The sequence below is a fragment of the Festucalex cinctus genome, chromosome 14, assembly GCF_051991245.1.
Source record: "Festucalex cinctus isolate MCC-2025b chromosome 14, RoL_Fcin_1.0, whole genome shotgun sequence".
Taxonomy (NCBI): domain Eukaryota; kingdom Metazoa; phylum Chordata; class Actinopteri; order Syngnathiformes; family Syngnathidae; genus Festucalex; species Festucalex cinctus.
Window position 1 is genome coordinate 17,271,829 of NC_135424.1, and position 288,358 is coordinate 17,560,186.

A 288,358-nucleotide genomic window follows, 5' to 3' on the forward strand; every position below is an offset into this window, starting at 1 on the left:
CCACTGGAAGTGGAGGCAGAGATAGAAAGTAGCTGGAACTTTTGATGGCATTAGTCATCTGCTGGTGACTGTGAGCACTGAGAGAAGAAGAAAAACATCTCATTTACTGTAACACTTGGATGTTTGCTACCATCTAATAGTCGACTGCGACGTACTATAGCTCCTGATATGCCAAAGCAGACTGTCTCGGATGTTCGAGACAGAAAAAAGCCTCTGCAAATCGCCTCACCTGAAATAACAGCAGGAACAAGGTCAAGATTAAGTTTGCTTCTTCACTACAGAATGCAGTTTCATGAGAGAGAAATGATTGTTATTCCAGGATGAACTCACTCTTAGTGTGTGGTGCTCCACAGCGAGAAGGGCAGCAACTTGCTCCTGTCGGGAGACAATCTCGAGAAACTGTCCCCAGAGAGCCATCAACAGGGAGCAGAGCTGGGCGAGATTCATGTTCACCAGTTCTGCCAACTCATCAGGGGTCTCTGCTTTTTGCTACACATTTTAAAAGACAAAAACACCACCAGAGGGCTCTAGTAACCATAACGCAGTATGAAGATGAGAAAAGCGCTTGATTCGCAATTAAGTAACGAAAGACAATGACGTTAATTGGGGGGAAAAAAACATGAATTTTGCAAAGTAAAATATATGGTTGTATGTATCTGTAAGTTAATTTCACTCTATGAATAATCCAGGATAGTTGAACAAACGTGTCGTTTCTGAGGTCTGCTGAAAAGGATTTCGCCCGATCACTGCTATATAGCGTTAAAAATATCCCTTTATCAATTATTAAAGAACACATGGAAATATACTATCATAAAATACCAACTTAGATAAAGAAAAAAAGTGACGCAAACAATTAACATTATAAAAATATATAATTAATTTAATTGCATGCCAGTTTGGTTTCTACAAAAATTTTACATTACTAGAGATAAGAACATGCTTGTATTGTTATTATCAACAGATCCTACCTTCACTTGTTCACATAACTCGTTTAGACGGGCCTCCAAGTCAAGTTTTTCTGAAAAGAAAGGGAACAATGTTGCCCTTGTGATTTACTTCTATAGTTTATGAATATGTCTGAGAAAAACTGAACAAGAATGCAGCGTTAGAACGTACTGGTGTGGAATAAGTATTCATTTCTCTAAGATAAGATGATAAAATCAGAGAAGCCTGACTGTTATAGAAGTCAAGGCTTGAAAGTTGTGTAACAGAGACAGTAGGAAAAAGGTGGCAGCAGTTTACGTGCATCTGCTCGGTACATTGTGGCAATAGGAGTGTGCCAGTTTTGTACAAGAAGATAACTGGAGTGAAGAGGAAATAGGAGAGAAAGGCAGGCTGATTCGAGGTATGGGAAGGGGCAGGACATACCTATGTAGACGTGCCTTTGGCTTCGAGGATAGGGTCTTCTTAGTACTCGCTCATATAGGACTTGCATGCTGGGCTTGGCTAGTAAGATTGCACATATAGGCATGTTTAACCTTTTTATGAATTTGTCCTTTTGGGATGGTTTAGTATCTGTCCACTCGTGCAGATTAGTTTTAGTAAGCCGTTTACATTAAGTTGAATCGCTCCTGTTGGGCATTTTAAATCATTTGGATTTGGTGTACTGGGTTAAGATTTCACATTAATGTGAAGACTCTTTGATGGGTCTGTGATGTAACATTGTCATCCAGATGAAAAGACATGAGATGATGAGAATATTAACTAAAACTTGTATGTACTGTTTCACAAATATTGATGCAGACATAAGGACCTCCTTGCTAAATGTGCAGTATGCCGCAAGAATTGCATGCATTTCATTGCATGTACAGTTTACGTTGAATAAATTAACAACATGGATGCTGCATACCGAGTTCCATACGATGAGAGGATGGCAGGTCCTTAGTCACATTGGTGAAGTAGTCAAACAGGCCCTGGTAGGCAAGTAGCAGACTGGAACACATGTTATGGTGGAGGCTGAGGGCATGCTGCACACAGTGATCAGACACCAGAAATGACCGGCCCTGAAGGATCAAGAAAGGAAACATTGAAAAGAAGGACACACACATTTTTTTTAAAACACAAAACAATATTAGATTCACCAGTATTACAAATGTTTCAATATAGGGTTTTCCTGTTTATATAATTAGCTATATAATGATTTGTTTTTGCATTAGTGTTCCCTTGTTTATCGCAGGTATTACGTTCCAAAAAAAAAAATAGTATATATAAAAAAAATCCCATTAATTATATACTTTTTCATTTATCATATACTTTTTTTTTCTCGTTTTGTTGTTGTTTTTTTTAACTTTATTATAAATGCTTTTTCATTGATCATATATGTTATTTTTTCATTTACATAATTTTTTTCCATTAAAAGTTTTTATTTTATTTTATTTACTTACTTCAGTAGATATTTTTTGCATTTATTATGTTTTTTTTCTGTTTTGGTATGATTTCTAGTTTATTATGAATAATTTTTCAATCATCATTTAGCTTTTTTTTTTTTTTTTCTTCCTTCCCTCCCCCTTCCAACAGACACCGTTGGAAATGGCTTGTCTAGATAGCCCGTATGTCCCCGGTCAGATGTAGGGTTCGAGAGATCAAAAAGCACTTTTAAAAAAAAAAAAAAAAAAAAAAAAAGCACGTTGTAAAAAAATGTGCAGCAAGGCCACGAAAGATGAACCCGTGCTTAACGAGGGAACACTGTAAATCTTTTTTGTATACATATTAAAACTCTTAGAAGAAAAAGGATTGTCTTATATTATTATAACTAACAAACCTAATCCTTAACTAATTAATAACTTACATCTGGTGACACCTGCTTGACATAACCGCTGCCAAACACCACATTCTCTAAAGGTGGGATCACAGAGTCCTTGGTCTGTGCCGGTGCATTGCGATTAAGCCATGTTGTCTTCACTGGCCGAGGAAAACTAGGTAGCAGAGTACATGTAAAAATTTAACTTCTATGTTACAGTAAAATGAGTTTTGTGTCATAATACAAGGCAAATACGAGGTTTGACAAAATGTTACTAAAAGGCAACAATCTTCGTTGATACCTGATAAGCGGTTGATGTAGCGCCACGAGGGAGGCGTGAATAACAACAGACATGACAGAAAGGTGGAAGTAGTCAAACATGACATTAATGTGCTGGTGGATGCCTCGCTGAAGGCTAAAGTGCAAACGAAGTGTGCGGCTGCTGATATTCTGTAAAGAGCTTGGGTCATCTGGTCTGTAGATATCAAACAAATAAACATATTTCAGCTTATTCACACTCACATAATGTAAAGTAATAAACCCATCAACACTTACGTGTAATCGCCATCAGTGAAATACAAATCTAACTGGAGCTGGAAATCCAAATCAGAGAGGGACTCTTCCACCTGTTTCAGAAAGTATTTGGAGAGCAACTTAAAGTAGGTCCAATGTATAAAAACAAGGTGCTATGTTGTTGACAGTTTGCTACAGAAGTGACTGTTTGTTAAAAAATAATGCACAGCCGACTTTCCATCCATTTGGAGCCCTATGGAAACTACTGTACAGTTGTTTGCATGAGTTATTTGGGAGGAACTATTTGCTGCCCCCTACAGTCTGCTGGTGGGACTCTCAAAAGATCAAGACATACAAGTAACATATGTGGGAATATGTCCACAAAAACTGATGTCTTTTTCAAAAACAGTTAAAGAATGAAATCAAATAAACCTACCTTCTTCTCATCCAGAAGCACCATGCCTTTGAAGATGAGCACATCGTTGACAACAACCTCCTCGTTCTTGTACAGAATCTGAAACGTTTTGCTGGAGATGACATCATCTTGGACTGAAGCAGGAAACGCAAGGTCAGAGCCTAGACAAAGAAGCCAATTCAATTGTGGAACCACTGATGCACATGAAGCTTCTTCTTATTCATGATGACATAAAACCCTGTGCGTGCAAACATCCTCACAAATGTATTTACCGCTTCGGTGAAGAAGACTAGCTTCAATTTTGTGCGGCACCCGAGGTGGAATTTTCAGACTGGCACGAATCTGGTAGAACCTGAAAATTGGAACATTTAAAAAACAAAAAACAAAAATACGAGTGACTGATAACACACTGTATGTTTGTTTGGTCTCTAGTGTCACTAGTACAGGAATAACCTACCCGCAAGCTTCCAGTGGCTTACTTTGTAAAATGACACTAAACCGTTCCTGAATAAATAATAAGCACTTTCTTTTTGCAGTCACTCATGTTGTAAAGCTGAACTCTTCCAAGTAATGATGAGCCGAGGTGGCGTTTCATTTCACCACAGTGAAGCAATAAAAGTTAAACCATGCCTGCTGCAGGCTGTTTTAAAAATATACACCAAATACCTTTTATTTAAACATGGTTCTGTTTACTAGTCTTTGCAACTTAATTTGATTTTCTTTTGTTACACTTTACCTCTTGTTTATGTATATATATTTTTTCCATATATTTGATGGATTGTATTTAACTGATTTTGTTGTTTGATAGCCATGAGGACGCTGTACGGCATTTAAATAAAAAATGAACAAAATTCAACTTGGAATGGAAATGTAGGCTACAACCTGCTAAAAGACAATCCCAGCCAACATGTTCATAGTTTATGCATTGTATAATATTCTACTGATGGAGAGTGTGCTCAATGCTTTTAAACAACAAATGTGATTCCATAGAAACTTTTATACATAATGTCTACCACATGCGTGGGTTACAAAAAAGCACTTTGTAAACTCCCTGCATTATAAAGTACAGTACAAGTGATCCTTATTGCTCTGAGGGAGGGAAAGCTCACCTGATTTACTCAACATAATGTTCCTTAGTGTACTTGTGAAGATCACTCTGATCAGCTGGGACTTGGAGATGTATACAGTAATTCATTTTCAAGGTAAAGGACAAGAAGATGGACTGCATAACACTCTGTACACTTAATCCATAAGCAAACAGTGCAGTTTAGCTGATGACACATTTGACACGAGCAAGTCCACAAGCGTCTTCCTTTTTCTTTGCCTTTTTTGTGATGGTAACTGTGATGAAAAAGTGTGATGATAACCATGAAATAGGTAACTGCATTTAATGCAAAATTTACTTTACTTTTTAACAGTTAAATATATTGAATTGTGTGCGATGGATGCTTTTGTATTCAATGAAATATCTTTGAGAAAATGTTAGTGGGTTTGTCACTACCTGGAACAAATACCAAAAAAAGCTAATACAAATGTTGTCAAACAGTGTTGTGTCAATAAATGACAGACTAACTCACCCTCTTTGGAACAGGTCCACATTGTAAAACTTGTGGAGCTCCACCGAGAACTCCACCGTGGCCTGAATTTCAGTCATTGTGGTGTCTACACGCTGAGGTGTCTCACATCATCTGGGACACACACAAAGGCCTGCTAAGGAAAACAGAGACCAGGGTTATCACAAGAAGTAAGAATATGATACAAAAGAATGAGACATGAGTGATGAAGAGCCTTTTAGGGGAATTTTGGAATAGCTCTCTAGTCTCTACAGTGCAATTTAGTGATTGCATGACAAAGAAGGGTGAAAAGAAAGCTAACAGACAGTAAAATAATATCCATCTATCTACTTGTAATATAATCCTGTTTTATTTGTTGCATTCATTTAGTGTTTTTTCCTCCATTAAAACTGGTTAATTAATATGCATTTCTTAATGTTTATTTGTTTTGATATAATTTATCTTATTTTTAAAATGAGAAAAAAATATTAGCAAAATTAAAGTTTTTACAAATTCACATTCATAAAATAATAATATTTTTTTGGAATAAAAATGGACTTGAGCTTGTGCTTAAAAAAAATAAAAATAAAATAAAATCATCTACTGTGATGAGGACCACCTCAACTCAAATTGCCATCATCCTCAAATTACCAGATTATGTTATTCTACCCCTATGGTGGAATTAATGAATTAGATACTCACAACTTGGTTGTTTTTTTAGTGTTTCATGAAAAAACAAACGCAACAATAAATAAATAAATAAGATGGCCATTATTTTGGGAAGGTGAATATACATTAACATTTTTTATTTGCTTAATAATTGGTTGATTCACTGTAAAACAATAAAACATTTGGAAAGAAAATGAATTAATCTTCTATTATTAACATAGTATTTTGCATATTTTACGCACACACGTCATCTAGGGATGGCATACGGCCCATCTGTCCAATTTCGAGATCAATTGCACAAAAGTTTGCCCACCCTTAGATTATAGTAAAAACAAACAAAACAAACAAACAAAACCAACCAGAGGTTTACTGAATAGCTGTTTCCGTCAATGAATCCCTTTTGTTCAACACGTTTCAAACCAAAGTGATAAACAGTATAAATAAATGTCCTTAGCTTGTGTATTTTTAAATCGTACCCTGCACGAAAGTAGGACAGTTAGCGAAAATAGCCCTTGTTGTTAAGTTCACCATTTAGCTTCGTTATATTAAGAGGACCAAACCAGACATGGGGGCAAGAGGTAAAACAACATTAGCGGTAAAACGTCATCGGAAAGTGAGGGTGCATCATTCGGTAGAGACGTGATTACTAGTGCTACCCGGCAGACTAAATAACCTCAGCAACTGTGTCTTGCTTGTTTTTTTCTTTTCTTTTTTTTTTTAAATGAGGAGTGACTCTCGGTAAGGATTCGCTTAAGGGCCCGCAACATGTCAAGTGGGGTCAACTAACAATCTCACAACTGCACACAAATATAAAACCGCTGATACCCGTGTTACGATCGCTAATATCTGCACATTGCACTGAGAAGTAGGAACGTAGAAACTAGGAAGCTAACATTTGCTACAGAGAAACTAACAACTCACTCACCATTGCACTGGCAAGCTAACATTAGCTAGCTAGCCAACGTAGTCCTCTCGCACTATATTCTTATCCTCTCCCACGTCCTGATGAAAAGGTCTTGCTAGTAGCCTAATGACACGTCCACCCTCAAGAAAACCGTAGAGTATATCCGCTCATCAAATGACAGCTTGGCCATTTACTCTTGGGGATGTGAGGAGTCCGAGCACAACCTGAGCGGCTGTCACTAGCGTTGCTAAAACAGCCCATTTACCATTTACGAGCGTGCGTTAATGCGCACGCACGCCAGAGGCGCAGTTGACGCTGCAATGGAGCCTGCAGTCTTCTCAACTGAGACTGCAAAAGTTACATTGCAGAGGTTGCAAATAATAATAATAATAATAATAATAATAATAATAATAATAATAATAATAGCAACAACAATTAACTTCATCCTCCTCCTCCTCTTCATCATGGACTGCATGTGGCCCATATGGGCCAGCTTTGCCCACCAGTGATATAAACAGATGGACTGACAGATGGACATAAATAGATGCTCAAAGGCCAAATAACAAACAAAAATGAAATAGACAAGCTGAAATGTAAAGTATATTAAATAGTTTTATTCATAATTAGTTACATTGGGGAATTATTTAGCCTAATGAAGCAAGTTTGATGTACAGTGTATGTACATTTTACTTCTTTTTTTAAAATACTGAATGAATATATAGAGCAATGATTTAATGGCAAAAAACAATAATAAAAATATATGGAAATATGTTTTAATTGTCCAATTTTAGGGAAAATGACTAAATGATTCTAGATTATGTAAAAGCTCGGCGGGCCAGATTATAGAAGGGAGTGAGCTCTATGCAGCCATACTTTGCCTAGACCTAAAAGCTAGCTACTTATGACTCTTTCATGGCTTAATAGTAGTCAGCTCGATCGATATCAATGGCTAGATAACAGTCATTAAATGTATAATAAATAGTCAATTAATTTGGAGTCAAGACAAGTTAAAATTGCACACACACAAAGTTGTTAGCAACACAAGAATTAATGTTTTTGGTACAGATTGGAGTTGTTGTTGTTGTTGTTTTTTTTTATAACTATATTGCATTGACCAAACTGCAAATGTACTTTTACAACAATACTGTACATGTATTACCATAACTTTCATTAAACAAAACATAGCAGACATTATTTTTAAATCCGATTACAGCAAAATGAAAGCAAAAAGCCCTTTACCAAGAAATGATGTGCCTGCTTGATGCCTTACCTTACAGCATTTTATCCCCACAGTCAACCAGCCAATATAAATGTACCAATTTGTCTCCCAACCTTGAGAATGTAAAGTTGACACTGTGAAAAGTATTCACTCACACCCTGAAACTAAAGGGTCAAGCAAAGCCCTGTCTTGAGGACTTGGAAGTTTCTCACAGGGATGCAACACACTCTGAACACTGAACACATAAGACTAATCATTTCCAGACCACACCATAAAATATGGGCGGAGTCCGAAAATAAGCCGGGGACCAAACTGTATTGCTATCAGATTATGTAGTTCACGCATTGTGTTCATGTTTGTTTTCTTCTCCTGAAATATACTTCTGTACACTCTGTGTTGCTGCTGTGTCATCTTACTATATTTCTGCACTGGAATCCATTCGCAGTCTCAAACTAAGTGCTTCACATATTGCAGCTAAATGGTGAGCGCTTATGGACATAGTGTAAGTAGACTCATGTAATTTTTCATCCTCTGCCCATACTGTATGTTGCCGCAAAGTGGAGGATACATTATATGCTAATTTGCAGTACTGATTACACATATTAATCGCTTTTGATCATTTGACACATTTGACAGTGGTGTAGCACTATTGCAAATCGGTGACATCACCCTGTTAGCACTCATGCTGTGCAGACCTTCAGAGCTAAGGAATTCTGTTTATATACGACATTTTATGTAACCATAGTGACTCCATCTGCATTTGATGTTATTCCATTTTCCTTCTGTACATACTGTTGCACTTATGTATTTTTTTTTTTTATGGCACATCCAATGTTGGCGTCTACGCAGAGAAATACAACAAATCATACAGCTAAAAAAAATGTCAGACCTTTATCAGAATGCTGGCACTACAAAACTTATCGATTGTGTCAGATATCTATTCCAAATTTGATAAAGGGCTTAACTTCCTGCCCAAGTGTGAACAAGTAGACAAATGTAGAGCTTACGTGTGAAAGAGAAGACAACAAACAGAAAGAGGTGGCCAAATATTTATTCAAGCTGCACTGGTGCAGCTTTGAAAACTCCGGGCTATTATTGCCTCTACATAATGTGAACAACTAACAGTCTGGTTAGCTGCTGTTAGCTTATACAGTATAGCTGCGCTATTGTTTTACTTTTGAGTGTACAAAAAGCAAAATAACATCTCACATGTACATGTACACAGTCATAGAAAGGGGTACAGTTTAGTGTCAATGGTTGTTCCATGGACAAAAGTAAAAATAAATAAATGAATAAATAAATTATTATTATTACTACTACTACTACTACTACTACTACTACGACTAATAATAATAATAATAATAATAATAATACATATGGTACAAACCTTTGAGGTAACAATCAATGTGTCAAATTGTGATTTCGTAATTTGGAGAGGTTATGCATGTATTTACATGATAACAAATTAGATATAAAATAAAGTTAAAAAGCACACACAATGATTAAAAGCTTACAAACCTAATCAGCTAATAGCTAATGCTCAGGCATTTTATTGACTTTGAAATACTATATAATACTAATATTTTTTTTGCTCCATATTGGCTGATGACAATTTGAAAGAGCTACCCCCTCTGTTTCTGCAGGATTTTACATCATAACCCAGTTCCATTTTGAAGAACTGGCAAGAAGAGGCGCTGTCAAAAAGTTCCCAGGATCATCCCCACAATAAGTTGCCTGTAAAATACTAAAAAAAATAAAAGAGACAGCTTTTAACTTCAGAATCAACATCAGCGCTGTATGGCGTTTCTACTGCACTAGTGTTGTTTTCTTTTGGCCAGCAGCGCTATCTACAGGTGAAAATGTAAACTACAACATTTAACCCAGTCCATAGTTCTGAACATTTTATTTTATTTAGGGCTATCAGTTTGTGTTCATTGCGGGCGACCTGCTGCTTGAAAGCGCTATATAAGATGACTTCACTTGGACCATAAATATGTACTTGCAATGCATGCAGTGAAATGTACCTTGGAACCAATCCCATGACATTCATGAATCATGACATAGAGCAAGGTGACTGCTATAAAGCTTATCAAATCAAGAATGCTAGGAGGTACAGTTCGACCCGCACTGAAAAATGCGTAAAGATTGTTGCAAATTCTGTCTACAAGAGTCGTAGACGTACTTGTTGTACTATGCCGTGCTGCAATACACACAAAACAAGCAAAAGGGTTTGTTTCCAATCATGTGCCTTCCTTGACACAATTTGACAGAACAACAAATAGTGCCCTCTAGTGGACATGATGAAAAAACGTCATCGAACTCCAGTATTATTCAACGACGACGCCAAAATAATAATAATAATAATAATAATAATAATAATAATAATAATAATAACAACAACAATGATGATGATAATAATAATAATAATAATAATAATAATAATAATAATAATAATAATAATAATAATAATAATCACAACAATAAACAGTTTCAATATTTCAGTTCCCTTATTGTGGTGAATTCGGATGTGAATATGCAGTTATATTTTATTTTATCTTCCTATTAATTTTGAGCTGATTCCTTGTGATGGGATGAGAGCAGAGAGAAAGGCCGGTTGTGATCTTCCCGTCAGGACTATGGTTATGTTATGGTCTGGGTTTTGGTTTTGGGTTCACTCTCCCCCATGAACCCTGACAAGGACATCGGTAAGAAAATTAAATAAATGACATTAAAAAAAAAAAAGACTGTCATGTGATAAGTTAAGTGTGATAAGTGATAAGTCATGTGATAGTTGTCAAAATGTGCATGACGTTTCCTTGTGTATGAAGTGTGCTATATAAATAAAATAAAGTCCTCCACATTGCATACATATTGGGCCATGTGACAAAATGTGTAAGATGATTAAAAGCTTACAACTCCTTTTCACTTTATACAAATTGGGAATCAAATAAAAAAACAACAACAGTTGATCATGCCTATTGGTGTAGTCTGTGACCACTCCCTTTTGTCTTCCCTCCTTTCACCTGACACAGCATGAATAAACATGACACAACATGAATATTTATGAGCTCGGGATGGCCACGGGCCCTCTGAGGGTCTCTAGATAGCCAAGAGGGGTCCAGCGGGGTTGTTTTGTCTGGGGCTTCTTCCATCCCAACAAATCCCACAGAAAAGGACTTCCAACTGTTACCTTTCCAGCCCACGGGGAATCATGGCTCGGGCCCCCGGCTATCAAGGGTCTCTCCTGGGGCTGCTCCTGCACTTTGCTCTACTTTGCTCAGCTCAAGTAAGTCTTATTCGCGACCGCCTCTGTTTCTCTCTATAGAGTGATGTGACAGTGGTACAGGTGAGTGCTTTCCTACACATTGCTCTGACATATGGCTGTTAGTCAAGTATGTAAATGAGTGCTTTCTTTCTTCAAATATTGTGTGGATATTACCCATGTAATATTGTATTTGAGTGACGTGTCTGGATTCCTTTGGGGAAAAAGGTTAATGTTTTATACTCCACTTGTTGAAGTAAAACCTTTTTAATGAATTTTCATTGCTACAATAACTTTTTATGTTTTGTTTTTTGCTTTGTTTTTTCCAATAATGTATTTTTAAATAATGTATTTGTAATAATGACATACAAATTAAACACAGTGAAATTATTTTTGGCACAAATTTTGTTTTATTTTTCCATTTTTATTATAAATAATTCACAAGGTTAGTTACCCAATATGGTTAACGGACATCAAATGCATTCTCAAGTCATGTAGATTTATGTTTGATGTGGGTTATACCTTTTCCCTAGGTGTCGTTCTCATTTTTTACACAAACAACAAATGACATGAAAAATAATTAAATATTTTCAAATGGTTGTGTACTACTTAATTGTTTTTCCCTACCCAGAGGGAACAAGGATTTCCTGGACCTGCAGGGGTACCAGGAATTGATGGCATTGATGTGAGTTCTTGAGTGCAGTAACATTTTTTTTGTTTTATTATATTTGTGACTCTATATTTTGTCTTTTTTTTTTTTTTTTTTTTAGGGTGACAGAGGATCAGATGGCCCAGCTGGCCCTGCTGTAACTATACATTTTGATTTTGATATCCCCTTTTAATTGTATAGTAATAATTATGATTTTATTGTAGGCTTATTTCCCAAATATTCATGTGAAATTGTCATTTTCAGGGACCTGATGGAGACCTTGGTAAGGTTGGATCTTCTGGATTACCCGGAATTCCTGGAAATGATGTAAATAATCTATGTTTGTATGAATGCTTTTCTCTCTTCATCTTTCAATCTTATTTGTATTTTCTGTATTACTTTAGTAGCACATATTTTGCATTTGCTGTTAATCCTACAGGGGATTCTAAAGTGATTAGATGTTTGCAAAAATGTGAAAATATTAATAGACAGGATGTCTTGTAACAACCACTGTATATTGTCCACACAAGGGCATGAGTAGCCTACTTATCTTTAAATAATAATAATGTTAATAATAATAATCAAACTACGGTAATTGTTAGTATGTTCCGCAAAGATTTTAGGCCATTATTTAAAAGGTTGTTTTAGCAATGCAATAATGACATTATGAACAGCCAAGGCCCAAAATTGTGTCAGTTACTCAAACTATATAACTGGTCATTTTATCAATCTCAAAGAAATGCAAAATGAGTTCAACACAAACTCGTCATACTGTTAAAACATTTTGACCTGAACTGTAATTATTTTCCAATTTGTTTACTAGTATGCAATTAGAAAAAATAAATGTGCATTCTCTATAGTATTAGTAGGCTGTTTGGTGTTTTTCTTACTATACATTGTGAAATTTGAGCCATCCTTAAGACTGTGCATGATAAAGTTAACATTATCTTCAAAAATACACAATAAAAAGGTAATATAGTGTAAAGTTGTTGTAACACACCTCTGTAAAAGCTTATTTGATTAGATTGACATTAATGTCTATCATCATCTGTTATACGTGAAAATGACAGGTGACAAAAGTCCCAAAATCGCAAACCTACATAAAACATGCAAATTCATTCGCGCATCAACTCGATGGCAGTTTGAAAACAAAAGTATGTCTGTGATCCAAATGCAGTCTGTATCTCCCACTGAGAATCCACAAAGCAGTGTGGAATGATTCCTTGTTTGAAATGAGCCAAAGGAATGTTGCTGTCTGCAGTCTGAGTGGTTTGCCCTCTTGGCCCACTGCTGACTCCTTCCTCCTCTAAACTTTCCTCTCGTGTGCGTCTTTAAGTTTGTTAGGATTTGAGTGAAACTGGGGATTGAATTAATGCACCAAGCTGCACCGTATTATATAACGTAACAGCCGGTAGGAGGTGGTTAATCCCTTTTATGACCAGGGCTCCTCCCACAAGGTGAAATTTATGATGATGTAACATTATAGCGATCTAATTCTGAATATGGAAATATTGCCAGAGGAAAGGTACTGGCTCATTTAACAAGCACATGACAACGTGAGCTAATCCTGACTGAATGTGCTCTCTGCAGGGTTTGACCGGCCCTATCGGAGAGCCCGGGCCTGACGGTCCCCCCGGACAGAAAGTAAGTGACTAATGAGCCCCTCACCTCAGAGCACGTCCGGGAAACGGTGCCAAGCTGCTGTCTGCTCTTTTGCCGTTCCATGCATAAATTCCTTCTGACAAATGAGACCTAATCCTGCAAGTCCTCTGCGTAATCTCCGTGGGGAGGCAAAACCCGGCATCGCTCCTCATTAGTACAAACATTGCTAGGTCAAGTGTGCCCGGCCGGACTCAGTCATGTGATGACTATTTAGCCTCACATAGATCATTTGCAAAAACAACATAAAAAGTGTTTGGATCTATCCATTTAATTAATAGAGATCTTATTGTTTCTAGGGAGAACCCGGAACATTTGGACCTCGCGGCGCTACTGTGAGTTAGGCATCATCTCCAAAATGCCACCGTCAAACTACATGAATCACTCATCACACTGTATGTTTTTCCTCAGGGTGTCGGGTCAGATGGACCCCCTGTAAGTTGATCGGCAAACTTAAAGAAATACTTCACTTAATTAGCCCATTATGGCAATAAAAAAGTTAATACAGTCTTCCCTCGCTATAACGCGGTTCACTTTTCGCGGTCTCGCTGTATCGCAGATTTTTTTTTAAGTGCAATTTTGCATAATTTTTTTACAGTAATATACCGATTTTATAAAATTTATGAAGGTTTGAACATTGTCAATGTTTGAACAAGAGAGAAATGTGAGAACATGTAAATGCCTCAATGAGAAAAGTGTATAAATTGTGCGGTCGGGGATTTTAGAGCCTTAAAACATTTATAAGAGTTGTAAAACATAAAGCTAACTACTTTGCGGATTTCATTTATTGCGGGTATTTTTTGCAACCTAACCCCAGCGGAAAACGAAGGAACACTGTATTTTGTCTATAATTAATTTGATACTTATTTTTTTCCACGAACAAATAGTACCTTTAAAAACACATTTTGCAACTTGCTGTCGACTGAAAATGACATCACAAGAGCTCAGGTAACCAATCACAGCTCAGCTTGTAAATGTCACATGACCAAACCTAAAAAACAGGTGAGCTATGATTGGTTACCTGAGCCCTTGTGATGTCCTTTTCAGTCGACAACAAGTTGCAAAATGTGTTTGTAAATTGTACGTGAAAAATAACGAAAGTATCAAATTAATTATAGACAAAATATTAACTTTTTATTGCTATAATGGGCTAAATAAGTGAAGTATCTCTTTAATTAGTCTTACTTGTTTGCATGTTTTCGCGTGAAAGCAAATTTCATCTCCATCTGATTCGATTCTGAACAGGGGCCACCTGGGCCTGGAGGACTTCCGGGCGAACTGGGAAAAACAGGACCACCTGTGAGTACAGAAAGTGTTTTAATTAGCTATTTTTTAAGTCATGAAAAGTGAAAGTCAGATCATGTTAAACATTATAAGTGCTTTAAAACCTCTTTGTAGCCATCTAACAGGAGATGTGATAATATTTCATCATTATGATTAAATGATTGCAATGCAGTATACTGTTTTACCTCTCATAACACATAAAATGTTAACTGTATTTGCATTTAAAAGCCCTTCTCACATTTTTTGAGATAAGGTTTAGTTCCTAGTAATTGTTTTTTTGTTTGCCATATTTAACTCATTTTATTGCAGATGATGTTGCCCTTTGGCTAACATTTATTTCATTTTCAGGTGATTCTGGGGAGAGACGCTAATTAAATTAAAGGGGAAGTCAACCCAAAAATTTTCTTTACATTAATATGTTGTATGTGCCTCCACCAGTCTAAATATGGTATGCTGATTAATACTGCATTTGTAGAATATGCGTTAGAATCCATCTTTTTTTTTTATCCATCTCAGGAGATGACCATTTTGACACTTGCACTCGACTGAAAATGACATCACAGTTGCTCAGGGCAAAGGTAATGACCAATCACGGTTTACCTGTTTTCTGAAGCTGAGCCGTGATTGGTTATTACCAAAGCCCCGGGCAATTGTGATGTTACTTTCAGTTGACAGCAAGTGGTAAAATGGCCGCCACCTGAGATGGTTGGATTTGCTTCTTAATTCATATTATTAGACTAGTGGGGGCACATACAACATATGATTGTTTAAAAAAAAAAAATGGGTTGACTTCCCTTTTAAATGCATTGCCATGGTGCAAATAAATTGAACAATCAATGGTTCAAAGAAGAAAATACAATGTGTGCATGATTAACAACAGATTATTGTTTACTTACTTAAATATTACTGTTTTGTTGTTGTTGTTGTTGTTGTTAAGATAGCATATAAGTGGTCAGATCTGACTGTAAATAATGTCTTTACATTTACACTTTTTTGCACATGTGTTGACCACAGGGGCCGATGGGTGTGAGAGGGCCACAAGGACCTCGTGGACCAACGGGCCCCAGAGTAAGTGGCCCCTTTAATTTGAAACCTAACATAAATTGAGATGAACTTCTTAGATTAGTAGCGTCTTCTAAGTATTCAACATTTCTCTTCCGTTGCAGGGGGCAACTGGGATGCTGGGCAGCCTCGACCTGGTAAAACTAGTCAAAATGAAAAGAGAGATATTCAAATTTTGTGATGTTTTACATTGATGATTTTTGTGCTGTTTTATAGTGTCCCAACTCATGTCCGTCCGGAACCTCTGGACATCCTGGCCTTCCTGGCATGAAGGTAATTTAAAGAGAAGAACCAAACCTTAAAAATTGGGCCTCCACTAGTCACCTCAAATATACAGTACTGTATAGTCTCTTTATGTTAAATATATATTTGCCAGATTGTTCCTTTAGGCGCAAAAACATTTTATGCGATGCCAAAAAAAACACTTAAATTAAAAGTCTGCTGTAATTGCTTTTTTTTCTATGCTTTTTCCCAGGGCCACAAAGGAGTAAAAGGTGAAGCAGGGATACCAGGCAAACAAGGACACAAGGTATATATTGTTCAAATATTCCATGCAGGTGATTCATCCCAGTGAGATTTAGGCGCATAAATGCAGCACACATTCCCGAGCAGATTATGTCTGAACCCTCCTGTTAGGAAAATCTCACTCCACAGTGTGAGGCAAGCATATTTTGCGCTGCTCTTTGTCAGGAAGAGGCCAGACGCGCTCGTGTAATGCCTCTGATACCTCGCGACGCAGCCAGCGTGATTTATTTGAAATGATGTTCAAGCACCCCTCTTCCCCTGTAATGTGTTCATACACTATAAAAATGGAAATGAGGTGATCTCTGTGTGTGCAGGATATGATTCACCATCAGCCTCACAATGATGTTGTCTGTCTGTCACAGACTAAAGTGGAGCCATTTCAGGGACCTTTTGCCTGCTTATGCAGAACCACTTGCTGGTAACAATAAAATGACCGCATGATAAACCGGGACAGTTTCCATCTTGTTCAGGTCTAAGGTTCGCAATATGCTTCACTGAGTGGACTATAAACGCTCCGTACAGAGCTAGAGGCCTCTGTAAACATATTTTATTACCATTTATCGTACAAACAAAGGTTTTCAGAAGAAGAATATGAATGTTTTCTCTTTCGAACAGATCATTTTTCTGCATTGTGATGTAAAACATGCCAACTTCTTTCATGACATTCACTTGCTTGTTGTTGTGCACTGGTTCATTATCCGCCCTGTGTTGTTTACGTCTTTCAATAGGCACTTCTATTACCCGTAATTAAAAGAACAAATTGCCTTTTTAATGACACAAAATCTGTGGTGCTTGAAACCCCCAAAAGCTTTCTTGCGCATCTAGTGCAAAGTCAGCACATTATTTATTTGTAATTAGGAAAGCGGGGCAACAAATTAGAGTTAAATCATCGGCTTAACAAAAATTTAAAACAGAATTACTGTTCTTGTTTTAACATTCACACGATCCCCAGTCTTTGTACAACTGAGAGGCATCATTACTGGTGTGACTTTTTTTGTTGTTGTTTGTGTTGTGTTTGCTCCTAGGGGGAGGAAGGAGAGCAAGGGGGTCAAGGGGAGGTCGGCGCACAAGGGCCGACGGTGAGATTGACTATTTATGTTTTGCTTTGAGTGTGTGCTGTGGTCATGCCCGCTTCTATTTCACTCACCTGCTGTCTCTGTGTGTTATTACAGGGTGCCCAGGGCATCCGTGGTGCCACAGGAATGATGGGAACTAAGGGAGAGATGGTTGGTGGTTTTTCTCTTCTGTAATATTTAAACCCTAAAACCTGCTGGGTCAAAATAAAATAACACAAATTGGGTCAAAAATGGCCCAATTTTTTTAAATGAAAATTTAAATTAAGAATACATCGCAAAGCAACCAAAATTATGGGTTGTTTTGTGGTTTACTTTATATAACCTTTTGGGATGATTTAAAAGCCCAATTGAATTGAGTAAAAAAAAAGAAAAAAAAAAAGAAAAAAAAAGAACCCAAAACATTGAGTCAAATTAATTTAACTAATTTGCTCCCAAAATCATATAAATATGTTCTATTTTAAATACAAGTTTTTTTTTTTTTTTTTTTTTTTTTAATGCTAGTGCATACAGAAGGCTTTGATACAGCCTCTGAACTGAAGAGAACAATTGTAGCAATGGTAGTTATTAAAAAAAACAAAAAAAAACGGCCAGCAGGTGGCAGTAGAGTATAAGAGCTCAACCAGGGCCATGCTACAACAAGCTGTTTTCCCCACAGTTTTAAACACATATGTGAATGATGAAACTTAGCTATATTCTAATGCTAATCGCTGCAAAACAGATTTTTAAAAAAAATAAAAATAAAAATTGACAATAAATCACGAAGCAACCCAAATTTTGGGTTGTTTTATGGTTTATTTTACGCAACTTTTTGGGATAATTGTATAGCCCAATTGAATTGACTTAAATCATGAAAACAAAACGTTGAGTCAAATTAATTTAATAACCCACAAAGCAACCCACTTTTTTGTTTTGTTTTGTGAGTTATTCATTTGACCCAACCTTTTTATGTTAACGGAGTAGCCCAAATGAATTGGGTAAAAAATAAACCCAAAATTTGGGTCGAATTAAATTAATAACCAACTAAACAACATTTTTTGGGGATGATTTGTGAGTTATTCATTTGACTTAACTTTTTGGGTTAACCCAATCGAACTGGGTAAAAAATTAACGGACCCAACTCTTATTTAACCTAAAATGTTGGGTCAAAATAAATGAATCACCCACAAAGCAACCCATCTTTGGGGGTTTACCCAGTTTTTTTGGGTTAAATAAATAACCCAAAAAGTTAGGTGACCCTTTTTTGACCCAATTCTGGTTAATTTGAACCCATCTGTTTTTAGTTTAGTTTACGTTGAATAATCACAAAATGTGTAACCTCTAATATTTGCTGTCTGACAGGGAGTTCGAGGTCCTGATGGAGATCCAGGTCCTCAGGGTGTTGGTGGTGCATCTGTAAGTTTTTAAAAGAGACCACATGGACACAAAATGTACAAAGACAGATCTGTGAAATAGTTAATTGATTAGTGGTTCTGGTAGACTCTTCTGGGAAAACAAACTATTTAGCTTCCAAGTTGGAGGCACACCCCAACCACGAATGGTATCATTCTCTTGGAATGCAAAAATTAAAGATGCCTCATAGAGAGTCTTTTGTCTGTCAACAAGTTGTTGCATAGTTTTCACACAAACTAACCAAGCCTTGCATGAGCAATATTGATATTGTCTCTTACGTGTAACCTGTTACCCTGTCAGTTTCTTTTTAAGCTACTCTCACCTAAACAACTACTTTGACCAAATTACCATGTCATGTCTAACATCACAGCATCACAGCTAAAAATACTTTCAAATTACTGTATTTGCATTACTTTTGTATTGTGCTACTATTACCAGAGATGGGAAGTAACGAAGTACATAAACTTCATTTCTGTACTTGAGTAGTTTTTTTTTTTCCCAGTACTTTATACTTTCCTGAGTATTTATTTTCTAGACTACTTTTTACTTTTATCAGTTACATTTTAACATGAGTATCTGTACTTTTTACTTGATACATTTTCAAAACAAAGTCATTACTTTTGTTTTTAAATGCATGGAAACGATTAAAATCCTTAACCTGAATGGAAAAAAAAAAAGCCATCAATGTCTCTGGCTACGCCAATCATATTACACACTGTCCCCTACATCACACTATAGGTATACCCATTTTTACTCCATTGGCTAATATTTTTCAAATTGACGTAGATTAGATACGTACATTAGATACGATACTTTTTTTCTAAATGAAATTTTTACTTCTACTCGTCAAGTACATTTCAGAGCCTGTCCATTTTTTTTTTTTAGTAATTATTTGAGTGAGTACTTTCACTTTTACCAAAGTTGTTTTCTACTCAAGTAATTGTACTTTTACTCAAGTATAGAATGTTAGTATTTTCCCCATGTCTGACTATTACCCAACACTGGACACTACGATACGATTTCAGGGTGATCAAGGCCAACGAGGTGTGATGGGTGAGCCTGGCCCTAAAGGTGAACTGGTACGTCGGCACATCATCAGCAACCTTACAGTTGGGAAATAACGTTTGCTTGAAGAATTTGACAGAAGGTTTTGTTGTTCAGGGCTTACAAGGGCCAAGAGGCATCACAGGTCTGCCAGGTCCCAAAGGAGACTCTGTGAGTATGACTCTTTTGTCACACCGGATGTTCCATTTTTTGGGGCTTATTTTACCATTCTCACCAGGGTTTACCAGGTGTGGATGGCCGTGAGGGTATTCCAGGCATGCCGGGAACAAAGGTAGCACTCCAACTGTTGCTAGCATGAGTTACAATCAAATCGGATATTCCTCACTGTTTGTTTTCCCCTCCAGGGAGGAATTGGAAAGCCTGGACTTCCTGGAGAGGTCGGCCCTCAGGGACTTCCTGTAAGTTTGACTCCCCCAAACTAAGCTCAGCACACAGAGTTAAAACACCAATAATTCTGTTGTATTATATTTGTTGTGATCTCAGCCATCTAAAAGAAACATGGTATTAAACACACACACACACACATACGCATACGCGACGAGTCAGTAATTACGTTCTCCCGGGCACAAGTGTGCGAGCAGCGCTTCTCCCGCCCTCTAATGTGTGAGGAGCTTAATGAAAGGCACTAATGGGACTCAACTCGACTGTGACACTGTTTAGCCAAGATTGTGTCGGTGTTAAAGTCGTCACCCGAATTAAACCTCCAGGGCGCTGTGATCAAGACGTTTATAAGCAGCTTATTTGGGCCAATAGCTCAGACAAATATTTTTTATCCATCTGTGTGCAAACAGTGAGGTGAATTTCCTTTTGACGATGTTTTTGCGATTTTTCTTCTGTGTGTTTTAGGGTTTGCCTGGCTCACCTGGACCAAAAGGACAGAGTGGCTCAAAGGTTGCTGGTTTGATTCACAATTATATAAAAAGTAGGGATGGGCGAGTACCGATACCAGGTATCGGTATCGGGCCGATACCAGCTTTCTTCAAGTACTCGAGTACTCGTGACGCAGACGAGTACAAGTGACCGATGGCAGAGCGGGAAGACGTTAAGTGAGTCCTCCTTGCCTGTAACTGGTGCCAACTTGCAGCAGTTTGTCACCAAAACTTCACTGGTTTGGAAATACTTCAAAATTGTGAATCTTAAACTAAAAGAGCATTTTTGTGTTTTATTTTGAGCGTTAAGACTATTGAAGAGTGACTGTGCTGTTTTTTTTGGGGGTCAAAATTAAAGGAAATATATTTGTTTAAAAATATCTTTTAGTGATTTTTTTATTTTTTATTTGTCAAAATGTACTACTGGTATCGGCAGTGGGTATCGGTATCGGTGAGTACTGAGGGTCTGAGTATCGTATCGGTCTGAAAAAAAAGTGGTATCGAACATCCCTAATAAAAAAAGTGTTATTTCTTACGTTTGTTTTCGAAATTAAAATTGTCATTTTATGTTTTAGGGAGATGCCGGTCAAACAGGCTTTCCTGGAACAATGGGTTCCACCGGGAAAATGGTATAGCACGCCAAGTTATGATCCAACAAGACTTGTATTATATTGACCTGACAGATACGAAAGGCAAAACAACTCTGACTTTTTTCTGTATAGGGCGAGCTCGGGGAACAAGGTGAGGTTGGAATCGCTGGACCCATGGGTGAACCCGTGAGTATTCGTCCTGGTTACATTGTAATAGTTTTAATTAGATTACAAGTCAAAGGACCTCCTTCATTATTGTGAATCCGCCTCTTTGTTTGCAGGGAGACACGGGAGAACAAGGCCCAGTGGGTTCAGTTGGCAAACATGGTTCCAGGGTAAGATATTTGCGAATATAACTATTATATAGGAGCATTTATTTCATACTATTTTATTGAAAACATTTAGAGGCTATTGAGTATATTTATTTTCTTGAACACAAGTGGGGATAATTGAATTTTTTTTATTCAACAATTACAATGTAAGATCCTGTTGCTTTTAACTAAACAAATAAAGCCTGAGAAGGTTTCTTCCTGGCTGTTTCCAAGTAGACGTTGGTATTATCGAGTGGATCTCACTTGAGGTCGACTTTCACAGTGAGGGGAGAACAGACTGAAAGGGTCCACTGTTCTCTTGACATTCCTCACAGTGCCGCGGAGATCAAATAAGAGACAAACTGAAGATGGGCTGCCATGAGCTGTTGGCTGCGCTTAAAGTTCACTACATGAGCCAACGCAAGGCATTGTATGCACTCTTGTAAAATAATAATGCTCAGCATATAATGCCTATGAAAGTTTTCACAACAATTCTTTATACCTCATAGTGCTTTTAATTGTATTCTCTTATATTAAAGTGCGGGTACTCTGGTTTCCTCCCACTTTCTAGAAACATGAGATTAAAGAATAAATAAGACAGCCTTTTAATTGTTTTTAAATTATTATTATTTTTTAAATTTTTATTTATTTATTTTTACAAATTTTTACATTCACTGTTGGAAAAGAAAAAATCATTATTCATTGTCCTGCATGTTTTGTCTCAATTTTCTTTTATTACATCTTTAACTCTTTGACTGCCAAAAACGTTTAATAACGATTAGTAAAATCACGACGTATGCTGCCATAAACGTGAAATGACGTCATCTACGTTTTTTTTTTTTTTCTTAAATGGACGGAGCAACGTCTAAGTGCAGCGCTGTCTGGTCAATGGGTTGTGGAATCAAAAACACCACCTAACTATGGCCAGCAGATGGCAGCATTGTGTCTCTTTTCAATGGGCTGTAGGTGTATGGAATTACAATGAAATGTGATGGAATCTGATGAATGCTCGTAATCAGCGAAATGGCTGGTTGTTGTTGTTTTTTTTCCCTAATGTGTGGCAGTAAAAGAGTTAAATAATTTTAAATGCACAACATTTTAATTTTTATTTTGGATCATTTGTGCACATGTTCTTAATGTTTTGACTTGTACCTTTAAGCCCGTATCCCACTGATGGTCAAACATTTGCGGCGCTAGCGAAAGTTGATTTCACGTCAGGGTTCGTTCAAGTTGAAAAACGTTTGCCTAGAGTTTTAGTGGTCTTTCTTGTCACATGTTAAATAAACATTTCCTTTCGACAAAAAAGACCTTTAAACCTCTAGGTGAATGTTCAGCAAAATTTTGCAAATGTTTGCGAACTTGAATGAATCCTCACACATCACATTATGTATTATTATGTCTTCAGATCTTATTTTAGAAGCATATAAAGACCCATTATTATTTTTAACCATCAATTACTGTATGTCCATTCTATACAATAAAACAAACAACTTTTAAAATGTACTTGTGGGTTTATGATAGGGACCCAAAGGTGATCCCGGTCTTCCTGGTGTTCCGGGCCCTCCTGGCGTTCCTGGAGTGAAAGGAGAAAGGGTAAGAAAATCACCACAGTCCATCTCAGAAAGACGGTGGTTTGGATGATTATTACTCAACACTGAGCTCCCTATGATGAGGAATAATGCGCACACACATACGCACGCACACACCTGCAGCAAAGCTCATTTGTCTTCTTGATTACAGGGCGAGCGGGGAGATGCAGGGCCCAAGGGAGAGCAGGTATGAAATCCTCATATGAAATGATTATTTCATGTATGTGGTATAATGATACTTAACCTAAAAAATGATTACATATTTTTTCAAGGGACCACAAGGTGATGAGGGCAACCCTGGAGAGAGAGGGGATAATGTATGTTATACAGTTTCTTTTCACTGTAAAATCCAAAGAAAATACAATGCATGTTGTTTCCATATTTGATGATATATCGCTTGTTTTGAAGGGGGGACCTGGAGAAGGTGGCGCAAAAGGAGAGGTGTGTCACAGTTTCATTTTTTTGGGCATTGCAGGGCTTCTTTGAATATGCTAATAACTGCTTAATTCAATGGGTTGGCTCTGTTTTATTTGCCAAGACTGGAAGCCCCGGTGAGCCAGGCAGAAGAGGTCCAGAGGGAGTTCGAGGCCAGCCCGGAATTGAGGGGCCGCCCGGCACACCTGGACCACGAGGCATGCAGGGGAATAGAGGTCCACCCGGTGCCAGAGGAACACAAGGTCCTGCGGTAGGTAGAGGATAGTACATTGTCCTTAAAAAGTACAATAGGTACAGTTTAGGCCTGCACGATATAACGTTTGAACATCGTGATACATCGTGCGCATGTGCGATAGCCACATCGCAAGACGTGCAATGTTTTTAATTTTTTTTAGAGCAAGCAAACATTTGTTTTGCTTCATAAAGGTAGCTTCTCGCGCTCCCTTCTGCTAATCAGTCACCGGCGCCATTTATAAAAGCAGTCTATTTATATGAATACAATAGTGTCATGGTGAGTTAAACAAATTCTTCCCAAACTGCTAATCAAGTCATCTGGTGAAAATTCTTCCATTTTTAATATCGCATTATATATCGCAGACCCCCCCCCCAAAAAAATCGCAATGTCATTTTTTTCCAATATCGTGCAGCCCTAATACAATTCATTTCATCTTTAAGAGTACAATGAAAAGGGATTGGGGTGTTCAAAACTCTAAATTTATTGTTGGCATTTTGAATAAAATCAATGATCTATCTCGATATATTGGAATATTGTTGAAAACTTGGAGAAGGGAAACTCATATACATTGCACAGTGGATCCCCACAAGCGAAAATGTAATATAATTGACACTCAGTGAAATGCAATGCAATAAACACTGATATACATAAAATAACACAAAAAATATGCTTAAAATATTTACAAATATTTAAAAAAAATCCACTGTTTATACAGTAGAATGACTCCACACTTCACTTTTTTAATTGAACTACTAAAATAAATGCAGTTGTTTGAGATTCTATATCGTAATACGGAAGAAGATTAGGGCCAGTCAAGAGAAAAAAAAAAGGTTGGCAGGATTCTGACTTTATTCTCAGAATTATTAGTTTGAAGTCAGAATTCTGACTTTAATCACAAAATTCTGACTTTAAAGTGTGAATTATGACTTTAAGCAATTCATAGCTCCGCATACAAGGTCTTTTCTGACTTTAAAGTGAGAATTCTGAGAATAAATTCTGAATCCTGCCAACCCCCCCCCCCCCCCCCCCCCCCCCCCCCCCTTTCTCTTCACTATAGGCTTAATCCTCTTCCGTATCATTGAGCTTCACTAGTATTTTCCCTGATTTCTTTTTTTTTTTTTCCTTTCAAGAAAACAGTTTTGAGGATTGACGGTGTAGATGTTGTGGCAATGCCAGTAAGCTTGGGCTCAAATTTTAATGTGGATTTGGGTTTTCAATGTTACTGATAAAATTTGGTAAAAGTGTGGTTCAAGCAGTGGAACCAGTGACCCCTCGTTGACCTGACAACAACAAAAAATGTTCCATTTAGAGATCAGCAAAAGCCATTCATTTGCCTTCTCTGAAAAGTCTTTGTCATGGTGATAAACTACAAATAGGAAAGAAAATGTTTGGTCAAACGAGGATGGTGAAGTGCTATGGTGTCTTGATACCCTCTGCTACTGTTTGCGTTTCAGGGTAAAGAACCGAGCGACCAGCACATCAGGCAGGTCTGCATGCGAGTCATGCAAGGTAAGAAGCAGTGATGACCCCATTCATCATCCCCTTGTGCCTCGTTTATGACTTGAATCTCGGCCGCAATGCTTGCTTACGCTCGCTCACCTAGCATAGCGCTGGCCTTCTGCTCTCTCATTGATCAGGACGCTTTCTCAATGCTACACAGTTCACACGTGGGAAAGAGAAGGGCTCATGAGCAAAACATGAAATAAGCTTCAGTCTTTGTTTATTTGACGGATGAAAGATCTCCTTGTTCGCCCTGGAAGAAACGCTCCAGCGGAAGATGCAACCTCTGTTCTCTTTATTCTTTTGCTCTTGTGTCTTGCAAACTCATCTCCTAGAGTCATTACTTTTTTATAGCCGAGCTGCTGAAAAATTAATTACACCTCCAGCAGACCTCCACTCCTCCGCTCAGAGCAAAGAGAGTCAGTGCCAGGGAAGGCAATGTTTAAAAGGAAGAGTCGGGCTGCATGCACTGCATGAATTTTCAGCAAGACCCAGGGAAGTGCAAGATATCAGGCAGCAAAGAATCACAGGAGATTAATATTGGATCATTTGCACCATGAACATACATTCTCTGTGGCTCATTGCTGTGTTAAAAAGTAGAGTCTCTGTTGAATTTTCTGAGGATTATGTTGAAAGACAGGCGAAGTTTCAAGAATTTTCATGACTTTAGTCCCTGCTTCACTCTGAATTGAACCCACAAGTGTCGAGAACATCGCCATGAGGCTTATTGCCATCAATAACAACGGTGTCTGTCATGAACTCGCTGGTTTAATTCTTTCACAATTATCACTCCAATAGAACAACTGGCCCAGTTGGCTGCTAGTTTGAGAAGACCAGAGTCTGGTGCGACCGGCTTACCTGGCAAACCGGGACCCCCGGGCCCTCCTGGAGCTCCAGGCGACAATGGCTTCCCAGGACAGGCAGGAGCAAGAGGCCTTCCTGGGCTCAAAGGCCCGCCAGGACAACTTGGAGCAAAAGGACACAAAGGTAACTAGAGCGCAAACTCCTACCAAGATGAAATGTAATTAAGCAATTTGTGTTCATTTGTCTGCTGCTTAGCAGCAGGCCGCCAAACCATTTTTAATTAGGGTGAAGAAAATGGTCCCCTTGCGACTGAACTAGCAAAAAGAGAAAATAAGATGCAAGTGAAAAACATTTTTGATTGCCCTCTTGCTGTTTCTTTGTCCATGAGCAGACTACTTCCTGGTTTAAGGACTATTACATTAAACGGCAAGACCATACCACATTATTATTATTTTTTTCTTGGGGTGTGCGTAAACTTTCCATCTTGACTCAAATGACACAAAGAGAAAATCTACTAAATGTGGAAAAAAATAAAATAAAATGTCAGACCGCTGTATTTGTATTTGTGCGCCGATAATGATCATACGGCTACTTCCTGGTTAATGGAGGATGGCCGTATAATTTATTTATTTATTTTATAAATTCTCGGGTCGGGTCCTACTTTCAATTAGCCTCAAATGCCCCCTGGGGAAAAAAAATCCTTGAAAATACTTTTAATTTAGAGGAATGTTTGTGCATCCACGTGTTAGCTAAAAGGCTACTTCCTGGTTCACACAGGTTGGCTTAAGTTGATGGAGTACCGCTATTTTTAAATTCTAGAGCCCATATTTAAAAGAGAAAACACAATTCTTTAACAAAAGTAAAAAAATAAAAACTATTGTATGAAATATTTGGTTTATATATTTTAAAAAAAAATACCGAGCACCATGCTACTCCCTGGTTAACGGTGAATATTAGATGGCAGGACTGTACCTTTCTTTTTTTTTTTTTTTTTTAATTCTCGGGTCGGGCCCTAGTTCCCTGAGACTCAAATGCCAACCCCCCCACACTAAAAATAAACTCAAATCAAATCTTGAAAGGACTTGTACTTTTGACCCGTATTTGTCCATCCATCCACATTAGCTAAAAGGCAAAATCCTGGTTCACATAGGTCAGCTTAAGTTGACAGAGTCGTACTATTTTTACATTCTACAGAATACATTTCAAGCACACATTTCAAAACGAGGAACAACAATTGTTTAACAAAACTGGGAAAAAAGATAGTATGCTGTATTTGCTTTATTTGTTAATAAATTAGTGAGCACTAGGCTACTTTGTGGTTCATAAAGGATGATTTAAAATGGGGAAAAAAATGGTTTATAATTGCCACAAGATGGCAGCAAAGTATTACTTTTCTATTAGATAGGTAAATTGTCTGTTTAAATGAAGCTCCTCCCATCACTTCAACATACCAAAAAGTAGCAAATTGGTTTATGAAAAAAAAATAAAAATAAAAAATAGCGCTTTATATCTAGCTCGAAGCTGGTAAGTAGTTTGGCAACATCGTTATGTTTGTCGCATGCAGGTGAAATGGGCGACAGAGGCTCCCGCGGTCCCACAGTGCGGGGAGCCAAAGGTCAGCAAGGACCTCCAGGACTCCCTGGTGAGTGAACGTTAGAGTTTCACACGTCGATATTACAGGCTATGCTGAGGCTAACGAGGAACATATGTACCTGCAGGCGAGGCTGGCAAACCTGGTTACGGTCAGGACGGTCGCGACGGCCAGAGGGGACCACCGGGTCTTCCAGGACAGCCCGGTGTACCTGGACCTCCCGGTCCTGCCGGTCCTAATGGTTACTGCGACCCATCTTCTTGCAACCTGTCACCGGGTGCTCAGCCGGAGGTGAAGGGACCTCCAAGGAACTAAAAGCCACTCTGGGAGAGACAGAGACTATTGGATTAGAACATGTTTCATCTCAGGGGTTTGTGGTGTCTTCCCTCCATTAACCTCTAGTCTTGTCTTGACGAGCTCCGCCACAAGGTGCCCGCCTCCATGAAAACACACAATTTTTATGTGTTGCCAAAATGTACCATGTGTTCTTTTTGTCTACCTGGCTAGATGTTTTTATATTCCCAGCAAGGTGCTCTGGTTTCATCACTTTCCTCCTCAAGTAAAAAACAAACAAACAAACCTCAATTTCCTCACAAATCATGTCAAACAATCGCCCCAAATAAATCAGGATCAGGAAGTGTGTTTTAGTGTTTTGTATGTAGTAATTTATCAAAAAAAAATTTTTTTTTTTGTACGACTGCCCAGAAAGTCTTTGCAGTTAGAAATAAAAAGGACAGAGGGTGTCACACTGACTTCAGTGTTTGTTGTAAATCTGTAAAAAAAAAAAAAAAAAAAAAAAAAAAAAAAAAAAAAAAAATTGCGTTGTGGTTAAGTATGTTTCCTACAAAACGACCTGATGTGACATTTTGCCTCATTGTACATGACAGCAGTTTGACTAATAATGAGCGCAACGGTCAATAATGTAACAAATAAAAAACAACACACAACACTGTGTTTATTTATTCTGTATGCTCATTGTTGGCTATTAACTCAAAACTGGACATTGTGTTACATAAAGCTCCTTTTAGTTTCGCTCTGCTTAGTTCGTGAAATGAACAGACTGTCACAAATAAAGCAGTGTATAACTTTTATTGCACACAAGTAAGGCAGATGTCAGTTCAGATCAAGAAAATGCTGCAAAGAAACATGTCAAAGAGAACTTCTGCTCATGATAACCACGTACAAATTAAAAACACAAAATTTTGTGTGAAAACATCACAATTTTTTCCCAAATAGCTAATCACGTGTCGAACAGAGAGAGGTAGATGTTGAAGCAAACAAAAATGAGGACAAAAGGACACTCAGTACGACACCAGCTTATAAACAGTTACTGTGAGAGCAGCAGGCAGACATTTTTAATCTGAGAGAGCATGCTGAGATGCTGATCCATACTCCCCTCATTACAAGTTTATTCACACGATTACATGACATTATAAGTGTTTACAGGATAACTTTACATTTGGGGGATAGAAAAGAAATAGTAAAAAAAATAAAATAAAATCCATGACAAGATAAGCAGTTGATTGAAATGATGCCAGTGTTCCGATAAATGATGCAACAACAAATACGCACCTTTGTTTTTGCGCCCCACTTACAGTTAAATAGATTTGCACTAAAATGCTGGTGAAGTGAGCTGTGACATCAGGAGCCACTTGTCAGTCCTCCCTCGTTATATCAGCTAAATTGAAGTCACATGAATATTAAGTGTACACAAACACACGAGAAGCTCTCATCAGTACAACAGAGGGAAAAACAGGAAGTTCAGATTACTTTTCGTGCCATCAGAATTCGATCAAGGTCAGCTTTATTGTCTCAGAGGGGAGGCCATTAAGAAGAACATGATGAAAAAAAAACCCACAAGCCAAGAGAAAGCCTCTTGCCCAAAGTCCTTCTCCTACATTGAACACTTCCACTCTAGTCCAGCAGGGGGCTCTGTGGACTTATGAATGAAAAAATGTTTCAAATAAGACGCACTTATGCAACCCAGTTGATGACCAAACAAGCATGCTTTAAGAACAACAACAAAAAATACACATTTTGTGTAGGATGTGATGCTCTTTGATGTGAGACTTGGAAGAAAGAAGAAACATGATCCAAAAATGTGAATGCCAGTTTGAAACTCACAGTCACAATACTTGTACAATATTAAACACAACAAGACACATTTGAAATTAAAGCCTTTGAATCCAACTTTCTTTACAACAGCACCCAATTAAAAAACAAAACAAAACAAAACAAAAAATATAAATGGAAGTGTATTTTAGCAAGGGGCGGCATCATCATTAAGCACTGAACCATATATATATATATATATATATATATATATATATATATATATATATATATATATATATATATATATATATATATATATATATATATATATATGAACCTCAATGTCAACATGTCAAGTAGAGATGTGAGTATGTGAGTGTTTTTACAAAATAAATTTTGTGCAGTCTTCCGGTTACTTTGGCGCAGTTGAAAAGCAAAAAATATACAAATAGACCAGAGGAATCATCACCTGCAAACACCGTGTAAACACAACACAACACTTTAAATCAACTAAGGCACACAAAGCAGCAGCCTAACTAATCATATACGACTGAGAACCTTAACACGTCGTTAAAATGATAACTTGCTTGTGTAATTACATCATCAGGTCCCATTACAAGCCCCATTAGCCAGAAACAAAATGCACATGCAAAAAAAGACTCATCACTCATTATCCGAGTATTTACACATACAGTAAAGGCAAGAAAAGGATTAAAGTGTGTAAAGGAGCGCTAGGGACACTGTAAATAAATAAATAAAATTACAACAATACAGTCATTTAAATCAAGTGTTAAATCGATTAAAATGCAATATTACACAATGTTTTATAGCTCATGAAATCATTATTTTACGAGAAAAACGCTGTAATAGAAATAGAAAAATGATTACAAAAAGTCATGAGAATAAAGTCATCATAGTGTGAGAATTCATTCATAGTTTTACTAAAATAAAGTTGATTTTATTATTATTACTTTGAGTTTTGAGTCTCCGTTGAGCTCCTAAAGTGAGATTATCATCCTCATGAAACATTTGAACAAAAGTACAGCAAATGAATTTCATGTATATCAATCTGCCCTCATCCCTTGTTTGTTTCTTCTCCAGCCAGGTGCTATGGCAAAGCTAATTAAAGACTGATGTTGTAGCAGTAAATGGGAAGACATATTTAATTTCTTTTTTAAAATGATTATCAAGCCCGATGCAAATCACTTTTTAATAAACCTAAGATATCACCACGCATACAAAAATGGGTTAATCCACATTCCAGAAAAGAAGAGCTCTTTAAATACATTCTTTAAGATCTCGCCACAAAAATAAATAATTCTATATCAGACACAGTGGATGCACTTTGGTTCTACATAAGGCGCTGGATTCTTTTTCAAGGAGATTTTTTGTTTTAGATGTTTGCTCTCTCTCTCACAAACACACTTCTATTATCAGGCTTTTATTTAAATGTGATAGGTCACCCACAGGCTCTGCAGTAGTCTGATAACAAGGAGTTCCACAGGGCGACGACTCAGCACGAAGACCTCCGCGTAAAGTCGACAGAAGTAAAGGGCTCCTAATTCTCTCCGAGGCGCGCATGAAACAAACATTCCGCTAATCTCGTTCTTCGACGTCTTTCCAAAACACACGCAAACACATACGTGGTGTACCTTCTGCGAGTGCGACTGCTTATCTGAATGAGAACAGAAGGGTGCAAGGCGTGTCAATTAGGGAGGCAAACAAATAATTAAGATCACGTTATTCCGACGGGGCTGAAAGTGACTAAACAAAGTCATTTCACGGCCTTGAGAGACATAATGAGAGTTGACAAGGAATGCGTTACATCACAGCAGGGAAGAAGGGGCGGGTAAAAACAAGACCTAACCCAAAAGTACAGCTTTGCAAAAATAATAATTTTGCATTCAAAACAAGCCCATTAGCAATGTCACAAAAAATAAAGCCCCCTACTGTATCCGAGTGTTGCAGGACACCAATCACGCTGTGCCTCCTTTTCTGCTGCGGACAGTGTCTGGCTGCACTAGTGAGCTCGGGGCAAGATGGCTGAAGGCCGCATCGGGGTCGAGTGGATGACATTCCTTGGGGTCGCACGTCCCTGTAGGTCCACGGGGCCCCGGAGGGCCAGGAGGACCCTGAGAAGTTGCCCCTGGAAGGCCTTGACAAAAGCAAGGAAAAAAAAGAAAAAAAAAGGAGGGATAGTCATCAGATATACTTGACACTGGAACCTCAAAATTTTATGCTTGGTTCATTATTCGAGTTCCCTCACAGAACATACTGTATTAAGTTAAGGACAAAAATGAACTGCTTGCCACAAAAGTCACAAGTATGCAGCTAAGCTTCGGGTTAGCCTAAGCATGGGCCGATATTAAATTTTGATGGTATGATAACCATGAGATTAAATACCACGGTATAAAAATTACATCTTTAAATATTTGGGTTAATAAAAGCAGCATTTTTCTCAAACACAATCAATTTCATTCATTCATTCATTCATTCATTCATTCATTCTCCAAACCGCTTTATCAATAAAATATAGAATATTTGGTACAAAAGAAATGCTTAGCATGTTTAAAATAAATAAATAAATAAATAAATAAATAAGGGCGGCACGGTGGCTGACTGGTTAGCATGTCCGCCTCCCAGTTCTGAGGACTCGGGTTCGAGTCCAGGCTCCGGCCTTCCTGGGTGGAGTTTGCATGTTCTCTCCGTCCCGCATGGGTCTTCTCCGGGTACTCCGGTCTCCTCCCACATTCCCAAGACATGCATGGCAGGTTGATTGGGCGCTCCAAATTGTCCCTAGGTGTGCTTGTGAGTGTGGATGGTTGTTCGTCTCTGTGTGCCATGCGATTGGCTGGCAACCAGTCCAGGGTGTCCCCCGCCTACTGCCCAGAGCCAGCTGAGATAGGCGCCAGCACCCCCCGCGACCCTTGTGAGGAATAAGCGGTCAAGAAAATGGATGGATGAATAAATAAATAAATAGTTAACATTCTTGTTCTGTTTTAATTCTTTTTAGTAAGTCACAGTGTCCCATCATTGGTGAGCTATTTTTAGAACAGACCTGTGGGCTAACTAGCACCCACTGGCACCATTTTGAGCCCACTGAGTGGCGAAGGTTTGCGAGGGGTTGTTCAAGGTCGCAAATGGTCACAAAGACGTTTGCCAACATGTTCAAAATGTCCTTGCGACAAGAAAAACTGTTTGTGAGCATTAAAACTGTTGGCGAACATCATCCGTTACCATCGCAAAAACTTGCAAAAAAATTCGCCACTCAGTGAGATACGTTCTTTAGGACACTGCACATTAACACAGCAAAAAGGTGTCAGCGTTTCTTTCATCTTGCTATTTGCTAACTCCTTCATCCACTCTTCTCTTCTCTGCTTGCTATAAGGAAGAAAACGAGTAAATTGGAGGCAATCAACTTCAAAGAGGCGGGCTGTTTACTCAACTTTGCAAGCAGCCAATCATATTGTGCAGTGCTTAGATGTCCCCTCTACCAGGAAAGTCAGAACTCGTCACTACTGACAGCCGGTATTAGCAGTTATTGAACCCACGGTAAATCGTCAAACCGGTAATCAGCCCATGCTGAGCAGATACCACAGCTAGCAAAATGCTTTTGCCATTTCATCTTGGTTAGCTTTTATGAAAAGCCATTCTTCTGTTGAATCAAAGTATTATCTTTATATGGATCCATTTGTCTAAATGCCAGCTGCAGGCGTGACAGGAGAAACATTTCCACACTAATAAGAAAAGCTGATATTCATATCCCATGTTACTAAGCAACACGGTGTCGTGAAAATGTAAGCCAAACAGCTTTTTGTATTTTGTAATACATACAGTAGCCTACATAGACCACACTCATGAAAGGTCTGGCTGGTTCTTCCCTCTGTGTAAGCCTTCAATTACAGCATCCATCTCATAAGCAGGCCGCTCACATCAAATCACGGAGTGTTAGCACAAAACGAGAATCACACATCTTGCTGCATCCTCCCCTCCGAAAACACAACTTGGCCTTTTCATCACCCCCGCCATCCATCTCCTGCCTAACAGCTTGCGCCAAACTGTCTGCAGCTCTGCGCTTGTTATCCTGTCACCATTCGCCGCAAATGTGTGCCTGAACCAGGCGGACAGTGTAGGCGACTACTAGTGCGGCTGATTTCAAGCTGAAATGTGGTTATTGTAGAGCTTCAGTAGAGCACCACGAGGACATCATAACGAACTTCACACTATTTACACATACAGTGCAACGCCCCTGAGGTCATGCGATTTGTAATTCAAACAAAACATCAGGGAAAAATACGCCTCTGAAGTGCCGCATTAAGCCATATGAGACTACAGCGCAGCTAGTGAGACCTTGAAAGTGTTTATCATCGTCGGAACAGTCGGGAAACATTTCCCCTGTGCAATAAAATTCTTTATGCCACCCACATGGATGCGAACAAGCGGTTGAGCGACTTCAGATTTTTTGTAGTCAACGCTAAGGTGAGACGGCTTCAACTAATCGATGATCGATACTCTGATTACTTTCTTTAAAAAGTAATTTAGTTACTTTATCGATTACATGATTTTAAAAGTAACTCAGCTACTATGAGTCACACTTTGAAAGTTATATTCAGCAGATACTGACAACCCTGTTTAACATTAAAAACAAACAAAAAAAACCTTGCAGGATAGTGGCCCTCCAGGTACTGAGTTGCCCATCCCTGAAGTCAGCTGGGATAGGCTTCTGCTCAACCGTGAGTCTAATTAGGATAAGCACTATGGAAAATGGATTGATGGATGGATAAAGTGCTTATGGGAATGGAAGCCAATATACTTTTGTCTGTGCCGAAGGTTGGATCCCAAAGCGCAGACACAAATAAGGTTTTAACTATTTATTCACATTGAGAGGGGTACAACAAACTTGACTAGTTGAGAAACAAAGAGAGTTGCACAGAGGGCAAAATGTAATAATCCGGCAAAACACACACAAATCTCAGACTGCACCTACAGACAGTGAATCGTTGGTTGTAGCAAGTAAAAGACTAAAGAACGATATCACAAAGGTCCAGACATTACCTAAAGGATTAAAGATCGACATCACATAGCCTAAAACTAGTTGAAACTAGATGATGGTTATATGATGGATGATCAGTTCAAATTAGACACTTGTACAAAACAGACACTTAACCTCACGGTCGTGAACCCACCTTAACAGGTCATGAACTCAAACTTAACTCTGGCGTGACCCCAGACATGACAACTTTGTATGATTCTCAATCTGACAGAGGATGTACAGCCGATTGCATCCTTCACTTGACAAAGTTTGCCACCACTTGTTTTCTTTTTAAGTAACTTCGTCTCATTGACTTGAATCCAGGTAAGCTCGCTACGCTTGCATCCCCGAAAAATGCTCGTTTTTCAACAGCTGTCCTTTCCCCTGGGAGCAAGAAGCAACGCCTCCTTTGGCCCTGCACATAAATTGTGCCCCTCCGTGGATGAGACGAACGGCATTAAGGTCAGTAATAACTTTGCTGTCACAGGCTGGAAATCAAAGAGGCCTTGCCCACTTGTCATTGCTCCATCACGCCTATGAGATGCTATTTTTCACTTCATGAGAGCAGGGGACAAGCTGACATCTTGCGATGCAATCTGGGAGACTTTTGTTTCAGAGGAACGTTAAACTTGTTTTTATTATTACTTGAGAATGCAACTGCTAGTCTATCAGGGGTAAATGGAGGTTGTAGATCTTTTAGCACAAGAAGAAGAGGACATCTCTTCAGTTATGCCATTTTAATATTTGTTGTTTCCAAGGAGCAGAAAAACTACCAAATGCCTTTAAGCATTGCTTGTTCTGTTTGTATGTGTTGCTGCTCCATGTGTGTGAAAATTTTGCTGTTTGAAGGCATATAATTTCTAAAAAGTCTATGCTAACATCTATGGCATTTCATATTATATATATTAGCATTAAGCTAGCAGACCTTTGTTACTTGAAGCTACATGGTTTGTTTGGAGAATTTGTAACATATCCCCTTATAATAAACGTGGGTTCATGATAACAAGGCCCGAAAATATAATTTTCAATATTCAGCCTCTTTTTAACTCTAATGGAAATGACTCCACTATGTTCCTCAGTTAATGCACTGTCGGAATCGTGCGTGTGCGCGGCGTGAGAGGCATTCATCAAAGGGTTGCTGCTGACGACAGCTCAGTGCTGATGAAAGTGGCGAGGCTGAATCAACACACTTAAGCTTAAGGGCAACATTGAAAACAATTGATGAAAAGATGGCCAACACTGCGGGGCACAAAGAGTTTATCCCTTTACATACTATATTAATAAAAGCAACTATCCTGGGTAGACCTTGCACAAGATGTTGGAGTATTTGAAGGACTTTATATCAATTCATTCAAGAACATCTGTGACCTGAGAGAGGGCCTGAATGCTCACCCGCTCCGTTCAAGTTCATTTAAAAGATATTTGATGAGTTTGTATCCTGTCAAGTTTCTTCACACCTAACTCAATCGATCATGCCGTTTATGGCCCTTGCTTTGTGTACTCAGAAATAAAAAGTCTTGGTAAGAGGAAAAAAACAGGTTCAAGGAGTCTAACCTGTGAATGATTGAGTAGTAGTCCCAAAAGCCATTCATACCATTTCAACTAAACAGGCCCAGCCTTCACACCAAGGGTCCTATTTTTAGACGGGTTCCCATCCGCTCGGCATAAAAATGGGCACATCATCATCTTGCCGCTGCAAGTCTATTTTAGTGTGACAAGAATTTTTAATTTAGTTTTAGTTATAGTCTTTTGACTAAAATTAATTAGTTTTAATCATAATTTAGTTATCTGATTGTATTTTCGTTTTATTCCCATTTTAGGTGACAAAAATAAAGAGCAATTTTAGCTGACTAAATTGACAATTTAGTCGATATTTTCCTTCAGCATGCGTGCATTTCAACTTTTATACAGAAAATTATAACACACCTTTTTGTAACCGTAGTTTAACATATAAAACATATAATACGGCTTTATTAATTGTTTCAATGAAACATGTTGAGCTGACAATAATATGCCGTCTTATAACTTAGTTTTCACCTCAATTAAAAAAAGTGCAATCTGTAATCTTACAGCTGCATAATGAATGTGAACATGGTTGAACATTAAATAAAGTGGAGTGAACAGTTTCTGAGTGTTTCTTTTCTCCCACGTGCGTGTCATTCCTCCTTCTGATTGGATTTCATCACTGTTTTCATTTTAGTCGACGAAATTGTCAGTCAATTTTAGTTATCGTCTCAATGAATTTCTTCTATTTCAGTTTTTGTTTCATTTTTATCTATTTTTTTTTGTGACGAAAATTATGATGAAAATTTTTCAGTGACAAAATTATCATTGATTTGGTCGGTTTCCGACTGAGGTGCCACAACCGTCGCGAATCTCGCAATTTGTTGACAAAAAGTAGACCCGCTAAAACCACGTCTAAGTGTAAACGCCGGTGGTATAACGATTTGATCGCGACACAGGTAGACAGATTCTGAGCTTCGATTAAAAGTATCAATGAGGGGAGCCGCTTCAATTGGTGATGAGTAGGCCGCATTCCCACTCACAACGGAACACATCAGGACAAAGGACCTTTTCTATCTGTGCTAGACGTGCGCTGGGCACAAAAGAAGGGACCAGAGTCAGTAAATTGAGACAATTACTTTAGTTGTGGTGCAGCAAAGGCTGGGAAACACTGTATATAAAGAGTTTCTGCAAGCTTTGTTTGCTAGTCTTACCTGGTGGTCCCGTAGGTCCTGGATCACCCGGTAGGCCGAGACCAACCTGACCTCTTTCTCCTTTCTGCCCCCTGTAGCCTGTGGAAAAACCCCACAAAGTCTCATTGTACAAATGACTGAAATGCTGACTGCGTAGTGTCATGTGTGCATGAAGAACATACACAGTTAGTAATGTTAGCACAAATGCCGCAACAAGGTCTTATCCAAGGAGATTCAAGGTGGCGATACACTTCTGACACCTTCACATCCGTCCAGGGAATTCTGCGCATTAGCTCCTGGATGCTATAAATAACGCCCGAGTGACGACAATGTCAAACAGCAGCTCTGTGATTATTTGGAGTGAAGCAGCTTTGCAAGTTGACGTACAAACAGGCTACTCTGTTCCCACCGTCGGTCCCATACCTTGAATAATAAAAGAAGTACCGACATGCCGTCAAAAAAGTGGAAATCATCAAAGGAGCCATCTGTGCGTTAGTCAACGACAGCGACACAGGCGCACGGCTTTCAAGATTCCACAACAGAGCAGAGGCTGATCAGATTGGAAAACGATCAAAGGCAGATTCACTCGACAAACACAATTAGATGCAACGCTTTCTAAGGGACGAAATAAATATATTCGCAATTACTGGGCCAAGACAGTTAAACGAAATGCTCTCTGAATCGGAATCAAATATGATAAAACAAGCAGTTAAGTAGTCAAGCACAAGCTCAGGCTGAAACGTGTTCTCACAAGAAGTTAGTTGGAAATTAGTAACTATTTATGACACAAAACCTTAATGTATGTCTGTTGCTAGTTAAACGCTCAATAATGTGTTGTATGCGCCCCGAATTCTGATTAATATTGCCTTTGTGGAATATGACTTAAGCAGCAAAAGCCATCAATTTCTTTCCACCTCACCTCACATGTTCCGAGTTTGGTCATTTGACAATCGCAAGCTGTGCCCTGATTGATCATTGCCCGCCCTGAGCATCTGTGATGTCATTTTCACTCGACAGAAAGTGGCAAAAAGGCCGCCCGCTGAGATGAATAAAAACAGGTAGATTTTGCTGCTTTAAACATATTCCAAAAAATGCCACACTAATCAGAAGACTGTTTAGACACGAGGGGCTTCACTGAACATATTTGAAAGAAAATGTTTGGATTGAGTTCTCCTTTGACATTTGAAACTAAGCTTAGCTGCCATAATAATGGCTAGGTGATGTCATTAACAGCAAACTAGCGTCACAAAAAACCCTGCAATCAGTGGTGGGGAACCTATAGACTGCCATGCAATTCACGCCATGCAAAAATCTAATTAAGTATAATAATCACATTACATTAATTATATTTTTTTTTCCTAAATTTGTTCTGGTCTTTGGAGGAAATGGCCCCTGACAGGAAACAGGTTTCCCCACCCCTCCTTAATAACTCCATGCACAAATCGTTCATTCTTTACCCTTCTCAAGCAACAAGCACGCTAGAATGTGTGAATATTCCCCCCAAGAGGCCCTTGAAGTAATGGAGTCAGGACCAGCAGTAGCATGGTGTGCATCTTGTGTGCGCTGACAGCAGCATCAAGCATCGCGCTGCCTGGCCCAAAGGAGAAACGCTTCAACGCTTACGTGTCACAGAAAATCTCCGAAAAAGGGTTCGCGATCGCTCTGAAAGCGAGCGTGAACGAGAGAAAGGGGATGGTGGGGGTGCTTTGTTGCAATAATGAGACTTCTTTTCAGCACTCACACAGCCTGGGGGATTTCATTCAGTGGGAGGAGGAGACACTCTGGAGAAGAGAATACTCTGAACCTTAAGCAAAAAAGAAATACTGAGCAATGCATTTGGGTGGCAAATTAGATTGCTGAACTCTGATTTAGCCAAAATTGCCATTGTGTCCATGTTTGGCTGGAAACAAATGGCTTCAACTGGCAATAATGCACAAAATATGTTAGTAACAAAATGTTACAGGCAGGATTTCAGGCTTGATTGATTGGATCGCAGTCCTGCACTATTTGCACAAGGCATTAAAAAGCAACATCTGTTTATTTCATGCCTTACAAAAAAAGCCTTTCTTTGAGCAGAAATGAAATTAAAATTAAATACTGTGGCAAAAATTACAGTGAGTGACATTTTTAGAGTACAAAATACAAATCATAAAAGACAGATTCAGTCGGTATTAAATGGACAGAACAAATATGCTAATACAAGTGATGGTCTAACAACAAAATGTAGATTGATCGTGGACCCTCCAAAGTCGAACAGTGCATGTGGTGGTACAGTTTGGAGTTCAACAAAAGTTTTGGGGAAAAACAATATGGAGGACCAAAACCACCAAAATAAATAAATAAATAAATAAATAATGTGAAAATCAAAACGAAAAGAAAAAAAAACATAAAAAAATAAATATGAATATAAAAACAAATGTGGAAATAAATAAACAAAAATATAAATACAATTAAATGTAAATAAAATTGATACTCTGCTCTCATATTTATTTATTTTATGCTGCAGAAAAAAGCCTGCATGAAATGCATAAGGAAGTATTACAAAAATGAATAACAAATTTACACTAATTTGTGCAAGGAAATATTCAAATGAATAACATTTTCTTAGCATGTCCTTACGCATTTCATGCTGTTGTATTGCATTGTCTGCAGCATGAAATAAGTATTTACAGTATTCATTTATCTTTATTTATCCATTTAATTGTATGCGTGTGTATATATGTATATATATATATATATATATGTATATATATATATATATGTTTTTATTTCCATTTATTTTAATTGTAATTTAATTTTCGAACAATACCGGTATTTTTTTTTATTATACACATTTTTATGTCCACTTTTTTAGATTTATTTATTTATTTATTTATTTATTTATTGGCAGTTTTTGTACTTCACACTAAAGGAGTACCAGTACCATTTCATGATTAACTATAATGTATTTGTCTGGCAGTTAGGAATGATTAAATACTAAATAAAAATATTTCCTGTTCAGATTTTATCACACAGGCTTTATGATACTCCTTGGAACAAATTGATTCACTTCAAAATGATTGCCTATAGGAAAATTGGGTGTGTGTTTGGGAAGTTAAAACAACTAACTTGGAAGTCAACCGGCATCCCAGAACACGTTTGACGTTGAAGGTTCCACGGCCTTTAAATATGTGGTTACACAAATGGATTGTGTGGTTGATGTAAGCCTAGAATGATCCAAAAATAAAACAGAAATGAAAGAAAATAAGTGGATGGTATTTCACATGCATCCATATGGCAAACAGTCTGAGGCCATTAGAAATCAAACCAAAGACAAAAAGAAAAAAGGACTGTACATTTAACAGAAGGCTTATTTTTCTCCATAACAATTCATTTTGGCACAGAGGAGGAAAAGGCAAATTGGATGTTCCACAGGAGCACAGTCTCCAGCAGAGGATGACGAGAAATAATGAGGAAATATTACCCCCCAAACTCTCTCCCCAGATGAGAGAAGTCAACAAAGAAAGAATTAGGAAGTTGTTGAATTTTTGATTTATCAAGGGAGATAACGTTCCTCTTCATTCTCAGTAAATATTTATTGCAAGGCTGCATTAAGACCACCCTATAAAACACTCTCTTGCACAGCACAGAAAATAAAACAAGCAACCTAAAAAAAAAATAAAAAATCCAGCAGCTGTGTAACACGAGTCATCAACACAGCACACATATTTATAGTGTGGTTTTTAGTTGCCGACATTAGCTGTATTATTCATGAATGGGAGCAGCAGCATTTCATATTATAGCTGTGTAAACATGTGAGGTAGATGCAAAGCTCAGGGACAACACAGTTGGATGAATAAAGCCTGGGTAGCGGCATCACGAACAATCCACCCTCTTCCCTAACTGACCCCGCCCCCCTCCCCAACCTGGATTGAAGTATCAATATTGAGCCTGATAAAACTCTTATTCACAGTCAATTCTTCATTTGTCTTCATATTTCCCAGAGCCGCCGTGCGCCACGCACTCCTGGCCTTTTTCCTCTGCTGCCCGCCCCTCAGTCTAAAGAGAAAAACATCCCCACAAAATTTCAACGGCGTCCTTCTGTGCACTGGCGGCCTGCTGCAGATCTTATTGTCATCACTCACTCAATTGGCCACGAGTCAGCCATTTTATATTCACATAGAAATACAACTACAACTCGAGGCTGCTGAAGATCACCTAATTAGGGCTGTTGCATGGTGTAAGTATAAAGACTGTTGATGATGATGACAACATTGTGGATGTTGAACATTGATGTGGCCTACAGCATGCTCACATTATATACAGCTGCACAATGTAAATAAAGAACAATACACAAACATGATGGGCAATACTACCATCCAATCCTGTTAATAACACATACCCATGTATAATACGCATCACCCAAATCACAGTTTTTTTTCCCCCTGTACTTGTGTATAACACATAAGCATATTATGTATGAAATGAATTGAAGTTGAAATGAAATGAACCCTAGGTATTGCCAAGGTACTAGTAAACGTCACTTTAAATAATGTGAAAATTATTATTTTTTCCCCACATTATTTAATTTCATATTAAGCCCCCTGTATAATAACCCCCCTACGATTTGGGATTTATTTCATTTAGATTTTTTAAAAATGAGTGTTATTCATGGACTTTTACAGTAGTACTCATAGGTGACAGTAAAAGGCATGAGTGCCAATTGCAGCACACAGCAAGCTTTCTTCACTCCAAATGTTTCTGCATGCCCAACTTCAACAGGGTTTGCATGAAATTAATATACCGCTACTTCATTTATTTGATTCAACTAACTAACTAACTAACTAACTAACTAACTAACTAACTTTACAGTAATGCTGCTTCGTACTGCAAAGTGTCCCTTAAATTTTGTTACCGTCAGAACCAAAATATAAGGAACATCTCTCAGGAATATGCAGTGTAGTTCTAACACTGCAAATTACAGCAATACACATTTTTTACATGATTTAGGTCTTGCATTTTTTTTTTTTTTTTTTTACTAGCTTAAGATCGATCAGTGGTTCAGATAATGGATAGATGGATGAATATACAAGTGTAGCTAATGTCAGGGCCAGTTAGGGTACATAAATGATGGGAATGCTCACAAAACCTAAACAAATATAACACAATTCAGAATATTGCCCCTTGAGAATTGCCATACAGTCGACCAATCTATTATGTACCCCCCAATATTTTAATAAATATTTGTAATTTTTTTCGGGACGCTTACTGGATGTTTATTTTTTTTTCAATATTTTTTTTTTCAGTTAATTTATTGTTATTATTTTTTCCAATTCATTTACTGCATTACAGATGTCAATTATACGCGGCTATTCGCAAACTGTCCCAATCCGTTTACTATATAATCTGGTCTTATTTATTTACTTAAAGGGATACTTGAGTCATTGAGCCATTAATATTTTATCCAGAATTAATTTGATAACTTCATTATTTTTCATGTACAATTAATACCTTTAAAAACTAATTTTCCCACTTGCTGGCAACTGAAGATGACATCACATGTGCTGAGGAAGTAGGTAGAGACCAATCATGGCTCTCCTGTTTTCTGGGTTTGGTCAGTAAACTGAGACATGATTGGTCGTTACCTAGTTCCTCAGCACAGGTGATGTCATCTTCAGTCGACAGCAAGTGGAAAAATTTGTTTTTAAAGATTGTACATGCATGAAAAATAATGAAGTTATCAAATTAATTCTGGACAAGATATGAACTTTTTACTGCTGAAAATGGGTCAATGAGTCAAGTACCCCTTTAAGTACTCCTTGTTTACATGTTTTGCCCTTTTTCCACCACATGGACACTACAAGCTTCAGGCATGATTCCTGCATGAAAATCATTACTTCGTTTGCTGCCAGTAAGCAGCTCGACTTGGTCCAAAAAAAAAATAAAAATAAAATAAAAATCAATTAAAGCCTGCAGTATCAATCAAAACTATTATGATTATGTGTGACGGCTTGTTTATTTACTCATATGAAAGCATACTCCCCCCCTCTGATTTTAAATGTGTTATAAAACTATATACAGCGGTAGCACAATTTTCAAAGAAATCTGTACAGTACTAAACGGCACATGACTATTCTTTGAGGTTCCACTCTAGATGTTCACCTTGGTCGATTGAGCTCATACCTTGAGGACCAGGAGGACCAGGCTCTCCTGGAGAGCCAGGCAAGCCATCCTTTCCAGGTTGTCCGGGAGGTCCTTGGACTTGTGAGGCTAATATGCCTGCAGGCAACTTCTGAAGCATTGCAGAGCTAGACAACTTTTCTATGAGACAAGACACACCACAAGTCACAATCAAAAACAGAATCATATATATATATATATATATATATATATATATATATATATATATATATATATATATATATATATATATATATATATATATATATATTTTTTTTTTAGAAAGATTACACATTTGCAGTCATTTGTACCTTCAAAGATCCTTAATATTTCATTCCTGATGAACATTTTGATTTCTTCCATGAAGGTGGGGTCACCCTGCAGATAGAGATGGTAATTAATTTTTCTCTAAGAGTGAAATGTCAGCAGTAGGAAAATTGAGATACCGGTAATTATTATAACAACATGGAAATCAAGTTGCATGTCTTGTCCCTTATCTTTTATGATCTTTTCCAGACTGTTTGTAGAAACGAGCACGTCAATGATTATGTTAGTACGATTACGGCCATTACTGTCAGTCACCCTGAAGGGTTTGGGGGAAATGTTTTTATTCGAGTTTTGAAAACAGGGCATATTTACAACAACACAACCAAAGTAATTAAAAAAAAAAAAAACGGTTTTTGAAAAGTTTCACATTTACACAACATTGTCAAAACAAGATTTGTCATGTTCTGTCTTTTTGTGTGGATTCGGTTTTGATATGTTTTTCTTCGTGACTTTTTACCATATTTGCCTCGTTACGTTATTGTATCCACCTGTCCTTGTGTTTGCTACTCAGCTCCCTCAGCCACCTGTGCCTTGTCCAGGTGTTTCTCGTTGTCCCGTCAGTTGCTTGTATTGAAGTTTTCTGGTTGAGTTCCGTCTTTTTTTGGTTCATTGTTGACTGTTCCTCATCTCGAGTCAGTATTTTAGTGTTTGTATAGTTATCTTGTTATTTTTAACTTCTGTTTACTGTCAGTCTTTGTCAAATGCAAAACAGAGGAAAACAATTACATCATCATCATCATCATCACCGTATTAAAATCCTGCACTCGCTGTTGCCATGTAATCAAATGGTCAAAATAACTATTCTAAACAATAATCAACAACCCCTGACAACAAACAGTCTCATTTCTGTTTCCATTTCCCATGTGCTGATCTTCACTTGAGCAGTGGATACGTAATGGCAGCGTAGAACGACAGCAAGTACCACTTTAATCCGAAATTGTCATTGAATGAATCGACAGGAAGTGTTCACAGGAAGGAGTAGTTGTTAAATTCATGACTTACCAACTGTCCTGGAGGGCCAGTAGCTCCTTTTTGCCCCGGAGGCCCACTTGGGCCGGTTATGCCACCATCACCTGGGCGTCCTCTCTCTCCCTGGACACCTCTCTCTCCGGGAATTCCTGGATCACCCTGCATGATTGAAACAGGACCTGTTTCTATATACATTTCATTTGTCTAAACTAATCTATCTATACAGTAATTGAGATGAATTTAAAGTAACATGTTTTGTTATGATTTAGCTGCAAGTTAATCTGCCTCGTAATTTTGTTTATCCCTGTGTCATGCACTTCCATATTGCATGAGCCAATCCAACCCAACTTTAATTATAGAACACATTTAAAACAACAACATTGTCCAAAGTGCTCTCCAAGCACTGAGACATAAATAAAAACTAAATAGACACATGGATGAATAAACACACATTTAGAGCGGAATACAAACAAAATAAAAGAGGTAAAATGGGCAATAAAACAAGAGACAAAAAATTTGAGCTAGAGAGAATGTCTGTCTTTAAAAGGTATTTAAGTGGTGACCAAACTATGGCCTGGGGGGTCATTTGCGGCCCGTAATCCAAAGAGCATTTCTAGATGAGATAACGACACAAAAACAATTTCTGTCAAGGTGTCATGACTGGATCATGCCAGGGTTGAGTTTGGGTCATGCAAGGGTTATGTTTGGGTCATGATCGTACGGTCAAGTGTCTGTTTTGAACTGATGTAACAGCATCCAGTTTCAACTGGTAATACGCTATGTGATGTCAAGAGCTATGTGATGTCAGGAATCTTTAATCCCTTTATCTAGTCAACAGCCAATCAGATAATTCCATGTCAGTCCTGTTACCCACATGTCTAGCAACAACCAATCAGATCGATTCACTGTCTATATAAGCTGTCTGAAAAATGTGTGTCTTTGTGAGATTATTCCTCTGTCCAGCGGACCACCTGCTTCTCTCTTCCTCGATGCCTTCTCATTGTTTCTGGTCAAGTCTAGTTAGTTCTACGCCTTTTGATGTTATGCGAATAAAGTGTTAAAACTCTTATTTGTGTCTGTGCTTCTGGGATCAAAACTCAGAACATAACACAAGGTGCGATTTATGAACATTAATATTATCCACAAGCAACTGTTTTAAAACTGGCCATCTTACTATAATTTACTTTTTTTTTCTGACTGTGGAGTTGGGATTTGGTGGCTGTTCAGTGCAGGGGTGGATCTAGTCCAGTGGGATACAGGGCAGTCTGCCACCCCAAAATCTTGAAAATCTTAAACTATTTGCCTCATTAATTAACAGAATTATTATTATTATTATCTAGCTGTTTTACAAAACAACTACAACATATAAACATATGATTAGTTCCTCACTTGATTTCAGTGCTTTTAATAAATTAAATACATAGCCTGGAATGATTACAAGTCGAGTGCAAGGCATATATGGACAAACAAATATTAACATTTTCAAATGATCACTTCACTGGTGAGCTATTTTTACAACAGGCTCGCAGGCTACTTATGTGGTCCTTGGGGGCTCATGTGCACCATGATGGTGACTCCTGCTGCAGACTACAAATATTTGGCTACTTACACGTTCACCTTTGGGTCCTCTGTCCCCCAGCCTTCCCGGTGCTCCCTTTAAATAAAACAATAACAATTACACACATAAGATAAGGATACGAAAATTATGTTTTAAGTCTTCTCAATGCTAACTTGCATTACCCCTCACAATGCACTGTTTTAATGTATTGATAAATGCACATATACAGTATAAAAAATAAATTTCTATCCATGTGTAGTGTACAGTATTGAAGAAATTCATGCCGAACAAAAACGTTGAAAGTTTTTAGTGACAGAGATGCAGCCTTTTCCCAGATGAATGAGAACTGATGGCTGATTACCCAGCCCAGGTGTATTGTTTGTCGAGCTTCCCGCAGTCTTTCACCTTCTGCAATGTCACGGCTGCTCTGCATCACTCCTGCTGGCTTCTCTCTACTTTACTGTATATGCAGGAGCACGGAGCGAAAATACCAAGTGGAGCTCTTGAGCTGCATGTCACAACATCTTGTGTCTTCCAACCCCACCCTGTCACCCCTCATTGCTTTCTTTAAGCACACTCTCTGCAACACCCATGGGAGCATCCTTGTATCCATTTCTCGCCGGATTAAAGGAGCTACGCAAGACAGTCTGGCATGTGATGTGTTTTTTTTTTTTTTTTTAAATGGGGCAACACTCCGCTACCTTCTTTAATCTTAACCGCTCCCTATTCCCCAAAGCCCGATGGGTGCTTTAAATCTATCGTCTTGCCCATTGACTTGCTTCCCAGAGATTTACTTGAAGCACAAATCTAAGGCGGTTGGGCTAAAGAAGCGAAACCACCTGCTAGATGGCACTGTTTCTCCACCAAAAACCAGCCGGGTGGCAGGCTAGTGAGACATAACGAGACAGTGCAGTGCAGGGCTGAGAACATCCAGGAGGAATATTCACTAATAATCAGAGGAAGACAATAAACTATTGAGTCAGTCATTAGTGTGCTCTGTGACATAATTTTGTAAATCAAAAAGGAAAACGTGGAATGACTTCTGTATGCTGCGTATGTTCTCTGTATGATTATTTAGGAAAGTTTCTTTCATAAATTGGATGAGATATCGAAAAGAATCTCGTCTGATTTTGAATAATTGCCTGTAAGCTGTGTAATTGGAGTTAAAAGACTAAAAATCAACAAAGTTCTACATCTGCAGGCTTCCATTTAGCCTAATCATTAAAGTCAAACAATGTATGCAAATTGGTTTAATGCACTCAGGTAGCTTGAAAGAGGCACACTTGGGATAAAAATCTGCTGTGCCATCTCCCTGCAGCGCCACGGATGTAAAGCACTTTTCCATAAGGGGATTTTGATAGCGCGCACGCGCGCAACTCACCTTGTAGCCGGGAGTTCCATCTTTTCCAGGTCTGCCCTGCTCAAAGACCGCAACACAAACAAAGACATTTTGTATCAGCTCCTTCGATTGGATCAGCGCCACTGCGCCCCTGCTAATCTCCAATTTAATGGGATATCTCAATGATCCTGATTGCTTGGCAAATGCTCTTCCATTGTACGCTTGTAGGAGGGAAAATTACACAAACCATCTTTTATGGTAATTACATCGAGGGATGTAATCATCTAAATGTGATGGCAAACAGATTTTAGCAGTTTTTCGTGTATCATATATTTGTTTATGGTGAAACAACACCTTTTTACTTTAAAACGGAAGTAAACCCCTAAATTTCCTTCACAGTAATATGTTGTATGCACAACCATTAGTCTAAACAGAATTTTGATTAATATTGCGCTTGTGGAATATGAATAAAGTAGCAAAATCCACCTGTTTTGATCCATCTCGGGCGGCGTCCATTTTGCCACTTGTCGGCAGAAAATGACATCACAGTTGTTTAGGGCTCAGCACAACCAATCACGGCTCACCTGTTTTCTGAGTTTGAGCATGTGAGTTTGGTCATGTGACGATTGCAAGCTGAGCCATGATTGGCTGTTCCCTGAGCAATTGTGATGTCATTTTCTGTTGACAGCATGTGGCAAAATGGCCACCACCTGAGATGGATTAAAAACGGTGGATTTTGCTACTTTATTCATATTCCACAAACACTATATCAATCAGAAAATAGTGAATTTTTGGGTTGACTCCCACTTTAAAGGGCACTGTGTTGGTTCAAAGGCAAGTTTGCAGCCTGGACTTCCCGCTAAAGCACTTTGGGAGCATGTCGCTGCGATTATAAACACAGGCCAATGGAATACATGCAAATCCTTACAGGAACACCTTGCGGTCCCTCGGGTCCCGGGAACCCCGTCTCTCCTAGTGGCCCCCTCTCACCCTGTCAGAGAACAGAGACGAGCCAACGTGTCAGTCAGGAGTGATAAAGGAATGACGTGCGGATTGACATCTCAAAGAGAGTTGGAGGCTGCTGCTCACCGGCTCTCCTGGGATCCCTGGTTCTCCCCGAGGGCCGGGCTTCCCCTGTCAATCAAAGGCAAAAGAAAAGAATCATCAGTGTTTGACAGACCCTCAATGGTGTCATGTGTGGAGGAATTCTGTAGCCTCTTATTTATAATAGAACCAAGCTGCAGTGCACAAACACGCAGGGGGTTAACGAATGGATATGAAAAGTCTACACACCCCTGTTCAAATAGCAAGCTTTTGTGATAATTACAACACACCTTTCCACCATTGTTATCCTGTACTCATGTTAACTCATTCAATTCCAAAAATGTATAGATATGTTTTAATACTCTGCGGCTCACCCCCCAAAACGTATTAATACGTTTTTATGCTTATTTATGTAAGAGCATATAGAAGACTTTGATGCAGCTTCTGACCTGAAGAGATGGCTTAAAGCAATGGTTTTATTACAAAAAAACGGCCAGCAGGTGGCAGCAGAGTAAAAGAGATCAGTCAGGGCCATGTTCCAACAAGCTCTTATTGTCAGTGTTTTCAAAAAGTTTGTGAACAATGATGAAACTTAGCTATATTCTAATTCTAATTGCTACAAACCGGAAACAGATACAAGTATACCTTTTTTGTCCTGATGAAAGAAGAGACTCTAGTCTTTCTTTTGGTAAGTTCTATGTTTTTATAGCAATAGAACAGAATATTCTGTGGACCTTGCAAAATCAGTCAAAATCCAGTAAAACAGCGAAGGGGGTTGCTTCAGTGAAAATAGCTGGGGGTTAATGACTTAAATGCAAGTGGGTGCTTCTGACTAACCCAAACTAAGCTCGGATGTTCTAGTAGGCTTTTCCAAACTGTTTTTGTTATATCTTACAGCACAAGCAGAGAGCTTCCACATCATTAGAGGGATCGCATTGTTCGACGGTATCAGGGCAAGGGACAAAAGGATTTCCAAGGCATTCAATACACCAGGGAGCTGCAGTGAAGACAGTCATTATCAAGTCAAGTCAAGTCAAGTCAAGTCATCTTTTTTTTATAGAGCGCTTTAAAACAGCCTTAGTTGTCACAAAGTGCTTTACAGAAACAACAAAACAAACATAAAATATTCACAGCCTATTTAAATTGAATTTGAACTTGATGGGTTGAATCCGAACACATCACATCCCCAGCTATCAGAGGGTGTATATACTTCTGCAACCACATCATCTCAGTTGTTTATTTTGCTTCCTTATTTGAAAAGATTTCAGTTTTTTTCCTATTTAGTTGGTCACAAAAAAAAAAAGACGGTCTTTTTTTTTTTTTTTTTTAAATATCACGAAAACCTGTCATTGGAACAGGGGGGTGTACACTTCTCATCGCCACTTGTATCTCAGCTGGTAATTATCTTGTGTAGTGTTGTGGAACCTTGAAAAAAACATATGATTAAGCTGAGACATGAGTTGGCATGAACACACAATAGCCAAAACATTAGATACAGCTGCACAAATAATGCACTTCTTATATCATTTCCCCTATTAGATACATACTTGGCAGGTCTGCTTCACAGTCAAACTGGATACATTAATTTGCCTATAGGTGTAAATGTGCATGTGAATAGTTAAATCTCTATGTGCCCTGTGATTGGGTTAGTGCCAAGGAAAATGTAGGTGTACCTAATGAAGTGACCAATAAGCCATCCATTTTCTCGACCGCTTATTCCTCACAAGGGTCGCGGGGGGTGCTGGAGCCTATCTCAGCTGGCTTTGGGCAGTAGGCGGGGTACACCCTGGACTGGTTGCCAGCCAATCGCAGGAAGTGACCAATAATAATAACTAAAAGGAAAAAACTTACTGTAGGGCCTGGCATTCCAGGTGGACCAGACAGGCCAACATCACCCTGAAGGAAACGTCACAGACACACAGTGTATATAGAATTGATATTGTAGTACATACATAACAGTATGTCATTGTCAAGAAACAGAATAAATTGAGTGTTAACTTGAAAACATGATTTGTATCAACTATCACAGAAGGTGATAAAGATTATGATGCAAAATAACTTTCTAGTAAACTTGACACTTGCATGCCTCTTCATTGACAAGATTACAGTTAAAGACAAACTGTTTCACCTCGTCACCACATCAGCATGTTTGATATAAGAAGTTCATGAGGTGATATTTTGGTAGAAAAGAGTTCAAGTAGACTTGCGACACTTTTCTTACCCTTCTATCCTCGACGACAAGACTTGGCAACTGTCATATTATCACACATAAACACTTCATGATAAATAAGTGATTTTATTTTGCCACTCTTCTCCCCTTCAGTGGTGAAAGTGCAACTTTCAAAGAAAAGAAATCAGTAAACATGCTTGGGTTGACAAAATAAGTGAGAAGACGTTCACCTTTGGGCACGCATTGACTGATTAGCACCAATAAATACTTGATTTGTTCTTTACTGGTTCAAATTATTTGCTGGAAAGTGTAAGGACACCCACCAAAGAGGAAAATGGCTTTTGCATTGTGCTGTTGAATGTCTAATAGGAAACGTCAAGCTGAAAGATTGAAGATGATGAATACAATGTCAGAAGACAAAAAGTGTTCTGATGACTTTGTTTTAGGTTGGGTCATTGGGTCATTTTGTTTTAGTGTTGACGTTTCCAGTTACTATGTCAAGGTAGGCGTTTGGCCTTAACTGAAATGTATTTTATGTTTAATACAAAGCAGTTATTCAGTTTTTTGTTATTATTGTTGTTTTCATGAGATGCTTTTGCTTACCTTTGCACCCGGTAGACCTTCAAGCCCAGGTAATCCCATGAGCCCTGGTTCTCCCTACAAGTAATCAAAAAGGACACACTCAGCTGTGTAAATGTAAAATAAATAAATAAATACATGTTTGTGAAGACTAAAATTGGTTTCATCTACTGTTGCTATTTTGGTCTGACTGTCTTATAAGGGCAGTTGATGAGCTCTTGGAAGGTGTGGTTATTTTATGGCTGTCAGTAACTGTTAGGACGTCAAATATAGATCCAAACGACGTGGCTCACGGTAAATTCAATTCTGCATGACACACGACGTCACGCGTTACGATCTCTGCTCTCGGCGCACTCGGTCGGGTATTAATACGACCCTCCGCGCGTCAATAAGATGATCCTGAGGGGACAACACTTCAGGCTCGCTGCATTATATTATATATGATCTATGGCGTGCGCTGTCAAAATTTGCCGAATGTAGATGAGACGCAGAAAGAGCCGCCCCATTTTAAAAATCCCAATCAGGCTTACTTTGTGCCCTAAAAATAGAGAGCTATTCGCAGCTGCATGAACAAGAGATGGCCTCTATTGAGCTCATTTTGTTCAAGCTGCCATGAAGAAACGCCATTACATGGGAAAGAGGGGCAACTGGCGCCGACATAGATGGATTGCGCAGGTAATTGTCACACATGTAGATTGTCACGAGTAAGGGAGCACGGTTTAGGGGAGAGCGGGGCAGCCAGGGGGATCAGCTGTGAGACGGATTGAGGCAATTCCGCCACAGCACTGGTGCCGCTCACACAATTTATTAAAATGTCAAATTAACATTCTGGTGAAAAATCACAGTGCAACAAAACAATAAAATCTACAATTGGCCCCGTGCGAATAAAGAATTCACAGCGATGGCAGGAGCAGACTTGGTACCACGTCTGTGTGGATTGTTTTCAGGCATCAATATGGAGAAGGTGGGGGGTCGTATAGGGGGGAGCATTTGAAGATTCATGGCTTCCCGCTGGCAAGACAATGTGGTCTTACTATTTCATATTTTCAGGAGACATAATAGTTTGTGTGTGTTGGAGTTCAGCAGTTGAAAGTTTCAGAGTACATTGATTGAAATAAAGGGACAACTCTGGCTTGAGTCTTAAAAAAAAAAAAAAAAGACATCAAATCATCAATAGCTCTTTCAAGGGAAAAATAGTTTCAACTTACTGGAAGTCCTTCATCTCCTTTAGGGCCCTTAAAAAAAGTGACAAAAAGATGTGACAATTGCTCTCATAAAAATAATGTACAGTAAATGGACTAAAGTGATATTCTGCTACTGTCTGCGATGGTAATTGAATTAAGTAAAATTAACATGCAAAGTTATTTTTTGTACATGTAAATCTTCATGTTTGCAATGTGTGATGTGTTTGCAACATCATCATTATCATTGAAAAATGCAAATCATTACATTTGAAGTGGTCACACGATATATGTAAAACATCCGTTTGGGAAATGTAAATGATCATATTTGGACAACGCATCTCATAATATCAAATGTCTATCAATGTTTCAAGTGTGCTTTATTTGTCCAATATTTGCATATTATATATATTATATTATATTATATTATATTATATTATATTATATTATATTATATTATATTATATTATATTATATTATAATATATTAATTGGCAAAAAATATCGGCACAGGGAACTCTTTCACTGCCAATGAGCCCGTCCGCTTCAAACATGCTGCTGCAGCTTGGAGTTTCTGAAAGTGTAGCTCGCTATTACAAAACTGCAGTCATCATAATAGTGTAATGGTGAGTTTGATTTTTGAATTATTAGTTTTTATTTGATCTGATTTAATTGTAAAATCTGTTTACGTGACTCTCCCGCAATCTGTTGCGTAACCTGGTTGCAGGGCAACACTGCTAAACGGTTGCCCATAATGGATCTTCAAATATGCGTCGTGAGCACGATATTTTGATTAAATTAATTTTATTGGATCTATTTCATACAGAATAAAGAAACACATGCTCGTTCAAAGTAGCGTGTTAGCCGAGCATCGCGCACGTCTCACTGGCAATGACATATACCCACTACGGACGTTAATTTAAAGATCTAAAGTGTGATATATTTTTCAAATTTCAATGGCTCTCTATGGCATTTGCATGTCTAAAATAACTCCATGCTCCATGATTTACAGCCACCTTTGCTTGGTGCGCACACATGGGCTGCTTACGCACGGTGGGAGGGCCAGAAGTCATCATGGTAGGTATAAGTGCGCAAGCCAGGGAACATACGAGGCTACGTGAGTCTCGTTTGGGTCACGTTTGCAAGTGAACTTTTTATGATTCTATTTAGAATGCATAAATCATCAGCTGTGCAGCGTGCTTCAGAGAATTCACCATATTTGGAACATATAAATTATACATGCATTGTGCTACATGTAAATTACCAAAACTTGTCTATGAAAGAGGCAGCACAGGGAGAGGAATTCTTAATATAACGCCAATCATGACATATTAAATACAAGACATTCTGAGCCCTCTATTTCATGAGTATAATATATTTTTCCGTATATGATCTGACACATGCATTGCACGGATAATCCATTAGAGGGCAGTATCATCCAGCTGATGGCTTTTCCAGCGACCTATATTTATTAATAGTGGGAAATGTTCTGATTTCCGGAAATACTAACATGTTTGATATGTCTGTTTGTTATTATACTTCTGACAGTTATAAATGTACGAATTTAAAGCATTGTGACCGGATGAATCAAATATGATACAAATCAAAAGTCATATGTGGAAATGTTTGTTGTTCAAAAGGACCAATACAATCTCTATTTACAAAGAATCCGAATGTTTTCTCATATATTTCATGGTTGAGGCTTTATAGGGTTAAATTTAAATGTGGTTCATGGAGATTCTTTTTTGTCCCACGGTAGGTGTTGTGGAGGAATGATCCCTGCGGGGCCTTAGATTGGATGTCTCCCTGGGCCTGACGAGATTACAAACTGCCTGATAAGGAAGAGCAGTGCAAGGGGAATTTCAAAGTGGGCCCTTTTGGCTTGACACTATGTGGCTGAACTCTGACTTCCATTTGCAAATCGCTGATGTTTTGTGCATCCCGGGGCAGGTCAGAGACATCTGTCTGAGAATCAGGAAGCCTCTTAGCCTTAACCGACCGAGCAGCAGCAGCAGCAGAAGCAGCAGCAGCTCTCAATGAATGTGCCTTAGTGCGATACGAGGGCCTCAGAAGCCAAGATAACACCGGAGGGCCGATGGCTCTCTAGAAGCAACATGTCTGTCTGCTGACGTTTCTTCACAGTGCACTTTGAAGGAATCACTTCAGGCATAACGATGATTATTACACTTACCGGAGCACCGGGAGCCCCAGGGGGTCCTAAAATAGCTCCACCACTCTGAAAAGACATGATTTTGACTTTATGGCTTTCTCTACCACAATATGGGTCAAACTAATTTTAACCACAGGCATAGACTTTTTTTTTTTCTGCCAAAATGATTGATGGCATTGCACAGCGCACTCCATGCATCACTGTATCACAACGACACAGAATAAAGGTCTTTACCTGCAGCTTGTACAGACTGCTCATCCCATTGCCCTCCACATAGGGTACCCCCTAAAACACAAGCAGTAGTAAATCACATCACATTTCATCCCACAGAGGTTCCTTGCTGAGATTCTTAAGCATGAAGAGTTGGTACAGTAGGCCCCAGGCAGGTATTTACTGCTAAGCCTTTAAAAGCTACACGGGGGCGATCAATACCTCATTTGGTGATTTCACAATGAGACGTGATGGGGGAGAAGTGAATAAAATGAGAAGTGCGAACTTCATAAAGCTTAAGGTATTCCGAGAAGCGAGAACAACCACGACTTCTTGGGTACGTGTTCCATTACAAACGTGTTTTTGCCCGATTTAGATCGTTGAATGAAAGCTTTTCAAATAGAAAGGGAGTTAAGGTGCTCATTTAGAGGCAAGTGGATGCCTGTGCCCTTTTCAGGCCACTGAGCCATCCCCTGTCCTCCCAGACTGCACTTTATGAGGCCAGGGTGCGTGGGGGGGCTAAGATAGGTTCAAGGGGACGCCTGATGAATTATAGATTGGCTATGGACGCGCTTACTCACTGGCCTTTTACAGGAAGCAAACATGGTTCAATGCCAGCAAGAGGGTCGTCACAATGTCATCATATTTGTACTTGTTTGTCATTTTTTGCTCACGTCTTGCACTAAATGTTGTTATTCGGAGTGAAAACAGACTCAGGGTCAGTTGTGCATGGAAGACGTATCAAGGCAGTCATGTGTCCTAATTCAAAATATTAGTTGAAATGTATTCAGTAAAATAACATTCGAAAGTGGAGAGATTGCAATTTTTGACTTGACCGGCACACAAGTGAATGTTTCGTTCAAAAGAACACATTTTTTTGACTGAACTTGACTTGAATGAATCATTTCCTGAAGTGATTCATTCTTTTCTCAGTTCATTTCATTTTAGCCACGTGCTGCACGTGCATATACCTTGCACTGCAAGTTGACTTCTCAAAGCATTTGTGAGTTCACAAACTCCTGAGAATGCATCTTGTTGATTTTCACCAATCCGTATACAATTTGCATCACAAATCACAAATCACAAAGCGGTATTTTGTTTGGGGGTGGACTATGCAGCTATGACGAAACCAGGAAGAGCCAACGCCATGGGAAACAAACATACAAACAAACCTAACATGGACGAATGAACGAATTACCATTTCCTTGTTGAAAGTTGAACAGCGAGAGACACTTTTTTTTTTTTAGTGCATTTTTAGCTGGTAAAGATGTTGCTTTTTTTTCCCCCCTACGACAATCGGTTGCCGAGATTGGTCAAAACAAAGGTTAGGTCAACGTGCACAAGGTGCCGCATTGTCCAATCAGCTTGACGTATTGTATTGAATATCCCGCCTTTCCCGAGCAAATCACTGTGGAGCAGTCCCAGATTGATATTGTGATTCTCCGCAATATCAATCTGGCTGTTGCCAGGTTATTGGCTCGGAGCGGATATCCAGAGTCTTTCACTCATTTGTGAATATTCGTGAATTATCTATCAGCAGCTTCAAATTCTATTCTATAATATTCACTATGCTGTTAATATTGGAAATTAATTAATTATTGGCTGCTACCTCTAAATTGTGTGCTGGTCTCTTGGCGATAATTGGAGGAAAATAATAATAATAGCACAAAAAAATGCCAACCGGGCATTTGCGACCAGTCCAGCCCTGCCACTATCTGACTTATTTAAAAAGTGACTGTAATGTTTGTAATTGTTATAATACTGGGATTATATAAAATTTTGTGTGTCCAACAGTACTTATAAAAATACAAATTGTTTTATTCTTTTTTAATTTGTACTTATATTTCTTTACTAATACCCATTCTTGGTCGTATTACTAATAACTACCATTAAAACAAAAAGAAAAAAAAAACACACACCAAAATTAACAATTTATCCTGATTTGTCATTAAATATTAAGTCAAATTCCCACACTTAGCATATTTTTAATTAGCAGCCTGCATTTTTTTTTTTGCCTGCTAACTTACTGGAGGTCCTGGAAGGCCTGGTCTACCAGGAGGTCCTTCGTTTCCCTGCCATTTACAAAGCAGAAAGAGAAATCTGGTGAAATAAAAATTATTTCTCAACACAGTTCCAAGCAGATGAAAACCATCAACATTCAAATAATCTATAAATAAATACATACATAAATAAAAAACATTTTAATTTAGGAACACACATAAAGGAAATGCAAACTAATACGCTAAACCCAAAAAAAAATCTTACTCTTTCCCCTTTAGTTCCTGTTTGACCCATCGGACCTGGGCGACCCATGAGCCCCTGTAAACAAAACAGAACAAACTTTTCATTCAGCATCAACATGTGCATCATTTGTTTTGATGAATAAACATGAGCGTCTTACCGCCTCCCCGGTGCGACCTGTCACTCCAGGAAGACCCGGAACTCCAGGAGGCCCCTGAGACAATGGAGATTTAATAGTTGCGTCAAATCAAACAACAGTGATATTCTGTAATTTCTGGATGGTTGAATATAGTTGTTTTTCTGTTTTATTCCTACTTGTTAGCAGTGATTTATGCTATTTTTTTTTGTACTTTGCATAAACAATTTTCCTCCTCTGCAATAGCGCTTTGTGTTTATTAGTCTTTTATTTTGGTACTTTGTTAAAGAATACTTTCTCTCCTCATTAGTAATGTTTTATGTTACCATTTCTTCTTAATTAGTACTTTAATGGAATAACAACTGAGTTCGTCTTTCATTGGTCCGTTTTGGGGTACGGCCAGTCACATACCGTTACAGAACAAATGTTAATGCTAAACAGACAACAATTTGGTCCGCTAACAAAAGAGCTATATGACAATAACAGAGCCATAATTCTCCTTTTTACAAGCAATTGAAATAGTTTGGATGCTGTTTTGAAGCTTCTTCACATTGCTGCTCAAATGGACTACAGCTTTTTACACACTTTCTATCGACTGACATTTAAGGGTGGCATTTATTGACCCACTAATAATGTTGACATGTTTATTCCGGCATTCTAACAGCAGCAAACAATGATAATCATTAAATTGAGATTATATTAGATTTCAGAGGATGCACAAATATGAACATTGACACGTTCCTTAAGCATGAGAAACAATGTAGAAGAACAATAGGGCATTCTTTTTATTGGGATACGATTTAATCCAGCCAGTGTGGCTAAATGTGGCCCCCACCACCATCATTCACAGATGCCAGTTGTTCCGCGATACAGGGGTGCTTTTAAAAATGTATTAAAGATGATAATAATAATAATAACAACACATTCAATGAATTGATTTCTACAATGACTCTGAGGGTTCGCATTCACCAGACCACAAAATCCGTCTGTCATAACCTGGATCAAACCACCAAAATCACATTACACCACGTGCCCCACAACTTAGACCTGGTTTTACTTGGTCTAAATTCTGGTCTACTTTCTGTCAATAAATTAGGAGATCCAACGTGTAATAGAAAACACCCTTGATCGAATGAAACGGCCAGCGATGTGTATCATGATCTTCCAAATATTCAACCTGTTTTGTGCACCTTTAGCTTCCAAGAAATTTTGCTGTGTTGCATTAGAATAAAAATGTCATTTGACTTGGCATAGAAATAACTGAACGTAAACATTTTTCCCAACTTCTTCCACTTTCTTTGCACTCACCTCATCACCTTTATCTCCTGTGGGGCCAGAGAAGCCTCGCTCTCCTTTCACTCCCTGTGAGGGGGCAGAATATATATATATATATATATATATATATATATATATATATATATATATATATATATATATATATATATATATATATATATATATATATATATATATATATATATATATATATATATATATATAGAGAGAGAGAGAGAGAGAGAGAGAGAGAGAGAGAGAGAGAGAGAGAGAGAGAGAGAGAGAGAGAGAGAGAGAGAGAGAGAGAGAGAGAGAGAGAGAGAGAGAGAGAGATTGCTTCCTTGCATCAGTGTGGAGCAACAGTGTAACCATAGCAACAACTTTTGCTGCAACCCCATAAAAGAGCACAAAAGATGACTCTCTCTACAGCTGGTTAGGCTACAATAGATTTCTGATATCTAAAGTTACATGCCATATACTCAAAGTTTTAAAATGATGTGCATATGTTGATATCTCCATCCAACCTTTGGGCCTTCCTTCCCAGGATTCCCCATTGGACCTCTTACACCTGGGTCCCCCTGGGACGACAAACACACACAAACGAATAAGGGACAGGGAGAGTGTAAAAAGTGTGACATGAAGCCCTTCTATAGGTTTCATGCAAAGTGACATGATTGGGTCATGTGTTTACCGCATCTTACTAATGAGTCACATGTACCTTTTCTCCCACCATGCCGTCATGTCCAAGCACTCCAGGGGAGCCCTTCTCTCCCTTTTGTCCAGTCAGCCCGGAAACTCTCATCTGGCAAGCACTGCAGGCGTTCTAGCAGCACGGGGAGGGGCGATGGAGGAAGCAAATGTGGTGACACAAATACGATATCATCAAGTCTGAGCCAAACATGGCATTTTCATCATTTATTATGTTACATCCCAGGGTGGAGGACAAGACCCTAGCCGACACAAAGTGTTCTTTAAATGTCTGCATAGCAGAAATAATATGAACCCACCAACAGAGAGTCTCATCGAGGTGAGTGGTGAACTTTGTCAAACTCATTGGCTGTGACATTTAGGCGAGAATTTTAAATATCACCATTCCTGATCCGTTCTCTCGATAAGGACTGCACCTTGCAGCAGAATGTAACATGCGTACTGTGCCATTATGCGCTGTATTGCAGTTATATTTTAAAATGCAAAATCTATGACAAAATACCAGAGCTTATGATAGGAATGTAAGAGATTGGAATGAAAATGGTCAAATAACAAGAATTGGGTTTTCAGCAACTCAAAAAGCAACTGGATATTTTTTTAAAGAAAAATGAGCTCTTAAAAAAATTCAATTACACTGTCGAGTGTCGAAGCAGCTCTAGACGTTCTAAAGCTTTTGTTATTGTCACATTAGTGCTGGCACCAACGCTTTCTCACTCCATGGTTAGAAAATTGTATTTTCCTGCAAGTAGTTCCAAATCTGCATTCTAGTAACCGTTTTTAAAAAGTTTTGCTGCTGTAATGCTTCTATGCTGAACAAAAATATAAACGGAACACATTTGCTTTTGCTTCCATTTTTTGTCAGCTTACCTTGAAAAATTTCATACTTTTTCTATGTACACATAAGCTAATATCTGTTAATTAAACATGGGATGCTGCATTCACATTTTATGTTCTGTATATATTGCAGGATAATGACAGTATTTACATAAAGCTGTCTCTTTAAATGTTTCACTGGTGAGTGGGCTTGGAAACAGCGAGAGATACACGTCTTTTTAAAAGTAAGCCAGACATCCTGATGGAGGCACTCAAGGGCTTAACATTGCTCTGCTGGCTAATGCAAGCTGTACATTTCTAGATGAGCAACACAATGAGCCATTCACATTTATAAGCCAAAATAATGTATTCAACCCTGGAAAGCGGCAATTATCATTAATTAGAATGATAAAATACCTTGAGCAAAGCCCCCATATCTCCAACAATTGGTAGTGCAGTCTAAGAGAGGGAGTGAAAAAAGGAAAGAACATAAACATAGCAACCTTCAGGCTTGTACATTTATTATATTACAAAACTATTGAGACATTTATTTGGTTAATAATGCTGTTTTCAATGCATGCCTTGAAAGAAGAAAACCATAAACACTTCAGAAATATGTTTCACTTTTACTAATTCAATCTGCAAGGCCGAAGGAAACACAAATTTTGTTGGCAGACAACACAATCTTCATATTATTATTATTTTTTTTCTAATTTGTTGTCCTTGTGTTACAAACATGAAATGATCAATGGATGTGGATTGTGAATCTTTATTCCTTGAACTATTTACTGAATGCCAGAAAGACCGCAAACACAGCTGTGTAGCCCTATCAGCTGAACGCGGAACACGGCTTGCCCCACTCAAAATGGTCGCTAATCTTATACGACCTTTGGCCGTCCACCCACACGGGGGCCGGCCTAGCCTAGCCAATGTGTGACCTGTAGGGATGTAACGATATCCAAACATCACGATACGATATTATCATGATATGAAGGTCACGATACGATAATTATCACGATATTGTGGGGGGGGGTTGGCGATATTTTAAAAAGATCACAATAATGTAAAAAAAAGCTCATACTAAAAAAAAAAAAAAAAAAGAAAAAAAAAAGAAAAACCCAATATTGTGCTTTTGTACATAACAGCAATGCATATAAACCACCTACAATCTCTCATAATGCAAGCACACTTTGATCACTTCACAAGCAAATTAGGTTCCCATTCATCTGACAATTAGCATAGATTTTAAACATAGAAGGCCAAAACATCCCTAATGAAAATTAAATTGCACTAATAAACCAGCCACTAGAGGGTGCTAGCTGCACAAATGGAAATCAACCTGACTTTTTTTTAACAGATGTGCTCCTTTTAAATATTGTGAACATGACGACGACAATATTGTCGCACGTTTAATATCACAATATCACGATATTGCCGTTATCGTTACATCCCTAGTGACCTGATGGTCTTAACTGGTTTCTGCTGGATAAATGTGTGCCAGAGTGCCAAATGTACAATAAATGTAATTTGTAAGTTTTCATACTCTTGTTAACATAAATGTGGAAAACATGCTAAACTAATAGAAATATGGCTGCATCTTTTCGTCATTTCATAATAATTCATAACATTTAGTTAAAACTAAAAAGATGTAAAAAATGAGTTTAATATCGATTTGTGTTGAGGTCATTTTCTGCTCTTTAACATGAAAATTGTAAAATACAGCTTTTACCCCAGTCTCCACAAATATATGCATAATTGTTAATTGCGACATGTCTGCTGTGTTGCGACTGGAATCTCTGCAGTACAGGCTTTCCAAGTTAGAGGCAGTCATTAATTGCAACTTTAAATTAACTCAAAATTAACATACTAGTTTTGACAACTCTAATTTAAAGCAATGTTGTTGTTTTTTTTAACCTGGGTTCGATTAAGTCAGTCTCAGGAAGTCAAGACAAACCCAACTCAAATGATTTGTGGTGATACGTACTGCTTCGCACTCATTGGCTGCAGGTGATCACGCTACATTGCTCAGGAAAGTCGACTTGTGACTGTTGTGATGGTACATCGTGTGATTTCTATATTATTGTAATCCCTTCATACTATGTTTTTTTGTTTTTTTGTTTTTATAAACGCAGCACCCCTCATTACCACTATCTTAATGCAGATGCCAACTAGATGAAAACTACAGACAGAAACAGCGGTGGGGAGTGAGCAGGGGGCTGTCAATTAGTCATAAACGTCACCACCTTCCTGAAGGTAACATTAGGCCGTGAACAGCAAGTTTGGCTGCAAATTACCCCCAAACTGCAGCTGCATTAGTACATTTACCTTCACGGTGCAAATGCGCAAAAGGGATTTTCAAAACTTACTGGTTCACCTGGAGGTCCAGCGGGGCCAGGGGGGCCCGGTCTGCCAAGAGGGCCCTGTAAATGAGACAAATAGAGAAGCTAAAAATCCTTCCGGGGATGAAATTAAGCATACATGCTGCATGGTAATTGTACTTTCACATCCGTCACAGTTGGTGGCAATGTGTGATCTAAAAGTCTGGTTCAGCCCCAGTGAGCTGACAGTCATTATGTTGGCTTTTATCTGTGCACGTGGCAGGGGGTGGATGGGGTGACGGGAACAACTCACCTCCCTTCCTGGAGCTCCAGCAGGCCCAGGTGCACCTGGGGCTCCGCGAAGACCCTGAAAAACACCCAAAAGAGTTGGCAAATGCTAATGAAAATGTTTAAATAATTTACTGTGAACGTCCAAGTTGAGCACAATCCACATTGGAGATGTTGGTTCATTTTTCAAGTAGGTCTCATTTTATTCTTATTACAAAAAAAAAAAAAAGTTTCATGTCAGGCGAGGATAAATAATTCATAAGTCAGGTTTCCAGTTCCACATACAGTATTTTCTTAACTGATACATAGAAGTTAACCACTGTTTAATACAACAAAATAACTGCAATAAAGTACTTTGTAAAACTGCTCACCTTCTGAAGAGTCACAAGTGCTCTTTTACAAGTATTAAGTGGTATCTTATAGCGTCCAATAGTATCCAAACTATGGCCCGGGGGCCATTTGCAGCCCACCATCCATTTTTCAGTGGCCGGAGGCAGATACTAAAAATTACATTGATACGGCCACCAAAGCTACGTTTAAAAAAAAAAAAAAAAAAAAAAAAAAAAAGGCTACTAATTATGAATTGGATTACCGTATATACTGTAGGGCTTTTCTAGATATCGTCACCTTTTAAAATAATTGCCTATGTCATTTTTTTTTTTACCTAAATCATCTCCTCATGATGGAAATGGTTAACTTTTTTGTGTTCCTGAAAAATCTGAAAAAAAAAAAAAAAAAAAAAAAAAAGACTTAGGCAGTTATTTTAAGAAGTCATCAATATGTAAAGATACAAATACTGGAAATTTATTTATGATAAAAATAACGCAATTTTTATTCAAAACACAGGTGAATAAAGATAATTCATTAATTTTAGAAGCAAAAATTGTTTCTTCTAATTTCTGCCAATGTCAAAGTCGGACTCATGAACATATCACAATGTCCATATCAAGTAACTGTTTGCAAATGGTCATCTTACTGCAGTTTGCTGTAGTTTTGGTTCTGAATGTGGAGATGAGATTCAGCTTTTGTTCAATGCAGGGGAGGATCTATAGCCTAGTGGGTTATAGGGTCATTGGCCACCCCAAAATCTTGAAAAAAATAAACTACATGATGTATAAACGTTTGACAGAAAGCTATGTAGCAGTTTTTCAAAAATATCCAGAGAATACAAAAAATATGTCATTGCTTGCTTGACTGATTTGAGGTGTTTAACAAATTAAAGTTGAAGAATTTTAAAGTGGCTCTTCCATCCGTCCATTTGTTATGTATGCAGCCCTCAAACCAAATCTCTCGCATGATGATGGTTTAAACTACGAAGTTTTGAATAGGGAGGTATTTTTTTCCGGAACTTTTCAGTTTTCCGAAATGTACAATTTTGGAGGTTCAACTGTATAACAATTATTTTTACAGAGCTTGTGGCAGTATCAATAAGCTAGAGGTCAAAGCACATGTATGTTTTCAAGTCATGGATTTCGGGTATATTCCACAAACCTCAATTCCTGGCTTTCCTGGAGGTCCCAAGGGGCCCTGAGAACACATCACGCAGCTTGTTAACACCGTCTGCCCTCTAGCATCAGGGATCCAATAAAGCTATTGTGTTAGACACCTTTTGCTCATATTGATTCTGCCTCCAACAATTCTATATTAAAAGAAATGGAGACAGACTCCCTTGCAATCATGTCAGCGAGGGTGAAACGTGCATAGCGCAAGATATATGGTGGGGGATGAATGCAGGGCACATTGGCAGGAAGCATCTAGCAGTAAGGACATCCATTTTCCGCAGAAAGTGAATTTACTGGGTCCTTTTTTACTGGGTCTAGATGTGAAGGCAAGGTAAATAATGAATATGGAGAACAATCACATACAACATCATACTCACAGGCATGCCTGTGATGCTCTCTCCAGGCTCGCCTTTATCACCGTGCTCTCCAGGTAGTCCTGGGACTCCTCGCTCCCCCTGACAAAAGAACAAGGCAGCAGTCAGACGACTCAATTCGAAGCTCCTGGAGTGCTGCTGCACTGCATGATCATTAAGTATTTAGACTGGACCCGAATGGATTTTTGCTTTCATGTTTTTTGCCTTTTGCAGCTTGAAGGGGAGGAAATGGCCAATGGTGTGCACATGTTCTTATCTGCTTTTATTTAAAAAAAAAAAATAAATAATACTGAGGGTACACAATATGTCATTTGGTTTTCCCTCATAACAGTGCCACTGGAAACCAAAACATATTTAGAAAGAAAATACTTTAAATTAGTGGTGTCAAAATTAGCGTGTTAATATCAAGTTAAGTCTCTTTAACGCAACATTTTGCTTTTGTCATCGATTAATGCACGACACTTGTTTAGAAAGCCCTGTACTTTGGGAATTCCGGTCACGATGCAGGAGATACGTTGAAATATAAATTAAAACTTGCAATGTTGTACAAAGGAGTGACTATATCACAATTCAGCAATCATAAATATAATAGAAGTATATTTACTGTATTTGTCGTGACTGGGGTCTTGTGATTTACAGTGAATAAAATGGGCAGGAATCAACGACTTGCTTCATGTTCGAATTAATGTTTCTCTTAATTTGAAATGAAAAATGTACCTGTTGTTGTCATCAACATCCAACATGAAACACTAATGCCACCTATTGGCAGACAACCTGACATCAATGACTTTAACAGAACTCGATGTCTCAATGTTTTACACTCGTTTGAACTTGTATAATACATCTTTTTAACTTGAAATAGCTATGAATTACTCTAAAATTTTAGTATCAATGAACTAAAGGATGTAATGATATTTGTATTAGGTGTCCACTTTTTGTTCTTTAACAAGAGAATAAAAAACTTGAAAGACAAACATTAAAAAAATGTGTGAGTAATTTGTGATTAATCCTGAGTTAGTTTCCCAAAACATCTCTGTGAGAAATATTTATCATTTTTACACACTCAACATAAAGTATTTCAATACAAATATCACTATGTACAGGAGGAGCAGATCAATGTGGACACTAGATGGATGGTGTGTGTGATCTGCAGTTTCAGTGCTTCACCTTGGGGCCACGGGTGCCTCTGGACAAAGACAGCCCATCACCCTACATGACAACATGAGAAATAAATCAGAAAACCCCCCCACAACAGAATAACATCTTGAATGTCATTTAATGTTTTCACTCCTTATCTTAAGATCTCGAGGCACTGATAAGCGAGTACATACAGGCCTTTGCGTCCTGTCTACCTCTGTTGGTCATTTATTTCCCCCATGCTTCGTTTCTGTACTTGCACATTTCCAATGTCAATAAAGATTCATTCATAGCACAATTCTACAGTGAAAATAGTTTGAAAAGTGTCACAAAGGCAAATGGGCAGAAATGAACATATCTATTATCTTTACTTAACAAGAGAGATGACAGTGATTACTGTAGTTTAACAAGCCCCACAATGCATGTTGCATATTAGCTTCAAGATGGTGGATTGGGTTTAACAATGACACCATTTCCAGGAGAACTTCATCATTACATCCAGTCATAAAAGTGAGCAAAGGAATACAGACCTTCATCATTCATTTACAGGCAAAAATCAATTGAGCGACAGTTATTTGAAGAGGGCTGCCTCATTAAAGACACCAATTGAGTTGGTTTTATCACTTTTATTGTCGTCTTAAATAACAAAGACCATAAAATGTGGTGGGGGGGAATATCTATGTTCCCTCAGAGACACTTAGAGCAATGACATTCGCGAAAGGACCCCCGTCCCCAGGATGGTGTCTTATTTTGCACACGTTAGAGAACATGTAAGAGGTGTAAACCAGTGGCGATCCGTCATAGTAAGCTACTAAGCGGCGCTTGCCTGACCTCTTCAAAATAAAATCATTGAAAATATTTCTGTTTTGGTCTTAAATTCCTGTATATCTTGCCCCGTTTTCCTCGCGGGGAGCGAAGAAGTCGACAGTTTGTTTCGCACATACACAATGAGAAATCAATTGTCTTAAGTCCGTGAACGTTGCTTCGGTATGTGCGGCATTTGAATGGCAAAAAAGCTGTCGGTCATGCAGCCTAACGTGCATGTGCAAAATTGGCCTACTTGGCTTGTTCTGTGGTCAACAGTCATTGTTCAGTTCAAGTTCATCGCTGAATCCCAATGAGTGCCATTTTCCCGGAGAACTTTTGAGGAAAGGAAGTGTAACGAACTAAGTGGGGTTGCCATTTATTTATGTTGAGCACCATTATGTCTGACAGTGAACGTAACACAGGTCTCGCTGGAGGGAGGGAGGGGAGGAGGCGTGCAGTTCAGTTAACGTTGTTGTACATTTTTCCTGCTAGCATCGAGAGCTGTTGTACTGTGCTGGTTATATTGTAACTAGCACTTGCTAGCAGTCAGTGGCTTTGCGTCCCGGAGATAGAGGGCCGGCAAATGGCCATGTTTCCTGCCCGAGGAGGCTCCAGCGTTCTCGGCTGTGCTCCGTGGTCCTCTGGCCAGCTCCAGGAATGCTCCAGTGAAAATATAATTTCAAATGGTCGGTCTACTGGAGTAATCATCACGAAAACGGGGAAGAATTTCGTCCCTCACTTCAAGAAAGGACATACGAGAAACATCAGTGGCAAGATGGCTGTCCAATTAGGTCAGTAAACTTTATTGTGGGTTGAAACCTCTTGCGGCTTTTCTGCGATGTCATTTTTTCCCTTCTCCCGGGTTGAGTTTACATCATGGGCACGAGCCAGTTCCGAATACTGTAAATTCCAACGAATTGACAAATTGTGAATTTGTCATTTCATGGACCACGGAACTGGTTACATTACAGTGTGTGCATATCAACCTGCGTCAATCCTGAATATTTCGCTTTAATTTTATACCTACGCAGGGGTATAAAATAATATTTAATATTGAAATTAATAATAAAAATACCCCCAAAATTTTCTGATCGGGCGCTCGCATATGTGACACTTCAGCATGTCCACTCGAAAAAGTCACCACTCGTCACTGGTAGAAACACTTCAGCCCGCACTAATTCCTTCCCTATTTCTATGCTTGATGAGCTTGCTTCAGGTTGAGTGTTGTTCCCCACAAAACAAACAAGATAGTTGAAAGCAATGAAGTAGGAGGAGGAGGACCGTGCACATGAGTCACCTGTTTGATGAAGCTATAATGAACAATTTAATATGGATAGGCACGCCCATAAAAAGTGATGCTTCAACAGCCATCATCTTCACAATGGTAGAGAAACGATAACCCAAGCTGAGGTTATCCAATATTTGATTACTTATCGTCACGCATGTTAGCTATATAGCTGGAGGGGCTGGTTTTGCTCATCTGCTCCTGGTTCCCGAGCTATGCTTGATGAAACCATATGTTTTCAAGAACATAGAAACATTTGGATAAATGTAAATACACACCACATATCCCGGCTCTCCAGGCTCGCCCTTAGGTCCTGGGGGTCCCTGAATCCCCGTCACTTCTCCCATGTCTCCCTACAGAAAGATTCATGAGTCAACCCTAATGAAATGCCGGACTATTTAATATGTGTAATGTTTATTGTGATCATTTTGAGAGAACAATATCTGTCCTTGGCGTCTTCTTGAACCTCTCACAACTTTTGTTTGAAAGTTGCCACGTACATGACAAACAACATTTCTGGTTCCTGTCTGAAATAATTTATTGCAATCCTTTCATGGATGGAGATAATCCCAGTGATGTTGACAACCTGCTTTCTTTTCCTTCAAAATCAAAATGACAGCTGACAAGTGTAAGGAAGGCAAAAAAGTTGTAGGGACCTGGCATATGTTTTTACAGTGAACATTGTGACAGCAAGGTAAATGTGAGTTTAAAAAAACCCAAAAAACATTCAACTTAGTTTCGCATGCAACTTTATGTTCAATTCTGTCACTGTCTGCAGGGGGAAGGAAATGAGAATGGCATGAAGAAAACAATCAATGTCCATGAAGTAGAAACAATATCAATTAGAAGTCATACATTTTCAACGCTGAAAATTTAATTGTAATTGTATTCATGAGTTGACATCTTGGAAATTTGACAGTAGATTTCGAGTTCACTGATTCACCATGAGTTTTGCACATCAAAAACATTACAGTGACTCAGAAGCTCAAAGAGACACACAATACTGTAAACAGTATGTATGTTATTTATTGGCTCGCCTATACCAAATATGCGAGGGGTTGGAAAAATAAAACTATTTTTGCGTGTATATTTGATTTCCCTGCACTCTTAAAATGCAGTGTAAGATGGTGATAAACATGGAGTGACAGGTTGGGAAAGGAGCTCGTTGAGTGTAACTATCAGACAAATATAACTCAAAACATAAATTTCTGTTTTTAACTTTATAAACCAAGAAAATAATAACTCACTTAAATAGAACTTGTCTGACAAAGTAAATCTGGCCAAATAATTTTAAAAAGTTACAACAAAATGCCACAATACAAAAAAAAAAAAAAAAATCAAAAACATGAGAAATAAAGTCATTGACATCAAACAGGAAAGAGTTAAAGAGCACGTCCTAAAAGTTTTCAGACTCCTGCTAACCAACAAAAGCTATTATCCAGAAATGGAGAAAACATGTAAATACGATAATGACCCCAAGAACATAATAATCGATAAAACAACCCACCCAGAAAAACAACACATCTAAGGCAAAATGGCATCCATGGCAGTTTCAAGGCTGACCAAAGCGAAATATGAAGGCTTGTCTTATGTTCGCTAAAAAAACATCTCAATTATTCGAAAAACTTGTCGGAGAATATTGTATGGACTGACGAGACGAAAGTTATTATTATTATTTTTTTAAAGGTGTCTGCCACGTTGCATCCGGCGTAAATGCAACACAGAATTTCAGAAAAAACAAAACAAAACAAAACAACAATACCAACAGTGTCGATGGTCTGGGGTTGCTTTGCTATTCAAGACCTGGACGACTTGCTGTGATTGGTGAAACGGTGAATTCTTTACTTTACTAGAAAATCCTGAGGGAGAGTGCTGAAGTTCTGCAATGATCTGACAATGATCCAGTATACACCAGCAAAGTCAATTTCTGAATGTATTAAAAATTGATAATAATAATAATAATAATAATAATAATAATAATAATAATAATAATAATAATAATAATAAAAAAATAAAATTTTTTGTTAGGTTTGCGGAGTAGTTTTTAACAGAGGGCCACATAGCTTTCAATAGATTTTTTCCCCCCATTACTAAATAAATCAGCATTTGAAAACTGCATTTTATGATTATCCTTGTCTGATATTGACATGTTTTTAAATGATCTTATCTGATCTTAAACAAAGTTAGAAAACGATGATGCAAAAAAGTAAAAAAAATAAATAAATTTGAGAAGAGCAAATACTTTTTCATGGCTCTGTATCTACATTACACACAACATGAGCAGGTCGAGGTCATGTGTAAATATGAAAGAAGGAAAATATTGAAGTGACCTGTAAAGAGGGTTCAATGTAGGTCATGCCTTGCTACTGTAGATAGAAACGCTTGTACAAGGATACACTTGCTTGTTCATTTTGGTAAGCATACTTAACATTCTGTCAGCAGCCACATAATTTAATAGCTTTATGTACACGATATTTGCTTTTCATCCAAATCTACTCTTGAAATGAATGTTTGTTTTTGTTGTGACTCATACGAATACATAACACCTGTCTCTAGCATTACTTTGCATTAGTGAAGGTGACAAAAGGAGGGTTCTCAATCTGAGAGGACGTAGCAAGCTTAAGCACTTCGATTTATTTCTCTGCCCTGGAGTTTGACAGAGTGACTCTGGCGGGAGGGGAGTCGCGTGTAAAGCGTCATTTATTTTGACAAGCGACACACCTCATCAAGCTCGCGTGTCAAGGCACACACTGTTGCACTTTGTCAATTTCAGTCGAGTGTTTGGAACAAGTCCTGCTGAAAGAGGGGTTGGCGTAAAATTGCGGGGTAGTCGAGAGCGTCAAATGGAGGGAAACTAAGTTCTGACGACGGCATGAACGGCATGTGAGTCATCCGGAAGGTGTCTTGTATGTTCAAGTGCTAATAAAACATCACAAAATCTCCTTTTTATCTTTTAGATGAGAACTTGATTTGAAGATTTCCTACCTTCTCTCCTTTTAGGCCATCTCTTCCAGGTACCCCTGGCGAGCCCTGTAAACAGGATGGGGACAAAAAAAGACGTCTATCAGCAGACCTTCATCTCACGCACATTCATCTCCACAACCGCCTCCTCTTCCTCAGCGTTCCAGCAGACTGTCGAGTTCCAACATAATTTCCTTTAGACAGGATTTATAAAATGTCTCTTTTTCCCTCCCTGCTTTTCAAGAAAGACAGATGCTCATTATCAAAGCAGGTGCAGCACACAGATTGCACTTCTGCTTTTTGGCAAAGAGTGCAGACATTTTCTACTTTCCGCTAATTAATTATTAAATTTGCTGACTGACTGCGTTGGGGAAAAAAAGAGACCGGACTTTTCTCTCTGACGTGCTGCTAATCGCGGTATTCGTCAATTGATCTCAGGCTCAGTCTGGCAGACTGCATTGGGAAGCAGAGGATAAGCCAAGGTGACAGATAAGGCGACGGGGCTTGACATGAAGTCTGCTGCAGGTATACTTACTGGCTCTCCTGGGGGGCCAGGGAGTCCAGTTGGTCCAGATGGGCCTTGTTTGCCCTGGCAGAACAAAATGTAAGACAAAAAAAGTTATATTTCCTAGCTAGACTGTGGATTTCAGTGTTTCAACTCAGCCAGCAGGCATATGTAAGATGTCCTTCAATACTTTAAAAAAAATAGAAGTGGTGACCTTTTCTGTATATCAGTTCTGTTATTCTAGATGATCAGGTTTTAATGAACTGACATAACCTCCTAGGGTGATTTCAACACAGTTGAAAAAAAATATTGGAAGTGAATGAATAATTTGAATACATGGGCTCACCTCAGGACCTTGATCTCCTTTCTGTCCCGGCAGCCCAATGTTTCCCTGTGACATCACACAAAAGGATGAGAGAAGGTGAATCCAGTTTTTCTGACAAATATTGTTGTTTTTTTTTGTTTTTTTTGGGGGGGGGGGGGCTTTATGTTTTTTTTTTTTTTTTTTTCTGGTTTTCAGAATATTTTTTTTCTTTTTCTGAGTAATTTTTCCGTTTTATAAAATGATTGTTTTTTTTCAGTTTACCTGGATATTATTATTTTTTTGTATTTTTAATAATAACCTGTTTTTCTGAATGATGCCGCCCCCCCTCCTTCCACCCTGTTTTTCAGAGTATTTTTTTTAGAATATTTTTTCACCCCATTTTTCAGAATTTTTTTAGGACGGAAAAATATTCAGTAAAACAGAAAAATATATTCAGAGAAGCAGTTATTTTATTTTATTATTTTTAATAAGTGAATGCAATACGCTTCTGTAGGTTACAGTGTATTACCTTTATAACTTCAATTTTAAGTTATTTAGCAAACTAAAAAGAAGGTATTCTGAAATTTATGGACTATGATGGCAACAATAACATGAAAACCTGAAATATCAAGTTTCAATATCTTCAATGTGTTACCTTAAATCCCTGTAGCCCTTGAGTTCCAAATTCACCCGACTACACATTTTATTGATGTATTAGTCAAAATCACTTAAAAAAAAAAAAAAAAGAATCCAAAAAGATATTCAACGCTTACCCGATCTCCCTTTTCTCCCTTCTGCACATTTATCATTTCATCCTTTAACACACAGGACAAATTAACACAGTTCAAAATGTGGCTCAGCAAAATAAAAAATAAAAAATACAATTCTATCGTATTTGTAAATCGTCTGATTTATGATACAATGGAGCTCAGCTGCTTACAGTTCCAGAGAGATGCTTCAACCCATGAGCTGTCATCACCTAGACAGAATAAAAAAAGACAGTCATCTTAAAAAGGACCTACCTCAGATTGTACAACGCATAAATAAGTTAGAGGTATGTCATGTTTACTTTATAAATACACTCACTGGCTAGAAGCATATAACCTACATATAATCCAGTGAGAGCCAAAACATACAGTGAGCTGTGATATTTTGACCCCACACGTCTCTAAGCTAACAAACATCTCTCAGACTGATGCAGTGCAGTTGTGCATCAACAGCGCAATACAACATAATAACAAGCCAAAATGAATATATAAATGAAACCACAGTGTCAATTGAAATTCACCATACATGTATGTATACATGAGTGTTTTCTTTGGGGCTCATGTCATAGCTCATAAACGCACTTTTATGCTTTTGCTACTGGCTGTCAACTTAAAATGACGTCACACTTGCTCAGCTAACGAGCAATCACGGCTCACCTATTTCTGAGTTGGGTCATGTGACATTCCCATGCTGAGCCATAATTGGTTAGCTGATCTCTGAGAAAGTGTTATGTCATTTTCATTTTTATTTTATTTTTATTTTTTTTTAAGAGAGAGCTCAGAATTGTTCATTCGGTAGTCTTACCGATTCAACGTCTTATCATTTCTCTCTCTCTCTCTCTCTTTTTTTTTTTTACGTGTGTGTTCGTTCGTGTGGGTGCGCGTGCGTGCAAATACGTGTAAATTTATACTCATTAATACACCTAAAACCTAATAAAAATCCCATTACCCTTCACCTTAACCAGAGACTTTCGAGTCTCGCCAGAGTCGTGAGGTTCAAACGGTCAGGAGACCAGAGAAAAGGTCAGAGAAGATAAAAAGAAAAGAAAGATAAATCAAAGTGAAATCCAGCACCAAACAAACACTTCCTGCCTTCCCCATGGTTACAAAATCAAAGTCTTACGCCAACCCCAGAAGCCTCTAAATTCCAACAAATTAAAGATTTCTCAAGAGACCAGAGGAAAAACTAAAGAGAGGAAGGAGGGAAGGATCGATGAGGCAGAGTGAGATCCACAGAAACCAGTACATCCAGTCCATCAAAGTGAAATCCAGCTTTATGTTATGTCATTTTCAGTCGACAGCAGGTGACAAAATGGCCGCCACCTGAAATGGATTTTGTTGCTTCATTCATATTCCACAAACTCAATTATCAAAATGCTGTGTATAGACTTGTGTGAGCACATATAACCTATTACAGTCAGGAAATGTTTAGTTAGTTAACACTAACAGTAACTATTTCCCATACATTTATGAGCAACACTGCTGGTGTAATGTGTGGCAATGTAACAGCTTTCTTTTAATTTCTTTTAAACATGTTAAAGATGAATCATGTACCCATATTCTCATGGCATGTTTTTGCATATGATGTTAATCTGTGCATTCATTTCATGGCAGATAAAACCAAACCAAACTGCTTCTGTCCTCTTCTCTCATGTTTCCCGCCCACAGTAAATTATTATAGGCGGGACAACGTCCAGTGGTTTAAACCTCATAATTAATGACGTGAGAGATTAAGTAAGCAAAAGCACCATCCGGGAGGAAGTGTAAGACCATAAATATTAAATTAGAAAGATTTTCCATTGTTTATCAGCTCGTTTTCTGAACTGACGTCTTTGTGCAGGTGCGTCTGTACAACGTGTGCTTATCAGCCTTTTGAGGCAATTACAGTCATTAAGTAACGTTTAACGAAGACGTTTTTTTTTTCCCATCTGGAGCAACAAGAACCTCAAAACAGACACCGGATCATCTGCTGTCTCAAAGAGCCGTCTGCGTCATCCATCAAAAAGCCAACACGCAGTCACTTGTCTCATTTTCCGACTTCAGACACCGATCAACGTCTGCGCGCCATCAGCATGCAGCCTCATTGTCGATTTCGCACATGAGCGGTGAACTCTGGCATGCCACTATTTACTCAACAGAGCTTAGGATGCCGGCTTTAGTTGAACGCATTACAAAGCTCCACTGTAAAGTGAGCCTGGCAGCTGAAGGAAAAAAAAATAAAATAAATAAAGGGACTGTCTCCGAGCTCAAAATCCTGTTTTGCCACGTTAAGGCCATCGGGGAGAATGATGCAGTGTGCGCCGTTAAAACCACTGCACCTCCCTGCCACTAATACACAGAGGCACAAGAAGGTTTATGGAGGGAGGGTAATGATCTGAACCCCTGCTTCTGCTGTGTAAGGGAAATCGATGCTTAACTGCCAAAATTATCTGCCACAGGAAGGCAGAGTGCACAGACAGAGACTGGTACTAAATGTTCAAACAGCCTCATTTATCAAATGACTAATGTTTTCTTCTCTTGTGTGTGCTGCTGAATACGTCTGCAATATCCTGGGTGGCCCACAGCTCACTACACAACGTTGAACACGACGGAGCGTTTGGGTTTTTGATTGAGAGGGACAATTCTCTCTCCCGCTGAAGTGAAATTTTAAGTCAAGCGACGACTGCAAAGGAAGTCCTCAGCGGTTTGGACAGGCTTTAAAACAGTCCACTGTGGCGTCCAGTCTGATGTTTGAAACAAACAGAAGTAACATTTGCCTGATTTAACTTTTAAAATGCGTCTTTTCTTTAATTTCAGTGAGAATAGCAATAAAGCCAACAAAATTGTCTCATCAGTGAAGAAAGAAAAAAAAAGTTTTTTTTTTTCTCCACACTGAAACTCAAAGTAAATTTTACGACCAGGGTTTTGAATACATGTGAAAAGTTTATTTAAAGGCATACCTGATTCATTGAACAATTCTCAGCAGTGAAAAGTTATTTTGTCCAGAATGAATTTGATAATTATTTTTCATGTACAATGAATACCTTTAAAAAGTAGTTTTTCTACTTGTTGTCAACTGAAGATGACATCACCTGTGCTGCGAAAGTAGGTAACGACCAATCATGGCTCACCAGTTTTCTGGGTTTGGTCAGTAAACTGAGCCATGATTGGCCGGGACCTACTTCCTCAGCACAGGTGATGTCATCACCAGTCGACAGCAAGTAGAAAAAAAATACTTTTTTAAAAGGTATTAATACCTTTAAAAAGTAATTGTCTGTCTTTTTAAAGGTATTGATACCTCCATCCATCCATTTTCTTGACTACTTATTCCTCACAAGGGTCGCAGGGGGTGCTGGAGCCTATCTCAGCTGACTTTGGGCAATAGGCGGGGTACACCCTGGACTGGTTGCCAGCCAATCGTAGGGTATTAATTAGTGTTGTTCCGATACCGTTTTTTGGCTCCCGATACCAATTCCGATACCCAGCTTTGCAGTATCGGCCAATGCCGATACCATACCGATACCTAAGTTTTTTGTTTTTGTTTGTTTTTCTTAACATGAAAAAGCTGCCCTGCCATTGGTACAGAGCATTCATGGGAAAATTGGATATCTTAGATCGGCTTACAGTGAACATGTCACATATCAGTGAATGTGGTGCACGAGCAAGAACACAAGATGCTACATCCAAAGTCCCATATTAGCCTTGGAGTTAATGGTCTCGGCATGTTATTTATAGTACTCACAGAGGAAACTGAGCCATGATTGGTTGTGACCTACTTCCTCAGCACAGGTGATGTCATCATCAGTCAACAGCAAGTAGAAAAAATACTTTTTAAAAGGTATTAATACCTTTAAAAGTAATTTTTCTACTTGCTGTCGACTGATGATGACATCACCTGTGCTGAGGAAGTATTTACCAGCCAATCATGGCTTACCTGTTTTCTGGGTTTGGTCAGTAAACTGATTGGTCGGGACCTACTTCCTCAGCACTGGTGATGTCATCATCAGTCGACAGCAAGTAGAAAAATTATTTTTTAAAGGTTTTAATTGTACATGAAAAATAATGAAGTTACCACATTAATTATAGACAAAATATTAACTTTTCGCTCCTGAAAATGGCTCAATGAGTCAAGTATCCCTTTAAAAAAAAATTATATTCAAGGGTTGAGGAACCAACCCACAACCTTCAGATTGGGAGACAGCCACTCTACCACCTGAACCATGCCACTGCTGTGTGTTCGTATATTGATGTCATCAGGCGGAATCCTCGTATTGTACCTCCAAGAGGCCTGTTTGGTCTCATTTTAGACACAGCAACAATGGAATATAGTGGCAAAAAACAACAGTGGCATGGCTCAGGTGGTAGAGTGACTGACTCCCAAGCTGATCGAAGATCATTAGCTCCTACTTCAACGCTTCAGTAACTTTTTTTTTTTTTTTTTTTTAATAAACTGGTAAAATGTACTAAAACCTCTACTTGTAAAATTTACTAGGTTTTTCAAAATCTCTTTTTTTTTATTTTTTATTTTTTATTTATGTATTTTTTTTTTACAGTGTAACCTTTCAACATGCAACACTTTTGTAATCAATGGCAGTGTTTCTTGAAGGTCAAACACTTTTTTTTAAATTTTTTTTATTTTGGCTCGACTTTTGATTGGAACCATTCATTCATTCATTCATTCATTCATTCACCAACCATTCTGCATACCACTCAGCTCACCAGAGGGTGCCTTTATTTGCAACTTCATGTATATCAGAGAAAAACATTTCATCAACCTTTCCCACACTTTGAAGCCAAATGATGAAGTTTTGCAAATGGTATCACAAGATCTCATCACACCCTGATGAGCGATCAATGCGTGGAAGCGTAAGCTCGTTTAATGGTCAGCCTGGGGTGCTTGCATTCTGAAATGGATGCCAGCGAAGGATGCTGAGAATGAAGATTTGAAAAAATGCAGCAGTCTTCTCTGTTTAAACAAGAACGCACGAAGCTCAGCATCTGTGTGGCGAGGGTCATTAATTCAACATAGCTGTTTGTGTTTTGTCCAATGGGAAGTTAATACGTGAATTTGCTGGTCACTGATGACAATTAACAGACGCAAAATGGCTTATAAACACACAATAAACTTAATATACTTACAGGACCAGGTGGACCAGGGGGGCCAGCATCACCCTAAAAGAAACAAACACAATAGTCACTATTAATTGTTGCATAAATTAGTAAATATAGCTTTATTAGCATATGCCACGCCCATATATTTGTTTTCAGCATTCTACTGTACAATTCAGAAATATACATCCATCTTCTTTAAACTTTCAGGGACGGAAGTATTATCAGTGATTGGCCAAGGGGCCATACACATCCATCTGAAAATGGTCTCGAACTGATATCTTAAAGCAATAAGCCATGACTGAATTTTACAGGAAGCTAGTTTTGTCTTTTTGATCAATTTTGAATTCTGAATGGGGGAGTTGGTATATGAACATTATAAAAGTGAGTGGAAAAAGCATATCAGTGTGGTCAATAAACCCCCAATTCCAAACTCATTCACTCCCAGCCATTTTCACAGAAGCAATCCCGTTCGCTCCCGGCTGTTTTACTGGATTTTGACTGATTTTGCAAGGCCCACAGAATATTGTGTTCTATGGCTATAAAAGCATGGAACCTATCAAAAGAAACATTAAAGTCTCCTCTTTCATCAGGAAAAAAAAAGTAGGTTTCTATCCGTTTCCGTTTTGCAGCAATTAGCATTAGAAGAGAGCTAAGTTTCATCAGTTTTCACAAATCTATTCAAAATTGTAAGTACTGTAATTGAGCTTTTTTTTTCTAGATGGCCCTGGTTGATCTCCTTTGCTCTGCTGCCACCTGCTGGTCGTTTGTGTAATAACTACCATTTCTGCAACTGTTCTTTGCAGTTGAGAGGCTGCATCAAAGCCTTCTGTATGCTCTAGCATAAAAACAAAACAAAACAAAAAAACGTATAAATACGTCTTTAGGACACTTAGAACATTAAAAAACCCCAAACGTATTCACACGTTATTGGGAGCAAATGAGTCCAAAGTGGACTTTAGTGGTCCAACAGTCCAAGGTCTCGCCACACATTTTCAATGGAAGACAGGTCTGGACTGCTGGCAGGCCAATCTAGTACTTGCACTCTTTTACTACAAAAACTTGCTGTTGTAACACGTCCAGAATGCGGCTTGACATTGTTTTGGTATAATAAGCAGGTATTTTCCTGAAAACGAAATTGATTGCATGGCACAATATGTTGCTCTAAAACCACTGTGCAAGTTACCCATGTCATCACAGATGCTGGCTTTTGAACTTTGCACTGGTAACAATACCTTTTCTTTGCCATGGAGGACACAACGTCCATGGTTTCCAACAACATGAACGGTGGACTCATCAGACCACAATAAACCTTTCCACTTTGTGTCGATCTCAGATGAGCTTTGGCTCAGATCATCCAGCAGTATTTCTGGGTTTGTTGATATCTGGCTTCCGCTTTGCAGTGGAGAGTTTTAACTTGCATTTTTACATTCCTTTACATAACGTTGTCGCTTTTTAATGCAATAATGCTGAAGGATCAAAAGGTCAAAGGCATTCAATGTTGGTTTTTGGCTTTATCGCTTATGGGCAAAAAGTTCTCCAATTCTCTGAATATGTTGGACCATAGATGAAATTACAAAAACACAATATCTTTCATCAGTTTGACCATTGAATATGTTATCTTCGTAGTGTATTCAATTGAATATAAATTGAAAGGATTTGCAAACCATTCTATTCGAGTTTATTTACAGTTCACACAACATCACAACTTCAGTGGAATTGGGGTTTGTACTTTCAAAGGCAACATGTTTCCAATGACCTTACATAGATCCATCAATATCTTTGAAAGGAACAACATGGGAGGCACAGCAAAATGGAAAATAAAGTGGAAGTCAAGTGATATGAGGTGAGTGCCACAAAAACATTCATCAACAGTCTTCATGTCATGCACACGCTAGTCCCTGTAGTTACTGTGGCATCCTTAAAGCGCATACAACCTTTTGTAATGGCCGTGCTGGGAGCCCTAACTGTGATGCATTGCTGTTGGGAGCCTGCTTGTTCCCATTCATCATTTATAAGCTATTACTTTCATGCTTTCACAACACAGCAACAATCTATCTATCTATATATAGTATAGACATCATATAAATAACTCAGAACCACATCCACAGCCAAGCTACCGCAATCTTCCAAATTTGAAAGCATTAAGACAGCAAAAGCTTTATAGGCTTTTAAAGCACATTTGGATTGGGATCAAATGCAAATGACAGAGAGGAAGCCAATTTTTTGAAGAACGATGAAAGCCAGGGAACATAAAGACTAATGGGACATCCCCAGAAAAAGTAACATTTTTTTATTTTTTACTGTATTTCATTCTTGTGTTATTAATGAAACCACTTTACCTTCCTCCATGCCAACAGTCTGGTAAAAAAAATAAAAAATAAAATCCTTGTATTTACCATTCTTGACCATTACGGATTTTTATTCTACTACTGTACAGCATTTCAATTCCAATTTCAGCATTCAAGCGTTGATTTTATGAATCGCTACTAGCTGCATTTGGCTTTTTAGGATCTTTATTCATAGTACAGTGTAATGTATCTATGGCAAGTATACTGTCACTACTCACATTATTAAGTATAATGGACCACATCATAACAATAATAGTGCTGAACCTCTTTTTTTCAAGCTCCTGTACTGGTTTTCTATTTAGTTTAAAAGGGAAGTCAACCCCTCAAAATTTTTATTAATAATCTTTTTTTATGATTATGCTGACATTTTTGATTAATCTTCACATCTAATCATCTTTTTTTCAAGCTCCTGGACTGGTTTCCTATTTAGTTTAAAAGGGAAGTCAACTCCAAAAAATCCTTTACCATAGGGCTGCTCGATAATAAAGAAAATATTAATTGTTTATTGCGGTTATTTTACTAACAATTGAAATCATGATTCGGACGATCATTTATTTTTTGGTACAACATAAGAAAATTTTTAAACATACAAAATATTTAAACAAATAAAATTCTTTGAAATACAATTATGCAATTATACAATTGTGTTCCTTTTGAAACCAAAATTTATTAAATGAGTTATTTTATTTTTAAAGGTGCAGATGTATAAATTTAAACAAATCATTTTTTATTTTTTTATTTTTTTTTTACAATTATGCTGACTTCGTAATTGTGGAGCGTAATGATTGAAATTGTAATTGAATTTCGATTAATTGCACAGCCCTACTTTACCATACCATGTTTTATGCTGCCCCACTAGCCTAACCACGACAATCTGATTAATATTGTGTTTTTGAAATATGAACTAAGCAGCAAAATCCACCCGTTTTTTGTTCATCTCAGGGACCAATAATCCATCAATCAATCACAGCTCACCGTTTTCTGAATTTGGTCATGCAATGTTCGCAAGCTGAGCCGTGATTGGTGGCTACCTGAGCCTGAGGAACTGTGATGTCATTTTCAGTCGACATCAAGTGGCAAAATGGCCGCCCTTTTAGATGGATAAAAACAGGCGGATTTTGCCGCTTAATTTATATTCCACAAACAGTTTTAATCAGAATGCCATGTTTGGACTAGTGGGGGCTCGTCCAACATATTTTTGTTTAAAAAAAAGTCTATTTATTCAATTATGGTGCAAATCTGAAATACAATATGACAAAAACAATTTGGGTTGCATGGGATTGATCTTATACACATTTGAGTGCAAAATTATGAAATATGCAAATGAGCAACCAAAAAGTACAAATTGCCTGCTGCTAGTTAGTGTTGTGTAGACCTGCTGAGAGAGGAAAAAAATGCCAGTGAGCTGCCAATTCATTAGCTGCTGATGACTGACATTCAGATATCCTTGCAGTCCAAACAGACCAATAATAACTCACACACTCGCAGGCACAGTGACGGCAGACACAAACAAAGAGCGTCATGTATTGGCACTTGACATTGACTCACTTTCTGTCCTTTCATCCCTTCCGCCCCCCGGGCACCTGACTGACCCTGTGGGAGGAAGTGTTGGGAAGTGACTCAATAGCACGGCAGCATTTAATGTGTTGTTGCGGGAAAATACCTACAGGGTCTCCTTTTGCCCCCTTTTCTTGCGAGATGCCAGCCTCACCCTTCTCTCCCTGCATGTGAAAAGAACAGATCGTCTCATTGACTAACAAGAAAAGAGGGGGCACAAAGACACAGAACATTCAGAGAGAAACTGCAGGCGAGGACGGATGCTGCGCATAACTTATCAGAAAAACAAATTTTCTGAATCCAAACACGGCACATTCAAATGATCACTTTAAAAAGGAACAGAATCTAAGATGGTGGAAATCATAAGCCCCTGTTGCATTGCAGCACTTTTTTTCATGTTCCATTCCGCTATCTTCCAATAGATGGCACTTAATGATTGCTGGTGAACCGTCCTTGGTGCATTTTAATAGGATTTCTTTCTGTCACTTATGTGGGGAAAATGTCAAAGTAAACACCAAGTGTACCTTCACATTGGCCATGACGTACAGGGAATGATAAGTAAGATACATCTGTGATAGAAATCTAAACAGGGAAAACTTTTTGGTCTCCTGGGGACTTGACAGAACTCTCATCTTACTTTCATGCTTTTTACACAACTTTTGACCTCATATTTTATAAAGTTGCAAACACCCTTGGATCAGATAGAATCATCAGCAACTGTATTTTTTTCTCCATTCTCAGTAGAAGTGAAACACTGGCAAGAAACAGTTCGGATGCAACAAAGTATCTGTACATAAACTAAAATACAAGAACAGCGGATAGAGGTTATAACATATTTTCAAACCGCATAACCACACCTGGGCAATCTTAAAACTTCAAATTACGCTTCAACCCCCACCAATTACTTTGACAACAGCCGCTGTGATTGTATTCCTTTAATGAGCTATAGCCTCTCTTTCCTCACAATTTATTAAATCATCAAACTGTTCCTCTCTATGAACAGATGGATTGTCATATTACAGTTTTAGGAAAGGTGAAGGCGCTGTGTGAAAACGGGCATAATTGAATTTGGTGAAGCTTAATTAACCATATGTGCCCCCCATAGTCTTTTTTTGTACTTGCTTAATTACTATATTAATGTCAATCCATCTCAAGAAGCAAAGCCTACTGTAAATTTACTACATCAAAAAACATCAACAGGGAGACTCATGACCCAGACGATATTTACACACAATTTAAACAATTGTTGGGGGATTAACAAGCCAATCGACAAGTTTATTCAGAGCAGTTTTGTGAGTGGAGGTCGGCAAGTGTTAAAAAGAAAAGTACGGTGACAAAAAACTATTACATGCTTAAAAACATTGTCTTTTTGCAAATGCAATTTATAAAGAAAATCACATACTTCAACCAAAATTATTTCTCTACGTATCTTTAATATTCAGGTCCTTTGCTTCAAATGGTCAAACTTGATTTGAGAGAACTCATCAGCCCTTCTATCGCACTGCTGGTGTAATGGTACATGCTGATGCTTTTCACCCAGAAGGTGTGGGTCCAATTCCCAGTCAAGAGATTACCAATTACCGAGCCATTGCTGGTACCAAGCCCGGATGAAAAAATGGGTGGAGTACATCTGTAAATGCATCTGGCATGAAATCTATGCCAAACAAATCAAATGAATAACTCACTGCGGCAAAAGCACGCACAATATGATGTATAAAACATTAGGCAAATTGCGAGGTCCCAATTTCATGTCTTTAAATATCGTATCAGGCAGGTGCAAAGAGCACTACTTCACTACTTGGAAGCCATGATGAGGAAGCTCACACAAAATGAGAAGTGGCAGGGTTAGCAGATCTTTTCCTGTTTCTGATATGCCAAAAATAAAAATGTTCATGACACTGTCTATTCAACAAAAACATTTTGAACTAGACTAAGTGCAATTTCTGTTGAAATTGCGTGGGAATGCTGAATGCAAATAACTGAATGCTAAGATTTGAATGCATGTGGAATGCTTATGAAGTAAATTAAGAGATAAATTGTGAATTATAACCTCCTGGTTACTGGACAATGTGCTTGACCAACTGTGCCACCGAGCAGTATCAGACACCTGATAATGATGATAAGTTGTGTAATATATATGGAAGTGGGCGTGGAAAGTGATACTTAGAAAAAGTTCAATGTCTGTCCCATTGAAAATGAATGGGGAAAAGTTGATATTGAATGTTAACTTGTGCAAATACTGTAAGTCATGTGGAATCAGACGAAATATACCCCGGGAGGCGTGACTTTTTTAAGCTAGTTGAAATTTGAACAATGTAAATTGGAAGTATTATGTGGGCATTGTTACGCGGCAAAAAAGTGTGGAGAATAAAAATCACAATAACATATGTGGGAATGCTTCAGCATTCCCACAATGAGCTAAGGGCTGACTAAGAAGCGTTCACAAGAAGGAATTATGAGTTATGACAAAATTTCTTTCAAATTTGCAGTTCCTTGAGTTTGGGACATTTCATTGCATGCAGTTTTTCTAGGTGTGCTGTATAAATTACATTTATATAGTGCTTTTGTAGATACTTTCTAGTAGGGCTGGGTTTTTCCTTTTCGAGACAGATATCGATTTAAAACCACAAATCAATTATTTTAATATCTCTGTTTCCTATGAATTCATAAGAAAATAGAATTTAAATTTTTTTTAAATTGTTTTCTTGAAATTTACTGTTGACATGAATTTAAAAGTATTTTCCTACATTTATGAAAAACCTGTCACCTGACTTATTGCACTTTAACACAATTCAGAATATTTTTAATGTATATCTTCAATTGTTAAAATTTTCTTAATTGTGAAAATATTTGTATCTCGTTCTTGCTGATATCAATGTTTGTGTAACACAAGTTACTTTCATTAATAAACTAAATCATTATGATTTAACCAGTTACTGCCTCCGCGGAATTTATTTTAGAATTTAATGTTTGCAGCGTTTTTAATATTTATTTAAGATATTTAAGAAGAACTCATGTTCCATAATTAATCAATATTGAATTGAAGTGAATAAAAAAAAAAAAGAATTTGAATCAAACTGCAGTCTTGTGAATTGAAAATGAATCAATACTCAGCCCTACTTTCTAGTACATTAGTATAATAGAAACAATACGGCATGAGTTAGAATACAAATAAATAGAATACAAATAAAGGAGGTGGGAGCCTTAGTGGACACCAACATCCAATTTGTACGCATTCAAGGTGAGTTATAATTAATAAAACATGTCTTTTATATAGCTGCTGGCTTCCCTAATATTATTGTCTCATAACTCAGTAATATGCCTGTTTGCCCCTTCCACTAACACTTCCAATTACGTCACTTCAGACTTGTGCGACACTCTACTAAATGTTGCATGGTGAAAAACATCAAAGGTATGTTGCTTGTTGATTTTTCTCATTTTTCTATTTGACTTAGAAGTGTTTCGCCTCTCAACTGAGAAACTTAAGGCTTGGTTAAGTGGTCTGATCTAACCAAGTCTTGTTGCATGGACATCAAACTAAGTATTCCTTTAAGATACGATGGTCCCCACCACTTTTACACCTGTTACCGACAGTGCACAATCTGTTAGAGTGAGTAAACAGATGTCAAAAGTAAAAAGATCACACACACAACATGGTCACCAACGCTGTGCATAATCTGTCATCGTGACCACGCAATTTTCTAGCCACTATTCTGGAGTATACTGTAGTTAAAAAGGATCTCAGTTGGTTGGGACAAAAATATTTAGGACGGAAGTGTCATGTGTCCATGTTTAGTGTTTTCACATACAATATATCTACAGGCACACGTAGTGAGAGGCATAGGAAGAGTTTGGAAAATTGACATGAAACTGCTTAACTGTGGGAGAGCATTCATGACACAATTTACACAACCATTGTATGACTGGTTGGGGGGCTCACAATTGTTCCCTTTGTTCCCTGTACAATACATAACAAGCGATGCCTGATGCGATGCCCCAATTCAAACGAGAATTCAAAATAAGGATGAAAACTCCATTTACCCATCTCCAGCACGTCCAACTGTTAGAGATAATTGTTCAAACCAATCCCGACCTTTAAACTTAACCAGCTTGTTGTTTATAAAAATAAAAAATAAAAAACACGAGGTCTGTTAGTAACTTGTTTGCAGATCCTTCTCCTTTTCCACAGGTTTTTGCTTAAAGGGGAACCTTAAACATTTCTTGAAAATAATGTTATTTGTGACGTAACTAGTCTAAACATGACTTTGTGATTACATTTGTGGAATATGAGTTATGCAGCAAAACCCAGCTGATTTTATCAGAATCAGATGGCGGCCATATTGCCACTTGCTGTCGACTGAAAATGACATCACAGTTGCTCAGGGCTCAGGTGACCAATCACAGCTAACCTGTTTTCTGAAGCTGAGCTGTGATTGGTTGTTACCTGAGACCTGAACAACTGTGATGTCATTTTCAGTTGACAGAAAGTGGCAAAATGGCCACCTTCTGATATTGATAAAAACTGCTGGATTTTGCTGTTTAACTCATATTCCACTACCACAATATGACCAGAATACTGTATTTCGACTAGTGGGGCTGCATAAAACATATCGTCAAGAATTTTTTGGGGGGTTGACTTCCCCTTAAAGCTTTTGGAAGTCATTCTTGAGGTTTTTACAGCCAGGGCATGATCTACAGTAACATACCCCAGAGGGACAATTACAAGACTCCAAGGTAAACGTTTCCACTTTTTGAAAGGTAAAAAAAAAAGGTGTTTCAAAGATGTAAAAGTCTAGTGTACCCTTGTGGGTACCACCATTCTATTTAGACAATGACCAAGAAGAGCACAGGAGACAAAGACAAGCGCTATCTCTGACACTTTCCTGTTAGACAAAGTCACACACTCTTCATACAGTGAATGACCTCAATTCTTCCATCCCCTCCTCACCATTACCCGACTTTCCTTCTCTCTTTCCAGTGTACCTGCACCTAGCTGCCACCTTGCTTTTGCCCTCTACCTTCTATGTAGTTGTTTCTGACACTGCCTGTCCCCGGTATCCATCTGCGAGACCTTTATTTGGCTCAATTGCCTTTTGTGGATGCTTGTCTGTTAGCAAAGACTCCTGCTGTGATTCCTATGAGCTAATGCATCATCTATATGTGCAGCTTTCTTCCAGGGCTTGTTTGAGGCTGTCCCGAGATACAGGCGATTCATGAGAACTGTCTTCCCGGAATGTTATGTGTGTTTGTGTATGTATGCTAACAATTCACACTGTGGGGGGTGTGCACACAGCTCAGGCATGCTGCATTTGCGCCTTTCTACGCTTAGTTCAATCATGATGTAGAAAGTTGGCCATAGAATGAGCAAAGCCTGATGATGCTCTATTAGCGCTGCTTGTCATGTTTGGTTGTGTAAATTTCATTCAGTTACAATCAATCAAGTATCTAGTTAGATTGTTATATGTATTTCTCGGTGTAAAAGATGAGGTCATCCACAACTTATGAAAAAGATTTATGACAAGACTGACATGTATGTTAATTGAAATCTTTGGACCAAAAATCTAACTGTATAACTGCATCTTGCACATCTAAGGTAGGCAGGTATAGCTTTTGATTCATGAGTATGTTCTGTTACGACAAAGCAGTCGTGAACCAATTTGGGCTGAAGTCGGCGCAATGGTCTCTTCAAGGCTTTGAGGCTGGAATGTGCGATAACCAAAAAGCTCTTAATTGATAATTAGATTTCCTCTGTCCTTCAGTGTCTGATTATCTTGGTGTCTGGATCTATGGCCTCTCTTTTCATTTTTAATTTAAGGGGTTTTGGCAGACGCAGGTGATTTTCTTGCTGGGTATTCTGCACTGCATTTTAGGATCCAGATATGCTGTAATTCAATTACTTAATTTAGCCAACAGTCTTTTTGCAGTAGCATTCCAGTGCTCATTGCTAGCTTAGCATTCTACCATTATTAGCACTTAGGATTTTTGGTACTGATCAGCAACATCATTTTTTAAATGTTATAGTATTAATCTACTAATTTACCACATGACATCCCACAATCAGCATTTTAGATTAGTGATGACATCGCCTTGTGAAAAGTTTACAAACTTTGTCTCCCTCATTCTGTGACAACAATACGCCCAACATGCCCGACAGGCAGAAAAATGTGAGATTTTACAGGTAGTGTTTGCTATAGTGACATTATTCCCAGTACACTGTATTAGTTTCAGATCTAAATAAACTACTAAACAAAATACCTCAAATAACTATGGTACACCTCCAACCGTCCCCTGTCATTTTGAGGCAGATTATGTGTGTCCTCATGCAGACAACTTTCTTGTCAAGGTCGGCCAGCTGACGCTCCCCCTTCCTCTTGGCAAAGAGTGCGGGAAACGACTCAGTGATACAACCCGGTACACGGCCTGTCAATACGAGAAATCAACAGAGCAGTCACGAGGTTTGCTTCCTCATTTTCACTCTTGGCTTAATGTCAAGTTGGCCACTGGAGGTGTTGAGCAGGTGGGTGTGCGCTGGCTAAGGATGCAATGGGGTAGCAACAGCGCCAGTGGGAGGCCTTGTGAGATCCATGTCAGGGGATGTTTTACACCACATATGTTATGTGCCTCATGTGAGCTACAGCACCTCCGGGCCTCATGAAAATGATTGCAGAGCCTCTTTGAAAAGGTACTGTACGTAATGACCATCTGTCTGTTTTGAGGTTGAATGAGGAGTCACGATGGGTTGCGCTGCAGGAGGTCTACATTGGGTTCTAGTATGCACAGGTAAGCTATATCTGACAGAAAGCTGCCATTTATGAAGCGGTATTAGCTTATTACTTTGAATACAAACACGTTCATCAAGGTCAAAGCAGGTTTTTCTACTGGTCACTGACATGACATAACTTGATATCTTTAAAGGCGCAGTCTACCGGATTCACTCAGGAAATTGCACTTTTTAAATACAGGATGTATACACTAACTTTCTCTCAGTCTACACATCTGTGTTTATGTTAATCTTTGGTGTTGATTTCATCCTAAACCCCCACCAACCCAGCCTGTATTTTGCCACTTTGTGTTTGTTTTGTAAACAGCGGGCCGTTTCAGTGGAAAGTGTTTACACCCCTCCAGCCAATCGTAGAGCGGGGGGTGGCGTGTCGCAAACGGGGACGTGCGAATGTGGAAAGCACACGGATTTTTTTTTTCTTCGCTCACTCATTCACACACGTAAGCGTCTGTGAGTGAGTGAGTGAAAAAAAACAATAATAATCTGTGCGTGCTTTCAAATTGCCGCGGGAGTGACGCCACGTAGCTGACACGTTCGCCCGGCCCCGTTTGCGACACTCCACCCGCCCCTCTACGATTGGCTGGAGGGGTGTAAACACTGTCTTTCCACAGAAACGGCCTGCTGTTTACAAAACAAACACAAAATGGCAAAAAACAGGATGGGGGGGTGGGGGTTTAGGACGAAATCAACACCAAAGATTAACATAAACACAGATGTGTAGACTGAGAGAAAGTTAAATTGTGTGAATCCGACAGACAGCCCCTTTAACTCATTGACTGCCTTTGACAAGTATACTTGTCAATTGTATTTTTAACAGCGGAGATAAATGGGGGCTAATCTGACTATGCTCCACAGTAAATGTCAAACATGCAAATAACTTTACTGATTCCCAACCACCGGTAGATGACATCATTGCCCCATTTTATACTAAATAAACACAGTTTCAGAGTCCATGGGAGAAATGGCTGTATTTTGCCAAACCTACATTTTTCTACTGTCAATTATAAAAGAACGGGACGGGACAAAATGTAGGGAGTCTATTCTGTTATTTGGTAGATTCGGTTTATATATATATTATTATATTATTGAATGTAATATCACATGGGTATTAAACATTTTGAAAATTTCTCAAATGGCTGGTAGTGAATGATTAAAGAGGATGTCAACCCCGCAAAAATGTCTTGACAATAATGTTGCGTGTGACCTAACTAGTCTAAACATGACATTCTTATCAATATTACATTTGTTGAATTTGAGTTATGCAGCAAAATCCAGTCATTTTTATCCATCTCAGGGTCTGAAGATGACAATGTTGCTCAGGTCTCAGGTAACAACCAATCACAGCTCAGCTTCAGAAAAGAGCTGAGCTGTGATTGGTCTTTGCCTGAGCAACTGTGATCTCAACTTCAGACGACACCAAGTGGCGAAATGGCTGCCCCCTGAGATGGACAAAAAGGGCTGGATTTTGCTTCACAAGTCATATTTCACAACTAATATTAAGCAGAATGTCATGTGTGACATCACCTCTGACATGTTGTCAAGAAATGTTTAAGGTTGACTACCACTTTAAACAAATAGACATCAAAAGCAAGAAAGTGATTCTGAATTTTGAGAGATCCTGTTTATGGTCACCAAGGAGCTTTAGCTTGTAGATGTGGCTATAATTTAGCGATGACGGAAGCCCGGTTAAAATCATTTTGGAGTGTCCCGACTGTTGATGACTGCCAAATGACAGATTCTCAATAGTCATTAACTTCTGGTCAGGTGAGTGTACATCTTCGCTGAAAAAACCCCAAAAAAACTTCTTTGCATAGCATTGATATCTGTTGTGGATGCTGGTCTCAGCATTCACACATTTGAAAGGCTTCTAGAAAAATACACACACACTTCAAGTGCATGTCAGAGCTGGTCTGTTAAGCAAGAAGTCAGTTTACCAATAAATGCCACATGCCAGTTCTTGTGACAGTTTTGTGATAAACCCAAACTTGACACTTTCTCCTCCAAGAAAAAAAAGGCAAGCAAATAAAGCTTCCACTTCTTTTAGAAGTGAAATCTAAGGGTGACTTTTGTCATGCAATTTGAGTTGATACTATTCTAGTACTGGTCAAAGGTCACCTTAGACGCTTGAGTTATCTAAGGTCCAAATTTTAATTGCTAAGGACACGTCTATCGTCTGCACACGGCTGGCTGCAATTTTTAGCCGAGGTTTTAATGTTCCGCTATTATGATGGAATGCAATTTTCTGGGTCTCTACTAGATTTACACTACATGGTTCAAGTGACAACTCAAATAATGTAGTGCACACATAAAAAGACAGCTGTTGTAAATCAAACTAGAGCAAATGCATAGATGGTCTAAATATAGATCACTGGAAGCGCACAGTCCATTAAATAAAGTAAACACATTATTCTACAACTGTGGAGTAATGATGAGGTTACCTTAATTCCAACTAATGTGTGGATGAGCCAGTCCAAGCCAACTGAATTGTATATATGCATAATATTTTGTATTATTATTGTTTTTTTTAAATGACCTTGTAAATGAACTCTGGGGAGAAACGGGACAGATAAAATAAGACTTCTTAAGAATTCTTTCTGTTCCTTTTCATTCAACAATGAAGAATATTTTTTTATATTGTCTTTTTTTCTTTTACAAATGAAGACAAATATTTGTTTTCTTTTTCTTTCTTTTTTTACTGTGATGTGGTTTTATTTAGGTATTCAGTCAATGTAAGCACAGTAGCAATACTGGGTATATATATCACTTGAAAATGCATGAAAAATTGTATTATAGGCACTTCATTGAGGCACCTGATAGACCTACATTGTAAAACCAGCCTCGCCTTTGCAATAAGACACACAGCACTCTATGAATCACCTTTGTGTCTTTATTTATTGTGCTGTGTTTACAGACTCTCCTGTCACGGTGCGATTCTAATATGACATTGAAAAGTACCTGTTCCCCCCTCAGCTGCCAGCACTCTCCTGCTGCCAAAGGACAAGCGCGAGTGACGGCCTGTTGGGTGTTTTGAATAGATAATTTTGGCCCTAAGATCCAACCTCAGAAAAACAGGTGAGTCATAAATGTCAGTACCATGGGAAGGAGGCAAAGCTGGCACATGCTAAGACTATCGTCAAGAACTTGCCATTTAGAAATGTCACACCGTCTCCAGCCTTGTCTTTCTTTTCTCTTTTGACTTTGCGTCCTACAACTTCATGAGTTATTAAGGAGGCAAGGCTTACAATGAGTCATGTGGGAGACATTTAACAGCGAGTGGCTCAATTATACAAAAGATAATTGAAGCTATAGTGCATAACAGTGATCGAAGCAGAACGGGATCTCTCTGGATTCCGGTACTCAATAAAGTAAGAAAACCCTTGATCCAGATCAGGAGTGCAACCAGGGCAATAGCGTGTGAAAATAATTGGACACCCGAAGCACCGGAGCAATCTGGCACTCCTGTTTGTCCTGACATCAGAGCAGTTAAGAGTCTGACAAGCATTCTCCTTTTAACGCATCATATGTTTGTGGCCTCAAGTGTGTGACTACACAAACACACAAACAGAGGCTTGAATTGGTTTGGATTGCTGAGAAAAAGACGATAACACAAAAATGCAGTGGGGCAGAAAGTCACATTTTAGCCTTGTCATTAATACAAGCTTTCTCAACTGCTTTATATCCTGTTTTTATAGCCTTCATTTGAAATATGTCAGTTTTTAAGACATTACACTACATTCAGCTATGATATTATTATATTGCTTTTCACATAATGCATGCCTAAAAATCCATTTTGAATTAACCAGTAATTGAAAGGGAGATAAAAAAATAAAAATAAAATAAAAAAAACATGCCCAGACTTTTTCTCTCTTCTTTGGAATGAATTTTACATGGGCTGTTTGTCTGCTATCCTTTTTTATGGGGCATGAGACTTCTCAAAACAAAGTTGAGTTCAATTAGACTCTTAATGGGATAAAAGCCAGTTGCTGTTTGTGATTGGGATTCATCTGAAATTGCTGCAAACATGCATTCTAATTCATTATACATGACTACAACAGCATTTTGAAGATTTGAAAGTCATATTGTTAATCGGGTTCTTGCATGTACAGGGAGTTGCGTATTAGGGCTGGGAATTCGATTCACTTCGATTACGATTTTTGGGTCTACGATTTGATTCAGAATCAATTTTCGATTCTCAATTCAAACGATTTTCGATTCAAAATTATTTGATTGACAAATGATTTCTGCTTCAATGTACAGATGTGCAAAAAATTGTCATGATCTACTCGAGTCTGCATTGCAAGGCAAAATGACAAATAGAGACATTAAAGGTTTTTTTTTGTTTGTTTTTTTAAACATTTATTAATTTTGTATTGTAAGTGTATTGTTTTCCACAAAAACAACAACTGCCTTTTCCCCTTCTTCTTCATTTCTAATTTAAATAAAATCGATTTTTGGAAAGTAAACATCAATTCTGAATCTTAATAAATGAGAATCTCAATTCTTTTATGAATCGATTTTTTTGGCCCACCCCTATTGCGTATGTTACGGTGTATCACTCACAGGCTTGCCTTCAGGTCCTGGCTTCCCAGCCTTTCCTCGGCGCCCCTAAGGAAGACAAATAAAGGAGATTGAGATGAGAGAGTGAAGATGCAACAACAGGTGTTACTCTGTACACATGCTGCCAGCAAATAAGGCTTGACAGCAACTCCTGTCGCACTCTCTAATTTGCTTTTAATTAACAACAAGAAAACAGCTTAATTGCCGCACCCCGTGTGGCCTGCAAGTCTTTGTTCCCTCCTCTGGTTCACTGTCTCCTCTTCCAGCTGTGCCAGTCCCTCGTGCATCAATCAAAGCAGGGAACAAATACAGCGGCGAGCTGGCCAAGCCACAGAGCTGGCCGGTATTGACGAGCAAGGTCAGGGGGAAGTGATTGTTTTACAAAAAGACTTGGGTCCTTGAAAGTGTGCTGGACATCAAAGACTGACATCTTAATGAGGTGTAACGCTTTCTGAAGCAAACTAAAGTTCGTATGATTTACAGGATGTGTGTAAGTGAGTAGGGGTTGGGGCTAACACCCTTGTGAGAAGAATCTCAACTGGCAGAGCATCGCTGCCTGTACAAGACTTGCAATCAATGATGACAAAGTTCACCAAACTGCGAATATCAAAGTGTTATTGTCATTGTACCACAAGGAGCAACACTATTGAATACAATTAGCTAGAACCTGTCCAAGAGACATAAAAACAATGACCAACAAAGGAAGACAGAATGGGAAGGATGGTGAGTGGTACATCTTACGGAAGGGTGAGGCGGGAAGAACAGCCCAGGACTATGCTCGCGTAAAGTCGGTTAAGAAAATAAAAACTCAGTGAACAGCCACATGGAATAGCCAATAGGAATAGCCAATAATAGGCATTGATAGTATTGCATTTTGTGCAGTGTGTCCATGTGTGCGAAAAGGCATGCTTGCCAAAACATATCGTCTCGTTGCCAAGGAGACGACCCCGTCCTGTCATGACTGGGTCATGAAGCACAAGAGAAGGAGAAATATAAAGGCTTTTGCTAAGGCCGAGACTAAATAAGATGCTTTTAGGTGAGGTTGACTAATTTCAGTCAGTCTTACGTCTCTGATGGGACCTCTCAATGGGCATCAATTTTCTGTAGCAAAAGTTGTGGTTTGTGTTCTGCAGGTGTTGAAATTTTGCAATTATTATCTTAGTTCACAAACCTATTTAATTCCCTCACCAAAGTTTGTGCAATCTAAAATGCGTCCCTTGGCTCAATAAAGGTTGGGAAACTGCAAATGTAATCAACAAAAACAACATGTGGTATCTGTATTACAACTAATTTCTAATTAGAGTTTCATCATCTCACACAATTGTTTGGTTGAATCAGTATATTGTATTTCAAAAGTGTCTGCATTCCTATGGCTGGAATGAAAACAGTACACAAAGAATCACAATGCAAACCCAACTGATTCTGCCCACACTCACTGCATGTTGACTTTCAATAATTGGTATGGATTTTGACGTGAATGCGTGACAGCAACACAGACAAAAGGCCAGAATTCACTGAGAAATGTCAGTTGTAATCATCGCTTTGCATGGGTAATTTGTCTTTTTGTGCTGTGTGGCTTTCATGCAGTTTACACATGACAGAGACATGTAAGAGGCAAAGTACATTTTAATCTTAGTAATAAAAGTGGTTCTATTTTGCACTTTTCTTTAGTCATGCTCTTTGATGCACCGATGCATCTTTTGAAGAACTTTCACGAGAAAGATCATCAGGGCTAATGGCAATGATACATTGGAACATTTTACTTTGTAGCTATGGTAAACGCTACCTTTTCATTGTGTTTTGATATGCAGTGAGATGTTCAAAACACAATTGTCAGTACTATTATTAGAAATATACGGTATAAACCTTACAAAGCCAACATTTCTTTAAGGTGGGATGTTGATTTTTCCCATGAATAAATGCAAAAATGTAATAAATGCTCCCTTCGCCAAAAGCTCCGACCATACTGACCTCCGCCACAACCCTTTCTCCCCACCACATCACAATAAAAGGAGATTACAGAGATAAGTAATTTAGCTAATGAATATTTCATATGTTATTATTCCAAGCAAGGCATGAATTATTCAGCTGTTGGAATCATTTCTACACATTTGCTCTAACATTGCTTTCAACTGCAAAGTGCCTACTAACCGTGTGCTTTGCATATTATAATTAAGATGAATACTGAATAGTGGTAGGCCAATCACAGCGCTCAACAAATAAACTTGAAGGTAATCATGTTTTTTCAAACTACCATTTAAATAAACATTACCAGGAGCTAATGTTCAGTTTGTAAATGGTTCAAAATGTCAGATTTCACATTTGACAAAAATATCCCATATCAGGACTTAATCTGTTATGCTTAATCTTATTGGCAGTGTTGTTTAAACATCCGACCCCTTATTCTTTATATGCTGTATATGTATATGTATGTATGCTGTAAAGGGAAGTTCATATGTGTGACAAAGTAATCACTTGCACTGAAACGTTTTTTTGAGTATCCTCTCTCGGGTTGATAGGTCAAATTGTTCAGGAGATTCTTGTTGGTTAACTTCAGTCTACCGGATTCAAGATGCCTGAGATAACTTAGCTCAAAAGTGAAAGCGCAAAACAGATTTTGTCTGGCACTTTCATTTCACTTCGGCTTTTATATTGCTCTGGAACTTCCTTTTGTGTGATTATTAGCTCCAACTGACTGTGGGTGCGTATGTGTGTCGTCGTCGTGTGTCACATGCAACATGCGGTGGCTGATCGGCAATGGACGGGCGCAGCGGGACAGGAAAAACGGGAGAGAAACTGTAAGTCCACACAGGTTCATTTTTATTAAAACAAACAAACAAACAAACAAACAAAAACAGCGGGCTCGGCGCCACCGCACATCACAATAGTCGTATGCCTCCCAGGCGTCAAAAACATTCATAGCCAAAAATGAAAAAGCGCTGCAAATGTACACAAAAACAAAGAGCGGCCACCCCGTGGTGCGGTGCAGTGATGGGATTTTCAGCTCTTTTGGGTGATCCGGTTCATTTGGACCGGCTTAGTGAAAGGCTCTCAAACAGCTCTTTTAACTTAAGCTTTTCTTTTAAATATGTACGACAAATTTAGCGTACATTTTGATAAATGACTTGGTGAACTAAGTATTGCACTCTGACTGCAAATAGCAACAATTATCGAGCAAAGAAAAGGATTTATGTTTATTTTATTGAAAGTTAAAAAGGCTACATTTTATGAACCAGTATTTGAAAATAAATAAATTAATTAATTAAATTCAATTTATTTCATTCCTGAAAAAAAAAAGAGAAATGAAAGGGGACAGAAAGAAGTAACACTTTTGTAATCCACCCCTAATCAACAACAACAACAAATAACCCAAAGTAAATGACAGCGAGCGGTCAAAATGTTTTCAATATAACAATTCTATGTAATAATTAAGCAGCATGTGCTTGTGCTATATATATTTTTTCAGTAATTGAGCTTTTGTCAGGTTTTTGAAGATACAGATAAACTGGGATGATTTTGTTTTACAATCTAGATTGTTCCATAAACTGACGCATCGAGTTGAAATACATCGTTCTTTTTGTTTTGTTCTATATTTTGTTTTAGAGAAAATATCTGTTCCTCTTAATTTATACTCACTTTCTCTTTTTTTTTTATTTTAATTTGTATATTACTTGGTAAACTTTCATGATGGGCTTTAAACATTATTTTGAGACGGTTAAACTCCATCAATTCATTACATTTTAAAATATTTAAAAATAATGGTTTAGTGTGGTCTCTGTATCCACAGCCACTAACGACACGAATCGCATGTTTCTGTAAAAGAAAGATGGAATCGGTGTGTGATTTGGCTATAAATAAATAAATGAATAAATAAATAAATAAATAAATAAATAAAGGTTATATTTATTTTTTGTAAAGAAAGGTTCAGTCAATGTGCATAGTAAACCGCTGGGTTTCAGTACCTCCAAAAATGTTATTAAACAACTGTCTTATTCTTTCTTTTTCTGTAATCCAACATTTGATACAAAAAAAAGAAAATCATGGGTTTTTCATATTAAAAAAAAAAAAAAAAAAAAAAAACTCTCTCCCACGAGCACAGGTCTGATATTTTTTCTGTTGAAGCGTGTAGACTCAACGCCAGAGTGCACATGAGTGTTAAAGGTGAAAAACAGTCCAAAGCTGTCTCTAGGCATCAGACATAAGCGCCACACTGGAAGAGGATATTCTAGCTGCCGAAAATAAAAGAACGTGGGATGACATTAAAAAAAAAAAAAAGAGTGGGGGGGGAAAAAAATCCTTGCTTCATGTACAAGAATCTTTGCAATCATAAGGGGATGGTTAAATGACAAAAACGTTATGCTACCCAGTGTTTGCATAAATGTTTTAATAATACAATATGTCAATGTGATGGTAATTGCAATTTAAATGCCTTAACAAATGAAAGTGAGCCAACATGGCGTGAATCCTTCCTTTCAGCAAAGCAAACTTTAATTTACCACATTTCCAACTCAGTACCCACTATGTATTTATACCCTCACAATTGTATTCTTCTCATCTGAGTCTCTCTGTTTTTTGTGTCATCTTTCCATCCCCCGTCTCCTCACACGCCCCGTTTCTTGCGCACCCAACTTCCACTGCCTGTTGGATCACCGTGGCAATCTCTGTTGCTATGCAACACTCAGTGTCCTATAAATTTGACAACATCCTCGTGCTTGATTATTATTTGAGCACCACAGTGTGAACCCCTCCTTCAGGTCATAGGAGTAGATTAGAAAGAGGGAGGCAAGAGAGAGAAGGACAAAGAAGACGGGATTGCGGAGGAGTGGAATTGAGGTGAGATTGGGAAAAGATGAACTCGCTTCTTGAGTAAATTAAAGATAGACACACATGCGCATGTATTCATCAGACCCCCTCTAAAAACCAGCAAACCATAAAAAGTAAGACATAAAGCACTCCACGTTAAGTGCCGATTCAGTAACGGTGGTAGTAAAGCTGTATTAGGTAACAAAGAAACAGCGACATACAGCAACCAACAGCAAAGATGGAACTTCCAACCCCTCTACTAGCTTCAGCTCTCTAGCAGCTTGTTACGCATACAAGAACAGCAAACATGGAGCCCAGTCCTGCAACACATGGCCCAAAATGACAGCAAAGTCAACAACAACAGCAACACATGCGGAGGCGCTCCTTTAGGATGATTCCATAATCCTTATCCCAAATGTCAACATATTCTCGGAGACGTTCCACGTCTGACTGCTCATGCTTGCCAGAATAACCTCTGCGGTGTAACACGCAGAAGGCAGAATGTGTTGCCGTTTTGGCAATAAAGCAAATCTACGGTGGAAATAAGAGGTAATCCACCTGGCGAATGCCCCTGTTGAGTGGGGTCACGAGATAAGGCCTTTTGAAATGAGCTCAACAGGATCCAGCTCAAGCCGGGCACACTCGCTCTCGCACACTACAGATATCACTTATGCTCTTATGTCATATGACAAGGTCATTCACTATCTACAATTAATGCAGTAGGTTATCATTTTAATTGTACTAGTTTGTCTGTTGGCAGGCGTACACAAAAACACAAGGCTGATTTTCACAGAATTTAATGGCGTGGGTCAAGGGACATTATCACACCCAAAGGCAGTCACACTGGAATAATTGAGCACTCTCTGTTATGTTGAGGTATTTAATTATCCCCAAAAGGGGCAGTGCTGAACAAATGTATTAGACCACCACTGAATGAAAGGTTTATGCCACAGATGCCTTAAACTAACATCATTGATGATTACAGAGAGGCTTTTTTTTTAACCCCTTCAGACCTGCATTTTTTTTTCTTACTGATTTTGACTTTTCCCCAAAGAACAAAATAGATTTTTTTTTTTAAACCAAGCTTATATGTAACAAGTTTTACATGAACATCATGCAAATCGACTTGCAATTGTGATTGGTTAGCTCGGATCCAATCATGAACAAGAAGTGTTGAGATCTTCCAAATTATGTCTTTTCATTGGTTTAGACATGCAAATATGTCATGTCCACTGCAATCATCTTTGGGTCCAAAGTTAAGTGGTTCAGTATTAAACTTGATTAATTTCTGACTTCAATGGGTGGGCATAGATTCATGTCATAGGTAAACTTAGGGTAAAATTCTTCATTCTTGTTTAAAATGGCAGATCGACAAACGCGCTCTGATACTTTATACAACATCTATTATTGCTTTATTTACATTATTTTAATAATAATAACAAAAATAACAAAAATAATAATAATAATAATTATTATAATAATAATAATAACATTTATGATGTGCTTTAAATTTCAGGGAACTCTCAAATTGCTAAAGTTCAGGGTTAAAAAAAATAATAATTACAGCAAAATATATCAGTTTAAACTATAACTGTACACAGTACAAACCGTATATTGTCTGTTTAAGAGAAGGGCTTTAATTGTGCTTGTGTAAAAAAAAAAAAAAAAAAAGAAAAAAAGAAAAAGTGGAGCTACAAAACCATGTATCTGTTGAATGGTTAACTGTAATTGACCAGTCTACTTCTGTGCCACAATGGGAATTTATTGTGTCTCTGCCGCACATTAGCATTTACCATTAACGTGTCCTTTAATTCTTAGTTCCTTTTAACAATGCATGTTTTTCTCATCATCCCATAGATACACCAACCATTTGAGGAGATAAGGAAGGGATGGGAAACTTAAATACTGGAGGGGGTCCATTGTTTTTTATTAATGCTACTGCGGGCCACACACTTCCAAAACAGATTTATGACAACAATGATATGCTTTACATATGGACAAAATACATACATACAGGACTGTCTCAGAAAATTAGAATATTGTGATAAAGTCCATTATTTTCTGTGATGCAATTAAATAAGCCAAAAATGCCATACATTCTGGATTCATTACAAATCAACTGAAATATTGCAAGCCTTTTATTGTTTTAATATTGCTGATTACGGCATTTTTTTTTAACTTGGTCAGAGGAAATATTCTAATATTTTGAGATAGGATATTTGATTTTTTTAAGCTGTAAGCCATAATCAACAATATTAAAATAATAAAATGCTTGCAATATTTCAGTTGATTTGTAATGAATCCAGAATGTATAGCATTTTTGCTTATGTACGTAATTCCATTCCAGAAAATAATGGACTTCATCACAATATTCTAATTTTCTGAGACAGTCCTGTATATGCAAAGGGCTGTCTTGCAAAAAACTACAACAAAAAACCGCCCAACATGAAATGTTTTTTTTTGTTTTGTTTTTTGTTTGTTTAAAAAACTATGTGTGTGTATATATATATATATATATATATATATATATATATACACATTTATATTTCAAGCCCACCAAAAATCTAATATCTAATCTACAAGTGAATCTGATACCTTCAGTTATATATATATATATATATATATATATATATATATATATATATATATATACACATATATATATAAAAATAAAGGAAAAACGAAAGAAAAATGCTAAAGGGACCGCTCTGCCCCGTGCCCATCCCTGTTAAGGTATCAGATTCACTTGTAGATTAGATATTAGATTTTTGGTGGGCTTGAAATAAATTCATTTGACGTCTATCAAAAACCATCAGTCACAAATTAGACCTAACCCTGTATTTGTCTACCAGATCCTGACCTTTCCATGCAGCCTGGTTGCTAGTCCAAACATCGACCGTCGATGCTCTTGGCAGCAGAAATCTTAGCTTTTCATTTCCTCTGCTTGTCTCCTGTGTGACAAGCAAGTTTAATGTCCTGGAGGCTAAACTTTCTGACATTAGCAAGCCAAGTTGATTTGCTCCAATGTTATGTAGCTCATAGGAGAGCTGACCTTTTCTTGACTGAAAGACTCATATGACACTCACACTCTTTCTGCCTGAGCAGAGAACACGTCTGCCTCTGGGGACGTGTACTCAGGCCACCTGAGCCTTTGTCTGAACGCTGCACAGGAGTTCACTGGAAATTTGCCATCAGCTGCAGCTGTATTTGCTTGGTAAACAAATGTGCACAAACCAGCGAACATGTTCTAATAACCTCAATTTAATAAGAAAATCACTAAATAAACCGCACAGGTCTTTGTACTCTAAGCTAAGGAACACCTTATTAAGTTGACACCAAAAAATTAATATTGTTGTATTTTTCCATTCAGAATTTTTGCGTCTCTCCAGTACTTGCTGGTAATTGAATAATTGTGAGACCAAATAAAGTATCCTTAAAATTATTTTGTTTGCACTATGGCATACAAAAATAAAAACCTGTTAATATGATGGTTTGCTAGTCCACTGGATCTCACAAGTGTAGCACTAAAAGTCACAAGATTAGTATGCCCATTACAGTAATTTCTCTCTAAAAATACATCACAAATTTGTCATATTTATACCTTTGTCTGTTTGTAATTAGTTTTAATTTACTGTTATTTTTGCTTGTTCTAAATGGTTTTCAAATCAATTAAAAAAAGAGATCTCATAAGATATAATTTTTTTGGGGGGGGTTACTGTAAACACACATGTACAATAATGTGCCTGAAGCCCAAACTTTATGAAATTATGGCAAAATATGGTGTTGGGCATTGGTTAAATTAAAAACAAGGCTTTAGAAGAGTTGATGTGGGCACCATCTAAGCTTACAAGGTCTTTTATTTTTGAGAGAATGGTGTTCTTCTGGTCTGCAAACATGTTTCTCAGAATGAGGAATGAAAGCTCGCATGTTGTCGTGGAGGTGCAAAATGTTAGGGCAAGTTTGACAAGAGTTAAGAGCGGCCATCAGATGCGTGTTTACAGTCTTCTGACAGGATGTTCAAATGCATATGCAAATGATCAAACAGTTTCTTATTTTAATTTTGATTGTTTTTTTTTAATATTCATCTGCTAGTGGCTTAAATACACATTAATTAAATACAACATTTTTGCTGAGTAAGGTCTGACCGCTATTTTTAACTCATTTCTGGTTACGGAATCCAAAACTGATCTTACTTTTTGTCTATCACGTCACATTTTTTAGCTGTACGATTCTCGTTTCCTTGAAAATAATCTAACGTGTATGTAAATAAAACACTAAGATGAAATAGTTGCATACGGTATGACCATGGTTTCAAGTTTGAGCACTAATCCTCTTAATTCCTACGATACTTGCTAAGCTTAGCTTTCTGTTTGCAGATATTGATACTGACCTGGCACAAACAAGTTGCCACGTTAGCTGCAGTGCAGATGAGTCCAATCGTAATCAGACTTTCAGACTTTTGTTTACCTGGAAGTTAAAGTTGTAAAGAAAGAGAGAAAGAAAAAAAAAAAACGACGTGCTAGAAAAAAAAAAAAAAATGACTGCAATTTTGGAACCAGCATGCCAATTTTAGTTTTAAAATCAGCATATAAAAAACCTAACTCAATAGTTTTTTTGTTTTTTTCCCCAAAAAAATGTTCCCCGGTTTTATGGAATCTATAACGTTTGTAAATGTGGCACAACAAAGCTACACTGAAAGGGGCGGGGTCCTAACCTCACAAGCCAGATTGATAATTGTGATTCACACAAGGGAGTTCTTCACATTATCAATCTGGAAAGGAGGGACTTGCTGTGCCATAATTCAAGCTGATTGGACGATGCGGCATCTTTGCACGTTTGTTTTGACCAATCAAGGCAACGGATGAAAATGTTGTCTTCCGTCTAGGCTTGGAAGGGGGCACGAACATCTTGGCCAAATAAAAATGCACGAAACGCCTCTTGCTGTTTAAATTCAACAAGGAAACGGTGAGTAATTCTGCGAGAACAGAATTAATTGCAGCATCCATTCGTCTGTTAGGTTTGTTTGTTTAAATTTTCTTCAATCTTCACCTCATGCAGTAATAAAATATTTTATCTAGCTCTTTGTTTATTCAGTGTTTTCAATTAAGAAGAAACATATCAAAGGCTTCCAAAGCACACATTATAAAATCCGCTTACTCTAAAACGATCTTCAGTGAATTCAGACGTTTGCAGCTCGACATGTCAAACTAATGTGAAATGAGCTACCGGTAACTGTGAAATGTATACTGCCAGCGCTTCTTCTTGGAAATGTCAGAAATGTGCAGCTTGGACTTGCCGGAATTTGAGATAGATGGTGCAAAGTGCCGACTTTTGACTGCCCCGCGCTGGATGCCATCTCAGGACACTGCACATGCTGGGGAAAGAGCCCGGCCACTGGTGCTTGCACAGATCCCTTGCACTTTGTAAAAGCTTCAATAAAATAGGATTTGTTCCAGTTGTTTACTGAGGGTTAAGAGGAGAGGATGGGGCAGGAAGAGAACGGCAAAGCCGACAGCTGCCTGGCAGGGGCTCAAATGCAGCTTAGCATTTTACCATTCTGACTGGCACACAATGCTCCCCTTTAACTCGCAGCCATCTAAATATTCAGGGTGGTATAAAGAGACGGCTGACACCGCAGCCGACGTAAGACACAGCTCAGTTGGCCGAGATTGCATACAGTCTCCTGGCTGAAGCTTTCCATGAAGGCGTTTTTTTTTTTTTTTTGCTCCCTGAGATTGCAGCCCTTGCGCATGTGCCACTAGATGGCAAACTAGCTTCATCGCAAAGCCAGCCAGGGTGCCTGGAAGCTCTCTTTTCAAGAGGATGGATGGCCTCAATGCATGAATGTATGATGCATGTTGGGTAACGTCTCTAATTAGGCAGCGCGGCAATTAGACTCTGAATAACGTACAGTAAAGGAGATTGGTCAGAAGGGGGCTGAAAAAGAATAAGAGGCAATAAGGAAAAAAAAATGGGGAGAATGCCAACAATTGTTGTGTAAGCTCACATACAAAAGGAACACAGGTGGGCTTATAAAAGAGCAGCTTATCATTGGGCAAAATATATTATTGAGCATCTTGAGAAAACTTCCCAGCTCTTGCTACCGCCGCGCAGCAGGCGAACACCAAACAGAGCCGTAGGCAAACAGGAAATGCAGACAGTGGATGTCTAGAGGAACAAAGCCAATGCAGTCCCATGGGTGTCTCTTTTACAACAGCCACATATCCAGTGATGAGGTTTAAGAGCTCATTGACTTTAACAACTGCTAAGGAGAGGAAAGAGGGGGTGATGATGTTAACGGGAATTTGCATTTTTATGCGGTGAAGATGATAAATCTACATGAAACTATGAATCAGATGAATGTCTTTGCAGTGTTTCAACGCAAGCTGTTTCGGGTTGCCTTTAGAACGTTCTCAGCCCCTAATGGATGCCGTTATTAGTCTTGGCGAGAAGAAATTTCACAGTCTCATCTGGACTTTTGGCTGCATTATTCATCCAGATTGCTCCCTTCCTATGTTTACAGAGTGCGGGTGTTTCATTAATGCGTTCTCCAATAAGTGAAGAGGACAGGCTGAAAGATCTACTTTGAATAAACCCTGGTTCATTTTAAAAACCAAATATTTGAGGTCATACAGAATGCACTGTGCAAAGATCCACAGGGTGCACAGTAGCGAGTCCAGTGCTTCATATCGCTTACCATGCATAACAGATTACACTAAGGTCCCAGTGCAAATGCTGCTTCCAAGCATGCCATTACAGTGGACGCAGGCAAATGTGACTAAATTGGTCACAGGCAGGATGAGAGGATGAAAGATCGGACAACCTCCCACTACCACGTCTCTGTGTGTTCTGCAGTGTGGGCTGCATCGTCTCCACAAACAACCTCAAAACCCTCCTCTGCCCCCGCCGTCAACCATCCTGCACGCTTTGCTCTGCGCGCCCTCCCTCCGCCTTTTGGCCGAGGCAACGGTTCGCATAAACTCAGCTTACCGAGGGGGCATGCATCAATCCGTGCCTGGTGCATCTGTAATGCCCTTTTGAAAGTATTTACATTCTCAGCATTTCCTTGCCTTCACCTTAAAAGTGACCCAAAATGCCACCGGAGCATGTTTGCACATAGCGAGACAGTTTGGCGCCAGAGAAAGCTCATTGTTAGGATGACTGCTGCCATGGTGTGAAGCACGAAACCCGGAGGAGTCACGGAGGCCACTCGCCCCCTCTGCCCAGCGACATATCGGCCAGGTTTAGAAGCAGGTGGCGCGTGACACTCAAAGTATAGGTGCTGTTAATCTCAAGCAACGATTGGAGGATCGATTTTGAAGCAAGCAAGACAGACGCAATACACGTCATGACCATTGTTACCTGTGTGTCCACACTTTATGTTTAAATGTGCATATCTTTTTATCTGACTTTACTTGACTTAAATATACCAATTATTTACTAAAAAAAAATGTTATAAACATAATTTTTACTAATTAATTTTTTAAGTCTTGTGAAAATTCAAATTCATACAGATATCAATCACATTGTCATAGCGATTTATACGCAATTCATAAGGAATTTAACCGTTAAATGTGTGTTTTCGTCATTACGGAACTAGAACTACTTCCTGCTTCCGTGTCTAAGAATCATGGGAAATGTAGTCCTACTAGCCTAATGCTATGGTCACCACAATGTTTCCAATATTTCCAACGTTACAATGTGTGGCCGGCCCAATCGCTGCCATAATATCTGGATAATGGTGAGTACACCATATTATTTACAGCTATTGAACCGGGAACCAAAAAAGGTTTCGCATTAGCAAAAGTAATAGCACAACAAAACTAAATCTTAAGTTTGTTATAGTTCATAGTGATAATTTATTGTATATTTGATTTTCAGCGAAATTGTAGTGTCACGGTTTTTAATTTAGAAAATCAGCTTGCTGGCATTAGAGGATAGTGGCTGCAGCTAGTTGCTAGCTTTGAGCGCCCAGTATGCTGGAAACAGCTGATGGACTATATTTCAAAGATAGTTTAATAGGGGAAAATGTACTATGATTTAGGCAAAGTAATTTAAAAGACCAGTTTTGGTGGAATAACTCAGTAATTCATGCAAGTAAAAACATTTTTGGGGTAATTGTTGGGTCCTTGTTGTGTGGTGCCGCCCTGATGCCCTGAAGTGTGACAAGGTCTTCGAGCTACAGTATGAATGAGGGCCATGAAGCGGACAACAACAAGTTGTCCAATGCTCAAAGGATGTTTTGACCTACATTACCCCTGACTGAACAGCTCTTTCTTCTCACACATGCGCAAACACACAACAAAAGGTGGCGAACAATGTGCAATCAAAAGTGGTCCTCTATGTCTTGCCCCCTCGCATTCGCTCCTGTAATTAATGGGCCAATTAATGTGTTTGTTCTGTACAACCGCAGATGTAGTCGTACTGGACCTCTCTGGGAACGGCGAGGAGTCAGACAGATAAATCAAAGCTCGCTGCATCTGTCCTTGTGAGTGCCAAACGTTTCCCCCGTAACCTTCCTCTTTCCCATCGGCCCAAATGTGGGACTGCTTCATAGCCAATCGGGTCAAACCTTTGTTTCATCGCCCCCCCCTCCCAATGTACTTGACATTGACAAGATTAATTGCCTTGTGCACTGGGCAAATGTGTTACCTCCTGGTGTAATACAGGTGTCAAAAGTGTGACTCTCTGGATTTCCTCAATATGAAATTCAAGGGGATAAGAATAACTTGTTCCATTTTGCCCACTGAAGAGTTGACGAAACCCCGCTCCCCCACCACCCGGCTTGTAAACTCTCACAGGGTGTAAATCATGCCATAAAGTCTCAGCTGTGAGCCCTGCTGACCTGTAATTTTTTTTCTCTCTGTGTTAGTATGTCACTGAGCTTCAATGGCCCACGTCCAAACTGTAACTACACGTGTACTGTATATCACACAACTTTATTTAAATGCAGCTTTGCAGGGCAAAGACAATTGATATGATCATCAATTGCACCTGACATTTTGATATATAAAAAGATCATGAATATATCATTAACGTTGTGATCCAGATCAGATCAGTGGTCAATAATATTGACAGACCAGGCAGGACAACTCGTGTGTTTAACCAGAGCAACAATGATAATCATAATAATAATAATAATGAACAGTTATACAGATTTGGGCCTTCTTTGGGGAGTGTTAAACATGTAATATAATAAAACCACTGAATCAGAGCATCTTGTTGAGATCTGTTTCATATAATTGAAGAAGAAAAACTCCCCAGTTTTGGTACAAGTGCATGCAAATATTTTTTTAATCTTTGTCCAAGTATAAAATAGCGATACGGGGGTAGCAATACAAGCATTGGACCGATACCTGACCTTATTTCAAAGTACTCATGACGGCGGCTAATACAGCCATTTTACATTCAAGAACTAGAAATTAGAAAAATAAAAAAAAATGAGATTAATGTCATGCAATTTTAAGGAAATTGCTATCATGGGATATATAGTTTTGTTTTTAATTCATTGTGATTGTTTGTTTTGTTTTTTTTTGGGGGGGGGCAATTCAAAAAAAAAAGTACTAGATACTACGAGTAGTACAAGTACTACTTGATATCGGTATTGGTGACTACTCAAGAGTTGAGTACTTGTACTGGTATCAGTCTGAAAAAAAAGTGGTATTGAACATCTCTAATATAATGCAACAAAAATATGTGCATTTATGTATAAATAGCTACAATAATATCCTCTTGCCTCAATTTTCTTTTCATTTCTTTTCTTTCCTTTTCAATGTGAATCAGAGTTGTATTCAGATGACCTTGATGGCAATATAACTTCCAACAGAGTTTTGGAAATGTTAGGAGTCTAACATGAAGCATCGCAGCTGCATTAAAATAAGTGATGTAATTTACTGTGTTGCCCAAATCAGCCGCAACCTCCCATGGAGAGCGTCTGGCAGGAAGGTTGGCGTTCCCACCAGGGACTCGTTACCTAATAATCCGGCCCTGCAGGTGTTCCCGTAGAGGTCAACAATCTGTAAGCGTCACATCGCAGCTCAACGTCTGCTTCCGGGAAAACCACCTTCATGGGGTCGACTGCTCCCAGATCAAGTCTTTCACTGTGGACTAGTGCCTACTTTGGCATGCACTGGCCAAGATCATAACATATTGATTACACACTTAATAAAATTATATAAACACATTTGCTTGAATGTCTGTTAGAGGAGATTCATTTGGGAACAGCATACTTTACATTACAATATCCTTCTGCCATCCAATACAAAACAAACGACTAGTGCCGATAAGATGGCAAATTAATGCAAATAAATCTGAATCTGATGCAGCTAAAATGTTTGATCATAGAGGCTTTAATATAATCGTTAATATAACCTAAGCTCAACAGGCAACAAGCAAAAATGCAGAAGCCGTTTGTACCAAATTTAGTATGCCCCATGACTGAATATCTTGTCAAATCACCTTTATCACCAATAACCTCACATACACTGTAAATCTACCATGCTGCATCTCATCTCACTGTATCTCAAAAATGCTACTTCACAATTCACAAATTGCTTTAGCGGCAAGAGAAAAATGTGTTGAACAGTTGGCCAGGAAATGATATAAGTGAAAGATTACACACTAGTTGTTCCCGTGCTGGTATAAAAAAGAAACATTTGAGCCGAGGATCAGTGTCAAGAAGACAAACAACCTTTGACATGTGTCGACACAAGGTCACAGACAGGAAATGTGGGAAAAGAAAATATAAGGGGTTTAAGACAGCTGTCTCAGGTTTTCAGCAAGTGGCTGAGATGGAAAAAGTAAACAACTATCACTTCCAAATGACAGCTATTACCACTCTCTTCTTGGTGAAGTCCGGCTCCCAAATGCAGACGACAAAGATTTATTTTCAACTTTTTTTGACAGATTGCATCCGCATCATTTTAAAATGCTCCAGCAGCTGTTGTGGATGGAAGTTTAGATATTTGGCCTCGAGGGGAGAAATTATATGATTGCTAAACAAAAAAAATAAGCATGAGGTATTAAATGAATTGGTGGCAATTTTTAAACATGTACTTGTTGGAATAATTGTAAATAATAAGTTATCATACATTTGCTTGAATGAAGAATGCTTTGCTCTGTTCCCACTCACATTCACATAGCCTGGCTATTTTGAAGATGATTCAAAAAGCTGAAGAACCACAACATCTAACGCAGCAGACTGGTTTGAGCCAGTCTGCTGAGGTTGCCTGTTTTCTGTTAAGAAATGATTGCAAACTTGACCACACACGTACTCAGCAATCTTCCACTCACATACACAACACATAGACAATCAAGTACACTGTGTTGCAACTATGCCTTGCATTTGCATTTTACACCCATGTAACTAGGAGTGTGGAAAGGGCGTAGAAAACCAAATAGAGAGGGTGAGGAGAGGAATCTGCAGAGAGTACAGGAGTGAATTGTATCAGTCAGTTCCTCTCCTCTCTCCTCGCGAGACCTGAACTGAGTGTCTTCTTTCCTTTTTTGTGTCGTGTTTAATAGATGTCAACAGGTAACCCTGACAGCACTAAATGTAAATGCTGGATATTTCACACATTGAGCTTCGAATGGGGCTCACACATGAGAAAGCAGCCTCATACAATAATATGTGCAAATGCACAGAAAATAAAGTGTAGTGTAAACTAAAATTAATAACTCAGCTATGTTTATGCCTGCGACAGAATGAAATTACATCAATTATAAACCTTAGATCAAGAGTACTTTCTGCAATGCAATCAATTGGGAATAATTGTGGACGTGTTTTTATGTTGTTATCAAAATTTATAGGCTGATTATCGGCCGAGCTGATTATCGACATTTTGACGAAGGCTGGTTAGAGATTAGAGCTCCCGGCACCTGTCCATTCTCATTATGTCTACAATTAAAAAGAAACACCAACATGTTGGAAATTTAAGTCATGAAAAAATAAAATGTGTATTTCTCTGTCTTTCATTGAAGCTAAATGAATTAACGTCTATAACTGTATTTAAATAAATAAATGAGTAAGAGGTTAACCTCTGCATTAGTCATTGAGGGACACCTATTGACAGAGTAGGTCACGGTCCTCTGTTTCCTCTAGGGCTCGTTCAAGTTTCATCATTTTTCCACAGCTTTCCAAAGTGCAGCTACAGGATGTCTCTCGAGAACAAAAAGTACAGTTCCAACTGTCCAAAAGTTAAACTTTTCGAAGAGACAATGCACCAAAATATATGGATACTGGATGGCTACTGTATATTCAGTTAATAAATCTTTACTTGGTGTTAAATATGGATTAAAAATCCAAGAACCACCTTGAAATTCCAGATTCCTTTGGATGATTTTTTAACAAGTCACAGGAGCAGGCTGCCTCTCCCAGAGATGTGAATACAATATGACTGAACCACCACTATTCTGTGCCAACTAGCAAACAGTTGTTAGGAAACCTGTGAATCAAGCTTGACATTCTTGTGTATTTCGCCTTAAGGAAGCACATGCAACAGCCAAGCAAGGCTTGTCAGTCTTGCTTGGTACCAAGAATATTTTGCTGCCATACGTTTCCAAATATTTCTACTATAAAATGTCACCTTAAGAGGGTAAGCAAACATGACTTGATCTCTTTGTCACAATGCCAGTGGTGAAAAATATGCACAAGTGGGGATTTTGCTATCTACAGTGTTTCTACAACTGATATTTTAGAAAAATCTTTGTCAACAGTTTGACTATTTAGAATCTAAACTGAGTTTTACAAACTCTTTACTCTGGCAACAAATTTGAGTCAACGTAAAAGTTTGCACGTTAGTGAAAGTCAAAGCGGCGGCACGGTAGTAGAGTGGTTAGCACATCCGCCTCCCAGTTCTGAGGACTCTGGTTCGAGTCCAGGGTCCGGCCTTCCTGGGTGGAGTTTGCATGTTCTCCCCGTGCCTGCGTGGGTCTTCTCCGGGTACTCCGGTCTCCTCCCACATTCCAAAGACATGCTTGGCAGGTTAATTGGGCGCTCCGAATTGTCCCTAGGTGTGCTTGTGAGTGTGGATGGTTGTTCGCCTCTGCGTGCCCTGCGATTGGCTGGCAACCAGTCCAGGGTGTCCCACGCCTACTGCCCAGAGCCAGCTGAGATAGGCGCCAGCACCCCCGCGACCCTTGTGAAGAATAAGCGGTCAAGAAAATGGATGGATGGATAAAAGTCAAAGCCATAAAAAAAACTGATCAGTACATTTGTGGACATGTCTGGAGAAAAAAAAGTTAAGTGAAGAGAACTCAAATGACTGATCAGTTCTTTCACCCTTCTGTATTTTTATTTTTTTTCCCCGGGAACAGCATTAATGGCCCCAGGTCAATTTGACCCAGGCTATATTTAATGATTAAAAAAAAATGCATCTTAGTAACCAATTTCTTTGCAAATGTTTCAAATGAACCATTTTTCCAACTAAAGTATTTTGTATTAAAGTAATAGTATTTTGTGATTAGATCACAAAATACTATTACCGGTATTTGTAGTTATAACTTTGAAATGGGTCAGTTTGACCCGGGCTAAAAAAAAGAGAGAGCAATGATGATAAGACGTTGAATTGGTAAGACTACTGAATGACCAATTCCCAGCTCTCTCTTATTAAAAAAAAAAATAAAATAAAAAAAATAAAATAAAAAAAATAAAATAAAAAAAAATAAAAAATAAAAAAAGGACCCGGGCTATGTTTAATGTTCCGAAAGCATTCTGATAAAAAAATTAACATGTAATTGAGACTATGTCAAAGTGAAACATTTTGAGAAATTTCATAACATAAAAATACAATTTGAACTTTAAAATGAGTCAGTTTGACCCAGACTATGTTCTATAGAGATTCGATAAACATATTAATTGAAAATATATTAAAGTGAACCATTTTAATTGTCTGTTAATTAAACTGTTTATACTTTTTCATTACTCTTAAAATGGGTCAATTTGACCCAGAATTTTTAACATTCCAAAACCAACACATTGTGAGAGCAAAACTATGTTGGGTCAATTTGACCCGGTATATACTACATTTTTCGACAGCATCCTGGGAAACCTTCTTATAGCAACTTATGGACTATTTTCATATGTCAAAATGAACCTTTTATTGTCTGTTAAGGTAATATTTGTGCTTTAACTTGAAAACTTGAAACAGCGTGTCAGGGGTGTTAAATGAATACTCAAATTTTGTATTAAATGTCATGATTAGTTTGTTTCTACTTATAAAATGGTGTTCCAGCACATATACTGTATACTTTTCCTTTCCCCTACCGGCCAGCCTTTTGCTATAAGCGCACAGTTACATACTCAAACAACTAAAATAAATGGCTTTCATCCTGTATCCCGACTCAAACCTTACTGAACATCTTGTGATGGCAATACACAACTTAGCAGCCCATCATGGCTCCAAATCTTAAATTATTTTGTTCCATGCACTCCCAAAGTCTTTCTTTCTGTTTGGCTGCCATTATGTGCCACTTCCTTCCATTACAGATAAAAACCAAGCCACATCACCATTAATTGCGGTGTGAAACGTGTCGCGCGACACTGTACATTCTCATAAATTTCTAGAGAATTGGAGAGGCCCTTACCTCTACCCAGACCAACTTAAGTGGTCATCCATCATGATAATAAGATCAAATCCAGATTCTGTGTCAAGACTTGGGTTGACTGTCCTTGCTGTATAGCAAGCATGCTTCCTTAAACCTCAAATTATGGGAGAAGGGGGACACCGGTGGCATGTCCCCTACCACAATGTCCTCCACATCTCCTTGAAGCAACTCTTAAGTGGCTTAGAGTGGTCTTATTTCCCTCCACAATAAATTGAAGTGGACAGAGTAAGAGTCGTTCTGACTTGAATGTAAGACCTTTTGAAAGCTTTCCACTGCCGGCTATTTTATGAAGGATGTGGTGTGGTCAGGTCAGCACCCGTCAAAATATTCTGCGTCATTTTGGCACGGCTATGACTCTTAGCTGAACCAATGAGTTGCAAGAGTCGCTAATTAGGTGAGAGTCTCTTGCTGTATCAGCTCGGCCACGAGTGATCCCCTGATAATGATACACGTCTACTCTACTAAAAAAGGGCTGACAGGTTGGTCGACAAATTTGTGGGCACATGTGACTCTTACAGCTAAAAATAATCAGAAATCACAGCACATTTACATTAACAGTTATCATAGCTCAGTCGTCAGGTAAAAGTGTACCAGGACTGTGTCACTGGCAATAAAATGCTTGCGCTACTCACTGAACACTTTTTAAAAGAACGGTACAACAAAATATTTAAGTGTGTGCAAAGTCGCCTTAAAATAACTCAACTCACCAGAATGTCACGGGTTGCCAGAGGAATCCTTTCTCACTCCTCCATGATTCCATCACGGAGCTAGTGGACATTAGAGACCTTGTGCTCCACAACCTTCACTTTGGTGATCATCTCTTTTGTGATACTGTACAAATGAACTTGACTTGACTGATTTGTTTGAAGATGCCCAACAGGTGCCCAATAGTGTTTTGGTGTGGCCATATTGAATTCCCAGTGACCAATGTGAGAAAGTGTGAGAGCGATTATACCAAATATAAATCACCTGCATGCTTCCCTTTCACACCTGAGATCTTGCAACACTAATGACACATGGGAGTAAAAATTGCCCAATTTGGACATTTTCATTTAACATTAATGGCTACGTGTTGAGTAATTTTGAGGGAACAGTAAATATACACTGTTATATAAACAGTACACTGACAACATCAGTGTCATTTCTTCAGTGTTGTCCTATTACAGATATAATACAGATATTCTGAGCTCACTGAAAATGTGAAGGTCAGACTTATAGGGCACTTTAAAGAGTTGATAGCAATATCCTGGCAGATTTCATTTAACATCACAGCAAAAAAAATGGTGTTAAAATTCCAGAGTTAAAATTGTGGTTGTTAATTTTAACTCCCAAAAAGAAATTTTAAAGGGATACTTTACTTTCCGGTATTTAGCCATTTTTGGCAGTCAAACATTAATATTTTGCCTATAATAAATGTGATATTTTCATTATTTTTCATGTACAATTAGTACCTTTAAAAACACATTTTGCAAATTGCTGTTGACTGAAAATGACATCACAAGGGCTCAGGTAACCAATTACAGCTCACCTGTTTTCTAGGTTTAGTCATGTGACATTCACAAGCTGAGTTAAATGATCTCCAGAGTAGGTGTCATTTCACAAGATTGATCATCTAGCGTTATATTAACTCCACCTTTACACCTGAACATTTCCAGTATGAAAGCGACAAATCAGTGCTATTTCCCACCTCTTCCTTTCTTGCTTGCTCATAAATGGGGGGGAAATGACATTCAAACAAAAGGATTTGGGGCCGATGAATGAATTTGTATAATTTTCAGTCAGGGTAAACTTTTAAAAGGTTAATATCCCATTAGGCATCTTTCAATTGTTTATGATACTGTATATGTACAATTGAAGTTTTTCAACAAAAGAATTACGTGCCAATTATAAGATAAGTTCAGTGTTTTCCATTATAATGAATATATAAAGTCAGAGATCCCAACTCACAACTTCCAAATCTGTGAGATACCATTTCAGGCCATGTTGAAAACTAAAAATATTATGAACGCAATATTTGATTATGACCAGGGGGTGCCTGACTGCCTCAAAAAACAAAGCCAATTGTGTTGACCACAAACGCTCGCTAGAAACAGATTATTTGTCCTCATGTGTTTCGCTATTTAGAGATAACACAGCTGATGAAAGCTCATAAATTTTTAATGTTGTTGGAACACATTTGGAGTGAAAACAGAAGGCTGGTATTCTTGAGATACTTGTGTCCAGATGTCTCAAGGCTTATGCGTCACTTTGGCTTTTTCTTAATCTGGAAACATTTGCCTGGCCTACTTAATGCTGCTGAATCCTGATACATATTCCGCATTTTACTTGAAGGAAAGCCAACTGTTTAGTGCTATTTTGTCCATTCTCTGTAAACACGAATATCCTGAAGTGTCTATTTTGGGAAGAGCAGCAGAGGTATTCATGCCAAGTTAATGACTTGGAACACAAAAGGACGTCACCTGTCCTTGGAGGATGCATGTCAGCTGGGATGTCAAGGAATAATAACATCCCTGCTGTCAGGAAAACATTCCGCGCAGTGTGATATCATTATGTAAGATGGCAACACCATAATTTCATTTCAATTACTTTGTATCTCCAGTGGCTTTCCTAGATTAAAAAATGGTAGTACACTAACCACTTGGGTTGGCCACATATCAATAAAACTACACCACTGTACTCCACCAAAATGGGTCATATAACCTAATTGACGCTCTGTATCAAATATAAAATAAAACTTTAAATAATGAAACAAATATTCCAAAATGAAAAGCATTGGACTCAAATTCGACCTATTACACGCCATCACCCTCTGGACCGTCATGTAAACTTTTCATCCATTCTCATGAAGCCTGTGTTTGTTGCTGTCTGATTTTTATTGTTCTTGTGTGACCACAGGAGCATACACATCATCTTCCTTCCCCACAAAATAAATACAACAACTCAGTTGCTGTTTGGCCATTTCGCCACACAGGTCTCAGCCTCCCCAACCCCAAAAAATCTGTTCAACCACGAGCCCGGCCATACAACTGATGGACTATTTTGTGTTTACTCACCCTCTTGCCCTCTTCCCCTGGTTGGCCAGGCATCCCATCTAGTCCCTGAGGGGAAAATGTGGATTGGAGTGAATCAGGTGCTTCTTATATTGCTTTTTTGGTGTTAAAAAAAAAAAAAAGCAATGCAGAAAGACACTTGACAGGCCAATGAACAATTAGTGAGAATGCTCCCATGTATATGTATTTCTCATTCAAATATAGCAGTTTTTAAAAGACTTGGTTGATTCATAACTTACTTGCAAATGCTTTACAGATCCAATTTGTGTGTAAAAATTAATTGTATTTGATTATCAGACAGTACACGCCAGTACGTGTATGAGTGTTCTGTTTCATTAAATTTGTGATGTTTAATCAGTTACCTTCTCTCCTTTGTCACCACGGGGGCCCTGAATGTAAAAAGAACAACAAAAAAAATGTGGTCAGAGGAACAAAAAATGAATTAATTCATTAAGATTTCTAATTAAAACCATCATGCTTTGCTATCAGTGAAAGAAAGTCAATTACCTGATCTCCTTTGTGGCATTCTTTGTCAGCCTAACAGTCAAACAAAACAAAACAAGACAAGACAGTCATTATGATTTCATAGCTAATATTTTAATGGACACAACATTGACAGGAAGCGAAAATGGAAGTAATAATGTGGATCTCATTAAAAACGGTTCATTAATCAGCATGTCTCAAGTTTTTATATTCATGACGAAACAACATAAGCTGCAAAATCCCACTAAGGCAAGACAACTGGTTGCAAGGTAATTGGCCTTGGCCTCCATGACCCTGAGAGAAGTGGGAGCACAGTTATTACAAGTCCCCAGACAGCCTAATGCCCACCACCCGGAAAGAGAAAACAGACGTTCATCCTCAGCCGGGCCACAAAATGGACACAAGGCCAAACAGAACCTCTCAGTTTTCAAATACAAGCCAATGGAACGGTGTTGTGTTTCAATTGGCATCCAAGAGTCAAAAGCTGTTGACTTTTCTTGGAAACAGCTGCTGAAATGGACGCTCCCCCTCCACCCCCCAAGCCCATGTCCTCCGAATTAGTCAGAGGCCTTGTTCAGAGTTGGAAAGTTAACAAGATGACTAACAGCCTAAAGACACTTGAAGCTTCAAGATTTAGGACAGCCAGTCAGAGCTCATTCATTCAACGCATGCATCTGGTTCTGCCTTGTAAGTTTCTAAGCTTGCATGCTCAGCACATAACTTTGCAAAAGCAATCTATCACAGATATTTTGTCTGTTTTCAAATGTGTAAATTCCGTTCTCTGAGCTTCCCATGAGGAATATCAAATATTCAACTAATTTAACTTTCCAGAATTTTGTAAAACATACACAAGAATTTCACTTCATACAAACTGTCCGTTGTGTTGTGCAGATTCAACACAGCACATGTTAGCTCAATATTAGCAAGTAGCAATATAATATGCTACCTGGCAGACTAAGAACGCTAAAAATTGACATGAGCTCATAATCTCTGGCAGACGGTCATAACGGGGTGAAAAGTGATGAGGATACTAAGTGCTCATAACTGGCAGGAGCCTTAGAAAATTCATCCCGGTATTTTCAATTTATGGTTTTGAAAATGTGGAGTCCAAAGGACTGGTAATAGATTTTCATGGGACTCTGTATTTCTGGGGGTGCCCCTGATCTCAAATTGCCAACACTTTTTCAAGAAATTACATGTTAAACTTGATTCAATTATTAATAATGAGAATTGAGACTCACAGTGGGGTGAGGTTGCTAATTGATACCATTACTTTGTGTGATTGTTTGTTACCCAATAAAACAGCAGAAACAATTTGATTTTTTTTCTCATAACACTTTCATGACAAGCAAATTACATTACTTAATTTTTTGTTTATAAAAGGAGGATTTGTAAAAGAGCACGCTTCAATTTGAACACCGTATTTAAAATAATGAAATAGATAAGTGTAACTATGAATATACACAAATAAATATTCATCCATTCATATATTCTTTGAACTGCTTATCACACAGGTGTGTTGGAGTCTAACCCAGCTGCACAAATAAATAATTAGCATAAGCATAAATGACATTAAATATGAATTAATTCAACAAAATGACATTTTATTTGTCAAATGAACCACACATTTGGTGACCCAGACAGAAAAGCAAATACATAATGCTTAAATCATTAAAATAATTTAAATGAAATTGTAAAAATAATAATTATTAACAGGATTTTTTTTTTTTTGACAGCATATTCACATTTCTCTCACAGCCTCTATACGTTCTAACAATTGTATAATTGTACAAGTGACACATGCACATTTTCTTATTTATGTTAATTTGGGAATTCAATGTAACTCTACTCTCAGAGTGTGAGTGTTCCAAGAGGCAGAGCAGGCTCGCTTTCTTTGAATTTACAAACATGTTATCTGGATTGCTCTAATCTCTAGATAACACAGCATGTAACATATACTGTATGTATATCATAGCATAGCTTGTATATGGCATACAGAATAAATATTATGTGATGGAAGTACCATATTGTCAACTTACAGGCAGCCCTGGAGCTCCAGGCAGACCAATATCACCCTATGAACCAAAACAATCATGATTAATGAAATGTCAGTGAATGATGAATGAAATATTGCAGCATACAGACTTGTGCATCCCAAATGGCAAAAAATCTCATGATTTTTTTATTTTATTTATTTTTTAAACTACAATTTTCGTTATCTAACTGTAATGTCAGCCAAAAAAATAAAAATAAAAAAATCTGGAGTAATAGCACAACGTATGCACAAAAGGAAAGTCCATTCAGTTGTATTTACAGTGTGTGGCGAGATGAAGCCTGTCAAAAAGACTTTTCGCAGCCAGACAGGACAGATTGGCTTGTGCCATTAAACGTGACAGCGTAAAACAAATAACGTGGCACTATAGAGTGTGAAAGCTTTGCCGCATTAACAATGGACAGTTACGATAGCATTGTTGACATGGAGGTGATTGTGGTAAAACTATATTTTGACAGCAGCACAGCAAAATCTAAACATCATTTGCCCATGCTTTTGCCTCTCTCACTTTGTTTTCTCCTGATACGCTGTCCAACAGTTTTGGAGATCTCTTTTAACACAAGTCCAAATGTGCTTCAGAACACCATGAACAAAATCAAATGGATCTCAAACAGAATGAAAGATAAAATTGTGCTTGTAGTTAATATCCATGGGTTATATCTGAGTGAATATCGCATTTGAAAAGATGCCTGCTGTGAATCATTCAAGGGGCTGATCATTACTTTATGCTTCGGAATTTGGCTTTTTTTTTTTATTATTAACAGCTTCACTAGAGAAAAGTTCCACATCAGCATGATAAGGCCCCTTGGGGTTCTCTGTTTTAAGAAACTCACCAACCTAATTATAACTTCAATGTGTGTAGACATAACATTGCGCATGTGGTGAGCTGTCCCAAAAGACAAGAGTCATAATGCTTCAATCAGGGCCCAAAAAAAATAAAAAAAAATAAAATAAAATTATATATACATATACATACATATATGCATGCATGCATACATACACACATATATATATATATATATATATATATATATATATATATATATATATATACAGTAATATAATATGATATACTAACACAACATATGGAAATTACCAGTAATTATACCTATAACATACGTGGGAAAATAGTGCTACTGTGGGATGAACAATGCATTGAAGTACTCAACTTTTACCTCAGGTAGTCTATCTTCATATCACATGACGCTGTTAAAGGACAATTAAGCAATAGAATACACTAGAAACACATTGCCAAAATAATACCAGGCTCTGATGTTTAAAGCATCTAATGTCACTCTTGTCTTACAAAAACTCAGTAACTCAATCTATCTTGGAGTGCATGTGTGACGGCAGTAATTCGGCAGAGTCGTGCCTAAGGGTCGAATCCACATTACCGCCATCCCACAGGGTTGAGAGTCGAGTGGGCTAACTAGCGGGCTAAGAGCCTCGACTGCTAACCCACAATCTGCCGCTACTTTTAAGGCCCTCGAGGAGTGAGGTTTGACTATTTTACACTCCACAAACGGGCATCCATTACAAATGCAAAATGCACAGGCTCCGTTTGTTGAACTCAGCTCACAAGTGACAAGCGCAAGTGTAACAATGGCTTCTTTAGCTACTTTAGATTAGCGTAGCAGCATAGCTAACCAAATACCCCACACATCAAACTAATGATATAACAGAGGGTTACTTATACAGTAGACATTTAAATGTAACATTTAAATTACTCTGTTACAAAAATCATAACCAAAATAGGTTGAAAATAAATATCATTTATTTGATAGAGAAAAATAATTTGATAAGTCAAGCAAATAACCAATTCTGAGAAATCAACCAGCTGTCAAGAATAACCAATTTAGAACCCAATCTCTAAAAAAATACTGATTAAGTGAATGTTCAAACAAACAAAGTGATACATGTCAAGCACTGACTCTAAAGTAACACTTTTTACTCAACATATTTTTATTGTGTGTTTTTTGCTTGTCTATGTATGGCAGAATTACTCACTTTTTGTCCCCTGGGACCAACTGGCCCTGGGTCACCTGTTGGACCCTGAGAAAGAAAACATGTGAGGTGTATGATTTTCACTTAAATACATCGTCAGTATGTTTCAGGTGGTTACATTGACAAGAAATTGTTATTGTTTGTCAGTATTGTGACAACATTGGTTGTTTCTCCATAACAAATTTATGAAGAATGGACTTTCCAAATTCAGATAAGATTAAAAACCTTTGAAAACAGATTCATCAGGGGAAAAATGAGAAACCTTGAGAAGGGGCCACAGATGTGGTAATCCCCCCTCCAGGATGACCAGGCTGCAATGGGTGCTGAATGGGCAATAATTTACATAATTTGTGATACTAAGCAATATAAACTAGAATAGCGCAAAAGTCAATTTAGGAAATTGAAGCACTGCAAGAAGACGTTATCAGGGAAGTAGGTCCTCATCCAAATCCAACCCGGGAGGTTGGGGCAGCTATCTCCATGGAGGCAACTACAAGGTGATAGTCCGCCCCGGATCTCATCCCAGCAAACCAGCGCAGAACCCATAAAGCAAACATAGTGTCCCTAACCAGTCCCTAACCCTTTCCTGTTATTTCCTCACTGCCAAAACCGTTTATATAATTGCTTTTACGCATCCAACCAGCGGGCTGGACTGAGCAAAGTCAAGCCTCGCGGGCATGAAATGAGAGAGACAGCTGAGATGGAGAGCGATTGCTGATGGATGAGCCTTGACGCGTATTGACAGGGTAAATTGCTAGCAAGCCTCGTTAGGTGTGACACATTCAGGCCGGTAAATGGGAGTCTGCTATATAAGTTAGGAGAAGGGAAGGGGGACGAGAGGAATGTGGAGCGTGAGAAGAGCTGCAAAAACACAATCATTTGTCATGGTTAAATAAAGTGTTAGAGGGGCTATTAATAGTGCATTATAAGCAAAAGATGATTGCATACCCTTATTACACAAGTCTGGTTCCACCAGAGATGTGACTAATTTATTCTCTATTGTCTGCAAGCCTCTTCTTAAACACAATCATTCAAATACCAAAAGTTGGGCTCCAAAAAACGTGGAAAAGAATTGCCTCTCGTCTCAACTGCTGTGCTTTTGTCACAATTTTCAAAATGTGACTCTCTTTATGTGCCCACATAAAAATGGCTGTAAACCAAAAGTGTCCTCGGCGTAAAACATGAGAGGCAAATTCAAATTGACAGGCCAAGCACTTAACCGCCGGTAATGTGACACACACGGTGGGAATCCCGCGGCTAATTTCTTTGTGGAGTTATTAGTCGACGTGGTAGGAATGAAAGAGTATCGGGGTTCAAGGCTCAATTTGATAACGAGCACGTAAACAAGTCTAGGTTTAGTCAATTACAGGAAGGAATTTGATTCATCGGAACTTGCCACCCTTTCTGTAATGAGCAGCCCTGCACTCATTAGTGTGCTGAGGAGGTCTGCTAATATCAACACCATATCTTGTTTTTGGTATTCTTTAACAGTCATGATGTTGTTTGGACAAAAACACTTCGGGGACAGTGATTCGCAAACATAGATCTGTAGGCTAACCCCAAAGATTTTTAACATACCCACTGTAGCCATAAAGCCGTTATCGTAGAAATAGTTTTGATGAATTTGTTGCCTCATTTGGGGGACTGTGATGACTATTTTTGCTGTGTTGGAGTCAACTAGCAATAAAACATTAGCAGGACTGCCAATATTGTCGTAAACTGCCAGTATTGCCTCATCCTGTTTCATTATTTAAACTACGACACCACTTTTTAAAAGAAACTTTCCAAACACGTCGTTTTTGCTAGCTAGTGGGCTCGGCGGATTCACCTGAATTCCAAATTCTTCTTTCAGACTCTTCTGATTTTCAAAATACATTTTGTTCAACTCTCATCCGTGCAGCCTGCTAGAACCCTGGTCTATACCATTGTGGTAGACCAGCCAGGCAACAAGTGTTGCTACAAGAATACTTGTTATGACTACTATACAGGGTTGTGTACATTGTTGTGGCTCTGTCACAAAGGCAAATGACATAGAACTATTTATTACGAGACATGATAACACAAATTCTATTGGCGCCTTACTTAAAATTGACTTAGCTTCTCTTTGTACTTCACTAAAACTGCAAATATGTGTTCTTAATTTACCATGTGTGCCTTTCTGATAGAAGGTACATTTATTCAAATTAAATGCATTGTGCTTTGCGAATTCAATCAACATTGCTGGGCCGGAATAATGAAGGCAATAGACAATAATGAAAACAATAGACTAAAAAAAATAAAATAAAATGCAGTTTTACAGGTGATAGGTGACTTTTTTTTCACTGCAGCATTAATTCACTTGCCATTGTTGCACAAATTTAATAATTATATTGAAAGGAAAAACAGCTAACAAATAACCAATCCACCCACCCACCCATCCATCCCTCCATCCCTCCATCCATCCAATTTCTCTGCCATGACTAGTCGTGGACAAGTTGGAGCATAACCCAAACCACCTTGATATGAAAGAACATATAAGCTTGGAGCCCAGTTTTGAACCCCCATCCTTGCCACTCGTCCACCGCGTCGCCCAGCTAACAAACAACCTGTATGTCATGCGTGCACTTATAATTGTTGTTTTACTACACATTCACTGTGGCACAAATAGGTGTTTGTATTCTTTTTTTCTGACATTGTAATATCCTACCCTTTATCAAATGGAAGGGACTGCTGCAATTAAAAATAAAGAAAGAAATAAACTGTTTGGTATGTTTATGTGCTTAGTGGAGTCCAAATAAGCAGAGGGGGGCATTCCCTCAATATTGACGGAAGTTCCGTCACTGACGATTGATGGGAAAGTGACAGACGATACATCGCCGGAAGTGGGTTTTTGTTTGACACCGGAATCGTCACGACAGGGTCAGTACTGACCGACCTACCAGTCCGTCACTGACGGACTCATGTCTCACTGACGACTACGCAAGCATCGGTTTAACGCTCAGTTCATGTACCAGTATTTTATGTCATTTGACGGCCCTAAAATAGCACTGACAAACTGTAACTTAGTGATTACGGAAGCTGGTGCGGTTAAAATAACGATGACGGAGTGACAGACTCACAATTACAGCTTGGTCCAGCTTGATGACAGACTAACCATGACGGACATGTAGCCCACGCGCTGTTGAATGACAAATGACGGACCGGCAAAATTTACAGATGCTCACTTTGGCACGTAGATTTGGCCATTTGCCTACTGTTTGCTGAAGCACAGATTCCTTCCCCGTCCTCACTTGCCACATTCATGCATGCATGCTTAAGTGTCTTTAGATTAGGACACCAGACGTCCCGTTTTGGCCTGGACAGTCCAGTTGTGAGCATGCGAATTTCGCCAACCTCATTTTTTGGCCCAATATTACGCAGCACCTGACCCATTTTGCCATGTCTATGTCAATCACACTGTTGTCATGTCCATTCATATGGTAAACCCATTTAAAGAGAATTCCTATTTACTTCCAAATTCTCATTTGTGTTGTCATTCACATTTGCATATAATCAGTAACAAACAATAGGCATTGACCACTTGCTGCTTTTGCATCTATGAATCATGGGAAATGTAGTCATAGTTGCCACTCACCGATCAGACAACGCAAGTTGAGGTTTGTAGCGGTATATTTCCAATGTTACAATGTATGACCAGCGCCAGGTAAACGGCGCAGCCAGCTTCCAATAGTTGTCGAGACAGAGCAAAAAAAGGTTGGATAATTGGCTTGTTTAGCACTGTTGAGCTGTCAACCAAAATAGCATTTAACAACACCCGAACACCCCCCCATGACAAAAATTGAAGATTGTATATTTAACCGTCTTGGTATTTAATTTGTCTCCGGTTCGAGTCCAGGCTCGGACCTTCCTGGGTGGAGTTTGCATGTTCTCCCCGTGCCTGCGTGGGTCTTCTCCGGGTACTCCGGTCTCCTCCCACATTCCAAAGACATGCATGGCAGGTTAATTGGGCGCTCCGAATTGTCCCTAGGTGTGCGTGTGAGTGTGGATGGTTGTTCGTCTCTGTGTGCCCTGCGATTGGTTGGCAACCAGTCCAGGGTGTCCCCCGCCTACTGCCCAGAGCCAGCTGAGATAGGCGCCAGCAGCCCCCGCGACCCATGTGAGGAATAAGCGGTCAAGAAAATGGATGGATGGATGGTTTTTAATTTTGAAAATCCGGTCACCCCACTTTAGGTATTTTATTATTTGATATGACACAGCATTCGACCTGTACGAGCTAATATACCGTGCCCAAATGCATCTCTTCCAAATGTGCTAGGGCCAGGGAAGCACGGTATGCTTGAGCAAGATACCGGCATTATGCGTCAAGCTTGATTGAGCGCGATATGGATTGTCGAGTGTCAGTTTGCCTGAGGCATTGTTTGAATAAATGGCCAAATGGATGTAACCGGAACAAAAAGTTGATTCACGCAGCATTTGTAACTCTTAACAGCACAGCATAATAGAATGTGTAAAAAAAAAATAAAAAAGCAATGAATCAACCTTGGGAAAAAAAAAATCATTAATTCTTCTCTTCGTTACACTTGCCATCTTTTACAGTACCTGGCTTGCATGCCCCCCACCCCGCCCCACCACCCCTCATTGTGAGCCCACCAAAGCATTTCAGGTGCACAATGACACTAGGGGCTGAGTTTGCTGCATTGTTATCTTTTGTTGCAAGCTGTGGGCTTTTGCTTTCTGTACATGGTGGGATGAAGGCGAGGAGGAGGTAGTGAGCGGGGCTGTCTGTGTGACTGTGGCTGCAGCACAAGGTCAGAACACTATGGGGAGCTGTGTGTACACTCGCCTGCTAATTACACACACCACTGTGTCTCGTTACTCCTGTGGAGGTGGGGTTGCAAGACAATCTGGCAACTCCCCAGCACGGGACAACTAAAGCCACACAAGCAGGGGTGCACAAATGCAGCCTAATTATGTTTACTTATACCTTTTACTAACTGGACCAGCTCGGGGTCGGTGCCCCGTCTGGCGAGCAGGGGGGATAATTGCAAGTCTCTCCAACTGTATACATTTTAATCATCGACAAACCGAGCTTTGCCTGTTGGGAAACAGGCTGACTTAAAGTAGGAGATGTTTTAAGTCTTCCCAGCATTACAGTAGGGAAATAATGTTCCCGCAAAAGGACAGGCCGCTGGAAACAGAGTGGAACAAGATCTCTAAGCAACATAGATACCTTGAGTGCCGACACACAAATGCCAGAGATGTTGCAGCAAGAAATGCCTTTTGTGTCTTTCCATTTGCTCAGCGATACACCATCACGCACGCTCTCCCGCTGTGAAACCAATCACACTGAGTGCTGAAAACTATTTCTTATTAGCATGTCTATTACTCTCCATGAATGCCAATAGTTTACTACAGGGATCTAAACGTAAATTGCTATTGCGTAAGGCTATCACGGTCAAAGAATCAATTGTGTTGACACTTCCGTCTTTCGTCCAACATCGTGTAAGTACAAATGGAAGTGGTTGCTGGATTACATGCAATAAAATCCCTCTCTCTTCCATAGGATGTGTATCTGTGAAAATGATCCCAGATCACATGGTCATGCATAAGATTGTCTCACATGTCTACTTGAGCCTTAAATAACACGTAAGCTTACAAAAGGAATATGAGCTCATCACAGTAAGGGACAGATCAGGCAGAGTAGATAGTCATGGTGTTAAATAGGTTAAGTCAAAGTGTGTAAGTCTGGAACATATATATATATATATATATATATATATATATATATATATATATATATATATATATATACACACACACGATGAGGGATAAGGTTTTGAAACGTCCTTTCCTCTTTCATGCCTTCATATTCATCTAAATAATAGAAAAAGTTGAGAATCACATCAATCGTAAAACATTTATAAACAATACTATATGTTCCAAGCACTGTGTGCAATCTTGTGCAATCAAGTGCAATCTTCTTCCAAAGAGTGAGATTTATACCCCACGAAAGGATTTGACTAATTTAATCAGAAGGCCAGAAATTTGGTTATACCAAGGATTGTGGCATTAATATACACTTACTGGACACCTGCAAAATATAATGAAATCCAGAGATCCATTAAACATAATTTGCAGAAGAACTACTCTCCATCGATCTGAAAAATTCTGACATTCTCATGTAGCTAAATGAAATAAATAAATGAGAAATGGCTCTCAAAATGATGCGGTTCTCAGCATTACATCAATACAGTGTCGAAAAAGAACATCAATATCTTTGTCCGGATCTAATACTGTTACCACAAAAATATCCAGAAGTCAAAAAAGTTTGGATATACTTTATCATGTGATTGAATCGCTTTTCCTCTTTAGATTTACAGGTAGCTGGAGTTTGCCCCAGCTGGCTTCATGCTAGAAGTTGTCTAAACCTAGGACTGGTTGTCAATCAAGCGTGGGGCACATACTATATTGACACAACCACTTGGCAATCAGATTCACACCCATGGACAACTTAGAGAAGCGGTCACCAACGTGGTGCCCCAAAGAACACATGAGAGAGAGACCCCTGACTTAGAGTCTTCAATTACTGTACTTTTCAGACTATAATAATTTTTTTTTTTAATAGTTCAGCTTGTATATGTAAATATTAGAGCTCAGACTGACACTCAAAATCTCCATTCTAATGATGTTTTCTTTGGCAGTTGGCAAATACTTTTGGTGCATTGCCGCCAGTGGCCAGAATGTGGCGGTAATGCTGGGGTAAGTTTTTGCCAATCTCCAAAAGAAAGTAGAAGAAGATGTCAAATTAAAGGAAAAGGAAGTAGAAAAAGAAATGAAGACTAAGAAGTCATGCATTGCCACTTTTTTGCATGGTAAAAGAATGTGGTGTTGAAAAAAGTATTTGCCAACATGCAAAAATAAAGTATTGAGAAGAAATTGAAGAAGAAATTGAAGAAGAAGAAGAAGAAATTGAAGAAGAAGAAGAAGAAGAAATTGAAGAAGAAGAAGAAGAAATTGAAGAAGAAGAAGAAGAAGAAGAAGAAGAAGAAGAAGAAGAAGAAATTGAAGAAGAAGAACAACAACAACAACAACAAAGTGAATTTGTTTTTGTTTTGTTGAGCTTTGTATTCATTGTTTTGTATTTGAAAGTGTGAAAAAATAATAATAATGAAAAAAATAGTAGTCATGGCAACTAATGGTGACGTATGCTCAGTTACGTCACAACAAGGATTAACGTAAGCCATTTTAAGCAACATTTCACATTTTATTGCCCAAAATATGTACCGGTAACTTGCACTTTGGAGCAACTTGTGTTTTTTTCTTCTTCATGATACATTTTTTGACCGGTGTAATTTATACCGCTGAGTGATTTATATTCTGAAAAATACGGTAAACCAAGAAGCATATGGAGGAAAAACGCAGTACCCAGAGAAAACCTACGCAATCAGCCAAACTGAAAACTACATTTTCACAAACCAATATTTTCATCAAGTAGACCTATGCGGGCATGTATAAATGACACCTATTTTAAAAAGTTTGTGTTTCCAGCCTCAGTTGTCATTAAAACAACATCAAAAATGACAGTTTTTAATTTGTTTCCATCTAAAAACGATGTCGTGTAAACTGCCTCTCAACCTCAGTACTGAAACACGAAAGACAAATTGCAACGTCATCTCCTTGCTATTTCCAGTTTATGTGCCGCTCACGTCCTGTCAGTTAGAACTCGCTTGCAGCCCAAAGAAGAAACCAAAAGAGATCCTCATATTCTCTCACCTTTTTTTTTTTTTTTTTTTTTTTTTAAATTAACAATCCCCAGAGGTGAGGAATGAAGACACATTGCGATTTAAAAAGGTCACCTGTTCTCACGCACTCTCAATTTTATTTTGCAGGATAATGACGGCAATTGAGTGTGCTGCTTTTGGAACCGAGAGTTTATATCCAGTTAGGTGGTCTCCTCAGTAAACTTGATAATGACATTCATGTGCAAATGCATTTTGAGTTGCCAGTAGCTACAGACTCTTAAACAAAGTGAGCAATGTGGGGAGGTTGGTAGAAAGGGTGGCACGCTGGAGTGGTGTTGGTGTTTCAACTCATGATTGTAACCTACCAATTAAGCTTTTGCTGTTTGCCTTTTGTCCCTCAACCTGCATTTTACATACATTACTGCACAAACAAAATTTGTCTGCTTTTATTTTCTCCGACGTAAGCTTGCTGGCCAGCAGCAATGCAACATAAACACGTCACAAAGATAAATGGAGCATAGAGAGTAATTTGGCAATGGCTGAATGAGTCATACAAAAAAATGGGCAAATTCTTGTTTCCATTGCTTCTCAAGGTAGAGACAACCTTTACCTTGCCATAACACGTACCTTTTTTTAATCCTATTTAGTGCATTTCAATATCCGTACTGAAGAGAATTTCTGTGACAAATGTTTCTCTTCTCAATAGGGAGATGTTTTGATGACCGTGAGTTTGCCAGCCTACCCACAATAAAGTGACCATCTGTACAGCTTTCATCTATATCGTACCTCAGTGGGCAAACTAACAGTTTATCATTAAAAATGCTAATGGGTACTAAAATATAAGTTGCTCTCACCTGATCTAGGCTAAAACAACTTCTGTAAAGTTTTAAATGACCTGGAGGTACTGAACCCCACCAGTTTCCTATGTGCATTCGCCGAACCCTTCCTTCCTTATTGAAAAATAAAATGTGATTTACTTATCTCCCCCCAAAAAAAAAAAAAAAAAAAAAAAAAAAAAAAAAAAAAACAATATAGCTAAGGTGTTTACTGGTGAACAAAATGAAGGAGTAGCCTTTTCATCAAATCTGGTATCTCGTTCTCTTTACCTTGAATTCAGAAAGTGTTAACTCCCAATCCCTAACGCAAAAAAAATGACGTGTTTCTGATCTTTGGTTGGGGGGATTTTAGGACCTTAGGTTCAACATGACTTCTGGCCTTCGTTTTTTTTTTTTTTTTTTTCATTTTTTAAAATATTTAAAACATTGAATTGCGGAATGAGATATTTTTTGATGATTAAAATTTAGAACGGGTCACACTGACCCATGAACATTGTTAAGAAAAAATTGTGATGATTAAGGAAGTGTTCCTTTAGTTTTGTTACATAGCTAGTTGTGCTGGACTGGAATTGCTCAACTTGGCATTAGCAAATCATACAGGTAAACTCTAGCATTAAACTCTATACTTTTAGAGCACTTTAAAACAGCCACCACTGTTTTCTTAAAATGGAACCTGGAACCCAGGGACAGCAGATACAATGAAAACAGCAGAGGCCCCAGAATTGAACCCTGTGGAACACCATACGTTCTGTTATACATGTGAATTCATACTGCGTATACTCGTCCGACAACTTTATTTATTTATTTTGCCTGATCGAACGCAGATTAAGAAGCACTGTCATAAACTCCCATGCATCTTAAACAATCCTATTTACTGGAATGTGCTGCTGAACATACTGTACCAGCCATATGGCTTACAGTAGACACATTAGTTGAATCACCACAGTTCAATTAGCGAGCATGCTATAAAGTTTAACCTGAAGTGACATAGAAGAGGCATACAGTAATTTGAGAAATTAGTTTAGCCCATTAGTATGCCAAGCCCATGGCAGCGCACATATCAATTATTTTGACTGCAGAAGGACACCGAGGGCTAGCGCACACTCAGATCTACTTCAAATATGGCAGGCCCAAGAAAATAGACACACAGTAAATTATGCTGTACTCCTGGTGCTCCAGGGCAGCCCACAGAAAATGACAAGCCTGTAAGAATTGATTCTATGATGATGCTGGATCTGGCTGATACGCTATGCATGGAATATATATGTCAGCTGGAGATTGCTGTGGCACTTACCTTCTCTCCATTGATCCCCTTCTGTCCTTCTGAGCCATCTTCTCCCTGTGGTGTGAAGGTTAAAAGGCCCTTGAAAAGTTTGCAGTTCGGTCCTTGCTCTGCCATTTAATTATATTATACAACGTCCTGTTAATTATGGACTAAACTCGTCTAAATATAAAACATGTGCAATAGCTTGAATCAAATAAAACCAATCAGCAAACAATTCCAACTAGGATGCATGTTCCTTGGATTATATTCATTGTATTGTGACTTCCTAATTGAAAGATCAGAGCAAAACTGTCCCAAGCAAAAATAGTTTTGTGCAGTGGTGGAAAACAAAGCAGTGCTACAACAAATAAATTTCACGAAGCAAACTCCTTAAAATTGAGCATCATGCAACATGCTCTCACCACAGCCACATTGGTAGAAAACTACAAGCTCAAGAGACCAAATATTCTCTTCAGTTTTCATTTCTGAGCTATGGGTGAAATGTCATGAAACTTCCTGGCAGTGATATTGATGTCACCTATGGAGTTTTATAACTTCATGGCCAAATGGTGGGCTTATAAAAAGTCTGACTGTTGCATCCAAGGACAAAACTACATTTATTGTTATGATAAAAGTATCTGCAGCACAGCTTTTACAATGTGGCTTTCAATTAAGCCTGGAAAAATGCAATATCATTCAGTCCTTGCAGGAAATAAAACTATAACTATAAATACACTAAATTCCATTATTTTTGAAATGTTACACATATAGCTCATAAGGTTTACAATAACTTGATAATTACAAAAAAAAAAAAAAAAGTCCCCTGAGGGACTCAGCATCTCAGCTGACTTTGGACGATAGATAGGGCACAACCTGGACGGTCACTTGCAAGGCATGTATCGACACGCAAACATTTATAATTCACACGATCAAAAATTTAGAGTCCTCAATTAACCAAACATGAATGTATTGTATTCTAAACTCCAAGAAAACCCACACAAACAAGCCATCATAAAAGAATCTGCCTATGATATAGATCTAGGATTAAGACAGTTCCTGAGTCTAGAAGTAATTTCATGCATTTCCAGGGTTTCCCCCAGTGCTTTATAGGTTTGGCAGCCCACCAAGCTTTCCTGACACCCCCGACGAAAAGGATTTGCCGCATGTTGCCCGTCGTCTGTCACCCTTGTTGACAAATATTTTCCCAGGTCGAATTATGTTCCCAGTCAGTCCATAACCACCAAATTTAGCAAGTTTTCTGCGGGAATTTGTGTATTTCTGATGCAGCAATTGATTTTACAATTGATACATTTTCTAACAAACATAAGTACACACAAAAATCCTCCGAATTTAACGTACATACATACTTTTACTTACTACTAGTGTTGTTCCGATACCGATGCTGGTATCGGCAGAGGCCCCGATACTGCACTAAAACAGTGGTATCGGTATCGGTGACTATTAACAAGTAATATTCCGATACCTTTATTTCCATGGCTAATATAGGACTTTGGATGCAGCATCTCGTGTCTTGCTCGTGGACAACATTCACTGATATGTGACATGTTCACTGCATGCTGATCTAAGATGGCAGGACAGCTTTTTCATTTTGAGAAAAAAAAAAAAACTTACGTATGAGTATGGTATCGGCATCGGCCGATACTGCAAAGCTGGGTATCGGAATCGGTATCGGGAGGCAAAAAAAAAAAAAAAAACGGTATCGGAACAACACTACTTACTACTCTATGGTGAGGTTAAGAGGGCAACGTTTATAGTCCCTACCTTCTGACCTTGGCTTCCTGGACTGCAGGCCTCCCCTGGGTCTCCCTGCAACAGAAAACCAAAGAACATTTAAGACTGATTTGGCATTCTGAATTCATTCGTTTCGTGTTTTTTTAGATCATATGTGACTTCTCAGTTGTTCAGCAGCGCCAATATTATTATATTATATTATATTATATTATATTATATAGTATATATATTGTAGGGGTGTGAATTGCCTCGTACCTGACGATTCGATTCGTATCACGATTCACAGGTCACGATTCGATTCGATACCGATTAATCCCGATACGAATTTATAAGTCGATTGTTGCGATTTTTTTTCATTCAAATTTAGAAAATACTAATCAGTAAGCTTGTAGAGTGTAAGATTTATATGAAAATGTATTATTTATTTATCAGAAATTTCAGTCTTATAGAGGTTGTAATCTGTTTCATGTTTGAACAGCATTAAAATAAAATATTAAGGCTTAATGTTCCGTTCATATAACATTCTTCCATGCTCAAGGTGTGAATCCTAAAAAAAAAAAAAAAAAAAAAATCGATTCTGCCGATTATTGAATCGATTCGAGAATCGCGCGATGTAGTATCGCGATATATCGCCGAATCGATTTTTTTTAACACCCCTAATATATTGTATTAAATATATATAAAAAAAAAAAAAATATATATATATATATATATATATATATATATATATATATATATATATATATATATATATATATATATATATATATATATATAATATTAAAATAGTATTATCGTATCTTTGGGCAAGAAGGGACAAGACTGGAGAGTAAAGAAAAGGAAACATGCTACGAAAGAGATGGTGGAAGTAGATAAACAGCTAATTAACAAAAATGACAAAAGAAAATAGTAGTTGCGGCACGAAACTAAAAATCAAATGTCTCATGCCCTCTTGTGGCCGTTTAATAATCACAAAGTAGAAATTAGAAGAATAGAGAAAATTGCAATTAATTTCATGCAGTTAAGGAAATGCTAATAAAAATGCTATATTGGAATACGTAGGTCCTTTTTTTAATTTCATGCATCAAAAGTACTAGTGGATTTGGCACTTGGTATCGGTGACTACTCAAGGGTTGAGTGCTCGTGCTGTTGTCGTTCTGAAAAGTGGTATCAAACATCCCCAATAATGATGATATGATCTTGTCCCTTTCATACTTAAGACAAACAATGCTAGCTTGCTTGCCTTTTACATACACACTTTTTTTTTTTTTTTCCCCAACTATTAAGTTTCACTTTCTGGTGTTAACTTTAGCATAGTGATGTGATGTCTGCTTTGGCGGCAGTACGTGTTGCGGCAATGTCATCGACCATCACACACACATCATCAGTTCTAGTAAAAGTAATTAGATTCACCTCACAAAAAGATTAGCCGTCTATTTGTCTAGTGGAGGCCAATACAATCTATCAGGAAAACACAGTCAATTTAATTTGACAACATTAGTAGTCGTAGTGCTGAAAAGCTGTACACAAAGGTAATTGTTGATTTCACTATTATGCTTCGTTCACCCCAATACAACGCACACACACGCACACCCATCTTTTGTGAGCACATACAGGAGCTGTAAATCTAGTAATACCAGGGTTTATGTGCGAGGCCATGGAAAATGGATTTCCATTCAAGTAAGCTCCATTCTTATAACCCACTACTTATCTGTTTAATTTCCTGGGGGATTTTGGATTAATCATTGCGGTTTAATCCTTTTGCAGTGTATTAGAATCCTCCATCAAACTCTCACTGTAATGCAGGATAGTACTCACTGTTAGAGTAACATAGCCAAAGTAATCCCCAACACACTGTGTCGGTCACAATTACTGGGCCACACTTCTCATTATGTACCTTTTAAAAGCTCTAAATTGTCTTTGAATAATCTTTACAAAGTCATGCTAAATTGCTAATATGTACGTTTTATACATCCTTACACAGAAAGACATTCTGCAACAGTAATTGAAAGCCTCACAAGTTCACCTCATTAATGTTTGCGTCATGACATTGTTAGCCTCTTTTCATGTATTATGAATGTACACTTCTATAAGTGTGCAGCACCGATTAAAAGACACTGGACCCCTCTGGAGAATTTTGGGATCAGTGTGAAAGAAATCGTCTTAAATACGGCTACACCGAAAAAGGCACACTATGAAAAAGAAAAACGCACTGTTAGGATCATTTACGTCACAGTGAGATGTGTCTACACCGGAACCGACTCTTTTCTACTAGCTCCTCCCCAAAAAATCAATATCATGACTTTGTCAGAGTATTTGGGGGAAAAAAAAACCACGCAAGATTTGCAAGAACATTCAAACTAAGCACAGAAAGGCGCAATCCACGATACCACACCAGATCATTTTTGACTGGTAGACTGTTTTCCCATATTCCTTTATACTGTATGCTACAAATGTCTACTTCTCATGTATTTAGATAATAGGAAAAGTCTGAATCTAAATAAACAGATTAGAAAGAGCATACAGTATGGAGTGCAGGCATTCTCTGCTGACCTAAACATTATCAAAAGCATTGACCTACATTTCAAACATGATTTATTTCCAAATTTTTCATTTTGTTTTCATTTCATAGCACGTCTTGGCTGTGAAGCTTACAATTATTATTATTATTATTATTATTATTTTTATTTTTTGTCCAATGTTCAACATCCTCAGACACCCAAGATACACAATCTAAACAAAAGACACACACACACACAAAAATTATTCAATAAACAAAGCTGTCAGGGATCGTGGTAGTGGTTGTGGACCCAAATGCAAGCCGTCTGAGAAGACAGGTTTACCAGTGTAAGTGGCGACAGCAAACGAAATTATCCAACAAGAACTGAACACAAACCAGGAACTAAATACAAGCAAAGCAACGAGACAATTAGCAACACCTGGACACAACAAAACTTGCTGAGGGAGCTGATTGGTAGACACAGGGGCTGACAAACAGGTGGACACAAAACCATAACGAGAAAGACATGAACCACAAGAAAACAAGACATTAAATGAAACAAAACTAAATTCGACCATTAACAATAATGGAACATGACAAAAGCAAGCTGGAAGGCATCGGAAAGTAAGCATTTTTCTGTCCTCTGATTGGTTCAAAACAAGCCAAGTGGGATTCGTTACATGAAGTCAGGAAAGGACGACCGTTGGACATGATTGGAAATTCATTTTCAAGGTAGACTTTCTTTAAAAAAAAATAAAAAATAAAAATGGATATTTGTGATGATAAGTCAGACGCTTGTAGTTGGCTGTCTTGTCTCAGGCTTGTAAAAGATTCAATCTCCACTTCCAACACTGACTCAGGTGCAGGCAACATGAGTGTCGTCTGCATTTCGCCTGGAGTCAGCTGAGATAGGCTCCAGCACCCGTCACCCAGAACAGAATATTTGGACGTTGTAATGGGAGATAAACAGTTTAACTGTTTTGGTCACTAGGCACTCCGGCTACTGGTTTCTGTACTAGCTACTCAGCATTTGACCAGTCACAATTTTACACTAATATTTTTTCGCAAGTGAAATATATTCATGAATAAGGTTGGTCTGGTGCTGAGAAATCTTCCTAGATATCCAAATATTTCTGCCTATTAGGGGTAGAGAAGAAGAAGTGTTATGTGGTGCTGAGCACAGCTCTACATCTGAAAGGCACCGTGCGCCAATGCTGGAGTGAAGTGCACAGTATGTTATCAGCCAACAAAAGGCTGTTTACCACCATCAGACTGGAGTATATATGTGCAGGCTTCAATAATGGTTTTCCTTAACGTCATTGATTTCGTGTTCAAGATGGTAATAGGATTTGTTATGAATTTTGGCGTTCAGCGAGTAAACAAATGGTGCCAGGTATTGATTGGTTGAAAACTTGAAATTACATTTCAGGTGTTAACAATGGAGGCCGGCACCTCAAGAGTATCAAAACATAGTCTGGGGAGCGGTAATGGGAAAATAAAAAAATAAATAAACAAATAAAGGGCCTGTGCTTGTGAGAAGCATGCTGAATTCAGTCTTGGGTATAAAATCGCACCTACTTCGATACAATGGTTATCTTTGAGGATAAAGATAAAAACCAAAAGGGTCTGTTTTTCCTTTTCCTGTTTTAACCAAAGAATGTGAGTATAAATCAGGCCACCGTGTCTGCTGTGCTGCATTTTGGATAGAGTGCAGTTTGTATTATTTCCTCTGAGTAAATACTGATTAAAAACTCATTCACTGCCAGCCATTAAAGACAATTTTAAAATTTCCAATACTCACGTGATATTATATTCAATAATTATATATAAACCGAATCTACCAAATGACAGAATAGAATAGAATACTTTTTGCCCCGTCCCGTTCTTTTATAATTGACAGTTGAAAAATGTAGGTTTGCCAAAATACAGCCATTTCTCCCATGGACTCTGAAACTGTGTTTATTTTGTATAAAATGGGGCAATGATGTCATCTACCGGTGGTTGGGCATCAGTAAAGTTGTTTCCAAGTTTGATATTTACAGTGGAGCATAATCAGATTCACCCCCATTTAGCACCGCTCTAAAAAATACAATTGACAAGTATACTTGTCAAAGGCAGCGAATGAGTTAAAAATATAAGCACAATACTTTTTATTTGCTGCCATTTTTCACAAGATGAAGTCCAAGAGCTAGACAATGCATTTCAATTTCCAAAACCTTCCCAGTTTTGTTTTGTTTTAACTCATTCACTGCCTTTGACAAGTATACTTGTCAATTGTATTTTTTAGAGCGGTGCTAAATGGGGGCGAATCTGAGCACGCTCCACTGTAAATATCAAACTTGGAAACAACTTTACTGATGCCCAACCACTGGTAGATGACATCATTGCCCCATTTTATAGGAAATAAACACAGTTTCAGAGTCCATGGGAGAAATGGCTGTATTTTGGCAAACCTACATTTTTCTGCTGTCAATTATAAAAGAACGGGACGGGACAAAAAGTAGGGAGTCTATTCTGTTATTTGGTAGATTCGGTTTATATATAATTATTGAATGTATTATCACGTGAGTATTGGAAATGTAAACATTTTCTATAATGACTGGCAGTGAACGAGTTTTAATCATGACCATATGAACCCTACAAATATGTCTAACGGTGTTAGTCAGTGAGCATTTCTCCTTTAATCCATCCACCTCTCATATCACAAAGCTGATTGGACAGCGTGAATATTGCACAGATGTACCTCAGGCTTCCCACAATAAAAGGCCAGTTTTAAAAACATTCCGATTTCTGTGGGGTCAACTGCAAGTGAGGCATCACAGCAACTGAAGGTGGCATGTTAACTTTCGATCGGCATGTCAACGCATAGCACCAACACGGGAAACGTAAATTAAAACCAAGTTGACGCCGAACATAATGACACCGCAGAGTTGGCTGGAGGATCGATCTCATCTTTGAAAGGTAAAAACCTTCAATGCCATTTCATCCTCAAAGTACTATCATCAAGCAAAAAAAAAAAAGCACTTTCCTCAAGGAAATTGACACTTAAAGCCATTTGCTCTAATCAGACACACATTAAAGTTCCTCCCAATGACTTCTTTTCCCACTTTTTGCTTTTGCCGTACTTGGCCTAGCAGCTACAAAAGCGCTTTTATCTAATTTAGGCTATTTGCCTGTCTTTTTGTGGACTTTTTTTTTTTTTTTCCTTAAAAGCGATTTCTGTTTTTGCTGTCTAGCAAAAAGCCACAATTTTCAGTGCAATGATAATTTGGTTATTAGGCTGTCACGGAAACAGGTTTGTTCTCTTCGGGACTAATGCCAATCACAATATTTATAGGACAAGTACATAAGACTTCTCAAGATGATGATGATCATCATGGTCATGATTTCTCTTCTCATTTTTTATACTTAAAGACTGAATATTGCAATTGTTCACACAAATTTATTTTTCCACTAAAATTTCACATTTCTCATATTGACCTCATGCAGTAATACACTATGTTAGTGCTCAATTAATATGTTTACGTATGAACACAGTTGTCCCCTGCGTTTCACGGAGGATAGGAAGCGGAAAGGGCCGTGAAATGGTAAAATCTGCATATATTTGACGCTCACTGAAATGCTTTGGGGAAATGAAATGGATTCATTCAACCCCCCCAAAAAAATCTTTAAAAAAACACTGATGAACATTCACGATACATTTTTCATGAGAAATGTGGGGTAATGCGGGAAAAAAAAATATATATATCTAGATGTTTTAATTGAAGAAAAAAATGTGCACATATGCGAATCCGCAGATGGCAAATCACGGGTATGCGGGCGGCAACGGTAAGACATTTAAACGTACTTTTTCTCCCACGTCCCCTTTCTGTCCAGGAAGTCCAATTAAACCAGGAAGACCAGCATCCCCCTATGCAAACAAAAACAAAAACACAATATGATATATAAAATGCTAATACTAACTGCATATCGCTGGCGTCGAGCCGAAACCTCGTAAGTCACAATTTGGTATTTTTTCACAAATCTATACTATTGGTTAGTCATGTATGGGTATTATTTTGACAAATATTGACCATTCTCTTTTTGATGACATAATGTTTACGGTTGAACAAACATGCCGTTTTTGGGGTCTCCTGAAAAGTGACTGCTTTGGAGGTACAAGGTTTCACCCTGACGCCAGCGATATATAAATTATATTAAAAATCCAGACACATTTTTTTCAAGTAGATTTAATTCAAACTCAATTCAGAGTTTTGTTAAAAGAAATGATTCAAGCCATTTTTTGACATATATGTAATTTTGTATGATCTGGACTATTGCAGAGGGCTTGCAAATGTGTGCACTAGCATTTACATTTATGACCAAAAAATACTGGATTTTTTTTTTAAGGACCCCAAAAGTGATGGCTTAACATGGAATTGGCCATCTGCTCCTTCTCAAAAAGGACTTAATGCTTCCAGGTTTTAATTTGCATTTCAATCTACGCCTTGTATTTGCAAGCTGAAATAAGAGTTTAGTATTAAGAATGCATAGCATAGAGCATGATGTGCTACGCTCAAACAACCAAGGAGCATTGGATCTGTATTTACTATAAGTATACCACTATTGCTTGTCTTCTTGGGGGTAAATGGCTTTCTTTATAAATGTCCTTTAACTGGACATTAGGTGTTTGTAAAGGATGGTCTGAATCATTGTTGACAGGGTTACAATAGACATTACGTGTGCTCAATTAAGGTCCCTTGTTGCTTTAAATTGATTGTACCTTTTCAGCTGGACAGTGACATCTGTCATTTGGCTGTGTGGCTAGCTGAGACAGCATCTGTGGGAGCTGGGCTGTAACTGGGGCTCGGGAGGTGCCATTAAATGTCTTCTTGGCTTCACACTGGATCGATACAAAAAAAGACACTCATTGAGACCTTGCTTTAAAAAAATAACAGCTTTATCACAATTGACATATGTAGAATACCCTAAATCAAAGGAGCAATGATGCATCCATGTAGTGACATTGACAGAAAACACAATTGTGTAAATGTATTAAGTCTGTGTGTGACAAGAGAGATGGAATAGTACAGGTCAAAGGCCATTGAACCATTGGAAATCAATGAACATTAGTAATTATTGATTTGGTGTTTTAGTCTTTAGTCCCATATGGATACTGTGTTTCAAGACATCAAAAAATGATCTTTTGTAAAAAGTTAGCCAGGTTTGCCAAAACAATGTTTTCAGTGTCTACATGTAAAAAGAAAATTGGCATGTTTTTGTTTTACTGTACAGTATTCCCGATGTTATTTGTTCAATTGTGTTCATAATTGTTACTTCTTTCTTGTGTCTGTGAACGTTTCAAATATTCTAAGACCTGCTACCTATTGTGATGACTCGGTGTAGTGTGTAATAAAGAAATCAAAACAAGTGTTGTTTTGGTATGTGCTTTACATTATGTGAATGAGAGAATGTTAACGGTATACATTTTTAGATTATGGAGATAAAATATTTGCATTAGGGTATACATGGATGTAGCCGAAATGCATGTTAATATAATGGTGAAGAAAAAAAACACATTTATTTGACAACAAATGACAAATGCATGCTGTTATGTTGCAGATACAGGAAATATTTTACCTTTGACTCCAGTATCTCGCAGCAAGTTTCCATATCGACTACATAAGGATCACAGTACAGGATAATTTGTTTGAGTTCAACCTGGGGAAAATAGCACTCATTTAAAGGCACATTGTGTATCATGAAATTCATTTAAAAATTGACTGTGTCCAAAGAAGTCCTATAAATTCTGAGGGATTGTCTGAGAATTTACACATACTGTATAACAAAACATGTTTAGCGCGAAGAGCAATTGTGACTGCACCAAAACCTTGGAAATCCCTAGAAAACAAGGGAAACATCAAGATGGAGCACGCACATCCACAGGCCGTCCATCTTGTATTCGGGTGGTGATGAGTGTACGCCCACTCGGGTCGATGCCGTCCCTTTCGGCGATCAGCCTCCTTTCTATTAGCTTGCAGTCCATGTAAACAGAGACGATGTTGCTCTGTACAGAAAAGCTCAGCTTGTGCCATTGGCGATCAAAAAGGGTGTGTAGGTCACGGCTCTTAAACGTGTAGCGGAACACGTTCTTCGGCAGGCCCTGCGAGGAAAACTCCACCGCCTTCTTGCCGCCATCAACCACAACTGACACCTGTGGGAAGAAGGGGAGTTCCAGAACAACAACAAGAAAAATACTCATATAGTCCTTTTTCGAGTACAGTGGAACCTCTAAAGTCCAACTCTGAGTATAACTGAAGTTAGAGTTCAGAACGCCTGGCAAGACCAACGCTTAACTTGCTTTTTGCTATTTTGACACATATACAATAAGTACCTGTATATAAGAAAGACCAGCAAAATGATATTTTTGGAACCATATAAACCCCAATTCCAATAAAGTTGGGATGTTGTGCAAAACGCAAATAAAAATAGAATTCACTGATTTGCAAATCCTTTCCAACCTACGGTATATTTATTTGAATACACTGCAAAGACAAGTTTTTATTGTATAAAATAATTAATTTTATTGTATGTTTGAAAATATTCATGGCATCCATTTTTCACAACTTCTTGCTATTGGCGTTCCCGTAAAAACCAACTGCTAACAACAGCCAAGTACCTTTTACAGCTAGGTAGATACTAGTGTTAATTTAATCCACTGTTAATTAATTAATTCTCAGTTTTATTCCAGTTTCAATCCCGCTTGTTAGTTTGTAATCATAGTTAGTCAACCTCATCCCGTTTTTATTTAGTCCAATGTTGGTCGACTATAAATATAGCATTTTAGTCTTTAAAACTAGATGAATAAAATTATGTTGTCTTGAACTAAAATAGTCAACAAGTCAGGAAGATCATTTTACCCCTGTAAATATTTTTTTTTGTCAGCAGAACACATTGAACATTTCGGATCTAAAACTATTTCACATAAAATTTTCTCTTATCTTTTTTATGAAAAACAACTTGACACACAATTACAGTATATCACCAAGTAGCTACTATGGCTCGATGCTAATGGGGTGTATGCCACGGAAGAGGCGGGACGTGATTTTGCATATCAGTTTATTTCCGGTCCGGGTTGCGAACGCGCAACCCAGGGGCACAAAGTCGGAAGCACAAGTATTTTTGACGCAGCCCACACGTCGCAAACCGAACCGGAAACAAACTGTTGTGCAAAAAACAGTCCCGCCTCTTCCGTGGCAAATACCACATAGCTAGTAATAGACAACATTAGTTAGCGGTCAGGTTAACATTGTTGTTGGAACAGTATAGCTGTTGGATTAGTGTTACATTATACTATAATTTACTTTATTCATTTATCTTTTTACCTTTCACCGTGAATCCACCTCCTCTCTCTCCCATGTGTTTGTGCATGTTACACACAGTAGCTTCAGATTTGAAAGGGGGTGTGCCACCGTGTGCCACATTACAGTTTCACAATGACAGATTAGCAGACAAGATTTTACTAAATCAAATAATTTTTAACTTGTTTTTGTTCATGAACTAAAATGTCAACAGATTTTAGTCAAGTTTTTGTTAAGTTGTTAAGTGAAGTACGTTTTCATCTCGTCATTAGTCGACAAAAATACATATTGATTTAGTTCCAGTTATTGTTTATACATGAGGGTTTTAGTCTAGTCTTGTTTCATCTAGTTTTAGTCCAGTGAAAAATATGTGTTGACAAAATTAACACTAGTAGCTACCTGACATTTATGATGTCACTTATGACTGTGTTTTATTGATAATCATGTCGAGAACATTTTGTAAATGAAGTTCAGGAGTTTTTAACTATTGTTAAGACCTTGTCTCTGTATACGAGGTAAATATTTAAGAATCACACTTAAAATCGTAAAAGGTTTAATGAACGCAACAATTTTACCCCTTAACATATAATCCATCCTTGCATTTTCTTGACCACTTATTCCTCACAAGGTCATGGGGGGTGCTGGAGCCTATCTCAGCTGGCTCTGGGCAGTAGGCGGGGTACCCCCTGGACTGGTTGCCAGCCAATCGCAGGTCACATAGAGACGAACAACCATCCACACTCACAAGCACACCTAGGGACAATTCGGAGCACCCAATTAACCTGCCATGCATGTCTTTGGAATGTGGGAGGAGACCGGAGTACCCGGAGAAGACCACGCGGGCACAGGGAGAACATGCAAATTCCACCCAGGAATCCATCCATCCATTTTCTTAACTTCTTATTCCTCATAAGGCTCGCGGGGCATAAAAAGTTACAAACATAAAAATAAAAAAAATACAAACAAAAATGAAGCCAACCAGCAATTTGACTTTGGAGGTTCCATTATGTACCATAATGCTGATTGAATACTGTTAGCAGTCTCACCTGGGTATCTCCAGCCTGGTCGAATATCTGCCAAAGATACCATCGGTCTTTTTTTGTAGTTCTTCTCACACGAAATATGGTGACAAGGGAAAATTCACTTGGCAATCCATTTGGGAACACTTGTCTAAAAAATGAATATAAGATATTCTTATGAATGTTACATTCATGACAGCAATATCATTATTCAAATTCAAATATGAGGTGTGCCTTAGAAGTGGAGTAACCCAACACAAATGTCTACAATCCTTAAAGCTTCTCCTTCGTGAATAAATAAAGCAGACACATTTGATACCATTTAGGTTGAAGAATGTTGCACAAGCCACCCTGGCATTCAGCTAATGAAAACATGTAGGCATTGATCCAGAGTCACACTAACCAATCTTTTAACTTGTCTGCGCTACCATGTGCCGCAGTTGGTTGTTCATACACGCCTCATGGAATGAAGACGCAAGTTTATGTGTTTGACCTCAGCTGCTCTAGAAAGTCGAATAACAATTCCGAGCCAAAGCGTGAATATGTGGGGAAGATGGAGGCTGTACAATATAGGAAAAACAATATTATCTTTCACATCAGAACTACCACACCCGCTCATCGCCATCACCCTTGCATGAATTACAGCCTGTTCAGTCACTCATCGCACAGCCTCACATCTCTTTTGACTTTTATAGATTGCATTGTAAAATAACAGCCAGTATTCCTTTCAAAACACTTTTATTCTCTGCCCCAAAATAAAGGCACAAAAACAAACTGAATCATGATCGGATAAAAAATAGTAACTCAAAGATAAGGTTATTAAGTATGTTAGTTGGGAGTTTCTCCTAAAAACTCAAAACTCAAATATATCATCTCCGTCTACGCTTGCAGAGTTCTATACTATTCTTTGCTGTCGCTCAATTTCACTGAGATTTGGCTGTAAATGGTACATGACTAAAGTGATAAATGCGCCCTGCTAAAAAAAATAAATAAATAAATAAACAAATCTAACACTGCTGTGAGAGGCCATGCAGAGACTAGCAACGTTGTTTACTAGAAGGACTAAGAAAAAGTGACAACAATTTGTCTGAATAATGCCCATGACCTTCGATCCCTCAGGCAGCACGGCATTAAAATCCAGCATTGTGTAAAGGATATTGCCACGTGGGCTCAGCAACGTTTCAGAAAACCATTGTCAGTCAACACAACTTGCCGCTACAGCTACAAGCGCAGGGTAAAACTCTACGCCATATATAAACAAAAGCGAAAAATACCACCAACTTCTCTTGCCCAAGCAAAGTGGAAAAGTGTGCTGCAGTCTGACGAGTCCACATTCAACATTGTTTTTTGAAATAAAAAATGTTGTCACCTCTGGGCCAAAGAGCAAAAGGAGCACCCAAATTGTTATCAGTGCAAAGTTTTTAGCGCAACATAATGCTGCCATCCATCAAAGCAACATCTTTCTCAGTGATGTAGCTGCTTATTTCAACAAAACGATGCCAAGTCACACTCTACATGTCTTGCAACAGCATGGCTTCATAGTAAGAGTGTGAATACTAAAGTGGCCTGCCAGCAGTCCAGACATGTCTCACATTGAAATTGTGTGGCGCAATATAAAGCGCAAACTATGACCACAGACTGACAGTTGATCAAGTGAAGTTGAACATCAAGTAAGAATGGGAAAGAATTCCACATACAAAGCTTCAACAATTTGTGTCCACAGTCCAAATGCTTATTGACTATTTTTAAAAGGAAAGATGATGTCAGACAATGGTAAGCATAACCCTGTCCGAGCTAACTCCCCAAACCTGCTCCAATTTCAAAACACGGCCTGTCTACTGTATGGCACGCATGATCTCACAGGGCCCAGAGGGTCAAAGTTCACAACCTCGTGTTTACTATCATCTGCGGGTAAATGGCCTGAACCAAACCTCAGTGGAGGTTGGTTTGCAAATAGTATTTTTCCCCTCATTCTTCGAAAAAATAAAATGAAATATTGCCCATCATTTATTGCATGCCTGCTCTGCCATAACATCATATTCTCCTTTCAATTTCTCACTCCCAGACATGTACAGCTAATTTACATTCGCAAATGGAAATTCCAGCATAACATGAACTGCATACGCTGACATATTTTTTCTTGCAATAACAGTCAAGATGTTCATTCGTTGCAGAGTTGATGTGACAATGGGATTGCAGAAATTTACAGGCTGTATTACTGAATGAAAAGTTGCAGTCAGAAATATTCTCTTCAGCAAATGTTTCTTGTATTGTCAATAATAGTGTTGATTCATTAGCTTAAAAAAAAATCCCTGCTAATTCATTTTTTATGAGTTGTGGCTATTTTGAGATGAACTTGCAATATGGAGCATATTTTATCATGGCCAAAATGTGGCTGCAATGCTCCCATTCCTGTTAAAAAAGCTTTGGTGTCATTCAGGAAATCCTATCCAGGAAGATTGTTGTAAATGAGCTCATGGAATCAGATTGCAACAGATGGAACAATCAAAGCTCAAATGTTGGCTCATGTCCCTATCGCTGACACATGATCCTGTGAGGGATCAAAGATGGCTCAACAAGGTGAATTGTCAAGTTAAATGCACTATTCATGTGAGCAAGGGCTTTAACAAAGGCTTAGGACAAGACCACGTTCCTGTTCAAAACATAGCCTATACATGCGCTGTAAGAAACGAGACATACTGTCCAGATAATGCCTTATTTTATTGATTATTCATTAAACTAACACTCTAAAAACAGTTGGGTCAAAAATAACGCAACTATGGGTCAAAAATGGACCAATCCTCTACTTGGGTCAATTTGATCCAACTTTGAGTCAAGAAATATTTTTTTTTAGTGTAAAACAACTCAAAAATATTGGTCAGATCCTTGACGTGGGTCAAAAACTTGGGTCATTTTGTATAATACAACCCAAAAAGTTGGGTCAAATTGACCCATAAAATGGATCGATTTTTGATCCATTTAATTGGGTTACTTTTGACCCAACTGTTTTTAGAGTGAAGTCATCTTGGAGAGTTGACAAGACAATGACGTGGTTCACAAACGACATACCATAAAAGCACTACCAATTGTTTTTATTCTGTGCATGGAAATAGCATTTGGCAAAGGGCACAAAATATATTTTTTAACAATTTGTTAAACGATAGATTTGTTATTATTTGTCTATCTGGATCATGACAAACAACATAAGCAGCTCTGTATTCATAGTCAGCGCATATACGATCTGGTATAAAAACTGACACCTTTTTCATTTTTTTTTTTTTTTTTTACACGCCCTGGTGCATCTCACAATTTGGTGGCTGAAAGTAGACTAAATCTTACACCAGTTGAAAACAGGTCTAAGTTGTGGTTGGCAAATTAGATCGACATGTAGGCAGGCACATTCTGAGGATATGTGTGGTGGATGTCATCATATTTCATTCATAAATACAGCATGGTAGCACTCTGCATCACAGTAGAAATCAATTCACTGACTGCATTATTATTATCATCATCTGTATAATATGTTTAAAATCAGCTGCCTTGGCTGCGGCACATACGTTGGGGGAAGGGGGCAGTCTCCAATTATGCACTTCACAACGGTGATCTGTGATCGCCTGGACAATTTTACATCATCCACCCGTGGAGGTCTGCTTGGAGTTGCTGATAAACATACTTTGCACACTTCAGTCTTTTCTTTTTCTTCAGTCTGTTCTTTTTCGTGGTTCACTTATTGCTGATTCACACTTACTTACTCACTTTTATTTTATGTATTTTTTTAATTTATTATTTCTTTTTATAACATCAAGTTTGTTTGTTTTTTTGTTTGTTTTACAAGCTCTACTTTGCGGAAAATCATCTAAAAAATGAGGCAACAGTGCGGAAGTGCTCTGTTCATTCAGCAACGGTTCCAATGTCCCTTTCCAATAGCACGTGTCTACGAAAATACCAAAAGAAAGAAAACTCCACCTATGCACACAATTAGTTATTTGCGCTACTCTTGTACTAGGCACAAAAATAGAGACCAAGCCGTTAGTACTACATAGAGACAGCACTGTAGTACAGAGAAAACGTTTCCATTGGGAGTCAACCAGCGAATTTACGTTTACGTTCATCTCTCCTCATTTTTATTTGGATTTGCACCATTTTTTTAAAAATAACATCTCACGCAATTGTATGATACCCATCAATGATGTTTCGAACTGTAACAAAACCATTTTGAATGCAAAGTGGATCGTGCATATCCTGACATAAGTTATACAGGGTGACCCAAAAAGATGCGTACCCATATTTTATTCGATAAAAAATCCATTTTTTAACGAATGTCTTTTCTGTTGCAGGACGTGAAAGGTGAACCTATGGATGATCATTTGCAGCTATAGTTGCCCTGAAAATGTCTTGGACAAATCAGCAGAAGATATTCTCCCTGAAGACCTATTTTGCGACAAAATCATACCAGAGTGTACAGATTCAGTTTGGAAAGCGTTTCCATTGTCGCAACTTTCCATCAAAATCAACGATTGTTAGTTGGATTAAGAAGTTCAGAGTTCAGTTCTGAGAACGTTTGGTTCTCAGAACTGAACTCTGAACTTCTGAGAACGTTTGGTTCTCAGAACTGAACTCTGAACTTCTTAATCCAACTAACAATCGTTGATTTTGATGGAAAGTTGCGACAATGGAAACGCTTTCCAAACTGAATCTGTACACTCTGGTATGATTTTGTCGCAAAATAGGTCTCCAGGGAGAATATCTTCTGCTGATTTGTCCAAGACATTTTCAGGGCAACTATAGCTGCAAATGATCATCCATAGGTTCACCTTTCACGTCCTGCAACAGAAAAGACATTCGTTAAAAAATGGATTTTTTATCGAATAAAATATGAGTACGCATCTTTTTGGGTCACCCTGTACTTGAACGTGACACAGGTTAAAACAAAATGGCTATAAAGGACAGACGTTGAGCCTTAACACTGTACAATCATTTGTCACCTCACACAAATGCTCCTTGATGTGTTTTACAGTATGGATCCAGCATAACATTAGCCAGATGGAAAGTACAGAGAATGTACTACTGCACTTATCCGGACTTGATGTTATGGGAGTTATGTTTTAGTGGTTGTGGAGAGAAGGAGGGAGGGATGGTCCAAAGGGGCCTCACACTTGGTACAGCTTCCTCCTCAGCTGACATGCAGTATCACCTGTCAAAGTACTTAGATAATTGGATATGAGCGGGATCACAGGCTCGCCACTATTACCAATGACACTGTCAGCAGTGTCATTGAGAAACAGCATCTTCTTGGACACAACTGACAGACAAAGAGCAGGAGGCTGGGGAAGAAGTAAATGTATTTTCAGCTGAATGACGGGACTGGGAAGAAGTATACCGCAAATCACCTGGCAGAAAGATTCTTTCACCTCAGCCGAAGGAGCGCGGCGGTCACTTCTACTTGTGTGCCATGTAGAAAAGACTAAAAATAACATAGCCTTCATGGAAGAACGACAATATATTCTCCGTCCAACAGGACACAAAGAACTTGAGGGTAACAAGTTTAAAGTCAGCTTCCATTGTATAGTCATGCACATTCCACAGGATCTCCGGATGGCATAAAAGTGCAATAGGCCCCCATGAATATTAATCCAAAAACTTCAATCTCCTAATTTATCATCATATCAGATTCATGGTGAAATAACGAAGCGTTCCCAACAGTTGACCGAGGCTTAAAGGTCTCCTCATAAGTGGCACCTTGGTGTGTCATTTATGTAGTTATTTTAATATTCCTGTCTTATTACACATGCACAGACTTCACCCCTACAGTGCCACTTTTTGCTCTTAGGAAATCTGTAGAATAACTGGAATATATATTAATTCTGTTCAAATGATTCCTCATCTAATAGCTCACCTCACCATTTGCCCTTAGACAAATGAAGCTATTGCTCTGCGTGCAGTTTATCTGGGTTGACTCAAATTAAATCAAACCTGCACACAGGTATTCCACTGAGCAGGTGCTTCTTAAATTGGGTTCGATCAAACCTCAGGGGTTCAGTGAGTCAGTCTCAGGGCTTCTGTGGAGGTCAAGATTACGCTCTCCCCACCCCGAAATGATCATGATAGTATGCACTACACCCCACTTGACCATCATTGGCTATCACGCTACATTGCTTAGCCTATCAGTGCTGCAGTGCACTCAGTGATCAACTTGTGGATGTTGTGATGGTACGTCGTATGATTTCTTTATTATAATAATCTCTTCATATTATGGTGAGCAAAAAAAGAGTGTTGTGACGAGTATGTGTAATATATATTTTTTGAATGAATGAATCTATTTTGAATATATATAAAACGAAAAACAAAAGTACTTCGAAAAATAAAAATAAAATGTACACATGTTCGGAAAAGGAATAGGAAGAAGTATAGAATTCACATGTATAACAATGTATGGCGTTCCACAGGGTTCAATTCTGGGGCCTCTGCTGTTTTCATTGTATCTTTTGCCTCAGGGTTCCATCTTAAGAAAAAAATGGTGGTCTTGAAGGTGCTCCATAAATATAGAATTGAGTGTCCTAACTGCATGATTTTGCAATGCCAAATTGCGCAATTCTAATCCAGCACAACTACAATCTAGCAAAACTATAGGAACATTTCCTTAAGCTGCAAGGAGATGAGGAATACAGGAACACAACGCTTTCCGAATTCAAGGTGAAGAGGGCCAGATTTGATGAAAGGGCTACTATCCCTTTTAAACCCTATAAATGCAGTATGAATTTGAAAAAAAAAAGAAAAAAAAGAAGGGTCCTGTGATAAGCATATTGACACAAACTTGTGAACTGCTACCCACATTCATGTTACGAGTAATATTTTAGCCATTTCTAATTATACTATTTGGTCTTTGGTGGAGCTTCCACTGATGTTGTTAGAAACTCTAGTGTAAATCTCAGTGGGCGCAGTTTGAGAGTGTTTACAGTCTTGGCTACACATGAGAGGCTTTGCATTGCATTGCACCAAAGGGGTACAAAGCAATACATACAGTGTTAGTATTTACTGGCCTCCGGTAGCCAGACAGGCCATCTGTCCTCAAACATCTACAAAAGACCGCAAGAAAACACAAATGCAGGTGTAGCGCTCATACATCCTCCGTATTTGCGACTCACATAGTTGGCTTGATAAGTGGGCTGCTTCCCAGGCGAAATGAAGGCAGGTCTTCTGTGACTGTCCCTTTTCGGTGAAGAAACTCTTCTGTGAGATCAAATCCTGCAAAGGAGGATTGTGGAGCAGGGCATGTTAGTAGATTTTAATGTGTTTTATGCATTGCAGAATTTCGTACATACCTGTGATTTCTAGGGTTTCATCTAAGCTATCAGAAAACCTGAGTACCTCAACATTCAGTAGGGGACAGGAGTGATCTGAAGGAAGACAAACAAAACAATGACAAGAGCAGGTTTTTCAAATTGGACATGTTTGGATGATTTGAATTTAAAGATGAATGTGTCTCCTGCTATGACTGCAGCTCGGATGGCGTCTCCAACAGTTTCCCATGACAGCAGATAAAGTCGCTGGATATTTTGCTCGTCACTTTTTTATACATAGTCACCGGAGGGTTTTTTAAATTGGTAGATATAACAGCAACGTTGCCAAGTTGGCAGCACTGCTGTGTGTATTAATGACATTGGCAAAACAAATTAATGTTAATAATTAAGTTCTAATAGTTATGATGAATATTTGAATTGGGCTCTATCACAATCTCATCACATACAAATTAAGCGTATTCATTCCATGTATTCATTGTGCTAGAAGAGGAGTGACAAGAACAGAAGATTTAAGTGATATGTCAATCATATCATTTATTTGCATAAAGTTTCTATAAGACACTAGTATTCACTTTTTTTTTTTTCTTTAATGTATTGTACAAACACAAGGAGAAGGCCACACAGGTATAAATAAAGTGGAATGTACTCATCATAAATAGAAGACAGGTGAGTGTGAACAAATGGTTGGAAACTAAACAAAACCAAGAAGTCAAACTAACAAGAACCAGCTGAGATAAACAAAACCAGATTTGCAAAAACAAATAAACACTATGGACAGATTTTAACAAAAAATTGTGGGATATCTGAGGAGCTAAAACACTCTGGACTATTTGTACAAATTCATAAATGTATGACTTGTGAAAGAGGAGAACATCAAGTGAGCACCAATGCACTTACCTGGCCGTTCATTAACTGCCATTCCGAAAATGCAAGGAGTTGAGATTACAGTCCAAAGAAAAGCAGTCCATCTTAGCAGGCAGGTCATGGCTCTGACGCAATAAAGATGTTTCCTTGAAAACCTTAATAGAGGCACAATACACAATTTCATTTTAAACCCACTCTGCTAGACCTTGAAACAGATTTCTATCATGTATTCACTTTTTGTGTTCTCTATCAATTATTCTCAAAAGCATTCTCTTCATTTTAAAAGACAGTAATAAGTAATATGATTTTGATGTAATTTTAATTTAACTGTCTGACTGGTGGCTGGATATGTCCCAAAAGCTTGTTTGTGCATCAATGTCAAGTCTAACACAATTTGATCATTTACTTCTCTTACTACCGGATATGCAACAACGGGGACAAATTATATGACGCTGGATGTAAACTAGCATATGAGTATTCTTAGGTGATTGTTTTCATTCTCTGTACTGTAGTTGTGTTATAAATTAGAAATTCGCTACCCCATGATATTTGATTCTCGCAGTGTTTTACTCAAGCTATGAAAGCATTCAACTTGGCTGAAAGCGCAGCATTAATCATGTGTTTTGATCCGTGCGCTGTCAACAGTGTTGTGATGAAGAGCCTCACATGAAAGGACTGAACCTAGAAACATCAACTTGTGAGCATGCGCAGAGACATGTGGCACAATAGCGTTGACATTGCTGTCAACTGGCTTTTCTTTTTTTTTTTTTGTTAAAGCTATGTTGTGTCCACTACAGAGGACATTTTTCAAAACTTAAATGCTAGGCTCAAATACAGTTAAAATAATTCAAACAATAATGTGTTCTTAAGAGTCTTATTGAAAACATGCTAACAACATTTAAAGCCTAAATTTGTTCAATAAAAAGTGTTATACACTTACCGGGTACTTTTCCTCTTCCCTAAAAAGTGCTTGCACTGAGGGAAGCCATTTTCTTTTTTACGATGCAACCAAGGGTAGCAAAGCCCCACCCCTACATATTTGATATCATTGGAAAGTTCTGGATGTCCTCTATAGAGCACAAACGTGTTCATACAATTGTATGCACTAGGTGGGAGATATTCAGGTTTAAAAAGGTCCACTACAGAGGACAAATTTGAATGTCTGGTAGTCAGGAGGTTACATGAACAATTCTGACATTACCGATTGAAACATTTCTAATTAGTGCTGTCAAAGTTAATGCGTTAACTAATTAATCACAAAAAATTATCGCATTAGTCATGTATTAACGCAGATTAATCACACTATTAATTTTGACTGCAGATGATCCTTTAGCTTGACAGCGGATGGCTACGTTAAAGGTAGTACAGTTGTGTATGAACAATAACCATAACATGCATTAAAGTGAAGCATTTAATAAATATTTGCATGTGACATTCAGAATATTTGTTCATGTCAAACTATTGGGGTCATTTTTTTCCCCACTTTAAATTATGCAAGTAATGTGACTGATTCGAGAAAGAGGAGGATGAGATGTCCTCTTAACATTAAATGCCGAAAAAATTAACACATAAGAGGTGCATTTTAAATTTGGCGGGCAGAAAATGTTGATAAAAAGCCTTTTTAAATAAGCGATCAATTGTGATTAATCAAAATTTTAAGATGGGATTAATCTGATTAAAAAATGTAATCGTTTGACAGCTCTATTTCTAATACAACAAGACACCTTATCAGGCACATCTGCACTGAGATCTAAAGGATGTGTCAAAATAAATGCATTTACAATGATAATAATGCTAAGTTTGGATTGGCACTATCACAATGGCATTAATTAAACTTTACCTTTATCACTAGCATGGCTCAGTGGTAGAGTCATCTCCCAATTCAGAGGCTGTGGGTTCGATCGTCAACACTTGTGACCATGTTGAAGTGTCCTTGAGCATGGCACTGAGCCCTAATTTGTTCCAAGTCCTCCTTGCATGGCAGCAGCTTCCCACTCGTGTGTGAATGGGTGAATGTGAGGCTTTGTAAAGCACTTTGGGCACTATGTGGTGTAGATAAATGGCTATGCTAGTATAAAACGATTTTTGTTTTAACTGTCTTTGTTTATGTATGTCTGATTTTACTCCATGCACACTTTGTATGTAGCACTGGTTGTTTTAAAGTACTCTATAAATAAAGTTGAGGTGAATCATATCATTTTCCAGGTCCCCCTAGCTTTATTACAACAAAATAAAATCTGAAGAATTGTTCATTGATGCAATGCCTGAACTGCAGAATCCAAAGCGGATGAAGGGATGTGCCTGTCCTGATGCGGTAGATACCAGTAGAGGCATGTAATGAAAATGAGATGCTACTAATCAATATATCATTATATGAGCACATCGGTAATGTTTGTTTCTCTTTCTCATTTCTTCCAGCTTGAGCCCAGTAGACGCCAGCACCGTGTGATGGCCAGGCTAACTTTGTTCATTAATCAAAATGTACTTCAGACAGATCTTCAGTTGCTCTGTTGAAGTAAACTAAATAAATAAAAACATAATGAAAATTCTAACCACTCTTGTTGCTTTGCATATCTACAATTAAAACAGCTCGTTTAGTAAAAACTGAGCCTGAAAATATTTTGAAATTGGATTGTTTTATCAACTTTTTTTTTTGCCAAGCAGCATAGTGAGACATGTGGTTGGCACAAGAGGTTCTGGGTTTGAATCCCGTCGTTGTTGTGATTCCGAATGTAAATTGCTGATTGTACATTTGAGTCCCATGACATCGCCTTTCACACAAGGTAAGCTAGGATGGGTTGTAGCTCACATGTGACCCTGAACAAGATTGGCAGGATAGAAATTGGATTGTCGGACTTGTCATGGTTCATAGTATCATAAAAAATTGAGATGTCTGGTGGGATACATTGTGGTTCATTAGAAGGGGTCATTTTTGATACAGCTCCCATTCTGGATCTCGTTATGTCGCACTGGTGTTCCTATATGAGTCTAGAGGCATACTCATTTTTTATAACAAAAGAATAACAGCAAATTGTCCTTTAATTTTTATGACAATAGATGCAATCCTTAATTCACTTTAAGGGCAGGAGTAGCACATCTGTGAGTATGCTTTGGAATTGGAGGGTCACAGATTAAATTGAGAATGGCAACTCTAGTTAGAAAGATGTTACTCTCCTTTCTGACAACTATCAAGGTGCCCTTAGGCAAGGCACCAACCTCATCACCCCTAGATCAAGATGTACAGCATACTTTGCTCACCCCTCTCACTGACATTTTTCATGCTTGCATGTGTACGATTTGCTTCACACGGTGGTATGCAGCACAATAATACAGCAGAGTGTGAATTCTAATGAGTATATTTACATTTAGACTAAAATCCAACCTGCTTTCGGCCGTGAAAGAGCACAGGAGGACTGAACTTGACCCAAAGAAACCACAATATACACCCACATTGCACTGCAGCCTGACGGCATGGCACTTTTGGCCCATTGGCATGATGGCGCTCGTGGATGAAGTGACAACTTGAAGTCAAGCATGGGACAAGTAGCACTACAGAGGTATCGCGTTCCTTGTTTGTGTGAAAGCGTGATGTTATTCTCAACACACACACAGCCCTTACTTTAAGCACAGCCCTGCACTTTTGGGTCATTTCTACATCAATGCACCATATTTTGCCACTATATGTTTTCATGTATAAATATTAATAAAGTGTTTAAACATAAAGTTACTGAGTTCTATTCTGCCACTTTGGCTGTCTATAATTTATTGACAGCTCTCAATATTATATCTCCTCCACTCCCTGCTCCCCCCCATAAAAAAAAAAAACTGTTTTTGAGCGCGTCCAGTGATTGGCTGTTGACTTAATTTGGGGGGTTAGCGGTTCATTTCCTCATATTATCCGACATACGTAAATCCTATTTAGCTGCCAGCACATAGGCTACTTAAAAATGATCAGATTAACATTTTAGCGTAGCATTTCCTCTTGAAAAATAATAATAATAAAGAATAAAAGAGCTGATCAGATGAGGTGTCAGGTGTTGTGGTTTAACGCGCAAACGGGCATACATTCAAATGTGTAAACCCTAATTTCGAAGTACTTACAGTTCCAGTGAAAGTTTCCTCTAAGGCAGTAAGGAAGAAAAGGCAGAAAGCAGCGCATAATCCATGTGAGATAACGATCAGTCCGGCGGTGGGTTTGAGGACTTGGAAATAAGTCACAGTGGGATCGCCTGCTGATAGAGCTCCTTATTAGTTACAACGAAGTGGCCCTCCCACTCCACTCTGTCACTCCACGCACTAGCAGGAGACCTACAGCAAAACAAGCACACAACACAGACAGCAAACTCACAAGTCAGCCAAGTGTGCAAGCGCACCGGTTGTCAGCGTCACCATCATTATATTTTCTCAAGCCAATTAAAATAAATAAATAAATAAATAAATAAATTTTATATATATATATATATTTTAGTGTTGAGAAAGATGAGAAAAGGCAGATTACAGGTGTGTAATTATAGATATTAGTCATCTACTATCATCATCATTAGTCATTATGTAGTTATTTTTTTATTTTGTAATAGAAGGAAATAGGCTCTATATATTATTTTTTATTACTTTGTTATTTATAGCTCCTTGGATCACAGAACTGAGGAGCTATAGTAGCCTAATTGCTGAACGTGTTTATTTTTGCCGTACTTTAATAAAGCACAATTGCATATCCACTACAGTAGGGGGCAGTGGCGCTCTCATTGTTAGAGATTTGCTGTACAGAAAAGTATTAGCTTCTCTGCAGACAATTATATTAACAATTGATACTAAATATGGTCCCAACAATGAGTTTTGGGGGTTTGAAATATTTTCTTCTTCCTATACACAAAACAAAATTTAATTGAGAAGCACTGAGCTAGCCAGACAGTTTTATTAGCATAGCTGTTAATCATGCATTAATTTACCAGAATATCACTCGTACCTCCGCCAAGGCCAAGTTAACAACCCCCCCCCCCCTCCCAAAAAAAAATGTGGAGTGTCATATTTATTTTGTTTGTCCATCTGTTAGAACACTACATTCAGTGGAGAATGAAAAGCATTTACATTATTTAACGCCCCTACGATAACAATCTGACACCTACACTTACTGACACCGATCAATGGGCTGTACCACTATCAGGGGTAATATCAGGGTTCTTTGAACATGACATACAATGCACCTGGGATAGGCTCCAGCACACCCATGGCACTTGTGAGGATAAGCGGTGCTATAAATTAATGAATGGATGGATGTTTAAGGTGTGTTTACATTGCAGTTCAGGATTTTAAGAAGGTGCTATCATTGTCTCCTTATATTTTTTCAGACCAACATCTCAGATGACACACAAAAAGTGCTCAGCCACCATGCATGTTAATGTTTGTACAGTAGGTTTTAAATGTTCCCTCTCTGTTCACAACACAGAGTAGGGAAATACATGGATTGAAAAGCTTTAATTTAACAGAATGTGTCTATATAGGATGCCTAATTAAGATTTTAAACAAAGCATAAAAATATTCTGCATAAAATTCAAAGTAGTTGCATTGTTTGTTACATTTATTTGGCACTTTTCACAAAGAAAAAAAAAAGTTTTTGCCCTCGAGCAGTTTATGCGATTCTAAGTGACTTTTTAGGTTTGAAGGTATTCATTAATTTGGAGAGAATTTCCACATCTCACAGCGACATGTTTGACATTAAACAATGTGATTTTTGTCATCCAGATGAAAATGACCTTTTGCATTTGAAGAAATAGAAAAAAAAATCACTATAATAGTACCCGAGACTGGAAAGTCGTTATTTTATAAGAGTAAGATTAAGATTGGTGTCATTGTGTGTTAGTTTTTTTTTTTTTTTCCAAATAGGCAGTTCAATGTCCACTGAGAAAAGTTGGTGATAAAAATGAAAATGTGGAAACAGATGGTCACGTTTGACATTCTCTTAACAGAGAAAACTATTGAAAATGCAAAGTATTTTTTTTTTTTACTATCCACCGAGTGATCTTAATGTGCTTTGCTGATGGCAGCTTGTGTACAATGTAGGGATGAGCAAGTACCAATACCAGGTATCGGTATCAGGCTGATACTAGCCTTACTTTAAGGTATCGGATACTCATAGATGCTGCTGATACCGGCCACCGATACTTAAAGCAAAAGAAATCCGACATCTAGCAAGTCACTATATTGCAGCAGTTTGAAACATTGCCAAATTATCATCTGCGTTCGAAAAAAAAAAGGTATTTGGTCACAATTTTTTGTCATTGTGTTCAATGAAATTTTCTCTATCAAAGTACATGAGGTATCGGCATGCTTGGTATCAGTGAGTACTCAAAGAGTGAATACTTGTACTAGTATTGGTCTGAAAACAACTGACATCAAACAACCCAGTATAGAAATGTATGGCATGTATATACAGTATATGGAATATTTCATTTGTAAAGCATAATTACATTAAACCCTGAAGTGGGCTAATTACTACTATATATGAAAGGGTGAGGACTGGAACATGAATACAACATGAAAACATTTTAATCTAATTAAAAATGGTTGTTTCTTACATGTAGCGTGTATCAACATAAGTGGACTCTGAGGTAAGTGCAGAGAAGAGGAAAATATTTTTATTTATTCCCCCCAAAAATGCAACATGATATCTTGGTCAAAATTGCTTACAGACATTTATCCTCATTTTACTATGCATAATCTGAATATTGTTCAATTAAAATGCAAACACGTATAGGCCCATTAGTCTTGAAGAATTGCAAGATACAATCAATTACCTTTTATTGTATTACATGTTGAACACAAATACATCAGCAGGTGATCAAAATTAATAAGAAACCATACAATATCACACACAGTATACACGTATGACTAGTTTTATAAGCTCATATTGTTAAAACATAATGCAATATAATACAGTATAGAATCACTTTGAATCTCACATTGACCCAATTCTCATAAAAGTGTATAAATGTGCTTGTGCGGACATGTAGATTATTATATTTGTTCAAGATACGTTTGCATTCATTTCTTTAGCAAACACTGTGTTTATAAAAAAAAAAAAAAAGAAGGGGAAAAAACACACACACACGCACAATGTTTGCCTTCAATACAAATACACTCCATTCAGAGTCTTAACCATCCAAAGCACTTTTGTTGTAAGGCACCTGTCTTCATAATGTGTTCCTAATCTCTGTGCACACACAACCACCGATGAGCATTTGCTGGGATGAGAAGAGACATACACGTGTAGACATCAAAGACAAAAAAGATACAATTACGCATCGATTTGGCCCTCAGCTTCAATATAATGGAGTCCAAATGCATTATGACCACATAATAGAAGTGAAAAAAGAAAGTAGATCGGCGGCAAACACTTCAAGAATAGTTGCGAGAAATGTATTCTTGTTGAGAAAAACAAACATTCCCTGGTTTGTAGCAGGTGTTGAAAACGAGGTCTATCTATCTATCTATCTATCTATCTATCTATCTATCTATCTATCTATCTATCTATTATGCAGCAATTTAGTAGTTTTTGTTTTGTTGCCATTGCTTTCATATCAGTTTTATAGATGTATTTGTGCCCTTCATTAAACTGGGCACACACCAGCCTTTGTCCGCGATTCGTATTTAGACATGCATTAAACACAATTTATCAAGTGCACCTGAATGAGGTGGACATGCAAAGGAAATTATACTTCCCCTGTTAGATGGAGTAGGTGGTGCCATATAAACAAGTTAATAACGCACCAACCATGTTACCTGATACAGGAGTGTTTCTGCAAGTATAATGTAAGACTTGTTTCCAGCTGGTCTTACAGTTTTTCCTTCATAGATTTTGCACATTACTTGAAACTGAAATGACATTTTCACAACTGCAAGCTCATTTGGCCAAACAGACTTACATTTATGTACAACCTATCAGTTCATTAGCAAAAGCACATATCTATCCCCAAACTGGTCACATATGTTTCAATCCAAGTTCCTTTCCCAAACAAAGAGTCAGTACTGTCACAATTGCAAAGATCCTCCTCAATTGCTTTGGCTTATCTGCATTCATTTAGTACTTTTGCCAAAAAGAACTTGGATCATCTGCAAAAGCTCATATCTCTCTCCCAAAACAGCTTACTGATGTGTCAAATTCAAATTTTTGTGTCATACAAGTAGTCAGTGCTCAGAAAGTCAAAATCATTTCAGGTTTTCAAAGTTTGCGGTTTGACATACTCCACTCACAGTCAAGGAAATTGCAACACTTTTTAGTCACACAAAGTTACCTACACATTAGAGTGCAACAAAAGAAAGTGTAAGCCAAATTCTGTATATTTATGAAAAACTAATAACTAAAATTATATCTAGCACACAGCGTAAATAAAGAACCAACTAGTGTAACACTTTCACTACACAGTAAATTCTGTAGAGTAAATATGACTATTTTGAGTGGGACCAAATACACTCAGTTTTAGAGTAATATTCACACTTGGAAGAGAGTAAAATAAAGAATTGAAAAAATACATAAATAAATAAAAGTCACTCAAGGGTTGAGGAACAAACTCGCAACCTTCAACTTGGGAGACAGCTGATCGACTCCCTGAACCACAGAGCTCCTGGTGTGTGCTAGTATATAAAGTAGAAGTAGCTCAGGTGATACTGCGGCCATCTCCCAAACTGAAGGATCCTTAACCCTTGGGTGGCTTTTATTTTTTTGTCCATGTCCTTATTCTCTTGACCATTCATCTCTGTTTGGCCAAAGGTTTTCATCCATGTCACAGCGGATATTTTCCCTTGCAATGCAGCGAGGGGGAAAAAATGGTGTCAATGTCTCAACCGTCCTCTACACTGATCCTCTTTTGATATGCTTGACTAATTTTGACAATTGAACAGATGATTTTGCATATTATGACTTACACACTGAAATCCTGCCGACTTGTTTTGGAGAGGACAACCATTAGACTGAAAAACAACTACCGCTAATTCAGTTCGATCAGCAAGGTCAATTCATTTGGAAAATGTACTAAATGTGGGCACATTGTGCTAACTGTAGGCTAAATGTACAAAAAGCTATTCAGTTGGCACCAATTGTAAGGTGGTTTGGGGATTTGTCCATGGTATTTTGAAAATGTCATCTCAGTGTCAAGAAATGTGCCAAACCTATGGAGAACAACTAAACTCACTCCCCACCAAGCATACACATACTATTATTATTTATTTTAATCCTAATGTGTTGCACAAACTGCAAAGATTAAAAGTATAACGGTGCAATGACGAAGCATTTGTCATGGTGTATAATATTTCTGTAGGCTTGGACTCTTGCATGTGAAATTTGAAGCTGACGTGCACTCAGATTACAATCAACGTCCTGTCTCAAGGGGAAATGTGCAAATTTGCTTTCTGACCAGTGATAGCAGACATGGGAAATGTGTTCATCTTAAGTTGTTGCAGCAGGAGAGTTCCTTTGAAAAGAGCTCAATATGAAGATCCCATCACAAAGCCAAATAGTGCCTACTGTAAAGTAGGCCTGCTGTGCTTGTAACAAATGACCCAACTTTGTGAATATATTCTGAAAGCATCTGTAGCATGTCGAGCAAACAAACAAACAAACAAACAAACAAACAAACAAACAAACAAACAAACATGTCAGTGTCGCAATCTTTCATACAGTTACTATTATGCATTTTATTAAAGTTTTTAATTTTTAATAAATACACATTTTAATAGATAAATGTTGATTCAGATGTACTCTAGATGACAGATACCGAAAATACCGAACTGTCGTGCTTTGACGTGACAGTCGACGTGATGACGTCACTCAAACCACGTGGTTTTGTTATTGAAGGAAGTGAAGATGGCTGCTCAGTCGTTTCTCTCCGAGTCAGCTGTTGGTTGGTCTATTTTCACCTTTATACTTTTGGTAAGCACTTGTACTCTTGTCTCGTTGCGCCAACATTTTTTGAGTGAAGGAAAGATTGCGTTGGATAATTCTCCGACCTCTTAACTTGCTTAGTTAATGTGTGTTCGAGTCAACATAGCTACCGTTTTCTAACAATACTACCGTCGCTTGGATTTGCTCACGCCAACGTTTATCATTACTCACGTGACGGTTATTTTAGATTGAGAATCTACGAAGTGTGTCTTCATATTAAAGTATGTTTGGAATGTTTTGTTTCTACAAGTATACACAATGTCACATATTGCGCATTTGGAAATATGTCATCGTGATTGGTCATAGCTTGGATGTAAATTACGTTTATTAACACATTTGCACGTCTCTACTCAAGTCAACTTCAAACTCTGAATATGTTAGAACGATGGCACAGATATGTTGGATTTTATGGACATTCCTCCCCGTGGGAACTCACTCGTATAAAGAAAGGCAGTGGATATTATGCCGTGACCGGCAACTCGCCACCTAGCGCTATTTTGCCGTGAATCGCGCGAGAACTACAAGTAGAAATTGTGGGCCAATGAATTGTGTATGTACCACCTCGTGGAATAGTGGTAAGAGCGGCCCCCCAGGTGGTGCTGAGTAACGGGTTCACATCCAGCTCTGTACTTTCATTACAAGAAGGAAAAAAAAAAAAAAAAAAAAAAGACTCTTATGCCCATTTCAACCGCTGCAAATATTAGAACCGTCGCCCCAATATTTTTTGGACGTTGTTTAAAAACTTAAATGCGCTAGTATTCTGATATTTTCATAAGTTGAAGTGGGCGTAAAAGATGTCTACATAAATTTTGGTAACAGTTGATTACAGTTTTATGAAATTAATCAACATTAAGCATTTTTACACTTTTGTTAGGCGTTTTCGACTGCCTCAAAGTGAGTACAGTATAGTGCTAAAATGCATGCCTTTAAAGTAGCTCAGCGGGCTCAGTGTATAATTAGCCGCGGCTATTGGCTTAACCAGAAATGGTATGGCTGCCATTAAAGCTACTATGCTTCCTTACAACATCACTCACTGCCCTCTATTGCAGCGCCATCAGAGATTGATTGAATTTGGATGCAAAGCATCATCACCTGGGGGGAAAAATAACAAAAAAAACAAAAACAACAAGCAGAAGGAATTAAGGCTGCTTGTCTTTTAATTGATCCTGCCTAACAGTGAAAGCCCTTTATCTGAAGAGGTCTAGCGTTAGAAGTGTCCTTGCTTCCTACCGCATGGGTGACATGATGTTGACCTTGTTATTTGGGAAATTTTCTAGTTGACCATCTCACATGCTGTTTTGTAGTAGTAGTGTTTTCAAATTCATCGACAAAAAGATGGTTACAAATGGGTTATATGCCACGGAAGAGGCGGGACTGTTTTTTGCACAGTTTGTTTCCGGTTCGGTTTGCGACGTGTGGGCTGCGTCAAAAATACTTGTGCTTCCGACTTTGTGCCCCAGGGTTGCGCGTTCGCAACCCGGACCGGAAATAAACTGATGTGCAAAATCCCGTCCCACCTCTTCCGTGGCACATACCCCAGACAACCAAACAAGATTGATTCTGTTGCCCGCAATCAAAGTCCATTGTGTTTTACACAAGGGAAAGACCGATTATCGGCCAGGCCGATTATCAGCGCTGATGTTCAGCATTTTCCATTATGTTTTTTGTAATACACTTTAATGCAAAATTAAGATGAATCAGATTAGTAGATTAATCGAGTGAATAGTCGATAGATTAATCAATACTAAAAAATATTCAATAGTGACAGCACTACTAAGAAGTGACATTGTCTTGACTGAAAGAGGTGTTCTAAGCACTCTTTGCTCAAGAGAGCATAATACAGTATGACAATATAATTATCTATATTCAGTTTGAAAAAACATTGTTTAAAAAAATCTGTTTCAATTAAACATTTCTAAACTGATGTGGATGATCCAATATTTTTTTTTCTACAAAACCTGGCATGGGTTGTGTAGTGGTACACATTGCTGCCCTTTATGCATTGAGTACAGTGTTCCCTCACTATAACGCGGTTCACTTTTTGTGGCCTCGCTGTAAATGGATTTTTTTTTTAGTGCAATATTTTATGCATTTTTTTTTTTTTTTTTTTTTTTTACAGTAATGTACCTATTTTATAATATTTCTGAAAGTTGTAACATTGAGAATGTTTAAACAAGAGAGAAATGTAAACGCCTAGATAAGAAAAGTGTATAAACTGTGTGGTGATGTGTTTTAGCGCTTAAAACATTTATATTAAATGTAAAACATAAAGCTAACTACTTTGCGCATTTCATTTATTTTTTGGAACCTAACCCCAGCGGAAAGTGAGGGAACACTGTACATGGATTCTGGTCTTGGTCCCAAATTTGGATAAATGTTGCTTTTGTATGAAAATGCGCATGAACTGAAAAATGTATATCTTGAGTGTTAATGATATTATGTTTAGCAGTTTGTATTATTAAATATGACAAGCCACATTTATGTTGAATGCTATGTGCATTAATGTATATTTTATGTATTTTTTAAGGTCATCCTTGCTTTCTGTTGGGTCTACATCCGCAAATTTCAAAGTCGCCAGGAGAGTGAAGTTGTTTCTACCATCACAGCAATATGCGCACTGGCTATTGCGCTGATCACTTCTGCACTTCTTCCCGTGGATATATTCCTCGTCTCCTTCATGAAGTACCCAAATGGCACCTATAAGGTCTGTGTCTGCTATCTGCTCTGCTAATTGCCTCGCTAAATTCTATCAAAGAAATTGGGTTTCCTGAGGCACTTTGTAAATAGTTTGTGATTTTCTTTCAGAACTAAGCTATATGGATTGTTTGTCTAGTCTTAAAGCTTAATACATTTCTTGGCTCATGAATTCTGTTACACTTGTGTTTGGAGACAGCGTGTGTGAGGAGTTTTTTTTTTATAGCATGTCTTTTGTTGTTTTTTGTGGGCTCTGAGAAACTTGTATTGTTAGACTGTGTTCATTGTACAAGTACTCAACTCTTGAGTAGTAACTTTTACCTACCAAGTACCGATGCCACTATTACTGTTTGTATATTAAATTTCCACCCAAAAATAACAACAGATCATTTTAAAGAAATATATCCCATATTTGCATTTTTCCTTTAAATCGCATTAAATGAATGAAAATTACTATTCTTCCTATTTCTAATTTCGAGTTCCCATAAAACGGCCATAAGAGGGCAGTCAATATGTCGATCACCGTTGCGAGTACCGGTACTTTCAAATACAGCTGTTACATATCGGCACCGATACTGATGCCTGGTAGCCGTCCGTCCTTAAAAAAAAAAAAAAAAAAAAAAAAGAAAAAGGGCGCAAACTAACGTGGAAGCTCATCTACTAAAGGGACACACCGCCCTTGATTGCATATGCTAAATTGCTATGCAGAAAAAAAAAAAAAAGTGTCTGGAAGTTAGCTAATTTACTTCAAGCATGTAAGAAGCATAGACAAATATACAAGTATAATGAATATGGACCTGAATATGGATTTGAAAAATGACGTTTTTGAAGCATATTTGTGGCCGAGTTTTGTGCAGAGTGTACTTGATCTTTTACAGCAATTTTGAAGTAGGACATTCGTTGGTGAAACCCGGAAAAGAGCTCTTCCACCATCACTCAAACTGTGCGATCATGTGCTCATCGAGTGATCATCACAGCGACGGTTGCACACCTGCTAAGTGTGAGCGCTTCGGTTCCTTACGAGCAATGCACACACACTTTCATGACCTCCGGCAAGGCATTCCATGGTGACCAGGCAGACGTCTCGGCCTGGGCCAGTGGGTGGCTGCCTTGGCGGGGAAATTTTCGGCTCATTTCCTCACCGCCCACCTCTGCTCAGTTCAGCGTCCCGTTGGCACATGCGTTGCTGACCAAGATCCATCGTGGGCGGCCACAGCAGCATAACACATTGCTACTCCTTGCCTGTAAGCAACGGGCTGTGACAGAGACCAAAGTTTGCACTGGTTATTTCGCAGAATGTTTCCTTTAACCCATTAAGGCCGGGAGCGTGCAAACGTGTTTCTACCGTTAAAGCTGGGAGCGCTCCAGCGCTCCCTTTAAAGCCGGGAGAGCGGATACGCCATTTTCTTTTGTTTTGAGCAATTCTCGGTCTCTTAGCCGATGAAATGCGTCAGAATATGCACGAGAGGGTGACGTGGGCCGAGTAACGTGCTAGAATTCTATTTGATCGTTTATGGCTGACAGATTCGCGGGAGTTATGACGAGATTGATGACGAAACGGGAAGACTTTGATTCAGTGATATAAATATTTTTAATATTGTTGAATTTCCAGGAAACTTTCAGGTTTTCGGGGTGACTTGAAAGTCACACATAGGTTTTAGAGACATGTTTTACCAGGCACTTTAGGCCTTAAAGTAACACTAAGGAACTTTTCAACCTTAATAAAATATTTTCATAACTCTTCTGATGAAACATCGACTTAAAACTAGTGGAATGGTACCTTTTCCATGGCCTGAGGGGTTTTGCATCATTTTCCTGGCACTAAGCAACTTTGAGGAGGATGGTAGGAACACTGCCACACAAAAAACTACAAATATGCTGACTGCTGTATGACATATGTCAAGAGCCACTCCGGGTGAAAGGACAGTCAAATGATCAACATTGGCCCGGATTTCTCTCGTTGGAGTGAGCTAAAAAAAACCGATGCAATGCGCTTGTCCTCATAGGAAATATGGTCTTCCTACAGACATAACAATACCGTTTTGTCCATATGGAAACGCCATAGTCAACCTAAACTGAAAGTTCCTTAGTATTGCTTTAATGGGTTAAATAATTTTGCTTGCATTATCACAAAAAAGAAAAAGAAAACAGCAATTTTTTGCAAAAAAAAAAAAGTTATAAAATGATATGTTACATTGTCATACTATTGTTTTTTTTTCTCTCAACATCTAGGAATGGGCTCTAAACAATGAGACAAGAGCCCAGATTGAAGATACTGTCTTGTATGGATATTACGGTGAGTCTTTTCCCTTATCATTCCACTAGAGTAGGTTACATGTGTAGATAAAACATGGAGCTGTATTACATGAATTTTCAAATTAAGAGTGTATCTCTATCCTCACAGTAGGTTTTTCCCCTATGACTTGAGACTGTTTATCCGTTATGTTGATCGTAACAGCTGCGGTTTGTCGTTCATTGACACAAAAGTCTTATCCGGTCTGACTCTGAGTCTCACAAGTTTCTTTTAGTTCTCACAATGTTAACTTGACCTCCTTCTACCCTTACAGTTGTTTGCATTGTCACCTCATCACCTCATGAAACACAAGGCCCACTTTGTGGCAATAAAGCAATCAGGACTGATCAATTTACAAATGAGTTAATTACATTGCACTGAATAATTATAATCATAGTGTCATTGTATCATCATATCATACAGATCAGTATTAGGCAAAAATAATGACGTTATACTTTTATTGTACAGTGGTTGACTTCCTCTCTCTCTCGACTTGTATGACATTTAGGAATGTTGAAAAAAAGAAAAAAGAAAAAACATCATCACCTGTGTTTATGACGGAAAACATTTTAACCTGGATTTAATTCACTTTGTTTCCAATTATTCACTTCCACTGTACTGTACATATCCAATCCGGTCCCCAACAGAGCACATGATGCTTTTAATAAGAGTATTTGTCCATGATTACAATAACAGGGCCAGAATCCAGACTGTTTTGCTTATCACTCTCTAACATAAAACTATAGTGGCACTGAAATGTCTCCATGATTGGCCTGCGTGTTTGGCTTTGAGTCTGCTGTCTCTGATGACAGCAAATTCAGCCATTCCAGAGACACTATCACACATTTTCCAACAGCTGCTAGCCTAAAGTGCCTCCAAGCAACACTGTTATGCACCGTCTGTTAAGAAATGACAAGCTGTCTCCTTGCTTCGACAGCTCAATCCAATGAACTACTTCCACTGGTTATATGACAATAAACTTTCAAAGCAGCTTACAAAGACTGTTTTCAGTCAATTTTAATTGAACGTTCAAGGCATTGCAATCAATTTTCCTCTGGACATACATACTAGATTGAATTAATAATTTAGATTAAACACCCTCAAATATAAACGTTCCTTAGTTCAGAGGCATACATGAATAATTCAGTAAGTTTAGTCTCAAAGGATGTATTACTTCTGTCTTAATTCAATTATTGGGCAAATTGCGTGGAAGCATGTTTATGGCGTAGCATTTAATTTTGTCGTTCGTCAAGTGATGCAATTTTTGGGTTTAAAAATTTGATGTATTTAACCCTCAATTTCTGTGTGTTGGCTCGTGAAGTGGAATAGATACATTGAGGAGCGTTGTGCAAATGTACAGTATCAAAACCAACTTGGATGTATCACGAATGTCAATTTGTATACAACCCTGCCTTTAGCTTTGGTGTAAACATTAAATAATGTTTAGATGTGCAAGTGTGCTTCCAGCTGGGAGGTTCTGAATATTCGGCCATCTATTTACTATTTTCTTTCTATTTTTTATTTATTTTTTGTCAGGTTGCATTTGCTACCATATTTAGATACGTTTACAGTGATCCAGCACATTTTGTAGCCCATTTAGAGTTACATTTAGATTATTTTGTAATTCCACTGTCATACAGGGGTGACCTACGTTGATGTCCCCAGCGAACCAGATACAGTAGGAGGACTAGCTGGCACTGAGCAAATGCAATATTTTTATGCCTATCAAAACATTGTTACCTTTTCTGATGCCTATTTCAAGACATTATTAATGATGTTTAGGAAGAGACACTTCACTTTTCTATTTACCAGTAGGTGGAGACCAAGCCCCATGTGTGTTGTTGGATGCAGAGCTCCCTCACAAATCAAGCCTTTTAAGTTATTTCTTTTTACAATAGCTCTATTTGTCTTTTAGAAAACTGAAATACATTATAGACTGCACTAAAATTCTTTTTGCCAATTATGTATGTGTTATACCTTTCTGTTGTTTTATTTACTTAATCAAAATACTGTAATTACATCTGAACTCAGAGTAGTGCTTCATCTGGATAGAATTGCATTTCATTGTAATTTTTTGCAACCGTTTTGCACAATGGAATAGGAAAGGTATGACAGACTAGCTAATAATATTTTCGCATAGTTGGACAAATTGATGATAATTTGTTGTTAACGTTGTGTGAATGAAAAAAACACAATAGTCACAAAAATAACTAATTCCTTTTTAACCTGTTGCAAGAAGACCATGAGACCCTGAGACCAAACTTTCTGACATTTGGCAGCACATTTCTGTCCAGACTACATTGATAGTCTTGAGATTTCAATGTACTCTGCACAAATTCAAGACACCCTGTGCCAGTCCTTGAACATAACATAGCTTACAATAGGGTTGGGCGATATGGCTGAAAAGTGTATCACAATATTTCATATCAATCTATCAATATACTGATTTATTTTCATCTAATCAAAATAAGAAAACAAATACAAAATTGGTGAATGATAACCTACAAAAAAACACCATTATCCAGAGAAAAATGCCATGCAGAATATCTGATAGTAAAACTAATTTTCAAGCAATGTACACTGGTTTTGTTTACATTGTATTTTACATCCATGCTCCTGGCTCAAGCAGTGCCTCGTGCTATTGAAAGAGAAACTTTTTCCAAACCTTTGACTGGTTGTGTATTTTAACAGTTACAGACAAATGATGTTCATCATACACAGTAACATGTACATTCCATCCAGCCAAAGGGCAGGAATGACTGTTATCAAAACAGCCATTTAGTTTTAGAGCTCAAATAGCTTTTTGTGATCTTTTGATGAACCTCTGACTTTGAAAGCAAGCCTACACATTCAATCTCATAGCTCTGTCCGTTTATACATTTCCTTCGACTGCTTCAAAGCAGTGGTGTAGAAGACCCTTAAGCAACAGGGCAAAATTCCCCTGGGCCCTCTAAATAAATCATTGGCTTTCAGGCTACTTTTTTATGCCGTACACGGGAGAGGAGCGAGAAAAGATGCTGTTACCTTCTTGTGATTGTACTACAACTGTGTTTTTATTTTTTGTTTTGTTTTGGTCCACCCATGTCTTGCCTGGGTTTTCTTTAGTATTAGAAGCATTAGAATATTGAAGAACTTAATGTTTTGTTTTAAATCATGATTTCATAGGGTGCAGCTAAAGAAGCAACACAAACGTTTATTTCTACTGTGTGCAAAAGCTTTCATTTAGTACCACTTACCTACATACCTTTGAGTGTCTACACATATAACTGAATGATGTAAACATTTAGTACATGAGAAATTTAAGTTTTCCTACAGACATGGTGCCAGCCTTTCAATTAAAACAAACATGTGCCTTTTAGCTAAAGGGTATTTACTTAAATGGCTGAAATCCATCCAAAATGGAACATTGAAGTACCACACTGTGACACTCCTCCAACGCCTGATAAGGCTGATGTGGTCACATTTCAAAACAAAGGTGAGGCAAAGTACGGTTCATACACCCCCCATGATGGTTAACATATTTGGACACAAGTATAGATGTGGATGCATTTTCTTGAATAATAATACTCAGTATTGTTCAGCCTAATAGCCATGATGTCTTGAATAATCTTCTGAAGAATGTAGTTTGCATGGAGATGGACAAACTCGATGAAATTGAGCTTAATCCATCCAACAGGAAGACCGTAGGAGGCAGCAACTGTTGCAACTTTTATATTCTATATATTGTATTGCTCCACATAACAGCTTTAAATAATAGGTTTTGCATGATACTTTCCTTAATACAAGTAAGACTTTTTGACCCTTTAACAGCTTCCCATGATAACAGCTTCCCATGATACCGTTATCATGGTTACGAAAGACGAGCTTCGCGGGCGTGTCTTCCATCCATCCATCCATCCTTCCATCCATCCATCCATCCATCCATCCATCCATCCATCCATCCATCCATAGTTACACTAGGTGCACAACAAGTTTCAGCCAAGTATATCAGTAGTTCCTGAGAAATAGTGAAATCACATAAATCTATTAGTCTGTGTTACCATGGCAATCAAGGCTGATATTTTATAAATATGCATATATTTTATCAAAATTTGAATAGAACACTTTTAATTTTGAAAACTTATGACTTTTGACTGACCTTTTGATGAGCTAGCTCAGGGCTCCAGGCTGGCTTTCTTTTCTTTTTTTTTCTTTTTCTTTTTTTCTTTTCTTTTATTTTTTTTACTAGGAGCACAGTGGCCCCTAACCTGTAAATTGAGTGGCGCAAGTAGAAAATTTCAGGACGCACACAAATCACAAATTGACTTATGAAGTAAATATTCACATTTCCACTCATTGAGTTAAAGTGTGGCGCAGAGGTTTTATCACCATTAAAAAAATAAAATAAATTAAAAAAAAAAAATTAAGAAATAAAGAAAAATACATGTTTTCAGGAAATTTGTTGGCCATACATGCGTGAGTACATTAAAAATTTTGTTGCACCATCACACATTTTAGGGGCAAAATGCAGTCTGGAGCTCTTAGCTTAACACTTTGCATAACACTTGTTACAGTTAATAAAAATTAACACTAACAACATTTCTGGAAAAGTTTGCCTTTCAAGATTTTTGCAGATTTCCAAATTTCACAATATATGTAAAACTGTAACATTAACTACATCTTCTACTGTTACCGTTACTATAAATTTTATATGAACTGCATTAGTAAGTATAGCATACTGTCATGAGGTTTTGTCATACCACATGAGCAGTTTGAACTATTTATTTAACAGACAGGTACTAATGGGCATTTTAAACCCCTTCAACCCTGGCTCATGCAGTTTTATCCACAAGGTATCTCCCTAATGTTTAGCAGAGATGCACGTTCTTGTCATACCTCTCAGCAAGTGGCTACATAGACAGATATTTTCATCACTCTAGAGTCCTTTATCATGGAGCGTCTCAGAGAGAAACGTCCCCTGGCATTGAATTTTCACATAAAATGTAATATATTTCACCTGTCAGCAAGGGACAAGAGTCTAGGTTCTAATACCCTTGCGGACGGCCACGGTAAGGTGAGGACAAGGGTCTAATGTTTCTCATTAAGCCTTATATGGCTCTGCGAGGGATTCTGCAGCTTGTGATGATATATTTGATGGTGCTTAGTGCTTACCTTAAATGTGAGCTACTACACATTCTATACTGTTTTCACAGTGCATCCTCGTTAGGCACAGGCTTTTATGTCTACGTAGATTATATGCAGAATCTGTTAAAATGTGTCTTTTTTTTTCTTGTCATTCCCCATGAGTAAAATGCAACACACCGTACAAAACATAGGGAACTTGTAAACGAGCACATTTAATTATATTGTCCTCTGCTCTGTCAGAAGGGATAAATGTGCTAAACCTTTATCCCCAGCCATTTGTTCCGACCCTGTGGAAGATCTGCTTAGAGAGTAACAGATGATGTATGGTAATGCGGTATGACCCGTTCTCTCAGTATGTTAATATTCATGGTGTTATGATTAATTTGACCCTTTGCCTTAACCCGCAAGCTTATCCCATTGACTGCATACCGAGTTTCGCTTGCACTTATTGGCTCTCGGCATCACCCTTAACTCAGTATATCTAGTTATAAATGGATACCTTAGTGAAGCAATAAGCACATATTTATTTTTAAATAACGTCCTGTCGCATTCATAGCTGGTTGGGAAAAAAAAGCAACTATAACAGACATTTATTTGACTGCCGCAGAAGGAACATTCTGTAAAATATAGTAGATTTTGTGAAAGAGTGCTTGTAACCGCTTGAGGCCATACATAGTTTGATAACTCTCGAAATTTCAAGTGTGTTACTGATGCTGTGAATTCAATAGTTGTCACGAGAAATGTTGGGCAAGGATAACATATTGATTGTTACAACACGACTGGGCAGAGTATTTGCTGTTTAAGTAGTTGTTTTTGGAGCCAAAAAGATGAGAATTGTGATGATTTTGCAACATTTATGGACCTGACTCTGCATCTTTGTACATAACAGTCACTGTAATCTGTTTGACCGTATCTTTGATATGGAGTTTTCTTCATCCACTGTTGAATGGTTAAATAAACACAAACGTACCAAAATCATTTATAGCTGTTGACAAAACAACATGCACACAATAGTTCCTTGAGGCTCCGATGAATGTCTTAAATTTCCTTTGTGTAACTAACAAAGCAATTGATTCACTGTACTAGATGAAAATGAAACACTCAAATAAAGTCATCCTTATATTTATGCTTAAAAAATCTGAAGGTTTTGGATATGGACAAAACAAAATGTAGTCATATGATTTCAAATTGCTTATTATTTACAATGTATTCTATCATTTTCTTTCTTATGGGAATTGCAATTAAACAGTTTGATTTTTTTTTCCACCATAAAATGTAGCCTTACGAATAATTATTACTAGTCCCGTAGTTGTCAATCTGTCAATTATGCTGTAAGGTTGTCTTTTTTTTATTTGGATGATGAGAAACGCTATATAAAGACATCCCTAATATGGTGTGCAAAAAGTTACCAAGTCATGTTAAAACACTTATCATTATCTTTTGACATTTCTATTTTTATTTAATGAGATGACTGAGATGAATATTAGTGTAGGATTGTGGAAGTATGGAAAAGGTGAAATATACTCAAAAAAATTAATTGGAACATACTCACTGGTGCCTTAATCTGTCAAGGGAAATTTCACATCATTGCAGTTGGATTAACCGGGTACATCTTATAACAATTTCAAATTTCCATGAGAGGAGTAATATTTATTGATGCTGAAATGAAATGATGTATTAAAATGCAAGTTTCTGTGTCACAAGAAAATGTTTTTGGCTTCGGTTTTGTGATAGAGCATTCTTTGTTGTTGTTGTTGTTGTTTTTTTTCGTTTAGTTTTTTTTGACAAAGGGATGAATGAGACTAATTTTGAATGGTCTGTCTGCCCACAGCACTTTACTCCATCATCCTCTTGTGTGTGTTTCTGTGGATACCTTTCGTTTATTTTTACTATGAAGAAAGGGATGATGACAACGTCAACACATGCTCGGTAACAGTTCGCTTTTCTTGTCTTCTGAGGAATTTGCCTTTGTCGTTTTGCCTGACCATATTGTTAATAGTGCTCCTTGCTGTGTGCCTGTGTATAAGGGAGGGTATTATGTCAACATGTACCAAAATGTTTTAGAATAAAACAACATATTTTTGTAGTCTATTCAAGGTTATGATTTAGAATAGAACCGGAGAAAAACAATGCACATCCAATTTATTTATTTATTTATTTATTTATTTATTTATTTATTTATTGATTTAATCATACGTACAATATAACATCTATTGAATAGAATCTGTTTCAGTAGCTGTGCAATTTGGACAAAATTTTATATTCCGATAAACGTAACCGATAGATCCTGGCAAAGATACAGCTTGAATTAATTTTGCATCTATGGTTATCCACATTTCTTCACAGCATACACTCTGAGAAATCTGGACACGAGGATATGCATTTACTGTATACAGTATGTATGGAAAGAGTGCAAGTCCAGGCAGTTGAAAGAAGGATTTTGGCAGAATGTGAATATAGGGATATTCATTTGCTTAATGGAGTGTGAATCCCTTCCCCCTATTTCCCATACTCACAGTAAATTATACTTGTGTTCAGGGCCATGATTGACCAGTGTATTTTTTTTTCTTTCATTGTAGCAAGTGAAAAACGCTGTGAAGTACACAGTTGGATTTGCCATTGTCTGCGTGGTGCTGCTATTAATTGGGTAAGTTAGATGCATGATGACTTCTTTTTCTACGTGGCAGCTGGAAAGGGATACGGAAAAAAAATAAAGTGAAATGGACTGAACAAAATTATAAAGTTACATGACTCTGTATATTGCAAGTTTCCCATGCATTACATAATATCATTTAAAAGATAAGCTGCGTTTCACCAATCTATTTGGAAATTTGATGGCTTGGCTGCATTCTCACAAAAACAATTGTGCAAAACTACTAAAGTATTTTGTTTAACTCAATAAATTTATAATATACATTGTCAACTGTATTTAATTGATAGGAAACACCTACAAAAGGCAATGAATTTCCCGAGCTCTTGAATTCAGCTAAAGCTACAGTATGTAATGGTCTAGGTGTGTGCTCAAAAAATCGATATGGCAATATATCGTTGCGGGCCTCATCACAATACACGTATCAATACGCAGGCGTCAGAATCGATATATTGCTCGTTAACTTTAAATCGGCAGTTCACGTTTGCCTTTGCGGCTTGCATTGTACCTAAAAAATCAAAACCAGGAGCGTCTTCGAAGTTAATTGCCTTCAATTAATGCAAAAATAGCTCACCGGTGATTGGACACTGTGTCTTGCTAAGAAAAATGAAAGCAGAGGAGACTGTTAACATTTATTTATTGATAAACTTAACATGGCACGTGTCTCAGTGTACCAATTTTCCTATATTTTGTTAAAAAAAATAAAATAAAATGTGTCTTATTTGGGATACATATGTATCGCGATACGTATCGTATCGTGGCCCCTGTATCGTGATACATATCGTATCGTGAGGTTGGCGGCAATACCCAGCCCTATAATGGTCTGCCTGCCCAAGACAAACATTTTTCAAAATGTTTATAGATTGAAACTGTTGGTGTTTTCTTCCAACAATCATTTCAATTCCTCTATTTTTAACATGTTAAATTTCACTGTGAACTGCCTTTCTTCCACCAGGAGATACCAACCTATTGTTGGGAGACCGTTCACTCAGCAGCGTCTTGCTTGGTTTTACAATGCTTTTGTTTACCTTTAAATGGTTTCTGACCTTTTCCTGCTACATGTATTAAGGTGTGATTAAATCCTTTCGACCTGTCTAGATTAGATGGGAAGGTTGTTTTTTGGGGATAGGGATGCACTTATGGATGAATAGGATGTACATTATAAACCAGCTCACTGAAATACTGTTGGGGTTTTAAAGCTTATTCTTATGTTAATTTGAGATGGCGATTTGCTGCGTCACCTGTACTGTAAACAAATGTAAAATGCATGATTACATAAGCATCTTTTTTGCTCAGCGGGATGTAATTTGACAATGAGCCGCATGGCAGTGGAAGGAAATACCATGTTTTCTTAAGATGGAACCCAGGGGCAGCAGATAAATGAAAACAGCTGAGGCCCCCGAACTAAACCCTGTGGAACTCCATACGACAGTGGGGCAATGCGGGACTCAACCAAGGCTAACACAAAACGTTCTGTCAGCCATATAGGATCTTATTCAGTCAAAAGCACTACCACTGATGCAAACGAGCCAACAGAATATTGTTGTCCACTGTATTGAACGCTGCAGTTGGATTCAACAAAACAAAAGACACAGTCTCTATAAACAAACATAAACATCCATCCATTCATTATCTGAACCATTGAGTGACAGCTGTCAATTATTTACCAGACAACAGTGTGTAGCTCCACCGTGCCACTATTGTACCATACAGTACCACTGGGGTTGCCATTCCAATGGTAACGTTGGTGTTTGGGCTGTGCCAAAAAAATCGATTTATAAAAGAATCGAGATTCTCATTTATTAATCGAATCGAATCGATATTACCCGCGGCCCTTGTGAGGAATAAGCGGTCTAGAAAATGGATGGATGGATGGAATCGATATTAATATCCAAAAATCAATTTTATTTAAATTAGAAATGAAAAAGAAGGGGAAAAGGAAGCAAGCCCACATGCTGTTTTTGTGGAAAAAGGCACTTACAATGCAACATTAATAAATGTTTAAACAAAAAATAAAAATAAAAAGACACTTTAATGTCTCTATTTGTCATTTTGTCTTGCAAAGCAGACTGGAGTAGATCATGACAATGTTGCGCATATCTGTAAATTGAAGCAGAAATCATTTGTCAATCAAATAATGTTGAAACGAAAATCGTTTGAATCGAGAATCGAAAATCAATTCTGAATCGAATCGTAGACCCAAAAATCGTAATCGAATCGAATCGTGAGACAGTCAAAGATTCCCAGCCCTAGTTGATATTCATCAGATTTTAGGACAAAAAAAGAAAAGTATGTACATCTTAAAACACACACACATAGAATTCTTGCATTGTCAGCAATTTTTAAAGCACATTTAAAAAAACAAAAAACAAATATGTGCAACCAAATGAAAATTGTCGCAAACCTTTGTGTTTTTAGAGCATTTGTGCCACTCCAGGCTCCACCACAACAGAATGCCACACAGTGGGACAAAGTTCAATACCTTTTTGAGGAACTTGGCAGTGGTCGTAAGTACTATTATTGACTGATTGTTTTAGTTAACAGACTTCGTAGTCTAATGCTGTTAGCTCGAGAAAATGTGTTGGTGTTTTTGTTTTTTAACAAATCACTCAAATGTTCTCTTTTATTTCACACATTTGCATTTTCACATTTGCTTGTGTTAATTGTCTCTACAGAAATACAACATAGAAAAAATGTCATACAAAATAATCACATACAGTAGCTGATTTCTAATGGGTATAAATCCCCAAAATAAAATGTTGCATTAAAAACGTAAACATTTTCACAAAACCGGGACTGCACCCATCCTCAGGCGTCTTCACTTGTTGAATTGAACATTGCTTAATATGCTCCTATATACATTCTAATGGGAGAAAATGCCAAATGTGAACTCCTAAGGAGTCATCTGGACCTCTGCCATATGCAGATCAAGAAGGAAGCTGAACCATCTGCCTGTTTTTTACTATAGTGCACCCCCACACATGGTTCCTAACCTTACTCCCTTGGCACAGAAGGAAATTTCCAGATTGCCTTGGTGGAAATGTGAGGATCATTCTTGTTATAATTCCCCTCACTATCTCTTCTATTCCCTCCAGATGGGAGGTTAATTGTGTTAACAAAAGCAATGTTTGGTACATAATGCAGGTGACCGCTTTGCTGCGTCTAGTCACTAAGGTCACTGTATCCTAATTATATTTATGACAATGTCCTCATTCCACCCAAATACTTTAGAGACCTTCATCTGTTTACAGTAATGTTCAATCTAGTATGATTTGGTGCAAATCTTACTGCTGTATTGTCATAACAAAAGCAGCAAAACTAACATACTGAACAGTATTTTAAACTACTTCTTTTCCACAATCTTCCTCGCTTACCCTCCAAAAGATGTTGACAGATGCTATAAACAGGACACATTATCCATGCCCTGAATATTGACTTAATATTCCCTAATCGGATACTCCCCCGTCAAGGAGAAAGGGAAGTAGAGAGCCGCCTATGCTGACAGGTGGTCTCTGCACTGTGAAGTTGCTGCTGAGCGCATGAGGGCTATCTGTACAACGGCAACTGTGTAGCATTTTACACAGAAGCCTATGACAGGTGGGATCTTGACAGGGGAGAGAGGCTATCAGTCTGTTCATCAATCCCCCTCTTCTAACTCCAGCTTTGACAGCTGCTGTGACACCTACTGTTGCCCTTGCCTGATGGGTGGTCTCCTTTATGTTTCAATCAAAGGTGGCACTCCTCAACTCAATTTACCTATATTCCTAGATCAAGCTTTAAAAAAATAAATAAATAAAAATACTACTTCTTAACCATATATTTATTGAAAACAAAAGCAGAGACTTCACAATTACACAGCGACACATAATACAGGAACAGTAAATAACTGATATTTCTTGTAATTCTCACTTTTCTATCATTTCCTATCAAAATAATATGTGACAGTAAAATATCGTTGACAAACACTGATAGGTTGAGCCAACAGCAAAGCCTTAGATTTAAACAGTTTTCTTTTGAAGCCTGGAAAATGTCGTTTCTGTTGTTCAGTTTCATCTTTCTCTCTTTGTCTCTTAAGTGTGGGAGTATTTTTTGACAGATGTAACAATATGGTGCTCTTTATGCTATGCACGTAAGACATGGCTTATTACTGTAGTGCAACTGCTATGTACAGACACTTGAAGCAAACATCCTGGGGCGTTTTGTTTTTTCTTTTTACATTTGTGCAACTCAGCAAGACGTCATCCTGTTTACCTTTTATTCCCACCCAAGCTTTTGCTATTATTTATTTAGCTATTATTATTATAGAACTACGAGTCAGAAGTGATTTTTCATAAAAATCTGCACAATAAAACGAGCAATTCATTTTAACAGCTCCAAGTCGAAACAGTTTGACATTATGCTGAATCAACTTCAGTGTGGGAACTGTGTAATAAGCACAGAACATATTGACAGAAAATTAAGTAACAAATCATAAATGAAGCAATCTTTTCTTCAGTGGCAGAAGAATCATCTGAGTTTATCGAACTGTCAGGATTGCATTTATGTGACATTTACAAAATGTCTTTCCACTTGCAGATGGCCTACATGCTCTGGCTTTCTCCATCAGTTCCTTGACCTTGCTTGGGATGCTTGCAGTGATCACTTACACAGTGAGTTGAGAGTGCTATGTTTTATCATGACACATTATTGGCATTAGATCTGCATGTGACTTAAATATTATGCATGCATTTCATTGGAATTGTTTTGCGGAATTATCTTTATCTCAGACAACACGCAGAATTTGGAAAACAGAAGTTTTTATCAACAAAAATACAAAGTAACGACAGAGGCCATGGCTGGATTCAGATGCCCTTGAAGAAAACACTTGATGGAGAAACCTTAACTACGAACTCTGCTAAGAAACCTCATAGTTCTGTACTGACGAACGGAGAAATTTCGACTTACAGACAAAAGTGTTACTGAGCAACTACTATAAGGGCAATAATCAAATCTATGTGCCAGAATAAATGCTTGCTTATATGACAAAATAAGTCAAATCCAGGACCAGGACCTAAATACAATGCCTAGCAACTGACATCATTATCATCATCACAAGGGACATAGTAACTGCATAGCAACTGATAACATCATTGCCAGGGACAAATACAGGACAGGACCATAGCAACTGCATTGTAACTGACATCATCATCATCATCGCAAGGGACAAATACAGGACCATAACAACACAATGACCCCATGACGCAACCGAAAACAGTCACATATGACCAGTGAGGAACGGACCAGAGTCCCCTCACAGTGTCCCGTCTGCTCTGCGGTCCAATTTCTGCACATCACGTGATGTTGTTATCACCATTCCGACAACTTTGCCACAGCTTTTGTTAATCCTGTCCATTTCTTCTAGTTATCATGATGAATATTCTGTGAAAGTTGTGGTACAGCTCTCAGTTTGGGAGTAATGCAATAGTGCTGGGGGAAAACCAAAATGGGGGAAAATACTTGGGCATCACCCCAAGCAGTGAAAGTAAAAGTGACAGCCAACCTCAATCTATCCAATTTCTGTTGAGCCCAGAGTCCCATTTGACAAATTACACAACAATTGAATGTGGAGCTCCTACTGAATAATACACAACCTAGTAAGTTGTAGAACCAATCTTCCTTTAGCATCACTAATCCAGCTCAACTGGGGTTTTTACCCACTGTTCTCACACTTTTCAATAGAATGGCTAATGATCAAGTACATTTGAAGGCTAGAGCTGTGCGTCGATTTGCACTGCTCCTCTATTGCAATTGACTTTTCCAATTACATGATGTAAAAAGCTTCTTCTTTTTTTCTTCTTCAAATCGGCGCCGTTTTTGACTACAGTGTCAAGTGGAAATAGCACTACATGCTTCATATTGTTGATATTGTACGTAACAATTAAGCCACGGTGCTATATGTTTCATTATTTTATCACTTCATTCAAATCCTGCCTTCACTGACTTTAGCTTACTCTCTGCCATATTTTTAACTGGTCCTCCTATATATAATTACCATGCAGTTTAATGATATTATGATAGACATTGCAAACAAAGCCCGTAGCGTGTGAAGGTCTGAATTCACCATTAGGTAGCAAATGTAATCTCAATTATTTTTTTTCCCTAAATTTCCATCCCTCCAGCCATCGACACTAGCATATAAAGTCTCTCTGTGACTTCATTAAAAAATCTTTTCATTTTAGCATATAGATGTATGGTTCAACTGGCTCACCTGTGACCTTCCTCTTACTCTGTAATTTCTGGCCTACGTATGCAAATGCTAACCTCAAATTTTGAGGATGAAGGCCTGTTGATCTAATAACAGACTGTGACATTGACCTGCATGTAGTAGGTGAGGTCACATAATGAATAAGACCAATGTCATAGTTTTACTCCTACATGTTAGAATCCAATTTCTTGCGCTCAATACTGTATCTCTGATTTAAAAATACTATACAATGCAAAATGTTATAATCCAATTGACAAGTGTAGCAATCTTCCAGTATGTTAAAGCATGGAGGTACACTGTTAAATATAAAGATTCATAAACAAAGGTTTACAGGATTAAAGTACACCTCTTAAAGTGAGATTATGGTGGGACCAATTGTCAAAGTAGTGTACTGAAGCAATTACATGACATTTTGGGAAATACTTTTAAGCTTCTTGTCAAAAGCTTACAGACTTTGCCCGCTACTATTCACGAGGTGTCAGGTAAGACGCTCCAAAGTTAATTATGTAAGTGTCAGGGAAGAGGCTTAATTATTTTGCTGCCGATCGACTGCCATGTTCACACGTAATAAGTGTATTCATTTGTTCTGCTTTGCAGTCCTCAAAAGGAGATTAGCAAAAAGTTTCTCTAAGATTTGTTCAAAGATTACAGAAACACAGTACAGTAGGTGATTTATAAATGTCTTTACCGTTATCTTAATCGACAGTCTGTCAACTTCCCAAATATGTCTGGGTTTTGATAAACGTGTTTGATAGCAATGAAAGATAAACTTTTACAATGGACTTACTGAAAACATGTAACATACTATGTGCTAAAGGTTATTTATGTTAGAATTTTCTGTATTAAAATGTCATTAGCTTGGTTAATTCACATCTTTCTAATGCACCTGCATCCTGAGCAGTTTTAATTAGCTTGGTTGTGCTTGATTGGCCTCTTTATCAAAGGATACTGAGAATGTAGGGGGCTTCCTCCTGTTTGGCCATACTACTGTAAGCAGATAAACAAAGCCGAGGCTTGTGAAGGACGTCTGTGTCTACCTAGTTCCTCCCCTTCCAACTCAACAGAGTCACTCTCAATGATTTCAGCCAGTTACTTAGCCCGAATCCAACCCCACGCAAACACATTCCCCACCATGCTCGAAGCTATTTCAGGTTTAAAATAACTAATGAGCAAGCACGATTATATGTGAACTACAAATGTAGACTCCAGCAGAGGGACACCTTTTCCCGCTTTTATATTTCTCTCATGTTGTTGCACATGAGGGGAAGGGAAATGTTTCTCCGGGGATCTTGGACAGGTTTTCCTTTTATGAGAGTATTTGATATTCTGGACATGCTCCGGCCTTAAGAGCTCCATGATTCATTGCAGGAGGCGACATTCGCCCGTAGCGCAGATCCACAGTCGAGACTAATAATAGGCTAGCCTTTCTTAGTATCCCATGCGACACTTACAACGCTTCATAACATGCAGAAACTATTAAAAGTTGTTTTAAAAATACAGCCTGACTTTTGGAAAGTGTAGGAAAGAGGGCAGCATGTTTGTCAGGGCTGAAAGATTCGTAGCACAGACCATGTCCTTTTGTTTTATTACGAGCCCATAAATGACTCTCTCTGCTAGGTTTGTAAAAGCGAGACATGACAGGGTGAGTAAGAGTGCATCGACTTGCCTCTGTTCTATTCATTTGTATTGATCGCTGTGTTGTCAGGTTTTAGAGGTGCCCCTCATTTTAAATTAAAGTTCAAACATCCCTCCAGGAGATTAAAGCCCAAATGTCAAAGATTTAAAAGCACCTTTTGAATTTTTGTGCAAATAGTCTCTATAGCCTTTAGACTACTTTCCTTATTTTTCTATTTATATGTGTTTACGTGTTTGTTTCGATGTGTTCCATCCTGCATGATTTAAACTAATGAAGTATATAAAATTCCACTTCATGTCATTCATCATTCATGGTACCTTGATACACCTGCCTGTATCCTATTTTCCCAGTAAAACCCTTAAAAAAATGCACCACATTCTAGATAGAGGCTATAGTGCTGTCACATGGGGGCACTGTTAAGCTGTACATTGCAGCATGGTGATTTTAAACAGCACAAAATGGTTGCAGCAAATGTACCAGTAGTTTTGAGAACTATACATTCTCTCATTCTAATCTTCCTCAACCAAAGATGACAACGGCTGTAAGGCCAGGGGGGTCGCCAAATGATTATACTTTACTCACTGTGTGCATGGTTGCTTACCTTCCTCTTTTTTTTTTTTTTAATAAGCACGGGGTGGGCATGTGTAGGTGGATGCATGTGCCATATGCAACAACCCAGCATGACAATAATGTGTGATTTAAGATGGAAGCTTTGCTTTTTTTCTCCAGGCATACGGTATGTCTGTCATGCCTTTGAATCTGATAAAAGGCACACGCAGTGTAGCGTATGAACGCCTGGCGAACACAGAGGACATTGATGATGTCGAGCACCAGATTGAGAAGCTGAAATCCAAGGTATGACACAAACATGCATCATGTTATTGCTCATGATCAATATATTTAGTTCATTATTAGAAAGTATGATTGAGACTGTCAAATGTGTTGATTTAAAAAAAAAAACATGTTGATTATTGTAGTTATAGTTTGTACTGGTGTAGAACTGAACTAAACTGTTAGAACTAGTGTGTACTTCATCATACTAGAACATCTAATATGTAGCATTGCAGTTGTACTCCTTGTAGAATTTTTGCCATAATTACAAAAGGTAGTTTGCTTGTCAGCAACAGAACAACATATCTAGAGTGAAGCATGGTGACAGCATCATGCTTTGGAGCTGTTCTTTTCGCTGGAAATGGGGACTTAGTCAATGCGTAAGGAAGTTGGAATAGCTCCAAATAGTAGTCAGTGTTAGAACAAATCAGATTTCTGCCAGAATACACAAAAAAAAAGACAGGAAAAGCACACTAGAACTGCAAAACTTTATTTGAGGTTAATTATCAGGGACACTTAATAGGCAGGGGTGTGCTAATTTAACATGAGTTTGAATGTGTTTAGTTAGTTCAGAATACAGCCACATCCTAGTAATAAGCAGTTGTGCACACTTATGTAACCACTAACCACATTATGTCAGTTGTGTATTTTTTTCCTTCCCACTCAAAAAGATGCTATTTAGTTTGAAATTCTTTTGCATTTTTTGTAACACAAATAAATTGTATTTAAACAGGGATTTAAAAAACTTAATTTCCACTATCTTACTTAAGTGTTGCAGTATTTAAATGTCATATGGACACATTCATTCACACATTAATTTTTCTTTCAATTAAAGTAAAAAAAAAAAAAAAAAAGACTGGAAAGTGAATTGATAGATTGAAAGTTGATTTAAAACTTTCGAGCCATTTTTTTCATTGTCTTATTTCTTATTTTTTCTGATTCAAACTTACTATAATATTGTAATTTTACCTCCCAAAAAAGAAAAATGTATGAAAAGTTAGCATTTTTATTACACTGACTTAACCCCAGGTTTTCTCCTCAGTGTCGAGATGGACGCCCCTTGTCATCACGTGACCGACACAACCTGCAGGAACTGGAAGGGAAGCTGCAGGTCCTACAACGGAGGGGCAGGCACCTGGAAATCGCAGAGAGGAACTGCTGCAACAAAATGGGCAGTGCTCTCAGACCTTTTAAGGTATGGCTCATTTTTAGAATGAATTACCCGTATCAAATTCAAAGTGTGTCCCCATATGAACTGTTTTGTAATAAAAATAAAAAATAAAAAAAGAAAGGAAAAAAAGATGAATATTTCCTGAGCTAATGTTCATTATGATTGATTGGGATGTGCAGCAACATTTCTAATTTCCTCCCTTGGAAGTTGGTTCGTAATATTTTGTTTTGCTAGAACATACCTAATATAAATCTGCCATGTCAGCATGCTCCAGAGTGGACTGCTCTAGATTCCCTTTTAGCTACACTGTATTTGTCTTAAAGAAAAATTCACATTTTTCAGGTATTATCTTTTGGTTCCCTGTGGTGCCTTTGTTTACTTTCTTCCATGTTTATCTGTTATGCAAAGAAATAGCAGGATTAATCTATGATAGCAAACTGACCCTGATGTATTTAAATCCCACTCACAAACTGCAACTACATAACAGATGCACTTAAAAAACTGATCTATACAGATTGACTATACTATCCATCACCTGTCAGGCTGTCACACACGTCTAGTGTGGGCTACATGATGGGGAAACACTTTTGTCAGACCTCTTGCCAATGGGGTATATGCTACGGAAGAGGCGGGACTGTTTTTGCACATCAGTTTGGTTCCGGATCGGTTTGCGACGTGTGGGCTGCGTCAAAATACTTGTGCTTCCGACTTTGTGCCCGTCGGTTGCGCGTTCGCAACCCGGACTGGAACCAAACTGATGTGTAAAATCACGTCCCGCCTCTTCCATAGCATATACCCCATAGCTATGGAGTAGAATTCAAGAGGGCATGTCTTACATCTGTAGCTCCTAACTTAAGTGTCAAACAATTACTCACACCTGCTGCACCTGCTGCACAACCAATACTTGTAAAACAAAGTGGCAAAAAGCCATGGATTTGCACACTCCAAGACACTCAACAAACACACACACACACACACACACACCCCCACACCCCCACACACACACACACACACACTTGACAGATACTTCAACATTGACAGAAGATCTTAGTAGTATATAATCATGGCCTTATTCATACAAGTCAACTCAAGCCTTCATGTCAGTGTCAATACAATTAGATTTCCATTCCATCCATTTCAATCCATGATGGTGTTTATGTCATACATATATAATTACTATTAGGTACTGTTGTAAAAGAATATGTATATGGCCGGTTGGATATTAAAGTATCAAGCTAGTGCAAGCTTAAGAGCTGGAAACGTATTTATAGGGTATATGCTACGGAAGAGGCGGGACGTGATTTTGCACATCAGTTTGGTTCTGGTCCAAGTTGCGAACGCGCAAACGAGGGCACAAAGTCGGAAGCACAAGTATTTTGACGCAGCAAACACGTCACAAACCGAACCGGAACCAAACTGATGTGCAAAAACAGTCCCGCCTCTTCCGTGGCATATACCCCATTGTGCATGTGAAGCGAAAGCTGGTGGATCACTCATGCCTTGTTACTGGCAGAGGATGTTTGTTATTGATGTGTATGGTTGTCATAGTATGGGGTATATGCCACGGAAGAGGCGGGACGTGATTTTGCACATCAGTTTATTTCCGGTCCGGCTTGCGAATGCACAACCCAGGGGTGCAAAGTCGGAAGCACAAGCATTTTTGACGCAGCTTACACGTTGCAAACCGGAACCAAACCAAACCGAACCGGAAACAAACTGTTGTGCCATAAAACAGTCCCGCCTCTTCCGTGGCATATACCCCATTGAAGTCAAAATGTGGGTATTGTGACAACACTGACACAGGACTTTATGCCGATGTCAGTCCAAGTGCAAAGAGCGCCTTCGGTCACAGGGCTAGAATGGCCATAACGCAAAAACAGCAACCCTCTGTGCTATCGTTTAACACTTTTTAAAAAAAAGCTCGAGTATGAAAATCATTGCAATTTAAACATGATTACACTTAGTGAAAATCAAGTAGCAAAGGGTCTACACCCTCAATGAATACGACGAGTAAGAGTAAGTATCATGATTTAAGACGGGTGGGCAATTCCGCTCCTGGAGGACCAGAGTCCTGCAGGTTTTAGATGTTTCTCTCCTCCAACACACCTGATTTCAACGATTGTTAGTGTACTCATAAGTGCACAACTTATGATTGACACCTTGTCGTCACACCGTCTGTCTCTTATTGGTTGTTTTTCCTTGGCCACTGTGGTTTCATAAAAAACAAAAAACAAAAATACTTCCAAGTACAGGATGGCGATAAAGTGGGTAGATTTTTATTCTTTTTTTTAAATACATGTTTCTTTGTGTACTACTTTTGGGTTATATTGACAGTTGTAACAAAATTTCATACTCCCTCTAAGCGCTAATATATAGGTGGGCCCACAAAACTGAAATAACACAAAATCTCATAATGATTGTTAGTTGTTTTTAATTTATTTTTATTTTATTTTATTTTTTCCCCTCACCCACTTTCAGTTTTTGAAGCACTCTCCTGCTGAGTGGTGACCAGCTGGCCAGTTGGCAGTCAGAAACCAAAAATAAGGCTTTTTTTTTTTTTTTTTTTTTTTAAACAATCGACCCACACTTCAGTAAATGAAGTATTGTTTAAATTGCACTCCATACGTTGGCTTAACTGTAGCCCAATTATTTCCTATTCCGGTCAGGCACACCATTTTTTTTCAATATGAAATGTCCCTCAAGCATTTCATAAGCTTTATTGCTTTTTTGGCTGCCGCTAACCTAGCAAGCTTGAAGCTCGATGCTCGTGTCTGGGCTGCACCGTTGCTTCCCTTTGTCACCTTTGGCATGATTGCCAAACTGGAGGGCCTAGCCATATGGTCTTGCCTTCACATAAGACATGACAGATTTATATGGGGCAGTCCATGCTTTTCAAAGCAACAGAATTGGCACATTATGTTAAATTGATGTTGTTATCACTCTCCAGTATTTTAACACATTGTTTTATATACATGTATTATGTTTTTGTGCAGATTATTCTGGGCATTTTCTTTATCCTGGTTGCTCTGCTGTTCTCTGTTGCTCTGTTTATTTCAAAGTAAGTCGTTTTTTTTTTTTACGTGACATGAATCTGTCTTGACCTTAAAATGACCCTTAAAAAAGTACAACTTTTGCATTTAATGGTGCACAAAACAGTACTTGCTTGCTGTTGTTGTTTTTATTTATTTATTTTTTTTCTGTTTCAGTCTGGATAAAGCTCTTCACTCGGCTGGCATCAGCTCCGGCTTTGTAATCTTTGGCACCAATCTAACCAATCCTTTGAATGAACTTCTATTAGCCTTACAACCTGTAAGTATCCATGCATGTCATTTGTGCAATAGGTGATTTCCTCAGTTAAGATGTGTTCAACTATATATTTTACTGTTACCGTCAGTTACATATGGTGCCCAATTTTCATTGTTCATAAACTAACTGTTTGATATTATTGTGGTGGTCTGAAAGTACTATCCTTTATATGTGAAAGATATATGTATTCCCTGATCTTGGTCTTGCAGGTATTTCCATTGGATTACATCCTGATTACAGTCATCACGATGTATTTTGTTCTCACATCCATGGCGGGTATTCGCAATATGGGCATCTGGTTCTTTTGGATAAGGGTAAACACAGACGCCGGCTCTATATTTGATTTGATTTTTTATATATTGATGTGAAATGTATCTTTGCCTTTGCAGCTGTACAAAATTCGACCTAAAAGAACCCGTCCCCAGGCGCTCCTCTTTCTCTGCATGATTTTGCTTTTGATTGTTCTCCATACCAGCTACATGATCTACAGTCTTGCTCCTCAGTACGTCATGTACGGCAGCCAGAAATATCTCATAGAGGTGAGGGAAACTGTTTGTGTAGCTTCATCCCACTTATTTCTTCGTGCTCGGCCTCCCCGATGAGGCTTTGATGATGGGTCCAGCTAGGTCGATGTGCGGTCTCCACAGAGACCGTTTGTAGTTTTTGTTGGATTGTACACCATGAAGAAGGTCTGTTTACCTTTCAGATGATTTGTGTGGGTGTGTATGTATGCTTCATGCTGTGTCTATACCTCAAGTAAAAAGTTTTAACATCCTTACTTTCCCCCTCAATAGGAGAAAATAGTTAGTTTTTTTAAGTCACAGAGAATATGGATTCTTTCATTATTATTGCTGATGTCTGTCTTAATTAGGGAGAGAGCAGTTATCTGCCAGGTCGATTACTATCTCCAATATTCAGCATTTTATAAACTCAACTCAACTGAATATCGACATCAGTCTTCAAAAAAAAAAAAAAAAAAATATATATATATATATATATAATGGCCAATAATAATGTTGTTAACTTCAGTCAATTATTTATTTAAAATTTGAATTAACTTTATAAGATGCTATCAACCCTGGAAACTCCCTGGACCTTCTTTTTTTTTTTTTTTTTTTTTTTTTTTTCTCTCTCTCTCTCTCAATTAAAACCAAAGGTAGTGAAAGTTTAACATTTAATATATTTTGAAATTTGGAAAAAGTATTTACTGGCACTATTTAGTTGTTAGGATTGACTAAGATTATATATATAAAAAAACATTTTACGAATCTGAAATGTTCAAAAAACACATTTTAAGACATTTCAACAATAATTGTTAATAGTAGGAGTTTGTAAAATTATTATTTACCCCAATATTTTCACTTTTAGTGAAAGTGAATATCGGCTCCAAATATCGGTTATAGGCCTCCTTGATAACTAATAATCGGTATCATTGGCTCTGAAAAAAACAACATATCGCTCCTGACGCTCCATCTCTAGTCGTAATTGAAACATTCTGGTAAACTCATGTTATAAACTATAAAAGACACTTACATTGCTCAAGTCTAGAAAGGAGTGAAGGTTAAAAAGCTTCCATCTCGAACTTATGTTCAATTTGCACCTGGGTGTATTTCTATTTTATATTGTTGTAAAACATATTTGCCAGTGAATCTCCATCTCCACGACTTTCAGAGAGCTTTCTGTTACTTGGAAAAAAAATTTGGGATTGAATTGTTTTTTTCTCCTGGTTATTTCCTAGTTTTATAAAAAATTCGGGATTGAATTGTTTTTTTTCTCCTGGTTATTTCCTAGTTTTATAAATGTAGTAGTATAGATTTTTCCTGTTTTTGAATGGTTCTACTTTCATGTGTCAGCCTCAGACACTGCTAAGATTTGTGTATTTTGTGTGCGTGTGTGTGTATGTGTGTTTATTATTTTGTATTTATTTATTTATTTATTTTTTTTATCTCAAGAGTCCTTCATCAGGCCTTACGTCGGGGAACACTTCATTCAGCACCACCAGGGTCTGTGATGCCAACGCGCCCGAGGGTGAGTGTGTCATCTTTGCTTGTAAGGTAGCGGCGGTCTAATAGCGAGATGCTGCAGGATCCTGCTGTACATTATCAAAGATTCATTTCTCACAAGTTGAGTGTAAGAGAGCAAGGCCAGTGTACAACAGAGCCATTTCATGTAGAACACTGTTCAGCTATCTTTATCGCCATCCATTATTTATTAAGGAGAATAATAACAAGGACAAGCATTTACTAATGCGGTTTGTAACCTCTTGCTGTCACCATGCCAACACTTATTGCAGCACATCAGTCACATATACAGGAAACTGTATATCTTAGTAAAGAGCTTTAAAACATTTGTTGTTTTGTTAGTTTGTGAATACACTAACTTCTTGCTCTCTATCACTCATTTGCATTGACACGCATGTGAACTTAAGTGACATTCCATTTTTAATCTGTTTGGTTTAATATCCACAACAAACTCTTTCATCAATGTCTTTATTTTTTTCCCAGTTGCAATTGACCTTCACCTTAAAAGATGTTGCATGTTATGTACTTGTTTTTCAAGGAAAACAAAAGTCAGTCATTACCTCGGCTGTAGCACGACTTCTATCAATGAAAGGGACGTTATGATTTGTTTGCACTAATCTGCCATTTATTTGCATAGATTTTGCTCCCTTTTGTAAGTTAAAGCAATCATGTTCCACATTGAAGCAAATAAGCCTTGCCCAAATACATTATCTCATCTGGCGCCGTCAAATAAACAACAAAGCTGACGTCCATGTTGACTCACTGTGTACTTCAAAGTCCTCAACAGTGCTTGTTATTCAGCAAGTTGCACGACACTAGGACAGCATTAAACACATGCGAGATACCCCACTGCATATCTACAGGTTCCTCCAGTCTGAAAAGAAAATATGTCATTAAAGCGATAGATTGTACGAAGTCTCTTAGATAAAGGCGAAGCACAGAGAGACACACGTTCACGGCTTCATTGCTTCTGTCTTATTGAAGTCACAATTCCTTCTAGCTGCTGTATAAGCTTCCCAGTTCGTTTATCTTGACACGTACACAACAGATGACAATATATTTTTTTATATTTTGTAGTCTTTTTTTTTTTTTTAAACAGTGTATTGGGCCCATGGTGTATGACAGTGATTTTTTTTTTGTTAAGGGCCTAAAAAAGAATCTTCTTTTTATTTTTTTTTCTCATTGAAATCTTTTCGCTCTTTTTTTCTTAGAAACAATTGTATAATTATAGTTTCCTATAAAACACAAACTAACAACATATTGTCTATTTTGGTATCGTTACAATTGATGTGTGCACCCATAACGTAGTAAATAGGGCCGGGTGATTATGGACAAAATATTACCGTATTTTTTTTGGAGCGTATGACTTGCGACAGTTAAAAAATGCATCAAAAAACATGGAAGTAGCTCCGGAGCATAAATTACATATTTATTGGAAATTTATTTTTCAAAAACCAAGATCAAGAAGAGTAGAGCTCGGACTGGCACTCATTGTCCCCATTCCCTAATCGTTTTGACGGCAGTACAGTGACCAAATTGTGTTTGGATTCGGAACCTCCACTTTTATGGAAAAGTTTTTCTTTTTACCGTAACTTTAAAATGATTACCTTAACTAGAATTCTGCATCACATTCTGGCCAAAGGTATAATCCTGGTTGATTATTGTGCCTTTTGGTGCTGTAAATAGTAAATCCTTGTTGTGGATGTCACATGCTAAAGTAGCGAGTTAGCTAGGGAGATGGTCCCTTCGTTTGTTGCTGTGAAAAGCTGCAGCAAACTAACAGCATACATTACACATTAGATGCCAGGACTACTCTACTTTTTCCGCTTTCTTTTCTGTATTTGGCAAATGCGTTTGGTGCATTAGCACCACCTTCTGAAATGGAGTGCGTGTGACCGTATTTAACAATTTATTATTATGATTCAACTTTAAAATGAGCAATCCCGAAAGATGGTGGACTGAAAAAGTGGCAATCAGAGTGCCAACTTCAAAGTGTTCAGATTCTCTACAATCTGGGAACTGCTTTACTATGCTGTTAGTCATTTTTTATATATTTTTTCTCTATTCTCAAAAACTCCCTTTTCTTGGCTTTCACCTGCATTTTTTGGATTATGGAGTTGTTGGCGTTTGTCATTAGTGTAGTGTTGGAAAAGCACAAGCACGCCAAAGTCAGCAGGGTATATTGTCAACCGACAACTGGAGCCGCACTGAGTTTTGATGCTGCATTAAATGAAGATTACCGGACATTAATTTTACCTCCTCCCCTGGTAGGAAGCATCAGTGGCATCACATACTTTTAAGGAAAAAATAAAATCTGAATATTAGCACACCAATTTCCCGGTGTACAAGATTATAGTTGTTGATCCACAGTTGTGAACACGAATGATGGCTCCCTCAGCCAAGAAATTATCTGTCCTCACTGTTGTTTGTTGTCATCACTTTAACGCCTCCATCATGACATCAGCGACCCCCATTAGCGGTCGCATTGGCTCCATTTGGCAAACTAAACAGTGAGACTCTTTTCTTTTGTCATAATATCCAAAGGATTGATTATTTCTTATTCTTTGAGGTGACCACATATTGTTAAAATTGTTTGCTTTGGAAACATTTGTACGGAAAAGTTTTTTTTTTTGTGTGTGTGTGTTATATTTTTTAAAACACATCCTTTCCCTATTACTTGTCTGTTTCCTAGCAACTTAACGTTTGCTACCACATTCTTAAAAGATCTTTGGGTGAAAGCTGATTGTAAATTTCTGTCGTCTTGAAGGAAACTGGTAAAAGAGAGACTCTTATAGCACCAGCAGAAAATAATAGTCTTTTTGTGTTCAAATAAGGCTCAACACATCGTTCTTCATTTTTAACAGACATTTAATGTTGTCTACATGTCCTTAAATGTTCAAACATGACACCAACAGTCATCAGAACTTAAAAAAAATTGATAGATACTTACCTGCTTACTTTATTGTCAGATACAGAATCCAAAATTAGCTTTCAACACAATTAGCACATAAAATAAGGAGAATTCACATGAAACAGTTGAGTAAATAGCAAAATATTGTCAATAAATATCAAAAGGATAGCGGTCCCATAATCTTCTCCAAAAAAAAAAAAATAATAATCGGAATGGAGCATGTGCACATTGTGCAGAAGGCAAATGAATTCCTCGTTCAATCGAGATATTCCAAATGCATTTATTACAAAAATTCCAGTTACAAAAGGGGTAACCCAGGGCTCTTTTTCAGGTTTTTAAAAGTATCTGCCCGCGTTTACGTGGCCTTACAAATCCTGAATTTTAATATTCAGGTTTTTAAAAGCGATATCGCCTGCATGTAAACATACTCATTATTTGCACCGTTGACTATTTTCAGGAAATGAAAACCTGTAATTGCATCCCATCACTGTTATTGCTTGGACAGACTACAATTTGACCCTGAGATCATGAAAAATGTTTTATTCAACATTTGCAGCTGCCTATTTTTTTAAATAGACGGATGCCTCATCTGACATCTCTCTTTCCTTAAAAACATTGTTTATTAAAAGAGTTTATTACATCTTAGATATTGTTTTGATTAAAATTTTCAGACTTTAAAACTGAGAAGGTAGTTGGGTATACAATATGACACCATTCAGTATAAAATAATGCAGGGATAGAACTTTGAAGTCCTCGTATTTGAGCAACGAGATGGAATTTGTACATAATGCTCGCCAAGATGTGGCGAGTCAAGGTGAAATTACCTGTAATCACAAGCTGCCCCGTGCTCATCTCCGAGTGCGCTAATGATTTCAAGGTGAGGCGGGTCAGCGGTGTACATCCTAATACATTCCGGCAGGCCGCTGTTGTGAACCATCTGTAGGTCCCACTCGGAGCAGTGCGAGTTCAGCTGAGCAGCTGGGGAGCTGCAGATGGGCGAAGTCATTCAGATGAATAGAAACGAGCTTTCTCAGGGGCGTGATGACGTTAAAGCTGATTGTTGTCATTTCTTCACATCATTCAGCTTTAGATTTGAAACCTAAATGTCATCAGTATACAACAAAACTAAGGAGTTTTTTAACCAATACTTTGGGATGGGACTGTGAGTGTAAATCATAAGCAATGAATCACTATTTTTAACTTTTAGTATCAAGTGCAGTCTTGCTGCTTTGGATGTGAGTTTACTTGATATAGCTTTTGGTCTATATTCTTATGTTCTTTCGTTGTTGTCTACTCCTTGTGAAATAAGATATAATCCTTTGCTTTTCATTGAGCTCAAGTTTTGTGTGACATGTTACCGCTCATGTGAAGTCATGCCCCATGGATGTTCAAATTGAAGTTTTATCTGACTTGAGAGGCGTATTTTTCCAGGAAACTTTGGTGGAATTCTTAATGCTGTGATCATAGGAGAGCGTTCAACTTTCGAGGTAGTGCTCTAGTCAACTTTCATGAATAAATGATGAGGCGCTCTGAGTTATTCTGGCGGCGTCTCATAGCTCAGTCAGGGTCTCATTGTGCTGTTCATGGGGTTCAAGTAGTGTGAGGAGCTGTGTACCAATGTCACACAGAAGCCGAGTTAGTGCTAATGCTCCAGATGGCTCTCGAGCATGCTCAGGACAGCTCGGCACCACAAGAAATTCTGCTCAAAATGTATGTTTGGTTTTTCAATGAGCAAGTCCTTTTCATCTTTTATGAACTAGAGATCTGATTTCTGCTTTTGATACGTGGAACATGACATCACGATTTGTTTTTCACATGTTGCCAAGGGACATTCATACGCAGAATGGGAGAGTGACTCATTTGGAGAAGGATCAATAGCAGTATCAGTTTCAAAGGGAAGTCAACCGATTTTTTTTTTTTTTTTTTACAATAATATGTTCTATGCAGCCCCAATAGTCTAAATATGGTATTCTGGTTAATATTGTGTTAGTGCAGTGTTTCTCAATTCTGGTCTTCAGGCAGCTGATTCCAATGACAGCTCATCAGCCAGCTCTGGAGAAGCCTGATAACGATCCTCACCTGCGTTGCAATTGGGAGACATGGCAAACAGGCTGGCTAGGGGGGCCTGAGGACCGGAATTGAGAAACACTGTTAGTGGAATATGATTTAATCATCAAAATTCAGCCATTTTTATCCATCTCAGGAGGTGTTTCTCAGGTCTCAGTTAACAGCCAATCACAGCACAGCTTCAGAAAACAGGTGAGCACTGATTGGTTGTTGCCTGAGCCCTGAGCTACTGTGATGTCATCTTCAGCTGACAGCAAGTGGCAAAATGGCCGCCCCGTGAGATAGATAAAAACGGATGGATTTTGTTGCTCAACTCATATTCCAAAAATGTAATATTAATCAGAATGCCATGTTTAGACTAGTGAAGTCGCATATAACATATTATTGTCAAGAAATGTTTAGGGTTGACTTCCACTTTAAAAAAGCTACGTATAAAGAAAAGAGCAGCCCAGTTATGATAGATTGTACCCAGTCAATTACACTGAAGAATTGACAGTAAAATTTACAGTAAATAACTGGCAAAAAAAAAAAAAAGTTGCCAGCTAAAGCAATTCTGTACAGTGAAGGCTACTATCATGCTCTCTATAGCAACATATCCATTTTATCAATGTATCAGAAGTTCTATATATCATCTCATCTACAATAATATACAATTCTAAATCTATAGCAGTGATTTGTGATTGGGCGTCTTTCTTTTCTTTTTTTCTTTTTAATTTCATGATATATGGTATGCCTTAAATGTCATTTATAATGGTCGTTGGGGGGGAGTTATAAAAGGTCTTGATTTGGTGAATTCTGCAGAAACAATCTTAATAGTCCAAGAGCAGCGGTACCATCAGAAAATGGAAGGTAACATTTCTAACTCACAGCCTATGCCGAACCATGCTTTTTTTTTTTACATTTTCAGTGCATAACTTCTCTGCATACTCGTGCAGTCCAAAATCCCATTCACATTGACAGTGACATGATTTTGCTCTTTTCCAAGGCCTGCTTGTCTTTTTTTACTTACACGAACAGAACAGGCTCTTTCTGAGTAGTGATGTCGTGTAGTATTTTTCGCACTTGTACTATCCAAAACATAATGTGATATCACCGTTTACACTTGTGGATGTTTTCATAGACCTCCTCACGAGTTAAGATTGCTGTAAAAAAGTTATTCAGTCATAGTTCAGAGACAACATCTATTTCTCTGTTAATTCTTTTCATTTTCCAACTGATTCCATACGATGATTGTACTTAAAATTCACTTGTTTTGGAAGCATATCTGTGACTGTCGTACAAATGTCATCAATAACTACTTGGTGTTTCATTTGTTTCTCAGACCAGTGCATTATCACCAGGTCATATCTTTTCCTCCACAAATTTTGGTTCTTCAGTACCATCTACTACTTTGGAAACTGGGCATTTATTGGGGTAAGTTGTTCATTTGAATCAATGAGGCGCACTTAAGCCAGCAATTTATAATGTGTGTTTTCAATTTTCTTCCTTAGGCTTTCCTCATCGGCCTGGTGGTGTCATGCTGCCGAGGGAAGAAGTCTGTGATTGAAGGCGAGGTGGAGGCCGATGACTCAGACGTCAGCGATGATGAATATGTGCACTGAGGTTCAATACGCACGCACCCTCGAATCAGCACATCCAGCCATAACTTAAGGGGACTACAAAGTACAATTTGGCAAGTCATTCATTTGCTTCCATTTGATTTTACTGCTTTGAAGGAGGTCTGCTCCCGGACAACGGGACTGACGAGGTTAGAATTCCAAGAACGTCCTCCAAGGCAACACAAAGCCAAGCGTAGAAATGAAGACAAATTGTGCATTGACATTTACTGATGATTTTTTAGAGCAGGGCTGACCAAACTTTTTCAGACCCAAAATTGAATTCCTTCTCAGTATCCAAATGGACAAATGATAAATATGAGAATTTATTAAAACAAATCCAAACCATATGCTCTAAAATTCCTTTTAGATGACTTTTGTGCTATTTACTGTATGAAACTCAATTGACTTTTTGTTTTGTTTTGTGTATGTCTATCATTGAAATGAAATGCTGTATATTGCTATTTAATTTCCTGCTTGTTGCCATCAAAAATCTTATTTAATCTCTTGAAATGGTATGTGTTACTAAACATGTCTAACTGACCATCATGTTCTTGTGAAAAGGGTTTCAAAGGCTTTTCATGTATTATGAGGATATGGGGGAGGAAATACAGTAAATAATCAGTCTTATGAGAACCACTCACATTTTCTGAAGTGCTTGTGACAGGCATTTTTTAAAATTTTCATTTTATCGTTTTTCCACTTCAAAGTAAATGCATCTCGCTGATATAAAGATGCATTCACTAATTGATTAGCACTATGGGTCTAATTTTTGGTGCCTCATGAATGTATATCAATGTGATGGGCACAAACACTGGTCTGACGCTGAATTAAGATAATTTGAGACATTTTTTTTTTCTTTTGCAAAATCGACTGCTGTGATGTGTCCTACCAAGTAACATGATGTCTCCAGTATATTGAATGGTACTTGTATTTCAACAAATAAATAACTTCAAATATGTCCGTTGTTGTTATTGGAATACTCCAGCAACATTTTTCCCAACATTTATTCAAAAAGGCACCAACTATACCTTGAAAAATCTCAACAGTACACCAGCAAACATGAATGGTAAGTGGACTGCTTTTTTTATATAGCGCTTTATCATGTCATCAAAAGTATTCTCAATAATTGAAATAATGATTCTGTCTCAAACTACGCATTGTACATTCTACTATCTATGTAATGGAAGAGCACGTTATTTTTCTGCATGCCATTATATGTCACTGGGATAAAAAAAAAAAAAAAAATGAGTAAACAATTTCAGCTCTGGTCCAAAAGGAATTACTGCTCGAGTGATTCTTGATTGACAGTTTCAAGTGGTATGGTGAACATCTCATTAGGTGTACCTGACCTATTCTTAATTCCAAATCTCATGTGGGAGAAATTAAGAAGTGTTCTTCAAAAATCCTTATTTTGCCCCTTGATGTGGATATGTATCAAACGAAAGTGACAGTTAAATACAGCCATCCTTGGATTAGTGTTACGCACTCAGCCTTTGCCTGGGGTGGATTTGCATGAAATTTGCTGGGCTTGTTCAATTAGTGTTTGTGGCATACGCACCTTGTCACCGAGTATTGTGTGAGGCCGCGTTTGAGCTTGCTTATTATGCGATATGCCGCCCCCACGTTGCTTGCTAATAAACGAAATAAGCCGTGAGCAAAAAAAAAAAAGAAAACTTAAAGTAGAGATGTGACAGATCAGTTCTTGTTTAATCTTTTCCTTCCTTCCTACGTCATGTTTTAGGCAAATTCCTGCTGGGATAAAAGGGTGAAACACTTTTTAATTAAAAAACAAACAAAAAAAAAGTCACAAACTACCAGACGAGTGTGTAACCCTGTAATGTTGTCTGCGGCAACACAAGCATCACGATGGAAGACTGGTTTGTACATACTCTAAATTTCATGTATACAAATTCCTGTCTTACCCATTTAGTGTGAAAATAAACAACCAAAAGTGTGAAAATACCCAATTAAATTGTATATTTACAAAAATGTGTCTGTGAGCATGTCCCTCTGGACATCATAATTCACAATCTTCATTATCATAATTCTAATTGTCAAACGGGGTAGCATTTAGCATTAAATAATTCAGGGGTCAGCAGCCTTTTCTGTCAAGAGTCATTTGAGGCCACATTAATAACAAAAAATCTGTCTGGAGCCGCAAAACATTTGAACATTGTGATGAAGGAAAGTGTGTTAGAGTTCGTTTGATGGACTGGCGGCCCAAGAGCTAATTAGAGCTACACCATAACAGAAAAAAATATGCAGCATCCACCACGTAGATTCATTTTCTACCTTTCAGCTTCTGTTTTATTATTTATTTATTTTCCATGCTTCGTTTCTCATACATTTTTCGATTTTCTGTCTTTCTGTCAAATTTCTCACATTTTTGGCAATTTTGGACATATGGAAATTGCCTCTCTTCCTTTTTTTTGACATTTTATGCCTTTTTTTGTGTGGATTTTTTTGCATTTTTTCCCCTGTCTCATACTACCAATTTCTGGCATTTTGTGGACATTTGATGCTAATTTTAAGGATTTCCTTTTTTTGGTTTTATACATTTTATGGCTACTTTTTGAACATTTTCTTTGCTGACTTCTTAAATCATTTTTTTTTTTTTATTTGTGGATATTTTCAGGATTTTTTTTTCATTTTATAGTTACTTTTTAAACATTCTTTTCTGCCTTTATTTAATTCTCTGACATTTTTGGCAATTTCATGGACATTTAATGGTAATTTTCTGCTTTTCGTCTTCTATTTTGGACATTTTAGGATTACTTTTTTTTTGGACATTTTTAGGTCATTTAAAAAAACAACTCATTTACCTTTTCGTCTGTCTTTTTCTGACAACGTAAAATTTGTGACTGAATTTTTTTTTTTTTTTGTATTATTCGTTATTTCTAATCTAAATAATTAATTTAAAGAATACGTTATACAAAAAGAAAAAAAAATAATTTTTACATTTTTTTTTTTTTTAGATCCACAGGAGAGGGACTAAAGAGCCACAGGTTGCAAACCCCTGAACTAATGTAATAACACCAGTTACCAGATTGATAAGTGCTTAAATTTGTTATAAATAGTTTGTGGTGGTAACTTACTGTATATTAAATTTTCAGTGAAATTGTGGTCTCTGCTGGTTTTTAATTTTGTAAATCTTGTCACCCTAGGAATACAACCTGTCTCATTTGTGAACATGTTGGCCTACCACACAAATGTATTTTGAATTTTGTTGTTGTAATTGTGTCACATTTCCGCGCAGTAGACTTTGATGTGGCGGCCGTAGCCCGCCCGCAACTTGTCCGCAGGTTTGAACTCTCCTCACAGGCCCCTTTGATGAAGCAACACTGCCTCAACGGTGCCTGTGGGAGAAGAGTGACGCATGAGGGATCAATGTGATTGTTTCATTCACACTTTGTGGGGCCTCTCTGTGTTCAAGCATCCTGAGGGGGGTTGCCAATCACTCCTCGGGGGGGCTGTCAGCATCCACAGCTCTATTTAGCAACACGCAAACGACACGGGCCAGCGTGCGGTCTCAAGGGCACGCCACCTTAAGTCAGCACTATGATCATCTCTACAATCAGTTTGTTGCCCACTAAACTTTGAAACTGCCGTGTACATAGTTAGGATTGTTTGGCAACTATGGAGGACCAAAACTGCCCAAATGAAAACTAAATGAATAAAAGTGAAAATAAAAATGGATAGAAAAAAATAATTGAAAAAAAATAAATACAAAAAATATAAATGAAAAAAAAAATAAAAAATAAAATATATATATATATATATATATATATATATATATATATATCGACCGATACCATACCGATACTTCCGTTTTTTTTTTTTTTCCTCAACATGAAAAAGCTGTCCTGCCATTGGTTCAGAGCATTCAAGGGCCAATAGAATATCTTAGATCGGCATGCAGCGAACATGTCATATATCAGTGAATGTTGTGCTCGAGCAACTCACAAGATGCTGCATCCAAAGTCCTATAATAGCATTGGAATTAATGGTATCGGCATGTTACTTGTTAGTACTCACCAATACCGATACCACTGTTTTTATGCAGTATCGGCACCTCTGCCGAATCTCAGTTGTTATTTTTATATTTATTTTTACTTTTATTTATTCATTTAGGGATATATATTATATATTTGTATTTCCATTCTATTTATTTTTTGTATTTAATTTTTGAATTATATTTTTATATCTGTTGTAATTTTCACTTCTGTTTATTTATTTAGTCATTTATTTTTAATTTTGGCATTTTTGGTCCTCCATAGACAACAGTTACTAGAAACTAGACTAAGTACAATTTCTGGAGAAATTGTGTTGGAATGCTGAAAGCTAAATGCTAATAGCTGAATTCTCATGAAGTAAATTGAAAGATTTGAAAGACGTTTTAATTGAAGTTGAAACATAAATGAATCAAAAGAACACTTGAACTGCAATCTGTCTAAGGTGTGATTTAATCATTCCAGAGAAATTATAACCCATTTCCTGATCTGATAGTCAGTTCGTATCAAACCATCGAATGTACTAAAACGTGGTCCAAGCGGGGTTTGAAACCAGGTTCTCCGTGGGGAGGCAATCGCTCTAAGGACTGAGCTAATATGCCTTGTTCAAATTTATGGCTAATGGCTTATGTACTTTTAAAAACAGCCATCTGATGAAAGTCAATGTGCATTTACTCATTTCAGTGACATTTAGTGCATTTCTTGATATGATATTCAGTTGGTATACATTTATATCACTAAGCATAATTGCCATGGATATATTTGCAATGTACAGTTGGAGGTGGGATTCGAACCCGGGACCTTCTGGTTCCTGGACAATGCACTTAACCAAGTATCCACTGAGCAGTATCAGAGAGCTGGTAATGTTGAGCAGCTGTATATATGGAAGTAGGCGTGGAAAGTGGGACTTAGAAAAAGTTCAATGTCAATGATATTTAACGTTAAATTGTGCGAGTACTGTAAGTTATGTGGAATCATATATATAGCCCGGAAGGTGTGAATTTTTTAAGCAAGTTGAAGTTTGAATGGTGTAAATTGGAAGTATTATGTGGGAGTTGTTTCTCGGCAAAAAAAGTGAGGAGAATAAAAAATTGAATAACATTTGTAGGATGCTTTCAGCATTCCCACAATTATGCAGGTGCAGTGATGCGTGTATACATAACTCCTCAAAACTTTCTTTCTACATTTTCTGACATTAAATTAGTATGAAAGGAAGTCCCTGATGTCTAGTTTGAGACCTTCAGACAGTTCATGTGATGACAAGTGAACATTGTTGATCATAAAAGACGTCATTCCGCTCCTTATGTTGCATCTTCTTCTTGGTCCTCACTCACGCAACACAGATTATTTTTCCTTTTTTTGTTGTTGCTGCAGTGCACGCAGAAGGCCGCCCACCCGCACACAAAACTGATAACCTCTTCCCGTTCGTGCTCCGTCTCACCCGTGCGTTAAAAGTTTAAATGGGGAACCTTGTGGTGATAAAGAAGCCCACTCACCTTCTGAATGTGTTCCACTCCAAATGGAAATAAAACATCCGATGGAGGGATGAACTTATTAAACACATCAGTAAACTTTACAGTACAAACTATCAACAGGAAGGAGTGACAGTAAACTGAGGTGGACGTCAAACTGACTTGAATACTAATCGTTTGGGTCACAGGTGTCAAATTCAAGGCCCGGGGACGAAATTTGGCCCACTATGTCATTTTATGTGGACCGCAAAAGCAAATTAAAAAAATAAATAAATGTAGATTTAACTTAAAAAAAAAGTGTGATTTAAATGAATTATTTAGATTAGAAAAAAAATTAATTAATTATTTGAAAAAAAATGTCAAGAGTCCAAAATTTAAAGTTGTCAGAAAGAGACAAAAATGAAAATAAAGGTTTTCTTAAAAATTACCTAAAATGTCCAAAAAAGTGATCAGAAACTTCCATGCTTGTGAAAATATCTACCAAAAATACAAATTCATCCAAAACAACAGTGAAAGAACTCCAAGCAAACAAGAAAGTGGACACCACGTCTGAATCAGTACGAACATATTTCCTCTTTTATTTACATTCCTTTTCAAATGTTAACATTTTCGCTATAACTTTTGATCAGGTTGGCATTATTTAGTTTTCTCCTCATTAAAATAAATTGGCACAATTAAAACATATGTAGACAAAAGTTTATTTACACCATACAACATTTTGTTTTTTGTTTTTTTTAAATATTTTATACAGGGCTGCAGATGGGAGAGCTTGCCGGGGATCCTTCAAGCGGGTTCCGCAGTATTAAAGTTGTGAAATATATTATTTATATAAAAGTGAGTATTATCTTTATTGCATTGAAAGCAATGAAGAATGTAGCCGGACAAACATTCATTTTAATATGACACAAAAGATACTCTTTGCCTCCCATGTTTCATACTAGAAAGTAAAAAGTGTCGCAATGGCCAAACGGACTGTTATAAACGTTTTAAAAACCTGCATAAATATTTACATTGTGCTCCTGGGCCTAGTAGCAACTAGACCCAATGAAGCTGGGACCGCATGGCATGTCGTTTGCTCTGTGAGGTTTCTTCTTAACATTGTATTTTTATTTTTTATTTTTTCCCCCTTTCTCGCCAATTCATTGAAAAGATAATTTGAAACACGTGATGGTAGATATTGTACACCAGGCTGCCCCGCACTAAGTACACTAGTGAGAATACAAAAAAGTAACACTGATGGTTTTTCTTATCCCTTTTTTACCCCCAATGTTCCTCTCTCTCTTCCTCTCTCATCAGTCTTATATTGGCACATAAAGTCCCTGCCATGCTCCGATTATCCCGACATGAATGCCAAGGCTGTTAGAAAAGTCTGTTGCTTTATTCAGTGCAAAATACATCACTTCTTCTTCCTCGTCTTCATTTTCTTCTTCTTCAGCTTTAGACCTCTGTTTGGAAATCCCCCTCCTGGACATCCAAGGGGAGGTTGACACACTTTTCCCACTCGGCGGGCGTCATTTCCAGTGAGTCCTTGGCGCTAGAGTCTAGTACATTCATAGTGGCGTAATTCTGGTACTCGCACGCCGGGTTGTAGCTCTCCCACGGGTTCTTGTTTGGCATTGCTTTGTCCTGTGAACACGGCCACGTTAGTCAGCGCCACATTCTTATCACATGGAGTTTTATAGCCACGATACTACAGTGATCCCCCCTAATAGCGTAAATGATCCCCCCCTAGTAGCGCAAATGCGTTCCATATCCATCTGCATTGGTGAAAATCTCGATATAGAGGCACTTACTCTACGATTTGGTTGATTCTCCTTAGTCTAGTGTGCTGCAATAGACGAGTCATTAAACTAGAGTATATACAATGGATATAAGTCTACATAGCTCCAGTTCAAATGATAGAAACATGAGACCAAGATAAGTCATTTCAAAATGTTCTCACCAATATTGTGACCTATAGCCTGTACAACTCAAAATGAAATATTTTCAAGAGGGGAAATAATGGTTGCAAAAGTGTGCACACCCTCCTTACAACTGTCAATGTGGCTGTTCAAAATTAGGCAATCACAACTGCATTATCTCATATATTTTCTCTTCCCGTCTCAAAAATATTGTGCACTCTAAAAAAAAAAAAAGAAGTTGGGTCACCAATCACTCAAACTCGGTGAAAAAGGGACCAACCCAATATCCTGGGTTCTATGTTTAAAAGCAAACTTGGGTGAAAACTGAGTCAACTGAAAAACCAACCCAATATTGGAGGATTGTTTGGGACAGACCTAAATTTTGGGTTATTCATTTAAATTAAAAAGTTTGGGGAATTTTGTGTGCAATCTAGAGACAGTTGGGTTACAAATAACCCAATTCGGGTTAAAAAAAAAATAAAAAATACTACTTGGGTCTGTTTGACCCACATTTTTTGGTTATGTACAACCAAAAAAAACAAAACGGGTTGTTTTGTATAAAACAACCCCTTTCTTTTTGGTCACTTATATAAATGTCCTAGGAGTAAGTCAAATAATTGACCCAAGTAGTGGACTGGGCAAGTTTTTGACCCAAATTGGATATTTTTGACCCAACTGTATTTTGAGCATGTTAATCATTTTGACAACCAAAAACAACAACATTTTTTGGTTGCCTTTAACAAAACAACCCAACTTTTTGCTTGCTTTCTGTGTGATTTACTTAACCCATTATTTAACCCAACTATCTGGTTGAAATGATTAACCCAGAAAGTTGGGTCTGTCCCAAACAACCCCTCCACCCGAAAAACAAACAAACAAACAAACAAACAAACAAACGTTTTTTTCAGTTGACAAAAAACAAATGTTTTTTTCAGTTGACCCAACTTTGGTTTTAGATATAGAACCCAGGACATTGGCTTAACCCATTATTCATTAAACTATTTTTAAACCAACTTTTTTTTGGTTTAAATGATTAACCCAAAAAGTTGGGTCGGTCCCAAACAACCATCCAATTAAAAAAAAAAAAAAAGTTTTTTTTTTTCCATTTGACTCAACTTTGACCTACGTTTGGTTTTAAATATAGAACCCAGGACGTTGGGTTAACCCGTTATTCATTAAACCCAACTTTATTGGTTTAAATGATTAACCCAAAAAATTGGGTTGGTGGACCCTTTTTGACTCAATGCAGGTTATAAGGAGTGCAGATTATAAAGGTTACATTATTGATGGAAAAAGTTTTGAAATGATTTATCTAGTTGTACTTATTATTTATATATATATATATATATATATATAAAAAACTGGCATATGAACAGGGGTGTGTAGACTTTTAAAATCCACTGTATGCTCTATATGTGAGTCATTTGTCTTGGTGCACTCGCAGTGACGGCCCCTGTTGCAAATAGGAAGGAGGTGCTGCTCGCAGGTAGGGAATATGAAATAAAAAGTCATTTCTGAGAGAAATGCCGCAGTAGATTCATTGGTAGTGGATGGGGAAGTTGGGGAAAAAAGGAGGGAGGTGGGCTTGTGTGCTGATCTTCTATAGGTTTGTGTTTGCACTACTAAGAAGGATAGGGAGTTGTGATCAGATTAATAAGATGTGGCCTCATGAAAAGGCTCTATGTAAATCTAAATTATTATAGATCATGATTGTTATTATTGTTATAGATTATTATTTAGAAAAAGTCACATTAAATTAAGCTGTAAAGGTTAATAAGTATGTTAGGTTCGTCCTGCATTTTCAGCCATAACACAAATATCCCAACATTTTTGTGAGTGGTGTATAAGTCATAGCCCTGCAAAGTCTATTTAGAAGCCCACACAATCTTCTATTTAATGGTCTATGCACCTCGGATGTTGTATTTTTGATTTAGCGCTGCGTCTTTGTTGACGTGTGTGTATATCAATTGCCTTGCTGTTACTTAGACGTCTGGCTCGCACTGACAGACTATATCAGACCGTGCAATATGAATCTGATTCAAATCAGATTTTTATCCATGTATATTAGAAGCTTTATTCGGAGGTTTATGATTATGGTAAAGTGGTGCCATTCATTCTGCCTGTAAAAGCTTTCCGCATTTTTCCAAGTCACTGAGTTTATATAGGTACGCTGACGGAAGTATGAACAGCTTTTCAAAATGACGAAACTGAAGTTTCATGATCACCAGAATGTGCCTTAGGTAGTCTGTCATTAATCGATTCTAGCACATTTGTCAGAATTACAAGAAATATTTGTGAAGTACGGGGCACACTAAGCCTACCTTCGCGATGACCTATTCTTATACATATAACTGCTTTATTGTGCGCCATTTATAACTTCACATCCGTGTATGTCAGGACTGTCTTAAACTGAGGACCCTTTTTACTACATAAAATAATGTAAAATTATAGAAACACACACTACCCTTCAAAGTTTGGGGTCACTTATATAAATGTCCCTTTATTAGTTGTATTTTTAAAATAAAAGCACACGTGTATAAAGCCTACTTTTTAAAACTTTGGGATCACTTGGAAATATCCTTACACACTGAAGATGACGTTTAATTCATCAGAAATAGCAGTTGTTGACATAAAAACGAAGTAAAAAAAGGGTTGAGAAACACTGGTTAAGACATTTGTAATCTGCAGAGTGTCAGAATCATTGTTTCCAGTGCATTACAAATTAAATTAATGTATACATAATGAATAATTTGGGCCCCAATACCTATCCCTGAGGGACACCGCAAGTAATATTCAAGAATGATGAGCAGTGATTGCCAATCAGAACAAATTGCTTGCACATATCTAAATAACTTTTAATGTTGCAAAAAAATAAAAAATAAAATAAAAATCAGGATTTTCGAAGTGACCTCCAAACTTTGAAACAGTATTCAATGTATGTTTATATTTGCCAGTGATATCATCCAAATTAGATTTAAGTTTTCCAAAGACCAAATGTCACTGTGGTTTATTGTATTTGTTAAGACCTTTGAACAAACTTTGAGGATTTTAAGTAAAGTGATTATTTTCTGAAACTAATTCGCAGACCCTGCGTTGAAAAAGCCATCTGACAAGAATTGCGTACATCACACCACACATCATTCATCTAAGGATTTCAAGCTGAGTGAGCGAGCGCACACGCTTACACTGTACATCCCTCTGGCTCGATAGCTTCTGTGCAAAAGGCAAAGGCGGATTAATGTCAGATCGCCTGTTACAGCTCTCATGCGGCTATTTTGTCGGCTCTCGGTGTCAAAGAGGCAACTGACATGACAAATATCTCGAGTGGGTCACATGGGAGAAATAAAATGGGAATTATGTCATCGTGTAAAATAAATGCAGCCTTAGAAGAACAGCACACTTCAGGTCAGGTCGGGATGCTGATAGATTAAATAATCTGCCATGCATTTATGGTTAAAAAAAAAAAAAAAAGATGGCATTGCTAAGTAGATAAACGTGTATGTAAATCAAAGTGCATTCATGGCCTTGCATTGAAATGGATGCACTCTCGATAGCAGCTACATTAGCAAACATCTTTCTTCCCTCTGGCCTGGTGGAGAAAATGCATCTTTTCTTAAAAAAAAATAAAATTGGAGGAGGGGGTGGCGTGGCAGGCTCTCACCCGAATAACCCCTCCTGCACCCCATGGCCAGCTGCTGCCATTGTATAAATGAACAACCTGTTCTACGTAACCCCTCATTAGCACAATCACACTCATGTAGCCTGTGCTGCACATCTAAATAAGCTACAGCTGGATTTGAATGTAGCTGAGATCCAACCCCCCCGCCCCCGCTGGTTTCCTGTTACTCACCATGCTCCCCATATTTGGTATGTCTCGAAATCGGTCCAGGGTTTGAAATTTCTGATTCAGTTCCTGGAACAGCTCCATGTGTCTTTTCCTGGTGTGCATGACTTTCTGCAATGGCAAGGGTTTTTGCTTTGGTATTGACAGCCAATAATGCAAATGCATCTTCTCTCCACCCACTCGCACTCTGATCAATGTGTTAGTGTCAAAGTAGTTTGCTTGTAGGCCAGCTTTCAAACAGATCTGCTCGGGTCTGCATATATATATACAGTACCGCCAAAATAAAGGAAACATTGGGATGATTTGTGTAGAAGTACTTCATTCAAAATGGCAGGAGTAACCGAATCTAACTTAATTCTTTTGTGACAAATTGCCTCATTTAACGTTTTGTTGGCGTAAGAGGAACCCTTATAATCCAATCTTGGCCCAGGGCTTCCATTTAAAGGGGTTGCTGTGAGTCTACTTTAAAATGAAAATGCTCCCCATGCCAGAAACACTGCCAGAAGCTTTCATTCTGTTTCCTTTACTTTGAAAGGGTGCACTATATATTTATATATATGCAGTAAAACCTGATTTGGCAATGCAAAGGAATGCGAAAACCTGCCAAAAGAGGGGTGGAATTTGCACGGCAAGACTAGTGGTTCAAATCAGACATGAAATGTGCAAATGGCTTTAAAAGCATATCATTTAAAAAATCAGCGCAGGGGCGATGGATGGAGGAAGATGGAGGACAAAATGTTGATGAGAGCGCTCGTCCTGTTTGTCAGTTGACAGCCTTGCTTTTACCTTAACTGCATAGCGTAGTGATAAATCTTGTGAACTCCAATAAGCTTAAGAGGCCCAACAAGTTCGAGTAAATCAAATGACAAACACAAGGATGGCTTTACTCTGTAAAAAAAAAAAAAGAAAAACCCAAAAAAACAGGTAGATGCATGTCTTGAGGAAAGGAACGTGTTTTGACATACCTCAAAGTCCAGATCAGAATATCGGGATTTTCTTCTCTGTAAAAAAAAAAAAAAAAAGAAAAAAAATGCATATGAGGTTAAGATAAAGAAATATTATTTAATTACAGTGCCCCTCACAAAATGTTTTTTTTGCTACTTTTTTTTTTTTTATGTGTTGATGTCAGTCAATATGGAGTAATGGGAGACATATCTGCCATACATATTTACAAAACTCACTAAAACACCCTTTAGTTGAATTTTTTCTTTGTTTGATATTGTGGGAGACTATCTTTGTACAATGTTTTGCAGAATATGTATGAAGCAATACAACCTACTGTAATATGTCACTTGCTAATATGCTTTCTAATCAAGTGAGGTTGCATTAAGGCTGTTCATATTTTTATTTTATTTTTTTAATGAATGCCTTATTTCTGATAACAGAAATGCTAAGTTTAAATTGAAACATATATTTGTGTGTTTGAAATTGCCCCACAGAAAAAGTTTCTACATAAGTTTGCTGCAATGCACAATGCGAATTTAAGAAATAGGAACTGTAGAATGTATTTATTTATGTATTTATTTATTTATTTATTTATTCATTCATGTTAAAAGGAACAAATTGGTTGTGAATTGTTAAATAAAATATTTTATTTTTTTGACTTTAATTTTTTATTTATAACTTCTCTTTTATCAAGCAGGAATATATTTTTGTCCAAGTATTTATTATTTGATAGAATTTTCAGTAGGATACCGATACGCAAATAATAAAATATTCAATAGCTGCATCCACTCCTCCGTTATATTGTCATATTTTATTGTTTAATTAAAACCTTGTTTCAAATCACCGGGATTACCCCTAAAAAAAAAAAAGAAAGGAAAAAAACAAAACTTATCCTCAATATTACAAAGTTGCTCCTCAAATGACATCATTGCTTAGCAAATATGCTCCTCAAAAGAAAAAAAATTCAAGCCTTGTATAGTGTTTATTGTAATGCTGATTAATTTCTTGCTTATGTGATTGCATATTAAATTGCAATTGCAATTTTGACGGGGAAAAATTGCAATTTTATTATTATATGTTAACAATAGTTATTATGATTATCTATTTATGTATTTGTTTATTATTATTATTATTATTATTATTATTAATTTATTTTATCGTCCCACCCTATTCCATGTTCCTCAGTATTTCGAATGTACCTCTAAGGAGCTCATGGAGATGGTCGAGCCCGTCTCACTCCTCGAGAGGCCAGCGCTCTCCTCCATCTCCGCGAGGAAGTTCTTGACGGCCGTGCGGGGTTCAAAGGGCAAGTTCTGCATCTGCTCGGGGGCGCTGGGGTACTGCTGCTCCAGGTTGACGTTCATGTGGTCCACGCCCGACGGGCTGATGTTGAAGTCGGGGCTCATCTTGTAATGCATCAGCCTCTCGTGGGGCAGCGTATCCATGGTGATGTTCATCTTGGCGTCCTCCTTGAGGTGCGCCGGCAGGGTAGCCGAGCCCGAAAGCGCCGCCGAGGCGCGGGGCATGACGATGTAGTCCGTCTCCATCATCTGACCCTGCGGCGGGTGGCCCTCCATGTCGTGGGCGCCCACGTTCTGGTCACTCTGCCGCATGGCGTCGTCGGTGCACAGGTAAACGGTGCGGCGCAGGTCGGCATTGTTGTCGCCGAGCGACTGCTCCTTCAGCTCGCCCACCCCCATGGGCATGTGCAGCGCCGAAGGCTGCTGGATGATCACTTTGGAGATGATGTTGCCGGGCAGCGTCGAGTAGTTGAGGCCTTCGGGGGCCTTCTCGTCCTCCTCGTCGTTGAGGGATATGCGGGAAAGCGTGCCGGTGACGGTGGCGGCGCGACATGAGCCCATGTCCTTGTGGAGGGCTGCCAGGGGAGGAATCACATGTTGGAAATCAGTGACACATGTCTGGCATGGCGTGCATGTGATCATAATCGGGTAATTCCAGTCAATATCTTCCAATTTGGAAAGGAAGTGAGTAAAGCACACTGACAGGCAAAATAACAAAGACTGACCTTTATGACAGCTTATGCTTTTATCTGAGCAGAATGACACATTAAACAAACTGCTTCATTAAATTTTCAAAAGGTACCTGTCAAGCAATCAAGTGTTTTTTTTTTTTTTTTCGATTGTGTTCACCTAATAAGGGAGAATAAGAATTAAAGCTTGCTCTAAAAAAGGAACATGAGACAGCACAGCTTAAAGGAAATTAAGTACAATCCAAATCCACATTATTAGAGTTAAATGTAACAAAATAATTACTAAGGATGGGCGTGTACTGATACCAGGTATTGGTTTTGACCGATTTTTTCAATACTGCCGTTTTAAAATATGGGTCTTTAAAATGATCTGCCATGTTAAGAAAATCCTTTGGATGGATGGATGTTTTTTTTTTTTTTTTCTGAAAAAACCCCCCAAGTGTTTTAAAGTACTTCTAGTATTGGTACTTGCTATAGGTGACTATTCAAGTATTGGGTATCGGTCTGGGAAAAAAAAGACCATCCCTAATAAGCACAATAAATCATATTCTGATCTAACAGCTATAAGTGTCAGAATATGTTAACGAGATTTTTTTCATGTCACATTTATTATTATTAATTGCTGCCAAAGGCGTATTCTCTGGATCAAATCCAAACCAAACATGGCTTCTCACCCTGCATCCACATAGCAAGTTGACTTGAACAACCTTTAAGCTTGTTATGCCTTAAACACATTCCCATCAACGTTTACACTCGAGGCGACGGCGCAGAATGCGATTGGTGCGCTACCAATAAATGTAAAACTGTGAGCACGGAGAGCAATCTGTGAAATGCACTGCGGTTTTACTATCGTCTGATTCTGGTAATGATTTATTCATGACACCTGACTGCTTTTACTTTTATTTCTGTCAGGTAGGTGCACTTAAGTCTGACAGGACCGCACCGTGTTGAGGGATGTGGGCCAAAAGACTTTCTGAGAATTGTGAGTAAGCGTGAGTTTTACAATTGAGTTGGGCATAACCCTTTGCGATTTTTTTTTTTGGAACAATTCTTAAAGCATACTCTTGTCAGTGGCTCAAAAGTACAAAGTCTAAGGAAATATTACCTTTCCAGACCTAAATAGCATGAGCTCCTATTTGTGATGATGTCAAATATATTTATAGAAAGCCTAATGACAGTGCGCCATGCAGCACAAAGCGGCTGTTGTTGAAATGCACAGCAGTCTGTTTTCACTTAAAAACTCCATATAAAAGGAGTAGCCAACAGCTCTTTTTATAGTGTTTTGTTCTCAGATTAAAGTCAGTGCTTTGGTAACTGTGAAAAACTCCTGTGGGGATTGTTGGCTGTTATGCAACTGCAGCTATTTTTACTGTATAACCTCTTTTTGGGGTTTTTAGTTGCAACTTGCAAGGCGAGGAGATTGTTGGTACAGTGCTCAACATAAAGAAGTACACCCCAACAGATTTGTTAGAGAGAGCCCCCCCCCAAAACATTCTTTTCAGAATCAATATTCAATGGCATACTAAACTACAAAATACTCCCACAAATGTGGGTCAGTGTTTGCAAATGATATGCAATGTAATAATCTAACATAATATTTTTAAATGTCTCCATATATATATATATATATATATATATATATATATATATATATATATATATATATATATATATATATATATATATATATACAGTACCGCCAAAATAAAGGAAACAGTGGGAGTCACTTTGACCCAGGCTGTTTTATGTTCCAAAAGCGCCCTGATAATGAATTATACCTCATGATTAATAGTTTTCAATGCAAATTTATAAAAATGAGCCATTTTAAGTGTCTGTTGCTTAAGTTTCATTGCTAAAAATTGTAATAGTCTGTCAATGAAATGGTTTATACTTTTTTTTTTTTTTTTTTTTTTTTAACCATACTTTAACTCTTAAAATCGGTCAATTTGACCCATAAATTTGACACTCCAAAACCAACAATATAAATATTATTATAGCTTTAACCATTTTTATTGAACAAATGTCGAACAAAACTATTTCTTCAAGTGTGTTGATGTGTGAAGTTTATTCGCAAAAAATAAAAAAATAAAAAAATAAAATAAAATAATAATAATAATAATAATAATAATAACTATGTTGGCTCAATTTGACCTAGTATAGGATAAAAGCATCCAAAAGCATCCAGGGAAACATTCTTTTGCTGCGTATTAATTGTTATCATTGCAAATATGTCAAAATGAACCGTTGATCATATTATGGTAAAAGCTAAGCTGAATATGGGTCATTTTGACCCACAACATAACAGGAGGGTTAATTCACCAAAATTAAACTGCAGGTGAGTCTAACCATCATCAGCTTAACTTTTTAAAGGGAGTGTACTTTTTTTTTTTTTTTTTACATAATTGTGTATGTGCTCTTACCTGACCGGCAGGCAATGTCTACGTCCTTCTCGAAATCCGTCTGCAAACAAGTCACGTAATCGTGTGATCAAAAAGACATTTTTACATATAAACACCTCTTCGTATGATGCGTGTATGTCAAACCAAAACATTAATAAATCATTTTTTTAAAGGCATACGTTTCAACATAACATTTCTGGTGGATGATTTTCAAACCCTTATGAAGTGGCCGGTGAGTGCATGATGATGCAAATGGGAACGGGGAGGCATTTTGCACCTGCTGCAAATGACCATACTGAACTGAGAGATCCATACGCCACTCTGCTTTTGTGAAGACTATTTCCCTCAGATGGGTATTAGAATACTAATGGCAGATCATTTCTCCGACATGCCAGTGGTATCGTGGCGCTAGATGAAGAGACTGACATCCCAATTTCAAAGGTCGGGCCGAGAGCGATGCTCCATTATCCCAGTAGAGGAAATGAGAGAGATGCGTGCCTGATGGGGAAGGGGTCAGTAATTTCAATCAAACAGAAATAACGGGTTGAGCTTTAAGGGTCTAAGAGAAGCACTAATGTCATGTCGTATCTAATCTGGGTTAATTATGAGACAATAAAAAAACAATGCACTGCTAAATGATAGCAAATATTGTTGAACCTCTTAGGTAGATAACATCTTTTAAAGGGGGGGGGGGGTGCAGGTCGATTTTATTTCTAGAAACAATGTTTTGAAAAATAATATTTTTCAGTAACAATTCAACATTCTTAACAGTTATATACATTAAGTGTAAAAAGAAGGCAACAGCTAAAATATGAAGAACATAGGTGAGATTTTCAAGTTGCCTCACATGAAGACCTCCATTTATCGTTATTGACTTACCATCTTGTACTGAGCTAGATAGCCTAATTTGCATAAAGAGAACAAGCTGACTCAGCCAACTTATGTTGGCCCTGCTATATTGTACTGAGCAGCCAGGACAGAAGCACATTTATTGCTTTTTGAAATCTCAACAAATTCAATTTGAAGTTAAGTTTCAAGTGATGTCACACTTTGCCTCCTTGTTACCCTTCTGTGAAGGTGTTACAAAAGCCACATCAAAAGGGAAAACACTGTGTAGTTGACCTTTTAGAAGTTTCACAAAATTTGCTAAGGCTTCACAAGTATTGCTGTAGTCTTGCCTGACAACAACAGCAAAAGAAACTAGACAGTTGCAATTTCTGGAGAAATTGCATGTGAAGGCTGAAAGGCTCAATAAAAAAAATTGAAGCATTTCGAATAATTTGGAATGATTGCCAACCCTTGTGATAAATAAGTGATTTGCATGGATGGATGGATTTGGAATGATACTGACTGACATGGAATGAGCTGAATACGTTGAAGTTGGAATGGTTTTAATCTGTCAATATATGTGGAAACGCAAGGTGAATATTTAAATATTTCTAATTTGAGCCTTTCAGAAATGGTGAATTTTGTGAATGGGATCAAGAACTAAGATGGCTTGAATGATCTGCACACATTGAAGTTGGAATAGTTTGAATTGGCTCCTGAGTAATGTTGAGGGAGGAATGAATAAACATTAAGTATGTCCAAATAAGGCAGTTTTTGTGGATAAAAAAAATAAAATAAGTAATAATAAAATATTTATACATGTTGAAAATCAAAAGGGAAATTGAATAAGCAGAATGATTAAAATTTCAAATGCACATCAGAATCTGTTATTTTGAATGTGCAAATGAAAATGAACGTTAAAATTTCGGCCTAAATTTGAATGAACGGGTATTTTTTTTTAGGTGAGAAATGTTACATTATGGGAAAACCGTGAATTTTTAGAAAAGAAAAAGTAAAAGCCCCCTTGGCGTGAATTTTTGCAATATGTTGAAATTGGAATGATGTAAATTCCATGAATTATTTACAATGAGAAGCACGTCAAAAAAGTGGGAGGATTTTTTTTTTTTAAAAAGGAATAACTCAGTGTCCTATCGTACGGATCAGTTCTTTTAATACCCTTAACAACTTTTGACAATTGAAAAGCAGAACAAGCAAAAGTAGCATCCTAAACTGAATCAACCCCTGAGGCTTGGTGCAAATGAGACTATAGAAACATCAGTTCAGCTTAGGCTGTAATGATAAAAGCGGAGAAAACGCACTTACCATTATCTGAGCGTGGCCATTAGGAAAGCCCCCTGTTGCATCACCACTGATTGGATCTTGGCAGTTTCTGAGTCGACATCTGAATGCATCTTGGACCTAACAACAAGAATATATATTTTTTTTAATCATTTGGTCGACTTCTTGTCAATTCATTTCGATCAAATCAGGAAAAAACTCAAAATTGCGCTACCTCTTTCCGTAAAATACAATGCACCATCACTATTACAAAACCCTGCAGTGAGTCAAAGACTGCAAAGAGGATTTGAAAGAGGATGGAGCGCTTGTCCGTCATGGCGAGCACTGCGGACATCCAGGTCAAGGCCAGCAGAGGCAGGACGACGCAGGAGCTCCATAGGGACGCCCTGAGAAGAAATATGACATATTACTGCCTGGTATTAGTAGCACAACTAAGAGGTTTTTTTTTCTCTCTCTGCCGTGATCTGATTTATAGTGGTAACAGCAGTTGCCATGGCAGTGGCTCTGCATTAGCGAGGCGGACCTGCTGTATATGCAGCATTGTCTTATTGATTCACACTCACTTACATTGCATTGCTCGCAGTAGTCGCTGACAAAGCAGTCGTTGATACAACACCGCATTTGGCGCACTTGAGAGTCAACCCTGTGTGCGGCTCACTCATCTGTCTGTAGGGCAGAAGAGACAACGGCGTGACCAACAACGCTAACAAGCACAAACTGCGCATCGTTAAGTATTAGCAACGGCACACGCAGCCAAGCATGTGGGCGTAATATAGATTCATCTTGGACTTATTCTGCCAACAAAATATGCATTCATGTCGCTCCCGTAGGAAAGCTGACCTCTTCATGTCCTACGATTTGCTTTAGACAATATTTAAATAGTCTCCAATTTATGTTTAAAGCAATGTAAATATTGTTTTGTTTGCTCGACAAATCCTCCTCTAATTGTAAAATGCCAATTTACCTTCAAGGAACTGTCAAAAAATACAAATCTACAGCAGTAAACATGCGTTTGCTGACAGAAGTTAAATACATTATGGATGCATGAATAAACTATTGAACAGCTCAAGAATTGATTTTAATGCCACTGGCCAGCACTCTGCTTCAAAAGTAATGAGTAGACTGAAAACATTTTTCAGCATTTATTTCCATTTTGTTTGTATTGTTTTTGAATGAGTAAAAGTATTGGAACACGTGACTGAAAGTTGTGTTTTGTTGCCTAGGTAATGTCTAAGCACAATTTCATATTTGAATGAAAAGATAAGAGGTAAAGACTACATTTACACTCGTGATGTAATATTAACACTGAGGAGCTGGAATGTCATGACTTCAATTACCACTGTAACATTGATGTCACAAAAAGACTCAACAATCTACAGAAAGATTTCGTCTGCCAGTTTAAACACCATGCTGCTGCAATATAACGATTCAAAACACGTCTAAAAATAACAAAGTAGTTCTTCAAGAGAAAGAAGTAGAATATTTATAGACTCCCCAAGTCAAGTCTCCAGATCTAAACCCTATAGAAGATGCATTTCACCTGCTGCATCATTCAATTTCATTTTTTTTTTCTGGTTTAAAGGTTTTGATTGATTGATTTTGATCTCAAACACAATAAAAATGAACTGGCCTCACTGGTCCAATACTTATAATACAGGGTGACATTTTAAGGTAAATAAAATGAAGCAGAGGCATTGTCAGAAGCTAAAAACAGCAAAGTAAAACACAAACTAACCAATTGATACATAATTCTTTCACATATTGCTGATGTACAAAGTGCAGCAAAAGCAAGGCAAACAATTCCGAACGGTATTGTTAGCGGCAGAACAAGAGATCGAATTAGTTATTACTCATGCGGCATTGAAGTAATGAATAATAAAAGAAGAAAAATGAAGGTACTAACAAGGACGTGCTGTCATACCCTGCTCGATGCTTCATCTTCTTGTCCAGTATGCCGTCTCTGGACACTAATTTATTAAACACCAGAATACCGATCACCATGTTGACCTGGAAATGAAGGAGAGAGATGTTCAATAAATCAGACCAATGCAACAATTATTCTAAATTTCATGTTAAAAGCATGGTTTGCCGGGATGACATTTTCCATTAGTAGCCAATGATTGATGTCATTGTCCCATTTTTCTCCCCACCTCAATTTTGCGTGTGCGCACTGAGCTTCGACCTCTAGCTTCTGTTTTTTTCTTCTTCTTTTTTTTTTCTCGTTTTCCTCATATCTGTCACATTTCAGCCAGCGGATGAGCCATGCCGTGCACACTCAGTCCGGCACGGCAGCCTTAGGAAAAGATCTGCCTAATAAGAAACACTTTTCCTCTCAAAGGCACCTTCATCCAGCATTAGCTGCAACTTCACTGACAGAAAACTGGAGCAGCAGTGTGCAATTTTTAGGCTTTATGTAGTTGCCTTACAAATAAATTGAAGTGCTCCATGTTCATTTTAGGTTGGAGGCAAACGAAAACTAGAACAAAGATAAAGTAAATTCCGTGTCTCTGTCTGTCTTTGGCTCGGAAACTTTTGTAAAATATGACTTTATTACAAATTCCGCCGCTGAATGACATTCAGTATTCCAGTGGGATCTTCCTCTGACAGATTAAGAGCTTCAATATTTTTATTTTAATAACGGAAACATCTGTAACACATATTTTGTGTTTGCTCCAACAGGTTGATGCTCTATAACTAAAAACAATTTTTCCAAAGCTTTATTTTGTTGGTGTTTACTGTTTCTTACTATGGGGTATGTTCACTAATAATGTGCTGCGTCCGGTAATAGCGCGAAATATTGCACCACAACTGCACCCGCAGTCTGCGCCCAGTTACCCACCTATTCAGTAAGGATATTGCTCTAATCATATACCGGCGCAAACACGCCCACAAAACTGACAGCTTGGAGCAAATTTGCACCTGATTTACCACACATGGCAATGGATTTGCGCCAACAACATGGTTGTTATAGTAACAGTTGCGAGAAAGATGACATTATCAGAAAGCGAGGTTGTAAGCGTTTCTTGCGCCATTAAGCTGTACAGAGCAGAGAGGACGACAACGACGTCATTCATTCATAAAGTACAAATTATTGGCGCGATCGTTTTTTAAAACTATATTTTCAGAGGTTGGCGTGGGCGTACAGTTTGCATCTGGCACGTAAAAATGATCGTAAAATGCCTCCCTGCCATTGCCGATCAGCCCGGGTTACGTTATGTGTCCTAAAACAAACATAGAAAAATCTCTCTCTCCTCTCTGTGTGATCAGCCGTGCATGTTGTGCTGCAAATGGCATGCACTGCTGTCATTATCCCGGGATCGAGGTTGCGACGGGTTAATGCATGCTTTCCAAAAACGTTATTTGCGTCACGCAAACGCGGTGTGGCTATTTGCGCTGGCGTTAGTGAATTAGACGCTGTATATCATTGAGTCTCATTTGCATTGGGGTGGGCATATTTTGCGTCAAATGTATGCAAATTATCTAATTTACATATGTGCAAATAACTGGCGTACCGTGATGCAATCTGGTCAGCGGCGCATTAAGTGACGGATTTCCCCATCTGCGCGTGTTTAGTGAATTAGGCGCTCCCGGATTGCTCCATTTTTACCGGTTAGCGCGATGCAAAGGCGACACAAACCTTTAGTGAATAGGCCCCTAAGTTTTGTCTAACATCAAAATTTCCCATATATCCCATGTAGTCAAGAATTACATCTAATGATTGAGGCTTACCAAAACAACAGCAGCTGCAGGTCCAACAAAGGCATACAGGAGCCCCCCCTCCAAAGACAGCCAACAGCTGCAGAGAAAGCAGGGAGCAACAGTTTAACTTGCAGCCAGTGATTAACATCTGAGTTAATGGCATACAAAATAACATCCGCTTGTATTTTCCTCCCAATTGTCAGGGGAATAGGCTCCATATGCCGTAACTCTATTTGCAGATTTTCACACACTAAAGAGATTCTAAGCAGTGTTCATGCCATCGGTATCAAGCTGCGATACAACTCGAGAAATTGGGATCCTGCTGAGCAATCGCTAAATCGGATTGTGTTGGTGGGACGGTCTTTATGGCTCGATTTAGGATAAGTGAGCCACTGCAGAGGCACTTCATCATTACGCTTTAAGTGTTGCCATAGATGTCGCCTTACTGCACGCACAGTGAATATTCAACGGTAATAAAAAGACCAACTTACTATAAAGGTGTCCCATAGCCCTTTGTTTTGGTGAATCCCATTGATACAGCAACCACTAAAGCCGGTAATCCTTCAAGAGAAAACAATCGATAATTAGTCAAAACCTCTTTGTTACGCGGTAAAATTGAGAACCCTTGCTGCCTTTCTTCATTAGACGCGACATAATTACATGAGAATTATACAATGAAATACTTTGAATGTGTTTATAGCGTGCCATTTAAAGCTGCTGAAGAACTCAAAATCCCTTGTGATTTCTCATAATAGAAGTCCAGGAGGCTGTAAAGTTTTTAAATCAATGTACGGTTAAGAAAAAAATCAGTTCCTCTTCTCTGTGCTCAGAATATTAACGTTTTGGAAAACGCATGCAGGTGCGACTGATGTAATCAGTTTCCTGGAGGCAGGAGGCGCATGCGGCCCTCGTGGCCGTCCACGGTCTGCCTCTGTAGTGCTCGGAGCTAAAGTGTGCCGAGCGTTCACACGAGTCCCATTAATCGTCGACCGCAGTGTTTCATACAGGTGGATTTAAGAGACAACAAGTGATTTTTGGTGTGCATCTCTTTTGTAATGCATTTAAAAATTGTTCTGATTCCGAATATGACGATGATGTATATATCTCACCTTGAAAAATAATTGAGTCCAATAAAAAGTATGTTTTAACATCCAATCATCTGTTAAGGCATGTTTCTGACAAATCTAAATGAATAGCTACAGCTATGTTCAAGAAGCAGTGGCTGTGCAATGACTAAGAGATCCACGTTTGTTGCTAGGTAACAGGAAGAATGAACGTGGGCTCTTTCAAAAACATTTTTTCTTAAGGAGACATTTTCTGCTTGTCTGAAAGAAGGAACACTTTGAGCCAGGTTTCAGTTAAATTTTATTTTATTTTTTTGCAAAAATGAATATTTGAGGTTTGTTGGAATTTGATATGGACTCATTCACTCGCAGCCATTTTCCCCGTGGCTCCCGGCTGTTTTACTCCATTTTGACTGATTTTGCAAGGCCCAAAGAATATTGTGTTCTATTGCTATAAAAAATGGTACCTACCAAAGGAAGAAAAAGTATATTGATATCTTTTTCCGTTTTGCAGCAATTAGCATTAGAATATAGCTAAGTTTCATCATTATTCACATATGTTTAAAAACTGTGGGGAAAACAGCTTGTTACAACATGGCCCTGGTTGATCTCTTATACTCTCCTGCCACCTGCTGGCCGTTTTTGTAATAACTACCATTGCTTCAACCGTTCTCTTCAGTTCAGAGTCTGCATCAAAATCGTCTGTATGCGCTTGCATAAAAAACATGAAAAAAACAACAACGTATAAATCTATCTTTAGGGCACTGGTAAAATAGAACATATTTATAGTTTTGGGGAGCAAATGAGTTAAATTACGATTAATTAAATTAAAATTGATCGCACATTTTCTATCTGTTGTAAATGCATACTAAAATATTTGTTCATGTTTTTCATACTTTTGCCATTTAAGGCCTTAATTTTAACCAAATCCATTTAATGACTTTTAATGCTTTTTAATGACCCGCTAAATCCATGAATAAAAAAACGATCACATTGTCTGGCAACAAAGTTAAAAAAAAAAATATTGTATATATTTTGTAGAAGTGGTTACACAACAGTTCCATTTAAATCCTACAGCACTACCTCATAAAATCCATATCTGACGACTTATACAGAATGTATTACTACTTGTATATACTACTTGTAGTACACGCACAGAATCTCTACACTGTCCCTCCCATCCATCCCATAATTCAAGGTTGGTCCCTGTTGACTGGCGTGCAAAAGCATCAAAGCCTGATAGGATGACGATCTCGCCTCCTCATACAATTACTTTTACAAAATGCACCTTGAGTTGAAGGGCAGAAGATGTGAGCTGCCAATGAGAAATTCTGCCGCTTACTTACCCCAGCCGAGACAGAGAAAGCGCTTGCGGATGAGCCTGGTCCGGACCTTTCCTGTCACTGCCATGTAAGACTGCCAAGCCTCCGTGAGAACCCAGCAGAACGATGCCAAGAAGAAGAAGTGCAGAAGGGCTGTTGTCATAATGCAGACACCCTGGAATGGAAAGAGATACATTTCTTAAGACAGGCTTCGAAATTCTCATTGATTGGAAAACAGTGTTTTCAACGTGACCAAATATAAATCACAGCAGGTGATGTTTTGCTGCTACAAAGTAGAATCTGTTGGATACGCATCATCAGAGGCAGCGGTGACCATAAAGATCGGAGGCAGGCTGGCGGTCACAGCACGCCACGGTGTTGCATTCCTCTGCATTGACCCTCATTAGTATGCCGCGGATCCCACATGCAGGCACGTGAGCCAAGGTTAACTGTTGTACGCAGCACAAAGAAACCAAAACGCTTCTTAAATGACATGGAGCAGGGGATAGCATTCCAGCTCAATAATGGAATGGCGCTTTGCTGCGTCATTAGCTCGTCCATCTTTGTTCCACGGAGAGACGTCGCCAGCGGCAGATTGTTTAGGAGAGGATTAGAAATAAAGAGGTATCTTTAAGAGTCTTGTCAAGGCACACTGACACTGAGTGAGGATACTTAGCACTTTTTTTTTTATTTTTTTTATTTTTTTTATACAAGTATTGTCAGGCATTCGAGTATAGTGAGGTAAACACTGAAGTGTATCATCCCATCCCAGGGCATCCACGCAGTGATGTCCCCTGTAAGTCTCCATTGAGAAAACCACACTAAATCCACCCCCTGTTGTGCGCATGGGGCTCAAGCGAGAGAATAATCCCATATTACCGCATACCTGACAAGTGGGATGTTATTTGCTTAAACCCACAGGAGACATTAAGCACATAAAATGTGGATTGAGACATGACCAGAGAAGCTTTTATGTAGAGTGGGATCTCCCAGATGCAAGGCAAACGGGAAGCTGCACACTTTAATGTGAACTGTATTCTGCCTTTACAAAGATAAGTGCGGTTTTGACTGGCACATCATTGCCCTGCACTGCATTGTACGGACATTGTACCTTCACACTCCACAGACTTGAATTAATAATTCCTAAATAGTTAACCATTTTACATTGTGCCAGAGTTACTTAAATTAGTTACCTAGCTGTTTTTTGTTTTTTCAGTGTACACTTTAAGTTGCTCCGTTTGCTGAATAAACAGCTCCGCTCTGTTTCCTGGAAACAGGTCATCTGCATTATACTTGGTTTACTGTTCAGCCTATACCGTTCAACATCATCAGCTCATGCAGATGAATACTCATCATTATGCGCATTCTGAAAGCACCGGACGACTGTAGCCAGTCATACAAAAACAAACGAGGATGAAACCGGGAGTTCACACTGGCCTTTAGAAAAGCAAATGTCGGGAGCTCACTGTGTCGGTATCCATGGAAACAAAGAAAGTGAGGAAGGGACTACATTAAAATATCAGCGCTGATAAAACACCCATATGGGGAACAGTTAAAGCTGGTTCAATGGGAGCATATTCAGAACAGGACATGCATTTGAAGAATTAATTAGACAATAGAACAAAAGTCTCAATCATTTCAAGGCCATTGTATGATACAGTAGGTGGCATTCAGTGTAAGAAGGTAAAAGAGGATTCCAGTAATAGTGAAGCAAATAATACTCTTGAAGCATTAGAAATTGACTCTAATTGGATTAAACTCATGTTGACTTAGCGTTTCATGCTAAATCCCTCAGAGCACAAAACATTTTTATTTGCCAATCACTGAATTGTTTCATTATTTACTATTCATGCAGATTATGACAAAACCCCTTGCTAGCTGTAGGCTTGTTAACAACTGTTTAGACTACTACAAACAACAGAATCCTTATTATATGAATGAAATCGACTTACAGTATGATCTGCAACTTGTATACAACAAATTTGAGTCGGAAGGCTATGGAATAGCATTTAAACAATAGCACATGAGGGATTAAGAAGGATGTTGCTGTAGGGGCAGTTTTATCAGAAATGGAAAATGTTTCCTTTTGTAATTGTAGACCGGCCTGGAGAAGAGTGTTTTCCCAATCGTGTTTTTTCCCCCTTCTTTTCTTCTTTAGAACCCAAAAAGTGAAACATCTTATTAGATCAGTTATTCAAGCACAATTTGGACCTTCTGATAATTAGAGATTCAAGCCTTTAACAAGATGCCATCTTAATAATACTGCAATACCGAATCCTCTAATATCTATGTTTTAGTATTGACATAATGTAATGATAAAATTACTAACTAAAAGTCGTGAAACGACAGGTTGGCACACAGGGTAGTTCTTTGACATCCACCCACATATTACTTATTACAGTCTTACCTATTATATAATGTGGCAATTTGATAGAATCACCCCAAACTCCAAGATTGTCATTTCTATATATCGCAAGAGTGCCTATGTGTCTTGATTTGTCTTCTTTCCACAAAGCAAGACGAACACAGAGAGATGACAAAGGCAGAGCACAGGCAGGCAAAGGTGACTCACTGAATCTGCTGCTCCCGGGAGGACACCTCCACAGCTCAGAGATGATTTCTATTAGGCGACAAGCAACTCCGAATCCACAAACAATGGAGCCAATTATATGCTCTTCTTTCAAGAGTTTGAGTAACAACAAGTGAGGCAATGTCATGCAGCATAGCAATTAAACCCACACCAGGGCTACAATATGTTTTCACTGGCCTACCACTCCAACATGAGGTCTGATCAAACACGTGGAATATTTCTCAAATTTTACAACAACACGTGAGGGAATAAAACTGGAAAGAATGCAGTCATTTCCCTTCATACTTTCTCTTCAATAGCACTAAAGAAGACTGAAAAGAAGAATCCAGCTTGCCAATTATTGGTGGAGCACTTCTTGGTTCTTTGCAACCAATTAAGGCTTACCACGCAATTAACCCCAAAAAACATGGGGCAGAGTCTGCATTGTTTTACCTTTTTGAAGTTACTTTTGAATCTTATCGATTTGAGGCTTACATACAGGTCCCAGTAGTGACTTTGCTAAATTGTTTGACACCATTTGACTTCTCTGTGAGCAACATACAATATGACTGAACTAGGGCCTGTAGCTATCAAATATGTTTTGGTATTCGGATATACTACTCATAAAAATGTTCTTATCAGAAGCACAAGAGCCATTTGTCTGGCTAAAACAGCACATTTGAGTAAGTCTGGTTTGTTAAAAATGGATCAATATGAACTTATTCAGTCATTTTCGCCTATTAAACCGCCTTTGAAAAGAAGTCCAACAGACCTGGCAGCCTGTACCGGGCACTCGCTTAGAGGCTAGCTGCTAGCTACTAGCCGCTAACGCTTGGAACCCAATAATATACCAATACCAATAATACCAATAATGGCTTTCTTTGTTAAAACAACTATTTTATTTTACCTTACAGTCTCCCCCTACAGTGTTTCAGTCAAAACGAACTGGATTTATATACCATATTTTCCGCACTATAAGGCGCACCTAAGAGCCTTCAATTTTTCAAAAGCTGACCATGCACCTTATAATCCAGTGCGCCTTATATATGGATCAATATTGAGCCGCAACAGGTCTCGCAGTCAAGACGCTATCGGTGACCCTGCACGATCGGTGACGCGCATGCGCAGAAAATCCCGCCATCTTGGATCGCTAGCTAATACAAATACTTTACCTCAGAGAAAATAATAAAACAGCTGTTTATTCATTTACGGAGTGAATGGAGTTGTCAGAAAGCTGGTTTGTAATCTATTAATAAAGTTTGACTGACCTATCTGACTGTTTTGTTGACATTTCCTTTAGCGCAGCACCATATAATGGATGCATAACGTAACCCCAGCCTCTAGTGTAGCGCCTTATATATGGAACAAGTTTTAAAACATGTCATTCATTGAAGGTGCGCCTTATAATGTGGTGCGCCTTATAGTGTGGAAAATACGGTGTGTGTGTGTGTGTGTGTGTATATATATATATATATATACACACACTGAATACCATAACATCCTTAAGAAAGGTTATCAAGAATATGGATTTACATGACAATAAAAAAGCTAAGGATTGCCTTATTAAAAATCAATCTACAACGTGGTGAGGGCAATTAATAGTAGTACATAATGTTGCTTTAACTTTAATGCTGATATGCCATTTACTTGAATAAAAATTGGTTACCATAAAATACCTTGGTTGGAGACGTTTGCATAAGTCTCTCAGAGACAGCCATGTTTGTTTGTTGAGTGTTACATTTTCAGTATGTTCGTGCTTTTGATAAATCCACTCGAGATTTTTGAGCAACTATCTAATTAGGGGGGACCCGGAGTGCATATTATTTGAGAAGTGGTGGTCCTTGTAATCAAGACCTCAAGATGTCTTGATTCAATCAGACAGAGCTTCAAATCAACCCAGCTTTAAAATCCCTCCATCCCTCAATTCTGTGCATTCATCATCTTGGCTGCTACTGTGCACCAGATAAATGTGGACCAGCCAGGATTTCACTGAGTGTGGATTCAGAATTTGACAAATGAAACGGGCAAAAATGTTCTTTATGCCATGCTAATCATCAACATGCTGACCTTTCTTCCAAGATTCAAAGGTGGAAGATTGCAAATCACATTTTATGCAGTTCCTCTTCCCTGCAATCGTGATCTATGATTCAGTTTTCACTGAACATAAATAAACAAATAAAGGTAGAGCACTGATATATGAAGAGCGTCTTGTACAAACAGCTGGCAAAAGCCATCTACTTCCTGATACGTCGTACCTTCACATAAAGGATCCTCAAGTCACAATGCAGTTTGATGAGCAGTCACCAAAACAAAGAATTTAGACTAATGAGGCAGGATGGTGGATAAAGGGGGAAATCATTGTGCTGGGTAAAAGTCTAACTTCAATCCCGCTACACAATAACATGTCTTTGTAATCTGACAATGTGTCAGAGTGTAGTGCTGCCAAATGACTGAGGAGGGCATCTGTGTGGGCAGCTAGTAAATCACAACAACTGTTTGCCAAACTTTGTTTTGTTATGTTTTACAGGCCACTAACCAAAGCTGGAGTGCTAATGCATATTTATGAGGAGCTGCCATTGTCCTTTTGAGTCCTACTCGCTTTGATGTCAACTTCAGCCCTTCATTAACAACAAAAAAAGAACAAAAATCACATGTCTGAAGCATCACACTCAATTCAGCAAAGTGCAAGATTTGCTTTTGAGCTATAGCTCAACTTTTAAGATTGTTCAAGAACTTCTCTCAGCTGCTTCATTAGTCTTTGATTGAGTGGTGCAACATGTTCCCTGGTGTGTACGTGTCATGTTGAGAAAAAAGAAAGAAAGAAAAAAACACTTGCAAACTATTGCAGAGCTGCTCATTTAAACCCCTGCACCCCCAAAATCATTTCAAGTCATGATTTCAAAGTCATCTGTCCTTTTGGAACGTTCCCTTTTTTTTTGGCGACAAATGCCACCCTTGTCTAAATGAGCCACATTTGGTTTGTCAGTGTGGCAAAGAACAATATAATGTAACTCGTGATTAAAGACCATCTGAGCGGAGCTGCACGCCCATCCTTCAACTGCAAGTAATACTTTATTTTCCGTTCAGATTATACACGAAAGGCTTCTTAGCACGGTACCCGAAAGAAAATGAGCGATTTGCTTGAAAGGAGCTGCAGTAAAGCCGCTACATTCTAGTTTGTTTGCACTCTGTAACGCAGAGAACAGCTGGCATGCAAAAAGGCACGATAAAACAGATTACGCATCCGATAAATGCAGCTTTTTTTTCCTCCCCTAAGTTCAGTCTTCTTACACCTCATAAAAAGTCATTTCTTACTCACCTCTGAACCACTTTGAAGCCTTTCCTGCACCTGACTCTTTTAAAATGGATACATATAGATATGCGAATTTAACAATGGTATTACGCTATGAATCTTTTGGTTTCGATGCCAGTGCCTGGAGGAGTTGTGCATGGATCCTTTCCTTAGCTGATGTCATGTTGTTCCAGATTGCAAAATACTTTTTGCAGCTGAATCATTAGAGTTCTGCTGGTTGCATGCAAGTTCCAAGTAGTGCACTCCAAATTGCCTCAAGACTTGGTAATCAACTGTATCATGATATGACTAATTCCATGATATCTCTAATAGGCCTGAATGTTATGCTGCATTTTCTTGTGACATCAAACCAAATCTTAGCATGGCAAGTACAAACTCAAAAAACTCTTTTCATGTTGTTCCATACAAACAATCACCGGGCCTCTATGTGCATTTCAATGCACTCGTAAACCAGGAAATGAGGAAATATAACACTTACCACATTGTGTGTCTGCGTTTGCCCAACAAGGATCAATATATTGGAGCAGATGATAGATAAGCAGAAGTTAAGTAGGATGATGGAACGTTCCGAGCGGATGTATCTGAGGAAGCACAGGACATAAAAATGTGACTGCACTTGTAAATAGGAGACACACATAATCAAACGTTTTGTCATCATGGAGCTGTCGGTTATTACCTCCATAACACGGCGTAGATCACTGCCAACGTGATCAAGGCGAGGCATGACAGACCGCAGCCAACTATCAGCGTCACAGATGGAACCCCTGAGTATTGCATGGTCTGTGGAAAACAGAGCAGGCCAGTGGGAATTCGAATGGATTGCATGCAAAAATAATCCACGGCATTTAGGTGAATACTGTTTGTTTACATTGCTTTGGCGAATCTATCTATCTATCTATCTATCTATCTATCTATCTATCTATCATGGAGGCTTGATAGTTGAAAACAGTATAGTGCAGTGGGCACTGTATTCACCCTTACCACTAGGGGAGCTCCAGAGTGTGTGAGGTCGTGTTAGTTGTGTGTGTCAAGGTAAAAGAAGAGATGTAAATAACAAACGATCCAAATGTTAGAAACACGCAGTGAGTCTGTTACCATCTCCAATGCAAAGTCACAAAAGTCACACTGTTGTCTCACCGTCCCTAACCAATTTTATGTTTTATTTTCAGTATTATTATTATTATTGTTATTATTATTACATATGACAAAATATTAATTTTTAGTTGTGTGATTGAGGCCTAGCTAGTGATGTGCTCTCTCTGAACCTTCAGCCGTGAACCAATGCAAGCCATTCTGTACTGTACTCCATGTTCTGTTAATTACTTCAATAACACAAGATGGGATTTTTTTTTCCAATCCATTCCAACACATGTTTATAGCCACGAGACTGAAGCTGATTTAAAAATACAAATACAATTCTAGCAACTTTTAGCTTTGGGAAAACGTGTATTAGATGACAAGCACAAGAGAGTTACTGTGTACACTAGAAAAGACCCCCCACCACCACTGCCACACACAACACACACATTAACTCCACCCTCAGCGTCGAATTAGCAGGATTAGCGCACCCAATTTCTCATAACCTCCCCCTCCACACCCCCAAAAGAAAAAAAAAACATAATGAAAAAGAACGTCAGATCACTTACCATTTCTCTGGGCTGCTGAGCCAAAATGGCGAAGGTAGACACACGATCACATAAGCATTTTGTATGCGAGGCATCTGTCAGCACAGTTCTACACGCCTTTGTGGACCAAGCTCCCCAAGAATCATTCCTGCAACCACAAGAAGTCGATTTTCAAAACACATGTGGCGTTTGACGTGACCGTCTTTTTCTTTTGGATTTATTTATTACTGGTATGACACGAACGTGCGCGAGGACTGAAGAAAATAATGAAATAAACCAATCCAAAAGAAAAGCGCCGCAGCTCTCGGAGCATGCAGCTGCAAGGCGCCAAGAGAGCAGAGAGAGCTTCGGAGGAAGAGGAGGGGGTTGGAAAGGGAGCTGTCCAAACACCCTGGTCCTGATCCGAACATAAACACATCGCGCGGTTATCAATAACGCTAAAAGCGAGCGGTCGTATTTACCTGCATCGCTTCCTCTGCCTCCCTTTTTTCCTCTTTTTTTAAATTATTCCATCCGATTTCCTCCGTTCCGAACGTCCGCTGTCCCCCTCCTTGCGCACCTGTTATTTCCGTTCCTTTTCCTCGCTTTTTTTCCCCCCTTCCCCCTGCACTGCTTTAATTAGCAGCCTTTGGACGCTTCCTAGCAAGGATTTTTCACCCTGGAATCAGACTGATGCTGCGCGGCTCTCAGCCGGCGTCAGAGAGGGGGGAGGCTGGCCCAATGAGAGCAGCTGTGCGCGCTATCGCGGGGTGTGTTGACTCGGCCGCAGGTCCACTTCCAATGCGGGGATAATAATGCTTCGGGATAATTCCTCAAAGTCATAGTACGACTAAAAGGGTCATCGCCCCCTGGCAAGAAGCGAGCGAGATTAGAACCCCGAGAAAGTGAGACCACCCCGCCGGAGCAGAGCAAATGGTTGCTACCGGTATCCACTTCACACCACTAGTAGGGGAAATGGGGAATGGGAAGCAGCACCTTTACTTATTTGTATTTTTCATTTCAGTCGACAATCATCCTGCTTGTGTTTATATTCTTCACAGTGCAGACTTTTTTTTAAGCATGTCTGTTCTGTCTCCATACTAATCACTCGTTTTCTCACGATGTCCAAAATATTACCAGACAAAATAAGCTGCATAATTTAGTGCACTACACCGCTTCTCCAAGCACAACTGCTATAATATGATCCAATAAACGAGCTGTCAAGAAGTGTTGGCGACTAGCTTTAAGGCTAGTAGGCTAATAGTGCAAAAACTAGAACTTGTTCCGAAAGTAGAAAAAAAAATATTTTTGAGTCTCAATAGAAATCCACAACAAAAACAAAACAGGCAAAACAATAATGACAGATCACATGCTTTATGAAAAGAATTGGATCAAAAACAAGTGGTTGGAAATGAAACAGTTCTTAATTTATGTTGATAATTTTCCATGCTCATTAGAAAATGGGCTTCCAAGAGCCGAGGAGTTTAAAGGGGAAGTCAACCCCCCAAAATTCTCTATGTTCTCTGCAGGCCCCCTATGCTAAACACAACATTCTGATTAATATTGCGTTTGGGAAATAGGAACTAAGCAGCAGTGAAATCGACCCGTTTTTATTCATCTCAGGTGTCGGCCATTTTGCCACTTGCTGTCGACTGAAAATGACATCACAGTTGCTCAGGGATCACCTGTTTTCTGAAACTTAGCAAACTCTAACAGCATTTTAGCAATAAAAAACAAAACAAAAAAACCCCTCAAAACTGCCATCCTTGGCCACTGTCACAAATCAATTAAATAATTCATGTTGGTAACATACAAAAAGAAACAAACACATAGTTGTTTGTTTACTTAGGTAATATTTTACAACATGTAATGTTGTAATTTAGTGATCTATTACTGCATTGCATCATATCGACCTTGTGTTTCTAATATTTTGAACCTCCCAATGCAGTGCACAAGCAGCAATCACCAGAGCACAGACCCCCACCAATGCTACACAATCCTAAATCGAATCAGCAGAGGATTTATAGATAACGACTTCCTGTATATCCCTGAATGTTGTCATTGGGATTCATGCATCATTTACTGGTAAGTAAAAAAGAAAATAGTGCATTGTTAACAAAAGTGAAGAGTATGTCCCTGACAGTGTAAAGTAAAACTTAAGCATTGCTCTCACTGTTACAGGCACATTATTTGATACAGCTCTCGCATTAAATCCAAATCAATCCCACAGGTTAATGTTAGGGCTGGTGAGCGTATCGCCGTGTATTAGTGCACCAAGCAACCTCTGCTGTGTCATTTGATCAATATGGCAGCAATGTTTATTATTCCAGGAAGGGACAGTGGAGACTGTAGTCTGAATTTCCCAAAAGGGCTGAGCAGCTCCAGCCTGTCTGCTCACACTCGCACATCAATAAAATAAAATCTACCATGTGCTCCCTTATCATCTCTTCTCACTTTTCTTCAGCTTGAATTAACAAGTGCTACACATTTTTTTTTTCTTATCACTTGCGATTCAGCTGACGCATTGAACCGATTCAAATCATTTCAAGGAAGACAAGATAATAAATTAATTAAGCTATGCGGACAGCTTAAGCGTGGATCCACTTGTGATGTATAACTTCAGGTTGTGGATGAAATCCTCTCTTGCTGTGGTTCAAGGATTTCTGCATAAATATAAAATAATTGATTGGAAGTGGGGTTGTGGAAGGCCAATGTCGTGATTGGAGGGCTGGCTGTCAATCAGGCTTGTCGCTACAGCAACAGTCTCGACTCTTCGTCTCTGGAAATTGGCAGACTTTAAGCCATAAATATACATATCAAATCAATTGCTACACTCAACTAACTTACTTTCTCTTCCTCTCTCGCTCTCTCTCGCTCACACACAAACACATGACATCTATCTGCAGCAATTAACATTCAGTTATTCCCATGAGGTTTTCAAAACCTTAGGAATGACTCAAAGACACGATTGAGTGGAAAATCACTCAAATGTGGCCACAGGTCCATTTTCAAACCCCCGTTTCCAGATAATTCTATATTTCAGTTTTTACCACCCAAAAGCTGTTTGAAGCACAATTGCGTGGCTGCAGGGGAGATTGGGTTGCACACAGTCATCAATAATGAAACCCAAACATAGCCCAGTCTGAAAACGTTTCCTGTATTAGTTGAAGTGACTTTTTATTATTATTATTATTGTTTCAGGTCATTCCATGTAGGGCTGTGATGAAGTGCTGCTTCCAGCCTTCAAACAGCCACCGGTATTGATTGATGACTTCCTGTTGCTAGAAATGAAGTCACAACTCCCCTGGTGAGAACTGCACATGATCATTTTCCAACTTTGGAGAAGTTTGAGCAGGAGAGGCCATCTTGTTGAGGATTAATATTTCTCACATTGACTCAACTTTCTGACCTTCGCAGACAATTAAGTGTCATGTGATGTCAATGCTTATACGATACACCTTGTTGGCAATGAGGTGTCGGTGACAAGCTGGTGTTAAAACATCCAGGAGTGAAATTTGTGACAGAATTGGATCAGGCTCCTATTGAACATTTTTAGATGTCAATAAAAAAAGACACATGAGTGCAATATGACAGAAAGACATGTCGACCTTTAAGCATAGTTGATATTCATTTTTGAACAAACACCTCTAATGACATGATTCTAAAGGTCCTTACAATATTGCATTTAAGAGTAAAATCAGTGGGTGGGGATTTTTTTTTTTTTTTTTTTTTAAATCCGGAGCTATTTAGGACTAAGTTCTCCCCACTAAATTTATGAAGTAAATATGATGCAAGATTAAGCAAATGCTCATTATTATATAAGAGGAGCATTTGTGGGTTAAATGTTTTGGGGCTTTTTGTAACCGTTCCTGTGAGGTTTGATTTGTTTTTAGGATTGCATACTTGGCCAGATCAAATACTCCCAGGGGTCTTATATGGCCCACGGGCCTTAGATTCCCCTCCGTAAATAGTTCCCTAACCACTGTGCTTTTGTTTGGATATGCAACCAATTTGCAATATTTCCTCACAGCAACAGGGCATGGTTATGCACCTTCCTCTTGAAATTCTTTTGTATGTTTATTGCAAATTAGGTAAACACTGGACAAAGTTGCTATTTTAAGGTACAGTTACCACATAGTTGATTTATTTTATTATATAAGACTAAGGCAGGGATTTATATATATATATATATATATATATATATATATATATATATATATATAGATATATATATGCTTGTATATATATATATATATATATATATATATAACATTTCAATAAAGTCTGGTGGTGTTCAGCCCCTCCAACAAGGTTAAGAACCACTGACTGGTTTAGCTAGTTACCGTTACGTGCTCAAACAATAATTGCTCCTAATACATATTTCAGTTCTTGCCACTTCATCCACTTTTTTTTTTTTTTTTGACAGCAACAAAGCTAAGAATTTTGTTGAGCATCAGCACACTCCGACTCTCATTCCTGTTCTATCTTTTGATCCAGATATCATCAAAATATTACAAAATGCGGATACCATTGTGCTTTTCCTATCTGCAGTGCACTTTCCATTAAAAGCCCAAACTAAAAGCAACAAAAGCTTTCTCTCTCTCTCTCTCTCTCTCTCTCTCACTGGGACTAAATCTGATCAAGGGCTATGACTGTGTGGTGCAAATACTGCAATTGGATGACTGTGACGTCAAAACTTTGACAGCTGCTGATCTCAGATATGGAAATGTCAAAGAGACCTGGTGACAAAGGAGAGAGACTATTAAAAAGGCCCTTTGTCACGGAATCCAAAGTGAAGAAAATTGAACCCAAATAAAAAACTTTGACAGAAAGTAAAACTGAAGTCGAGCATCTTAAGCTCTGAAGCTGTTAACACCAACTTTCAGCTGCGATTGTAACATCTTTATCTTTAAGCTTTACTCCTTGTTCCATTTCCTTATTTTTCAAATTTCGTGAGTAATGTGGTTACCGTAAATGAAATAATGGTGTTAATTAATCTCATTACATGACTGAAGCACTATTGATTCTGTCTATCCATGTTTCGTGCCTCTGTGTAGGACACTGTCTCGGGCATAAGCCTGCTGAGTTGGCAAGCTAGCATCGTGGCCAGGATGCCCGCTCTGACAAGGATTACTTGACTCATTTGGTCATTGATGTGACATGGAAATAATGCCACAGACAAGGTTGAGATAATGCCACTGCTGCAAATGGATGCTACCCTGTTCCTCGCATATCTAAATCCCAAAACATTTTTTTTTTTTTTTTTTTTGTGGGCGGCTATTTGTACGTACAGACCAACTTTGTCTGAGACCAAGACGTGCCTGAGATTAGAATTTATGACGAAGAGGGAGACACAACCAAGACCATTTTAAAAACCATGACAAGGTTGAGCAGAAAAATACCTTTTTTTTTTCCTCATGAAGAGTTAAACAGAAACACAGCAAAATTACTAGTGTTAGATTTAACATTGAGGGGTATATTCACTAAGAATGCACTGTGTCCGGTAGTAGCGCAAAATATTGCACCACAACTGCACCCGCAGTCTGCGCTCAGTTACCCACCTATTCACTAAGGATATTGCTCTAATCTTATACCGGTGCAAACACGCCCACAAAACTGACAGTTTGCAGCAAATTTGCACCTGATTTACCACACATGGCAATGGTTTTGCGCCAAGAACATGGTTGTTATAGTAACAGTTGGGAGAAAGATGACATTATCAGAAAGCGAGGTTGGACCGAGAGTAAGCGTTTAGAGCGCCATTAAGCTGTACAGACCAGAGAGGACGACAACGACGTCATTCATTCATAAAGTACAAATTATTATTGCAATCATTTTTTAAAAATATATTTTCAGAGGTTGACGTGGCAGTACAGTATGCATCTGGCACATAAAAATGATCGCAAAATGTCTCCCCGCCATTGCAGATCAGCCCGGGTTACGTTATGTGTCCTAAATCAACATTGAGAAATGTCTCCTTCTCTCTCTCTCTCTCTCCTCTCTGCGTGAACAGCCAGAGAGCGATGGTGCACCGTGCCATGCACTGCTGTCATGATCCCGGGATTGAGGTTGCGGCAAGTTAATACATGCTTCCCAAAAACGTTATTTGCGTCACACAAACTCTGTGTGGCTATTTGCGCTGGCGTTAGTGAATTAGATGCTGCATATCAATGAGTCTCATTTGTATTGGGGTGGGCATATTTTGCGTCAAATGTATGCAAATTACCTTTACATATGCGAAAATAACACAGGTGCACCGTGTCGCAATCTGGTTGACTGTGCACTTAGTGACGGATTTCCCCATCTGCGCGTGTTTAGTGAATTAGGCGCTCCCGGATTGCTCCATTTTTAACGGTTAGCGCTGTGCAAACCTTTAGTGAATAGGCCCCTGAGAGTGTCAAATCCACTGATCTATATATATGACTGGATGGCCTATAGGCTAAGACTGTTGAGGTCGTGAGGCCGCCATATTGCTCCTCCCAAGAAACGTTTCTCGGCATACTATACATTTACAGTATCAAAATTGGAGAACATTTGAGACAGTACGTAGTTTTGACTACTGATGAAACAGCATCAACTGGGGGTTCGGTATCTTGCTCAAGGATACTTTAACATAGTCACACTGGCCTGGGATCGAGCCCACACTCTCATAAAGAATATAATATGGAACTGATTCTGCTCGTGTTTTCTGTTTCTCAGTGGGAATGTCTGCACCAGTCACAGAGACAAATTCCTAGTAATGTGAAATTTATTCAATAAAACCTGATTCTGATTTAGTTGTTTTGTGAAAATGAGTATCTTGAGGAAAAGCAAATGTAGCAATCACAAGTTGACAACACGGATTCTGCTTTTGTTAACTCTGTTCACAGCCAATTTGTTAGTGTAAGCAGTGCACATCAGCAGAGACACACTTTCGATAATGAAAGCCATGGGGAAAAAAAATCATCCTGACAAATGAAAAAAATACAACTTTTGGCCAACACAACAGTCTATATGAAAAATTTCATGATGGAGTTCATCTTGCATCTTTAGTCTAAATTTAGTTGCATCTTGCGGTGTTTACGTGCGGCCTGTTTGGCTTGAAGCCAAGATGAAGCTGCAGCAGATGCTTCTCACCACTCCAAATGTGAATTATTGATCAGCCTTGATTCTGTATGATATTCCAGAGGTACATCTTGTAGAAGTGCTCCACCAAAATTTTACTTACATGAATGTTGCAGGTGAAAAAAAGGAATTAACATAACCTGATCTTAATCCTTTCAAATCCTTTACTAACCACTAAAAAGATGAACGGAGTTTGTCTTATTACGTTGCACAACTTTAACACTATTGTTCACCAAATTCTTTATGCTTCTCTCTAAGTAGCTCAGAGAGTAAATCCTTGTTGAAACAACATAAGTCTTGGCATTGCAGTTAAAACAAATAAAACACATCCTGGAAAAACAATTTGGTTTTATATCATAATGTATTAACATAAACAGGAGGAACCAACAACTAAACGGGATATTTATTCAGTATTTAAAAGGCTGAGCGTTCTCGGAATGTGTTAAAACGGCGGTGAGATGCGGTTAATCCTGACGTGGCAAATTCCAGATTAGTGAAACCCTTTACTACACTCCGAGGATAATCTGTGAAGGAACACAATTTAAAAATCAAGAAGATCATTTGGCTCGCTACACTGTGGTTAACATGGATTTAGCAGATTTGCAGCATTAAATGGCAAGCAAAAGGTACTGGAATGTCATTCTGAACTGTCTCAGTCATAGATTAGAGGCAGATTGGCCTCTTTAAATTCTGGAATTAACGGATGTAAGAGATCCCAAGGGCCATATTTCCATGCGCAAGTCTAGCGCAAAGACTGGCGACCAGTCAAGGGTGTAGACCACCTTTTGCTCAAAAACCCCTGGGATAGGCTCCAGTTTTCAAGATTGGTTTTGATCTCGAGCTCGGAATCAAAGGCATTTTTACTCGGTCTTGTCTCAGGTGGGCTCAGGATTTTTGATCAAGAATTTGTTTTTGTTGCAAATGTAATGACAAAAAAAGATACTGGTTATTTTGTTCTGTTGTTTGTGTTTTTTCTTTGTTGTGTACAGTCTTGGTCTTGTCAGTCTCTCTAGTCTCAATAATGTCTTGGTCTCGGTTGGTGTGGTCTTGACAACAGCACTACTAAATGGCATAGAAAATGGATGGGTGGTATTATTTTAGTAGTACGGAGAGGTGTAGAACTTTTCTTATTTGAGATATTTGCTTTATGAGACAAGATATTATCCTGGGGACTCGGGTTCGAGTCCAGGTTCCGGCCTTCCTGGGTGGAGTTTGCATGTTCTCCCCGTGCCCGCCTGGGTCTTCTCCGGGTACTCCGGTCTCCTCCCACATTCCAAAGACATGCATGGCAGGTTAATTGGGCGCTCCGAATTGTCCCAAGGTGTGCTTGTGAGTGTGGATGGTTGTTCGTCTCTGTGTGCCCTGCGATTGGTTGGCAACCAGTCCAGGGTGTCCCCCGCCTACTGCCCAGAGCCAGCTGAGATAGGCGCCAGCACCCCCACGACCCTTGTGAAGAATAAGCGGTCAAGAAAATGGATGGATGGATGGATGGATGGATGGATGGATGGATGGATGGACGGACGGACGGATATTATCCTGTACATTCCATGCCTAGTTCGACAATAACTTAACAGAATTGCTTGAACTGCCAAAACATTGGCAAAATTCATTAAATTGTGATGTCAATATTTGGCGAAATTCACAATATTACAATACAACATTCATTGATGTTTTCGTAAACATGATTCCTACAAAAAATGCACTTGGTTGTAGAATTTCTGACTTGCTAGATTAAAGACCAAAGATCCAAGTATATTAAACAAACCACAATTTAATGGAGAAAATATCGACTATGGCGTTTCATCCTGAAATTTAAAATGCGAAGAATGTGTTCTAACATAATGATTTTGAATGTCTTTTAGTATCCAGTAAGAAAGCCGACTGTCAAGTATAAAAGTGTCCCCACAGTCTTCTAGCTTTCAGCAGCATCCGCAAGGTCTGACACTGGGTTACAATTAGCGCATTGAGCAACACATAAACAAAATTCACGTCCTCACACTTGTATTGTTTGAAACAACATGTCTGACAGATGGTATATTTCCCCTGCTCAACGGGCCTCTGTGAGCGTCTCCTTTTTTAATCGGACCAGCCGACTGTGTGCAACGATAATCACCCCGTGGAGTCATTTGCCGATGAAAATGACTGGGTGTGGATCATAAAATAATGGAGGTAATAAACACTGGCTTTTTTGAAAGTCATACAAACACATGGAGTTGTCCCTGTTGTGTCTTTCCTGTACTGAAATAGACCAGCTGCCTTCAAACGGCACAGGAGAGGAGAAAATTGTTCAATCAACAATATTTTGCGAAAAAATGGCATCCTTAATGAAAACTGTTCCTGTTTCCTTTAACTATTTCTTGACAATAATATGTTACGTGTGACCTCACTACTAAACATAACATTCTGATTTGTGGAAGATGAGTTATGAAACGAAATCCAGACATTTTTATCCACCTCAGGCCAATTTGCCACTTGCTAAAGATGACATCACAGTTGCTCAAGGCTCAGACAACGACCAATCACAGCTCACCTGTTTTCTGAAGCTGAACTGTGAGTGGTTGTTACCTGACACCTGAGCAACTGTGATGTCATTTTCACTCGACAGCAAGTGGGAAAATGGCCGCCATCTGATATTGATAAAAGTTGCTGGATTTTACTGCTTAACTCCACTAATGCAATATTAAGCAAAATACCACATTTAGACTAGTGGGGCTGCATAGAACATATTGTAGTCAAGATTTTATTTTTTAATAAATAAAAACACTGCGATTGGCTGGCAACCAGTCAAGGGTGTCCCCCGCCTACTGCCCAGAGCCAGCTGAGATAGGCTCCAGCACCCCCCGCGACCCTTGTGAGGAATAAGCGGTCAAAAAAATGGATGGATGGATGGATAAATAAAAACATACGGTTAATGGTTACACTATATGGACAAAAGTTTTGGGTTTTAGGGACAGCTAGCCAGCACACCTATCGGAACTGAAACTTGAATAAACGATGGGTCGACAGTCTACATGATTCTTTGAGTGTGGCAATTTTTGTCTTATCATCCAGATGAACATTTTTGAGGTCACAGCTCATAAATATTAGACTCTTTGTTATTGTTTTGGTCAGATTCTTTCCACGCCAAACTCATCGAAGCAAGCCTTTATAGACTGAGGGATGGTCATGCTGGAAAAGAATTGAAACCCTGTTTTCAAAAATACATTTTAATTAATATTCTTTTTTATTTGGGTGAAACTAAGACATATAGTACATCATCTGATTGAAAAAATAATTAAGAGGTTTTGTCCATACAATGCATACAATCTAACAACTGTGGTCACTGAGGGTAAAAAAAAAAAAAACTTTAAATCTTGCAGGGTTCATTTAGAATCAAATATGCACAAACAGCAGCTACTTTACTAAAGATGCAAACGAAAAAGAGAGGCGCCTGCATGTGTTTACAACACGCACAAACTAAATGTGGGCTGAGAGGATCCAGCACATTCAACAATGTCATCCAGTAAGCCTGCATTATGTAAAATGTGGGCAAGCAACTGCTTCAGTGTTGTGCATCACATTCAGCACACTGAGTCATGGGATTCCTTTGTGCCTCGGCTACAAGCAGCAAGACTTCCAACCAATATGCTACATGAAGATTGTCCATTAGAGCGTGCTGCACCATTCCAGTACATTGAAAACATGCTCTACATATTAACATCATTCTGCAAGAGTGCTGGCAAAAGCAATGACAGCCAGAGAGTAAAAAACACCTTCAACCAACATTATCTATAAATCTAAAGAATTATAAATATGAACAAACTATTTGGCAAGTGCAGTCTTGTGTATCTTGTCCTCAGCATGTCTTTTCTAGCTAATTGGATATTGATTAAATGCTGGTCCATGTAAAACTGCGGTTGCGTAACCACCTCTATACGGTAGCTGCAGTTTGAAGGAATGACTGTCATGAGTCATGACTGACTCATATCAGTTTTGATGTAATCCTGGAAGCATCTCCTCAACAGAAACACTGCACATCCTAACCAGTACTTTGCTATTCTTGGTTCTACAAAAGCACACGACCACATATTATGCAAAGTTTGCATCAGAGTTGCTTATTTCTCCATGTCAAAACAAGAATCCGCTGGGCTTTGATTAGCAAAGGATGGCTCATGTAGGTGAAGTGAGTGTTCAGATTGTCATATTCCTCAGCATTTTGCTTTATTTACATATTTTAGCAATGTACCAGTCACAAATGAAATGCATTGGAAACTGGTGGGATTCAATACCTCCAACAAGTTTAAGAACTACTGCCCTAAGGAAACCCTTGTCTGGAGCAGCAAAAATCATATATGCAAATGTTTCCGTTTTCTGACATACCCGCTCATAAATCTTGGCAATTTCAATTATCATTGTCGTATACAACACATGGATATTATAGGTTTTCACATACGTCTGACTAAAAAAGGCCAATGTACCATTCTTCAAGACAAACCTCAAATCCTTTTTAAAATATTTTTTAAACCTCTTTTATAGTCATATCAATCTTCTTCAAACCCTTTGATATTATTATGCTGTAACAGGAACAAGTTTCTGAATTCTGGCGGACACAATATGCCCAAGGGTGCTGATATTTATCATCTCTACTCCATTCGCAATTTCCTCTAGGCTTAATTAAGCACACTAACTCTACATTAGACATTGATATTTTTCAGAAATCATATTAGCCTCCAAAAGAACCAAATAATTAAAGCTAAATGGGAAATCCTTATTAAGACTTCAACCTGAAGCATTCTGTCTTTATGTGTTAACGGAATCATCATTTACTCCCTTAATTTCCTTGTTTACTGAATGATATGAATATAAATCTACAACTTGCTTGGTTTATGAATTATGGTGAAAGCGTCACATGTAATTGAATGAGTCGGTACAGTTTTACTCACATTATGGTGTTGTCCCACAGTGCACAGTGAGGGTTGAGTGTTCCCTGAAAGAGACAGAAATAGGCAAAATGTTTACCAAACAAAAATGTAATTAAAGCAAACGATGACAACAATTAATCCTCATTATCAACACTATCACAACTGCAATTAACCTACGCCACAATGTATTTGTCCTTCAAGATATTTTGTCATAATGTCATTGAGAGATATATTGGTGGTCTTCATTCCCAGCCATTTTCACTGAAGAAAACCCCTTCGCTGCTGGCTGTTTTACCGGATTTTGATTTATTTTGCAAGGCCCACAGAATATTGTGTTATGTTGCTACAAAAACATCAAAACTACCAAAAGAAAGAATAACGTCTCTTCTTTCATCAGGAAAAAAAGTATGTTTGTATCTGCTTGTGTTTTGCAGCAATTAGCAATAGAATATAGCTTCATTGAATTTCACATTACTGGTGAAAACACTCTCAAAAAGAGCTTGTTGCAACATGGCCCTAGCTGATCTCTTATACTCTGGTGCCACCTGCTGGCCTTTTTTGTAATAACTACCATTGCTTTAAGCCACCTCTTCATGACAGAAGCTGCACCAAAGTGTGCTCTTGCATAAAAAAAATATAACAAAACTAGGGATGGGCGAGTACCGATACCAGGTATCAGTATCGGGCCGATACCAGCCTTTTTTCAAGCACTCGAGTACTCGTGACGCAGACGAGTACAAGCGACCGATGGCAGTTAAGTGAGTCCTCCTTGCCTGTAACTGGTGCTAGCTTGCAGGAGTTTTTCACCAAAACTTCACCGGTTTGGAAATACTTCAAAATTGTGAATCTTAAACTAAAAGAGCATTTTTGTGTTTTATTTTGAGCGTTAAGACTATTGAAGAGTGACTGCGCTGTTTTTTTTTGTTTGTTTTTTTTGGTCAAAATTAAAGGGAAATATATTTGTTTAAAAATATCTTTTAGTGATTTTTTTTATTTATCAAAATGTACTACTGGTATCGGCAGTTGGTATCGGTATTGGTGAGTACTGAGGGTCTCAGTATCGGTATCGGTCTGAAAAAAAGTGGTATCGAACATCCCTAAACAAAACATATAAATATGTTTTTGGGAGTGAAGGACAAAGTATATAAAAATAAATGTATCTACAAGTTTTTTGGGGGTTGAATGAGTTCAACAAACACGTGTTTCGGACAACTCATAAACATTTAATTACCTAGAGACTTAATTTTAAAAAGTGTGTCATTAAACATGTTAATGGCTAATCATATCAATATTTCCAATGATCAAACTGTGTATGTTAGCTCGTGGAAGACAATACATGTTAGATTGTGATTCTGCACTTACATTGGCCAGGTGTGCCAGTTCAATCTCCAGATGAGACTGAATGGCCTTGGGCTCCGGCCTGACAGTGACAGCAATGACCTTGGAGTTCACGACTGTGTGGTTCCTGAAACGCACAGAAAAAAATGACAGAAGGAATAAATGTCATTGTTTGAATTATCCTGTCTCCAACACTTTCTATTACTTTGTAGACTCGACAATAACTGGACACCTTAAACCTGCACAATCGAATAAGATTCCAGTACAAGAGCAATATCAAAAACATTGCCTTTCGAAGGATAACTATAAAAAGCATATTTGTAGACAAATATAATGTATCATTTTGGACAGCTTTTGAATTTTCTCATGCATTCAAATATAAAAGTGGACAAAAGCACAATGAAAACTCTCCTTGACCTGGTTGTTGGTAAGTGACCAGTTACTTAACACACATTAACTATGTTAACTTTGCCAAAGCTCAAGTAGGAGATGCCACTTACTTATGTTATGGCCCTTATTCATATCATTTATACATACATATATATATTTGTTACAAATTGAGTTTGTAAGACTCTAACTCCCTAAAGTAGTTGTTTGTTTATATGTGATCTGTGATTGGCTCTCGACCAATCCAGGGTGTAGTCTGCCTCTCACTAAGACAGCTGGCTAGCTACGGAGCTCACTAGCTAGCACCTGAGGCTAAACCAAAACTGTGGTAGGGTTTTTACTTTCTGGACCTGGATTTGCCACATGTTCTTAATAATTCATGATATTTGTGAAGACACTGATCATGTCCATGCATTTTCACATTAATTAAGATACTACGGAAGTGTAGAATTGCCAATGTGGAGTAAACATTTTTAGCTGGCGAGTATGTTCAAACATACTCGCAAATATGTTCGAACATACTCGCAAATACTCGCAAATATGTTCGAACATACTCGCAAATACGTTCAAACATACTCGCAAATATGTTTGAACATACTCGCAAATATATTCGAATGTACATGTAGGCTACATGCTACAAAGTTAGCATACTTTCCCATAATGCCACAGGGTATTATTTGTGCATGCGTGAGTGAAAACAAAACCCAATTTTTTAGGCATTTGGGCCATATTACCAATTCATTAGAAAATTAAGTAGACAAAAAAAACAGTGTGCATTTGTAACTTTTACGATTTATTATGTTTGCCGTGCATGATTTAGGTCCGTCTTTTTTTTTTTCACTCATGCATGCACAAATAATACAAAAAAACACTCCTGCTTGCAGTTTGGTAGAATACCATCCATGCACACAGTGCTAGATTTATGCTGTGTATAAAATGGAGCCCTAAACTGTTGTTTCAGTTTGGTGAAGAACTACAGCAAAGGGATTGAATTTTGTTTGTCTTGCATATTTTTCATAGCAGAAAAGCAATATGTCGAGTAATTTGAATTCAAAACTCCTATTTGCAGGCAAGTGTAATAAAAAAAAAAAAAAAAAAAGACTTAGCTACCAGTGTTTCTCAATTCCGGTCCTCAGGTCCCCCTAGCCAGCCTGTTTTCCATGTCTCCCAATTGCAACGCAGGTGAGGATCGTTATCAGGCTTCTCCAGAGCTGGCTGATTAGCTGTCATTGGAATCAGCTGCATTGGGAATTGGGAGACACGGAAAACAGGCTGGCTAGGGGGGAGGACTGGAATTGAGAAACACTGATGAGATCAAAATGTTGTTTGTCCTCTTCTTTTTTTTTTTTTTATTCACACACAAATACCATGTAGAAAGTAAAAGCACATATTACACAGAGGGGAAAAAAATGCCTTTTGTGTTAAGAATATCGAAATTCGACAGAAACCAGGTAGTACAAACCAAAGCTTTGCCAGTAATGAACATGATGCTTATTTTGCTCCTCTCCTTTCAAGATGTGCTATTGAAGTGGCGTTTCAAAAATCATCACTAGTTATTTTACAGTTGACTGAATAGTCTCTCTTTTCGAGGAGAGGTGGGAAACTGCTGGCTTCACAAAGGAAGGATGTCCTTCTAACACCAGTGGAGCTGAGAATATTTTTTGTCAGACCTTTTATATGCTTTCAATCTCTTTTCAGAACATACTGTAAAATAGATATCAATGGACTTATGAAACTGTGCAGTGTGCCACTCTGAGTGCACTTGAATGGCAAGAAGTTATCGTGTTCTTTTTAGAACTTTGCAAGCTTGACATTTGGCCAAAGGGAACCTCCTTAAGTCTGACACTTGGTTTTGATCAGCTTATCCTGCTGAGAGGTCTCACTGACAGACACACACACTAAAGCCAGGTGCTCAACATGAGAATGGCGGTCATCTGGTCATCGCGATGACTTCTTTTCTCATGTTTTCTTTTTTTCATCTAAGAAACTCGGGGCGCTAATAACCGAACTGCCAGGTCTCCCTCTGTTGGTCATGGATATTTTTTGTGTTTCTTGGATGGATTTTGACAGTGAAGATAAATTCCTTGTCTGTTTTTACATGGCCAATAAATCTGATTCTGATTAGCAGCCAAGTTATACACAGTGGTCTTACTTTGGTGACGGTAGCATGAGTCCAAGGGTCTTGTAAAGAACGGTTCCCAAAATGAAGACAGGTGATCCCTCCATGTCTAAAGGGAAACAAGAAGTAATAACAATAGTTAGTCAAAGTAGTAGAGGTAAAGGCGATCTTACATTTTTTTAATGAATTTTTAGTAGTTTATTTGCTGTTTATTGCAAGAGAATGGTTGAGACAGAAATGCAATTTTACATATCATACTAATAATTATTAATATTATTTGGGTTTAATTTTGTGACATGTATTTTCCAACTTATTTACTCTTCCAAAACGTGAAACTTTGAAAACTAAAAGAATGAGAGCAGTTGGGATCAAGAATGTGGTGCAGTTTCTTCCATAGGCATTTATTCTGTTATCTTTGATATATTACAGTTTAGGCAGATAACAGCAATTAAACTAATAGTCAAACGCCGAGTGCTTGAAAAGGAAGCAGGAAATGCTGAGCTGACTGTGACCGAATAAGCGCAACTCGTCAGATTGGCCTTCGATTGTGTTCAGAAATTGGCCACCGTGTGATTTTTATTTTCCATCTTTAATAATGGCCTCCAGGTTTGTCATTATGTAGTCAGTCGGAAATCAACTCAGTGGGCGAGGAATTGGAAAATAGGAAAGCCACTGCACTGAATAATATATCTGAATAAATGTACGATCAAGAGATTATTACTATCACTAGAGGAGGTTCTGTGAAATATTGGAAGACCAACCTGCAGTTTGGGAGACAAAAAGGGCCTTTGGGATGACAACCTTATCTTCAGAATTCCTAGCCCAGTCCACCATGCCTTTGCGGCCCTTCATGGGGAAGTTGATGTCAGTCATCACTGACACAGCTGGAAGTCTCTGGATGCTGGCCACTGCACAAATAACACAATCAAACGCAATATGTGTTGGTTAGTAGATATGAAATCAAAGCAGTTTGTGTGAATTAAAGTCCTTCTTTAAATCCCATCTGACACACTCTGGACTGGTCGCCAGTCAATCACAGGGCGTATAACGTGACAAACAATTATTCACACTCACATTAACACTGTCGGCTCTATTTTCGTAGGTTAGACAAGCCTGGGTCGGATAAAACAAACTCAATTCTACAGTTCACATTGCATGAAAAAACTACATGTCGCATATAGGCAAAAAAATAAATAAACAAGAATGAATAGCCTGTAGTGTGAACAAAAACTAAAACCTGGATGAGAAAAAAGTAAAATAAAAATCAGTCCTCATCTCTCAATTTAATCCCAAGTTACAAGTAAATGCCCATAAATTGAAAATTATTTTCCAAATACTGGATTAATTTCTTTAAACCTTTTATGTACTGTACATACTTTCCTTGTGGTCAACCAAATATAAAAACATCCATCCATTTTCTTGACCGCTTATTGACCGCTTAAAGATTCCTGACATCACATAGCTTCGGACTTCACATAGCTTCTTACCAGTTGAAACTAGATGCTGGTTACATCAGTTCAAAACAGACACTTGAACACACAGTTATTACCCTAACATAACCCTTGCCCCAACTAAAACACAGACAAAACACAGTCATGACATAAATTATCCATCCATCCCTCCATCCCTCCATCCCTCCATCCATCGCTTATTCCACTTATTCCTCACAAGGGTCGCGGGGGGTGCTGGAGCCAATCTCAGCTGGCTTCAGGCAGTAAGCCCTGAATTGGTTGCCAGCAGGGCACACAGAGACAAACGACCATCCACACTATATAAAACCTTATACCGCAAATAAATATGAATGATGAGTACATGATCCGAAAATATAAAACTCCCAAGTTAGTTGAGTTGAACGTAAACACAAACAATTGTTTAAACAATGGAAAACCCAGATTAACTCCACACAGGCTGAGAAAACTAAACATCCCATTACATTTCTTTCATTTTGGCTCCAAGTGGATACAACATAAATCTAATTCATACATCTAATAAATCTCTAATACATCTATTTTAAAGCAATAACAGCTTAACACAAATCATTTTGACGACATGCTGTTTTATTATTACGAGACGAGTATTTCTGTGATTGTCGTGCCGACCAACAACACCTCATTTAGTGGTCTATCACAAACAATAGTTCTCGACTACTCAACTCAGTTAAAATAAATAAATATATTCAGACTTTTTTTTTTTTTTTTTGGTGTTTAGCACTGGTACTTCAATAAGTTTAATTTATTAATTTGTTCAGATAGTAGCTATTCAACAGATAATATAAATGGTTCTTCGGTGGGATTTATGCTAGAAAATCATTATAAATCACAAGTTCTCTTTTTCATGATTTAATTAAAAGCATGTGTGTCCAAAACCCAATTTCTGACAAACTTCCCATCAGGAAATCAGTTTCAATTTACATTCAGTAACGCATGACACCTGAAGGGGGAGCCCTGGAGCAAAAATAAAGAATATCCTTACAGTTGCTTAATATGTGCTCCCAAAAGAAAAGTGCATAATCCGAGCTAGAACTGGCAACTGACAACTAGTATACACGTAATCTCCTTAATCGCTCTCTCCTTTTCTCACCTCCCTGTTGAGGCGCCACAAAAGGTCTGTCCGTGCACCGCGGCAATTCTCCAGATCAAGCAAACGAGCCTCGGCATTACAAGTGGAGGATAAAGCTGGCCTGTTTTCCACCTGCTATCACAGCCTGTGCCAGTCAGGTGCTGCTTCAGAGAGGGGAATGTGAGGCTAATCCCCATTGATGCAAAAGCTCCATTGTTTGTCGCTCTTTGCCAACAATACCATTTGGATCCTGGCAAGGCTCCACGTTGGGATGAAGACTGTGACGGGGAAGGCGTGTCTGCATGTTCGGGATGATCCGGGAGCAGCCATGAAATCACATTGCACCAAGTGTGTAAGGGGGTGCCAGATGCTGGGTGCGGCAGCGGTTTGGGTGCCTTTTCAGTCATGGGGCACAGCATGAAAGGCAGCACTATAGAGGAGAGTCTGCTTTTCACAGCGCGGGGTAATTCTGCATGTAAACGGGGCTCTGCATCTGCCCGTTGGGGCTCGGCGACACAAATAAAGCAATCATTTAGGATTGTGATGCGATTCAGTGCACCCAGAATGTGGTTCATTTTCACATGAGGGAATGATGGCGCTGCTCATTATGTCTGAATGTGGCAATGATGCACTCAGCTTTAACTACACTACTCACAATAAGTTGTGACAATTCAGGATGAACCCAAAATGCATACTAACCTTTACTTTCTATGAACTTTTGAATGCACATATCTATGTGTTCAATTTTTTTTTTAGTACTTTTTGCACAACTTACTCTTCTCTAACAAGGGGTTGAATGACAGAATTTGTATTATGGCGTTATACCAAGACAACACAGAACAAACAATGTAGTCCCTCATCCTTGCAAAACCTGAGCCTTATTGAGTTTAGAGTAGATGTGTCACATAATATCATCAGCACGTTGCAATAGAGACATACTGAAAGGCATATTAGTGGACAGACACCCTTTGAAATGTTTGGCTTGTTTCATGGATCAAACACTTAAAAAGCACTGCACTTCCTTGTTAAAGAAATAAGTTGTGCAAAAAAGTACTGCCACATTGTACAATTGGACATTTTCATTCAAAAGTTTGGAGAAGATAAAATTAAGTTTACTTATCAAGGTTTCACCCTAAAGCCTTTGGGTGCTTTTCCTCACATGGTTTCTCTGTGCCCCGTTCTTTTTATGTTGTAGTAAGTATGTTTTAATTTGACAGAACTTTGAAATGCCTTTTTATGTATGAAAAGTGTTGTACAGCATAACTAAAGTTTGATAAGGTTTGATGATATCCGTTTTGTGAGTAGCAGGTTGTCTAAAAGTTGTCGTAAACCCTTAAGTCATGGAACATTGGCTTTATGAATTATATGCATCAGACTCAGTGGAATGTTATAAATGAGCGAGCCAGGGTTTAAACGTCCTTCATAATCTCCCAGCGTGTCCAAAGTGTCACTTTGTCCTTTGAGTGCTCATCAGAAAAGAGAAAGATGGAGTGGGAAGCTTTTGTGATGAGCAGGCCTCATTCTGAATTTTCTTGGAAATGTGTTCTTTTGGAAAAGTCCATGCTAGCTTGCTAGCTAGTTTTTGTTAATCCATGACCTTGTACTGTAATGTCATGGGCTTTGATGCTCTGCCTTTAGCTAAAGCCTGTAGTTTTACTGGTGTTTTATTTTGCCAAATACTGCGAAAAAGGTCAAATAGCAGGCAAAAATCTAAAGAATGGGGAGGTCAGGAAGATGTGATTTGACCTCAAATATGAGCCACAAAAACTTGAAAACTGGCAACTCACAATGAGGTATGAAAGGAAATCAACCCAAAAATTATCTTTATAATTATATGGTTCACTATAGTCTAAACATGACATTCTGATTAATATTGTGTTAGTGGAATGTGAGTTCTACAGCAAAATCCTCCCATTGTATCTATCACAGGGAGCGGCCATTTTGCCACTTATTGACCGGTCGGCGGTTGACTAAAAATGACATCACAGTTGCTCAGGGATCAGGTGATGACCAGTAATAGCTCAGTTTGTGAATGTCACATGACCAAACTGAATAAACAGGGAAGTTGTGATTGGTCGTTAACTAAGCCCTGAGCAATTGTGATGTAATTTTGTCTTGTTCATAGTCGTGTGGGCATATACAACATATTATTGTAGAACAAATTTGGGGGTTGACTTCATGTTCAAGAAAAAATAAATAGGATGAATTGTCATGACTGCCCTGCGATTGGCTGGCAACCAGTCCAGGGTGTACCCTGCCTACTGCCCAAAGCCAGCTGAGATAGGCTCCAGCACCCCCGCGACCTTTGTGAGGAATAAGCGGTCAAGAAAATGGATGGATGAATTGTAATGACTCCATCACTATTTTAAAAATGTACTGTAATCTAAAAATTGAAAATAAATATTCTAGCAGCAGTAGTAATTATTGTCTCAACATAAGAGTGTTCTACAGTTTTGTTTTGTTTTTAACTTGAAGTGACTAAAACCAGATTTAAAAAAGCTATAATCCAGAACAAGCTTCAACCACATGTGTAAGTTTTCAAAAACTGATTTGAGAACACATTAATGCTGTTAAATGAAACCAAATCTTCTCTGAGCAAAGGAAAGAGGTAACATAAGAGCAACAATCTTTTATTAATCCTTCAGGTCAAGAGGCTGCGACAAATGAGAAAAAGCATCCAGGGACTCATCTGATGCTCGGCGACCAAGCGTGTCCATTTATTCAATCAGAAGGACGAATGACTGTCATCAGCTGCTATGGTGAGAAGCGGAAATTATTGATCTAAAAGCTACCGGTAACTGATGCATGTGTCATAGGTAGTTGCAGGGATACACTGACTCGTATTCTAAATGAACATTACAATGAATACATAAATAACAACTTGCATTTTATACCTATTGCATATTCTGTAGCTCAAATGCTTGGGCTGAATTGGGAGTATCAAATATGATTTTGGCTTTTCTTATATGACTTATGAGCTCACATTGCTATTTTTTGAGCAGTGCATTGGCTGGTTTATGGTGAGATATTTGACTTCATTCTTTCTGGGTTCTTCTGTATGGTTGGTTTTGCAGTGATTATAATTAAAACTTCAGTTTTCTGAAACACAACACCTGACAGAACACTAAAATAGGTTAAAATAAAGCCTTCATAAAGTTACCAAGTGCATTTTTATGTGTTTTTACAAGAGTTGTCCTCTTTCCCTCAAATGTACCTTTCAATCCACTGTCAGTGTGACATTAACATACTATAAAAGTTGTAATTGTGTTGTCAAATACTGGTTTAATGTCATCGTGTCACGTGTCAGAGCTGGGTTCATGCACCGTAGTCATCTTAAAAGCTGCTGGAGTGTCATTAAGCCCAAATGGAGGAACAACGAAGGGCGAATAAATGTTCTAACAACTGTAAGATATGCAATTAACACACAAACTTCTGTTTGTGTCCATTGCGGGGGGGCTCCTATCCATCATCCATCAGTAAGAAAATCATGCACCATAAAGAGCCACAGAGTGTCGAGTATTTCCCATAAGTGGGTCAAATGCTGGCCACCATAAAGAATACAAGCTAGGAAGAAACCAGCCCAGCTGTTCATGCTCACACTCATTTGCATGAATAAATCAGGACCACTGTTCTATTATTCTATCCCAGCGAGGCGGCATCCATGGCTGACTGAGAAATGAAATGCCACAGAGACCTGCGATCATCCAGGAGGCAGCGCGACACAAACTAAAAGAACCCAAGAGAAGATTAGCGAGGAGAAATATTGTTCCAAGACTCATATCAAGAGACGTTTTGTCTCAAAGAAGGGGAGGTTTAATCTCCGCTACGACCGGTGGTGCATTAAAAATGGTTTTCAAGATCATTGCAGCTTCAGTGAATAACTTGTAATTTCACTTCTGCTCGATAACATTCTATCAGACACACCCACAATACTCACACACATCTTGTTATTGCTGATATTGCGCTTCGGTACAATGATATGCGCTGCGCTGCCCTAATTACATGGATTGCAGCATCACAGTTCAACGGAGAGAGCTCATTTGCCATCAATACGCTATTAACATTTGATTAGAATATGACCCAATCCTTCATTTAAAGATTGAAAAAAAAAAACCAAGTGAATGCTGAATGCTTAATTGCTTATTTAATTAGAAATGCATGCACAAAGACAAACAGTAACTTACAGTATACTGTTTTGTTCTAAAGTACAGTAGATAAAAGCACAATTAGAACAGTGTTTCCTTCATTGAACAAAGGCACCAATAGTACGTAACAGAAATCTCACGGTTACCGCTAAATGAAAATTCTGAAATAATAATGATTTTGTCTCAATTTACTCCGAAATTTGGCCACCTATAGTATTTGTGACCTTTTCAAGATCAGACGAAATTGGGTGTTCTCAGTGGAGTATTATGGCCGTAAGCCACACTTCACTTGGTATATAGTGCATTGTGCAGTCAACCAACACATTTATTGTGTATGTGAGGCTGGCGGGGCACCAGGTGGACGGTTGTTGTGTGGCAGGTGCGTCGGAATTGAAAAATGTTTTCCATCACTATGCGTTTTGGTTGGATCAGCACGTGTAGACAGGGACTTGTCTCCATGCAACGGTCTTGTAGAAAAGGCCCAGAGGTCCTTCATTGTCAGGGGAAATATGCTCATCCCGATAATTTAGCTGCCAGAAATGCATATGATGTTTTTGTGTGTTCTTTGTTTGCGGTTCCTAACCCCCTCCTGATATATTTATTATGCGAGTCATGTTTTTGAAACTTTTGATTGTATGTCAAAATAGAACTGACATTTTATTATTTTTATTTATTTATTATTATTATTTGTTAAATGAAATTGGATATTAAAAAATTATCATCTGGCCTGATCAACCATTGGTATCTTTTAAAAAATTGTGTTTGATCTAATGGAAGAGCTATTTTACCTCTCATTGTATATTATTAGCATAGATTGGTGAACACAGAAAAAGATATATTTATGAATAATAATTTTCAGACAAATAAGTATAATTACAGCACCCACTAAGGAGCCACAACACACTGGATAGGGATCACTGAATTGGAGTGTAGTTGGGAGCTTCACATATTATAACTCCATCAACCGGAAAACAAAACAAAAAAAAGTCATCAAAATTGATGCAAATGATTCCATTTCTTGACAATGCCAAGATTTAAAGTAGTAGACTGGCTAATATTCTGCACACACTCACAAAAAAATAAAATAAATTAAAAAAAAGTATGCCATGGTGGGAATAATGATAATAATTTGCATATAGATTTAGTCCAAATGTAAAAATGTTTCTGTCCAAAAAGGTTGCTACACCATTCATTTGTGGAATGTGTTTTCATGAGAATCTAGCACATTTACACCCTTAGCTCTATTTTATTAAACATTATTGATCCCCAGCAGTTGTTCTCCACATTGTGCTTCACGCACCATTTCTCCTAAATTAATGATAGCTGTAGAAACAGAAGCTCGGAGGCTCACTCTTACCCAAGTTCCCAGTCATCAAATAAGCATTGTGGAAATCCTTCATTCCCAATCCAACGATGTGGATGAATTCCTCTATGACCTGCATGAGCTCCACCGCTCCGGGATAGATCTGCACGGGACAACAAATTATTAAATAAATCAGAGAGAAAGCACCTCGTTTTCCACTCTGCTGCTCTGAGTTCACACACGCTGAGTCTGTCTGTGGGGAAACAATGTGGGGAATAAAGTCAAAACAAATTCAAATAAAAACGGGTTGAGAAATAACCCTGTGGTTAATGCTTAGTGAAGCAGATGACTGTGCCCCAGTCTAGTGCTAGCATTTTAACATTCTAATTGTATGTATAGAATTTTTTAAATTACATTGAATTTATTCAGACAGACGGCATTATGATCGACACGAAGTAAAAAAAAACAAACAAACATTATACATGCAAATAATTATTAGAATTATGCAAATATATGTACTTTTAATATGTCACTGTTTTTTTTTTTGATAAGAGACAAAAGAGGTTTTAAAAGTCATAAAAGTTGAAAAAATTTCCCCACCTTTATTAATTGTATTGAATTTATCCAGACAGTATTATGATCGCTACAAAAACACCAATAAAACATTACACATGGATATAATTAATAAAATAATGCAAATACATGTACTTATACGTCACTATTTATTTTTTTTTAAGATAAGATACAAAAGAGGTTTTAAAAGTCATTTTTTAAAATGCACATTGCATTATTTGGATTTGCATATATTTGTGTAAAAAAAGTATTGCAAAGTTGAACAATGTAAAGGAACAGATTCTAAATAAAAACACATTTTCAAATAATAATCACGTTTCAGTTTAGAACTTGGTTCGTGTCAACTCCATCAGACAATTTAAAAGTGTAAAATTTTAAGTCAAAGATGTATTCGTTGCTTTTATATGTCATAAAATACAGTATAAAAATTTGTGTTGTGATATCACACGATTCTGAAAACCCAAATTTCTAAAAGTCTGAATGTTCATGATTTCTTTTTAATTTTAGTATGATTTTAATTTAGTAAAAAAAACTTTTTCTTAAATAAATTTCATATAAAAGGGTAGATCAAATAGTTCATTACATTAACTACATACATTGCAGAAAGAATACATTCATTTATTAAAAAATAAATGAATAAATAAATAAATACATCTGACAGAGTTGACAACAAACTTACTGTGTCTGCATCACTTATTAAAAAACATAGGTGCCAATAGATAAACTATGAAGAGCTAACTAGTCCCTGTCTTATAATATATATATATATATATATATATATATATATATACACAACACAATCAAATAAAAAATAGATAGTTGATGTGGTTCTTTTTGGTCAGCACCACAGACAGCGCCACAAGCGATTTCCTCCAGGTCAATAAATCAAAAGGGCCGGCAATCCCATAACTGCCCTCGAGACAAGCTTTGCCAAGGGACCCCGCCATCCCAACTCCCCCAGTGATGTTGTGTATAATGATACTTGACAATATTCCCAAAGCGTCAACTTTAAACAAATAGCTTTTCCTCTAACAAATGTGAGAGCATAAAATGAGGCTCTCAAGCAATTAAAAAAGGCCTTTAAGTGGCATTTAGCAATTAGCACCTCACTCTGAGTTTATATTGGGCAAGCACCTGAGGCAGAGCTCCCCGTCGTCTGCGTCACATGTGTGCGTGTGCGTGTATGAGATGCCGCAAGTGGATCAAGTTAAGATCCTCTAACGCACTAGAGTCAAATCAGTAGCGGGGGCTGGGTTGGGGAGGGCGTGGTAAAAAGAAAAGCACATTGCATCGCTCCTTCCGGCATGTTTGACGCACAGCGAAGTCATACGTATTCCACTAGTCTCCATGGCAACTGTAAAGATGTGAAGGCAGCGCAGGGAAATGGCTGCAATGGAGTATCTTTAGACAAAGCTCTTGCTTCCCTCGCCATGGTAACAGTGACAGGAGGTGAATATATAGCGATCCTGCACACAGCCAAGTCTACAGCCAGTAAAACCTCACAGTGAGGTGCTTTATGAGAGATTTTTTTTTTTTTTAAAGCATCCTCAATGCACAGCGTGTGGGCGCTGTGCTAACGGAGTGACATGCACTCATTAAGGCAACACAAGCCAGCAAGTGTGAAAAAATGATAACTGTGAAGTCCCGGCATTGTCTGTCGAGAGCAGAATCGAGTGCGAACGTCAACTTGGCGGGAATTGAAGCACCGACTCCTTTTTTTTCCCCGCATTTCCTCGAATCTGTTCCTCACTTTCTCGGATCCATTTTGCTTCAGTGAGTTTCAGTGACAGAACCAAGCAAATTACGGGCCCTGTCAAACTACAGCTGCCATGAATAGATACTTAAATGCAGTCTATACGGGCAGCTGGGACCAGCTGTCAACAGCAAAGTGATCTAACTGGATTTTCGTTTGTGTCAGTGGAAGTGTTACCTAATTCAGGTGGATCTGGCAGCGGCATCAGAGCAGATGCCCTCTCCAGACTTGCAGCTATCACAGATGGCATCTTTTGTCTCGGTTGTGTGTGTTTTTCGGGGGGTTTCATCTCAGACACAAACCGCCATATTACGGAGATGACATCTCCCAAAGCTCTGACATGGGCGCAACAGAAGATGTAGCCGGCAGCTATAATACCGCAGAGATTGTTGGTATTTTTAAAAGGAAGTTCAAGACACAAATTTTTAGCAAGGTTATTTTAGTCGACAAAAAATAACGAAATAACTAAAAATAAAATTCAAAAAACATTTTCGCTCACGAAATAAAAGCAAAAATGCTTTTTAAAAAAACTAAAACAAACGTAAACTACATTTTACGTTTGCAAAACTGTAATTATAGAGAATATGTCCTTCATTTTAGTATTTGGTAACTAATTCATAAGCCTTTGGTGTTTATTTTAAATGTTATTTTAAGTATATTTATTTCAAATTAACCGCACGTTTGAAAATGTGTCACAACGGAAGTGACGGCATCTAGCAGCAGCCAATAGAAAAGCACCTTCAGATGACGTGGCTCCTTTGGCATCCTTGACTTTTGGCTCCAATGCCTCAGCTCGCCTGCTTTTTCATTTAACTCGGCCAAACTGCAACACTTGGTAATATTTTTTTTAATTAAATAGTGCACACAACTAATACATTTTTAAAACGAAAATTAATATTGAAACCAATAAAACTAAGCCGTTTTTTTAAATAACTGAAAACTAATTTAAAAAATGCCCTGCCTTTGAAAAATCATCAAAACTAAAATAAATAAATAAATAAATAAATAAATAAATAATAACAACTGCAAAACAAAATAAAAACTACCTTAAATGAAAATTACAAAACTATAATAACCCTGCTTTTAATTTAAGTGACCTCATTTACTTTTTTTTTTTTTTTTTTTTATTAATCTCACTGTCTTTTAATTTTTATCTCCCTTTATTATATTCTCTTTTAGCTTTGCTTTTAGCCCTTTATGTTGCTGTCTTTTAGCTCTTTTCAATCTGGGCTTTGGGTCTCTGGGATGGCAGCACTCCCTGTGGCCCTCCTCTGTATGGATGAGCACCCATGAGCTGCTTTTCCTCACATGGTTCTTCTGTGCCCCGCCATGTCTTTTTACAAGGTTGTGTGTGTGTGTCTGAGTGTGGTTGTGATCAAGGGAGATGTTGACGGCAGGTTTGGGGTTTTCTTTTTATATTGTACTATGGATGTTTTAATTAGCACTTCAAATGGCATTTTTATGTATGAAAAGTGTGCTATAAATAAAGTGTAATTTGTTATTCATGATAAAAAGCGTTGCAAGAGTTTTAAACCACAGCAGATTACTGCAGTACTGCATCCTGTAATAATAAGTGATTTCCCCCCCAAACTGCACATTTTTCCATCTTGATCGAGCGAGACCCACAACGTGGAAGACTGACTTTTAGCTGCTGCACTATAATCAATAAAACATTTAAAGCCTGAAGTGCAACAGAGTGCTATAAATTCAACTTAAGTAATGGTCTAATCACACTAATTGCCATGATTTGTATCTGCTATGTGGAACAATGTGCAGAATAGAAGGAGCCTGCAGTGCTTTTTATGGCTGGGCACGTCTGTGTGGCGCTGCTGCTGCCACCAAGTGGCGATCTGCGGAAGTAGCCTTCAAAACGAGGCCACATGCGCTATGAGGACACCTGCTAAATGACCCCTGTGATGCAGAGCGTTATCTAAGCACAAACCTGACTTTTATTTAAGTCCATGGATGGCATGGCACAACAGTGCGTGAGTTTTTAAGTGCACAACACTCATGCGGACGTGAATTATTCACTGCGACATGCCTACCTTCTGTGCATCCTCCCATTTCTCCTTGTTATCCTCCTCCAAGAGATTGCTGATGATTTGAAAGAAATTCTGCGGAGATATAATGACAGAAAGCATGATTAACCCCCATCACACTCCTTTACCCACGGCTGCTGACACCATTCAAATGAGCAGCGCCTTCCGGGGTCATACAGTAAGTCTGTGAGATCGGGGCAACAAAATGCAAAGTCTCCTGCAGCTTGCAGCAAAATATTGAACGCTGGAGGAAATAAGCACAAGCTGCAACCATGGGTGGGGAAAAAAAAAACAGATGAAAGGGAATGTTTGAGCAGCTGGGTGCATTGTCTTGTTCAGCGGGAGAGAGGCGGGAATGCTTGGGGTGCATGCCTGCAGTCGTAATAGGACCTCGGTCTGATCCTTAGTCTTGTTATTTCGTCTGGTCCACAGTGTGCCTGAGGGAGTGTCGCTCTCTCTCTCTCCCTCCCTTCCTTCCTCTCTCGCTCTCTATCTCTTGACACAGGCTATCTTGTTTTCTACTTGAATGCTTATGCTCCCTCTGGTGGTAATGTGCCCACTTTAACACTGCATTAGTGCAGAGACGCGTCGAGGGGGGTGAGGTGAGGGTGGGGGCCTGCTGGCTATCTGACTGCTCTGCTGACACCCCAAAGAGCTCCGGTAATAACCGCGGACACAATGCTTTTCTCATCTCGCACATTTTTTTATGGTGCAAAAATGGCTGGATGGGCTCAAGGTCGCCCGTCCACGGTCGACGACAAATTCCCGTAGAATATTAGCTGCATTCATGGAGGCGACATGTGATCAGTGAGGTTTGAACATCACGGGCATTTCTATTACTCGTTCATTTTTCACATGCCTTGAAAATTGCCAACAAATGTCTTTTAAAAGACACCAACTTTTTTTCATGTGCTTACTATCACATATCTTCCCGTATTATCTTTCTGGAAAACAAAATGTACTATATGTCAATATCATGTATAACAATGGCCATCAATTGCATGGACGTAATATGTTGTTTTTTCTTAGCAGTGACAAAGTGTACAAACTAATAAATGATTTTTTCAATGTAATTATTTTTCATGTTTTAATTAATTATATATTTATTAATTGAGAGCTAAATAGAATTACGCCCTCATTTGCTTGATTTAAAACAGCTTTGTGTCGGCCATCCAAACAAATGGATCCTTTGCTATTGCGTAAATTTGCCATAAAATTACGCATTGGGCGATATGGCCAAAACATAAAATCTTAATTTTTTTTTCAGTCATTCTGGACAAATACGATTTTAATCAAATATTCAGACATGAACTGATTTTAAATCAATTTTAATTTAAATGTAACATCATGGATTGTGCAAAAAAAATATCCATAGCTTGTGCATAACTTGCTTAAATGCCACAATTAAGTTAGTAAATATATTAAACACATCTTATAAACCACCCGTCCAGCATTCCGCACACATTAACGTTTGGATATAACAGAATTTAAGAGCAGCTTTGAATAATCCAGTAGAAGAGTGTATTTATACGCACGTCCGTTTCACAATTTATCTAATTTTCAAATTTTTTCAAATTGCCAATTTGTTTTAGAGGTATATAGTAGATATAACGATTTCATAACCAGGGCTTGTGATAGGCCTATAAAAAATGAGACCAGTAGAAATTATTCAGTAAAAATCCACCATTATATTACCTATAACCTCCACAACCCAATTGGGAAAAAAAATATATCTTTTAGAGAGGGGAAGTTTAAAAAAAAAGAAGAAAGAAATAAAAAAAATGAGTTAATGTGGCCTCTCACTCGGGAGGTGGCTATGTTCAGAATTAACCGAGCACATTCAAAATTATGTTAAATCCGAGTCAGCACACTGCTGCCACCATTTCAAGTACCTCTGATTAACCCCAAATAAAGTTCAGCCGTTGTGGGAGAGACTTCCTAATAATTTTGTTGTCACATCTTACAGCACAAGCCATGGCCCGCAGAGAGCTTCCACAGCATCAGAGGGATTTCATTGCTCAAAAGTATCAGCCAGGAGAAGAGTAAGAAAGAATTTCCGAGGAATTAAGAACACACTGCAGACAGTCATCATCAAAAGAAAATTTTGCACAACCTTGACATTACCAAGAACTAGACGTCCCTCGAAAATTGATGATAAAAGGATAATAAACTGGAAGTACTGTACTGTACAGTTGAGTACATGTGACAACAACAAATTCACATCTTCATATGTCGAGGCTATGGGACAGGGTACCAAGACTGAAGGATTATCTTCAAAGACAACATCCAAGCCAGGCTAGATTTTGCAAACACATTTGAAATTTCCAAAAAACACATGGAAAATGTGTTATGGACCTAATGTTGAACCTTTAGGCCGTAATTCCAAAATAACGCTGGCAGCATCATGCTTTGGAGCAATTTTACTTGAGATGGCACTAGTATGGAGTGAATTATGAACAGTTCTATCTAACATCTGTGGGGTGTACACAGGAGATGTCCTTGCAATCTGACAGATTGGGAGCATTTTTGCAAAGAAGAGTGGGAAAATACTGCAACATAGATGATAGACTGCAGCCAAAAAAGGCTGAGTGCTGTAATAAAAGTCAACAGTGCTGCAACAAAGTATTAGTTTGAGGGTTTGTGTATTTATGCATCCAGGTCATTGTATATTTAAAAAAAATCCCTTAAAAGTTTTTAATTGATCATTTCCCCCCCTATCCTCAACAGAGGAGACGTGATTTTCTCGAAAATCAAATCAACAAACATTTAATTGCCGCCCATCGACTTCTGTTTCAGTAAACAGGGCGAGCAGACAGTGAGTAAATCACATGCGTATGCCGGAGTGAGCAGCGATCCTGAGGCCCGACAAGGGTGTCTTTGAAAGTGACACAGCTCCGAGGACATAAATTATCTTATTGAAGATGGAGGTGGAGCTTTCGCTATAATCTCCATCATTGACATAAAGAGGATCAGGACTGCAGTCAAGCCCAACATGATGAGATGAAACAGCTTAGGCTGTGGAGGAGACTTCTTAATACAATGGAGCCACAAGCTTGTTTGTCAGCCATTGTGCTGCCTCAGACATTTCTCTAATATATGACAGCGTTGGCTGGGAGAAGATCACTATCTGTTTTTTAGTCCCACATAACACCACTAGCTTTCTTGTATTAATTAGCTTTTCAACAGCAGTCATTTTGCCATCATGAAATACGAGCGGGATTAGACTGGAAAGAAGTTTGTAGAAGAGCATGAGGCATGGGCATAATACAATTAATTGTGAGGAATTGTAATTGTTTCAGCAGAGGCGCTGCAAAAAAAATCAATAAATAAAATACCTGCACATCATCAGAAGACGGCTCATAGCTGGCCCTTTTGAAGGTTTCGGTCACATTGCGGAGGATCTCCACAGAAGACAGCAGGTCGCCGGCGTAGAAGTTTTTCCTCTGCGTGAGGTCCAGAAGGTTTTTGGTCACCTGGGACATCCCATCCCCCGCCAGCATCCTTTGTCCCTTTGCGAGGTGGCCCTGGACCTCCAAAAACAGGAGAGGACAGAACTTGGGGCATCGGCGTCCTTCATATTTTCAACAGACAGCTTCACTTTGGAGGAAATGGAGTGCATGAAACATGAAAAGAAAGCTTATTTTCTCAGAGACCCTTTATGTGACACTTAATATTTGAGCCGGACTCGATTGCATTGTGCCTCACAGATGACTGAAATGAGCCGATGTGAATAAAAGGTGTTAACTGGAGCAGAAGATACACGTTTAGACAGAAATTTCACATTAATTTACTGGGGAAAAGCCGTATTAAAAGTATCGATTCATGGGTTTTATGAATCAATATATGGCTAGAAAGGAATATCAATATGATATCGATATATCAATATTTTTAATAGTGCTGTCAAAGTTATAGTGTTAACTAATTAATTAATCACAAAAAAAGTATTGCATTAATCATTGTATTACCACAGATTAATCACACTATTAATTTTGACCGCAGATGATCCTTTTTAGCCAACAGCGGATGGTTACATTAAAGGTAGCTGTTGGAGTTTGAGCAATAAACATAACTACATGCATTAAAGTAAAGCATTTAATACATTTTTACATATGCCGTAGGTCATTTTTTCCCCATTTTAAATTATGCAAATAATTAATTGATTAGATAAAGCAGGATGAGCGTGTGAAGTGGATATCAATTTTTGAAGATGTCCTCATAACATTAAATGTCGAAAAAATTAACACATAACAGGTGCGCTTCAAATTTAGCGGGCAAAATATGTTGGGAAAAAAAGCCTTTTTAAGTCAGTGATTAATCATGATTAATCAAAATACTAAGATGTGATTAATCTGATTAAAAAAATTAATCGTTTGACAGCTCTAATTTTTAACCAAGCCCTAGTAACAACATTCTGTATGCTTTGTGACTGGTAAGGTTTTAAACAATTACGTTGATAATTTGCATTGAGAAATATAGTGAAGTCTTTGCAAGATACCTTTACAAAAGTCAAGGCTGCATGCAAAATCATAATCAAAATGTGCAAAAAACAAACAAAAAAACAACAACCATGTTAAAATACAAAAACTAATACATAAAACATTTACCAGGAAATAACAGTAAAGTGTTTGAATGACTGATTTGTATCTGCAGTAGTGCTGTCGAAGGTAAAGCAATAACTATTTAATAAATCACAAAAAAATATTGCATTAATGCAGATTAATCACACTATTAATTTTGACCACAGATTATCCTTTATCTTGACAACGGATGGTAAGTTGTGTTTGAGCAATAAACATAACTACATGCATTCTAAAGTAAAGCATTTAATAAATATTTGTGTATGACATTCAGTATATTTGTTCATGTCAAACGACTGTGGTCATTTTTTTTTTTCATTTTAAATTAAGCAAGTTGCAAACTGATTAGAAAAAGAGGAGGAGAGTGTGCAGTGGATCAAAATATGTTGATGACGTCCTCATTAACTCATTCACTGCCTTTGACAAGTATACTTGTCAATTGTATTTTTTAGAGCGGTGCTAAATGGGGGCGAATCTGAGCATGCTCCACTGTAAATATCAAACTTGGAAACAACTTTACTGATGCCCAACCACCGGTAGATGACATCATTGCCCCATTTTATAGGAAATAAACACAGTTTCAGAGTCCATGGGAGAAATGGCTGTATTTTGGCAAACCTACATTTTTCTGCTGTCAATTATAAAAGAACGGGACGGGACAAAAAGTAGGGAGTCTATTCTGTTATTTGGTAGATTCGGTTTATATATAATTATTGAATGTAATATCACGTGAGTATTGGAAATGTAAAAATTTTCTATAATGACTGGCAGTGAATGAGTTAAATGTCGAAAGAATTAACACGTAACAGGTGCTCTTCAAATTTGATGGGTAAAAAATGTTGAGAGAAAAAAGCCTTTTTAATTAATTAAGCGAACAATCATGATTAATTAAAAGTTTAAAGTGTGATTAATCTGATTTAAAAAAAATGTAATCGTTTGGCAGCTCTAATCTAAACCTTAGCGGAATTTAACCTTAAGTGCTTCTCAATTATTTTTTGTCACGCCCCCTTCTAGGAAGAATAAATATTTCACTCCCACCACCCCCAAATTCTCTCCCATGACTATAAATAGTCTCATTTGTCTATAAAATTGTTCTGCTTGTGCACTCTCTGACAATGACAGCACCACTGCCACCTACTGTAGTGGATGTGCAATTACACTTTATTCTAGTGGGACAAAAAATAGTTCCCTGGGGCTCACCCCCCAGTTTGAAAAGAACAAACAAATTTGGCCAGGTGATAGACAATTTAGTGTTTCAGTGTATATTTCCCCAGAGGATTTGAAATGAAAATGCAATTCAGTTAAAAAAAAAAAAAAAAAAAAAAAGTTACAAAGGAGGCATAAAAGCTTACATTTGTTTGGCTGTAATTTTGTTCCATCAGACTGTGATCTACCGGAGACTGTTTTTGCCAAAAAAATTAAAACGATTTCACATAAAACACGAGGCATCGTAATTTAAAAGTGGGCATGTTTTTGAATGACTTGTGAAAGGTATTTTTAATTAATGGATTGAAGCGACGAAGCCGTAACTCCTTTGAAATTCTGGCACAATCTAATGTTTCTGTAGCGAAATGCGGCATCCCAGTGCAACATGTCCTCCAAGTTTGGATGACTTGACACTGTTTTAGAGACAATTTGTTCTTGGGTCCAACGTAATTGTAGTTCAGCTATTTACATCTAGTTGATTTGAGTCCAATACACCAAGAAAACACGAGGGATGTGTGAGAAAATGAAGACAATTTATTACTGAAGGATAGATGGCTTTCCCACTCTATTGAAAGAGCTATGTTTGGCCACGGTGCAATGAGAAAGGATGATTGAGGGGAGAAAGTGCTGTGGGGGGGGAGTACATTTTGATGTATTGGGAACAGAGGATGTGGGAGGGAGCTGACTTTGCACCTACTGATTGCTGCAAGTATCTGAATTCATTTGTTATGCATCGCGCATAGCTGGGCTGCTCCCAGAAGGCCATGCCACGGTGATCCAAAGAGCAGCGTCGACTGGTCGTGCCTGTGAGACGGAGGGAGGGGGGGAAGGCGACAGATTTGGAGAGGAGGAGATAAGAAGGGAGATGAGGATGCGGGCGCGGGGAGTTTAGGGTTGGGATTAAGACCAAAGGAGGGTTGAATGACAGGAGGGTGCAGCGATGTCGGGGAGTTGGGAACGGGAAATGAAGGGAAAAGAAGAAAAGAGGACAGACATATTAGTTCTTTTCATGAGATATTTAACAATCCCCTTTTGTCCAGTTCTGCAGCTCATCACTCACTATCAAAATTTGATGCCGCGTATTCAATTATGCAGTGCATGTGAGAGTGCTTTTTAAATGTATTAGCAGTAAAACCGGAGTCCCGTGACTTGTAATATATGCATCACGTCTCGTGTTATTAGTGCAACATGCAAACTCAAGATTGGTTTATTCAAGCATGCGGCACTGCCGCCGTGGTGGCTGTCAGGCAATGGAACAGCGATCCAGAAATAGCAGAACCACCCAATATCCACCCACACGGCCGCGCGCATCCTACATAGACGGTCCAACATCACACCTTCCCAGCTGTCGACCTGCCGGAGTGCACTTCACAGATCGCCCGGCCGCTCGACATCCCGAGGAAAACTCCCACGGTAACAAAACATTTCCCTTGGCGTCCCTACCGCGCTTAAACCTTCGCTGTTGCTTGTTCTCGCGTTTTCCACATGCCAACACACACACACGCACACACACGCACAAGGAAAGAGGCCACAAAGCCACCGCTCTGATACGCCCACCTTCTCGGCAGCCATCTTATCGTCTCACACATATTCCGGCTGTACAAAAACGTCGCCCTCTACAAAACAGAGAGAAGACTTTGGATCGGTTCTGCTCACTAACTCCAACCACAATGACGACCGCATTTCAGCACCACACCACAAACATGCCCCAACCCACAAATTACACAAACTTCATTAGATATAGTTGCACATAATTGTACTTAGTGTCATGATCAGTGAGTATTTTTTTTAATTATTATGATTATTTCATATTACTTTAGCATTATGAAATTATAAAATCCATTCTGTTACTGTAAAACAAAGTTGTTTTTTTGTTTTTTTTGGGCCGCCTGATGACCCCTGTCTGTTTTGATGCCAGGGTAATGGGAATTCAGATTGGGGGGATAAAAGTTGCAATGAAATTTCTGAATATCTTCTATTGCAAACAAAAAACAATAATGTTGGGGTTGGGGGGATCGTCCAAGGAGCTCAACAATAAAAACACCACCAAAAAGTCATATATGAAGTTGAAGTTTGAAGTATATATTCTGAGCAAAAAAAAAAAAAAAGTGCAACATGAATTCACATGTATAACGGAACATACAGTGTTCCACAGAGTTCAATTCTGGGGCCTCTGCTCTTTTCATTGTATCTGCTGTCCCTGGGTTCAAGCTTAAGAAAATATAATAATCTATCTAACTGCAGGATTTGCAATGTCAAGTTGAGCATTGTCAAATTTCTTGACAATAATATGTTATATGTGACCTCATTAGTCCAAACATGTCATTCTGATTAATATCATGTTTGTGTAATATCAGTTAAGCAGCCAAATCCAGCTGTTTTTATCCATTTGATGAGGCGGCCATTTTGCCATCGACTGAAGATGACATCACAGTTGCTCAGGGCTCAGGCAATGACCAATCACAGCTCACCTGTTTTCAGAAGCTGAGCTGTGATTGGTTGAGACTAGGGATGTAACAATAAGGGCAATATCGTGATATCCTGATATTAAAACTGCCACAATATCGTCGTCGTCATATTCACAATATTTAAATGCAACACATCTGTTAAAAAAGTCAGGTTGATTTCCATTTGTGCAGTTCTAGCACCCTCTAGTGGCTATGTTATTAGTGCAATTTAATTTTCATTAGGGACGTTTTGGCCTTCTATGTTTAAAATATACGCTAATTGTCAGATGAAGGGGAACCTAATTTGCTTGTGAAGCGATCAATGTGTGCTTGCATTAGCAAATAAGTGCCTTAATATTGTTATTAGAGATTGTAGGTGGTTTATATGCATTGCTGTTATGCACAAAAGCACAATATTGTGCTTTTTTTTTCTCTTTTTTTTTTACAATATTGTGGCCTTTTTTAACTATCACCAGCCCCCTCACATTATCGTGGTACTTATCGTATCGTGACCTTCATATCGTGATAATATCGTATCGTGATGTTTGGATATCGTTACATCCCTAGTTGAGACCTGAGCAACATTGATGTCATCTTCAGTCAACAGCTTTAAGCTGCATGGAGATGAGGAATATAAGAACACAACGCTTTATGAATTTATGGTGAAGAGAGCCAGATTCGATATATATTAATGATGCAGAACTGGTGAAATTAATACAGCCTTGTGTTACATAACTACTTTTTTTTTGGTAGCTGCAGGTACATAAGAGCTTTTTGGTGCATTAACCTGTGAAGAGTTTAATAGCTTGAAGTTATGTTGCTGTAATTGCTCTCTCCTTTAGATGAGTGACATCAGACTTAATTGATAATTCAAGCAGCAGATAGGGACAGAAATTGATACAAATGGAAGCCTTTTGACCTGTGCTTTGGAGCACAATCATCTAAAAGTATGCATGACAAAATAAATTATGAACATGTCACAAAAAATAAATTACATTATGTAAATGAGCCCACCGTACGCATGTGCACTGACACCAATGTAATTCTAAAACACTCAGTTGATCAAATTTGAGGGAACTGTTCGTAGTGGTTCAGATAGTCAGCTTTGATTGGCTCCAGCCCGCCTGTTATTAGAATTACATTTCTTGGCCAAGCGGGTAAAACACAGAGTTTGTCTTCACAGTCAAAACGTTTCTGAGAAACATGAAAAACAACAATGACTAACAGAAGGACAGAACAGGAAGCCTGGCGGTTCGCTAATTAGCGTCCTGACTTTCTTAGAAAAAAAAAATAAAAAATAAAACATGAGTAAGGAGAGACCTTGCCCTTTTTATTTTGAAAAAAAAAATGCCCCAAACTCCCCTTCTGTATCTCCAACTGCATTTTATCAGTCCTTAGGTGCCAGTCAATGTCAAGGGTAGGAGGGAGCCTTCCGAGCATTCTCGGTACACTGATTGGAACCTTTTCTAAAAAGATTTATATCAAATGTCAAGGCGCTCTGGAGGCATCACAGTCAGCGACAAATGACGAAATCAGCTGCCAAAAGAAGACTCCCCCCATCCTGCTAGATGCCATTCATTGATCAGCTAATCATCTCTGAAACCATGCTGCCAAAAGTGCCGTACAATCTCTTGGAGACAAAGTGTGCTCACATCTCATGGTGTCATTAGGACAAAAAAAAAAAAAAAACTCTACTGGACCGAGATGCACTGATTCAGCAACGCTGAACAGGACGATGCTGTTCTAATCAAGTGCTTTAAGTGATGTTAATGCGCATCACAGTGTTTTGACATTGTCACACACAGTAAAAAAAAAATGTTCATCTTCAGCTCCATCTGCTGGATTAAATTTTTCATTTCCCCATTTGTTACCAATGCAAGTGGATTGTAACTGTAAAAAAGTTCAAATGCAAATGTTGGGGGTCGGGGTGTGTTCGGGGGTTTGGGGGCCAGGGGTGGCGGGGCCTGGGTCGTGGCGGGTGGCGGGTTTGGGTGGGGTAAGGGGGGGTCGTGGGGGGATGGGGGCTGGGGACCGGTGGGGCGCTGTGGGGGCCCGCCGGGCCTCGTTCTGCGGCCTTGGGCTCGGGGGTGTGGGCCGGGGCTGGGGCGGGGGTGTTCCGGGCGTCTGGGTCGGTGTCCGCTCGGGTGGCTTGGGGGTGGCCTTTGTGCTGCCTCGGCCTGGGGATTCTGGGGGGGTTTGGGGGGGGTGCTCGCTTTGCTGGACCGCGGTTGACGGCTTCTTTCTTTGGTGGTGGTCCTTATGCATGCCAGATCCATCGCACCAGCATCTACTGAAACTCAAACAGAATTTGCCTCTCCCTCCCACAGCCCCTTGAATCAGTGGGTGCTGGTGTCTGTGGATCTCACTTTGCTTTATCTATCCTTCCCTCCTTCCTATCTTTAGTTTTTCCTCTGGTCACTTGAGATCTCAATTTATTGGAAGTTTGAGGTTTCTGGGGTTGGCATAAGACTCTGGTTTTGTAACCACGCAGGAGGGGTTTGGTTGGTGCTGGATTTCACTTTGATGGATTGGATGTACTGGCTTCTATGGATCTCACTCTGCCTCATCGATCCTTCCCTCCTTCCTCTCTTTAGTTTTTCTTCTGGTCTCTTGAGATCTCGCTAATTTGTTGGAATTTAGAGGCTTCCGGGGTTGCCGTAAGACTTTGATTTTGTAACCATGGGGAAGGCAGGAAGTGTTTGGTCGGTGCTGGATTTCACTTTGATTTATCTTTCTTTTCTCTTTATTTTTTCTGACCTTTTCTCTGGTCTCCTGACCATTTGAACCTCACGACTCTGGCAAGATTCTGAAGTACCTAGTTAAGGCGAAGGGTAATGGGATATTTACAAGGTTTTAGGTGAATTAATGAGTATAAATTTATACGTATTTGCACGCACACGCACGCACGCGCACGCACGCACGCAAACGCACACACGCAAACGCACGCAAACGCACACACACACAAAAAAAAAAAAAAGAGCAATGATGATAAGACGTTGAATCGGTAAGACTACCGAATGAACAATTCTGAGCTCTTTAAAAAAAAAAAAAAAGTTCAAATGCAGTTTTCAACCTCTACATAATGTGTTGGTACGCCGTCATAGTTTTGCATAATCTTGCCAATTAATAGTGTCAAATTAAACGTTGGTTTGTCCATTAAGGCCTTCAGATGTGGAAGGGGGAAGCTTATTTTTCCACCAAGTACGTTTTTGGATATTTTAAGTTGGTTGTTTTTCTTGTTTTAAGAGGAAATGGGCCGAGGAAAAACGTATTGTTGCATTTTGGTCTAGATCCAAATACAGTTGCAGATTGAGGAATTTATATTAGTTTTCTTTCACATTCACAGTCTACGCAGCGTTGTGCTGCCAGTTGGGAGTGAACATTTTTGACTGGCAAATACGTTTGTAACGTACTTAGAAATATGATTATGGTACACATACTTGCATATTGAACTCATTGTAAGCTAAATGCTTAAAGCTTTACATTTTTTCCTATAATGCCACACGGTATTGACTTTAAGTTTAAAAAATGCTATTAATTATAAATTGTGATGTTCTGGGGTTGGATCCCAAAACGCAGACACAAATAAGAGTTTTAACACTTTATTCGCAGATCATCAAGAGGCGTTGAATTAACTTGACTTGACCAGAAACAACGGGAAGGCATCATGGATCCAGAGGCATGGAACAAGGCGAGCAGAGGAGAAGGTGGCCACATGGACAGAGGAATGGATGAATAAATCGGCACCAACACACTTCTCTTTCAGACTTATATAGACAGCGAATGGATCAGATTGGCTGTGGCCAAACATGTGGGTAACAGGGCTGACATGGACTTCTCTGATTGGCTTCTGACCAGACAAAGAGATTAAAGATTCCTGACATCACATAGCTTCTGACTTCACATAGCTTCTTACCAGTTGAAACTAGATGCTGGTTACATCAGTTCAAAACAGACACGACCTCACGGTTATTATCCCCCAAATAAAACACAGACAAAACACAGTCATGACAAATTATCCATCCATCCATCCATCCATCCATTCTCTTGACCGCTTATTCCTCACAAGGGTCGCGGGGGTGCTGGAGCCTATCTCAGCTGGCTCTGGCCAGTACACACTGAACTGGTCGCCAGCCAATCGCAGGGCACTCAGAGACAAACAACCATCCACACCCACAAGCACACCTAGGGACAATTCCGAGCGCCGAATTAACCTGCCATGCATGTCTTTGGAATGTGGGAGGAGACCGGAGTACCCGGGGAGGACCCACGCAGGCACAGGGAGAACATGCAAACTCCACCCAGGAAGGCCGGAGCCTGGACTGGAACCCGAGTCCTCAGAACTGGAAGGCAGACGTGCTAACCAGTCACCCACCGTGCCGCCCTAACATAAATTAAATATGTATAAAAAAAATAATAAAATAAAAAAAAGTTTCTTTTTTTTGTCATTTTTAGGACTTATTATGTCTGCAGTGCATGATTTCCGTTCGGCATTTTTTACTATAATTCCACAGGGTAAGTCAAATCCCTGTTTGAAAAGGTTTTCATTAGCATCTAACCTACAAGTACCTTCAAACGTCATGCAAATATGTTTAAACACATTTACAAATGTTTTTGCCAGTCAAAATAAATTCCATGCTTCCATAACATTCCACAAATGGGGCACTGCTCTATTAGATCCAGCTGATGGAGTGTGTGGCACAAAACAAGCGTCAAATAGAAAGGGATGACATGTAAGATGCCATTTAAATGGAACGTCTTAGAATAAAAGAAATGCAGATCGAGGACATAAATGTATTTTCTGTTGTACCAGTCAGCTAAATGGATGGTTACAGGACAGAAATCCCTTAATTTTCTGTTTCTGTGTAGCTTGACAATAAAGCTGCTCTGTTGCCTTGTTATTATCACACTGCTGCTGAGAGTCGAAACTGACAATGAGTAGACAAACAAACACAAACACGGTGCTCCACAATGTTTTGTCTTGTAATTGTGTTCATGTTTCAGCCTTGGCAGAGGTCTGCATTCTTCTGAGTACTTTTCTAGTTTAGATATATAAAAAAAAAAACTTTCTGTTCCAATCATGCATGCTTGCGCTTATGCTTTCGTCTGATGAGTTCTACTTGAATTATTTGTCATCTTGTCCGTGTTTCTATTCCGACTGAGATTTAGCTGGCGTCGTTCTGCCTTTTCAAAATCCAATTCACATTCTGCATGGCTGCAGCTGAACTCGCGCACTTGGGCCCACCTGTCGTTCCACATTGCCGCACTACCCACATTGGTCGACCCCATCTTTTCGCCTGTGGTGGCTGTTGTCACCAGTGATGGGTGAGCCGGCGCTTATGCCCCAGCACTGGGTGCTGTTTCCATGATGACCTTGATGATGACAGTGACAACGGCAGCGTAAGCGGCGCTTATGCCCCCGAACACATTTGGACGCGTCACCAGAGCTGTCTGGCTACATTCATGTCTTATATTTAGTTGCGTTGCTTGCGCTGATCAATATTTCATCCTCGTTAAGTTAGCCTCAGCAGTCAGAATATCCTGGAGGGAAGAAAGAGGCCTAATCATGGTTTCCTTTCACATCAGGTTCTGTCTCCTGACCTCAATTTGAATACAAAAGAGACACTATAGAGGTTCTAGTCCATTCAGAGCTAAGTAACGCAGCCTTTACAAACCCTGCTGAGATTTTGGCTGCGATTAATTACCTTACAAACAAACTTGACCTGACCTGAACTATCCTCCATTATAGTCTTTTTCCAGGATAAGTGCCAGTGTAGTTTAAGCATAAAATATATCTGCTCTTTTATTTACCCTTTTATCATTGCATCAGTCCGTTCATTATGCAAGCATTTAAGGTCAAGCGATTTTGCACGGCAGTGTTATTATTCTCACAAAATTCACCTAATGTCCTTCTCTAATGACAGACACAAAAGATGGTCTTGATTCCTTCCAAATGACAGAATGTCTTGACATAAACAACACAGTACAAAGGCCTACAAGTTGCTGACATTACTGAAGTTCGCCTTTCAAGATCAAATATGCTTGAGATGAATGTACATTCAACTTGCTGACCCCACTGAAGCAGACGTTTCAAGATAAAATATGCTTGTGATGAATGTATAGTGGAAACTACATGATATCCATCAGTCCCACTTGAATTTAAGTGAAACAAGAGCACTCAGTGAGTGCAATTCTATGCCAAGTCTAAAATATTTTTTTCACCTGTGACACTAATCAGTGAATTGGCAGAAATAAGCTAAATTTCATTTGGAACATTATGTAATTTTTTTAGATCTACAAGCACACAAATATTTGAATATTTTTTAGTGCTGTCAAAGTTAAAGCGTTAACTAATTAATTAATCACAAAAAATTATTGCATTAATCATTGCATTGCCACAGATTAATCACACTATTAATTTTGACCGCAGATGATCTTAACATTAAATGCCGAAAAAATTAACACATAAGAGGTGCATTTTAAATTTGATGTGCAAAAAATGTTGATAAAAAGTCTTTTTAAATAAGCGATTAATCGTGATTAATGAAATTTTTAAGATGTGATTAATCTGATTAAAAAATGTAATCGTTTGACAGCTCTAATATATATTTTTTTAAATAATTTCGATTTGGTTCAACAGTGAAGTTTGTAACTGTACATAATTTGTTATGTAAGTAAAATGTGAAATGTTTTACCAATTAAATTAATCATTTTCATTATGTCATCAGCCAGATTGATGTACAGTTATAATCTGCTGTAAAAAAAGGTGTTAGCATTAACTGAATGATGAACTTAAAACGTTTCAAATGTTGTCCATTCTTGATATTTATAATTAGTGTCCTTGAAAACATATACAAGCTGAAATATCAAATATCACCAAAATCCATGCTCCTTATAAGTTGTTCATTTTACAAACCCTTTTATCTGTTGATTTTTACATTGTATATAAAGCCAACACCATGGCATTGTCTCACCCATCACAAAATTAAGCAGTGTGACTGCTCATGGTCATTCTGCCAAATGCTTAAAAAAAACAAAACAACAACACTGTGAATTTGTTGATAATAATGCAATGCAATGAGTCACAGCCCCCTGCAAATCTGACAGGTGCTGCCAAGAGTTATGTTGCGTGTTGAATTGGGATGAAGGGATAAGGGCATTCTGCTTTGGATTCGGCGGCGGAATTCTGGCACCAGATTTTGTTTTAGTGTCACAAGGTTTTGTAGATTTCACAAAGATTAGACAAGAAACTTGTAGAACAAGAAGGCCTGCTGTGTAGTTCCTATACTGCAGTGCAGCTAAGAAATTCAACATTAATGGCATCTGCGGTTAAACAACATAAACTTGCTAAATCCCTTTGCATTTCTTATATTTATATTTAATCACAAATAAAACAGAAAATAACTGCCTGCCCCAATGCAAATAATAGACTTACAAACGACGCATAGAAAACCAAAGACAAATTAAACACTTAAAAATAATAATTGGTTGTTCTCACCTGTAGCATTGGGTGGACATCTATTAAAGGCCAGTTCCCCTGAAGGTGTTCGTCTCCACAACATCGACACTGCATATTCCTCAGGACAAATCTCATATGGTGCTGAAATGAAAAGTGATAGAATTGTACTCCATCTACGCAACTTCACGTTTTATTTCCCTATTAATTTGTATTTCCTGCATGCTGCAATCATTACTTTGCATTACACTGAAAACAATTAAGTATAGCAATGCTAGTCTGTGTCAACGCGTAATAGCTGCACTGTATATTCATTCATTGTTCAACAAACTAATTCACAAAAACAAAATCAGCGATGTGAGCTTACAAATTGTTCTATATTTCACCAATAACGTATTAACAACAACTAGCAGCAAAGCCAGCTAGCCAACAGCTACAACTAATCAATACCAATTGGATTTTGTACACCAAGGCTCAATATGCTTTCTTTTTTTCTTTTATTTCAGCAAAAAAAGATTTTGACCAGCTTTTGGATTTGTTCACTTGTCAACTCCCTCCCCTTGCTTATTTAGAAATTTGTATTAAAGCATGGCGGGTTTTAGTTAGCAAGGGAAAATATGAGTGAAACAGAAACAAAATATTCAGAATATTTTTATGACAAAAAAAAAAGTAAAAAATAAAAAAATAAAAAATAAAACAAGGAAACAAAATAGTTAGTAAAACTGAAAAAAAAATATTCAGAAAAAACAGCATCAGCTTTTGTTTTTTTTCTGTATTTATTTATTTATGTATTTATGTATTTATTTGTTAATTAATTAGTTTATTTATTTATTTATTGCAAATTCGCTAATGGCGGACACTTTCTGCTATCTTCACTTGAGGTTAAAAAAAAAAAGAAAAAAAAAGCATGGTGGGTCAACGCTAGCATGCAAATAGTTATTTCATATTTTGGCTAATAATGTTGATGAAATCTTATTTTATGTTAATCCTGTTATTGATCCAGAATTCAGTCAGTTCACCATGAGCTTTCTTTGTTTAATTGTTGACTCTATCTACACTTGAGGTAGGAATTGGTATTTTAAGGCATCGTGGTCAGAGTTAGCATGCTAATAGTTTCATGACATTTTTGCTGGCAATGTTGCATTCTTATTTCCTGTTAATTATCAATCCAGACTTCTGAACATTTACAGTCAGTTCACCATCTTGTTTCATCTGCGTCAAAGGAGCATTGCATTTCTTTAACATGATTTTGCAGAAATCAACCATCTCCTTTCACTACCTGAAGGGGGAAGCACGAGCTGGTAACTGTTTGATTACGTCAAGTGTATTCTGCCTCACCTGGGCACCGTTGGTCGCTGCACTTCCGGACTTCTTCTTTGTTGCCGTCACACTGATGACCGGTCGTGGCTGCCCCCTGACACACCCGTGTTCGCCTCTGCCATCCACCGTCACATGACTTAGAGCAGCCGCTCCACGGACCCCACGGGTTCCACTGCCCGTTTGCTGTAACACAGTCATCTTGTTAGGATCAAATCAGAAACATCCAATTGGACAAATGTTGTTGTTTGTTTCTCTCATATCAGTCATTTTTCAAGTTTTGCAGACTCAGTATGCTTGTAATAGTCCAAAATTGAACAAAATAACTTGGAGCACTTAGCAGCATGTGTGTTTTATGGCTTCAGAAGCCTCTCTGCAAATGGTGATTTTTTTCCCCTCATGCTGCCAATGTTAAAACATAATAATTTCAGAGTTGCCATAACCAGCAGCAGGTTTTATGCCCTTGTAATGAAGACTATTAAACTGAGCATTAGACAAAACAATGCCACCCTTCAGCAATGTAGTAATTCCCATATCCTGTCCTTAAGAAGCGGGAAAGACATGCAGCACCATTTCATTGTCCTCCACCTAACCTCCTTGTCGATTGCTCACACGTATAAAACTGAAAATGCACAGTCATGCTGGCCAGAACTAACTCACATTGATTAAGCGATGAGATATGACGATATGATTGTTTTGTAGCAAATATATTTAGAGGCTCTGCAGTGCACTGTCCTTCATTACCTCCACAAAGGAGCTTAGTTTTACACCTTCATTTATTTGTTTGTTTAGCAGTGTGTAATAACTAGTCAACTCATCTCCACATAATTTTGTTGTTGGATCTTGGAGAGATGTCCGACTGAGACAGTCCCTATTTAATGGATGTTTACGCAGGTTCCACCGCAGGATCCCGTTTTTTTGTTTTAGTTCGGTCAGCAAACCAATTGTTTGGGCCGAGTGTCCATCACATCAATCACACGGTTGTCCTAGCGATTCAGACGTCTAATCTATCTACATCTATTTTTCCCATCTATTTCCGTAACATTATGCTGCCTTCATGTGGTATCGAAATTATGGTAAATACTACCTGTCAAGTAGAAAATTGCACGTGAACGCACCCTCATGTTGTATTTTCCACTGGACAACTAGGAATTTATTTTTGATACCTGAGTTTCTGAGCTGAGAGAACTATTGAAGTTTGAAAATGGCGGACAGGGCATAAGGATTCGTGAATGGCAAGTAATATTAACAGTTATGGGGCATAGGGGGTTTGCGGGGGTAGTGTCATGGTTTGGGTTAGGTTTTGGTTTGTTTTTTGTTTTTGCTTTTTCCAGGGTTCCAGTTTTGAGTGGGTTTTGTTTGAGTTTGTCATCATGTTCTTTTAAGTTTCTGTTATGATCCATTATGTTCTGCTTTCCTTGTGTGTCTCCCAATTGTCTCGTCAAGCATTGTTCTGTCCACCTGTGTTTGCCTGACTTCCTCTTGTGTCAACCTATCAGGACACTCTGCCACTTGTGTCTTGCCCAGCTGTGTCTCGTTGTGTCAATTAGTGTGTGTGTATTTAGTCTCTTGTCTCCACTCTGTTTGTATCGATTCATTGTCATTTTCCTCCCGTCATGCTGCTGGTTCTGTTCCACATTTTGTCTCATTTTCCACTGTTGGACTTTGTTGTTTTGGTTTCTTAGTTTGTAGCTCATTTTTGCCTCCTCATTTTTGTTTACTAAACATTTTGTTTGGCACATTCTTTGTCTCCTCTCTCCAATGGAAATCTCCTTGGTCCTCTACTTTCCACAACATGTGTATTTTCTTGCTACAACAAAAGCGCATGAACAGAACTCTGTCGTAATGGGGTATATGCCACGGAAGATGCGGGACTGTTTTTGCACATCAGCTTTGATTCCGGTTCCGGTTCGCGACGTGTGGGCCGCATCCCAGTACTTGTGCTTCCGACTTTGTGCCCCTTGGTTGCACGTTCCCGTCGACGGGTGCGAGTGTGTAGTGTCTCTGTGAGTTGTCCGAAGCACTTCAGAGAGCTGAGACGCCCTCCGCGCACCGACCTAACGACACGAGCACACGGTTGGGGAGCGCAGGGGTGCGAGATGCGAGTGTTGGAACGTGGCACACACGTTGCAACCCAGAACCGGAATCAAAGCTCATGTGCAAAATCATGGAAGTCGGAAGTCCCGCCTCTTCCGTGGCATATATCCAAGTGTCCAAGTGGTAACCATCGTTCCCATAGCACATAAAGGCAAGGTAAAACTACTTCTTGCTTCAGTGTCTAAGAATCATGGGAAATGTAGTCTAGCTTAAAGCTGCTGTTGCTAGTCAGACCCAACATAAGTTGAACTTTTGCGGCGACAAAATTCTAATGTTACAATGGTGTAAGCTAACACACAGCTAACGTCCAATGGCTGCCGGCACCAAGCCTAAAAGATTGGATAGTGATGAGTGTTCTTGTTTAGCTCTGTTGAACTGTCAACCAACAATTAGCATTTAGCATTAGCTATAACAATAACACAACCACCGGTCACCAGATTGTCTCGAGATGACTACCCTCGGAAAAAAAATAACACATTGCGCATCCAGGATGAATTTACAAGGTCAGTGACATAATGTAGCCTTATTAAGACGGTAGCGATCTATGAAGGTGCCATTCAAATTGTAATTATTTGAAAAAGGCGTGTGTTTTCACTATCAATTTGATGTGCCGTATGATGGCATAGTCAGCGTTAATCCGCAAGCGTTTGATCGTTCACCTTGTGATACATTTGAATTGCTAAATTGGTAGAGCTCATTAAAGACAAAAATCGCATGATGTATCATCACTGTGTGAAGCCAACAACAACATCGCCGGGTTCATTATCACACAAATTAGAGGAAAAATAAACACAACACCCTCAAAAGCCTTGATTGTTTCTTTTAATGCTTCTGTTTGATTGTGTAGTTGCGAAACATTTAGACAGACTTTCAGAATGAAAGAAGGATAACAAAGAAAGAAATCTGTGCTCTTTCAGGCTGCAGCAGCAGCAAAAATTGCATCAGGAGATTATGTGAAGGCCTTGGTGCGATGAGACAAGGCTTGATGGAGGCCACTAAGCTGACATCTCTGAGCCTCTAATGCATCAATGGTGTTGACAGACAGGGTGGACGCCTAACCCGGAATTCTGTGAAAGGCATACAGCATTTCTAACTGGATTTTACAAATCCAATTGATAGAGCATGGTCTTGAACATTATTGCTATTTTCTTGATTCTTTTGCTATGAAGCCCTTTTTTTTTATTTTTTTTTATTTTGGCCGTGCAAGAGAAACCGCAGCTAAAAGAATCCAGGGTCACTACAAATAAAAAATCCATTCATCCATTCACATTTATGGTATTAAGAGACTCTCTTTTTTTTTTTTTTTTTTTTCAAATAATTTTTTTTTTTTTACCTGTGCAGTCAGGATTATGGCACTCTCTGCTTTCTGCCCAGTGACCGCGACACTCCGATCCCCCATGCGCGGCCGCCGAGCACTGCCTGGTCCTCTGCTGAGTGCCGTTGGCACAGGTCACTGAGCAATCGCTCCAAGAGCTCCACTCTTGCCACTGTCCATCCACTGGGGTACCAGCCATAACACAACACGCGTCGCAAGTGATGGGCGCAAATAAATAAATAAATAAATAAAAAGAGCAGACAGAAATGGAAGGAGATTTAGAATGAAATCCAGTGGGATAGAAAGGCAACATGCGTACTTCTGAAGGACTAGACCACAGCTTTTCTTTGATTGTGATGACTGTCAAGGTCTTGAAACTATTTAATGCTGTCCATGCAGAGGACAAGAGCAACTCTTAACAGGGCAAAGGCAACACTTAGAGTGAAGGTAAAAATAATGATCAGCACTAATACGACTTTGACGCCAGTGTGATATTGACAGGGTTGGTTAAAGTACTACAGTGCAAGTTTAAATGCACCACAAACCCTGCATCGATTCAGCATTGTTCTCATGATTGATTGCAGCATGATTATATGCATAAAAAGCTCAACGGCTTCTATTTTTAGCACACTCTACACTTTGCTACTTGTAATTATTGATGATTTTACCCAGCCTATTCCACCCAGAAGGGGTCCGGTTTAATCGCTTAAGCCTTTGAAGTGGTTGCCGATTCACAACGTAAAATTCTTGAAGCTATTTTATTGTTTGTCAAGTATGCCATGGCTTGTTTAAGTAAGATATTTTTGCATTGATTTAGAACTGTCAAAATTAATCGATTAATTGACAAATATAAATTATTGATTATCGAACGGCATCCAAGCGAGGAGTTTGAAAACCTGGACACTGGACCAGAGATATGAACCATCTTAGGTGTGCTTAGCAGTTAGCACTTGCTTGCTAGTAGTGCGACATGCACGATACAGATGAATTTAAAACTTTACCAAAAGGAAAAAAATAAATAAAATAAAAAATAAAAAATAAAAATAAAAACACTGCTGGGTTCTTGGCTAGTGTGCGCTGAGGTTAAAATAAGTTGCTTTAAACTTGAAAGGAACACTTTTCATCACGAATATGATGGTAAAGCGCTTTGGACAGCATATGGTGTAAATACAGTGCTATATACATGCACTCCATTTACCATTATAATCAAATTGGATTTTTCCATTTTTGAACTATGACATGTTTATCACAATAGTGCCATTAGTAACTAATTCAAATGCATTCAGGTTTGAGTTTTTAAATGGTAAACGAATACGCAAACACGGACTTGGGGTACGAGTCCAGGCTATCATCGTAACAATTATCTCTATACCACATGAGTGAAGACTCATAAAAGACATGGACAAGCGCTGATTTTTGTTACTTTCTCTTAATATACCAAAGTCGGACATTTTGGGATCATGTTTTTAAAATATTTTTAAGAAATGCTTGGCCTTAGAATAGATAACGTTTCCGTGAATTACACATTTGCTATTCAACAGGAGCAATTTCAGCCCAGGGTGGAACCACACCACATTTTTTAATTTGGGTCAACAGTGAAAAAGCTGAGGAAACCTTCATTTGATCCAAGAGTGTCAATTTCTAATGTTTGTTGTCTTATCTATCAGATACCTGGGCAAAGGGCTATGTTGCAAAGCTTAGTCTGTGTCTCAGGTCCGTCGCAGGCCCGGCCTCCGTGCTGTGGGGGCGCACACATCCTAGTCCTAGTGCGGTGACCTCGGCCGCACGTGAACGAGCACAGACTCCACGGCGACCACTCCTCCCACACACCGTGCACTGCGGGCACAGAGAAGGTGTCAGGCCTGATCAATATCCCCCTCGCCGTGCCATTACATCAATGGACAATAATAAACCGCGCCGAGCCATAAAAGGAAATAAAATCAATCAAAAGTAATTAGCTATTATTAAGATAGTAGATGAAACACGGAGCACATGGACAGTGTGAGGTTTAATTTGCAAGCGTCAGTCAATTATGTATATTTGGCAATCATTATGAAACTTTTCAGGGTGAACACTAATTAACAAAGCCTCGCACAAAAGAGAGAGATCACTGTTCCTGCTTTATTTTAAGAGACTTTCGAAGCAAAGACGGAGGTGGCGTGCGGCGAGACGGCTCAATTTTGCGGCTTGCTGCTTCTTCTTGGTCGACTGCAAACAAAAATCGCTGCCAAGCAGACCTAAAGGTTAACGTGGGCCGACAATAGTCCCTGCAAATCTGTCACCGCAACAGCGTATTAATAATTATTATGCAGCCCGCTTCCTCACTTTTGAAAACGCGGTCATACTCTATGAATTATCAGTAATCCATATCAGATTTCATGCAATCAGTATTATTCGACATCAGGCGTGCAAACGATGCAAGAAATGCTCCCAAGGCGGGCAATTATTTCGTCTTTAAGATCAGTGTAACTCCCAGATGGTGCACTTTTTATTTTTGGATCCTCAAGATGCACTACTGCAACAATTGTTCCAATATGCAAAATCACACAAATACATTAAAAACAGCAAATCTAGCCATTAGTTGAGTTTTAAAGGACACAAGCGTTCCGCTCTTACGTCCTCATTTTACACAATAGCTGGCAAAAGATGTTGCTTCCAGTGAAATTTAATTTAGCATCTACAGCTGACAGATGGCAACTTCCTCCTCAAACTGCAGACAGTGTTTGCGATTGGCTCAAAGTTTTACTTTGGAGAGCAAAATATGGAAATCAGAGCAGCAGACATACAATAGGTTACAATAAGACACTTCACGTCTTGCTTTGGCAACAGACAATATAAATATATATATAATATGTAATATATTTATATACAATATAAATATTCAACTCTATACGTTTTAGATCAGTGGTGTCCAAACTACGGCCCCGGGGGTCATTTGTGGCCCGCCAGCCAATTTTCAGTGGCCCACGGGATATACTAAATATTAATCTGTGTCAAGGTCTGATTTATCATGAATATTAATGATTCTCAAGTAACAGTTTTAAAAGTACAGCTTAGTACAGTTTTCATTTTGTGGTGCTTCTGAATGAGGAGATGTGATGTTCAATACTAAACTAATTAATTGCATTACCACCTTTAATACAAAGCTTTTATTTAGTTGTTTTTTTTTTTATCTAAAAATACTAAATAATAAATAATTGCTTGATTTATTGATTTCAGTGTTTTTCACAAATTAAAGTAAAAAAAAAAGTTAAAAAAAAAAGTATAAAAAAAGTTTGGACACCCCTGATTTTGATAATCTAGAGAAGCTGCTAGAGGAGAATATTGTAAATTCCATTTAAAAGAACGTCATTTAGTCATCCAGTATTTTGGTTATTATAGTGGAATGTTGAGTAGAATGCAATCCCACAAAACATACGAGAGTCAATCTCACACAGCTCATTTCAAAATAATAGAAAGATACAGCTAATTTGACAATAAAACGTGTCAATGTATAATGATGAAGTTTTTAATAGTCTGTATCTTTTTTTATTAACTTGTATACCAGGACACATCATGTGGCTTCTGGCAGGGACTGCCAATGGAAATTAGCTTTTTATTTTCTGATTCCAAAGAAAGTTCCATGTCTGTTTCCATCACTTCCCAATGGAACTTTGTTCCAAACAAATCTAAAGTTGACCAGCGACCTGGAACAGACCGAATATATTTCTGGGTAAAAAGTAGACTGTCCCGTCCTCTGCAAAGCTGCTTTGTAGATGGAAAATGAATGACTGCCATTGCACAAAGGCAATAGTTAGATCTCAGGATCAGTGGTGGCATATTTGGATGGTAGGATCAAACCGATTGTTCCCGCAAAGGCATGTCAGGATTAGTCCAAGTCCCCTGCCTCTGGCCGCTGCTTTGATGCGCCTCTAAAGTCGATCAAAAAGAGCAATGGACGTTATGTCTGTAATGTATGTATTTGTACCACTTAGGGGAGTACACTTTGGAAATTATGCTTCAAAGGATATACATGTGCCTATAATTCATTTGTGATTTTGTGTTCAACTTTTCAGTTTAAAAATGCTGTTTTGGTTTTAATACTACGCTGTAGACTGCCACCTTATTCAAGGCCTAACCATAGTCTTTTGATTTAATGAAACAACAAACAAACAAAGCAAAATTAGATGTATCAACAGCGTCATTTTTCTCCCAGTTGCACTTATTTTGGGTGCCTCTGTATAAAAAGTGCAAAAGCAATTAAAAAAATTAAAAAAATCTCAAGATGGTAAGACAACGGACCTTATTCACTTTGATTTGTTTCAAAAGCGCAGAATGCTGATGGACATCTGGAGTTTTCAGTGCTAAATGTCAAATATTGACTGACATTCCTTTAAAAAAAAAAAATGCCGAGATAGCCCCAGGTAGCTTGAGTTATAAAGACGAGCTATTAATAAGAAATAAAAAAATAACCGTCAAAGCACTCTGCATTGGAGGATAAGTCATGATGTTATCTGTATGATATGACTAACATTGAAGCAAAAAATAAAAGCCAATTTCAAAGACTACTTGATTATTAGTGACTGATCAACATTTTTTATGCAAAAGCAATGCCTGTAATTTTGGCACATGTCAGATTGGATACTGTACATCTACTTTGGTATGCAGAAGATGCCAAGATATTTTTTTAATCAGTTATTAGAAGTTATTAGAAGTATAAATTAATGTAATGTAAGTATAAGAAATGCTTTCTTCAATGGCAACAAGCCAGCTACCAGTTTGCATCTAAGGTTGGTGCCTCAATTCTTACAAAATAGAAATACAGATTAGTTACATATGAAAACAAAACAAAAGCAGTTTGATTAGAACAAGTCAGAAAACAGAAACCCATTTGGCGATATGTTAAGAAGTGTCAGTTTGAAAATTACAGAGCATAGCTTACCTTAAGCTACACATTCTGTGTGAGGAATCGAAAATGACTTTCCTTTCGTTAACTTTTGAAAGAATGTCATAGATGCAAATTTCCCCATATTGCTATTTCTTTTTCATGCAAATCCAAGTTCCTAATGATGTTAGATCGAAACAGCAGTCACTCTCGAGCTATTATTCAATCAGCTGCTATTTGAAATGACTCATTCCATTTCTCTTATGTAGTAGGATGTTGACTCTTCAGAACGCAGCCAAATTCACACTTACACATGGTGAATCAAAAGTACAATACTTCATGGATTCAAATGTGTCAAGAATGTCTCTCATAGTATTCAAAATTGGCCACTTTACACTGTTGCATTTAGAGCCCCTTGATCAAGCAGTGATGTCATTTCTCAAGCAAATCAAAGTGTAAGGCTGTGTTCACACTTGTCTGCTTGAGTTGGGTTAAAACCAAGTGCGGATGTGATTGCTCAGCTGGTGCTGTTTATTTGGTCAAATGTGTCAAGCAAGCGGCTCCGCGACGTGAACTTTGGTGCGGAACAGTTCACTTGAGCTGACGTGTGAACACTACATTGTGGGGAAAAAAAAAAAAAGATACAGCCACTGTTAAAATGACAGCAAAACATTTTTGACGTAAAAATGAGCAGATGCTTAAATCACGATGCATCAGTGCATTGTGTTGTGGGAAGCTTTTTATGACATCTCAAGTGATCAAAAAAAGAAGAAGTATAATACAGCTTTTGTTTCAAAAAACACATTTTCACCACACACAAACACAGTCCATTCTTGTTGTACCGTTATAAATTAATTATTTATTTATTTATTTATTTGGATCCAGTAAGTATATTATATTTTAGTTTGTGGTTGCCTCTGTTTGTAACGGAAGAACATTTTAATCAGTCATGAACAAGCACCTGACAAAAAGACGCCGGCTATCACAAGTCCGATTTTGTTACGCGATGACTCATCTGTCATATTATTTGTACTGCGTCGAGGGCGGGCGGGTGGTTGCGGGGTGGAAGGTGCGCTTTGAGGAACGCGGCCAAGCTATTTTGAGTTGCCCTGATAATCTTCAAGGAAATGACGCAGATGTCTTATCAGTTGCAAATGTCATGAAACCATTTTGCTGCCGATGAGGTGCGTCTCAGTTATGTGGAATGGTGAAATCATAGAGGTGATCATGAAAAAGACAAAAAAAAAAACATTAATAAAATAACTAGAAAGAAAACACTTGATTACGAGTGATTAAAATGATCATAATAGGTAGTCAGACACATTCCTATACAACACATTTCCTGCCATTTCAACAAGAAAATACGTAAAAAAAAAATTAAAAAAAAAACATTCAAGAATCTGCGGCTAACACTACCTGGACAGGGGGCAGTGTTATTGCAAACCCTTGATTCTCTTAAAGGGCCGCTGCAGTGTGTTCCGTATGGTGAGACACATGTTCTTGTTCGCACCTGCGACCCTTGACCGCATGTTACAGAGCAAGAGCTCCACTGGGACCACTCCTCTGCACCTGATTCACCTGTATGGGAGAAGGGTGACACTAGTTAAATGCAGCAATACGGTCTTGGGGGCACGGTGAAGGAGGGGCAAGGTGGGCAGTAAAAAGGGCAACAGGCCGAAGTTAGCCGGAAGAGAAGTGGCATCTTCATTTCGACACTATTTTTTATTTCTCGTTGATCTTTGACAAATAATGGATTGTTCTGACAGCAATCACAAAGTAAGCACATCACTTTAAGTCAGAACAAATGCGAAAGATCACAGAAATGTGGCTATCAAAAATTTAGCTTGTTGCATTCTAACATTCTTTCAGTTCGTCCCCATAAATTTTTCAAGCATTTCAGTGAAACAAAAACATGTTGAAAAAGCAAGGTAAAAATCACCATAAATAAATGAAAGTTCATAAGAACATGGTGACATGCATGGATGATGACATCTGGTAAAACAAAATGGAAACTGATGGGTGCTAGTTAAGAGGTGGGAACTATGGATTGCCCTGCACTGCACCAAGTGATATTGTTACCAATTTTACAATTTAATGACATTGATCACCCCAAAAATGATGTTAAAAAAAAAAGAAAAAAAAAGAAGAAGAAGTAAAATTTGTTCTGTGTTGTCGGCCTTTTAGCCAACTATGGATTTTGTTCTTGAGTTACCACTAACATTTTTAAATTAATTGTTACATAGGTGTTAAGAAGTCATTAAAGGGACAGTGTGTAGAATTTTTGCTATCTAGTGGTGAACTAGTAGAATGCAATGACCTAAATTTATGTGCTTCACGGTGCCTCAGAGACCACACTTTGCAATTACTATGTTCGCTAAGTTTGTCTCCTTCAGGTATCACAGCAGAAAGATGGCAGTGAAACATGTCAGCCTTCTGTAAGGTGAGCTGCAATTAGTAGACCTACGTATATATGAAGAAAATGTATGATGATATGATAGAACATTTTTTTTACATATCATTGAAAATAATTTTGTTTTCATAAATGAACATTGAAAAATCGAAACTGTTTACACACTGTCCATTTAAATTAAGATTTTTTTAAGCAATAACATTCTAAATAGCTGAAATGGGACCCAAACATAAAGCAGCACGTTTATCGCCAACAAGGTAGTAAAACAAAATGCCAAAATTATTGTGTATAATTTTATTTCATCTGAGGTATTCCATTTATTTAGTTTTTTTTTGTTTTGTTTTGTTTTTTTATAAGAAGAAGAAAAGTGAACACTTGCAACATAGCATAAAATAAACTGATTCAGCCAATTAAATAGCAGAACACTAAATTTGGAGATTATAAGATAGACTGGAAGGTGGATCAATTTGTTAAATGAGGCAGCACAGGGATTGTAAATAATGTGAGGATGAAAAAACAAAAAAAAACAAAAAAACAGCAATAATACACCTGGACAAGGATGCAACATATTTAAAGCGTGTGTTACATGAAGAAGTGTTCATGAGTGGATGTTAATTTAGGGAGATGGCAGTTTGCAAATTAAAATGGTAATGAGCAGTGTTTAAAATGCTTTAAACAGACAGCAATGTAAACAGAGCAACAAATGGTGAACACTTAACCCCAAATTAAACAAACAAAACTCTCCAGGGGAATTAACCCACGAAAATAACATTTTTTTTTTTAAATTAAATCAACTTAAATTATAGTAACAACATGAGAATGAACTCAAGATTGTGCTTTGTCATTTATGATTGATTTTATTTGTCAGTTCTTTAATAATTAAGCTCCACTTAAGTTAAAGTCACATTATCTCTTGGTTATAAGCTCACATTTAATTCATCACGCTTTAGAGGATTTCAATAACTATTTGGGCCTTATTTTTAAATTAAATTTCTGTGTGAGTAAACATCTACGTAAACATCTAATAAACTGACCCACAAAACTCATCTATGTCTAAGTAAATTATAAATAAATGAAATATGTCTTATTATTTCTTATGCAGTCATTGAGAATGAGTTGTAAAAAATAATAATAATAATGCAAAACATTTCCACTCAAGAAGGTGCAGTACAAGAGAGAGCATGCATGATGAAATTAAGTTTAGGTAAGAAAATAAAATAGGGAAATATAACTATTATATTACCAGTTTGTGCCATAAATTTAGCAGATTCAGCTTGCTCCTGCAGGGCCTTTGTGTCATGAACTGATCTTGGCCGCTGACTTTTTACTGTATGCTCTCCGATCATTCCATATTCTATGAGACAAAATAGAGGTTGATATGAAAGCTAGGCTTAGACAGCAAAACTTATTACATACGCTTGGTCAGGAAGTTGGGAACAACCGCAGTACATGGCTCGAAACAAAGACCACACATGTTTGTATTTAATCTGTCCTTCACTCGAGGGCATAGAACAATGCAACAAATTTAAGGCTGAAGTCAAATTATTAATTGAGCTTGTAAGCAGGCTGTCGACACATAGCAAACATGCAAATTAACTCACATCGCTTTTACTTGACTACCACGTCAATCAAAGCGGCAAGTTCCGGCAACCCTCCCTCCCGCTCTCCCCCGTACCCAGAAAAGAAAAGGAAACCAAAATGAAAGTAAAATGTGTAAGCTGTAAGAAAGCCACAGAGGAGGGGGGGTCATGGACATAACATGCGATTGATCCACAGTTTCCTCTATTGTTTCATTGAATTATGTTTGACTCATGCCAAAATCGCTGTGAATGTACATACTGTATTTTGAGCTGTGTGCTTTGCAACGCATGCTCACTTTGTCTTCAACACTGGGACAAAGTGATATGACAACACTGACAAAAGTAATGGTTTACACAACTGCATCTTTATAATACGTTTTCAATAAATATCCAATACATTTCTGCTTACAACGAAGGCAAATTCACTTTTAGTTCAAGACAACAACTTTTTGACAGTGTGGTCCTAGTGAGGCGATTTTTTTTTTTTTTTTTTTTTTTACTCGTTTTCAAATGCAGACCAGGTGATGGATAAAAAAAATAAAATAAAACAAAAAATAAAAGTCACACAATCACATTTGCTTCTATTAGTAAATCAGACAATCCAATGCACCAGTCATTAAAATGGCGGATGTTCCAAATGCACCAATAAATAGCTACAAGCGTCATGCTAAAACACACTTCTTCAACAGATTGGGTTTCAATGAATGCCCCTATGGAAATTGCCTAGCGATAGAATAGGTTACATTGTTGGAAAAACAAAAAATTTACTCATTTATATAATTTATTCAAACAGTTTTGTAGCATTTTAGCTAGCTCTGTTAGCTACCTAACATGTTAGCTAGCCAAACGTGTTATAATTCATTCAAATGTGTTTGCTGCTTGTGTTTTGCATTCTGTGGTGTGTCAGTTTGTAGTAATGTAGTAATCGTTTGCTCTTCATTCTCTACATCAGGGTTAACTTGTGTGTTTGTTGTGTCGGTTTGTTGTATCGATTAACAGTAACACATTCCTGGCTGAGAAGGTTTGCAACATGTTTGTTGTGAATAGATGTTTTTTGAGACATATCATCAAGCTAACTTTACCTTACAAACATGTGCAATGTATGCAAAACTCAGCTGCTGAACATGCACAAATATGAACATTATGACTTCAATAATGTTCTTAATTTCTGCTTTTTTGTTACACTTTTGCAATAATTTACTGTTTGACTCGCTTGGATCCAAAATCCTTGATGATTAATTGAGGGTGGAGAAAGAAACAAAAATGAAAAGTACATAAAAAGTAATTCTATTGAGATATTAATCCAAGTGATGGTGGGAGGGCACAAAGCATGTGGCAAGCGATTAAAATGTGACTTTTGAGAAAATGCTATCTTCAAGTTGGGAAAAGTATTCAGAGCTATTAAAGGACTTAAATTGAATTTAAAACTCATGTGTCTTCATTCAAGATTATTGTGGAATAAAATTGTTGGCATCCATCAAACAGCAGATTTGATCAATAGAGAAATCCATCATGGTTATTTTATTCTTCAGATGAGATGAGCCATTCGATTTACCAGGCCTGCATATAATCTAGCATGCATCACAGATTTTTTTTTTTTGACGACAGATTAAAAATTAAATACTTTTTTTTTTTTTAGTATCATGTCTATCGTTCTCTATTGAAATAATATAATATACGCATTTTATCTACTGTGATGCTATAAGAATGAAACCGGCTATTGACCTTGAAAGACAGTCCCTATAACTCAAGTCATCTAGGACCCCTACTCACTCTCTCACATGCATAGAAAATCAGTCAATGGTAAGAAACATATTTTTTGTTTTATATGTAAATTTCATAAAAATATTGAAAAAAAAACATTAATCAGGCCATTGACTGATACTTTGAACATCAAACCTGCAATCAGTCCAAGTTAGAGCGCAAACACGTCTTTTAAAAGGTCTAAGGATAGCATAACAATAACAGCTTGACATCAGCAAATCATCAGAGACTTGGGAATGGGATTAGGCTATTTTCAGCTAAGAATGTTGCTCTCCATTTTAAGAAACTGATTGGTTGACCCTCATGAGTCACACTGCTTTGCACATTAATCTTATCTCCGCAATCTATCTGTTTGAAAAGGAATATCATGCAATGCTTTTGCTTGTGTTGGATTCTTAAGCTGGTCCCTCAGGGTTGGATTTGTCTCTGTTCCCAATATGGAATAACAAAAGCAGCTGACAAATGAGAAAGTCTTGTATCGTGGTGCCTTGATTTATGAGTTGAATTTGTTCCATGATCACACTTGTAACTCAAATAATCTTTTCTAACTGAAATAAATGCAAATGTCTTTAATTTGTTCCAGCTGTCGTAACTCAAGACAAGGCAAAAATAATTTAATAAATAAAGTAAATGGCAGTGACGACTCATATCTTGAGGTTACTGCATTAGTAACACAGATGACGAGTAAACTTGTGGTCTCAGGGCTGCGGCTTAACAGGAAAGTTCAAATGCTGAATTGCCATAATGTTGGACTGTTTGCTCTCACCCATGCCAAGCTATTCCGGTGAGCCTGATTTGTAGGGCTCAAGAGCTTTTCAGAGCCATCACAGCTCAGCGATGCTCTCAGGCCTAATTAGCAGCCATATTTACAAAGATATTCCAACATGATTTAATTAATGTCCCACAACTAATTATGTGCTGTATACTTGACAAACAAGTCAAGATGCAGCACACAATCAGAGATTCCAAGTTTCATGTCTTGGTCACCTTCATCGGTATTCTGGCTTTGATCAACTACATGTTGGGAATTTAAGGCTTAAAGCGTCAGCGGTGATCCTGCCAGCTAAATGTTCACTGTATGGACATGTTCCATGTGCAGTTCTGTTCAAAGGCAGCCTTGTGTATAATGACTGAAGGGTCTGAACCTTGCTTGCATTGCAGACCACTGACAGCAGGGGTGCCACCCATGAGAAAATTTGACCCAGGCTATGTTTCATGTTCCAAGAATGCCCTCATGAATTATATTGTAGCTAATGTTTAACAGTTTATATATATATATATATATATATATATATATATATATATATATATATATATATATATATATATATATATATATATATATATATATATATATATATATATATATATATATATATATATATAAATGTTGATGAAGTTTCAACAAATTTGTATTTCTCAAACTTTAAAATGGGTCAATTTGACCCGGGCTATGACTGATGTTCCAAAAGCATTCCAATACATCAGTAACCATTTTAGGTGAAAATGCACCAAATTTCTATTGAGAAGTTTCATAGCAAAAAAACTACTCATTGAAGATTTAACATAGTTCACTTTGACCTAGGCTGTTTTTAATCTTCCAAAGGCATTCCGATA

The 288,358-nt window shown here is 38.2% G+C and overlaps 5 protein-coding genes across 17 annotated transcripts in view; 2 read left to right on the plus strand and 3 right to left on the minus strand.

Moving 5' to 3' along the window:
• Nucleotides 1-7,119, minus strand: part of fam135a (family with sequence similarity 135 member A) — a 12,471-nt gene extending 5,352 nt beyond the window's left edge. The window contains exons 1-13 of one of the 3 annotated variants that reach the window (XM_077495546.1): nt 6,816-7,119; nt 5,246-5,375; nt 3,941-4,020; nt 3,690-3,829; nt 3,296-3,366; nt 3,042-3,215; nt 2,789-2,915; nt 1,850-2,003; nt 1,369-1,446; nt 969-1,018; nt 331-489; nt 156-229; nt 1-77 (exon numbers count right to left, since the gene is read on the minus strand). The exon at nt 1-77 is cut by the window's left edge and continues 78 nt beyond it. In XM_077495546.1, coding sequence (XP_077351672.1) covers nt 1-77; nt 156-229; nt 331-489; nt 969-1,018; nt 1,369-1,446; nt 1,850-2,003; nt 2,789-2,915; nt 3,042-3,215; nt 3,296-3,366; nt 3,690-3,829; nt 3,941-4,020; nt 5,246-5,322 — 1,261 coding nt within the window. In that variant the 5' untranslated portion in view covers nt 5,323-5,375; nt 6,816-7,119. Of the gene's footprint in view, nt 78-155; nt 230-330; nt 490-968; nt 1,019-1,368; nt 1,447-1,849; nt 2,004-2,788; nt 2,916-3,041; nt 3,216-3,295; nt 3,367-3,689; nt 3,830-3,940; nt 4,021-5,245; nt 5,379-6,815 lie in introns of all 3 variants that reach the window. The other 2 variants (XM_077495545.1, XM_077495547.1) reach the window with 2 other exon arrangements.
• Nucleotides 7,120-11,086: 3,967 nt separating this feature from the next.
• col9a1b (collagen, type IX, alpha 1b) lies at nt 11,087-28,577 on the plus strand. Its single transcript, XM_077495337.1, has 32 exons — nt 11,087-11,299; nt 11,907-11,960; nt 12,046-12,081; nt 12,189-12,251; nt 13,515-13,568; nt 13,883-13,918; nt 13,995-14,018; nt 14,829-14,882; nt 15,882-15,935; nt 16,034-16,066; nt 16,146-16,202; nt 16,405-16,458; nt 17,480-17,533; nt 17,627-17,680; nt 18,869-18,922; nt 19,945-19,998; nt 20,081-20,134; nt 20,202-20,255; nt 20,329-20,382; nt 20,831-20,875; nt 21,429-21,482; nt 21,576-21,629; nt 21,725-21,778; nt 23,276-23,347; nt 23,495-23,530; nt 23,616-23,660; nt 23,752-23,784; nt 23,882-24,028; nt 25,468-25,522; nt 26,312-26,500; nt 27,882-27,959; nt 28,036-28,577. The coding sequence occupies exons 1-32, from the start codon at nt 11,225-11,227 to the stop codon at nt 28,221-28,223; spliced, it is 2,022 nt and encodes a 673-aa protein (XP_077351463.1). The 5' UTR covers nt 11,087-11,224; the 3' UTR covers nt 28,224-28,577.
• Nucleotides 28,578-30,272: 1,695 nt separating this feature from the next.
• On the minus strand, nt 30,273-155,007 carry LOC144001647 (uncharacterized). 3 transcript variants are annotated; one of them, XM_077496136.1, is made up of 52 exons: nt 154,847-155,007; nt 150,779-150,900; nt 149,903-149,977; nt 149,726-149,825; nt 142,608-142,731; nt 140,139-140,414; nt 139,841-139,921; nt 138,984-139,103; nt 138,069-138,131; nt 131,752-131,796; nt 130,000-130,044; nt 120,152-120,196; nt 118,131-118,166; nt 116,116-116,145; nt 115,971-115,997; nt 115,612-115,656; nt 93,155-93,199; nt 81,924-81,977; nt 81,805-81,849; nt 77,936-77,968; nt 72,991-73,029; nt 72,824-72,865; nt 72,093-72,137; nt 71,777-71,830; nt 71,266-71,310; nt 68,559-68,633; nt 66,219-66,260; nt 65,055-65,132; nt 64,667-64,702; nt 63,201-63,254; nt 62,936-62,989; nt 60,987-61,028; nt 59,767-59,871; nt 59,573-59,626; nt 59,082-59,135; nt 57,798-57,851; nt 57,662-57,715; nt 57,424-57,468; nt 55,421-55,471; nt 55,208-55,252; nt 53,045-53,071; nt 51,861-51,914; nt 50,939-50,983; nt 49,133-49,177; nt 48,972-49,034; nt 48,086-48,121; nt 46,756-46,800; nt 45,180-45,305; nt 44,162-44,228; nt 43,854-43,991; nt 37,713-37,790; nt 30,273-32,118 (listed from the first exon to the last, which is right to left on the minus strand). In XM_077496136.1, exons 2-52 carry the CDS (start codon nt 150,864-150,866, stop codon nt 31,940-31,942), a joined length of 3,348 nt encoding a protein of 1,115 aa, XP_077352262.1. In that variant the 5' UTR covers nt 150,867-150,900; nt 154,847-155,007; the 3' UTR covers nt 30,273-31,939. The 3 variants fall into 3 exon arrangements, with proteins under 3 accessions (XP_077352262.1, XP_077352264.1, XP_077352263.1); XM_077496138.1 differs by lacking the exon at nt 120,152-120,196; XM_077496137.1 differs by lacking the exon at nt 66,219-66,260.
• Nucleotides 155,008-160,543: 5,536 nt separating this feature from the next.
• Nucleotides 160,544-196,185, plus strand: lmbrd1 (LMBR1 domain containing 1). Its single transcript, XM_077495515.1, has 16 exons — nt 160,544-160,670; nt 163,210-163,386; nt 165,609-165,672; nt 172,625-172,722; nt 173,373-173,440; nt 175,862-175,950; nt 178,019-178,092; nt 182,053-182,178; nt 183,197-183,349; nt 186,319-186,383; nt 186,532-186,634; nt 186,841-186,945; nt 187,021-187,170; nt 188,584-188,659; nt 194,952-195,043; nt 195,121-196,185. The coding sequence occupies exons 1-16, from the start codon at nt 160,605-160,607 to the stop codon at nt 195,229-195,231; spliced, it is 1,617 nt and encodes a 538-aa protein (XP_077351641.1). The 5' UTR covers nt 160,544-160,604; the 3' UTR covers nt 195,232-196,185.
• Nucleotides 196,186-201,264: 5,079 nt separating this feature from the next.
• The window catches only part of adgrb3 (adhesion G protein-coupled receptor B3), a 138,698-nt gene continuing 51,604 nt past the window's right edge, over nt 201,265-288,358 (minus strand). Inside the window, exons 3-31 of one of the 9 annotated variants that reach the window (XM_077494668.1) lie at nt 284,641-284,751; nt 282,404-282,565; nt 277,795-277,959; nt 276,142-276,306; nt 272,733-272,897; nt 271,437-271,538; nt 262,189-262,295; nt 259,044-259,238; nt 255,715-255,783; nt 251,398-251,506; nt 244,098-244,244; nt 243,370-243,445; nt 240,855-240,957; nt 239,514-239,557; nt 227,530-227,656; nt 226,560-226,663; nt 226,362-226,464; nt 220,026-220,176; nt 218,107-218,176; nt 217,646-217,712; nt 215,838-215,923; nt 214,484-214,582; nt 214,131-214,302; nt 213,941-214,036; nt 211,811-211,850; nt 208,600-209,276; nt 207,421-207,456; nt 206,462-206,566; nt 201,265-202,336 (exon numbers count right to left, since the gene is read on the minus strand). In XM_077494668.1, coding sequence (XP_077350794.1) covers nt 202,148-202,336; nt 206,462-206,566; nt 207,421-207,456; nt 208,600-209,276; nt 211,811-211,850; nt 213,941-214,036; nt 214,131-214,302; nt 214,484-214,582; nt 215,838-215,923; nt 217,646-217,712; nt 218,107-218,176; nt 220,026-220,176; nt 226,362-226,464; nt 226,560-226,663; nt 227,530-227,656; nt 239,514-239,557; nt 240,855-240,957; nt 243,370-243,445; nt 244,098-244,244; nt 251,398-251,506; nt 255,715-255,783; nt 259,044-259,238; nt 262,189-262,295; nt 271,437-271,538; nt 272,733-272,897; nt 276,142-276,306; nt 277,795-277,959; nt 282,404-282,565; nt 284,641-284,751 — 3,842 coding nt within the window. In that variant the 3' untranslated portion in view covers nt 201,265-202,147. Of the gene's footprint in view, nt 202,337-206,461; nt 206,567-207,420; nt 207,457-208,599; nt 209,277-211,810; nt 211,851-213,940; nt 214,037-214,130; nt 214,303-214,483; nt 214,583-215,819; nt 215,924-217,645; nt 217,713-218,106; nt 218,177-220,025; nt 220,177-226,361; nt 226,465-226,559; nt 226,664-227,529; nt 227,657-239,513; nt 239,558-240,854; nt 240,958-243,369; nt 243,446-244,097; nt 244,245-251,397; nt 251,507-255,714; nt 255,784-259,043; nt 259,248-262,188; nt 262,296-271,436; nt 271,539-272,732; nt 272,898-276,141; nt 276,307-277,794; nt 277,960-282,403; nt 282,566-284,640; nt 284,752-288,358 lie in introns of all 9 variants that reach the window. The other 8 variants (XM_077494666.1, XM_077494667.1, XM_077494665.1 and 5 more) reach the window with 8 other exon arrangements.

Excerpts from the sequence above, each read along its gene's own strand:
- lmbrd1 (XM_077495515.1), top strand. The coding sequence starts at position 160,605 with ATGGCTGCTCAGTCGTTTCTCTCCGAGTCAGCTGTTGGTTGGTCTATT. Across the intron at positions 160,671-163,209 it reads TTTTCACCTTTATACTTTTG|GTCATCCTTGCTTTCTGTTG; the intron begins GTAAGCACTTGT and ends GTATTTTTTAAG. Across the intron at positions 187,171-188,583 it reads GCCAGAAATATCTCATAGAG|AGTCCTTCATCAGGCCTTAC; the intron begins GTGAGGGAAACT and ends TTTTATCTCAAG.
- col9a1b (XM_077495337.1), top strand. The coding sequence starts at position 11,225 with ATGGCTCGGGCCCCCGGCTATCAAGGGTCTCTCCTGGGGCTGCTCCTG. Across the intron at positions 20,135-20,201 it reads CAGGTCCCAAAGGAGACTCT|GGTTTACCAGGTGTGGATGG; the intron begins GTGAGTATGACT and ends CATTCTCACCAG. Across the intron at positions 23,785-23,881 it reads AAGGTGGCGCAAAAGGAGAG|ACTGGAAGCCCCGGTGAGCC; the intron begins GTGTGTCACAGT and ends TTATTTGCCAAG.
- LOC144001647 (XM_077496136.1), bottom strand. The coding sequence starts at position 150,866 with ATGACCTGCCTGCTAAGATGGACTGCTTTTCTTTGGACTGTAATCTCA. Across the intron at positions 139,922-140,138 it reads AAGATGGACGGCCTGTGGAT|GTTGAACTCAAACAAATTAT; the intron begins GTGCGTGCTCCA and ends TATTTTCCCCAG. Across the intron at positions 64,703-65,054 it reads AGAGCATCACAGGCATGCCT|GGCCCCTTGGGACCTCCAGG; the intron begins GTGAGTATGATG and ends ATGTGTTCTCAG.